The sequence below is a fragment of the Rana temporaria genome, chromosome 3 (assembly GCF_905171775.1).
Source record: "Rana temporaria chromosome 3, aRanTem1.1, whole genome shotgun sequence".
NCBI classification, from domain to species: domain Eukaryota; kingdom Metazoa; phylum Chordata; class Amphibia; order Anura; family Ranidae; genus Rana; species Rana temporaria.
Window position 1 is genome coordinate 164,875,463 of NC_053491.1, and position 283,945 is coordinate 165,159,407.

Here is a 283,945-nt window from a genome sequence, read left to right on the forward strand (position 1 = left end):
TACCACCAGTATGAAGAGTTACTGCGTCCATACATAGATCTAGATTCCATTGTTGGCATCAAGGCTGGTTTTGATACCTCGAGGCACCATGAAAACGGTGAGAAATCCAAACATTTAACATGTTCTCATATACTTCCATCTTGTATCTTCAAGATAACCAACTGGTGCACAATTGTGTGTGTTTAAATGTTTTTAAAATGGTTTAAATCTTTCTCTAAGTAATTTTTTTTAATAAAAAATGTTGATCGCCAGTAGCTATCCGGTTAACCATTTTGTTTTAAATTTATTTGGAAGAGGGTGCTGACAAAAGGCAGTTAGTGTCAGAAGCAGAAATTGAAAGTGACCACTCTTTGAATGCACAGCCGTCTGTCTACTTCCAGGTGGAGGATGATCCACCAAGCAACCCTGAGGAATCAATCACCCTTTTCCTAGAAGAATCTAGTCATGAAAATGCTAGTAATGTAAATGCTTCTGAAGTAATGCCAAACCCAACTGTGTCCAACCATATAACTTTAGATACACCCATCCCGGGTACTCCTGATGTGGTTGCTACTGAACCCCCAGAGTTAAGCAGACCTAGAGACAGGAGAACAATTTGTAGGACACGAAACATGGATAGGGAACAGTACCATTTTGATAGAGAACAGAGTGATAGATTTCATAGTGAACAACAAAATTTTAGAGAACAGCTCATGCAGAGATTGGATAACCTAAATAGTAACATATGCAAATCTAATATTCTCCTAGAGCAACATAATGCAGCTCAACACACCTATCGCCAGCAGAAGCTCTCCTTTATGGCCAAACTAACTGAACTCTTAGAAGCACATCTGCCATCTCCTGGTGAGCAATCTCATAATGCTCGGAATCTAACCAGCAGCAACCACAGCAGTTTTGTTTGTGAAAGTATTATCGAAAATGATGCTATTGATAATTTTACTATTCAGGATATTTAAATGTTATAAGAAGTACAATTTTTTTTTTTAATACATTTCACATAATTCACAACTGAGTTTGAATTTAAAGAGCTTGCAAACATTTGTTCTTTAAATTTTTACTCAGCACGCAACATTGTTAAGTCATATATTGCCCAAAGTTGACTGCTATATAGATGCTTTTTCCAGTTAAATATGTCATTTGACCATGTCGTTGCAGATCTGTACCAAATATGTGTAATCAACATGACGTTTGTATTTGAGTTTTAGATGTTTCAATGGCCATCATTGATCAAGCTGGTTGGATGTCCAATGAAACGTCTTTAGACAGTTATGTAGCTTTGATTTTATTTTCAATAGATATACAATTAATGTTATATGGGATTTTTTCTATGACATTATAGCCTCTGAAAACATTTCAAAAAAGGTTGAGAATTATGTGAAATCTATTTTTATCTATCAAGCATGTTCTAGTATTCATTACTGTTATCATTACGGTTTTCATAATTGTTTGTATATACACGTTGAAATGCAAGTGCAACAATATTGTCAAATATTTGTTTTAACATGTATATTTTTTTTTTCAAAAGCAGAACCATTTTTTTGTTGTAAGGCAAAAAAGTGGTAGGATTGTTGAAAAGTAGAAGTGAACTATCAATAATACTAGAGTTGAAGTTACAGAGTAGAGATATAATTCATCAGCACTACATAAAATCATCAATCATATTCGTTTAATAGGAGAATACATCACATAACATCACGTCTACGCATTTGAAACAGACACCCTTTGTCACAGCAGAAAATGTGACAGGTTTGTCATGCTTTTCTTCCGCCAGGAAGGCACACTATTGGATCTAAATTTTTTTTTTTATATTTTATCCACGTGGATGTAAATTATTGATATTTTCACTCAAGTGCTTGGTTTTTTATCTGTACTCTGTGACTAAAATGCGCCATCCATTGTTGTTGTCACAGCAAGGACCATGTTTCTCTGTGTGGTTTTCAAAAGTAATGTGTATTTTCTCCTATGAAGAATAAAGCAAAGTAGCTGATAATTGCAATCTCGATATCACCTGTGTTTCTGTAAAGTTTAAAACAAAATATACATATTTTAGTTGCTGACGTCGTCTTCTTCGCCGGTAGTTTGATTCATATTAAAAAAACAAACATCCAAATGGTTGCATACTCCATCTTGCCCAACCATATATTTTTGATGTTGTGTTGGCTGTAATTTGACTTCTGTTACTTTTGAAACCACATGTTATTGGTATGGAATGTAGGTATCATTTCCTGACTAATGAGGTTAAAAATGTTTCTGCAATTTGTAGACAACCGCTATTCCATCTTTCAAATGCCCTGCGTGGAATAGTTAACATTTTAACTAACGTGCATTGTTTCTCAGTAATGAAATGAGTAATGGTAACTGCGGTGTGGGGTGGAGAGGAGAAATTAAAATATATGTAACATTTGGGGTAATGGTAGATGACTATAGGCAACCAAAGGTAGAGTTAAGTGACCAGTGATGAAGGTGATGATATACAAAACAATAAATAACACCAAAAATATAATATTATGATTCAATTATTGTGTTATTTAATGGTTTGCATATCAACGGCTTCTTTACAGGTCACTTACTCTCTTTACCTTAGGTTGGCTATAGCCATCTGCCATTACGTCAATTGGTGGTATTTATTTTAGTTTTATTTCATTTCTCCCCTCTCCCACACAATGCAGTTAACAGCACTCATTTCATTCACCATCTTTCTGGCAAGGACATGGTTTCAGGCAACTGCAGCATTTCAACTGTCTTTGGCACACAGTTCGGTCTTCTATTTTATTGCTTCTCACTAATGTCAAAAAAATGTTGGTACTTATTAGCAGATGAACAGTATTTTTGCGTGTATAACCCACACTTACACTTGTTGCAATAAAGAATTCAAACACAATTTAGATTTTGTAGAAGACTTTTAAGTGAAACTTTTATTTTATATGTTTGAAACTATTATTGTTCAATGTTTTACAAGATAAAAAATAAATGCAAAAGAAGTACAACAAAGTGAAAATACAAAAACAAAATAAAGACTCATTTTTTTGCAATTTTTGTACTCTTGTCTTAATTTTATTATAGTTCTCCAAAGTTTTTAGAGTTGAGTTAACCTGAAATCATAAAAAAAACATCATTGGTTAAGATTTGACATTGATAAACAAGATCAGCCCAAATAATTCATTTTACAGCATGTCTGTCTCTTCAACTTAATAATGCAAGTTTGTGATCATTTCTGATGATGTTTGGAAAATTAAAACCATGTTACGGTGGTTTATTACCTGAAAAATAGTTTGTAATCAGTTTACTTCTTGCTGTGTTTCCCCTGTGATCATTTTCCACTGGAATTGTGGGCATGTCATCCTCCACTGTGGTGTCTAGTTCCTCTTGTAGTCCACCATGCCTTGCAATGTTATGGAGAATGCTGCATGCTAGGAACATATCAGCTACCTTACTGGGGGAATACTGAAGGAATCCACCAGACAAGGACATGCAACGGAAACGGCTCTTTAGGACACCAAAGCATCTTTCGATAACCACTCTTGTTTTTGTATGAGCAACATTGTAAGCTGCTTCTGCAGGAGAGGATGGCCTGTTGATTGGTGTTAAGAGCCATGGTAGACAGGGGTAACCAGCATCTCCTATAAATTTTAAAACAATATAAATTTATTTGTAAGTATAGAAGAAATCATGCTAAATCACATGATGTAGTGGCCAATTGTGTGGTCATTTTAGAAAATTTTCCATTGTTAGTCACATATGGATAACATTCGTCTAATAAAGCACATTTTAAAATTATTTGTGGGGGCAAGGTTCTGGATTTGTACTTTTGATTGAGCATTAATGGTACTTAACTCACAACACAACAGCATACCACAGTTGTGGGCCATGATTACTGTAGTGCATGTGAATGTTATTCAAAAAAAAAAATGCTGGAGGAAAAGTCTGCCTGTCATAAATATTTCAATACTATAGTGCAGACCTCATATGGGACTATAACGGAGAACCAGAGGGACATGTCTGTTTCATGTACAATACATATGCACAATGGGGGGGGGGGGGGGTGATTGTTGTGCTTGGTAGTGCTGCTTGATGTTATGCATATTGGGGGGTTAACCGAAGGGATAGTGTTGAACTCCCAGATTTAAATATTAACTATACATTCAAGTAAATCAACTACTGACACAATTGTTGCATCTTATGCTGCAATCATTTACATATAGGTACTGTACTTAATTCTGGTGGGTGGCTTCTTTGGCACACCTTGGTCATGTGTGTTTTGATAAGTAGTTCCTAGCTCTCTCATGTGATGTCTTAATATGATAGTGTAATACATCACTTAAGCAAGCTTGAAGTAGTGACTACTTTTCAGTGCACACGGAACATGTGGAACAACAATACACCTCACATGAGAAAGGAAAGATTTGTGGACCTTGAACCAGGTGATAGCTAACTAAAAAGTACTTGAAAGTATTTTGGACATTTAAATTCTGAGTTTATTATTCCATGTTTTTGAAATACTGATTAATGTAAAGCTGTTGAGCTGTCATGTTACTGATATAGCACTAATGTCAGTCTAGTATGGAATAAAAAAATAAATACGCATTTATAACTGGAAAACACACCATAAAATAAACAGTGGAGCACACTTACCCAGCAGCCATCCATTATTTTCTAAGTCCTTGTCCAAAGTATCATATATTCCCGATTGGCGCAATATATGGGCATCATGACAGGATCCTGGAAAGCCGGTGACAACATCACGGATTATGAGGTTCGAATCACAGATCACCTGGATGTTGAGGGAATGGTAAGCCTTACGGTTTCGGTAGATGTGCTCCTGTTCTGATGGGGGACATAATGGCACATGGGTGCAGTCTATTGCCCCAATGACATTGGGCATTCCTGCTAGGTCAAAAAAACCACGTTTTATTTGATCCCGCTCTTCACGTGACTTGCCCATATGAATGTATTTTGGAGCAAGTAGTCGCAGTGCTTGCAGGACCTCGACCAAGCAGCGGGAAAAACTGGGTTGTGAGATGCCAACAATCTCACCACTGACATGTTGGTATGAGGCCTTTCCTAAAAAATGAAGTACTGCCAAAAAACGCACAAGACCTGGTACTGCATTACTTCTCCGCGTGCGTGTTTCTAGGGCCAAGTGTATTTCATCATACAGGGAATATATCATGGGAGAGGATAATCTGAATTTGGCTATCACCTGGGTTTCAGAAAATTGATCCAAAAAGGTACGTGAACGAAATACACGTTTCTCTATCTGAACGACATTCTGACGTGTCCTTCTTCGCCTCTGGATCAGTTTCAGTTCAAATAGAGCACATCCAAATGGTTCCATCTTGCACAAAACTCCTAACAAAATTTACCACAAGCCTAAACCGCCAAAAAATTCCTCTCAACAAATGAAATACCGCCTGGGAAATGTCATAACGCCACCCTCAGGGAGGTGCTTATTTAACGATTGCTTAGCGATCGTTAATTGTCTAAAAAACCTTTGTGAATTGCACTTCTGTACATATTTAACGATTTGAGTCGTTAAAACAACGATCAATACGTTCAATAACGACTCAAAACTAAAAATATCGGTTCTGTGTAGTGAAACGTTATTTGATGATTTTTACAAGCGTTAAATCGTTTAGTGAATTGGACTTGATTCAATAACGTGTGAAATCGTTTACATAACGACCGGTATCGGCAAAAAAAGCTTTGTGAATTGACCCCATAGTATCTTTCTTCGGAAAACAAATGGCGTTTCCAAATTCTCCACTTTTTCTTAAATCTATAATTATCTGATTATAGTTTAATATGCTTTTTTTTTTAAGGAAATGCCTTTGTATTGCATATGAAATCACATGATTTCCACAAGAAAACATTTCCTTTTGCTTTCAGCCAGATCACACAGTACTGCAGAATGTAACAACAAAGGAGTGATGTGGATCCTGAAGAGGAGTGAGTCACCATTGCTGGCTTATTAAGTTCTCAGTTCTTTTTATTGTTCAGGGCACAATGCAAAGCAAGTACTTTTTGAGCATTGCTTTTTTATTTTAATACAGATGCATATTTATCTCAAGATGTGAGAGCTGATTACACCATTTTAGAGTACACTATGCAGTCCAGTGCAGCTGATGTACAGAATTGGGGCAGATGCTGTGCAGGGTATACTGTATAGATGATGTGCCTGTTTTATGGAATGTATCCTTGGAAAAAGCATGATCTGCACATGTAAATTAAGATGAAAAGGTTGAGTACAGAAATCTCTCTAGACCTTTTTTTGATGAGGTAAGTTTTAGCATTGCATTAATGCATGGCAAATGTTTTTAGATGCAGGTGGATCATGCCAGTGTCTTTTCTTTTCTATTGAATGATACATCTGTTGGACTATACATCAAACGCAAATACAGGCTTGCCCCAACATGCCTGTGATGTTACTAGGTAGAAATCTAAATTAGGTTTAAGTGGTATTAAAGTGATACTAAAGGTTCGATTTTTTATAACCACTTGCCTACTGTGCACATACACCCCCTTCCTGCCCAGACTAAATTTTAGCTTCTGGCACTGCGTCACTTTAACTGACAATTGCGCGGTCGTGCGACGTGGCTCCCAAACAAAATTGATGTCTTTTTTTTCCACAAATAGAGCTTTCTTTTGGTGGTATTTGATCGCCTGTGTGGTTTTTAGTTTTTGCGCTATAAACAAAAAAAGAGCGACAATTTTGAAAAAAAAAACACAATATTTTTTACTTTTTGCAATAATAAATATCCCATTTAAAAAAAAAATATATATATATTTTATCTCCGTTTAGGCCAATACGTATTCTTCTACATATTTTTGGTAAAAAAAAAAAAAATCGCAATAACCGTATAGTGACTGGTTTGTTATATTGCCTACAAAATAGGGAGACATAATTATGATTGATTTTTTATTTTATTTTTACTAGGAATGGCGGCGATCTGCGATTTTTTTTTCGGGACTGCGACATTATAGTGGACACATCGGACACCTTTGACACATTTTTGGAACCATTCACATTTATACAGTGAACAGTGCTATAAATATGCATTGATTACTGTATAAATGTGACTGGCAGGGAAGGGGTTAACCACTAGGGGGCGGGGAAGGGGTTAAATGTGTAGCCTAGTCAGTGTTCTAACTGTGGGGGGAGGGGGGGTGACTGGAGGAGGTGACCGATCTGTGTCCCTATGTATAGGGACACAGATCGGTCTCCTCTCTCCATGACAGGACATGGAGCTCTGTGTTTACACACAGAGCTCCACGTCCCTGCTCAGTTACTGGGCAATCGCGGGTGGCCGGCAGCCATCGCGGCCGCCGGGCACGCGCGGTGTGTTCCTAGTTACGCGATGGGTGCGCGCGCCCCCTAGCAGCTTCTAATGACAGGACGTCATATGACGTCCTGTCAGAACAACAGGGGATTCCACCCGCCGTCATTTGACGGCGTGCGGTTGTAAGGAGGTTAAATAACAAACATGTTAGGCCTCGTACACACGACCGAGTTTCTCGGCAAAAACCAGCAAGAAACTTGCTGGGAGATGTTTTTTGCCGAGGAAACCGGTCGTGTGTACATTTTCGTCGAGGAAACTGTCGAGAAACTCGACGAGCCAAAAAGAGAGCAAGTTCTCTATTTCCTCGACGGGAATGGAGAAACTTGCCTTGTCGAGTTCCTCGACAGCCTGACAAGGAACTCGACGAGGAAAACGATGTGTTTTGCCCGTCGAGTTCCTCGGTCGTGTGTACGAAGCTTCATACTTACCTCCGCTGTGCAGCTCGTTTTGCACAGAGTGGCTCCGATCCACGTCTTCTGTGGTCCCTCGGTGGCTGTCTCGGCTCCTCCCCGCATCAGATAACCCCCTCTGGGAAGCGCTTTCCCAAGGGGGTTACCTTGCGAGTACGCACCCGAGTCCAGCATTTGCGTCCATAGACAGGAATGCCAGACTTGGCCCCGTCCCCCTGCACCCACGTCATTGGATTTGATTGACAGCAGCGCGAGCCAATGGCTGTGTTGCTTTCAATCTATCCAAAGAAGATCCAAGAAGACTGGGCTGAGATCCAGCGCATTCTCAACGCGGGACTTTCGAGGGCTCAGGTAAGTAAACTGGGGGACTTGGGGGGCCGGTAATTATCGAATGTTTTTCACCTTAATGCATAGGATGCATTAAGGTGAAAAAACAGGAAGGTTTATGTGATACATTTGCCTATATGTCTCAGTTTAATTCTCCCTGCTTGCCATTGTGATTCAGTCCTCGGCTAACAGGTTATTGAAGTGCTAATGTCCCCTCACTATTTCTAAAGGTTAATTGATCTATTGTGTTGTGTGAAGGAGATCTGTGTTTATGTGGCTTGTGTTAATTATTCTGATTGCTTCATTGTGGTAATTATCTCTCTATATGCGGGGTCGAGCTGTCTAGTTAATGTATTCAGTACAACTAGTACTCAGCGTCACTGATGTCATTGTCTAAAGGAAATGTGTTTTCAGACTCGGCTCCGTCGTGTCTGCCTAATCATCTGTATGGAAGCCCCAGTGTGAGGGGGGCGGAGATTTGTCATTGTAACAGTTTTGGAAATTACATATAAGCTCTGTGTTATAACATTAAACTCTGTCTTGTTCTAGCAGTAAGCCTGGACTAATGTGTGGCTTAATGGGCGATCTCAGGAATATTCCTCCTAGTGGAATATTGGGTGATGTTCTTATGGAAGAAGGGAATCTTTGACGGGGATATCATACCAATACCGTCACAATTGGTTGGCAGCAGAGGGATTTTCCCTTCTACTCTCCTTTACACCCGGATTCCAAGCAGACACTGGAAGAACTACTGGAAGTTCGTGGAAGGATTGCTAGCAACAAAACCAAGCGGGTCATCATAGCAGAATCAATGGAGCTAGACCAGGAGGACGGGATTGCAGCAACGCCAGCAGTACAAGAGATGGAGACACCAGTGATTCAGGAGGAGGAATCGCCAGCCAACAAGCTAATGAGAGAGAAGCTAGCATGGTTCGGCCCGAACCCAACGCCGGATGTGGTGCTGAAAGTGATGGACCTATTAGCAAACGCAGAACTACAGAAGGATAAACAAATAAGAGACGCAGAACTACAGAAGGATAAACAAATAAGAGACGCAGAGCTACAGTTAAAACTGGCAGCAGTCCAACAAGCAGCCGCACATTCTCCAAACAGTGAGTACAGCACAGCAGACGCAAGGAAGATTCCGTTTAGCGCTTTTAAAGCTTTTGATGAAAAGGACTGTGAAATTGATAACTACCTGGCAGATTTTGAGAGACAATGTAACCTGCACCGAATAGCTAGAGGAGAGTGGGTTGCAATATTGTCAGGCAAACTGTCAGGCAAAGCTTCTGATGTTTTCCGGACCGTGTCAGATCAGGATATCCATAGCTACGCCAGGGTTAAAGAAGCGCTCCTAGCTCGTTATGCAGTAACCCCAGAGTCCCACCGACAGAAGTTCAGGGACTCACGCAAAACCACGAAAGACTCTTACGCGGAATGGGCATGCCAGTTGTCCCTGTCGGTCTCTAACTGGGTTAACAGCAGCCAGGCCACCACCGCAGAGGACATTTTGCAACTAATGCTCCTGGAGCAATTTTACAATCACATCCAGACGGATGTCAAAGATTGGGTGAGAGATCGCAGGCCCATGACTCTACCAGAGGCCGCGAAGTTGGCGGATGAATATGCGGATACTCGCAAGACAAACCAGGTCACACCACGGGTACAACCTCCACGACCAACGGCGCCCTCACACCCACCAGCCGCTAGATACCAACCTCCTAACAGACCGGGGACATCTAGCCCTCGCTATCCACGCCAGGAGGACAACGAACAACGCTGCTTCCGGCGCAAACAGCTGGGTCACTTCAAGCAGAATTGCCCCATGAAGGACAACACCAGGTCAAATTGGTCTCAACCTGGGTACCGCCCACCAGCAGCAGCCCATTGTGTAGACTCGGCTTGGGATCCCCAGGAGCTGGGTCCGGAAGAACCATTGGGCACCCCTTACGAAGTCCTCACGGTACAATCTGTTATTACGGACAACAGGAAACACCATTGTCAGCTGGTCATGGGCGACAGCCATGACCCGGAGGGGCCCTGGAGGGAGCTGGGCAGAAAGAGGCACCGCCGGCTACCCCCCAAGAAGAAGAGGTCCTGAAAGCCGTATAACAAGCTGACCTGGGAGGATAAGAAACGACTGGAGGAGAGGGAGTCGCAGCGGGCGTCCCAGATGCGGGCCGAGATGTTCGCCAAGAGCCCACCGGTGGCCCCTTACACCACCACCCAGTTCCTGATGATGAAGGACCACGTGGAGAGCCTGCAGGACATGAGCAAGCAGGAGCTGATCCGTGAGTACATAGAGCTGGAGGAGTGCATAAGCCGCATGAAGGAGGAGATCAACCACCTGAGGTCACAGCAGGCTGACCCCCCCAGGCTCCATGAACTGGAGATGGAGCTGGAGAAGCTCAAAGAGGAGAACTGGCGGCTGCGGAGGGAGCAGAGGGTGGCTGACCCTATGGGGCCCTGATTCCCCCCCCCCCCCCCCGAACTCTGAGCACCGGTGCTACAGCATTTCAACAAATATAACCTTTTCTTTTTTTTTTTTTAATCACCTGTGATTGTCACTTCAGAGCCATAACCTGCCCCTCCCATAGCGGGACACCTAGATGGCGGCGCACAGACCCATTCGCCGTCTTCACACTGACTTCTGGTGACTCTGCAGATCGCACAAAGACTTGGGGACTGAACGGCGTGTGATCTGACGACCTAGTGGCATATGAAAGGGGAAAACTAAAGCGCTAGCCAGTACCCAAAGTGCAGGGTGGAAATAAAATACTTAGAAATGAAATAATAAACTTAATGCTGCTCAAATCTAAAATTGCAATAACAACAAATAAATGATATGAATAAAGTGATTGATGAGCGCAAAAACAATGGTATAGTGAAAATTGAATAACAGTGAAACGTCCAATTAGAGAAATGACTCTAATAAAAATAATAATCTCCAAAGTGATGCAAAAGTATATAACACTTCAGTGACATACAGTGACAAGTAGGCACAATGGATATGGAAAATCCAGTGTGTAGGTATGATACTGATAATAAAATAAAAGTAGAAACACCAATTGTGACAAAAGTTCATATGTGACAGTTCCTAAAAAACACAGGAGTGGTTGAAAATTCCAAACGGTGACTGAATATCCGAGTAGAGTGATGAAAACAATCCTCATAAGCAGCTGAGCTCACAATGTGCTTACCTCACACACATGCAATGACAGCATGGTATCTCCACAGATGGAATCTGTCACGGGAAACGAATCCTCCTCACCTTTCCTGTAGTAACAACGACTGGGGGTCTGTGGATAGTAGAAACAGTGTCCTTCTGGCTATGTCTGCTGCTACGGTCTTCACCAAAATGGAGGCTCCGTGTGCAAAAGCACTTGAGATGACCCAAAATAAGCGGAAAGAACTCCGATGGTGAAGTATTTCAAAACAGGTTTAATAGCGTCCACAGGGTAAAATAAACAAAACAAGGTTCAGCTTGACAGAGCCTGAACCAAACGAACAGCGAGTAACGGCTGATCACACTCGCTCATCAATCACTTTATTCAGACCTAGTGGCATACCTGAGTCTGAAGCAGTTGCCAAGGGAGGTCAGTCACGCCAAACGGAGTTAACCTCGGACTAAAAGCTCTGAACCCGTCAACCCTACTGGACCAGGAAAGGTCCAACCGGGTTTTCCGGAGCAGGGAGAAAAAGGGGGGCCATTGTGATACATTTGCCTATATGTCTCAGTTTAATTCTCCCTGCTTGCCATTGTGATTCAGTCCTCGGCTAACAGGTTATTGAAGTGCTAATGTCCCCTCACTATTTCTAAAGGTTAATTGATCTATTGTGTTGTGTGAAGGAGAGCTGTGTTTATGTGGCTTGTGTTAATTATTCTGATTGCTTCATTGTGGTAATTATCTCTCTATATGCGGGGTCGAGCTGTCTAGTTAACCCCCTTCCGACCGCCGCATGTACATATACGTCGGCAGAATGGCACGGACAGGCACATTGGCGTACCTGTACGTCCCTGCCTAGACGTGGGTCGGGGGTCCGATCGGGACCCCCCCGCGACTTGCGGCGGTCGGGTCCCCTCGGGGAGCGATCCGGGACGACGGCGCGGCTATTTGTTTATAGCCGCTCCGTCGCGATCGCTCCCCGGAGCTGAAGAACGGGGAGAGCCGTGTGTAAACACGGCTTCCCCGTGCTTCACTGTGTCGGCGCATCGATCGCGTCATCCCCTTTATAGGGAAGACACGATCAATGACATCATTCCTACAGCCACACCCCCCTACTGTTGTAAACACACACACAGTGTACACCAAATCCTACAGCGCCACCTGTGGTTAACTCCCAAATTGCAACTGTCATTTTCACAATAAAGAATGCAATTTAAATGCATTTTTTGCTGTGAAAATGACAAAAAATCCCAAAAATTTGTCAAAATTGTCCGAAGTGTCCACCATAATGTCGCAGTCACGAAAAAAATCGCTGATCGCCGCCATTAGTAGTAAAAAAATAAATAGATAATAAAAATGCAATAAAACTATCCCCTATTTTGTAAATAGGTAAACGCTTATTGCGATTTTTTTTACCAAAAATAGGTACCAGAATCCGTATCGGCCTAAACTGAGGAATTTTTTTTTTTATATATTGTTTTGGGGGATATTTATTATAGCAAAAAGTAAAAAATATTGCATTTTTTTCAAAATTGTCGCTCTATTTTTGTTTATAGCGCAAAAAATAAAAACCGCCGAGGTGATCAAATACCACCAAAAGAAAGCTCTATTTGTGGGAAAAAAAGGACGCCAATTTTGTTTGGGAGCCACGTCGCACGACCGCGCAATTGTCTGTTAAAGCGACGCAGTCCCAAACTGTAAAAACACCTTGGGTCTTTGGGCAGCAATATGGTCCGGGGCTTAAGTGGTTAATGTATTCAGTACAACTAGTACTCAGCGTCACTGATGTCATTGTCTAAAGGAAATGTGTTTTCAGACTCGGCTCCGTCGTGTCTGCCTAATCATCTGTATGGAAGCCCCAGTGTGAGGGGGGCGGAGATTTGTCATTGTAACAGTTTTGGAAATTACATATAAGCTCTGTGTTATAACATTAAACTCTGTCTTGTTCTAGCAGTAAGCCTGGACTCATGTGTGGCTTAATGGGCGATCTCAGGAATATTCCTCCTAGTGGAATATTGGGTGATGTTCTTATGGAAGAAGGGAATCTTTGACGGGGATATCATACCAATACCGTCACAGTTTACAACCCCTTTAAACCCAAAACCAGAAATGTGTTATATTTTAGCTTACCAATCATTAAACAAGGTGGCTGCGTCAGTTTTCCTTTCTTAGTTTTTTTCCCCCCTCTATTTTCCACTGGTGATCTGGTCAGTAACACACCTTCTGTATTAGTGATACACCACTCTGGATGAATGAAACAAGGAGGCACAGCAGGCAGCAACATTGTCAATTGGGGGATTAAATGTATTAGAAGATTTATTTTTAAATACATTAACAAATTAAAGCCAAACTCCAGTTCCAAACTCCAGTTCTTACTTTATAGTCAGTTACAGCAATCATTTTTCTCCCCTTCTGGGATAAAAGTTTTACATTAATAAATAAAGAAAGAAAATATTAAGTTGCGCTAAAAAGTAGAAAGTGAATAAATAATCATATTGAATGAGTATTATAACAATACGTGATATAAATGAGTGTACTAAAATGTAATGAAAACAATATATAGTTACGCTAAGTAAATTGAGAGAATGATGTTATATAGTGAATAAATTCAATAAAAAAACAAAAAAAATGAATGTGCATAATGAAATACCCTTCAAACAAAAAAACAATTGAATGAGAAGGAAATATATATGTGAAACCACCACCTGAGTGGAGAATTCCTCAGATATCATATATGGTAGCTAATAAAATGGTAACACTAGAATATGCAAGCCAGCAGTACTGAATGAACCTGATACATTGCACAATATATGGTGTAAATCACTAGCAAGTAAAAACACCACTCATAGCCAAGAAAGTCCAAAAATGATGAAATAAAAAGTGTATATAAAAAAACTGCAGTAAACTAGCAAATGTGCACTGATGGCTGAACAGAAGAAATCCTGTTTCCAGGGAACAAGTCCAGATTCCAAAAGAAGCCAAGTAGGTGAAAAGGATCGAGCAAGGCTGCCGTACACCACCACCACACTGAGACGTTCTCCGATGTGACACAAATTATTAGGGTACTCTTACCAGATGGATCGGACCTCGCTTGAAGAGGTCAGAAGTGCTTTAGCAGATACAAACCTCTGCCAAGGTTATCAGGTAGATTGGATCGTCTGACCACTCAGGATCTCCTCCTTCTGAAGACAGCAGCAGGAATAAACTCTCCTTCTCCAGCATGGGTAAATCCGTGGGTCATGGATAAAAAATGAGGGCAACAATGTGCATTACCTCAAAAGCTATATATTTATTGTAAGGCTCAAGGGGTATTACAGCATAAAAATGTACAAATAAAATATTTAAAAAGCCTGCATCAGCTGAGAAAAAACGAACGCCCGTGCAAACGGGTCACGTGGGAGCGTGGTGACGTCACTGCGTAGCACCGCCCTGACCAGTTTCGACAAAATTGTCGTTTTAAATAAAATTAAATAAATAAAAGCTGATCATTGTAAATACCCCTGCCAGTGTTAAATGGTTTGCCTCATTCATGTAAACTGATACATTTTGCTGGAGAGCTTGTGATTTTGAAACACGGCAGAGATGCTGGCTGGATCACCATATGAAAATAAAAGAAAGAAAGCCTGGAAAAAAATGAATACAACTACCACATCTAAGAATTGGTAAGCTGTATGTAAATGTATGTTTTGGGTTTAATACTGCTCTGAAAACAGCCAGACATTTGGTGTCTATAGGTGGGCCAAGATGAGAAGTGTGCAGCAGATAGTGGTGACAAAATTAAATGTGTAGAAATAGCTGTCAGACTAAATAGCTGGTCTACACCTAGATTTAAGAGGGTGGTCAGACATGCAGGATGATCTTTACTTTGAAGAATCTTTGCAAAATAATGCGTGTGTACGGTGTATGAAGTGCAAGGAGGGGCCAAACATTACTAGTGATAGTTCACATTAACACACAGTTGACAAAAAACAAATCGCATGCCCTTTGTCCCAGGTAATTTGGCCAGCAATATTTGTGGAGGTCTGCTGGTTCCTAGCAACATGGCATCTACCAGAATCTGAAAAGATTGTTTTAGGACTATGGGTAGGTATGCACAGCAGACATTTGACTGGACAATTTCACAAAGTTTACTAAATAGGCTGCAATAGGTGCTCCAGTCTTGAACGTTAAGCATAGATAAATAAAAAAGATTGAGTAAAAAAGCCTGTTAAACCTGGAAGATGATCTCATTCAAATCAATGTATGGCTCACTAAGAGTAAAACAGCCATTTTGAGCTGTCTGGTTTTTGGTAGGGGATGGCTTGAGGCAGACTATGCTGTTGGCACAGTGTTCAACAGATAGGGACAAGTAAATGTCACACAGTAGGCCTCTGGTTGTGGCAAGACTAACTTGGAGTGTGACTTTGGGGCACTGGGTTCCTCATTGTAGTACTGTGTTAGCTGCAGAGCACTCTCCAGGTCCAAAGTCATGGCACAGCCTTTGGTGTGACCCAGTCTCATAAGATTAATTAAGCTGGAAGGGTTGAAGAACCAGGAGCTAACTCAGAGTCGGCAAAGTTGGGGGCCATATACATTTCTTGCCACCCTAGTCTTCTGCCACGTACACAGGCTCAGCATTTCCGACGACAAATGTTCAATGGGAGCTTTTGGTCAGAAATTCCGACCGTGTGTAGGCCCCATCGGACAATTTCTGTCGGAATTTATACAACAAAAATTTGAGAGCTGGTTCTCAAATTTTCCGACAACAAAATACGTTCTCGTAAATTCCGATCGTGTGTGGACAATTCCAACGCACAAAATTCCATGCATGCTCTGAATCTAGTATGAGACGGAAGCACTTTTCAGCCTCATGCTGAATGTCTGGTAAAACTAGCGTTCGTAATGGAGATGGCACATTCGTCACGCTGCAACGGACTGAAAAGCATGAGGCTGAAAAGCGCGAATCGTCTCTCACCAAACTTCTACTTTTTTAAAGGGCCGGTACACATATATTTTTTTAAATATGTCTATTGTCCTTTTAAAAAGAGGACATCAGTGATCTCTGGTCACAAAAACAGTTAAGGAATTGAATACCCGAGATGATAGACTTCTGCCTGTGCATCCATCATTGTATGTGGGGATCATCTAATCATTTTGTCTACTGTGTTAATCAGGAATGCTATAGGAGATTTGTTTTTATAAGTTCACCTTTGACTGTATAAAAAGTCCTTGAAAATGTGCACAGGTTGCCATGAACATTGAGCAGAAAGCACTACACTATAAAAGCTACCAAATCTTTGGGAAATGATGACAGTTGATGATTTATAGTACGTGAACTTAAAGCGGAGGTTCACCCTATTAGGTCACTTTGTTTGATATAACAGTCCCCCCGGTGTGCCTGACAATTTGGCGGTTCCAAAAAAATATAAAAATCTACATACCCCCTTTTCAGCATCTCGAGCAGGCACATCCGGGTTGTAGGGGTTCGGGAATGGGCGTGTCGGCTAGCTCCGCAAAGGATTTTGGGAGCTAACACGTGTGTCTCTGGACGGTGACGAGACACAGCAGCTAGAGAAGCAATCTCGCGATCTTTCGAACGTCACCTGACTGCACGCGGTCAGGTGACGGTCATGTGACCGGGGGCGGATACAATTCTCCCATAGTAAACATAAATTTATATGCTAGGCACAGCGGGGAGTGTCCTTTTCAGGACGCTGCCGGCCGTTGTCCTAGCAACTCAGCAGTGTTGACGGCGCGCCTCGCCGTCACACTGCGCATGCGCGGGATAGAGCGGTGAATGCTGGGACAGCATTCACCGCATCCCGGAAGATCCTGCAGGACGGCTTCAGAGTGCCAGTAGTAAAGATGGCAATGTCCATCAGAAAATTTTATAAAATATCTTTCTGGGCGATATCGTAGTGCTAGCGGCAGCGAGGATGAGACTGGTGAGTACTATTTTCTATGTACCACCAGCGTGACAAAAAGCTCTTTAAAAAAAACTGTTTTCCCGCGGAACTCCCGCTTTAACTCAACAATTAGTTTATAGACATTTCTAGTAATACTCTACTTTGTAATATAAACCTAAAAATAACCTAATAAGATAACAAGCAATATTAGAAAAATAATTACAGAACTAAAGGTTTCTTTGTAAAAGCAATATAAAAGTTTTTACTAATTAACTTAAAAGTTGTCAAAAACACGTCATTCTTTGAGTGCATTGCCCAGATGGTCACAGAAATACTTCAGACCACAAGTGTCAGAATTAGTTGACTGTGCATTATACATAAATCTCTTTGGTAATTACAGGCTTATGGACTGTCCTGCCTTTTATCACTGAACGAGTATTCTTTTTTATCTGGAGACAGCCCAACGGGGTTATTTTCATTTTCTTGTGTGAAAAGATGAAACAGAAAAAAAAATTATAGACGGCTCACAATGCATTATGTCATAGACAGACTTCAGATGAACAAACTAAAATAGGGAACTTCTACATTGAAAGCCATAAATAAAATACTGTATTTGCTGGCGTATAAGACTACCTTTTACACCTAAAAAAAAACTGGCCAAAAAGCAGGGGTCGTCTTATACGCCGGGTCAGCTGCTTGGATGCCTGCTGGATGTGCGGTAATACTGTATGAAGCTCCGGCTACATACAGTATATACCAAATAGCCAATCCCGTTGAGCGACATATTCAAATGAATACAGAGCCTGCTTGATTGGAGTAACAACCTCTGCCAAGCTGAGCAGGCTACATACAGTAACCTGCTCGGATTGGCTTTGAGAGTCAGAGAGGCGTGGGCTAATGATGTTACAGCCTCTGCCAATCCAAGCAGGCTTTGTATTCATTAATAGAATACATCGCTCGCTGTGATTGTCTCCAGCTCCAGCAAGAAGGAAGAAGAATATGGCTCCAGCTTCAGCAAGAATGAAGAAGAATATGGCTCCAGAAGGAAGAAATATGAAGCGTTGGAAGGGGGGTCGTCTTATATAGTGAATACAGGCAAAAAATCTTAAAAAACTCTAAAATTAGGGGTCGTCTTATACGCCCGGTCGCCTTATACACCGGCAAATACAGTAATTGTTCGTTTTAATATTTAAATCGTGCTTCTAATATTCTCCATTAGTATTTTGCAAGGAAACTGGTGGTAAATGACCAAGAATGGAGATGGCCATAGTATGATAAGCTATTGCTAAAGAGATAATAACCCAGGGCTCAGGGGGTTGAAAAAAAATGGCCCAATTTACTCATCCACTTCAAATGTGTGGAAGAGGGAATTGGGTCATCCTCCCTACTGTGTCTTTGTATTCCGACTGCATGGAGACTTCCCCACTACCAGAATAAACAGATCAGCGATGCAGTCTATAGCCTGCGGCGCTGATCGAGCAGAAATTTCTCAACAGGACAGTTGAACAGAAGTCAATCAACAGATTGACTTCTGTTTATCACAGTGGCCATACATGGATCGAAATTCAGCCAATCCCAGCCTGCCAATCCATGTATGGTCAACTTAAGAGTCATACATGTATTTGATTATAATTAAAGATATTAGTAAAATACTTATACAGAACATGCATGAATTACTATTTATCAATGTCCATTAAGTAAGCCTGTCATCATACTTTATTTGTTTGCCTCTACACTCTGTATTTCCTTCAACCAGCCCTTACATCACTCCAGAACATAGAGGTCAGCAGACTGAACCACAGTGTTCCAGATGTCCAACACACCTGGAAGTGCTGGTTGCAGAAAATTCTTAGTGGCCTTTTACACGAGTGGTCCGCCCCACTGTACTCCACATTGCTCAGTGGGGGATTCATTCACTGATCCCCGCTGAGCAGGTGGATTACAGATATGTCTCCGCTCATTGTGCAGAGATGGACCTGTCAGAGCCTCGTTCTCCTCTATGGGGAGATCTGATGCAAACGGACCACCTGTCCGTTTTCATCTGATCCCATCCAACCCGCCAGAAGGATGGAAAATAGGGTCTCCATCAGTCTGGATTTCATGGACAGGATTGGATCAGAGCGCCGCGGATGTTAGTGGACATGCCACTGCTGACACCCGCCACTCCATAGGAGTAAATGGAGGGTTCAATCAGGTCCGCCTGAAAAACTGACAGATGGACCTGATCAGAAAGTCTGTGTAAAAGGGGCCTTAGGCGGCTGCAATGAAGTAAAGATCACCTGCCAGACAGGTGAAAATGTATCTTATTTTTTTGCGGGTTCCTTTTCTTTCTTTTTTAAAAAAAGAATGGGGACAGGGTCGCTTTAGGGTTCACCAATCCAACAGTAAATCACAGCAGGTTGGTCATTTTCCCCTTTTCAGTAGCCCAAATGTACACTATTAGAATGCTTCTTAAATTCATTTTTTACAACTCTTGCATTTTTTTATAATATTTTTTTGGTTCATATTTGTATTAAGAATATCATAGGTTTTGTCACCTTGTAAGACAGAACTGCATAATTGTATTGCAAACCTGTCATAAACTTGAGTAGAGGTGTTACACACCAAAAGGAATGTTAGTGCGGCTTGAAATGTCTGACATTACAACAATAGGACTAATCATGTGATTATTGCAGAAAGCAAATTTTTATTTTTAGGGGGGCGCAAACGGAAAAAAAAAATGCAGCCTCACTGTGCCTATCAAATGCAGCCGCTGTGCCATCAATTGTCACCACTGTGCCATGCCATCAAACGCAGCCACTGTGCCATCAATTGTCACCACTGTGCCATGCCATCAAATGCAGTCACTTTGCCATGCCATCAAACGCAGCCACTGTGCCACCAATTGTCTCCACTGTGCCATGCCATCAAACGCAGCCACTGTGCCATCAATTGTCACCACTGTGCCATGCCATCAAACGCAGCCACTGTGCCATCAATTGTCACCACTGTGCCATGCCATCAAACGCAGCCACTGTGCCATCAATTATCACCACTGTGCCATGCCATCAAATGCAGTCACTATTCCATGCCATCAAACGCAGCCACTGTGCCCCTCAATTGTCGCCACTGTGCCAATTGTCACCACTGTGCACTTTAATTGTTGCCACTGTGCCCATTGTTGCCACTGTGCATGTCACTGTGCTCTTTAATTGTTGCCACTGTGCCCATTGATGCCACTGTGCATGTCACTGTGCCCTTTAATTGTTGCCACTGTGCCCATTGTCACCACTGTGCCCATTGTTGCCACTGTGCATGTCACTGTGCCTTTTAACTGTTGCCACTGTGCCCATTGTCACCACTGTGCCTTTTGTCACCACTGTACCCATTGATGCCACTGTGCCCTTTGTCGCCTCTGTGCCCATTGTCGCCGCTCTGATAGGCGCTTCCACACAGTCAACCAGCTGCCGTTATTCAGGTAACCGGCACCCATCTATCTTAATAGACCAGCGGCAGCTGGCAACAATAACATACATTCATGCAATGCATGAATGTATGTTATTTGCAAGAGCCATAGGGGGTGGTGCTGCAGCGCCCTCTATAGACGGACCACCATCACTGCAGTATAAGTAAAACTACATTTTAGGGAAAATAAAAAGGGCCCGTTTTTTTGTTTTGTGACTACAGGAGGGGGGGGGGGGCGGCGCCCGGGCGCCCCCTATGGCGGGCCGCCACTGGCAGACAGACTCTCCCACTTAGAACTTACTTACAGCTAGTATACTGGCACTGTCTCCTTATCTTCATGTAGCAGAATCTCTGACCTCTTCCAGTCTAATGGGAACCTTCAAGGCCAAAGATAGCTGACATCCTTCAATAAGTGGTGGGTTGTGAGGCATAGTGGGTGCAAAGGTGGTAAAAGTCATTGGGTACCAGACACTTCTTGGATGTAAACGAGGTTTTATTTATTTGACAGTTCTTTTTATATATTGTAGGGGAAAAAGGGTTAGGGCCAGGACACCCTTAAAGTGGTTGTAAACCCACTATTTGGACTTTTACCTACAGGTAAGCCTACAACATGGCTTACCTGTAGGTAAGGATAATATCTCCTAAACCTGCACGGTTTAGGAGATATTACCCCCGCAATGCGGGCGGCGCATGCGCAGGGGGGACTCCACGGCTGAAGGACCGGCATCGCCGGACCCTGCCGATTTTAAATCTCCCGCGCGCACGCGCGGGAGTGACGTCATCGCCGCTCCAGCCAATCACAGCGCTGGAGCGGCGATACCCGGAAGACACGCCGGAGCAAGATGACATCCTGCTCGGCGTGGACAGGTAAGTGGTACACACCTCGTTCCGAGGTAAGTATTTCATAATAGGCTAGTATGCGATGCATACTAGCCTATTATGCCTTTTGCATTGCAGGTTTGGGGGGAAAAAAAAAAAGTTTATGCGGTTTACAACCGCTTTAAGTAATTGCAATTTCAAATGGCAGACTCCGAGACTTCAATAGGAGAACAGCCGTACAGGGAAAGGCCCCAGCAAGGCACCACTTCTGTCTCCTATGACAACAGTACTTAAACAGTCCCCAACTCAAATTAACAGTTCTCTCAGCTGTACTAAAACTTTTCCTTGTAGTTCTTCAGCCCCTTGAGCTCCTGGTCTCCCACTGGACCCTCTGATTCACTAACTGATTTACTAACTCTGAATCCTGTGAGCTCCTCAAGGCTTTTGCATTGGTATCTCACTCAAACATCACCCACGCATTCCTTCAAGCATCCCCTCCGCTGTTTGGGTCCCTGACTTGTTTCCCGATTATCCACAGTGCCTTGCTTCAGTTACTCACTATGGTCCCTGGTAAAGGCGATTGGTCCCTTCATGGCAACAGCTTTCCTTCTACATCCGACCACTGACAGATTCTCCGGCCGGCAGAGCCATTACGTTTGGTTGGACTGCAAGCCACAGTCCCAACCCTGTGCTGCCCTCTTAGTTCTGGATAGGCCCTCACACAGCCTGGCAGCCTGATGCAACCGGGATAGGCCCAATCTCCAGCCTAGCAGCCCGGGGCAGACAACACATGTCCACCCAGACGACGGTCTGGGTGGCACACAAGAACACCGGATCATCTGACCTCACCCGAATATATAGGCTCTCCCAGCAGGCCAAGGGATTCAACAAAATCCCTGTCTATAGGCTGAGATACCCCATATTCCCATAACTTGACTTTGAGTTGTCCTTCTCAATCTAATACCTCCAAGTACCCAGCTATCTGTTGGTAGAAGAGGAAAGTACAGTCATGGAGAAATCAATGGATCCCTAGTAATTAACTACAGTAGCTACTCCTGACAAATAATTTGTCAAGGAGCTCCCTGACTAAACCCCAGGGCTCTACATTCAGAACAAGGTTTGTATCATCAAAATTCACCTAAATTCATACAATGGGTAAAGATAAATTGGTGCGGATTTTTTGGAAAATAAAATGGAGTTTTGCTTGAAGTACATTTTTGGTGATTTTTTTGCCAATGCAATAGCTACAAGTGAGGGCTTGGTGGGAGAGTCTGCCAGTTATAATTATGTGATTATTGTAATAAAATTAAACATAGAATTCTGTGAAAGGTGGTAAACTAATGACAAATATACAGGAATGCAGCCTGGGTGGCCAGGAAAGGGAGGGCAGAAAGTATACAGTCCCCTCTTCTTGTACCAGGCCAGGCCGCATTCCTTTCCACAATGGGAGGGGTACCTAATTTTCAGAGTTGACAGTCAAGGGCCGCTTCTCCACTTTCGGTGGCCCAATCAGGAGATGGTGGTTAAATGGGTGGATTTATTGCAGAATCTGGAATCCCCCTTTATAATAAATCTGTCCATGCACTAGGCAAGTTTCTTCTGGTTCCTTATGAACTGACCGAAATTTGCTCAGTGGGTTACCCTGTCTCCACCCTCCTGCCCGACACATTTTGATTTAAAAACTGATGGAGCTGAATGGAAAATGTTCAGCCAAACCAATGCTCATCCAATCAGATGCAGCTGCTGTTCAAGTACTCTAACATGTGCTAGCACTGACTGTCAGAATACAATTGTAACAGCGATAGATTAATCTATCCTTGCTATAATGTATGGTGCTCTAGGTGACTATACAATGTGACTGTGTACAAGTTCCACCATCAACTATGTAGTGCAAGGGCCTGATTTGGTAAGAATGCAATGAATAGTTAAGGTTTGTCTTCACATTACATAGTTTTGTGCTTTGAGTCTAAAGGAGATTGTACAGATACAATCATATTGTATAGTGTATGGTCACCCGGAGGACCATATAGCTAGATTCAGAAAGAGTTAGGTACCTAACTCTGAATCTGCGCCGGCCTAGGTTTAAGTGTATTCTCAAACAGAGATACACTTAAACCTATCTAAGACACGACGGCTTGCGTCGTCCTATCTTAGGGTGCAATATTTAGGCTGGCCGCTAGGTGGCGCTTCCATTGCGGTCGGCGTAGAATATGTAAATCATTAGATACGCCTATTCACGAACGTACGCCCGGCCGACACAGTACAGATACGACGTTTATGTAAGAGATAGGCCGCCTAAAGTTATTCCATCAAATAGATGAAATAGTAATGTTAAGTATGGCCGCCGTTCCCGCATCGAAATTCGAAAATTTTACGTTGTTTGCGTAAGTCGTCCGTGAATAGGGATTTCCGTCGTTTACGTTCACTTGTCAAAATCAATAGGCCCGTGCGGCGGACTTAGCCACAATGCACACTGGGAAATGTAGGCGCCCGGCGCATGCGCAGTTAAAGAAAAAGTCAATCACGTCGGGTCAAGCCTCATTATCATAAAACACACCCCCTCAGACAAATTTGAATTAGGCGCCCTTACGCCCGCCCGCTTTAGGCTACGCCGCCGTAACTTAGCAGGCAAGTACTTTGAGAATCAAGTACTTGCCTCGCTAACTTACGGCGGCGTAGCCTAAACACGCTAAGCTACGCCACCGCAAAGTTGCGGCCATCGCTCTGAATCTAGCTAATACACTTTAAAGCTGGCTATATATTATACAATTTTCCTATGCAATTTACTTTAGATTTACCTTCAACTATATATTGCAAAGGCCTGCCTGATTTCTGTTTAGATTTGACCTCATATTATATGGTTTTGGTAAATCTAAAGGAAAATTGCATAATGTATGGCCAGCCTAACAAGGATAGATGCATTTCCTGCTGCAGCTATTGTATTCTAACAGTCCAAAAGTATCAACATGATATCACTCCTCCTCTTTATCACATACTCCGAGCAAGATCACTTATGAAAGGTACTTAACCACATATATATAAGTCACGAGCCTTGTAAAACTTCTTTCAGCTGCCAGCAGATCCAGGTCAGATGTCAACTGGAGCCTCACTTCTGCCGGTGTCAGGAAACACAGTCCATTCCTTGCAATGTACATGGCTGATGTAGAGGAAAGTGTTTTTTCCTGTTTGTTTTACACAATGCACCTAAAGGGGTGGATTTACTAAAGTCAATCTGTGCACTCTGCAAGGGCATTTGCACCAGAGCTTACTAATTCAGGTGAAACTTCACTTAGCAAAAAATACCCAATCAAATGCAAGGAAAATAAAACAGCATTTTTGCTTGCACATGAATGGATGATGGAAGTTAGCAGAGCTTCCCTGCATTTACTAAGCTCTGGAGAAAATGCTCTTGCAGAGCGCAACAGCACTTGCAGATCAGAAACTAATACTATAAGGCCCCTTTCACACCAGCGGACCAATCAGGTCCGCCTGTCCGTTTTTCAGGTGGACTTGATTGGACCACCTATTGTTCTCTATGGGGTGGCGGATGTCAGCGGATCTGATTTGGTCCGGTATGCTAAAAACAGACGGATGGGGATACTTTGGCCATCCATCTGGCGGATCGAATTGGATGACAATAGAGAACAGCGCGCTGTGTATTTTTCAACTCTGCATAACGAAGCGGACACAGACCTGTCATCCACCTGCACAGCAAAGGCAGTCCCTGCTGAGCAGGCAGATCCGCTTGGATGGATTCTGCCTCATGTGAAAGGGGCCTAAAAATACATTCTAATTTAAAGGTTCACCTTTTTTTATTCTTCTAAATTCCAGCTCCACTATGCACTAATATAGCATTCATGTACTTGTTTTGCAAAAATATCAAAGCTTTCCATAAAATCTACAGACACTTTTGGTACTGTCCTACATCCATGATTCAAAACATATCTATTGCTTCTGTCCGTCTTCCTTACAGACTATAGGTCACGACAAAGAAAGGAGTTGACCAGCTGACCGCATTAGCACACACCCTGCATCATGGGCATCCGCTGAGATTTTTTCAGAGGAGGGCGCTTCGGCAGCGGAGATACACAGTCGCATTTTACCCTTTCTTCGACCGCTAGCGGGGGTTAAAAGCGCCCCCACGTTAAAATGTAAAAACACCCCACTGTGCCCCCTGCATCTTTCAATATCTCTTCGTCACTACTGTGTACCCCCTCTCCACAACTGCACCTCTGGCCCCCTTTACATTACACAGCACCCCACAGCTCTGGCCCCCTTTACATTACACAGCACCCTGCATCACTGGACCCCTTTACATTACACAGCACCCCACAGCTCTGGCCCCCTTTACATTACACAGCACCCTGCATCACTGGACCCCTTTACATTACACAGCACCCCACAGCTCTGGCCCCCTTTACATTACACAGCACCCTGCATCACTGGACCCCTTCACATTACACAGCACCTCTTTCCCTTGACTGAAACGCTACACTATATTGACAGTATATTTATTTCAGGTCTAAAAGAGGAACCTTTCGGAATGAGGGACAAATGGATTTGATTCCAGAAGAGGAACAGGCACTCTTAATTAGAGGGGTGGGGAGCGCTGCAGTCACCGCTTAACCTCCCTGGCGGTATGATTCTGTCAGAAAAAAGGTGCTGAAAGCGGTACCATTATTTGCAAGGAAATTTGGCGTTTTATATTGTAGGTCTGTCATTTTTAGAAATAACTCACTTAAATCTGACCAAACAAGATTCTAATAGGCATCCCGGGTATGACATTTTTTTAAAAACAAAATTATAAATTATAATATAATAAATAATTATAAATAATTATAACAAATAATAATATAATTATAATAAAAATTATTCAATAATGTAATCAAATTAAAATCACTGAAATTTGCTCAGTTGCAGAATTGTTGCTGTCATTATTTTTTTTTTTTTATGACGAATTTCCCCACAAATCGCTATCGCACAATTCTGCAAGTGATTATAATTTATTATCGCTGTTTTTTAGCTGATCTAAAACTATTTTTGACATAAAGGGACACTTTTGGTTGCTATGGACAATCTACAGTTTGCAGGGAGAAAGAAACGTTTTTATTATATAAAATGACATGCATGACACTGGGCAGACCACTAGGGACAAGGGGGGTGTGTTTTTTTTACATACAGTACTGTAATCTATAAGATTACAGTATACTGTATGTAAAGTGTTTGTTTACGTTTTTGAATTTGGCGCCGTTCTCCGTCCCCGTGCGTCGTAATGTCGCAGGGAACGGAGATCGGCGTCACACGGAAGCACTATGTGAATCGAGCGAGGTCCCGCTCGCTCACACAGCGCGGTGGCATCGCTGGATCCAGGGACAAGGTAAGTAAAAAGTGCCTGTGGATCTAGCGAGGCAAGCCCGTGACTGACACGGGGTTACCGATAGTAGCAAGAAAATCTAACCCCGTGTCAGTCTCGGGAAGACCGCCAGGGAGGTTAAATCGTTCCCAGGGCCATTTTGACCCTGCTCCTTGCTCTCCCTGGCAATTTCAGGGGGGGGCAAACGACCCCCCTTGCCCTATGGAGCGGACGCCCATGCCCTGCATCATCCACCCACCCACTCCCAGCTGCACATTTTTTTAATAAAATGCAAACAATCAGTGATCACCCTTCTCACTAAATACACAATCAGATTGTATAGTGTATGGCCATCTTTATACATAGAAGGGAGTAGACAGAAACACTCAGCTGTCAAGCCCCATTCACATCCCTGCATAAGAAAATCGCATTCCTGCATGTGTTTTTTTTTTTTTTGCGAGATGGGGAGGTGTTTTGGAGCATTTTCACTCATCACACATAGGGCAGCCCATCCACCTGAATGGGCTGCCCTACCCGCAGCAATTGCCCCAAAGAAGCTTCAGACCTTTTTTAGAGCGGAGCTTGGTGCGTTTTTTACTGCGATTTTTGTACAGCGAATTTCTGAAATGCAAGGAAAAGCACATATATGAATGAAGCCTGTAGCGGTGCTTTGCAGGTGTTTTTAACCCTTTTCCGGTCGCTAGCAGGGGTTAAAAGCGCCCCGCTAGAGGCCGAAAAGCGACACAAAAACAAGAGTAAAACGCAGCTAAAAATAAGTTTTCAGTGTGAAAGCAGGCTAAGTGGTCACGTAAAGTATATCACAAGGCAAGGTTTCCTGAATAGCATTGGCAGTTCAGCGAATACGTTGTCTGAAATTGCTCTTATGATTAGCAATCTGCTATTTTGTCAGTAAACTCCTAAACTGAGTAAAATTTTAACTGTGAATAATTACCTCGTAATATGAGGAATGGATTACTCATCAATTAGATGTGATCTATGCCTAAACTGAAGCCAATTTAGAAAAAGAAAACAGCTGTAGAGTACACAGACTGTGAAAGTAGCCAAAGGTGACCATGCAGCGTAGTCTGAATACATTTTAATTAAAAAATGGTTAAAATGATACGGAATAACATCCCTGTAGATATGTAAATACCTTCCAATACAAAAAGCACAAAATTGCAGTTTCCATAGTACACAGCTGTTATCATTTCATTGGATATCAGTATTTATGTCACATCTCGTTCATCATTAGATAATCTATTGGAACCCCCCCCCCCTTTTCCCTGGATATCCACTGGGATTGTTTTTTTTTTTATTATTTATTTATTATTGTAGGTACACGTATTTGTGCTTTTTTTGTATTGGAAGGTATTTACATATCTACATGGATGTTATTCCGTATCATTTTAACAATTTTTTCATTCAAATATATTCAGACTACACTGCATGGTCACCTTTTTGCCTACTTTCACAGTCTGTACTCCAAAGCTGTTTTCTTTTTCTAAATTGAGTAAAATTTGAGCACACTGTCATAGGTGTGTGGAGGAGCCTATTGCATTTGGGTGTGCATCTCAAAACTCCAACACATATGTGTGTGTGTTACATATTTACCAGCCTTTTCCCTGCTCTCCATCCTGAAACAATTGGGGGAAGACACAGGGGGATCTAGGCAGCAGAAAGAAGAGGAACAGGGACAGGAGGGGTGGCATATTCTGGTACCGATCTGCTGTATTTTCCTCTTGTGTCAGCTGAATGTCAGCAAGAGGGAGAGGAGGAGAAGCCTACTTTCAGCTGCTGCAGGAGCAAAATACAGATCGGTTCCAATATATTTCTCCCCCTGTCCAGGTTCTGGGGGTCGGCAACGAAAGATTGCGGTTTACCTGTCACCTGCCCATGATCGACGGATAGATCGCGATTGACGGGTTGTCAAGAGCAAGATGCGGGTGTGCCCAGGCACACCTGGCACACCTCTTGTGCATGCCTATGCACACTGCTAAAATCTAAAGTGAAGTAGAACTGAGGTCAATTTTTTTCCCTTCATTTTGGATAGCGTAAGGGAAGGTTATAGCCCTTGTCAGTTTTGATTTTTGAAATTGGGGAGATTTCCCTTCACTTCCTGTCTTATAGACAAAAAAGAAAGTAAGAGAGAATCTCTGGGTGTCACCAGGGTCACTAGAACTAGTGTCCCCACTGGAAGATTTACCCCTCTATTACTGTCCTGGTCCCACCTTCATTCTTGGTGCTAATTGTAAACATGACAAATAGAGAGAGTGAATCTCCCTGACGGGGTACAGCTAGAAGAAACTGACATGGGGTTCAAATCCCTCTACACTCTACAAACCTAAAAAAGATTGCCTTCCGTTTTACTTTTAGGCTCCATTCACACTTGGCAATTTGGAATTGTGGGCAGTATTGGCGCAATTCTGTCTGTGATTCCAAATCGTGTGGCACCTCAAACACAGTACGATTTTGCTGTGATTGTCTCGGGGCTGAAAAGCAATGCAATCCTGGCAAAACTCAACTTTTAAAATCGTGTGAAGCTTGTCCCCCAAAAAGGAACAGGAGCTTCTTTTGGATGACAAATGCGCATAGTGCAACCGATTGAAGTAAATGGGCAGCCCTATGCTTGATACGCGGAATCGCGTGAAAATCGCTTACACAAAATCGCAAGTGGAATTCCTGCTACAGGAAGTGTGAATGGGGCCTTTTTTTCTCTATGGCCTCGTACACACGACCGAGAAACTCGACGGGCGAAACACATCGTTTTGCTCGTCGAGTTCCTTGTGAAGCCGTCGAGGAACTCGACAAGGCAAGTTTCTCCATTCCCGTCAAGGAAATAGAGAACATGCTCTCTTTTTGGCTCGTCGAGTTTCTCGACAGTTTCCTCGACGAAAGTGTACACACGACCGGTTTCCTCGGCAAAAAAATATCTCCCAGCAAGTTTCTTGCTGGTTTTTGCCGAGGAACTCGGTCGTGTGTACGAGGCCTATGTATTTTGTTTTCTACCATACAGGCTCAAGCTGTTTAGTAGAAAAAAAACCTCTCCCCCGCCGACCTCTTGATGCCTCCATACCATTTGCCAACAAAGATTACAAGCAAACGATTGGTCAACACTGGTTAAAGGACACGGGGCCCGCATTCTTCGTAAGATACTGTAAATACGCCTTTTCTGTTTACCTGCACACATAGTTGCTTGGTTGTAGTTGAACTATTTTGTCTGTTTACTCTTAGACTACAATAAAGTGCACAGCTGACATCTGCCACTATGGAGGATGTCCATAAGAAAAAAAAAATTAGTTACAAGGCACTGACATGAGGAAATTTTACTGGCAGAAGAAATATTTTGGTCACAAATTCAGAAATGCATGCTGGACATTTTCCCCTTTCAATGACAGCTTTCTTGATAAATACAGAATTTTCGAACACCTCTTGTTATACCCCCATTAATACGGTGAGAATTGATATAGTTAATAATGCTTGTCTACATTTATTTCACTAGCACTGACCAATAATGATATTTATGTGGCACGCAAGCTTATACAAAACCTTAAGCCCCATACACACTATGGCCCAGATTCACGTAGGAGATACGACGGCGTATGTCCAGATACGCCGTTGTATCTCTGAGTGTGAGGCGTCGTATCTTGGCGCCTGATTCAAAGAATCAGATACGCCAGAATTTCTCTAAGAAAGCGTAAGTCGCCCACGCCGTCGTATCTTAACTGCATATTTACGCTGGCCGCTAGGGGCGTGTACGCTGATTTACGCCTAGAATATGTAAATCAGCTAGATACGCCTATTCACGAACGTACGCCCGGCCGTCGCAGTACAGATACGCCGTTTACGTTAGGCTTTTTCCGGCGTAAAGTTACCCCTGCTATGTGAGGTGTATTTTTTTGCGCTGTACTCACAGTTTAATTCATTAGTTTAGTTTCAGACTCCCGCGGGGAAAGGCGTTCCTATGAAGAGGGGAACATGATTGACGGCCGGCTATGGCGCGTCACGCATTCCGAAAAAAGCCGGAGTAGGACTCGGCTCTTCACGGCGCTATACGGCGCCTGCGCACAGACTAGGAGCTGACTGCGCAGGCGCCGTGAAGAGCCGAGTCCTATTTCGGCTATTTTCGAAACGCGTGACGCGCCATAGCCGGCCGTCAATCATGTTTCCCTCTTCATAGGAACGCCTACTCTGAAACTAAACTAATGGATTAAACTGTGAGTACAGCGGAAAAAATCAAAATAAAGGCATACTGTAGCTGACGCTAGTATGCTGGATGGCATGGTAGACCAAATTTTTTTTTTTTAGGGTGAACTCCCGCTTTAAGTATGGACGTCGGGCCAGCGTTGAATTTTCCGTCGATTACGTCGTTTGCGTAAGACGTTCGCGAATAGGGCTGTGCGTCATTTACGTTCACGTCGAAAGCATTGGCTTTTTGCGGGTTAATTTGGAGCATGCGCACTGGGATACTTTCACGGGCAGCGCATGCGCCGTTCGTAAAAATCGTCATTTACGTGGGGTCACAATAAATTACCATAAAACACGCCCACATGTTTTTCATATTTGAATTAGGTGGGCTTACGCCGGCCTATTTACGCTACGCCGCCGCAACTTTGCTTTGTGAATACTGCACTTGCCTGTCAAAGATGCGGAGGCGTAACGTAAATAGGATACGTTACGCCCGCTCACAAATACGCGCTCCCTACGTGAATCTGGGCCTATCAGTTTTCCTGCAGGTTTTTCTCCTCAGGTTTACCAAAACTATCTAATATGAAGTCAAACCTTAAGAGTTTCAATTCGTATGCAATCAGGCAGGGCCTTTCACTACATGGTTTTGGTAAACCTGAAGGAAAACTGATAGTGTGTATGGGGCTTTACAGACATGAACCCGCAATAATCAAGTCACGCACATGTGAAAATATACAGATTCATATAATAAAAGGATTTAGGCTTTTTACTTTGCAAGGGGATTTTCACTTAGCTTAGTGATTGTGGTGGAGATTCACTTTGCCAAAGAAAACCCAATCACTTCCAATGATCTCTAAAAAAAAAATGTATTTTTGTATGTGAATGGATGATTGAAGTCAGCAGAACTTCACATCAACCACTAAGCTATTAAAAAACTCCCTTGCAAAGTCAACATTTATTTTGCTAAGTATTCTTCCTAAGTAAATCAACCCCGTAATCTTCAGAGGGAAGGCAGACTGTACATTATGCACACATCTCTGACCCTGGCTGGTCTTTCAAACAAAGCTTTGTACTTTAAACATTATGGGCCAGATTCAGAAAGCTTGTACGCCGGCGTATCTATTGATACGCCGCGTAAGTTAAAAGATGCGCCGTCGTATCTATGCGCGGTATTCTGGAACCTAGATACGCCTGAAATCTGGCTTCAGCCGACCGACATAAGTTGCCGTACGCCATCGTATCTTGGATGCATATTTACGCTGGCCGCAAGGGGCGCTTCCGTAGATCTACGCAAATATGCAAATGAGCTAGATACGCTGATTCACAAACGTACTTGCGCCCGCTACGCCGTTTACGCAAGGTTTACGTCCGGCGTAACGTTACCCCTGCTATATGAGGTGCAGGTAATGCAAAGTATGGACGTCGGCACAAGCGTATCTTTTTACGTCGTTTACGTAAGTCGTACGTGAATGGGGCTGTGCGTAGGTTACGTTCACGTCACAGGCATTGAGCTGGCGTAACTTAGGGAGAAAAGTCGACGTGATACTGAGCATGCGCACGCATGCGCCATTCGTTAGGCGCTTCATTTACATGGGGTCACGATTCATTTCCATACAACACGCCCCCTACCAGCCTACTTTGAATTAGGCGGGCTTACGCCGGCCCATATACGCTACGCCGCCGTAACTTTGGGAGCAAGTGCTTTGTGAATACAGTACTTGCCTCACTAAGTTACGTCGGCGTAGGGCATATGAGATGCGCTACGCCCGACTATAGATACGCCGCGGTATGTGAATCTGGCCCTATATATACAGTATATATAAAGCAGTGCTACAGCAACCTGGGATGCTTCTGGCCTCGGTAAGGGTGCGTCCCTTTTTTTTGCACATCATCATGCATTTCTGTGGTGCAGACAGACCACTCTTATGTGAAAGTGGGGGGCTGAGGACTCTGATGTGAAAGGCAGGGCTGACTCGGATATGAAAGGGGGGCTTCTGATATGATGAAGGGACCCCATTTTAGACTGGAGTGTCTTCAGATTTGCATACTTTAAAAGGGGGTCCATAAATAAAAAAGGTTAAAAAACACTGATATGCCGGTTACATGTACAGTATTTCACAAAAGTGAGTACACCCCTCACATTTTTGAAAATATTTTATTATATCTTTTCATGTGACAACAATGAAGTAATGACACTTTGCTACAATGTAAAGTAGCGAGTGTATAGCTTGTATAAGAGTGTACATGTGCTGTCTCCTCAAAATAACTCAACACACCAATAATGTCTAAACCGCTGGCAACAAAAGTGAGTACGCCCCTAAGTGAAAATGTCCAAATTGCATCTAATTAGCCATTTTCCCTCCCAGTGTCATGTGACTCGTTAGGTCTCAGGTGTGAATGGGGAGCAGGTGTGTTAAATTTGGTGTTATTGCTTTTTGTTTCTTCAGCATTATCACATGAAAATATATAATAACATATTTGCAAAAATTGAGGGGTGTACTCACTTTTGTGAGATACTGTAGATAAGGTTTATAGACTAACAAAATAAAGTAGATTAAAGAGTTTATCTGGAGACTTAATTATATTAAACACCTACAAATAAAAAACAAATAATGATATCATGGAATTAGAAAGGACTATTGAGTGAGGCAATAGCAGCACCATTATGAAGGTTAAACGCCCATATCATCTATTATTTACAATAGAATACTATAAAATGTTTCCTGCATTAAGGAGTAACTTCCAGGTTCAGCTTCAGTTCAGTAAATTCAATTGTTCATAGGGGAGACCACAAGGGCACTTACAGTGTAACGGTTTTGTCCAAGTCTATACATCTAGGACACACAATAGTAAAACATGCAAAGCCATTGGCAATATTTTGTACTGTGTATGATGCACTTTGCCATAAAAACTGATCTACCTCTAGCTCAGGACCAAGTTTTTTAAGCTGATCTATATCAGGAACCCATAGTAATATATATGAGCACTCTCAAATGCTTCCACCACACATCTATCTAATCTAAAACGTCCAGAAGCATTCTTGGTTCAGGTATCTACCTTGATTTGTATCTTCCACTTCCAGCTGTTTCTCTCATATACCACTCAGACTTGTCTCTCACACTCCGTAATACCATGCCCATTGGATTCTCCATGTCTCCTATTTCTCTCCCAATTGCTTCATTCTTATATCATATATCCATTTGCATCTCTTGTCTATATCAATCCTACTTGCTTTACTCTCTCATAAAATTTGCTTCTCTCTCTCCACTATATACAACTTCTACGTCTTTCTTTAGTATACCATTTCCGCATATTTCTATCTCTCTCTTATACTACTCCCACATGATGCTCTCTCTCTCTTGTATACTACTTCCACTTGTTGCTCTCTCTCTCTCTCTCTCTCGTATACTACTTCCACTTGTTGCTCTCTCTCTCTCTCTCTCTCTCTCGTATACTACTTCCACTTGTTGCTCTCTCTCTCTCTCTCTCTCTCTCTCTCTCTCTCTCTCTCTCTCTCTCTCGTATACTACTCCCACATGCTGCTCTTTCTCTCTTTCTTGTATACTACTCCTACTTGCTGCTCTCTCTCATGTATACTACTCCCAAATGCTGCTCTCTCTCTCTCTCTTGTATACTACTCCTACTTGCTGCTCTCTCTCTCTCTTGTATACTACTCCTACTTGCTGCGCTCTCTCTTGTATACTACTCCCACTTGCTGCTCTCTCTCTCTCTTTCTCTTTCTCTCGTATACTACTCCCACACGCTGTTTTCTCTCTCTCTCTCTCTCTCTCTCTTGTATACTACTCCCACATGTTGCTCTCTCACTTGTATACTACTCCCACTTGCTGCTCTCTCTTGTAGACTACTCCCACTTGCTGCTCTCTCTCTCTCTCTCTTGTATACTACTCCTACTTGCTGCTCTCTCTATCACTCTCTCTCTCTCGTATACTACTCCCACATGCTGCTCTCTCTCTCTATCTTGCATACTACTCCCATATGTTGCTCTCTCACTTGTATACTACTCTCACATGCTGCTCTCCCTCTCTTGTATACTACTCGCACTTGCTGCTCTCTCTCTCTTGTATACTACTCCCACATGCTGCTCTCTCTCTTGTATACTACTCCCACATGCTGCTCTCGCTCTCTTGTATACTACTCCCACTTGCTGCCCCTCTCTCTCATATACTACTCCCACTTGCTGCCCCTCTCTCTCTCTCTCTTGTATACTACTTCCACTTGCTGCTCTCTCTCTCTCTCTTGTATACTACTCCTACTTGCTGCTCTCTCTCTCTCTCTCTTGTATACTACTCCCATCTGCTGCTCTCTCTTGTATACTACTCCCACATGCTGCTCTCTCTTTCTCTCTTGTATACTACTCCCACATGCTGCTCTCTCTCTCTCATATACTACTCCCACTTGCTGCTCTCTCTCTCTCTCTCTCTTGTATACTACTCCCACTTGCTGCTCTCTCTCTCTTGTATACTACTGCCACTTGCTGCTCTCTCTCTTGTATACTACTCCCACATGCTGCTCTCTCTTGTATACTACTCCCACATGCTGCTCTCTCTCTCTTGTATACTACTCCCACTTGCTGCTCTCTCTCTCTCTTGTATACTACTCCCACTTGCTGCTCTCTCTCTTGTATACTACTGCCACATGCTGCTCTCTCTTTTGTATACTACTCCCACATGCTGCTCTCTCACTTGTATACTACTCCCACCTGCTGCTGCTCTTTCTCTCTCTCTTGTATACTACTCCCACTTGCTGCTCTCTCTCTTTCTCACTTGTATACTGCTCCCACTTGCTGCTCTCGCTCTCTCCTGTATACTACTTCCACTTGCTGCTCTCTCTCTAAAATATGTATTTGATCCCATACCATCCAACAATAATTCTGGCTCCCACAGTCTGGCTACAGTATGTGATCATGTGGTGCACAGATTAGTCCCGTCAATTTAAAGGGGTGGTTCACCCTAAAAACTACTTTTTTTTATTACACTGGCCCCCCACATTACAATACGATTAAGGCTATTCGTTTTTTTTTATGCTGTACATACCTTTGTACAGCATATTCACCCGTGGCTTCCGGCTTGCGAGTCCCGTGGGAGTGGGCGTTCCTAACATGTCTGTGATTGACCAAAAACGAGCTCCCCCCCGTCGCGTAAGCCGCGTCACGGTTGGCGAAAGGAGCCGAACGGCGAGTCGGCGCTATACTGCGCATGCGCATCGCCGTTCGGCTCCTTTCGACAATCATGACGCGGCTTACGCGACGGGGGGAGCTCGTTTTTGGTCAAAACGTCAATCACAGACATGTTAGGAACGCCCACTCCCGCGGGACTCGCAAGCCGGAAGCCACGGGTGAATATGCTGTACAAAGGTATGTACAGCATCAAAAAAATAATAATAGCCTTAATCGTATTGTAATGTGGGGGGCCAGTGTAATAAAAAAAAGTAGTTTTTAGGGTGAACCACCCCTTTAAGAAGGTGCTCCTAATGACAACTTGCTATGTGTATATGTAGCGGTACCCCCGTACGAGCTGCTGAGTGTTGTGGTCCGTCCATCACCCTGCCCAGCCAGGCACACAGTTCTTATTCACCCTTAGGCAGAAAACCTGTTCTTGAACTTTGTTTGTTTTTTATGGGATTTAACTTGGGGATAGGATATTCATGAGATGCCCAATTGATTGCAGAAAAGATATATGGGACCAAATATATAAACCTCCGTAAATATAACCTTTTTACTTCCAGTACAACTCTCCAGCACTTTACTTAACTCTTGATCTCACTCTTGTGGACCAGCTAGCACTAATAGATAGGTCTGACACTGGCTTAGCCAGGCCCAAAGCAGATGCCCTTTACAGGCAGGGACCACAGGCACCTATGGTGTAGCAAAAGATAGGTAGTTCCAGTGCTAGCTGTCCACGTGGCTAGTAAGCCCAGTACCACATCTTTAGGCCTTGTCAGCCCTTCTGGCTGCAGCTGCCTCTCTCCACTGCCGTGTCCCCACAGTCAACTCCACTGGCTCTGCATCCATACCAGACATGAAATCTCCCAGTCCTCTCAGGCATGCCTCCCAGTCCTTCTGACTGTGTGTCACTCTTGGCTGTGACCTGTTGTTCCTCGTGGGAGACTTGCCTGGCAGTGCTCTCTCCTGCTGTCCTCTTCTTGCTACCGTGCCTCCTGTCCAGGACACCTCTATAAGTTCTCAGAGGGCCCTTTCCGCACCCAAGCCCAGGCCCAAGGTCCCCCCAACCCCCCTCCCCCCAGACTGGGGAACTCCTATGAAGGCCATGACAGCCTAGCATCCTATCTCCAGCTTTCATCCGAACAACTTCATCCCAGCAGGGCTGACCCTGGGTGTGATGGTATTAGAATATCCCCGTCAAGCATTCCCTTCTTCCCATAAAAGCAAATCACCCCAATATTCCACGAGGAGGAATATTCCTGGGATCGCCCAATAAGCCACACATGAGTCAGAGCTTACTGCTGGAACAAGACAGATTTTAATGGTACAACACACAGCTTATATGTAATTTACAAAACTGTTACAATGACAATCTCCGCCCCCTCACACAGTGGGGGCTCCCATACAGATGATAGGCAGACACTTCGGAGTCGACCCTGAAGACATTTCTTTAGATAATGACATCAGTGAAGATAATTACTAGTTGTAACAGAATACATTATCTAGACAGCCTGGCCCCGCATATAGAAGAGATAATTACCACAATGAAGCAATCAGAATAATTAACATGAGCCACTTCTAATCACAGTAAACAGTAAACACAGGTCTCCTTCACACACACACAATAGATCAATTATCCTTTGAAATAGGGAGCTGGCTGAAGAAGGGTCATTAACATTTCAACAGCCTGTTAGCAGAGGAGTGAGTCCCACCTGAAATCACCTTCCCTCTAACACACACACAGCATTAAACTAGCAGGGAGAATTACACTGAAGCATATCCTTCACAATGGCCCCCCTTTTTCTCCCTGCTCTGACAACCCTGTTGGACCTTCCCTGGTCCAGTAGGGTTGACGGGTTCAGAGCTTTTAGTCCGAGGTTAACTCAGTTTGGCGTGACTGACCTCCCTTGGCAACTGCTTCCGACTCAGGTATGCCACCGGGTCATCAGATTACACGCCGGTCAGTCCCCAAGTCTTTGTGCGATCTGCAGAGTCACCAGAAGTCAGTGTGAAGACGGCGAATGGGTCTGTGCACCGCCGTCTAGGTGTCCCGCTACGGGAGGGGCAGGTTATGGCTCTGAAGTGACAATCACAGGAGATTCATAAAAAGAAAAAGTTATATTTGTTGAAATGCTGTAGCACTGGTGCTCAGAGTCCGGGGGGGGGGGAATCAGTGCCCCATAGGGTCAGCCACCCCCTGCTCCCTCCGCAGCCGCCGGTTCTCCTCTTTGAGCTTCTCCAGCTCCATCTCTAGTTCATGGAGCCTGGGGGGGTCGGCCTGCTGTGACCTCAGGCGGTTGTTCTCCTCCTCCATGCGGCTGATGCACTCCTCCAGCTCCATGTACTCACGGATCAGCTCCTGCTTGCTCATGTCCTGCAGGCTCTCCACGTGGTCCTTCATCATCAGGAACTGGGTGGTGGTGTAAGGGGCCACCGGTGTGACCCAGCTGTTTGCACCGGAAGCAGCATTGTTCGTTGTCCTCCTGGCGTGGATAGCGAGGGCTAGATGTCATCGGTCTATTAGGAGGTTGGTATCTAGCGGCTGGTGGGTGTGAGGGCACCGTTGGTCGTGGAGGTTGTACCTGTGGTGTGACCTGGTTCGTCTTGCGAGTATCCGCAAATTCATCCGCCAACTTAGCGGCCTCTGGTAGAGTCATGGGCCTGCGATCTCTCACCCAGTCTTTGACATCCGTCTGGATGTGATTGTAAAATTGCTCCAGGAGCATTAGTTGCAAAATGTCCTCTGCGGTGGTGGCCTGGCTGCTGTTAACCCAGTTAGAGGCCGACAGGGATAACTGGCATGCCCATTCCGCGTAAGAGTCTTTTGTGGTTTTGCGTGAGTCCCTGAACTTCTGTCGATGGAACTCTGGGGTTACTGCATAACGAGCCAGGAGCACTTCTTTAACCCGGGCGTAGCTATGGATATCCTGATCTGGCACGGTCCGGAAAGCATCAGAAGCTTTGCCTGACAGTTTGCCTGACAATATTGCAACCCACTCTCCTCTAGCTATTCGGTGCAGGTTACATTGTCGCTCAAAATCTGCCAGGTAGTTATCAATTTCACAGTCCTTTTCATCAAAAGCTTTAAAAGCGCTAAACGGAATCTTCCTTGCGTCTGCTGTGCTGTACTCACTGTATTTCTTTGAAATAGGGAGCTGGCTGAAGAAGGGTCATTAACATTTCAACAGCCTGTTAGCAGAGGAGTGAGTCCCACCTGAAATCACCTTCCCTCTAACACACACACAGCATTAAACTAGCAGGGAGAATTACACTGAAGCATATCCTTCACACTGGGTATTTAAGGAGGCTTTCTCCCTGCCAATCCAAGTTGGGGGTTGGTCAGGGCTCTTCAGAATACCCCAGACAGCTCCACCTCTCAACTCCTCCTTTCTTTTCAGAAGATTCTAGAACATTCAGGAACGAACTGGGAGGTCTTGGTGATGCTGCCTGTGAGTTACCTAGCTCTACCTGAGTCACTCCCAATCAAGATCATAGCAAGCAGGCCTGGCTTCCAGCCAGGCTTGGAATTTACCTACACTAACAAAAAACCTATTCACTACCATTTCTAGCACACTAGAGGGTGCTACATATAAAAGACACCTGTTCAAAGAATCTCTTTCTTCCATTCAAACCTCACCACCATGGTAAAGACCAAAGAGCGCTCAAAAGACATCAGGGACAATATTGTAGACCTGCACAAGGCTGGAATGTGCTACAAGACCAGTAGCAAGAAGCTTGGTGAGAAGGAGACAACTGTTGGAGCGATTATTTTAAAGTAGAAGAATTACAAAATAACCATCAATCGCCCTCAGTCTGTAGCTCTGTGCAAGATTTTGCCTCATGGTGTAAGGATGATCATGAGAAAAGTAAGGGATCAGCCCAGAACTACAGGAGGAGCTTGTGAATAATCTCAAGGCAGTTGGGAACAAACAAACAATTGGATTTAAATCCTACAGCGCCCACAAGGTCCCCCTCCTCAAGAAGGCACACGTAAAGGCCTGTCTGAAGCTTGCCAATGAACATATACCGTATTTATTGGGGTATAGCGCGCTCCCGCGTATAGCGCGCACCCCTAAAGTTGTAGCGGATTCCTGTGGAAAAAAGTTTTTTTGTACTTACAGTTTTGGTGTCTTGTGCGGCGTCCATTGGCGGCCTCGTCGGGTCCGGCGCTGCGGCTTCGGGTGTCCTCTTCGTTGGGTCCGGCGTCCTTGCATCCTCCCAGCTCGTTTCCCGCGCCGAGTTTGAATACTGCGCCGACATATACAGAGCGTAGTACACTTGTGTATTGTCGGGCAGGCTCGGCAACTCTCGCGCTGACGTCCTGTACGTCCAGGACGACAGCGCGGAAGGAGCCGAGACTGCCCGACTATACCCGAGTGTACTGCGCTCGGTATATGTCGGCGCAGTATCCAAACTCGGCGCGGGAAAGCGGGTATCGGCGTATACCGCGCACCCACGATTTTGCCCTGATTTTCAGGGCAAAAAAGTGCACAGTATACGCCGATAAATACGGTAATTGATTCAAAGAAGAATTGGGAGAAAGCTCTGTGGTCAGATGACACCAAAATTGAGCTCTTTGGCATTAACTCGACTCGCTGTGTTTGGAGGAAGAAAAATGCTGACTATGACCCGAAGAACATCATCACTAGCATGAAGGTGGAAACATTATGCTTTAGGGCTGTTTCTCTGCTAAAGGTACCAGCCGACTTTGCTACATTGGGGGGCCAATAAACAGGGGCCATGTATTTTAAAATGGGTCTTCTGGAATTACAATAATTTAAAAACATACCGCCAAGGCAACAAAGGAGCAGGGGCGGACTGACCATTGAGTCACTCGGGCACTGCCCGAGGGCCCCATGCCACTAGGGGGCCCCATCAGGGTTGCCAGGCTCAGTAAAACCAGGGACAGTATGTAAAAATCTGTTTTTTTTTACATCTATCCCTGATATGTCCGAAACCGACATGCTTTTGATGTGAAAATCTCGAGATTTTAGCTGCCCCGCCTCTGCACTGCCTCCTGGCGTGGTGGCCATCTGTAAGCCCAGGGGCCCCATAATCTTCTATTGCCCGGGGGCCCCATGAGTTGTCAGTCCGCCCCTGCAAAGGAGTGTCTCAAGAAGAAGCACATTAAGGTCATGAAGTGGCCTAGCCAGTCTCCAGACCTTAATCCTATAGAAAATTTATGGAGGGAGCTGAAACTTCGAGTTGCCAAGCGACAGCCAAGAAACCTTATGGATTTAGAGAAGATCTGTAAAGAAGAGTGGAACAAAATCCCTTCCGAGATGTGTGCAAACCTGGTAACCAACAACAAGAAATGTCTTACCTCTGTGCTTGCCAACAAGGGTTTCTCCACCAAGTCCGAACTCATGTTTTGCTTGGGAATTAAATACTTGTTTTACTCACTGAACTGCAGCTCAATTTATAACATTTGTATTATGTGTTTTTTTTTTCTGGATTTGTGGTTAATATTCGGTCTCTATCATTTAAAATACACCTATGATAAAAATGATAGACCCTTCATTTCTTTGTAAGTGGGCAAACTCACAAAATCTGCAGGGGATCAAATAATTATTTTCCCCACTGTATACTACTCCCACGTGCTGCTCTCACTCTCTTGTATACTACTAGCACTTTCTGCTTGTGTTCTAGCATTTCAAAATAAAGCTAGCCATGCTTGACTTGAATAAATGTTGGTGAGCAGTGAGAGGCATCACAAGGTTATCTTTTCTCCTTATTCATCCAGAGTTTAATGTATGCCGTGCTGTCAGCATAAACAAGCAGGAGAAGCTGGCAATGAAATATTCATTTATTATTTATTTATTTATTGCTATGTTGAGTATTGAGTAAATTGCAAAACACATTTTACAATTAACCAGTGAGCTATTTATACAATCCAACAAACACTGTAACTATACTGATATCAGTACTTTTACATTTATGTAAGTCCTCTGAAAAATACATCATACTGAATTCAAATTGCACCTTGCATGATCACTGAGAGAGCATAGTTTCATAAACCTATTTATTATCATTTCCACTTTGCTTCTTGTTCTTCCAGTTATATTTATACTTCCAAGACAGGTTTGGTGGCTGGGAGGGACTTCACAATACTGGCATGTTTTTACACATACAAGCTTTCTGTAAGTGAAAGGTACAGTAGCGCAACGTCTGCAAGTGTTTGAGAATCTCTCCCCTGCATCTACTGCTGGAGATCTTAGATCACCAGTTCACCAATAAAAGAAAATAGGTTGGACTGAGGAATTAGCACAATACCAGAAAGAAAAATGAAAGTACTGAGCGGGTATTCTGTATTGTCAGTAATAAATTAATTTAATGTAGCGCCTGTGTACTTTTGTACAGGTGCTATATTAAATCTAGTGGGGGAATGAGAGAGTTATGTTGCTCTCATTCATTGATTTGTTAAAATTTGTCTGTCGCCAATTCTGAATTTTCCTGTGGGTAAGACTGTTCACCAGAGATGCAGTCTCATCTCTGGGCGGCAGGTGGCACCAGAGGGGTCCAGGCGGAGACACTTCTTCCCAGCAGCCAATTGGAGGAGTTTTCCCTTGCGGGGCATGCTGGGGAGGGGTATTTCTGTGGCGGAGGCCATTGTTCGGAGGTTCTTCCGCGGGTTCCTGGTTCCAGGTGCGGCACCCACCTTTAGGGTGTGCGAACATCACGGGCCCCACCACTATGGCCTACCAGGCCGGGGTCACGTGCTACGCGGAGTTCCTGACTCTGGGCTCATAGCCCGGAGCAACTGATGCTGTCAGGGGACCCCAGTGACTTACTGGGTTCCCGCTTCTATTGAGGAGATCCCAAGCTGGGTGCTGTTCGGTGGGGGATCGGTCTGATGAGAACCTGGAGGCAGGTGATCCAATAGGACTTGAACGAACCATCGGGGATCTGGGCACCGGACACTGACAGGTTGCATTCAGACTGTCAGTCGGTGACCCCAAAAGACATACTGGGAGGATTCGCTCTACCTTTTCAAACTTTCAAGCACTAGGCCTGTGGCAGAGGTCTCAACTCAACATCCTTATTCAATTAGAGCCAAGTCTGTGGAAGAGACTTGTTCCTTCCCAGAAGCTTTAAGTGGCGCTCTGGCTGCCAGACCTGTGAGAGAGGCCTGTTCAGGGGCACTTTACCCACCCTGGCTGGAGTGGCGACGAGACGAATACAATTATAGAAGGCATGACTGCTTTCTCTATCTATAGCCTGATTCTGCAAAGTTGTTCTTCCTTCACCAAACTATCCTGTCTACTTTAAGTTGACATGTTGGTCGTGTTTGACCAGGGAATAAAGCATTTGAAAACGTCAACCAATGGTCTGGACATTCTATCACTGCTCTCATCACTACCATCACCCCTAGACACAACGTAGAGGTAACTTAAATACGTCGATTCCAAATCTAACCAGCGGCTCCTCCGGGGGTAGCGCTACATTAATTAAGGCCCGTTTTCATCTGTGAATTGTCTGTGCATTTTAGGTAAATTATGTGTAAAAAATAAAAAAACAATGGTCCCAAAATAGCGTCAAAAGTGTCCGATGTGTCTACCATAATGTCGCAGTCACGATAAAAATTGCAGATCGCCGCCATTACTAATAAAGAAAAATTTATAACAAAAATGCCATAAAACAATCCCCTATTTTGTAGACGCTATAACTTTTGTGCAAACCAATCAATATGCGCTTATTGCGATTTTTTTTTTTACCAAAAATATGTAGAAGAATACATATCGGCCTAAACTGAGAAAAAAAATGTTATACCTTTTTTGGGGATTATAGCAAAAAGTAAAAAATATTGCTTTTTTTTTCTAAATTTACGGTCTTCTTTTTTTTGTTTATACCGCAAAAAATTAAAACCACAGAGGTGATAAAATAGCACCAAAAGAAAGCTCAATTTGTGTGAAAAAAAATATGTCAATTTTATTTGGGAGCCACGTAGCATGACCGCGTAATTGCCATTTAAAACAACGCAGTGCCGAATAACAAAAAGTGCTCTGGTCAGGAAGGGGGTAAATTCTTCCGGGGCTGAAGTGGTTAAGAAAGCAACTCAGTTTCCATGGAAACATTGTGTAGCACCTGTGTACTTTCAGTCCAGGTGCAATCTTAAATTTAGAGGGGGATGAGAGAGTTTGTTAACTCTCATTCAGCTAATTCATGTAAATTAGGCCTCTACTCTAGCTGGGCTGTACTGCCAGTTCATTCTGTGTTCCAGAGGTACCTTTCCACCTCGGGGCATGCTGGGGGAGGGTACTTCTTGAGCGGACGCCATTTTTGTGGGGTTCGTCTTCTGGTTCTCTTTCTGGGTGCGGCACCCACCTTCAGGGTGTGCGCACATCACGGGCCCCGGCGATATGGCCTACCAGGCTGGGGCGCACGTGCTACGAGGTGTCCTTGGTTCCGGGACCATGTTGGCCCGGAGCAACTGAAGCTATGGCGGGACCCCAGTGATCTACTGGGTTCCCCAAACTTTGAAGAAGATTCCAAGCGAGTTGTGCTGTTTGGTGGGGAGTCGGTCTGAGGAGAGCCCGGTGGCAGGTGATCCAACAGGGCTTTAACAATCCATCGGGGATCGAGGTGACCGGACATTGACAGTTTGTTTGATGGCAACCTGTCAGTCGGTGTCCATTTGAAAGACTACTTGAGGGAGATTCAGGCACTAAATTTACTGGGGAAGATTCACTTCATAATTCTACGTTCGGGGGAAGGGCCTGTGGCAGAGGTTCTTTCCCGATATTCCTTTGCACCAGGTCTGTGGCAGAGACTTGTTCTTCTTCCAGTGCTCCGAGTGATATCCTGGCTGCCAGGTCGGTGTAAGAGGCCTGTCCAGGTACACTATACCCCCTCAGCTGAGGGGCGACGAAAGTAAAGTGTTATTTGAAGCAGGACTGCTTCGTTCTTGTTTGAGCCTGAATCTGCAATTTTCCTTCTCACCCATCTCTTCCTATCTACCTAAAGGTACTGTTTTGCCGTGTTGGGTGAAATAAAGCTACAAAGAAAAGACACGTGCTGCTTGGACATCCCGTCATTGCTCTCATCATCATCATTACCCCTAGACACTCACAAAGGTAACACGCCATCCCTATTCTATCCAGCGGCTCCTGCGGGGGTAGTGCTACAATACATAGCAGAGATACTGGTGCCAAAACATCAGAACAATAGACACAATCCCAAAGAAACAATTGGACCAAATCTGTCCAACAAGGTTACAGGGATATATTAATAGGAAAACAAAAAAGTTAATCCGTCACCAAAGGGCATAGAGGGCGAGACCCCAGGGGGCAAAAATAAAGAAAACCGGAAACATCAATGGATTCTCAAGTGCAGCAACCACAGGGGGAAACCCTCAGGCCTCGTACACACCACCGAATCTATCCGCTGGGATTTATCCGCAGATCAGTTCCAGCGGATAGATCCGGTGGTGTGTACGTCCGAGCGGATATTTTTCCACGGATATTTTTCCGGCCGATGGATTTCCAGCGGATAAAAATTTCTTAGCATGCTAAGAAATCTATCCGCTGGAATCCTGTCAAGCGGATTGATCCGGTGGTCTGCACAGACTCACCGGATCAATCCGTCCGCTCCTCTCCCTCGCATGCGTCGTAATGATTCGACGCATGCGTGGAAATCTTTATCTTACAGCGTCGCGCACGTCGCTGCGTCATCATCGCGGCGACGGCGCGACACGTCACTGCGGATGGATTCCGCGCGGATTTCGATCTGATGGTTAGTACAACCATCAGATCAAAATCCGCCAGAGGACAAAAAATACAATTACAAAGGCTATTACAAAGAAGTTAGGGGACATGATACGTAAATTCAATTACTGTATTTATTGGCGTATAACACTCACTTTTTTACCCTGAAAATAGAGGGTAAACTGTGCCCGTGTGTTATATGCAGGGGTCTGTGGAAAGTTTTTTTTCCTGAAACTTCCCTTTTAAAGTTGGGGTGCGTGTTATACGACTGTGCGTTTTATACGCCGATAAACACGGTAACTAGTGGGACCCACATTAATGAGAGCCCTTCCTTTCTCTGAATAGATAAACATGTTCCATAGGGACCAGGTTTTCGTGTAAGTCTCTTGTTTCTGCTGGGCTGTCAGAACCAGGTCCTCCATCCGGTTCAGCTCCTCCCCCCTCCTGAGCCCCAGCCCTACTGAAGAAAGTTGTGTCTATTTCCAGGTAAGGACGATAAAGGATTTGTTCGCATTCAGAAGATGGCGAAGAATAGATTTTGGAGATGTGCGACAAGAAGACGGAATCTTCAGGGACCTTATAGTCAGTTAATGTTTGGGTAATCTTCTGGACCTCTTTCCAAAAACCCTCTAATTTAGAGCAAGACCAGAAAATGTGTAGCAATGTCTCACATTCTTCCTGACAGCACCAGCATCAGTCAGAAGTGTTCAGGAAGCATCTATGGAGAAGGAACGTGGTCGGGTACCACTGGGAAAAAAATCTTGAAGTTTGTTTCTTGCATGTGCAAGTGCAAGTTTTTAAGGCAACGTATGTTATACCGGAATATACGATTTCCATTTTCGCAGGAAGGGCAACTGAAAGTCCTCCGGGGGTGAAACCAGTAAGGAATACAGTGGGGATCGAAAGTTTGGGCACCCCAGGTAAAAATTTGTACTAATGTGCATAACGAAGCCAAGGAAAGATGGAAAAATCTCCAAAAGGCATCAAATTACAGATTAGACATTCTTATAATATGTAAAAAAAAGTTAGATTTTATTTCCATCATTTACACTTTAAAAATTACAGAAAACAAAAAAATGGCGTCTGCAAAATTTTGGGCACCCTGCAGAATTTATAGCATGCACTGCCCCCTTTGCAAATCTGAGACCTGCCAGTGTCATGGATTGTTTCAATCATCGTCTGGGAAGACCAGGTGATGTCAATCTCAAAGGTTTTAAATGCCCAGACTCATCTAACCTTGCCCCAACAATCAGCACCATGGGTTCTTCTAAGCAGTTGTCTAGAAAACTGAAACTGTTCTAGACAGTTCGGAATGTAATTAAGAAACGGCAGTCATCAGGAACAGTGGAAGTTAAAGCAAGATCTGGAAGACCAAGAAAAATATCAGACAGAACAGCTCGCAGGATTGTGAGAAAAGCAATTCAAAACCCACGTTTGACTGCACGATCCCTCCAGAAAGATCTGGCAGACACTGGAGTTGTGGTACACTATTCCACTATAAAGAGATACTTGTACAAATATGGTCTTCATGGAAGAGTCATCAGAAGAAAACCTCTTCTACGTCCTCACCACAAAAATCAGCGTTTGAACTTTAAAAATGAACATATAGACAAGCCTGATGCATTTTGGAAACAAGTTCTGTGGACCGATGAGGTTAAAATAGAACTTTTTGAGCAAAGGTACGTTTGGAGAAGAAAGGGCACAGAATTTAATAAAAAGAACCTCTGTCCAACTGTTAAGCATGGGGGTGGATCAATCATGCTTTGGGGTTGTATTGCAGCCAGTGGCAAAGGGAACATTTCACGAGTAGAAGGAAAAATCAATTCAATGAAATTTCAGTAAATTTTGAATGGTAACTTGATGCCCTCTGTGAAAAAGCTCAAGTTAAAGAGAGGATGGCTTCTACAAATGGATTATGATCTTAAACACACCTCAAAATCCACGGGGGATTACATCAAGAGGCGTAAACTGAAGGTTTTGCCATGGCCTTCAAAATCTCCTGACCTCAACATAATTGAAAATCTATGGATAGACCTTAAAAGAGCAGTGCGTGACAGACAGCCCGGAAATCTCAAAGAACTGGAAGACTTTTGTAAGGAAGAATGGGCAAAGATACCTCAAACAAGAATTGAAAGACTCTTGGCTGGCTACAAAAAGCTTTTACAAGCTGTGATACTTGCCAAAGGGGGCAGTACAAGATTTTAACTCTTCAGGGTGCCCAAACTTTTGCAGATGCCATTTTTTTTGTTTTCTGTAATTTTGAAAGTGTAAATGATGGAAATAAAATCTAACTTTTTTTGACATATTATAAGAAAGTCTAATCTGTAATTTGATGCCTTTTGGAGATTTTTCCATCTTTCCTTGACTTTGTTATGCACATTAATACAAATTTTTACCTGGGGTGCCCAAACTTTCGATCCCCACTGTACATTGTCGAGAGGGTATGGGAAAGTGGACCTCATTCAATACAGTGTTCAAATGGGGACAAGCTATGTCCAAAGGTACCAGGGGCGGGTAGGGTGGAAGTCTGATTTTTAGTGCAGTTAGAATTTTTGTTTTATAGCCTTGGAATGTAATTTACTGCCTTCTCTTGTTGCCTAGGACTACTCTTTATATAAAGCCACTTATTAGGCCATTTTTTTTTAAACCAACTCCTTTTCCAAATGAGAAAACTAGTTGTGCTAGTTGACTTACTTTGGCATTTTAATTAGGTCAGTCATCCTGAAAGTAGCTGGAGCTTGAGGATAATCATTAAAGGCTACTGTAGTTGAAATCAATGGAATTAAATTACAAAATGTGAGAGTGAACAACCTGCAAAAGGATATTAAGCTATGCAAAAAAAAAAAAAAAGGACTGTCTTGAATAACTGTAATCTCTTTGTCAACAGTCCTTCAGAGTTCATTATCTAATACCATTTATTTAGAAGCTTAGGCAGCCCTGTAAAAAAAAGACTGACTATAGACAGACAGATCTCGTATCAACATAGGTGTGCGCAGCCTATTGCATTAGGGTGTGCACCCCAAAGCCCAAACACACTCTACCGATGACTCACTATGTTCATTCAGAAAGGGAAGGGGCTGGTAAATTACATATTTACTGGCCCCCTTCCCACTCCTAAAACATACCAGCAGCAACAGCCAATAGGAGAGGAGGGAAGCTCTCAGCGCTGCAAGGGAAAAGATGAGAGCCAGGGCAGTAGGGGGAAATGGTGCTGCTCATGGTGATTAGGGTGTGCCTGGGCACACCTATGCTTATCAATGACATTGTGACATGTGGCATCACTATTGAAGCTGTCCCCACTTTTATCTGACTCAGAGAACAATTAATTTCAGCACTACATAATATCTGGGAGTGTTATAATTAAAACTACTAAAAATATCTAACTAATCTGAGCACTGTATCTTGAGGTTGGTTGGCTGGGGTGACCATAGATATGGAGATGTCAGTAAATTGACCAAATCGGGAAAGAATAATTTCCAACAATCTAGCAAGAGTTATGAAAAACTAGTGGAGCATCTGCTGCTTAATTACCTGCTGAGACATGTTGCAGTGCCTCTTGGGATGCTGCTGACAGCAATACATATGTGGTCAATACCTTTTCTTCTATTTAATTCAAAGCAATTAGGAATATGAATACCTAGGACACCAAGTATGGTGATCTCTGTGAAATAACAATCGCATGTGGAGAAGGTCTCATTATCCCTCCCTAGGGGAACCCCTATATGACCCAGTCCTTTAAGTGATGCTCATTTAAGGAGTATCTTTTACAGATATTGGTTACATTATCTGTCATGAAGTATGTCATGAAGTACGAGGTCAGCTTGGTAGAGATTTAAAGAAAAATCAATTTAATAAAAAAAAAACATATTTGCATAGTTAGTCAGGTTGAAAAAAGTCACATGTCCATCTAGTTCAAACATTAAAAAACAAATCATGCAATCCCATATACACAATACTATCCCCACAGTTGATCCAGAGGAAGGCAAAAAAAAAACAGCAAAGCATGCTCCTATTTGCTGCAGCAGGGGAAAAATTCCTTCCTGATCCCCCAAGAGGCAATTGGATTTTCCCTGGATCAACTTTACCTATTAGATGCCTATTAGAATGTTTTAAAATGAATTGCCCTGAGGATACCTCTACTAATATATGTTGAGAAGCCAATACATCCATTATGGGAGGCTAATTGGTAAAGCTAGCCAAAGATGCAAAACACACACAAATAGTTTCTTGAATGAAAGACAGAAAATGTATACAGTATAAATTAAGTTACTATGAGTACATCTGTCTCAGAAACAATACCTCAAAACAAGTGTAGCGCCCTCCTCTAGTTAGTTTTTGGCTCTATTGTATGTGTTGCTCTGGTCAGGGTTTCCTACGCTAATGCCGCGTACACACCATCACTTTATGTGATGAAAAAAAATGACGTTTTTAAAAACGTCACTTTAATTGACTGTGTGTGGGGGAAAACGTCATTTTATGTCTTGTAAAAAACGACCAAAAAAAATTGAAGCATGCTTCAATTTTATGTGTCGTTTTTCAAAAGTGCACTTTTTACTTCACAGAAATTGACCGTGTGTAGCAAAAAACGTCGTTTTGTAAGACGTTTTTTCATCCACGCATGCCCAGAAGCTAGCTTCAATGGTAAAACGTGGTGGAACGTAACCTCACTTTGCAAGATCATTGTGAGAAAACGATGGTGTGTAGGCAACTTCGTCTTTGAAAATTGAAGTTTCAAAAACGTCATTTTTTACTTCACAGAAAGTGTCGTTTTTTTTCATCACATAAAGTGATGGTGTGTATGCGGCATAAGAGTTTGTTTACTATCATCTGCTCTGAAAGATGTTTCCAGAGCATAGGGCAGGGCAATTAAAATGATCGCTTTAATATCTTATTATAATTTGGGGTGGCGGGCATTCGTTTGTAGGTGTGACATCGAGAAAAAAAATGTGCTGTGGCGAAAGATGGGCGTAGTTTAAGTGTAATATTGGGCATGGCTTAAAGGGCGAGACTCAAGGGCAGTGTGGTTAGAGTCTGAGATGAATGAGGGATGGAGGGAGAAACATAGGAAGAGAGAGAGAGAGAGAGAGAGAGAGAGAAGGAAAGATAGAAAGAGGAATGTAGGGACAGCAGGCCCAGATCCTTCACCACAATAGAAATGTGTATTCCAGAAAGTTTAGCAATAAGCAGACACCTGGTGTTAGCGCTTCAATCATCCCGGAACCATGGTTGTTATGGTTTCAGAGTGATTGAAGCACATTATTTCTATTATTACATTGTAATATAAAAGGAAATAGTTCAACTCACCATAATGTAGAATCAGTGGGAGCCCTGAGCGTATCACATTGCCTGCCACCAGATGCCATCAGGTGCCCCCAGCAGAGTCCCTCCTTACATCAGGTGACCCCAGCAGAGTCCCTCCTTGCATCAGGTGTCCCCAGCAGAGTCCTTCCTTGCATCAGGTGTCCCCAGAAGAGTCCTTCCTTGCATCAGGTGTCCCCAGCAGAGTCCCTCCTTACATCAGGTGTCCCCAGCAGAGTCCTTCCTTGCATCAGGTGTCCCCAGCAGAGTCCTTCCTTGCATCAGGTGTCCCCAGCAGAGTCCCTCCTTACATCAGGTGTCCCCAGAAGAGTCCTTTCTTACATCAGGTGTCCCCACTGGAGTCCCTCCTTACATCAGGTGTCCCCAGAAGAGTCCTTTCTTACATCAGGTGTCCCCACTGGAGTCCCTCCTTACATCTCAGGTGTCCCTAGCGGAGTGCCTCCGTACATCAGGACATTTCCCAGGAAACACTAGAATTGGAAAAAGGGTCTAAATCCCGGGAATGTCCTGGGAAATTCGGGACAGTTGGCAAGTATGAGGCCCCGTACACACGACCAGTTTCCTCGGCAGAATTCAGCTTCCGACCGAGTTTCTCGCTGAATTCTGCCGAGGAAACTGGTCGTGTGTACACTTTCGGCCGAGGAAGCCGACGAGGAGCTCGGCGAGGAAATAGAGAACATGTTCTCTATTTCCTCGTTGTTCTATGGGAGCTCTCGTCCCGCCGAGCTCCTCGGCGGCTTCAGTGCTGAACTGGCCGAGGAACTCGATGTGTTTGGCACGTCGAGTTCCTCGGCCGTGTGTACGAGGCCTGAGAATGTTCTTTTCCTTCTAGAGAGGGATATGGTTCTCTTGGGGCTGCTGCTCTGGAGGCAGCTCCACTAAGTAAAAAACTGCAGTCTAGGCCTCAGCAGCTGCTGGGCTGAGGGGCTGGGAAGATTGCCAAATTATAAAAAAAAACTAAAGGGCACTGCACTGTAGTCCTGATCTGAGGGAGAGATCTGGTTATCTCCCTCACTAAGGATGCTGGGTTGCAGACAGTTCCCAGGATTCTGTAAGTAACCACCTTGCTGGGGACAATTAGTTGTGGGAATGCCAGAGGTTGCTATATAGACTGCTGCTGTAGGGTTCTAGATATACTGGCCATTCCCTGCTACCTCCAGAAAAGCTGAAGGTTGTCCTATTGTTGCTTTTCATTGTGTAGCGCCTGTGTACTTTCAGTCCAGGTGCTATTTCAAATTTAGAGGGGGGTAAGAGAGTTACCTAACTCTCATCCAGTTAATTTGTGTAAATAGGGCCTCTGTTCTAGCTGGGCTGCGCTGTGGTTTCATTCTGTGTTCCAGAGGTGTCTTTCCACCTCGGGGTGACAGATGGCGCCAGAGGGGTCCAGACAGGGGTGCCTCTCTCCAGCAGCCAATCAGAGGATTTCTTCCCTTGCGGGGCATGCTGGGGGAGGGTACTTCTTGAGCAGACGCGATAGGCGGGGTTCTTGTTCCGGGTGTGGCACCCACCTTCAGGGTGTGCGCACATCACGGCCCCCGGCGATATGGCCTTCCAGACTGGGGTGCGCGTGCAACGCAGTGTTCTTGGTTCCGGGACCCTGCTGGCCCGGAGCGACTGAAGCTATGGCGGGACCCCAGTGATCTACTGGGTTCCCCAAACTTTGAGAGAAGATCCCAAGCGAGTTGTGCTGTTTGGTGGGGAGTCAGTCTGAGGAGAGCCTGGAGGCAGGCAATCCAACAGGGTCTAGACAATCCATTGGGGATCAAGTTGACCGTACATTAAGAGTTTGCCTGTTGGCAACCTGTCAGTCGGTGACCATTTGAGAGACTACCTGAGGGAGATTCAGGCACTAAATTTACTAAGGAGGATTTACCTCACAATCTACATTCTGGAGAAGGGGCCTGTGGCAGAGGTCCCGTTCTGACCTTTATTTCTACTAAGTCTGTGGCAGAGACTTATTTCTCCTCCTCAAGTTTTCCGAGTGATACTCTGGCTGCCAGGTCGGTGTGAGAGGCCTGTCCAGGTACACTATACCCACTCCGGCTAGAGTGGCGACAAAGTAAAAGTGCCGCTGGAAGCAGGATTGCTTCTATATGGTTCAAGCATGAATCTGCAATTCTCCTTTTCACCCATCTTTCCCTATCTACCTCAAGTTACTGTTGGGTGAAATAAAGCTACAAAGAAAAGACACCTGCGGCTTGGACATGCCGTCATTGCTCTCATCATCTCTTCATCATCATTACCCTTAGGCCCCGTACACACGACCGGATCTATCCGCTGGGATTGATCCGCGGATCAGTTCCAGCGGACAAATCCGGTCGTCTGTACGGCCTAGCGGATATTTATCCGCGGATATTCCTCGGGCCGATCGATTTCAAGCGGATTTAAATTTCTTAGCATGCTAAGAAATCTATCCGCTTGAATCGGCTCCAGCGGATTGATCCGGTGGTCTGTACAGACTCACCGGATCAATCCGTCCGCTCCCCTCCCTCGCATGCGTCGTAATGATTCGACGCATGCGTGGAAGTACTTACCTTCCAGCGTCGCGCACGTCGCCGCGTCATCGTCGCGCCGACGGCGCGACACGTCACCGCGGATGAATTCCGCACGGATTTGGATCCGATGGTGTGTACACGCCATCGGATCCAAATCCGGAGGAGGAATCTCCGCTGGAAACGATCCGGCGGATCGTTTCCAGCGGAGATCCGGTGGTGTGTACGTGGCCCTAGAGTAGACGCTCACAGAGGTAACACGCCATCCCTATTCTAACCAGCGGCTCCTGCGGGGGTGAGCGCTACAATTGTTTTAGAGTATCATGTGATCCTAAACCCCTCTCCTTTTTAAAGTTCTTCAGTAATACATCCTAAAAAGACATCTCCTAGACTGAGCTTTAATTGTCGGTGTGCATGAGACTGAGATGGTGTGTGACTGGCAGCCTCTGTACTACTTGGGAGAACCTGTCCATTCTCATTGGCTTCTCTAGGGATAAGGACTACACATGTATTCTCTAGGGATAAGGACTACGCATGTATTATCTTGGGATAAGGACTACACATGTATTCTCTAGGGATAATGACTACACATGTATTCTCTAGGGATAATGACTACACATGTATTCTCTAGGGATAATGACTACACATGTATTCTCTAGGGATAAGTACTACACATGTATTCTCTAGGGATAATGACTACACATGTATTCTCTAGAGATAAGGACTACACATGTATTCTCTAGGGATAATGACTACACATGTATTCTCTAGGGATAATGACTACACATGTATTCTCTAGGGATAAGGACTACACATGTATTCTCTAGGGATAATGACTACACATGTATTCTCTAGGGATAAGGACTACACATGTATTCTCTAGGGATAAGGACTACACATGTATTCTCTAGGGATAATGACTACACATGTATTCTCTAGAGATAAGGACTACACATGTATTCTCTAGGGATAATGACTACACATGTATTCTCTAGGGATAAGGACTACACATGTACGAGAAGGGAATGACACATACTGAAGAGATGGTAAAGCTGCTCGCCCTATAAGGTAATTGAGAATTGGGAGGTTCCCCGTTGGGCTTTTAGGCAGCAATTGTCAAAATTATAAGAGTACTGATTATTGTATTAAAATAATGTTTATTAACAAAAAGCTTAAAAGTCACATTGTATAGGAATTACAGTACATAAAATCAAATACAGGAAGTCATATTCCATGGTGCAGTAGACATGACAGTTACACATTGTTATGTTACATAATGTTACAGTGTTGATCCCCGACGCGTTTCGACCAGCAGAGGTCTCTTCAGGGGGATAGTTAGTTTCTAAAGGGGTATATCACAAAGATATGGAATTAGTGAAAAAGGCTAGCATGTCAGTATTCATCACATAGATTCAACCATGGGAATAGTATTTACCGCTAAAACATGGAATGGAAGATGTGTGAAGCCGCTACATAGTCCGATGGAACCTACAGGAAGTCCCCACATTTCCGAGGGGAGGAAGTCCACCCAAATGGGGTCTTCAAGGAGCCTCATTATTGACACCCACCCGGTGGGGATAAGGACTACACATGTATTCTGTAGGGATAAGGACTACACATGTATTCTCTAGGGATAATGACTACACATGTATACTCTAGGGATAATGACTACACATGTATTCTCTAGGGATAATGACTACACATGTATTCTCTAGGGCAGGGCTCAAAATTTCAAGTCCTGAGCTACTAGCCAGGCCTCAAGAGTTACTCGCCACCACTTGCCCCACCTAATTCATACACTGCCCTGCGCCTAATTGCACCCGTAAACACGCCCTCGTAGATTATCTCATGGAATGACAATGTTTTATGCAGAATCAAGTTACAAAATTAAATATTACCAACAACAACTTTAACAAAATGGGACAGGGCACTGGGGGCAGACCAGAGGGACAGGGCACTGGGGGCAGACCAGAGGGACAGGGCACTAGAACTGGGTCTCTTCCCCATTCTCTTCCTGTCTCCTCTGCAACTCCCATCCATCCTCTCTCTCTCTCCCATTCATCCCATCATCAGGAGCCTGTGTGTGCGGCTCCACGCTTGCATGTCCCCACTTCCCCCTTTTATTCAGGCTGGCAGAGAGGAGAGGAGGTGCAGCACAGCGGGAGGGAGTACAATCCAGCGCTGAGATCCACACAACTTCACAGCCATTGACACCATAGCACAGCGCACACTGACAGCGCACAGCACACATTGAGACCAGTCTGTTCACAGTGCTCAGGCTAAACTGTTGGACACTTGGAGCACAAGGAGAAGAAAACTGCACAAACTAGAAGGCTGCCGCTCTCATGTCAGGGCAACTTTCAGTGAGCGCTGCACCGGAGTGGTAATTTTTGCAATCCTCCACCTCACTCATTACTTTATGCTCTCCAGCTACATTGGTTGGGGCCCGGGGGAGGGGGGAAGGCTCAGAGAGGTCATACTGTTGGGTCCCATGGCTTAATCAGAATTGTAATTAGAGCACCTGTGTACTGCTCTGCCCGTGCGCGGCTCACCAGACTACTTTTCCCGAGCATGCACCTTTCCTCTTCGGCCGCCAATCTCATCGGGACTCTTAATGTAGGCACAGATTGGAGGGAGATTAGTCATGCAGCCCTGTCATCACTCGCCCCCAGCTTAAATCCACCCGCCAAATGCTAGTAGGCGAGTGGAAATTTTGAGGGCTGCTCTAGGGATAATGACTACACATGTATTCTCTAGGGATAATGACTAAACATGTATTCTCTAGGGATAAGGACTACACATGTATTCTCTAGGGATAATGACTACACATGTATTCTCTAGGGATAAGGACTACACATTAGATATGTGCATTCCCGTTCGTACGAATGTTATTTTCGTACGAAAATGTTCATTTTCGTACCCGCAGAATAATGTGTACATACGAAAAAATTTAAGCACCAAAATACGAAAACAAAGGGATTACGAATGAGTCGCATAACGAACAACCGCAAATACGAACAAACGATCCGACGAAAATACGACAAAACGAAAACGGCAAAAGAACGAATATGACATCTATAACAAAAGATGTATTTTGTTTGAATCCTTGTTCTGTTCGTATTTTTATTTTCAGTCGTATGTTCATATGACATCTAACAAAAGATTTTCATTCTGTATTTTGTTTGAATCCCTTTTCTGTTTGTATGTTCATATGACATCTTATAACAAAAGATTTGTATTCTGTATTCTGAATTCCTTTTTTCTGTTCGTAATTTGGTTTCAAAATACAGAATGCCAATCTTTTGTTATAGATGTCATTTTCGTTTTTTTGAATGGACAGTGAGTGTAGTTAGTTAGTGAAGCAGCTTCTCTTTTGTGCTGAGTACAGTAGTACAGTAAAGCCAAATAAACTTTTCTGTGGATTTTCGTCTGAAGGGAGAGATCAGTTGGCCAGACTTTTGAACCTGGAACCCAAAAATGGTTTTCTGATGGAGTTTAAAAACAAACGAACATTCGGTAAAACGATCGTTTTTATGTTTGTTAAAAAAGTCTGACCAAGAGTATGGGGCTTAACAATAGTTAATATGGATGAGCCGCGTGTTGAAACGAACCATCCCGCATGTATGAAAATAAAACGGTAACCAAAATACGAAACGATCGGAATACGAAAAAATCGAGTCGTACGAAAAACGAACGGGAACGAACAGGAAAACGGGCGTCTTACGAAAAACGAACGGGAACGAACCTACGGAACGATACGAAACAGAACAAAAAAAAACGAAAAAAAATTCTGTGCACATGTCTACTACACATGTATTCTCTAGGGATAAGGACTACACATGTATTCTCTAGGGATAAGGGCTACACATGTATTCTCTAGGGATAATGACTACACATGTATTCTCTAGGGATAAGGACTACACATGTATTCTCTAGGGATAAGGACTACACATGGAATAATTTGAGGACATACTAATGAATCACACTTTCAGTGGCTAGATATGAAATGTCTTCATGATACTAATAAATCACATACAATGTTGACACGCAGATTTTCAGTACAAATTTACAGATCCACATTATACAACACCATATGCTATCTGCTACTTAAAATTTGTATCTCTTCTGATGAAATGAATGAGTTTTTATCATCTCGGCACAGGCTGATGTCATTAATTTACCATTCAACCTTGAGGACATCTTTGCTTCAATGAAATGTGGCTAAAAAATCAAATCCCGATTCCCCAGCATTCAATGGTTTCTTTGGAACCTACTTCTATTAAGCATTTCCCACATCCTAGTCTGTTTGGTTTAGAGTGCAATTTAGCTGAAGTCATTTCCAAGTCAAATAGGATCCAAATGACCACACTGATTAATAGAGATCTAAAGGTGATGAACATTATTTTTTGACCCTACAAGGCACCACTACCACTCATTAATGTGCTATATTCTCTATCACCCCTTGTCCCAATATAAAACATTTCAGAGAAAATAATCACCAAAAAAATACCACAAAATACCACAAAAGCGCTCTTAAACGGAAAGATGGAGACTCACTCAACATATGCTGAAAAAAAAAACACAGTCCGTACTTATTACTATATTATCAGGGATAATGTATTTGAATAGATTTCTCCTTGTGCCAGCTACGAACGGGGATATAATGAAACAAAAACAAAATAAATTATTATATCTATATATATATACAGTATATATATATAGTATATTCCAATTTACATGGATTAATTAAAGGATAAAGACACAAAATACCAAATCTACTGTTGTTTCTTTAAGGTGTAATGTGATATACTGATATCCGGTACTACAATTTACCTTGTTTATTTCTACTCATCAAAATGTCAGCTGACTTTTTTTTTTGCCTTGCCTCTTTCTTTGGTTTTCTGTATGTGAGAGATTGAATTTATAAAAAGAAAAAATCTCACATAGACCAGAGGGTGTATTTTAAGTTGCACAGCATGTTGCCCAGTGAAAGCACATGTACCTTTTGATCTGTGCAGATGGGAAAAAAAATGAATATTGCTGGGCTATTTCTTGTTTAAATTTAAACTGGGAAAATAACAGATTTTGCCACTAGATGGTGCTAATTATCAAAGGAAATTCTTATTATATTTAGCGCTATCTAGTGGCCAAAAGGGCTATTTTCTGTTTTAAATCAATAGAAACATTTGACCAGCACAGGAAATAACTTAACCACTTCAGGACCGAGTCTCTTTCTGAGATTTGGTGTTTACAAGTTAAAAAATTTTTTTATGCTAGAAAATTACTTAGAACCCCAAACATTATTTATATTTTTTCCTAGCAACCTAGAGAATAAAATGGTGGTCGTTGCAATACTTTCTGTCACACCGTATTTGTGCAGCGTTCTTACGAATGTACTTTTTAGAAAAAAATACACTTTTTTGAATGAAAAAATAAGTAAAGTTAGCCAAAGTTTTTTTTATATTGTGAAGGATAATGTTACCTCGAGTAAATTGATACCCAACATGTCATGCTTCAAAATTGCGCCTACTCGTGGAATTAGCGTCAAACTTTTACTCTTAAAAAATTCTACAGGTTGCATGTTTTGAGTTACAGAGGAGGTCTAGGGCTAGAATTATTGCTCTCACTCTACTGATCGTGGCGATACCTCACATGTGTGGTTTGAACACCGTTTTCATATGCGGGCGCTGCTCACGTATGCATTCGCTTCTGCATGCGAACTCGGCAGGACGTGGGCACGTTTAAAAAATGTTTATTTAATTTGCATTTTCATTTTTATTTTTACACTGTTCATTAACCTCTTGACCACCGCCCCATGTCAAAAAGACGTCCTCTTTTTAAAGTTGAATATCTCGATAACGGCAGCAGCTGCTGCCACAACCGAGATATTCATCTTTTCAGGGGGCGGTGGTGTACACGATAACGGCGGTCTCCGCGGCGGATTCGCCGCGAGATCGCCGTTATCGGTGGCGGGAGAGGGCCCCCCCCCCTCCCGCCGCTCTCCCGCGCCCTCCGCCGCTTACCGGAGCCGTCGGTAGCGGCGGAGGGGATCGAATGTGTCCGGCAGCTGAGCGGGGACGGGACTGAAGGAGAAATCTCCTTCACCCGTCCTCATAGCTCTGCTGGGCGGAAGTGACGTCAAAACGTCAGTCCCGCCCAGCCTCTTAAAGAAACATTTTTTTTTTTGTCATTTGAAAAAATGACTTTTTTTTTTTATTATTTATTTTTTTGCATTTAAGTCTAATTATGAGATGTGAGGTCTTTTTGACCCCAGATCTCATATTTAAGAGGACCTGTCATGCTTTTTTCTATTACAAGGGATGTTTACATTCCTTGTAATAGGAATAAAAGTGATCAATTTTTTTTTTTTTTTCAGTGTAAAAAATTATAAAACTAAATAAAAATAAATAAGAAAACCCAAAAAAATTTTTTTAAAGCGCCCCGTCCCGACGAGCTCGCGCGCAGAAGCAAACGCATACGCGAGTAGCGCCCGCATATGAAAACGGTATTCAAACCACACAAGTGAGGTATCGCCGCGATCGTTAGAGTGAGAGCAATAATTCTAGCCCTAGACCTACTCTGCAACTCAAAAAATGCAACCTGTAGAATTTTTTAAACGTCGCCTATCGAGATTTTTAAGGGTAAAAGTTTCACGCCATGCCACGAGCGGGCGCAATTTTTAAGCGTGACATGTTGGGTATCATTTTACTCGGCGTAACATTATCTTTCACAATATATAAAAAAATTGGGCAAAATGTATTGTTGTCTTATTTTTTAATTCAAAAAAGTGATTTTTATCCAAAAAAAGTGCGCTTGTAAGACCGCTGCGCAAATACGGTGTGACAAAAAGTATTGCAATGACTGCCATTTTATTCCCTAGGATGTCTGCTAAAAAAAAATATATAATGTTTGGGGGTTCTGATTAATTTCCTAGCAAAAAAATTGTGATTTTCACATGAAGGAGAGAAGTGCCAGAATTAACCCGGTGGGCAAGTGGTTAAAAAAAACATTGTGCCACTTTGATTCCTATTACAACAAGGAATGTAAACATTCCTTGTAATAAAAACAAAGAATGTCAGGACCTCTTAAATATGAGATCTGGGATCGAAAAAAGACCTCAGATCTCATATTTACACAAAAATGCAATAAAAAAAAAAAAAAAGTTGAATGTCATTAAAAAATAATATTATTTAATTGCTATGGGCGACAATGGTATGGAGACAAATGGGGGCCATCTGCCCTTCACTTGTCTCCATACCAAGCCAGGGAGAGGACCCGATCACCTCTGCCGCTACGATAGCTCCCGTAAGCGGCAGAGGGCACCGAAGAACGGTGAGGGCCCCTCTAAAAGTGATCTTGCAGCGAATCCGCTGCAGAGACCACTTTTTTCTGAAACCAGACTGCTCACTGAAGAAGAGGATTCTGGGGTTATGGTAGCTAACTACTGCCATAACAACGATATCCCTCTTTAAAGTGGCGATGTATATTGGCGTGAGCCGGTCCAGAAGTGGTTAAAGTGGATGTAAACCCTCACATATACCCAGTGAAGTGAACAGTCTCAGATGATACACAGAGATGAAACAAATCCTCCTACATACGTTTTGCATGTATATCTGCTGTCTCCTGCTTTATATATCCTTTAGAATGTGCGCATTGTGTTATAGATTTTCTCTTCTTGTTCAGCACTGAGTGTGAAGTCTGGGCATACAGCCAAGACAGCTGATTGGAGGAAAGGCACACACCCCCACTCCACATTGGCAAAGGAAGGAAGTAATGTGCAGAGCTCTGCTGTGAGAAGGCAAGCTGTCTGCTAATCTATAGCAACCTCTCACGACACAAATTTTAGGCTGCTTTTATGGCCTGTGTCGGAGAACTTGTCAAAAATTATTAGACTGATAACAGAGCTACGGAGCAGGAGAAAGCCACAGGACTCTGGAGAAAGATAAGAAAACACTATAGATATATGTTCCTATCTAAAATTTCATGAATCAGGTTTACAGACACTTGAGGTGGTGGTGTAGGTGGAAGCGGCGGTGGAGGAGGACGAGGTAGCCAACACAGGTTTTTGTTTTTAATTTATTTATTTTTTAAATTAGGGTACACCCCAAAAGAGTGAGAAAGATCAGAAATACAAGAATGGCTGGGTAAGGCCGGTATACGTGTCTATTCTGCACAAGGTACGGACAAGTCCTGTGGGATCCATGCCTGGTTCATTTTAATGAACGTGAGCTTGTCCACTATGGCTCTGGACAGGCGGCTGCACTTGTCTGTGATAACGCCCCCTTCCGTGCTAAATACACGTTCAGATAATACACTGGCTGCAGGGCAGGCCAGCACCTCCAAGGCGTAAAGGGCAAGCTCAGGCCATGTGCCCAATTTGGAGACACAGTTATGGAGGAAACACTGCAAACACTGGAGGAAACACTGCCAACACTGGAGGAAACACTGCAAAATATATTTTTTGCCCTAAATGGGTGTTTTTTGAATAGCACAATAGAAGAACAGTAGCTAAAGTGTTTATCTCAAACCTACAGATATGGAGGAAACACTGCAAACACTGGAGGAAAAACTGAATTTTTTTTTCCCTAAATGGATGTTTTTTGAATAGCACAATAGAACAAAAGTATCTAAAGGGTGTATCTCACAGTAACATATGCGGTGCTGGTGTAATTTGATTTCTGAAGCAGGACTGACTCCTATCTATTTCTCTCCCTAAAAGCAAAATCAGGCAGGAACCTTTCCCTAAAGTATCTAAAGCAGAGTGACTTGCTGTGCTATGTAGATCGCTGAGTAATTTGATTTCTGAAGCAGGACAGTCTGACTCCTATCTAATTCTCTCCCTCAGAGCAGCGCCAGCCTTTCCCTACCCTATCTAAAGCAGAGTGACGTGATGTGCTATATGCCTCTAGCTTATATAGAGGCTGGTCACATGCTGCACTGGCCAATCACAGCCATGCCATTAGTAGGCATGGCTGTGATGGCTTCTAGGTCACACGAGTTAAACGAATGTTGATTGGCTGCCCTGCAGCGCGCCATTACATTGCCGAACACCGAACCCGGGTACCAAAAATCCAAAAGTCCGGTACGAACCCGACCTTTACAGATCGGGTTTGCTCAACCCTATTGGGGAGCTATTAATATGTTTTAGGGACTATTTAATGTGATTAATTTTAGCTTGCAAAAAAAATAAAAATAAAATATTATGCCTGGAATTCCGCTTTAACTTACACTTTAATCATACTTTAACGTGGAGTTCTTTTACTTTAATGAAAAAGATTTGAACCTAAACTTTTAACATATAAGAATAAAGTTGAGCACAATTATCCACCGCAGACAATGCAGACATTTATTACTAAATGCTTTTTTTATTCTCAGTTTGAACATTCAAATCATTAGATAACTCAAACAATTGTTAATATGTAAGTGCAGAGGGCCAATTAAGATTTTCTAGGCCCAGTTCACACCCTTGTGTTTCAATGCGTGTATTATAAAGTAAAGCAATGTTATTCAGTGAGGCTGATCAGATCTATACAGTGCAGTGCGGTGCAGTTTCACAAATGAGACATGTCGGTTTTCAGTTTTTATGCACCATGCTGCCCAATAAAATAATAAAAAAATGATGTAAATGCACTACTATAACAGATGTGAAAAAATGCACTAAAAACAAACAAAAGCGGACATGGGTAGATGTGAACCTGGATTTAGTGTCATGTGGTCACACCCCTTCAGCACCTCATGTGTTATATATATGTAAACTTTTTGGATTTGTGCAGGCATGTATCTCCATCCTTCTATCTTACATTGCATAGTACAGGTCAATAACCAGACCTGAGTTTGTAGCCCTCCCCCACCTGTGTCTACCTGCCCCATATTGACACAAGTAGGGGAGATTTTCTAAAACTGGTACACAGAGAATCTGGCGCTGATGTGCATACTAACCAATCAGATTGTTTAATTAGGCTGGGTTCACACTATACTACACGACTTTCATCCTACTTTGCTCTGCTACATTGGTCCTACACTGATCCTACATTGGTCCTACATTTATCCTACATTGGTCCTACATCCATCCTACTTTCATGAACAGGATACTATTTTGATCCTACTTTGTCCTCGACTTGAAGTCCGACTTTCAATGAGCAGGGATCCGACTTGGATCCCTGCTAATATCAGGCACTGTGTTTGATATGAATCTTGAGGGGGAACTCCACACCAAATTTTAACAAAAAAAACGGCATGGGTTCCCCTACAGGAGCATACCAGGCCCATGAGTCTGGTGCGGATTTAAAGGGGAACCCACTTACGCCGAAAAAACGGCGGGGGGCCCCACCAAAATCCATACCAGACCCGTATCCGAGCAGCAGCCCGGCCGGTCAGGAAAGGGGGTGGGGACGAGCGAGCGCCCCCCCCCCTCCTTAACCGTGCCAGGCCGCATGCCCTCAACATGGGGAGGTAGGTGCTATGGGGCAGGGGGCGCACTGCGGCCCCCCCACCCCACAGCACCCTGCCCTCATGTTGATGAGGACAGGGCCTCTTCCCGACAACCCTGGCCGTTGGTTGTCGGGGTCTGCGGGCGGGGGGCTTATCAGAATCTGGGAGCCCCCTATAACAAGGGGGCCCCTAGATACCGCCCCCCCTCCCTAGGTGAATGAGTATGGGGTACATTTTTTGCCCGGGCTTCTGTCGCCTTCTGCCTTCTCCTTCTGCCTTCTTCTTCTGTCTTCTTCGCTGTTGACACGTCGCTTCCTCCCGCTGTAATGCCGTGTGCACCCGGAGCATGATGGGACTGTGACGTCATGAGAGACCTATAAAAGTTGGTGCGAGCCTCCACACATGGCATTACAGCGGGAGGAAGCGACGTGTCAACAGCAAAGAAGAAGAAGAAGACAGAAGAAGGCAGAAGGAGAAGGCAGAAGGAGAAGGCAGAAGGCAACAGAAGTCCGGGCAACACCAGCCCCCGCCCGCCGAAGACATCGGAGGAAGATCGGGAGGGGGCCGCTGTGAAAGACCTAAAGAAGAAAGCGGCCCCCACCCGGCGGAAGAGAACCAGACGGCGGTGAAGACTGGGACCCCCCAAGAAGACGTCGGAAGAAGCAAGCCCCCCCTCGTGAAAGAGCTAAAGAGGAGAGGGGGGCCCCCGGAGCTGACTAATAAAATATTTTAAAAACCTGTGTAGCGTGTTTATTTATTTTTAACACTTTACTTCCAGGTGAATGGGTAGGAGTACGATGTACCCCATACTCATTCACCTAGGGTGGGGGGCCGGTATCTAGGGGCCCCCTTGTTATAGGGGGCTCCCAGATTCCGATAAGCGCCCCGCCCAGACCCCAACAACCAACGGCCAGGGTTGTCGGGAAGAGGCCCTGTCCTCATCAATATGGGGGCAGGGTGCTGTGGGGTGGGGGGGCCGCAGTGCTCATGTTGAGGGCATGCGGCCTGGCATGGTTAAGGAGGAGGGGGGGCGCTCGCTCGTCCCCACCCCCTTTCCTGACCAGCCGGGCTGCTGCTCGGATATGGGTCTGGTATGGATTTTGGGGGGACCCCCCCGCCGTTTTTTCGGCGTAGGGGGTTCCCCTTTAAATCCGCACCAGACTCATGGGCCTGGTATGCTCCTGTAGGGGGAACCCATGCCGTTTTTTTTGTTAAAATTTGGTGTGGAGTTCCCCCTCAAGATCAGTAGAATACATGTCGCATGCCAAAGTCGGAGCGTGCAAAACTGCGTTCCGACTTTGATCCTACTTCAATGATGTTCAATGGAGTGAAGTAGGATCAAAGTCGGACCAAAGTAGTACAGGGAGCGTCTTCAAAGTCGGACCGACATGTGTCGGACCAGTTAAGACGGCTCCCATAGGGAAACATTGCTTTTCACACGTCATGCGACATGAGCTCCCAATGTCGGAGAGTATGTCGGACTAGTGTGAACCCGGCCTAAAGCTTTGACAAAAAGCCTAGAAACTGATTACATGACTATGCACAGCTGCACCAAATTCTGTGCACACCACTTTAGTAAATCTCCCCTTTGAGGCCCGGTTCACACTGGTGCGGTGCCAGACATTGCATGTGATTCGCAGTGCACTGCTGTTCACATCACATGCGATGTCTGTGCGATGCGATTTCAGCCATACAGATAGTATGGCTGATATCGCACCGCATTCGGTCCAAACACGCACAGGACCCTTTTTTTGTTCAGACCAGAATCGGATTGCATGAGTGTTCACACCTATGCGATCCGATTCATGTCCGAACTGTCAGTTTCACAGTGCGATATGCGAGCTGAACTGGGGGTGTTGTTAACATTGTATACTCTGACCAGGTCTCTTGGGCTGGAGCACCCCTCCCCCTCTTCATTACCTCACATTAGTGGCCACCAGTGTATAGGAAGAATCCCTTCAGTTCTCCCATATAGAGGAGTTTATCTCCCAAGGTTGAGACACTAGGTTCTTTCATTCTATTAACAGGTTAGGACCCACTAATTTGGGGTACTTTGCCGCAGTAAGTGGGCTTAGCACTATATGACCATATAGTGTGACCAAACCCCTGTAATTTTGAATATGTTGAGGTGTTTTTAAATAGCCTTGCAGGATAAATGTCATGTTTGCATGTGTGCGCTATAATCTGTTTGTATTGTTAACATTGTGAGACACTCCCCAGCAGTACGCATATGGCAGTATGAACTGCTGTGCGAGTCGGGTGCGATGCAGGAACCCGCAGTGGATTTGCAGGATTCTCACATCGCACCAGTGTGAACCGGCCCTCATGTCCAATAAAATATGCTATTAGCAAGTATGTATTTGTAGTTTTGCACACTGGGAGTAGAGTCTGACCAATGATGATCATTTTGAGAGTTGTCGAAGTTGGAAAATTAATTTTTTTGCAAAAGTTTACTAGAAATATATAAGGGAGTATAGTGGTTTGCAGAGGGTTAATTCAGAATTGTTACTGTCAGCATGTGGTGACACCCCTTTAGCAGCCAATGTGTAATTACATTATGTAACACAGACACAATGAACATGCAGCGGGGTGTTAACTATTCTCAGGAAATTAGTACTTATTGTAAATGGCTGCAGTTTAACTCTTTGTTACATTAACAAAAATGTCCTAGCTAGTTAGCAAAAGAAACCACAAATTCTACACTGTTTCAACAGTTAAAGTGGATGTAAACCCACTGTTTTCCCTTGTACCTACAGGTAAGCCTATAATAATACTATAAATATCTCCTAAACTTTCACAGTTTAGGAAATATTCACACTTCATGCAGTCTGTGATGTGAGGTTCTGAAGGGACGGTGCATGTGCAGGAGTGACGTCATTGTGGCACAGCCAATCAGAGGTGAACAAAGAAAGGAAGAACGGGGTAAAGATGGAAGCGTCTGTCAGAGCTCACAGCGGGGCGGTGCAGGGCTTCATTCTAAGTTAAGTATTTCATAATGCGCTAGAATGCGATGCATACTAGCACATTATGCCTTTACTTTGCAGGGTTTTAAAAACAAAAATAAACCTTGGTGTACTTCTACTGTATACACATATGGTTAAGGTTATATGCTGGTTGCAGTAGTTCCTCTGCTCCCAATCCTGTTTGGGATGGGCCACTTCCCATACCCCCCCCCCCCAAATAGCGCTAAATTTTGTTTGCTGGATTTGGCGCAGGGAAACATTAATAGTCTTCAGCTGCATTTGAGCTGTGCTTGATTTCTGGTGTCTCTGCAGCTTTTAGGAGGAATGGGTCACCTCCAGACATACTTGACTCAAATGCATAATTGATTTATACAGCATGCCCCAGGATAGACAATCTGTTAAATTAGAGTGAAGGTCCACACTTCACAGAGGCAGTGTGGCTTCCACACTTAAGGATTATTTTTTTCTTGTTGATGGGTAATCTAATGGTAAGCTTACCATTAAAGTTGAAGTAAACCCCCCTATCGTTTTCAGCCAAGGAAGCTGACATCTTGACCTCTGTTTAATCTACAACTGCCATTGTGCTACACGTGTGACCGGTTATGACACCAGCCATTGGATAGTTTGACAGTTTGGTTGAGAGCACAAGCAATGGGAGTGTTACATTCCCGGAACGTGCCGGAAATGTAACTGTTATTTGAAATGGTAAATGGATGGGTTTACTTCCGCTTTAGACCCCTTTCACACTGGGGCATTTTTCAGGCACTTTTGGGCTAAAAATAGCACCTGCAAAGCACCTGAAAAACCCCTCCCCTGCAGTCCCAGTGTGAGAGCCTGAGTGCTTTCACATTGGGGCGGTGCGCTTTCAGGACTTTAGAAAAAGTCTTGCAAGCAGCATCTTTGGGGCTGTGTAGGAGCAGCGTATACACCGCTCCTCCACTGCCCCTGCCCATTGAAGTAAATGGGCAGCGCTGCTGAAGCGGTTTGCAGCTGCTTTAGCAGCAGCGCTTTTCGGGGCGCTATTAACCCTTTCTTCGGCTGCTAGCGGGGGTCAAAAGCTCCCCGCTAGTGGCCAAAAAGCGCAGCTAAAAGGACGGAAAGGACCACTAAAACTAGCGGTGCTTTACCGCTAACATAGCACATTGTCAGTGTGAAAGGGGTCTTAATGTACACATTGCTATGTATGTAGCGCCCCCCTTACTTTCAGTATGGGCACTACGCTAAAGTTAGTGGGGAATGGGAGAGTTATTTTGCTCCCATTCACAATTTGCTAAATTTAGGGTGCTGTCATTCCTGAACTGTCCTGTCGGTCAGTCTACGCTACAGGGAGCCTTTCAATGATTTTTAGCGTTTTTGCAATAGCTTTTATTCGCGTTTTTTAGTGTAGCTTTTTTTTCCAATGGATAAAAAAACACAAAAAAAACCTGGTGAGCTGCTTTTTTTTGAGCGTTTTTGAGCATATATTAGCGTTTTTCAGATTTATTTTGCGTTTTTTCCCGCCAAAAAACTGCACTTTGAACGCAAATTTCTGGCGTTCAGAAAACATAAACACCACTGCTCATTAACACTAAAAAATGTCCATGTGTGCATAACATAGAGTGCAGTTTATGTTACAGGCCCAGATTCAGGTAGATTTGCCCATTAGTTGCACATGTGAAGAGCAGCTGATTTGCTCTGCCCTGGGGCAAATTGGAAAGATTGCCACCTGATTCAGGATTCCTTTTGTCTGCTAACTTGCTCCTTTGTAAGGCAAAAATCAGGGCCAAAGGCAGCGCAAGTGAAAGTGGGTGTGCCCTATGCAAATGATCTTTTTTCCACTCAGCAGTGGTTTGCGCCTATTTTCAGGGCAAATTCTGCCCAGCTGCTTGCACTGAGCAAATAAATAGGGGCAGACCTGCGCAGGTCCTGTGCAAAATTACATCCTGCTTTTCCCACCCCCCCCTGAGCAAGGTAATTTTGCCCTTTTTGCTGATATGGCACCTCCTCATGAAAAAAAAAAAGAAAAGCTAATTTTATAGCTTCAGAGATGGACATACTTCTTGCGGCACTCACGCGCCATAGTGATGTGCTGTATGGTGCCCAGCGGCAGCACTCCACTGTAGCCCAAAGGAGGGCTATCTATGATGGCATTACCCTGGACATAAATGCCCTGGGTAATGAAGAAAGGACGTGGGAGGACATTCAAAAGAAGTTGAATGACATGTAGGGTCCGGGATAAGCTTGTTATTATCCGTAAGCATACGAGTGGCACGGGAGGAGGACCACCCTGCAAGATCCGTCTAAATCCTGATGAGGAGGTGATCACGCAAAGTCTAGCGCTGGAGCAGGTGGAGGGAGTCCCAGGCTATGACTCCACTGTTGGGGACTTGGGGACTGGTAAGTTTTTTTTTCCATATTTGCTGTGTATCATGGGAGGGGGTAGAAGTGAACATATGAGGGGGTAGAAGGGAACATGTAACAAGTTTTTTGTTTTCATATTTGCTGTGTATCATGGGAGGGGGTAGAAGTGAACATATGAGGGGGTAGAAGGGAACATGTAACAAGTTTTTTGTTTTCATATTTGCTGTGTATCATGGGAGGGGGTAGAAGTGAACATATGAGAAGTCTGTTGCTCCAGCAACATGTGTTTTTTTGTGTCATCCACAGGTGGTGATGATGAAGCTGGGCCGTCGTCGGCTGCGGGGCGACCCACGCCATCCCCACATGAGCATGGGGTCCAGTCAGGCCCCATGGACATACTGGCCATGTTTGTTGAGGAGGAGATTTTACCAAGGCCAAGTATGGAGGAGGAAGTGGTGGAGGAGTCATTTATCCTCAATCTGGAGGACTCTGGCTACCTCCAGGAGGATCGCAAAATTGCACAGAGCCTGGAGGAAGTCAGTGTGAACTGTTCAGCCATGGTGACCTGTATGGTTGACCAGCAGGGCGCCACCGCTTTACTGACAGCGGAGGTGAGCAGGTTGGCAGGTGCGGTGGAGGCCAACACTGCTGCTGTGTGTGAGGAGGGGAGACTTACCCGGCGTCACCACCGGAACACCACCACCCGGCAAATGTGCATGTTGGCCCAGACCAACACCGTCCTCACCCGCCTGGCCAACGCCATGGAGGGCATGCAGGCACCACCTTCCAGGAATGTTGAAGTAGGGGTTGATGCTCCTCCCCCCCCTCCATCCCCACCCCATGCTTCATCTCCACCACAGGCTCAACCACGGAGACTGAGGAGCCAGAGCCGGGGGAACCCTTGGCCCAAAGATGTCCAAAAAAAAATATTTTTTTTTTCTTGGGCTGAGATTATGAGTTTTTGATTCTTTTGTATATGCTCAGAATATGATTTTTTGTTGGTTTTGTATATGCTCAAAGTTTGAGTTTTTATTTTATTTTGTAGTCCCTACACACGGTGAGGAGTGTATACTACAGTGTGGTGTGTGAATGGGGGGGGTGTCACTCCTGCTGGAAAAGGGGTGTCACCCTCTGCCATGTGAAAGGTGTATGAATGGACAGCAACATAATTGGAGCCTTGACGCGGCGTTGCTGCTCCCTAATACCATGTGGCATCGTTGGGTCTAATCCAATTTTGGGTGCATGTGGGGTGTGTGTGCTAGGGACCACAGTGGTGTGCACGCGTGCATTCTACTTGTGACATGATTAATGTGTGTGTTTAACGTGAAAAGAGACGTTCCACGAGACCACTCCTGATTGCTCTTCCCTCAGTAGACCGGGTAGAGTTTCTTGGGGGGGGGGGGGATTGCGTGGTTCAGGGGTCAGGTCATCACGTATGTCAATCTGCATGCCCCTTCTCTCGGCAAAGTTATGCAGAATACAACATGCCCCGATGATCTGGCATACAAAGTTGGGTGAATACAACAGGGTCCCCCCGGATTTATCCAGACATCTGAAACGGGATTTAAGGATGCCAAATGTGCGTTCCACCACTGCACGGGTACATGCGTGAGCTTCATTAAATCTTTCCTCTTCTGGGGTTTGGGGGTTCCGGAATGGGGTCATCATGTGAGGTCCCAGGGAATATGCAGAGTCACCTGGAAGGGAAAAGACAGAAGGATGTTAGTCATGCATGTGCCCCTCGTGATGTCTGCATCATGGGGGGGGACAGTCATACCTGACACCCATGTCACTCACCAATCAGCCAGCTGTCTCCATACATGTTCTGGTCAAACTCGGTTGGGATGGGGCTCTGACGGTAGATAAAACTGTCATGGCTGGACCCGGGGTGTTTGGCACGGACATGCCATATGAGGCCATGGGCATCCACGATCACCTGGACATTTATGGAATGCCAGTGCTTCCTGTTACAGTAGATATGCTCTAGGTGACGGGGGGGGGGGGGCGTAGTGCCACATGGGTACAATCAATTCCACCCACAGTGCGTGGGAATCTGTCTATTGAATAGAAATCGGTGATTGCCTTCTGCCGCAGGTCATCCGTGGTTGGTTTGATAAATTGGTTGGCCATGCGCCTGAGTATTGCAGGGATCACTTGGTGGACACACCTGCTCATGCTGGATTGGGACATCCCAGCCACCATTCCACCTGTGCGCTGAAATGATCCACTTGCCAAAAAATGCAGGGTTGCCACAACCTTCACCAGTGGCTGCACTGCCTGGCCACGATGTGTCTGGCTGCTGATGTCATCCTGCAGGATTCTTGCCAATTCAAGGATTACTTCAGGGCTGAATCGAAACATGCGATACACCTCAATATCACTCATGTCAAAGATGCTGTGGCGCAATCTGTATACCCTCTCCCGTCCCCTCCTACGAGTCGGTTCACTCAATAAGATAGCAAGAACCATAGCTGCCCCTGGCATGTTGGCACACAGATGTGAGATCCAGAAAGTGTGGGTGCTCTGCTTGTTCAGCTTGTCCGTCTTGGTGCTGCTGTAGTTGCTCTCCAGCTGACCTGTGGCCATCTGTTGCTAACTTGCCCCTGCTTTTATAAAGTGCAAATTTGCCCCGGCCAAACAGCTTGCGCGCTTTGGGAGCAAAATGCTCCTCACACGCGCAAGTTTATGAATCAGTGCCAGTCCCTCATTTGCATATTTGCTGAGGGAAAACCATGAGAGCGCAAGTTGCTCCCTGAGCAAAATTGCCCCTTAATTGCGCCGGGGCAGAGAAACTGCCTCCGTGCAAAAATGGCACATTTCAGGCTTAGCTTGCTTTCTGGGTCACCCGCAAATTTGCCTGGGAGAAAATCCGTACTTGCGCGGCGCAAATCACACTTGCTCCCGCGCAAGTCGTACCTGAATCTGGGCCACTGTGTATTTCTTAACTGGCAGTAAAAAAAAAAATGGTGCATTAATGTGAGATGTCTCAGATTTGTCATGTTTTATTTGCATCAACTACAACTTTTAAACGCCTTGCCTACTGACAATCTGGCTTTTTAGTTTAGCACACAATTAATACAATATGTGTCCTTACATATGTTGTGTAGAATTTCTAAACACGGCTTTTTATAAGCTGGTTTGGTTGCATGTGTTCAACAGTGATATCAAAACATCCTTGTTTTATAGCATGAAATTTAAGCTTCTTTTCCTTTATATATAATTGTTATGTATTTACAAATATTGCAGTCAAGAAATGGCATTAATTAATGTCACATCATCATTATAACTTAGTGTTCCTTAGCAACCAGTACATCATATCACTGACGTTTCTCAAAAAGCCGAAATTGAAGTGGCGTATCTCCACAGAGACGCAGATCTGTTCTACCCTCCGGTGTTTGGATCAATTCTCAATATCACATATGTACGCCATCTGATATCTTCTCATTGTATTAGAGAGCACTGCAGAAAATTGTTGTTGTCATTGCTCTCCTGCTTATTATTATTATATTTATAATATGATATTTTTTATTAAAAATAAATGAACAGTTAAAATAGGATATCTTTTGGCTTTTTTTTTACTGTATATTATAATATTTTTGGCATGAAAAAACAGTTTCATCATTAATATTAGTAATTCTTGGCATTACTGGCTGAACATTTGAATTGGACAGCTTTTTGAAAATAAAAATTCTCACACGTTCCAATGTGGAGACATTAGGACCCAACGTACTGATTTAGATTTGGTTCAATATGAGGAAATATTAAACTTGAACCATTTTAAATATTCCACTTCCAGATTAAAACCTTCAGAACAAACAAGTAATATTTTGCTGAGGTTAAATATTTCCACTTATGTGGATACAAACCTTTCTCTTTTGTAAGAAGCATTTATTAAGTGTCTCAGCCAACTAAAATAGCTTTTACTGCTTGCCGACCAAAGCACGACTATATACGTCGACAGCATGGCATGGACAGGCAGAAGGACGTATATATACGTCCCCTTTAAGAAGCCGGGAATGTGGGCGCGTGCACGCCGCCAGGAGCTCCGTGACTCCGACCGCATACCCGCGATCGTGTCACGGTGAGGAAGAAGGGGGAAATGCTGATGTAAACAAGCATTTCCCCAGTCTTCCTAGTAACAGGACAGTTACAGGACAGTGTACACAGCTTCCTGTAATCTGAAGCTTTGATCACTGTCGTGTCACAGTAAGCCCATCCCCCCTACAGTTAAAACACATCCCTAAGCACACTTAACCCCTTCAGCGCCACCTAGTAGTTAACCCCTTCACTGCCAGTGTCATTTTCACAGTAATCAGAACATTTTTATAGCACTGATCGCTGTAAAAATTACAATAGTCCCAAAAATGTGTCAAAAGTGTCGATGTGTTCGGCCTAAACTGAGGAAAAAAATGTTTTTTATATATATTTTTGGGGATATTTATTATAGCAAAAAGTAAAAAATATTGTTTTTTTTCCCAAAATTGACGCTCTATTTTTGTTTATAGCGCAAAAATTTAAAACCGCAGAGGTGATCAAATACCACCAAAATAAATCTCTATTTGTGGGGAAAAAAAGGACGTCAATTTTGTATGGGAGCCACGTCACACGACCACGCAATTGTCAGTTAAAGCGACGCAGTGCCGAATCGCAAAAAGTGGCCCGATCATTGACCAGCAAAATGGTCGAGGGCTTAAGTGGTTAAACTATCATTTGCTGCAGTAGTGACGTATGGGACCTTCAAATTGTTCTATGCGGCCTGCTGTAGGTATGTATTATGAAAGGGATTAAAATATTATATTGAAAAAGCTACAATATTATATTTACATTTTTAAATCAAGTGTTTCGGGTATTGTTGTTCTTTCAAACCCCCATACTGTGCCATTCTACATTTCTGCAGCCAACTTTTTCTTTTCAAGTCTGTCTCCAATCATTCTGCCAACACTGTATCAGAAAAAATCCACAATGCACCCATATAAGAGCTAGGCATTTGCTAGAGCCAGGGTCTTTGGCACCATATTTTAAAACAAATGATCCTGAAAATGGCAGCATGGGGATGAATAATAGTAACATGCCAGACACCACAGGCCCCCCACATAAAATGTCTGGGCTGAGGAGCCCCTTTTAATAAAATGAAATATTTGAAGGAGAATTCTAGTGGAAGCTGAAGTGTTGTGGGTAATAAAAGTGGGTTTTTAAAGTCATCTCTACCAAAACTGATGTTTTAGTTTATGCATGCTTGCTAAGGTAAATAAAATAGCAGATTTTGATATCATCTCTAAAGGACTCCATTTTGAACTCCACTCTGTTTTCTATGCCTGCCAACCTCTAAGCCATATATAGATATACACTTTACAATAATGTAAAACAACCAAAGACACAGACTATCCAGTTGCAAAAAAAATCCTTTATTTTGGCGTTATTAAAAAAAATACACGAAGGGGGTGATTTATGAAAGGCAAATAGACTGAAAGTTGCAATTTTCAAGGGAATTTTCCCCAGAGCTTAGTAAATGTGGTGACATTTTACCTTGTAAAGAATACCCAATCACATACGAGGAAAATAAAATAAACAGCATTTTTTTCTGCGCATGATTGGATGATAGACGTCAGCAGAGCTCTGGGGAAAATTCCCTTGCAAAGTGAATAGCCTATTTTCCTTTAGGGGAATCAGCCCCAAAGATACCAACTATTGTAGAGAAATATAATCAATCAATTCTCTGAAAGCGAAAAAAGAAATGGAGCTGGCTTATAATAATGACATACAAAATAATCACAAGCCCTACAGGTCTCCTTAAGCAATTCCTTTAACAAAACATTTACTGTAGACCGAGTGACGTCATTACATGTTAGAATGCTACCTGTCAGTGTTTGCTGAGAGCCCAGATTGAGCTGTGCATGGAGCGTTGTTACGCAGTGTGATTCATTTTGTGTTTGCTTTATTTAATAAAATGGTAAAAAAATATATTTGTACTATTGTGAGCATTTCTATTTTGAGCTACAGTTCATTGAGGGAACCATGAATGCCAACATGTACTGTGACATACTGAAGCAGAGCATGATCCCCTCTCTTCGGAGACTGGGTCACAGGGAAGTATTCCAACATGATAATGACCCCAAACACACCTTCAAGACCACCACTGCCTGGCTAAAGAAGCTGAGGGTAAAGGTGATAGACTGGCCAAGCTTGTCTCCAGTCCTAAACCCTATTGAGCATCCGTGGGGCATCCTTTATTGGAAGGTGGAGGAGCAAAAGGTTTCTAATATCCACCAGCTCTGTGATGTCATCATGGAGGAGTGGAAGAGGACTCCAGTGGCAACCTGTGAAGCTCTGGTGAACTCCACGCCCAAGAGGGTTAAAGTGGTTGTAAACCCTTGGAAAAAAAAACCTGCAAGACAAAGGCATAATGAGCTAGTATGCATAGCATACTAGCTCATTATGAATTACTTACCTTACATCAAAGACCCTGCAGCAGCCCTCGTCCCTCCTTCCAGCGGCAAAATCTCTCCCGGTGGTTACTTCCGGGTATCGCGGCTCCAGCGCTGTGATTGGCCGGAGCCACGATGACGTCACTCCCGCAAATGTGCACGTGCCCTTGCTTCAGTTTGCCCCAGTGCGCATGTGCTGATGACATCGGCACATGCAGGGGACAGGGGATATCTCCTAAACCGTGCAAGTTTAGGAGATATCCTGGGTAGCTACAGGTAAGCCTTATTATAGGCTTACCTGTAGCATAAAGTGGTCTGTAATGCCGCGTACACACGATCGGTCAAACCGATGAGAACGGTCTGATGGACCGTTTTCATCGGACCAAACCGATCGTGTGTGGGCCCCATCGGTTATTTATCCATAGGTTAAAAAAAAAGCAATCTTGTTTTAAATTTAACCGATGGATACCTAACCGATAGAAAAAAAATAGGGCTGTGGAAATTAACTATTAATTCATCAATTAATCTTTAATTTTTTTGATCGATCAAAATTTTTTAGATTGATCAAAATTCTTTTGATTGGTACTTACCTCTCCGCCGGCTTCCGGGCCTTCAGGGAGTTCCGTCGGAGATCCGGTGACGTCACGGACACCGGCGGGGCTTGAAGGGCTCCTTTGCTGTGCCTTCATATCTGCATGCTGGCGGGACCTTACTATCTGCCACACGCAAGGGCTGTTACACTTCCCTCTATCACTTCCCTCTATCAACCTGGGATTCTACAACCAGCCACTGGGAGTTGTGATAGTTCCCTTCACGGGACATCTACATGCCGACGGACTGATGTTAACCTCTCCTCATCTGGATTCAGCAGTGGTATCGTTGTACACATTTTTATGCCAGTATCATACTTAGCTACATGTTTTTATGACTGCTTTTGGTACCCTATTGGTATTACTCGCACCATTTTTACAGTTTATGTAGCTACATCGATTTTATCTCCAGTGCAATATTTATTTTGTTACCTACTTGAAGACTATAAAAGTTTTAATGCAATTCCCATCGAGCGCTTCCTTTGTGTGTTTTTTGTATCCTGCTATCCATTTTTCAGTGGTTGGTAGCTGCACTGGGAATCAGCCTGCAAGGAGATCAGCTAAAAGTAGTTGGATCTGTATGTGCGTTATAATTAATCAAAATTAGTCAATTAATCAATTAAAAAAAAATCGATTAATCGAACATGAAAATTTTGATCAGTAACAGCCCTAAAAAAAAACGATCGTTACTAGGCATGTCCATCGGTTAAAAATCCACGCATGCTCAGAATCAAGTCGACGCATGCTTGGAAGCATTGAACTTCGTTTTTTTTTTTCAGCACGTCGTTGTGTTTTACGTCACTGCGTTCTGACACGATCGTTTTTTTAACTGATGGTGTGTGGGCACGACTGACCATCAGTCAGCTTTATTGGATAACTGATGAAAATGGTCCATCAGACCGTTCTCATTGGATGGACCGATCGTGTGTACGCGGCATAAGGGTTTACAACCACTCTAAGGCAGAGCTGGAAAATAATGGTGGTCACAAACAATATTGACAGTTTGGGCCCAATTTGGACATTTTCAGTTAGGGTGTACTCACATTTGTTGCCAGTGGTTTAGATATTAATGGCTGTGTGTTGAGTTATTTTGAGGGGACAGTAAATGTACACAGTTATGCAAGCTGTACACTCACTACTTTACATTGTAGCAAAGTGTAATTTCTTCAGTGTTGTCACATGAAAAGATATAATAAAATAATTACAAAAATGTGAGGGGTGTACTCACTTTTGGGAGATACTGTGTGTATATATAATGTATGTTTTCAAAAAACAGCAGTTTGTTTGAAAATGCGGTAAGTAATACTAAATGCAAAACATATACATACTGTATAAAAAATATATGCATATATATATATATATATATATATATATATATATATATATATATATATATATATATTATAATATTTTTTTTTTTTTTATACAGTATGTATATGTTTTGTACTCAGTATTTAATTGCCGCATTTTCAAACAAACTGCTGTTTTTTTCACAGATTGTTAGAAGAGTTTGAAGAAGGCACAGTGTTACTATCCTATTCGTTTTAACTTTTATTTTCAATATAAAAATTGTTGCCAAAAAAGATTTCTTTGCGTATTGCCTTTTCCTGTAGTCCTAAGTAAAAACTGTTACCTAAAACCTATTATATTTTTTATCCCAATAGTATCTTTGGAATATCACCACAATGACTTTTCAATTTTTGGTATTTTTAGTGTTACTAAACCCAGGACCCTGCATTCACTATATCTGTCCCACAGTACACAGAACATGGAAATGCAATAATTTTAGTAAATACATACTGCTAAATGCTCATCAGTAGTCTTGTGACTTCAATGAGTGTCTGGTTAAAGCTTGTAGGAGGAGTTTTGATTCAGCACTGACTGTTCTATCAGAATGCAGGGCCCCTGACCCTCTTTCTGGAAAGTGCTGATTGGCTCTGTGCCAATTACATTCACCCTCTCAAGAAAAAACAACTATCTAGCAATACACACCAAACTGAACATGTGCAGTCCAGGGCCGGTGCAAGGATTTCTGCCTACACAAGCGAAGCTCCATTTTGGCACCCCCCCCCCCCAACGGCCACCCACCTCCCTTGCAAAAATGTTTCTTTCAATAATTTTTTTATATAAAAAAACACACTAATTTGTGCTTTTGTAACCACGCCACACCAGAAATTCTTAGTATAATATACACCATACTACTAAATGTAAAACATACTGGACCCCTTTACATTACACAGCACCATACACCACTGGACCCCTTTACATTACATAGCACCCTGCACCTCTGGACCCCATTACACAGACACCCCCAACAGTTCAGACCCCCCAACAGTGCAGACCCCCACAGTACAGACACCCCTATAGTGCAGACCCCCACAGTACAGACACCCTTACAGTGCAGACCCCCACCCGACATACAGACACCCCTACAGTGCAGACCCCCACCCCTATAGTGCAGACCCCCACAGTACAGACACCCCTACAGTGCAGACCCCCATACCCCACAGTACAGACACCCCTATAGTGCAGCCCCCCACAGTACAGAAACCCTTACAGTGCAGACCCCAACCCGACACAGTACAGACACCTCTACAGTGCAGACCCCCACCCCTATAGTGCAGACCCCCACAGTACAGACACCCCTACAGTACAGACCCCCCTATAGTGCAGACTCCCACAGTACAGACACCCCTACAGTGCAGACCCCCACCCCTATAGTGCAGACCCCCACAGTACAGACACCCCTACAGTACAGACCCCCCTATAGTGCAGACTCCCACAGTACAGACACCCCTACAGTGCAGACCCCCACAGTACAGACACCCCTACAATGCAGACACCCCTACAGTGCAGACTAGAGGTAGACCGATATGGGTTTTTCTCTGGCCGATACCGATGCCGATATTTCAAAATTGGGGCGGCCGATGGCCGATATTTTTTTTTTTTTTTCATTATCTCAGAAAATCTAGGTTGGGGAGGAGGTTATTGTTTAGGGTGGAGAGGTAAAGTGCAGCCTATCAGTGTCCAACAGTGCCACCTCATTAGTGTCCACCAGTTCAGCCTGTCAGTGCAACCTCATCACTGCCTACCAGTTCAGCCCATTAGTGTCCATCAGTGCCACCTCATTACTGCCCACCAGTGCCACCTCATAATTATTAAAAAAGAAAAAAAAATACAATCTTAGTCATTTTAAGGAGGGGGGTACAGAGAGGTGGTTGTGGAGGAGGGGGGTACAGAGAGGTGGTTGTGGAGGAGGGGGGGTACAGGGAGGGCTATAAAGCTACTTCTCTGTGCCCCCTCCTCTACCGCCACCTCTCTGTACCCCCTCCTCTACAGCCACCTCTCTGTACCCCCCTCCTCTACAGCCACCTCTCTGTACCCCCCTCCTCTACAGCCACCTCTCTGTACCCCCCTCCTCTACAGCCACCTCTCTGTACCCCCCTCCTCTACAGCCACCTCTCTGTACCCCCCCTCCTCCACAGCCACCTCTCTGTACCCCCTCCTCCACAGCCACCTCTCTCTGTACCCGCCTCCTCCACAGCCATGTGTTGTGGAGAGGGTGGATGGTGCTAGGCGTGGGTGGGGATGCGTTGTGGAGAGGGGTGGGTGGGGATGCGTTGTGGAGAGGGGTGGGTGGGGATGCATTGTGGAGTGGGATGGATGGTGCTTGGCGTGGGTGGTGATGCGTTGTGGAGAGGGGTGGGTGGTACCCGACTCCTCCACAGCCACCTCTCTCTGTACCCGCCTCCTCCACAGCCATGTGTTGTGGAGAGGGTGGATGGTGCTAGGCGTGGGTGGGGATGCGTTGTGGAGAGGGGTGGGTGGGGATGCATTGTGGAGTGGGATGGATGGTGCTTGGCGTGGGTGGTGATGCGTTGTGATGCGTTGTGGAGAGGGGTGGGTGGTGCTGGGTGTGGGTGGGGATGTGTTGTGGAAAGGGATAGATGGTGCAGGGGATGCGTTAGAGAGGGATGGATGGTGCTGGGTGGGGATGAAGAGGATTGTGTTGCATTGTGAAGATGGATGAGGATGACTCTGTGGGGATGAGAGTTACATTGTGAAGAGGATCTCCACAATGTAACTCTCCTATCCACCCAGAGTCATCCTCATCCATCTTCACAATGCCAGCCTGTCAACCTCAGCCAGGTTTCCCTTTAAACAGTAGTTTAATTAAAGTCTGCAGGGGGGGGGGCACAGTAACACACACAATTTCTGTGACTTACCCTCCATCCATGCTGCTTCCTAACATCAATAACATCATTAGCATGTGACAAACCCGATCGTGGCCAGCACTAGCTAAACTTCTCTTCTCTCCTGCTGAAGGGAGCATGCTGGCTGCTTGTAATTTTTTTTGTGATGGACGCTGATGAGCTGACCAGCCAATCTGCAGGCACCTAGCCCTATCAAGTGCATGCAGATTGGCTGGTCAGCTCATCAGCGTCCATCACAAAAAAAATGACAAGCAGCCAGCATGCTCCCTTCACCAGGAGAGAAGAGAAGAGAAGTTTAGCTAGTGCTGGCCACGATCTCCTGCTGGGGGGAGTTACTAGTCAGGCAGCAGAGACTCGGTTTGTCACATGCTAATGATGTTATTGTTCTTCTGCAACAGCTCGCCGGGGGAGGGGGCGGGGCAGTGCGGTGCCAGTGAAACTTTTTCTCCCTCCCTTCTCCTCTACAGACGCCGTTCCCGCAACTCGAGCCCTGGAGCGGGACACCGGGCGCCGGAGGGCGGCGGCAACTCCGGACAGTAAATAAAAAAAAAAAAAAAAAAGGTCATCTTTCCGCCCCATCCCAGGCTGCGGACCTGCCCGCCCCAAGCGGCCGCTTGGTCCGCCTGGTGGTTGCGCCGGCCCTGGTGCAGTCTGTCCCCTGGATCTGTATTATCAGGATATACATTTTCTATTGGACAATATACTACAAAATAAGGGCCATTAACTGAAACCAAGATTTGTTAATTTGCGCACACAAAATTTGTATTTTTCCTAACAAATTCATTCAAGACCATGTTGCAAAAATGAGTACACCCCAATGAGAGTCCTAGGAGCAAATCTAATGTAGCGTTAATCCCATAGGGCAGGGGTCTCCAAACTTTTCAAACAAAGGGCCAGTTTATTGTTCTTCAGCCTTTAGGAGGGCCGGATTGTGGCCAGCGGGGGCAGAATAAGCCCTGGGCCCAGCATAGATGAGAATAAATATGGCCTCATAGTTTGCGATCAGTAGGATAAGGAGTAGTACCCTTATTAGTAGGAGTAATTGTATCTCATCATTGGTATCAGTGGAAGAAAAAGTGCCCCCATGTTGAAGTCAGTGGGAGGTATAGTGCCTCATATCAGTGGGAGGAATAAAGCCCTGAGGGCCGGATAAAGGCTAGCAAAGGGCCGCATCTGGCCCTTGGGCCACAGTTTGGAGACCCCTGCCGTAGGGGCTGCTGGATATTGTAGTCCACCTGTCACACTGTTCAGCCCAGCATTCACTTCCCAGTCACTCTTGAGTCAATGAACAGTCCGTATATTTGTTTTGAATTTTATTGAGGGATTTTGAACTTGGATAGGGTAAGGGAAATTATGGGATGCCCAGAATCAATAGTATTATTAATTGGACGATTAGTTGGAACCTCTATTTACTCTTCTAGAGCTCCAGCCTCCTCCAGCACAACTCTTATTTGTGGACTGTTGCGCCCCCACCCTAAAGCACCTTGTCCCCATGTTGATGGGGACAAGGGCCTCTTCCTGACAAACCTGGCCGTTGGTTGTCAGGGTTTGTGGGTGTAGAGCTTATCGGAATCCAGGAGGGGGCCCCCAGATTCCGGCCCCCCACCCTAGGTGAATGAGTATGGGGTATATCGTACCCCTACCCATTCATCTGGAGGGAAAAATAAACACACTACACTACACGGGTTTTAAAAGTCATTTATTAGGCAGCACCGGGGGTCTTCTTCGGACTTCGGGGGTCTTTTCTTCTGCTCTACGGTGCCTTCTTCCTTCTGTCGGGCTTCTCCGCTATCTTCTTGCAACTTTTTTACTAGCGGGGGCCCGGTCTTCCGCGTCGTCTTCTTCCCTCTTTTTTGGTGTCCTTTTCCTGGGCTTCTCCGCTATCTTCTTGCAGCTCTTTTACTAGCGGGGGCCCAGTCTTCTGTGGCGTCTTCTTCCCTCTTCTCTTCTTCGATGTTGACACAACGCTTCCTCCTGCTTTAATGCCAGGTGCACGGGGCGCAACAATTTATATAGGCCTCTTATGACGTCACAGTCCCATCATGCTCTGGGTGATGACGACATAAGGGGGAGGGGTCACCCTTATGTCGTCGCCACCCGTCGAACAATTAATGGGGACATCACACATCACAGAATATTGAGAAAGAACTTGGGCAAAAATCTTATTTTGATGAATAAGTCTTTCTGACCAGCATATAAAAAACGGGATTTGTGTATTTACCGTGAAAGATTATCACTGGCATATGTAGCGCTGCCTTCACATTATCTAGGTGTGTTTTAACCACTTGCCGCCCGCCAATGACATATTGACGGCGGCAAAGTGGTTGTAGAATCCTGACCGGACGTCATATGACGTCCTCAGGATTCTGAGCCGCTGCGCGCCCCCGGGGGCGCGCATCGCGGCGATCGTTGTTGCGGGGTGTCAGTCAGACACCCCGCAACACCGATCTCGGTAAAGAGTCTCTCACGGAGACTCTTTACCACGTGATCAGCCGTGTCGAATCACGGCTGATCACGATGTAAACAGGAAGAGCCGTCGATGGCTCTTCCTCACTCGCGTCTGACAGACGCGAGTAGAGGAGAGCCGATCGGCGGCTCTCCTGACAGGGGGGGGTCGCGCTGATTGTTTGTTTATCAGCGCAGCCCCCCCTCGGATCGCCACATGGACCACCAGGGAAGCCCACCCTGGACCACCAGGAAAGGGCAGGAAGAAAAAAAACGGGAAAAAAAAAAAAGTCTAAAAATAAAAAAAAAAGTTTGAAAAAAAATAAGTCTGGAAAAAAAAATAAAGATGCCAATCAGTGCCCACAAATGGGCACTGACTGGCAACAAAAGGAAAACAGTGCCGCCCCACAGTGTCCATCAGTGTCGCCCCACAGTGTCCATCAGTGCCGCCCCACAGTGTCCATCAGTGCCACCCCACAGTGTCCATCAGTGCCACCCCACAGTGGCCATCTGTGCCACCCCACAGTGGCCATCTGTGCCACCCCACAGTGCCCATCAGTGCCGCCCATGAGTGCCCATCAGTGCCACCCATGAGTGCCCATCAGTGCCGCCCATGTGCCCATCAGTGCCGCCTATGTGTGCCCATCAGTGCCGCCCATGTGCCCATCAGTGCCGCCTATGAGTGCCCATCAGTGCCGCATATCAGCGCCCATCAGTGCCGCATACCAGCGCCGCCAATCAGTACCACCTCATCTGTGCCCGTCAGTACTACCTCATCGATGTCCATCAGTGCCATCTCATCTGTGCCCATCAGTGCCGCCATATCAGTGCCCATAATTGAAAGAGAAAACTTACTTATTTACAAAAAAAATTACAGAAAAAAATTAAAACGTAATTTTTTTTCCAAATTTCCAGTCTTTTTTTAGTTGTTGCGCAAAAAAAAAAATCGCAGAGGTGATCAAATACCACCAAAAGAAAGCTCTATTTGTGGGGAAAAAAAGAACGCCAATTTTGTTTGGGTACAGTGTAGCACGACCGCGCAATTGCCATTCAAAGTGCGACAGTGCTGAAAGCTGAAAATTGGCTTGGGCGGGAAGGTGTATACGTGCCCTGTATGGAAGTGGTTAATATTCATTGTTGCTTGCTTTTAGCTTATTGCAGCAGCTCAATTGGCTACATACTATAATATGCACTGTATTCGTTATTATTTTTGACCTATTTCAGAAGCGCTCAATATTTGTAGTCTGTGGTTTTAGGGTATCTACAATTGTTTTATAAGTTATATTATTAACCTTGCTTTCATCTAACCGATGACCAATGCATTAACATGCAGTATGCAAGAGTTTTCCCAACATGGTGAAATACAACCTATTGTGTTAACTGTGTATTTTTGTTTGTCTATGCATTTTGCTGCAGTGAATAATGCAATAACACGTCAAATGGGAATGAATATCTATGGTAACACAATCAATATTTATTCCCTACGTTTTATGCAGTTAGATGGTTAGAGGTTTACCATAAATGAGCTTTAGTTTTTCTGAGGTTTAAAGACAAGGAAATACCAATTGTTAGAGGAATGCCATGTGAAATGAACATGATACTTAAAGGGCTCTTTGTCTCTGTTCATCACAGAAGCATGAAACAGCAGGCAAAAATGAAACTGAAACTGTAGGTACATTATACGATTGATTTTTATCTATTTATTTTTAATCATTTTTAAAAGGAATCAGTTAACTATTATGTCTCTATACCCTGTAAACAGTCATTTCAGCAAAACAAAACAAAAAAATTCTTTACCACTCTTTTAATATCATGTTAATTACCAGCCTTGCATTAATCCTAATGTAAAAAAATGACTTGTTTCAGCCTTGTCTGTAGGCACAAGGTGGACTTTCATTACATCTGTGTTACTAGGTAAATATCTCTCAGCTTACTAGTGATGTAATGTTTGAGGAACGGTATTACTCTCTCATAGTGTAAAGTCCATCTATTAACAATAGTCTATGTATTAACAGAGTTTACTGTTATGTTCTCTGTTTGACACTATCAAGTTGAAGAACTGTGCCTGCTGAAATATAATAATCAGCTGAATTACATGTGTATATAATAATAAAAAAGACTGCAGTTATTCATATATTTAGTTTCTGCAATAAATACAATGTTGACTCCCCTATGAAAAACGTTTATCTTGGTCTTGTCTCTTTGCTCATCTCTTTGGTCTCCAAACTGTGGCCCCCTATGAAAAACATTTATCTTGGTCTCATCTCTTTTCTTGTCTTTAATAGACCTTTGGGGCAATATGCCTCCCACTGATACAAAACACTAGTCTTCCTACCAGGGCCGCCATCAGGGGGGTACAGGCAGTACACCTGTAAGGGGGCCAGAGGCCCACAGGGCCCCAGATGGCAACCCCCTTTTTTTATTTATTTTTTATATATTTATTTATATTTTGTTATTTTTTTTATTTATATATATATATATATATATATATATACATATATATATATATATATATATATATATATATATATATATATATATATATATATATATAATTAATGGGCCCAGAGGTCCCCAGGGCCCCGGATGGCAACCCCCCTTTTTTTTTATAAAAACATTTAATATATTTTTTTTTTAATTTCTTTTTATATATATTTTTTTTTTCATTAAATGGCTCAGATGTCCCCAGGGCCCCATGTGGCAATCCCCCTTTTTTTTATTTTATTTTATTTTTTTTATTTATATATATATATATATATATATATATATATATATATATATATATATATATTTTTTTTTTTTTTTATTAAAGGGCTCAGAGGTCTGCCGGGGCCCCATGTGGCCAACCCCCTTTTTTTTAATTTTTTAGAAATGTTTTTTTTTTTTTTTTTTTGTTTATATATATTTTTTTTTATTATTATTAAAGGGCCCAGAGGTCCCCAGGGCCCTGGATGGCAACCGATCCATTTTTTTTTTTTTATATATATAAATGTTTATTTATTTATTTTTATATAGATTTTTTAATTTATTTTTTATTAAAGGGCCCAGAGGTTTCTTTTTTTTTTTTTTTTTAAAGCGGAGTTCCAACCACAATTAGCATTTTTTAAATGCATGTCCTTTCATCCTGCGTTTTTATAATATAAATCTGGTCACTTACTATTTAACAATCCGCCGCCGATCCGCATAGATATTCAAAAAAGATAGTTTAGAAAACTATGTCTACACCATTGTCATTTTGCTTGTGGGCAATGTGAAGCCTACAGGCACTTACTTCCTGGAAGTCTTGGATGGGGAGTGATAATTGGACAGCGCACTGCATCCTGGGAAATGATGACACACATTTCCCAGGAGCATTAGAGGGAGATGATGTCAGAATCCTAGGTGGATTCAAAGGCAGATTTCGTGGGACCGCATAGCAACAGGCATTTCCAGAATTTTTTTTTCTTTTTTAGTCGTAAGCTAGAGTTTAAAGCAAAATAGTTTTTTTGATGGAACCTCCACTTTAAAGGGCCCAGAGGTCCCGGATGGCAACCCCCCTTTTTTTGTAATTTATTTTTATAAAAAAAAATATATATTTTTGTGTGTGTGTATATATATATATATATATATATATATATATATATATATATATATATATATATAATTTGTTTTTTTATTAAAGGGCCCAGAGGTCCCCAGGGCCCCAGATGGAAACCCCCCTTTTTATTAAAGGGCCCAGAGGGCTACCCCCTTTTTTTATATATATTTTTATTTATTTCTTCTTTTTTTTGTAAAGGCCCCCCGCTTCTCAATTACAGGCGGCAGCACCCCCCCCCCCCCCAGTTCTCTGCTCCTGGAGGGGAGGGCCCATGCCTGAAGCTGTGTAAGGGGCCCCATAATTCCTGATGGCGGCCCTGCTTCCTACTGACATCGATGATGAGGCATCATTCCTTCCACTGACACCAACAATGGGTGGGGTACTATTCTTTCAACTGACACTAATGATGGGGCATAATTCCTCCCACTGATATAAATGATGGAACACAAATTACTCTCACTGAAACCAAAGACAGGGCACTCTTTATCCTGCCAATGGCTCCCAGTGCCCCAATGAAGCCAGAGGGACACAGAAGTGAGGAGAGAAAAAAGATGCAGACGTGCGCAGCGTGGATTGAATGAGGGTTCAGGAAAATATAAGGTAGGAAGAGGGGCAACATTCGATGCCTAAACATTTTTACTTAAAGTGGATGTAAACCCACTCTTATCCTTTCTAAACTACTGCCATAGTGCTGATCTATAAGGATATAGATGCCTCCTGCATGTATCCTTACCTGTCAAATGCCTCCCCTCTGTCTGTTATAAGACCTGAAAAACTGCAGATTCTGTGGGTGGGTCTGTTGTCTGGAGCACGGTGGGTGGAGTCATGATGTCAGTAGACCCCCCCCCACCTCTACACTTCCCTTGTCAACATGCATTTTCTCCTGTGTATTCCTTCCACTAAATTCTGCTATGGTCACTGACATCCAGTAAAAATCCAGACATGACTTCAGAAAAGGAGTGGGGGTGGGAATGAAAAAATAATGTCTCAGGCTAGTGCAGGTGTCTGCAACCCGCGGCTCCGGAGCCGCATGCGGCTCTTTTGAACCTTTGCCGCGGCTCCGGTGCACCTTCAGAGGGTAACGAGTAATCTACCTGATTACTCTTACCCTCGCGGTAACGCCGTTCCCATTACTTGGGCGGCGTTACCGCAATTACATCTACCGCGCGGCGTGCGAGGGGGCATGGGGGGGTCATGTGGCCACAGGCCTGAGCTGGCCTGTGATTCGGTCACAGAGCTGGCCTGTCTGTGCTCGCAGCCTGGGTGGCGCTGGCGCATGCACGCTAGTGCATGAGATATGTAAATACCCTGACATTCACAGCAAGTGGGAAGAACGGACAAATGTTTTCTCCTGTTTGTCTGTTTATCTCACTGAAAAAAGAAAAGAGGATTTCTCAGAGCTGGATTAAAGCGGTGGTTCCCCCTAAAACACATTTCTAACAATAGATTCGTAAGACCCGTTACACTGCGGGTAGGCTGGCTTTTTTTTTTTTTTTTCGTACATACCGAGATCTCGGCGTCTCGTCCCTTGGCGGTGGGCGTTCCTATTTGATTGACGTTCCTCGGACGGGCGCATACGTGACGTCGCGACTTTCCGACAGAAGCCGAACGTCATTGCGCATGCGCCGTATAGAGTCGGCTCTATACGGCACCTGCACAGCGACGTTCGGCTTCTTTCGGAAAGTCGTGACGTCACGTATGCGCCCGTCCGAGGAACGTCAATCAACTAGGAACGCCCACTGACAAGGGACGAAACGCCGAGATGTCGGTATGTACTAAAAAAAAAAAAAAAAAAGCCAGCCTACCCGCAGTGTAACGGGTCTTACGAATCTATTGTTAGAAATGTGTTTTAGGGGGAACCACCCCTTTAACTCTTTGTGGTAAGACTGGGCACAGATTATAGGAAATCTTATACTCGGGGTTTACATCCACTTTAATGCAAGGAATGCATTAAGGTAAAAAAAAGTTTAGGGCTTAGAACCACTGTAAGTGATGTGACCTAAGCAGTAGGGGTTTTTTTTAGCTAATATTTTTAGCAGAAAATATACATATGCAAAGTACACACCTTTACCATGCCCCCACACAAACAAAGTATGGATAAACCTACAAGTGTTTTTTTTCCCCAATCATTTTCCTTTATACGAGATTTCTAAATAACACAGTTCAATCATTTTATAGGTTGTCTGAAACGTTTAGTGATGTAAAACACTTTTGGTAATTAGGGATGACGAATATGAGACATTTGCCCATGCAGCATAAAAACCAGGCATATTTCAGAATTAGGGAGTCACAGGTGGTGATACATCCCGCTGCCAGCAGCCTGTCAAATGTAATGTCATCCCCTTTACAGAAAATCTATATTTGGCTATATTTAATGTTTAGTTTCTTTATTTGTTTTCATAGTCATAGAGACACAACAGCAGGGGTGCGTTATACCCACACACCAAACCCACTATGACCTAAAACTTTGCAGGCATACCCCACTTTTAAGTACACAATTGGGTTAATTTACTAAAGCTGGAAAGCGCAAAAATAGGCTCACTTCTGTATAAAAACCAATGAGCTTCTTACCCCAGCTTGTTCAATTAAGCTTTGGTTATAAAAGCTGAAAGCTCATTGGTTTCTGTGCAGAAGTGAGCCTGATTTTGCACTTTCCAGCTTTAGTAAATAAACCCCATTGTGTACGTAAAAGTGAGGTATGCCTGTACTTTTATTCATAACTGTCTAAAGCTTATAATGTAGAAAATGAAACAAAATCATAAGGATGCCACTTCTCTCTTCTGTCGCTAGATGGCCGGGTATCTAGTGACATTAGATAAGCCAAGGGCATTGCAAGGACAGACTAGGAATGAATGGGGTGTTGTGTTTTGTTGTATTGTCCTGGTCTGCTAGGCCAGAGACCTAAGGCCTATCCTGGGAAAATCTGGCTGCTAGGCTGTCTGTGGGCCTATCCAGAAGCAGAAAAGCAGCATAGGCAGGCGATGGCTGGGCCAGAGGGCAGGGTGGCAATTGCCTCCCAGGCCGCCCTGACTTATGTTCAAAATGGCCGGCAGCCGCTGCCAGCTACCATTTTTTTTATTCTGGTCTAGGAAGTTGGGCCTGGGGCATGCTGTTGTATTCCGGGAGTTGTAGTCCACGCTCAAGCTCCCGGTGGGTGGAAAACAGAGCAGCGCAGAGTAAACTACAACTCCCGGAGACTGGATTTTTGGAAGCAGGCAGAGGCAGTGTGTCCTAGGGAGTCGGGACGCAGGGCTGGGTGCTGGCTGCAACTTGACCCCAGGCCCATGAGCAGTACCCCCCCAGGAGGCTGTGGCATGCAAGGACCTGCTGAGATCACGGGGGTGAGACCCTGAAACCCATAGCTGACCCCCCATACACCCCATGTAACCTGCCCCAGTGATCGATCAGGGTGCATTGATGGGCACTGGAGTTGGCTGCACTGGTGAGGCTGCATTGAAAAAACAGATGGGCCATAGATGGTGAGCTGATTTGGCGGTTCAATAGCCACTTGACTGAACTTGCCCCCCAGGCCTAAGGCTGCCAGCCCTCCCCTGAGCATAGGGTTGGGACTGCAGGCTTGTAGTTCAACCAGAAGTATCGGTTCCGCTGGCGGGGGGAATCAGATGTGGTCAGAGGTAGAGGGGAAGCTGTCAAAGCTAAGAGACCATCCATCTTGCTACTGGAGATCACTATGAGGAAGCTGAGGCCAGTACCAGAGCAGACATCTCGCCAACCGGGGACAGTAAAGAAGTGGGAACACTTCAGCAAGTGCCAAGTCAGGGACCCAGTGGGACAGCAGAGGTGACGCTTGTGGAGTGCTAAACCAAGGACCTAACGTGTCAGCAGGGGTGAAGTTTGAAGAGTATCTGTCAGTGCCAAGCCGGGGTACCAGCAGTGAAGCGGGGGTGATGCTTGAGGAATATACTGAGTGCTACAGTGAAAGAGCTCAGAGGATCTGGTGTCTAATGGATCTGAAGTCTAGTGAGAGAGACTGGGAGCTCGCTGAGTGAAGACCCACAGTGAGTGAGTGTGGGGTAAGAGAACTGTTCGTGTTGCAGATAGCTGAATACTTTTACCGTTAGTAACAGCTACAAGATTATTGCCATAGGAAACAGCGATCCTACCTATACAGAAGTGGTGTCTGGCTGGAAGCCTTCACCGGTATAGCTGTCTTCCTATAGAAATCTCAGAGTCTGCTAATTATCTATGCCTCTACCTAAGGGTGTCCTGGCCGTAACCCTGTCTCCCACATTCCTGTTCATAAGACAACCAATCTCTTTGCATTCAAAAAGTGTCTGGTGCCCAACTGCCCATCTGTTCATCTTGCATTACACCCACCAACGCGTTGTAACCCACTCTACAATGGAGGGTCTCCCTAACTAGGTAATCATTAGGCCTAAAGAGGCTCAGGTTGTAAAGGCAGAAGTTTTTTTTATCATAATGCATTCTATGCATTAAGATAAAAACCTTCTGTGTGTAGGAGCTCCCCTAATTACCTATCTGAGCCCTTCTCTCTCCAGCAATGTCCATGATCCCCTCAGCCATCCAGCACACTCCTCCTGGTTGGCTAAGAAACAGCAGTGGCGCCATTGGCTCCCACGGCTGTCAATCAAAGTCAGTCAGCCAATCGGGGGGGGGGGGGCAGGTCGGGGCTCTGAATGGATACACGGAGCTCTGACTCGGCTTGGGTGCCCCCTGTAGCAAGCTGATGGCTTGAGGGGGCACTCACCAGAGGGAGGGGCTATGAACAGTGAAGAGGAACCCGAGAAGAGAAGGATCCGGACTGCTCTGTGCAAAACCCACTGCACAGAGGAGGTGAGTATAACATGTTTGTTATTTTTTTTTAAAAAGAGGCTTTACAATCACTGTAAACTAAACTGTGCTGTGCTAGACAAAATTTAGGTGCATAAATATGCAGTGAAGCCTCGGATTGCCAGTAACGCAGTTAACAAGCATTTTGCAATACGAGCACTGTTTAAATCCTGACTCGGTTTGCGATTGTTGTCTCGCAAAATAAGCAGGATTCAAGCCACAGTAGTGTGCAATACCGCATTTGGCCTGTGGTGGGGGGGGGGCGCCGAAGCCGAGCGGAGCCGATCTGAGCCATTTGGAAATACTTGGAAAAACTCGAAAATACTCTGTTCCCGAGCCTTTCTGAGGTTTTCCTAATTCAGCTGAGCTGTTCCTGAGCCTTTCCAAGTATTTTCAAGGCTCTTCGGCGCCCCCCACCTCTGGCCACATGCGGTATTGCATGCCATAGAAGTCAATGCGTAACTAATTATTTTCGTTTTCCATTGACTTCTATGGGGAAACTCACATTGATATGCTAGTGCTTTGGATTACGAGCATTCTCCTGGAACGGATTATGCCCGTAATCCAAGGTTCCACTGTAATACATTTGTGAGAAAAAAACAGAAATGTCACTCTTTATTAAAAAGTCCTTATGATAAACTTCATTCTCAACTGTGAAACATCATGAATAAGTATCCACCACCGTTAAGTAAACCATCACAAAAAATAGATCTATGGAGGCTTACCAGAGATCCATGACCTCCTAACATAATAGAAAGGTCATATCAAGCATGTTAGAGGACTGCTTTGCACGTGGTTCGGCACATCACTTGATTGTAGGTTTGATTGTTGTTTCAAATGGTACAAATCTCCCCATGATTTTTGTGTGCAGTTTAACATGCATTTAATAGCAATCATACAGGGGCGGATTGACAACTCATGGGGCCCCCAGGCAATAGAAGATTATGGGGCCCCTGGGCTTACAGATGGCCACCACGCCAGGAGGCAGTGCAGAGGCGGGGCAGCTAAAATCTCGGGATTTTCACATCAAAAGTATGTCGGACATATCAGGGATTTTTACATACTGTCCCTGGTTTTACTGAGCCTGGCAACCCTGATGGGGCCCTCTAGTGGCATGGGGCCCTCGGGCAGTGCCCGAGTGACTCAATGGTCAGTCCGCCCCTGGGGCCATAGCAGCTCTCTCATAGTGTTCAGTGTTCTGGAGATCAGAACCATCTTTATGAAAGGGTGAGAGTTGACCTCTATCTCTGTACTAACTGCTTCCCTTTATTTAATTCTTCTAAGAACTTCAGACGCCATTGTATTATTGTCTTTTACTAACAAGCTGCTAACTGGAGCACCCTCTGGGCTTTGCAGAATCGGTATATTCTACAATCTTGGTTTCCATGACAGTCCAAGTGTAATGTCATTTTTTACCTTCAAGCCTGGAACACGGGATTCTACAAAGAGAATGACAACTTACACCGTATTGAATGCACTCTATAGTAATTATCTGTGCCTTGGCGTACATACAGTGGCATCAATTAGTAGCACACTGGTCCTTGTCTTTGGCCTGTTGAGAGAGATGACATCCTCCTGATGGGATGAGCAGTTACTGGCTTCCTAAAAGCCATCCAAGCCATAGGATTTTCGGTTTCCATGACAATCCTACTGCGATGACGCCAGTTATCTCCCGGTCTCTGGCCACATGTAATCCTGTGTAAAACTAAAGATAATGACCCAAAAAAAGGTGAAAACTTTAGACAGTACAAGACGGGTAATTACCCAACACAGATATGTTTGTTAACCACTTAAGGACCGGAAGATTTTCCCCCTTAATGACCAGGTCATTTTTTTATGATACTGTACTGCGTCGCTTTAACCACTTAAGGACCGGACCAATATGCTGCTAAATGACCCAAGGGGTTTTTACAATTCGGCACTGCGTCGCTTTAACAGACAATTGCGCGGTCGTGCGACGTGGCTCCCAAATAAAATTGGCGTCCTTTTTTCCCCACAAATATAGCTTTCTTTTGGTGGTATTTGATCACCTCTGCGGTTTTTATTTTTTGCACTATAAACAAAAATAGAGCGACAATTTTGAAAAAAATTCAATATTTTTTACTTTTTGCTATCATTAATATCCCCCAAAAACATATATAAACATTTTTTTTTTCCTCAGTTTAGGCCGATACATATTCTTCTACCTATTTTTGGTAAAAAAAATTGCAATAAGCGTTTATCGATTGGTTTGCGCAAAATTTATAACGTTTACAAAATAGGGGATAGTTTTATTTTTTTTATTTTTTTTTACTACTAATGGCGGCGATCAGTGATTTTTTTCGTGACTGCGACATTATGGCGGACACTTCGGACAATTTTGACACATTTTTGGGACCATTGTCATTTTCACAGCAAAAAATGCATTTAAATTGCATTGTTTATTGTGAAAATGACAGTTGCAGTTTGGGAGTTAACCACAGGGGGCGCTGTAGGAGTTGGGGTTCACCTAGTGTGTGTTTACAACTGTAGGGGGGTGTGGCTGTAGGACTGACGTCATTGATCGAGTCTCCCTATAAAAGGGATCACTCGGTCGATGCAGCCGCCACAGTGAAGCACGGGGAAGCCGTGTTTACATACGGCTCTCCCCATTCTTCAGTTCCGGGGAGCGATCGCGACGGAGCGTCTATAAATGAATAGCCGCGCCGTCGTCCCGGATCGCTCCCCGCGGGAATCCGACCGCCGCATGTAGCATTTTCTTTTGGTGGTATTTGATCACCTCTGTGGTTTTTTATTTTGGGTGCTATAAACAAAAAAAGACTGACCATTTTGAAAAAAAATATTATATTTTTTTACTTTTTGCTATAATAAATATCCAAAAAATATATTTATTCATCAGTTTAGGCCAATACGTATTCTGCTACATATTTTGGGTAAAAAATCGCAATAAGCGTACATTGATTGGTTTGCGCAAAATCGTCTACAAAATAGGGAATAGAATAGAATAGAGATCAGCGATTTTTAGCAGGACTGCGACATTGCGGCGGACAGATCGGACACTTTTGACACTTTTTGGGACCATTGACATTTATACAACGATCAGTGCTATAAAAATGCACTGATTACTGTATTAATGTCGCTGCCACTGGCAGGGAAAGGGGTTAACACCAGGGGGTTAAATGTGTTTCCTGAGAGGTGTTTCTAACTGTGGGGGGGAGGGGATTGACTAAAGGAGGAGAGAGATCGCTGTTTTTAATCACTAGTAACAGACGATGACTCTCTACTCCCCTGACAGAATATTCTGCTTCTCTGTGGAGCGATTGCAGGTGGCCGGCAGACATCGCGGCCGCATGCCACGTGCATCAGCTCCCCCGCCGTGCAGCAGACACTCGTGCGCGCCTGCTATAGCTGTTTAAAGGACCGACGTACAGTACTACGGTGAGTCGTGGGAACGACCCGGCCTGCCACAGTATACTGATGGCGGCTGGTCGGCAAGTGATTAATGTGTACTCCAGCTACTATCAGTGCCAAATCTAACACAACACTGGCCCAGATTCAAAGAGATTTGCTCTTTTTTTGAGGAGGCACAGGGCAACGATTTTGCCCTGCGCCCCCGCAAATTTGCGCCGCTGCCCTCGATTCACGGAGCAGTAGCTCCGTAAATTGAGAGGGCGCGCCGGCAAAATTGCCCGGCGTAAGCGCGCGCGCGCAATGTAAATGATCCGTGCCGTGCCGATCGTAAAGCGCATGCTCCGTCTGGAAACTTTCCCGACGTGCATTGCGGCAAATGACGTCGCAAGGACGTCATTTGCTTCAAAGTGAACGTGAATGGCGTCCAGCGCCATTCACGATTCACTTACGCAAACGACGTAAAATTCGAACGTCGCGACGCGGGAACGACGGGTATCCTTAGCATTGGCTGCGCCTGCTATTAGCAGGAGCAGCCTTACGCTAAGCACGCCGTACGGAAACGACGTAACTTGCGTACGCAGGGCCCGCGCAACAATTGTGAATCGGTGTTCGTATGCAATTTGCATACTATACGCTGATCACAATGGGAGCGCCCCCTAGCGGTCAACGCAAGAATGCAGCCTAAAATCTGCGTGGCATAAGAGCCTTATGCCACGCAGATTTTAGGCTGCAGTCGGCGTTACGATGTTCCTGAATCAGGAGCATTCATAACGCCGGAGCAAGTAAGCAATTGCGCTGCGTAACCTATGGTTACACAGGCGCAATTGCTTCTTGAATCTGGGCCACTGCCTAAAGCATATTGTTAAAGAGGATCTTTACTGCATCTGAGCATCACAAACAAAAACACGATTTAATTAATTTGTAATACTCAAAGCAAACTCCCCCATCCATGCCTCCATGCTTTATTTTGTTGAGAAATTACTTTGAAAAACAACCCCCTAGCATTTCTGGCTGTGGCCATCTTGAGTGAGGGCAAATGATTCATGTAGCATTCACTCCCTAGAATCCATCTGCCCTTAGCTCAAGCATGCATGCAGGAGAGTGTGCTAAGCTGAGAGAACCCCTCCTCTCCTCTCCTCCTGAAGACTCCTGGGATGTATGACATTTGCCTAGGCAAGAAACCAGGAAGTAACTGGAGAAATAATTAAAAAAAAATGTAAAACAAGAAACTATGATATGCTTTCCTATCTATTTACTAATGCTGGCAGCATGAGGATTAAACATGATCAATGACATGGGACAGTGAAGACAAATTCATGATAATTAATCACTGGCCTATTTGTTGTGTTGTCTGCAGCCTAGAATCCACTCTTTGCTTTAATGACCTAGTTACCATTGTATATTATTGTATAAAGTGTGCAGTGGGAATTATTTCTTGTTCACTTTATCAGTCAGCGTCATTTCTAAGGTGGAGGTCAGAACGTTAATGAATATTAGAGACATATATTCACAAATACATGGGAAGCATATTATACATTTTAAGTTATTGTTTTGTAAACTCTAACAATTAACTTCTCTTATTTGCTCTCCTTGAAAGTGTTATATCTGTAGCAAAAAAAAAAAAAGTGCAAAAAAAGTAAAAAGTAAGGGCCAGATCCACAGTGAGAGTACACCGGCGTATCTACTGATACGCCGGCGTACTTTCAAATTTCCCGCGTCGTATCTTTAGTTTGAATCCTCAAACCAAGATACGACGGCATCTGGGTTTGATCCGACAGGCGTACGGCTTCGTACGCCTTCGGATCGTAGATGCAATACTTCGGCGTCCGCTGGGTGGAGTTTGCGTTGTTTTCCGCGTCGGGTATGCAAATTAGCTATTTCCGAGGATCCACGAACGTACGCGCGGCCGTCGCATTCTCTTACGTCGTCTCTAGTCGGCTTTTCCCGGCGTATAGTTAAAGCTGGTATTTTGCGGCGTATAGTTAGACTTGCCATGTTAAGTATGGCCGTCGTTCCCGCGTCGAAATTTTAATTTTTTTTTTTTTTTTGCGTAAGTCGTCCGTGAATCGGAATGTACGTAAGTCCCGTCTAAGTTAAAAAAATGACGTCCTAGCGACGTCATTTAGCGCAATGCACGCCGGGAAATTTCGGGACGGTGCATGCGCAGTTCATTCGGCGCAGGGACGTGCTTCATTTAAATGAAACCCGCCCCCTAATCGCCGATTTGAATTCCGCCGCCAGAAATACACTACGCCGCCGTAACTTACGGCGCGAAATCTTTGAGGATTTGAAAGAACGCCAGGTAAGGTACGGCGGCGTAGCGTATCTCTGATACGCTGCGCGGGTGCAGATCTATGTGGATCCGCCCCTAAGACTGTAACTTCCTGCACACTCCATGTGTTGATTGTTATCAGCCCTGCCTAGTCCACACCTTGAAATGCAACATCACCCCCCCCCCTCATGTTATAGAGATTAGGAGAGCGGAAGGTGTTTTCTAGTGCTAATATACTTTCTGTCCTAGGGTGACAATTTTGCTTCTCCACAGACTTGCGTATGCGTTCGATCTGAGCTTGAGCTCAGAGGGACGGGACGATTGAAAAAAAAAATTTTTTTTTTCTTTTTATCTTTTAGGCTTACACTGTCTTTAAAAAATAAATACAAATAATTGATCACTTTTATTCCTTTTGTAAACATCCCCTGTAATAGAAATAAGCAGGACAGGGCCTCTTTAATGTGAGATCTGGGGTCAAAGAGACCTCAGATCAAACATTTAGACTTAAAAGCAATTGAAAAAAAATGTATTTAAAAAAAAAAAAACGTTTTCCCTTTAAGACCGTTGGGTGGAAGTGACGGTTGACATTGCTTCCGTCATCCAATGGTATGAGTCAAATGAGGGCCGTCATTCCCTCGCAAGACTTCCAACCTCTCAGGGGAGAGGATCAGATCGTGTCCGCCGCTACCAACAGATCTGGTAAGCGGCGGAGACGACTGCAGCGCGGCGGGAGGGGGGGCACCATTTACACTGCTGATAAAAATGATCTTGCGGAGAATCTGCCGCAGAGACCACATTTATCTTACAGCGGACTGCCGGTTGTTATTAAAAATACCAAGGTTATGGCAGCTTTCAAAGCATAGCATCAAAGTACTGAAGTAAAATGATGGCGGGTGGTCCGAAAGTGATATCAATCAAAGAGGGTTATTTACGAAAGGCAAATCCACTTTGCGCACCTGGAAGTACACTTGGAAGTGCAGTCGCTGTAAATCTGAGGGGTAGATCTGAAATGAGGGGAAGCTCTGCTGATTTTATCATCCAATCATGTACAAGCTAAAATTATGTTTTTTTTTTGTTTTTTTTGGCATTACCCCCTCAGATCTACAGCGACTGCACTTGCATGGCCCGTTGGGGTGGGCAGGAGGGATGACTCCCCCAAGCGCTATGGATTATTGCAGGGATTTGGGTGCCCTTACCCTAACCCTAAGGGAAGGAGGGGGGCGCACTTTGGCATCTTTGCCCTGGGCGCTGGATGGTCTTGTCCCGGTGATCTGACGATATGGTTCCGGCTATTGAGATGGTTCCTGTAAAGACTGCGCAGACGCAATCCTTGCCGACGGAAATCACCGAACCTCCAGGGCGACGTGGATTTTGAGGTAAGTGGCCAGTCGGCTACACTCGCTCGGCCTCCTGGCTCTTTTTTTAACATCCTCCAATCCACGGGGATGTTAAGGAATGAGCCTGGATGCCGGCCGAGGTTCGGAGATTTCCGTCGGCAAGGATTGCGCCTGCGCAGTCCTTACAGGAACCATCTCGATAGAGGAAACATACCGACAAGTCACCGGCACTGCGTTGGGGGTACTTGAGGACTGAGGTTGAGAACCACTGTTATAAGGTATCTAAAAGTATACAGCATATATAAATATAAAAAATGTAAAATGCAACATTAAACATAACATGAGTTTGTTCATTTTTCCTGTTTTTTTAGACTTTTTTTGGTTGCAGAATAAGTAAATCGGCGATGACAGTTTCCATGTTTGTTCCATTGTGAGCCCAGATTTCCTCCAGCAGGCAGAATACAAATCATACCATTCCCTGTCTCATGGTCCCTAGCAGGATGAATGGAGAAATGAGTGTCCAGACCTGGAATGGGACCATCAATAAGCTTGTGATCACTTATCACTCTGCACTGTCCTCTATTGCAGTGTGATGGCAGCAGCTGGTTGTGTGCTGGATCTATGGAGAGGGGGGAGGAGTGCAGAGCCCCCAGGCAATGAAAGGTTAAATAAGCCTGGTGCATTCCCCTGGACAGTACATCTGGGTGGGGCTGATAGGGTTAAATCTGTTGCAGGTAGGGGGAGGAGCAGCCAGGCAGTGTGTAATGCAATGCTAGTTGTGGGGGCTGTCCTCTTCTTCTCCTCTCCCTCTCCTCTCCTCTCCCTCTCCCTCTCCTCTTCTCCGGCTGCATTCACTCCCAGTCTGCTCCAGAGCGAAGATGGCGACGGAGGGAGAGAGCGGAGATCAGAGCTTGTCCTCTGCCCATGGAGAGCCAGAGCATGTAAGATTGGTGTGATGACATCTGATGTGTCCCTGGCATGGGGGATGGATGGATGGGGGGATCTGATCATACTGGGTGACATTGTGCTGGGAGGAGAGGGAATGACAGATGACAGCAGGAGGGGGAAGACAATCTTCCTTCACTGTACACTGATCTGTACTGGATCAGGACAGGCAGATCTATCATCCTAGAGATCCTCTCCTACAGGAGATCCTTCCCTGGGGCTCCCTCCCTGTTCTCTCCATTTTCTTCTCTCATCATGTCTGCGTATGGAGAAGAGGGATCTATAGTTACAGCAGGATTCCTCCCTGCCATGTACTGTGTAGATGGAGTATAAATAGTGGACATCTGCCAGAGAGGGTTTGGTGGTCTGCTCTGGGAGCTCCATGCTGACATTAGGCTTGTTATGACAGATCTAATATCAAAGACAATGTAGCTGTCAGCACCCAACTGTTGACATTAAACACTGTGACATTAGCTGATTTGTATCCATTGCTGTGTGAGAGAAAGCAGAGCACAATATTACTGCCTACAACTGTATTACACTGATAGGGGGGGACATGGATGTGTGTTTTTGTATAATACAATTGTTTATATTGATGTGTTTATATATATATATATATATATATATATATATATATATATATATATATATATATATATATATATATATATATATATATATATATATATATATTAGATGTGTTCTATAAATACATAATAGATGTGTTACTATATATAATAGATGTGTTACTATATATAATAGATGTGTTACTATATATAATAGATGTGTTACTATATATAATAGATGTGTTTATATATATATAATAGATGTGTTACTATATATAATAGATGTGTTTATATATATATAATAGATGTGTTTTATATATGTAATAGATGTGGTTTATATATAGAATATATGTGTTTTATATATAGAATAGATGTGTTTATATATAATAGATGTGTTACTATATATAATAGATGTGTTAATATATAACAGATTTATATATATATATATATATATATATATATATATATATATATATATATATATATATATATATATATATATATATATATATATATATATATAATAGATGAGTTTTATATAGAATAGATGTGTTTATATATAATAGATGTGTTACTATATATAAAAGATGTGATATATATATATATATATATATATATATATATATATATATATATATATATATATATATATAGAATAGATGTGTTTTATATAGAATAGATGTGTTTTATATAGAATAGAATGTTATATAAATATATAATCAATGTGTTTATACATCATAGAATTGTTTATTTATAACCATTTTCTATTGTAGATTGTTTTCGTTTTTTTCATAAAAAAAGAAAATAGACAGATTTAGGCTGCTTTTTACATGAATTGCATTTGTGCTGCATTTTTATTTAGGCTGCTGTTACACTGATGCATTTTTACCCGTGCGAAAACCACTGCAAAAAAAATGCATCAGTGCGAAAGCAGCCTAAATCTGTCTCTTTCTATTAAAAAAATAAATAAAATAAAACGATCTACAATAGAAAACATTTTCTATATAACACAACCACAATCCCTTCAAACCCCTATGGGACCTCTTCACACCACGGAGCTGCAGGGGCTCGGCGTGTTTTGAAAAGCCCTGCATGCTGCATTTTTTCTGTTGCCCATTGAATTGAATAGAAAATGTGTCAAAAATGCATCAAAAATGCATTGAGTCGCATGTTGAAGGTTCACAGGCAGGGCTGCTGTTAGAAATCATGGGGCCCCGTGCAGCCTACCCGTCAGGGCCCCCCCAATATATCAAGACCATATTTTCACAAAAAATACACTAAAATCATTATTAGTGGATACAAACATAACAGAGAACCTGTGTGAATTAGCCCTTTTTTATTTGTTTTTTACATTAAAAAATATTATATTCACAGTGACAAGGGGACACACGGGAATGGGAGGGGGGGGGCTTCAGAAGCAGGCAGAACAGGGAGGGTAATCAGTGACGGGGAACCAATTACAGGAAAGATGCCCAGGAGGGGGAGAAGTTGGCTTTCAGCTGCTGCAGAGAGCTGCACAGGGCATCCTTCTGTAACTGCCCCTCTGCTAAACCACACTAATTCCCCCTGCTGTTTGGGCCCCCCTGTGGGCCCGGGCTCCCTACAGGAGGACTGGTGGTCCCTCCCATCATCGGCCCTGTTCACAGGTGCATGTTGGGTAATAGGCACCCAGAAAACACAGTGACCCATAATCCCTTTAAACCCTATGGGACTTCTCACACAACGCAGCTGCGGGCTCGTGAGTTTTGAAAAGCCCTGCATGCTGCATTTTTGGTGCGGTTTAAGTTCCCCATTGAAATAAATAGATAATGAGCCAAAAATGCATAAAAAAATGCACCTGCATTGAGTTTTTGGTGCGTTTTTGAGTCGCAAGTCCAAGTTTCGCAGGTGCATGTTGGGTAATAGGCACCCAGAAAACACAGTGAACCATAATCCCTTTAAACCCTATGGGACTTCTCACACCACGGCGCTGCAGGTGCTGTGCGTTTTAAAAAGCAGCCCTGCATGCTGCATTTCAAAAACACAGTTTCCCATTAAAATTAATAGAAAGCATATCAAAAATGTACCTGCATTGCATCTTTGGTGCCTTTTTTGAGTCACATGTCCAAGCTTCACAGGTGCATGCTGGGTAATAGACACCCAGAAAACACAGTGAACCATAATCCCTTTAAAGCCTATGGGACTCTTCACACCACGGCACTGCAGGTGGAAAAAAAACACAGTTCCCTATTGAAATGAATAGAAAGCATATAAAAAATGCACCTGTATTGCGTCTTTGGCGCGTTTTTTGAGTCACAAGTTTCAAAGGTGCATGCTGGGTAATAGGCACCCAGAAAACACACGGACAACACATCCAAAACGCAGCAGAAACGCAAATGCATTTTTACCTCAGTGTTTTAACAAAGTAGTGGGAAAGCAGCCTAATGGAGCGCAATAAATCATGGCACATTATCGGGAATATGCTTTTATTTATCTGCACACTGTAGGCGCGATTCAGAAACGTATAGCAAGCACAGTTTTTATTACCACATTATTATTTTTCATGATAAAAACTGATTTTTTACTACATTAAGGCGCTATCACACACATTAGGTGGATGTACGTATCACAAATACATTATCTTTTTTTGCCATTTTTAAAAAATTCAATGACTTTAACAAAGATTATCATATGAGCTGTCACACAATTTATTGCGAGCTTGAAGTTGGCGGTAACAGAGTTTCAGTAGGCATCTATGGAGGAGAATAGGAATGGTGGTGGTAAATTATGTGCAAATAAGGCTTTCGTCAGTTAAATGCATATTTATTGTGAATAGATGACTGTACAGGATCGATATTACGTTTGTGAACTGAGCTTTTCAATATATATAAATGTAATATATATATATATAATTCTATAGGCACAGATAGCAGGAAGGATAAACATTGTGGGTGGGATGTCTACAACACCCTTTACAATTCCTTTGGGCCACTGCACCCAAATTGTCAGTTCTTCCGCCAGATTCATATAAATTCCATAGTATGTGATTCTGTTGGAGTTGGGCACTGAGGTCCGTGTTGTCCATATTGGGCGCTATTTGCCCAGTGCGCTCCCTTTCCGACTACTGTGCCCATCACACTGATAGTAGGTGAATTTTGTAATGAGAGACAAGTTCCCCATTAGGTCTGTCGTGCTGTTGATCGAAAAAGGCGCACATCAGTGGGCAGATCCATAGCCAATATTCAATCCATTAAAGGATTTTAAATCGGCCTACTGCAATCTACTGTCAATCCCAGAAAGGTAGACCTGATTGGGATCTAGTCTCAGTTCCCCATCCGGCTCTGCCCATCCTGTGACTCAAGTCATTTCCCAAAAGTGAGCTTTGCTAGCTCAGATCTGGTCTTAACTACTGCCAGTTTCCTGATCTGACAGTAATTCTTGAAGAATCTGTTACTGCCATAGTAATACGTTTTTAACGTGTCAGTATTTAGAACTACTTAAATTTGGTGTACATTGGGTGGTGTTACCAAAACTGGCACACATGCTTGCCTGAAATAATAGCAGCAAGTTCTGGATGAAACTACCACCAGAAAAGTGTTGCTAAGGCTTAATTGAGTTTCCCAATTAAAGTGAAGTTCCACCCAAAAATGGAACTTCCGCTTTTTGGAACCCTCCCCCCCTCCGGTGACACATTTGGCACCTTACAGGAGGGAGGGGGGGGTGCAGATACCGGTCTAAGACAGGTATTTGCACCCACTTCCGGGCATAGACTCCCGTGGGAGTCTACGCCACTTCTCCCCCCCTCTCCCCCCCCCCCCCGCTGTCTCCTGGGAAACACACTGTTCCCAGGAGAGAGCGGGAACCAGTGACGGCGCGCCGCGTTACTCACGCATGCGCAGTAAGGGAACCGGGCAGTGAAGGCCTGATTCCCTCACCAAGCATGGTGGCGGCAGCATCCAAGGACTGAGCGATTGCTCAGCCTCGTCTGCCGACATCGCGGGTGCGCTGGAAAGGTAAGTGTCCATTTTTTAAAAGTCAGCAGCTGCAGTATTTGTAGCTGCTGTTTTTTTTAAAAAAACAAATTGGGCTGGACCTCCACTTTAAGCCTCGTACACACGGTAAGATTGTTGGCCAACCGAGCGTCTGATTTTTGTCAAACGGGCGTGTGCCAGGATCTTGTCTTGCATACTAACAGCACACAATTGTTGTGCCACAAACACGAATGTAGTGACGTACTACGAGGAATTTAAGCTCTTGAGCGCCACCCTTCTGCTAATTTCATGTTTGGTGAGCATTGATTCCGAGCGTGCTTGTTTGTATTTTTGACTTTTGTGTGATGGATTTGTGCACTGACCATCCAAAAATCAGATGTGGAGCCTTTGTCCACTGAAAATTTACTAGATTTACTAGATTTTAGGACAACAGTCTGTCAACAGACAATACCCTGCCAACAATCGTACCGTGTACGAGGCCTAATTCTCTTCTTTCGCAAGTATGCAGTTTAAAATGTATTTTTATGGCAGTTTCACTTTAAAGTCCAACTCTAGATTGCCCCCTGCTGCCCACTTTTTGAAAAATGCCTGCATACATAAGGGAAGATTTACAAAAACAGATGCAGACAGAACAAGCTGAAGTCAAAAGCTGATTGGTTACTATGCACACAGCTGCACCAGATTCTGTGTGCACCAGTTTTAGTAAATCTCCACAATAGCTGTTTTGCATGGGTCTGCGGTCAATTTTTATTTAGATGAAGACACATTACTATGGGAGTATTACCTGACTATATTACCTAGCTTTTTTTTTTTTTGCATACTAAATAGCTTGGTTATGGTGAATAAGTAGTCATGTATTCCATAGATAAGAATCCAAGCTTAGCTTTTGAAAATAAAAGAATCTAGAAAATCCCTTGAGGCTAATCAAAAAAAAAAAGAATATTGAAATATAAACATTGTGGCTTCATGTAAATTAACCCTCCCCCTCATTTTCAACAGGAGATACAATATACAGTAGTTCCTTTTTAGACACCTTGAAAAACAAGGTTTATGTTTTACCTGTAATAATAATGGCATTATTGGTAGCTTGTAGTCAGTGGCGGCTGGTGATATATGTTTATTTTTTGGGGGGGGGTGCGGCACTCCGTCTGCCAATACCCCCACGCCATCCGTTGGTCGGTCCCCGCACCTACCTCATCTAGGTCGCGGGCTTCCTACGCCTCTGCATCTCCTCCTTCCTCGGCTTCACGGCGGCACAGCTTCCCCTTTATCTCCTCCCTTCTCCCTGGCCAATAGATTTGATTCTCCTCTCAGCTAATCGGGTCTCAGGATTCGCTTTCTAATATGGGATATTAATATTAATTCGCTATTGTCACACAACTGGTTGGGCTTGGGGCGCAGGGCTCTGCGCCCCGACACCACCCTTTTTTCAGCCAATTGGGGCCCCTGGCTCTAATCATGTGCTTCTAAAAAAAACACCCATTGGAATCCATGCGTCCGGCAACCTGCATGTAAATTCGGGGCCAGGCACCCTGTATGAATCGGCCACTGCTGCTTGTAGTGCAGAGTAGGGCTGCGCTCCAAAATCCAGAATTACCTTCAGTCTTGGACAGCTGTACAGGCTCCCTTTGTTTTTCTCAAAGTTTGCCTTAGAAGCTGCAGCAAGTCAGATAAATCCCACCTCATTTCCTGTCTGGAGAGCATCTTTCCCATTTGCAGCTGGGGGGGCAGTAAAAAGGCATGCGAGCGGCGGTTTTACCGCCCACCTAAAGTAAAATACAGGCAAAGGAAGCTGCTCACATGCCGCCACCATGGAGTCTTGCGGCGCAGCTGTGGCAAAGTTAACGTGACATGCTGAGTTGACGGGCAGTAGCACCTGTCAATAGGGCCATGCCACAACTGTGAGCCAAATGCATTAGCCCTATTGGTAAAAACAAGAAACACAGGCATTTAGGAGGTAGCAGGCTCACCTCATGAGCGTCTGCCAGTGGCTGCTTAGCTGCACTCTGATAAGCCATCCACCATAGGTGGCTTTTCAGGGCATTGGCTAGTGTGATTCTACCCTTATTGTCCTTGGCCCTCTACTTTCTTCACTGGATTTCATTATTTATTTTTTTTAATCGTGGTGGCTCCTAATCACAGTGTGATACCCAGAGCAGTCTGCAGGAAAATGCAGCTTGCCTAGGACCTCCACTTATTTCCCAAGAGTCATTTTTTGCATCAGGTCTGAGAGCTACTCAGAGAAGTACAGAGGCAGTGCACTGTGATGTTTTTATGAAGCTATGTACAGTAACCTGCTAGCCTCTCCCACCAGCCATGATCTGCCTGCATTGCATAGAAAAACACAGAGTGAAACGCGATGACATCACTGGGTCTAAAATAAGGTATGCAATAAAGAAAAAAAATTTCTAAGAATAAAATATTTAAAATGTTGATGAAGGGGGAAGGAGGAGCCACTAAAGACAAAATGTAAGTAAACTAAACGTAATGAGTAAAATCAGTCTGTATAAGCAGGAAAGCATGCTTGTTATATTCACTGTGAAATCTAAGTGTTTAAAGTGGAGGTTCACCCAAAAACTTAATTTTTAACATTAGATTGAGGCTCATTTTGTCAAGGGGAATCGGGTGTTTTTTTATTTAATCGAAGCAGTACTTACCGTTTTAGAGAGCGATCTTCTCCGCCGCTTCCGGGTATGGGCTGCGGGACTGGGCGTTCCTATTTGATTGACAGGCTTCCGACGGTCGCATACATCGCGTCACGATTTTCCTGAAAGTAGCCGAACGTCGGTGCGCAGGCGCCGTATAGAGACGTTCGGCTTCTTTCGGCTACTCGTGACGCGATGTATGCGACCGTCGGAAGTCTGTCAATCAAATAGGAACGCCCAGTCCTGAAGACCATACCCGGAAGCGGCGGAGAAGATCTATCTCTAAAACGGTAAGTACTGCTTCGATTTAAAAAAAAACACCCGATTCCCCTTGACAAAATGAGCCTCAATCTAATGTTAAAAATAGTTTTTCGGGTGAACTCCCGCTTTAATCCTCTGCATTGTGTATAAAGGCTGTTTTGATCCTGTCTTTTCTGATCCTCCTTTTCTTTAATTGACTCCAACCCATCTCTCGATAGAACACACCATTAGGAGTCAGGCTGCACATGCTCAGTTTGGTGTGTATTGCTAGAGAGTTTTTTTTGTTTCTTGGGAGGGTGCATGTGATCAGCACAGGGCCAATCAGCACTGTCCAGACACAGGGTCAGGGGAGAATGAAAACTCCTCCTACAAGCTTAAGCAGACACTGTTACAAGTCACAAGACTGCTATACACTGCTGATAAGAAAAGGTATTTAGCAGTTTAGATTTACTAAAATAATTGTATTTCCATGTTCTGTGTACTGTGGGAGACCAGATATAATGAATGCAGGGTCCTGGGTTTAGTAACACCATGTTTTTAATTACCTGATAACTAAATAGAAAAGAGAATCTGTGTCAGCAACAGAGAAATTCTTGACTGTGTAGCAGTTCATAAATTAGAGCTAGTAATGGCTTTAGTCCAGTCTGTCAGTGTCTGGATTAGTGTGCAGTCAGGGCGAAGCCATTGTGAATAATTCTTTGCATAGAATAAGGCCTAGCACTGTGACTCCAATTAGAAGGTGACTTCTGCAGTGTCTTCTTCTCATCTACAACACTGTAATCTTTTTGCAAATGTGACAGATACATGTTAATGGAATGACACAAGCTGCTATTGCCGTACCAGTCGCCTGGTAGTCATGCTGATTTATTGGCTTAATTGCTTTGTCAGTCACCAACCTGAAACATAAAGGCTCCGTTTAGACGTTCGGTTGGGGGTGGCAACAATGCATGGTTGAGCAATGTTTTTGCCTCCTGCCAACCGTTCCACCTTAAACTGCAATAGGCAGCAGATGAGGGATGTTTACATGCTGGCGCCATAGGTGTGCGCAACCAATTGCATTAGGGTGTGCACCCTAAAGCTCAAACACACATGCATGTATGTGTGTCTACATATATATGACCCCGACACATTATTTCCCTGCCGATACAGTGAAAGAGAAGAGCATAAACACTTCTCTTATGGCAAAGCCGGCAAAAGGGAGATCTTTCCCATGTTCCTCCTGCTACACAGAGCAATAATACTAATGTGCATGGGGTGATTAGGTTGTGCCTGGGCACACCTGGCACACCCTGTGCGCACGCCTATGGCTGGCACGATGCTTCACTTTGTGGCCACAGCAAAGTTTACCTGACATGTAGCGATTGGTGGGTGGCAAGCCTGCCGAACGCTGCCCCTTCAAGTAAATGTGGAAGAGCTGTAAACGCCCTGCAACCATGGGGTCGCAGCGCGACTGTCAACAAAAATGGGGCAAAACAGGCGGTGAGGAGGCATTGATTTGCTACTTGTCAGCAGCCTCTGAAGCAGGATATGAATTACGATTGGGCTTTAGAGGAAAGGGAGATTTAGACGCATTTCTAAATCTACCTAAATGCAGCAAGTGGAATTGTTTCCTTTTTGATCTGCAAACTTGTGTTGAAGGAAAGAAAATGGCTTGATTTCCACATCAACACTGATGGGGGAATCCCTTCCACAGTGCTATTGTGTTCTGTCGGCGAGTGAGCTTTCCCCTCCGGTAGAATACAATGATTACTGCTGGCAGCTGTAGTGGTCGGCAGAGATCAGCTGAAAAAAAAACAGGCTGGTTGTACTGAAGTTGATTGATGGAGCAACTTCAGTACAACCAGCCTGCCCAGCTTAGACGAATCGAAATTCAGTCAGTTCCTAAACCAGCCATATTTTGATCTGTCTATGGGTGAAGCAATTGTATCAAGCAGAGGGTAGAGGAGTCAGGTGAGTCCCGGGAAACGCTCTGATATAGGTACAGATCGGCAGCTCAGGCACAGGGGCACATAACGTTATGTTACAGAGGAGATGGCAGGTTTTTATTGTTGGCTTAACCACTTTAACTACTTTTCTGAAATAAAAAATCTGTTAACAGTTTATTAGCTCATTCTCAAGTTATTTCTATGCATACTAGACATAAAGGTATTAAACCTTCAGTATGCAGCTTCCCGCCCCCTCTAATGCTTACCTGAGCCGGATCCGGATCCAGCGTTGTGCACAAGAGCTGCTGCTGCCCTGGCTCTCTGTTTCCTCATTGGCTGAGACACAGCAGCTGTCAATCACAGCCAGTGAGAAGGGACCAGTGGGCAGATCTGAGCCCCAATCTGTGTGGCTTATGGACACATAGAGTGGGGCTCGGGAGCGAGTGTGCACAAGTGCACCCATAGCAAGCAGCTTGCTATGGGGGGCACTTGGTGGGGGGGGGGGGAGCCAGGAGTACCGAAAAAACTGTCTTGCAAAGTTAGTACAGCATACTGCCCTGCTGTGTTTTTGTGCTCTGAGAGGGAGACGGCCCCCCCCGCCAGAACATTCCGATCAGCGCATTCTGATGGGCACTCATGGGTGGCACTGATGGGTACTTATGGGTGGCACAGATGGGCACTGATAGGTGGGCACTGTGCATGGGTGGGCACTGATGGGCACTGAGAGGTGGCACTGATGGACACTGAGAGGTGGCACTGATGGACACTGAGGGGTGGCACCGAGGGCATTGCTGGGAATCACTTGTTTATCCCAGTGCCCATGTTGCCAGTCGGTGCCCATTTTTGGGCACTGATTGGCATCTTTCTCATTTTTTTTTTTACTGCCCCCTTCCCTGGTGGTCCAGTGTGGGCTTCCCTGGTGGTCCAGTGTGGGCATCCGAGGGGGGGCTGCGCTGATAAACAATCAGCGCAAACCCCCCCTGTCAGGAGAGCCACCGATCCGCTCTCGTCTACTCGCGTCTGTCAGGCGCGAGTGAGGAAGAGCCATCAACGGCTCTTCCTGTTTACATCGTTTACATCGTGATCAGCCGTGATTGGACACGGCTCTTTACCACATGATCCGCTGGAGGCTCTTTACCGAGATCGGAGATGCAGGGTGTCAGACTGACACCCCGCATCACCGATCGCCGTGCCGCGTGCCCCCACGGGCGAGCGCCGGCATGAATCCTGCAGGACGTTAATAGACGTCCAGTCAGGACTTCACAACCACTTCCCGGACGTCAATTGTCTATTGACCGGGCGGGAAGTGGTTAATGTGAATTAGAAAAAAAAATTCAATTGGCTGGAAACCATTAGATATTCACATGGGATCCAATATAGTTTGTAGTTCTGCAGGTGTAAACTGTACGATCTTATCTGCTTTTGCATATCAGTCTACCTTCAGGTTAATGTGACCTACAATGTAGCAGCCCTCTGGGTATAAATAAGCAGTGTAATGCACCTTGTGGCTATATAATCCTATACAGCATGTGGTATGCTATTCAGGACTCGGAGTACAGTGATTGATGATCTTTGCATTACTGTAAAATGTGCTGTTTTCAAATTCGTAGTGATAGGTTTGCTCATTGGATAGGATGTCATTACATTACATAAACACTCCCTCCTGTGTGAAGTCACTACTAATGATACAAAATATCCATCACAAAGAGCTAATGCTACTTCATGGCACTAGATACCCAATTGGCCTCCTGGATAAAGACAACTCAGAACAATAGAGGCGTATTGCTGGTGTCTGCAGAATCAGGAGAAGATCGTTTTTTATTAAAGGGTCACTAAAGGAAATTTTTTTTTAGCTAAATAACTTCCTTTACCTTACTGCAGTCCTGGTTTCATGTCCTCATTGTTCATTTTTGCTCTGATGTTGCTGTAATTCCTCTCTGTTCTGGACACTTCCTGGTTGTCTGTTTCCTGATCACCACAGTACTGGGAGATTTCTCACTGTAGTAACTAATCAAGGAGGTGTGTCTAAAACCCCTCAGCACCAATCCAGTTTCGTTTTGCAAAACCTTCACTGCCATCTATTGGCTCTTTGTCTCTGTACACCAGAGAACCAGGAAACAACAGCAAAAACGAAACTAAACTGTAGGTACATTATATGATTGGTTTTTATCTATTTTTAATCATTTTTAAAAGGAATCACTTAACTATTATGTCTCTATACCCTGTAAACAGTCATTTCAGCTAAACAAAATGTTTCCTTTAGTGACCCTTTAAGGCTACCCTTACATTTCAGTGGACATCTCTGGCTACGACAGTAAGGCCATTTTTGGTGCCACCATTCATGTTTAGATACAGAGCAGCTGGTATAGATGCCAGAGGGACGTCGGATACAACTAGGAACTAGGAACTGGGCCGTTGAGGGTTCAGCATTTCTGTGCTAAATCGTAGAGTTTCAGTATTCTGGCATCTGTAGGATAATCCTGTAGTGACAAAGGAAAAGCTGGACAGCCGCACTCCAATAAAACGCCTTTATTGTAAAAATCATCAAAGTTTATGTAACGGGAGAAGCAAGGGCAAGATAGTTGACGCGTTTCACACCATCATCATTGCTCAGTCATAGTAGTCCTCTGTAGCAGTGGTCATCAACCCTGTCCTCAGGGCCCACTAACCGGCCAGGTTTGCAGGATAACTGAAATACATCACAGGTGATATCATTTGCTGCTCAGTGATTGCAGTACAGTAAAACCTTGGTTTGAGAGCGTTTTGCAAGACAAGCAAAAATGTTTTACTAAATTTTGCCTTGAGTATAAAAGAGAGGAGACTAAGTGTAGCAATATGGTTACATTTAATGAAGGTACAACATTTAGCAATTTATTGCTACACTTAGAGGTGCCTCTCTTCTCTTTTATACCCTGTAAAAAAAAATGCTTTGATATACAAGTGCTTTGGATTACAAGCATGTTTCTGGAACGAATTATGCTTGCAAACCATGGGCCGGATTCAGAAAGGACTTACGACGACGTATCTCCAGATACGGCGTCGTAAGTCCAAATGTGAACCGTCGTATCTATACGCATATTCTGGAAATCAGATACGCCTGAATTTTGCCAAGATACGACCGACGTAAGTCTCCTACGCCGTCGTATCTTGGGTGCATATTTACGTTGGGCGCAAGGGGCGCTTCCGTAGATTTACGTGTCGAATATGCAAATGACCTAGATACGCCGATTCACGAACGTACTTGCGCCCATCGCATTAAGCTACGCCGTTTATGTAAGCGTACGTCCGGCGTAAGGTTACCCCTGCTATATGAGGCGCAGGTAATGCAAAGGTATGGACGTCAGAAACGTCGAAACAGCCGTCGTATTTTACGTTGTTTGCGTAAGTCGTGCGTGAATGGGGCTGGGCGTAGGTTACGTTCACGTCGTATGAATGGTGCCGGCGTATCTTAGGGAGTAAATTCGATGTGATTCTGAGCATGCGCGCGCATGCGCCGTTCGTTCATGCATTTACATGGGGTCACGCTTCATTATAATACAACACGCCCACTGCCTTGCTACTTTGAATTACGCTGGCTTACACCGGCCCATTTACGTAACGCCGGCTTACATATGGGAGCAAGTGCTTTGTGAATACTGTACTTGCCTCTCAATGTTACGACGGCATAGCGCATATGAGATGCGCTACGCCTATCTAAAGATGCGCCGATCTCTCTGAATCTGGCCCCATGGTTTTACTGTATTCAAGTCTGCATCTCCCCAAGGTAATACATAAAATCTGGCCTGTTAGTGGGCCCTGAGGACAGATTTGATGACCACTGATCTGTAGGATATTCCTGTAAGGGGTGGTTTAAATTTACCTTTGAGTAATGCTAAATATCGATGCTATTGTAACTGCCGCAATATCTGGCTACTCATTAAACTATTATGCATTATGGGCTATGATGAGAAAAAATATTTGAGATCGTTGTTATTTTTTTTTAAATAAATGTATGTTTTCATAAGGAATAGTGTAATACAGGCTTATGGTAGATTCAGTTGGCAGTTGCATAGCATAAGCAAAGTGGGCACTGCTGTCAGTGTTTTTAACCTCTCATATGAACATCTTCTTCCACAAGTAGACCTCAGGGTGCTATCAGTATTATAGCATCAGGTAGTTATTTTAATTAGATGTTTGCTATAGTATTCATTGCTTTTGCTGAGTGTCAAGGTCTCTATGCACATAACCGCTAATGAATAGACCAAGCTGAATGTGACAGGGACAGTGGAGGGACAAGGTCATCCAGCGCCCAGGGCAAAGTTGCCAAACTGTGCCCCCTTTCCCTTAGGGTTAGGGTCAGGGTGCCCCCCCATCCCTGCAATAAACCATTGCGCCAGGGGCAGCCGTCCCTTGTACCGGCCCTGGACAGGGACACTTTCCTCTGTAGGACAGTAACTGGAGGTAAGTGCTAAATGTGTTCATAAACCAGCATTTCTTAGTCTTTTTAATACAGAGGAAACCCTTGAAAAAAAAAATATAGGTCTCAAGGAATTCTTGAAATAATTTCTAAGATCTAAAGCTCACAGTACAGTAGTGCAATCAGTAAGTGCCCTTTCACACTGAGACCCGGGCGCGTCAGCGCTAAAGCCCCGCTCGTTTTAGCAGCCCTTTAGCGCTGTTGAAGCAGAGCTTTTCGGCCGCTAGCAGGGCAGTTTTAACTCCAAAGAAGAGGTTAAAAGCGCCTGTGTTGCAGCTCTTCGGAAATGCTTTTCAGGCGATTCGGAAGCGCTGCCCATTGATTTCAATGGGCAGGGCGTTTTGGGAGCGGTGTATACAGCGCTCCCAAACCGTGCCAAAGATGCTCTTTGCAGGACTTTTCCTAATGTCCCACAAGCGCGCCGCCCCAGTGTGAAAAGACACACTGAATAGGAGAGGGTTTTCAGGCGTTATTCAGACGCTATTTCTAGTGCTAAAATGCCCTAAAACCGCCACAGTGTGAAAAGGGTCTAAATTGCAGATCTAATAATAAACAAAACAATAAAATAAAAAATTATAATGAAACAAATTTTTAATGAGCAAACGGGACTTGTGTTTTGCTGCACAAACATTTAATTCAGTAGCACAAACACTTCTGTAATTATGTTTAGTGGTAAAAAAATACATTAGGATTGGTTTTCAGTGGCTACAAATATTGTGTATGCTGCACTGCCCTGCAGAGTTTGTCGTCACTATAGAAAGACTGGAAGTAAATAGAGGTCCTGCACTGTGTATTTTTTCTTTTGTGATGATAATATTATTAGTAACAACACTATTATCATAATTATACCACAAACAATAAAGGGAATCATTCTGTCCACTTTATAGGAGAAATCCGACCAATTATTATTGTCATCCTCGTCCCCTATCTACCAATGCATTCCCAGCATTCAGATCTGGACAGAACTTGCTCTGTGCAGGGGGGAGGAAATCTATGTAAGGGGGGGCTCCAATGTAGGGGAGGACTCCTTTGTAAGGGGGGTCCCTGCTCTAAAATCGGATCTAATCTAAGCTTATTTTGAATAGAGTAAGGCAGGATTATACCCCTGTAAGGCCGGCCAAACACGGTGCAAATGTCTTTTTTTTTCCCCAGGAAAGAAATTCATATGATTACCCCATCAACACAGACACTGCTGACACGGGGATACCTCCTGCCGAGCAATTGTCTTCTATTGGGGGGAAGACAGTGATTATTGCTAGCGGCTATAGAAGTGAATCCGCAGGCTGGTTGTACCCAAGTTGATCAATCAACTCATTCAGCCTGTCCAGCCATTCAGCCTGTCGGTTCCTGCTGAATTGGCCGAGATTCGAACCGTCTATGGCCGGCCTAAGATTTATTTTTTCCCTCTGTGTCCATTTGGAAAGATTTATTTTCACTTCCTGTCCCATAGCCAAAATAGGAAGTGAGAGGAAGTCCCTCTAAGTGGGGGAGTCTCTGGTTATCACCAGGGTCACCAGGAAATATCCTCTCTAATACTGTTCTGGGCACAATGACAAATGGAGAAGGTGAATCTCCCTAACATAGATCCATCTCCACTTTATCCAAAATTAAAGCGGTTGTAAAAGCTATTTTTTTTTTTTTACCTTAAAAGACAAGGATGGGGTTTTGGGTTATTGCATATTTATACTTACCTAGGTAGATGCAGCATCGGTCTAATACTGAGGACCGAGCAATCGAACGCGCCAATCGCTCTGTTCTCACAGCTCCGTACACAGCTCTCTGTGCCGAACCAGGCATGTGGGCAGATCCCAGCTCTATGGTCGTGATGATGCCCAAGCCTGGACCGACTCTGTGTCATCAGCAGGCAGCGCACTTCAGCCCCCTCTTTCCTGAAAACAGGTCACAGGAGTACAAAACAAATTGCACTCCTGTGATCTATAGGAGAGGTACAGCCAAATGAGCTTTGGCTGTACTTCTCCTTTAATGCATTCTCAAAACCTTTTAGGTGCCACTTCCCCTCCACTCCCCTAACTTTCCTGAGCCCGATCTTGGTTGCAGTGCTGTGCCCTAATCTTTCCCTCCTTGCTGAACACAGTGGGGTAGATTCACGTAGAATGGCGTAACTTTGTGCGGGCGTAACGTATCCTATTTACGTTACGCTTCCGCAACTTTTACAGGCCGTATTCTCAAAAAAAAGTTGCGGCGGCGTAGCGTAAATAGGCCGGCGTAAGCACGCCTAATTCAAATTGTGAAGAGGTGGGCGTGTGTTATGTAAATCAGGCTTGACCCGACGTGATTGACATTTTTCCCGAACGGCGCATGTGCCTTCCATGGAATTTCCCAGTGTGCATTGCTCCAAAGTACGCCGCAAGGACGACTTACGCAAACGACGTAACTTTTTCAAATTTCGACGTGGGAACGACGGCCATACTTAACATTGGTACGCCGCACTTATGCCACCATATAGCAGGGGTAACTATATGCCGGGAAAAGCCTAACATAAACGGCGTAACTGTACTGCGTCGGCCGTTCGTGAATTCGCGTATCTAGCTGATTTACATATTTTGACGCGTAAATAAGCGTACACGCCCCTAGCGGCCAGCGTAAATATGCAGTTACGATCCGACGGCGTAAGATACTTACGCCTGTCGGATCTAATAGATATCTATGCGTAACTGATTCTAAGAATCAGGCGCATAGATACGACCGGCCGGACTCAGAGATACGACGGCGTATCTGGAGATACACCGTCGTATCTCCTCTGAGAATCTGGCCCAGTGAAAGCACTCAAATCCAGTGACAAGGGAGCAGGGGGCAGGCCTGAGCTGCACTGTGTGTGTCAATCAACGCACATAGTGCGGCTCTGGATCGAGCCTGTCTGAGTACCCCTGGGGGGGGGGGGGTACTTGAAAGCAGAAGAAGCGGTGGCAGGGGACCCCAGAAGAGGAAGATCAGGGCTGCTCTGTTCAAAACCATTGCACAGAACAGGTAAGTATAACATGTTTGATATTTTAGAGAACATAATACATACTTACAATGTGATCACTTAGGGAAATATATATCATTTTTTTTTTTTCGCGCCTAAAGGATTCCTCTGGGATAAAAAGGCTGAGAAAAGCTTTTCTTACTAATAATCTTAATAATGTATCCAGCAAGCCAGCAGCCCACCATCCAGCCCTCGCCAGTTTCCATGCGTAGGGAGTGCAGGCTGCTGCAGTGTGTACATTGTTTCAATGCTGATAGAATCAGACATCCCCCAAGTGTCGGATTCTCCTGAATATCTCCATGCAGATGTCTGCTCTGCAGCGATCACACGTATCAGCAATCCAGGCGATCAGAAGTCAGCAATGATAGGATTGTGAGTAAACAGAAGAAATCTGCATGTCTGTGTTCAGGAAGATAAACACAAACATTGCTTTCCTAATCGATGATCTCACGTTTTTACCCCTTTTATCAGAATTTTTTTAAATGATGCCAGTTACTCCACATCAGGCTGGGCATTAGAATGATTGCACTGTGGCTGGGGATTTTAGCACAGGGCACTCATAGGAAGCTTGGATTGTAAATCCTTCACACTGATCTAGTGCCCAGAGGCAGCCTGTTGTGTGCAGACACTCTGCACTGTCCTCTATTGCAGTGTGATGGCAGCAGCTGGTTGTGTGCTGGATCTGGGGAGGAGGAAGGGGAGTCCAGAGCCCCCAGGCAGTGAAGGGTTAATAAGACTAGTGCAGTCCCTCTGAATGGGACTCATAGGGTTAAATCTGTTGCAGGTAGGGGGAGGAGCAGCCAGGCAGTGTGTAATGCAATGCTAGTTGTGGGGGCTGTCCTCCTCTTCTCCTCTCCCTCTCCTCTCCTCTCCTCTCCTCTCACCCGGCTGCATTCACTCCCAGTCTGCTCCAGAGCGAAGATGGCGACGGAGGGAGAGAGCGGAGATCAGAGCTTGTCCTCTGCCCATGGAGAGCCAGAGCATGTAAGATTGGTGTGATGACATCTGATGTGTCCCTGGCATGGGGGATGGATGGATGGGGGGATCTGATCATACTGGGTGACATTGTGCTGGGAGGAGAGGGAATGACAGATGACAGCAGGAGGGGGAAGACAATCTTCCTTCACTGTACACTGATCTGTACTGGATCAGGACAGGCAGATCTATCATCTGATCATCCTAGAGATCCTCTCCTACAGGAGATCCTTCCCTGGGGCTCCCTCCCTGTTCTCTCCATTTTCTTCTCTCATCATGTCTGCGTATGGAGAAGAGGGATCTATAGTTACAGCAGGATTCCTCCCTGCCATGTACTGTGTAGATGGAGTATAAATAGTGGACATCTGCCAGAGAGGGTTTGGTGGTCTGCTCTGGGAGCTCCATGCTGACATTAGGCTTGTTATGACAGAAAAATGATTATCTGGCACGTATGTATGACCTGCATGCATGATACGGATGAAACCAGAGGATGAGCAGAACTGCTAGGCAACCAACATTGATGGAACATAATGTTTTTCTCTTGACAGGTTCTTTTTTGAAACTGAACTCCGGGGAAAAGTAAAACCCTCTCTTGCAGTGGGATTGCCCCCGTACTGCGAGGGTTACTTACCCAATCCTGTGCTCCCACAGGCTCCTCTGTGCTGCTAGATCGGTGTTGGCAGCCTCTTCTCCCCTCTGTGCTGGTGGTCAGATACCCTCTGACATCATCACGTAGAATACAAGGTCCATATCCCTGCAATGGATGTGAACAGTCCACTGTCAGAGCATAGAGGAGAAGAGGAGAGCGCCAGCTGCTAAAGGGTACGGAGGACCAGTTTGGTACGACTGCTTTTCTTGGTCTTATAGACTGGGAGCACTTAACCCTTGCAGTTCCTTGAACTGCAAGGGAGGATTTTTACTTTCCCATGGAAATAATGTATTTTTTTCAGGGTTTTAGAGCAGTCTTTATCAACCTTTTTTCCCCCAGAAATAACCTTGAAATAATTTTCAGGTATTGAGGATCCGCAGGTAACATGAATTATTTAGGGTCAGTGTGAAGTATGTCATTTGCATTGGTGGTCAGTGGCAAGAATGCAACCCTTTACAGACAGCTAAAATTATCATTGGTGTCATGGTACTGGCTCTATTGGACCTGGAATTTTGAGGTCAGTCAACCATAGCTGAAGGAACCCCCAACAACCTCTGAAGCAACCCTTGGGTTTCATAGAATGCTGGGTGAGAATGTCTAAGCTAGAGTGTAAGGCCCTATGCACACTGGGACTTTTGTAAACCAGTGGTGGCCGGTCCAGGTGTGCCTCCCCCCTGCAGGGCCCTGGACTAATGCCTTTGTATGAGATCTGTCTGTTTTTTTTAAGCACATGATTAGAGCCTGAGGCTCTAATTGGCTTGAAAAAGGTTGTGCTCGGAAGCTGGTAAGATAGCGCAGGGGGCTAATGCTCCGTTGCAGCAGTCTGTGATTGCCTGTGTCCCAAGGGTTGCAGGTTCGATCCCGGCGGGATCCACTCAGCCTTTCATCCTTCCGAGGTCGGTAAAATGAGTACCATTGAGTTAGGTAATAATGACAACCATTATCAGCGCTTAGACACAGCAGCATCGCTGTAATTGGCGCTATTGAAGTGTAAGCATTATTATTATTATTACGCCTGAACCCTCTCACTTGTGATACTAGCGAATCAATATTCGCCATCAGTTTCCGGCTTCTCCTCCCAGCCAATCAGGACAGGAGGCGAATCTAAAGAAGACCGGTGTTCCGTCAGATTAAGCAACCCATCAGAATGTGTAACGGAAGTGAGGTTTCATCGCCGCCATCTTGCTACTCCCCGCACTCCTCCACAATAAGGATACACTGAGGAGGGGGCAAGTGGACATCTTGTTACACCCCCCGGAGTTTTGCATTTCATACTTATTTTTAACAGTAAACTGAGTTTATATAGCGAAATACACCCGCATCCACACGGCTGCGAAATTGGTAGCAGCAAGTGCTATGAATGGGACTGCCATCATGCGGATGCGTGGAAAACCTGCGCATCCTATGCAGGCAAAGCATGGCGCTCACACGGGTGTACGATTAAAGTAGAACTACAGGGAAAACTTTTGCTTTCATTTTGGATAGAGCAAGGGAGTGTTATAACCCCTGTCAGATTTTTTTTGCACTATATGGGCCAGATTCTCAGTCAGCGGCGTATTTCTGAGGCGACGTAACGTATCCGATTTACGTTACGCCTCCGCAACTTAGACGGGCAAGTGTTGTATTCTCAAAGCACTTGCTCCGTAAGTTGCGGCGGCGTAGCGTAAATCGGCCGGCGTAAGCCCGCCTAATTCAAATTTGGATCAGGGGGGCGTGTTTTATGTAAAAATACTGTGACCCAACGTGATTGACGTTTTTGCGGAACGGCGCATGCGCCGTCTGTGCAATTTCCCAGTGTGCATTGCTCCAAAGTACGCCGCAATGACGTATTGGTTTCGACGTGAACTTTACTGCATCGGCCGCGCGTACGTTCGGGAATTCGCGTATCTAGCTCATTTGCATACTCAACGCGGAATTTAACGGAAGCGCCACCTAGCGGTCAAAAAAAAAATGCAGTTAAGATCCGACGGCGTAAGAGACTTACGCCTGTCGGATCTAATGGATATCTATGCGTAACTGATAAGAATCAGGCGCATAGATACGACGGGTCGGATTAGGACTTATGACGGCGTACATGGCGCTGCGCCGTCGTAAGTCCTTTCAGAATCTGGCCCTATGTGTTTGTTTGTGGAGATTTCCCTTCACTTCCTCTCCCATAGCCAAACAGGAAGTAAGAAGAAATCCCTGAAAATTCAAATAATTTGTTGGGGACCCCCAGGTCATCAGAACTAGTGTCCCCATTGGAGGATTTCGTCTCTATTACTTTTCTGGCACAACATTTGGGACTTTCTTTAACTTTCACTCTGAATGATGATGGTAGACAGGACAAATAGAGGGGGGATCTCCTTAACGGGAGCACAGACAGTAAAAAAATACTGACAGGGGTTGTAATCCCTCTGATTCGATCCAAAACTAAAAAAAAGTTTTACCTTTAGTTATACTTTAACTGCACCCTTGTGAACGAGGCCTAAGATGTATAAGCGCTAAGCAGTTGACATTCAAAATGTAGCTATAGCATTGGCTAACAAGTATGTGTTTGCATCTGCAGTACTATTAATGGGAAAGTAGAGATTATTTTCAGCAAGCATATGTTTTCAAAAGTATTTTGAGATCTGCAGTGTCAGTTTCCGTATTTCTCATATTTTGGATTCATTTTTAAAGAGGACTTTTCACTCCATATTGGAAAAAATATTTTTTGTCATCTGAACCCCCCGCCCCCCTTCTGAAATGCTGTGCCCAATTTGGGATAAAAAGTCGACTCAAAGCTACTATTTTATATGTTTTACAAGCTTGTTCTTTCATATTTTTGTTATTTGATTACTTACACAAATTTGAAGATTGGTCATTTACTGTCTCTTGACAACCGATATCAGCCACACAAAGGATAGCGTTGTTTTCAATAAGTGGGCCCACATTTGTTATATTCTTCCTGTCTCTACACTGGCCTGCACATTCCATCCTGAACTTTCCACAGTCCACTCTCACAATTTGTTTGCTGCATATCCCACTCCACTTCATTTCACACTGTGCTTACATTCTGTGCTGCCTCCCCCTCTCCACACTGTGCTTACATTCTGTGCTGCCTCCCCCTCTCTACACTGTGCGTACATTCTGTGCTGCCTCCCCCTCTCCACACTGCGCTTACATTCTGTGCTGCCTCCCCCTCTCCACACTGTGCTTACATTCTGTGCTGCCTCCCCCTCTCCACACTGTGCTGTACATTCTATGCTGCCTCCCCCTCTCCACACTGTGCTGTACATTCTATGCTGCCTCCCCTTCTCCACACTGTGCTTACATTCTGTGCTGCCTCCCCCTCTCCACACTGTGCTTACATTCTGTGCTGCCTCCCCCTCTCCACACTGTGCTTACATTCTGTGCTGCCTCCCCCTCTCTACACTGTGCGTACATTCTGTGCTGCCTCCCCCTCTCCACACTGTGCTTACATTCTGTGCTGCCTCCCCCTCTCCACACTGTGCTTACATTCTGTGCTGCCTCCCCCTCTCCACACTGTGCTTACATTCTGTGCTGCCTCCCCCTCTCCAAACTGTGCTTACATTCTGTGCTGCCTCCCCCTCTCCACACTGTGCTTACATTCTGTGCTGCCTCCCCCTCTCCACACTGTGCTTACATTCTGTGCTGCCTCCCCCTCTCCAAACTGTGCTTACATTCTGTGCTGCCTCCCCCTCTCCACACTGTGCTTACATTCTGTGCTGCCTCCCCCTCTCCACACTGTGCTTACATTCTGTGCTGCCTCCCCCTCTCCACACTGTGCTGTACAGTCTGTGCTGCCTCCCCCTCTCCACACTGTGCTGTACATTCTGTGCTGCCTCCCCCTCTCCACACTGTGCTGTACATTCTGTGCTGCCTCCCCCTCTCCACACTGTGCTTACATTCTGTGCTGCCTCCCCCTCTCTACACTGTGCTTACATTCTGTGCTGCCTCCCCCTCTCCACACTGTGCTGTACATTCTGTGCTGCCTCCCCCTCTCTACACTGTGCTGTACATTCTGTGCTGCCTCCCCCTCTCCACACTGTGCTTACATTCTGTGCTGCCTCCCCCTCTCCACACTGTGCTTACATTCTGTGCTGCCTCCCCCTCTCCACACTGTGCTTACATTCTGTGCCGCCTCCCCCTCTCCGCACTGTGCTTACATTCTGTTCCGCCTCCCCCTCTCCACACTGTGCTTACATTCTGTGCTGCCTCCCCCTCTCCACACTGTGCTGTACATTCTGTGCTGCCTCCCCCTCTCTACACTGTGCTGTACATTCTGTGCTGCCTCCCCCTCTCCACACTGTGCTTACATTCTCTGCTGCCTCCCCCTCTCCACACTGTGCTTACATTCTGTGCTGCCTCCCCCTCTCCACACTGTGCTTACATTCTGTGCTGCCTCCCCCTCTCCACACTGTGCTAACATTCTGTGCTGCCTCCCCCTCTCCACACTGTGCTGTACATTCTGTGCTGCCTCCCACTCTCCACACTGTGCTGTACATTCTGTGTTGCCTCCCCCTCTCCACAAGGATTGGTGATAAAACTTCAGAGGAGACACCTTTTTCCCATGATAACTCCTACAGGAGTGAACTTCCCTTCCTAGGGGTAGATATCCTCTCACTTCCTGTTGTCGTATGAAAGTCGGATGTTTGTAACTCAAATGCCTCGTACACACGATCGGTTTTCCCGGCAGTCAAAAGTCCGCCGGGAAAACCGAGAACCTGCTCGGTTGCTTTTCCCCGTGTACACACGGCCGTTTTTCCCGACAGGAAAATTTGCCATGACAGCTTTGGTTGGGAAAACCGACCGTGTGTATGCTCCACTGCAGTGTTTCCCATAGGAAAGCTGCCGAGCAAATAAACGCCGAGAATCGCGGTGGGAAAAAAAAGAACAAGTTCTAATTTTTTTGCTCGCAGTATTCCTGTCGGGAAAACTGCTATGGAGCATACACACGGCCGGTTTTCCTGACCAAAAGCAAACATGGCAGTTTTCCCATCGGGAAAACCGATCGTGTGTACGAGGCAAGGGACTTCCTGTATTTGTCCAAACTGATCATGTTCAATTTTCATCTAGTGGCACAATTACCGGTTAATGTTTATATGTCAAAAGTGTCCGATGTGTCCGCCATAATGTCGCAGTCACGATAAAAATCGCTGATCGCCGACCATTCCTAGTAAAAAGAAAAATTATAAAAAAAAATGCTATAAAACTATCCATCAATTTTGTAGACGCTATAACTTTTGCGCAAATTAATCAATAAACGCTTATTGGGATTTCTTTTTTACTAAAAATATGTAGAAGAATACATCGGCCTAAACTGAGGAAAAATATATATTTTTTATATCTTTTATTATAGCAAAAAGTAAAAAATATTGAATTTTTTTTCAAAATTGTCACTCTATTATTGTTTATAGCGCAAAAAAAAACAAAAAAACACAGAGGTTATCAAATACCACCAAAAGAAAGCTTTATTTGTGGGAAAAAAATGAACATAAATTTTGTTTGAGAGCCACGTCGCACGACAGTGCAGATGTCAGTTAAAGTGACGCAGTACCGAATAGCAAAAAGTGGCCCCGGTCATTTAGCAACAAAATGGTCCGGGGCTTAAGTGGTGAAAAACAAGCCATGTATTGCACACAAAATGTAGAAGCTGAAAGGATGGACAGCCGCACCTCCAAAAAAAACCTTAGGTTGCCTTTATTTTAAAAAACAGTGGATGGAAAAAGCACTACAAATAACAGCAAAAGGTGGGATACAGCCTACGTGTTTCGCACTGCGATCAGTGCTTAGTCATGCTTAGTTTAGGCGCGTGATGTGTTTGAGCAGTAATGGATTTCACTGGCCAGGATATCATTTTAAACTGACCTCTGGAATGCATTACCGCTCAAATGCGCTTAAACACATCTAGGTGCGTTTAAACGCATTTACATGCTTTTAGGCGCATTCAGCGGTTTTTCTGCTCTTCAGCTTCTCTCTTGAACACGCTTTTGATGTATTTTTTTTCTCAGTGTGTAAACGATTACGTGTGCCTAAAAAAAAAAAGCCAAATGTCTGCAAAAGCTGAATTTTTTGAGATCTGTGTGCATGAGGCCTTCAGAAGAATTTGACCACTTTGCTGAGGTAACATTCACTAAACTTTGTAAGTAAAGTGAAGCTCTGTTCATTTTGATTTCCTAATTATGTAAATGGCTTATATAAAACCATGTACACATGACTGGCTCAGTGAAAATTAATTTTACGATGTGTATAGTCTTTTACTCCTTTAGGAATTCAGCTCCACTGAGATCGAACAGAAGTTCCCTCTATGGGTCTGAAGGGATATACTATTAGTGATTGGCGTCCCTGGGCAATTACACGCAGTATAAAAATAAGAAATAGGTTGTTTAGCTTCAGTAAACTGCATGTCTGGCTGGGTTCACACTAGTTGTGACCGTGTCTCACAGCAGGAGGTCCAATGCGTGTCTGTTTCAGTTGAGAATCGGGTCCGAATTTTTGGCTGTATTTGCACCTGAAACGGACCAGAAGATGCACAGGACCCTCCTGCAAATTGGACCGCGGCCGCCCTGGTGGTGTGTGAACCGGCTCCATTCAGAGCCGGTCACAGTCTCCTGTCTTGCAAATTGGATATGGAAAAAGCCACATCCAATTCGCATCAGTGTGAACCCAGCCACCAATAGATCCAGAGATGAATGTAGTAAAAGTTATATTTTCCTGCAAAATCCAAGCTTGGCCCCACCGTTACTGCCTCTTTATTGGCCAGTGATTCCCTCCACCACAGTAATGAACAAGTAGGAATGAAGGGGGAAAGGGTCAAACAAATTCAAGGATTGGTCAGTATTTGTTTATAACTTCAACAGGCCATAGGGTTGATTTACTAAAGTCAGATAGGCTGTTTGCTTTGCCAGAAAGGTTGCACTTTGCAAGGGAATTTGTCCCAGAGCTTAGTGAATGCGGGGAAACTATACTTTGCAAAAAAAACACCCAATCGTGTGCAAGGAAAATTAAAAAAAAAAAATACATTATTATTGCCTGCACAAGTTTGGATAATGGAAGTCCACAGAGCTGTTCACTAATCTCCAGGGAAAATTCCCTTGTAAAGTTCAACTTACCTTGCATAGTGAACAGCCTATTAAGCCGCGTACACGATAATTTTTCAGGTTGTAAAAAATTAAGTTTTTTTTTATGTCATTAAAAACGATCGTGTGTGGGCTTCAAAACATTTTTCGGGTTCTGAAAAACAGGCAAAAATTTTTTTGAATATGCTCTATTTTTTAACAACGTTTTTAACGTTGAAGTTTTTTGGGTTGTAAAAAATGGTCGTGTGTGGGCTTTAACGACGGGAAAAATCCGCGCATGCTCAGAAGCAAGTTATGAGACGGAAGCGCTCGTTCTGGTAAAACTACCGTTCGTAATGGAGTAAGCACATTCATCACGCTGTAACAGACAGAAAAGCGTGAATCCTCTTTTACTAACATGAAATCAGCTAAAGGGTGGCGTCATCCGAATGGAACTTCCTTTTTATAGTGCCGTTGTACGCGTTGTACGTCACCACGCTTTGCTAGAGCATTTTTTTTTCACGATCGTGTGTAGGCAAGGCTGTTTTAATGATCAAGTTGAAAAAAACGTCGTTTTTTCTAGAGCCTGAAAAACATAGTTTTTTACAACCCGAAAAATTATCGTGTGTACGCTGCATTAGCCTTTGGTTAATTAACCCCTATATGTCTGGATCTACCGATTTTTTTACAAAGGGCTTTCACTGCTTGGCAGTCATACATTTTCTAAATAGAAAAACATATATGTCCTCCTTATGTTGGCGTAATTAAGAAAACCTACTGTATGTGATCAACACATTGCAATAAAGACTGAATTGAATCGTTCTTTATAGATCATTGTTGGATTCAGAGCTGAATTTCAAAATATAACTTGGGTGGAAATTGCTTAGAAATATTGATCAGTCTTATTCTATGTAGGGTCAAAAAATTATTTATACTGTACTGTGCAAAGAGGGATATACAGTAATTTTATATACTGCGCACTGCATATTGCATTTGTTTATACCTTATAGTCAGGCCTGGATTTCCCACAAGGCCACCGAGGCCAGGCCTCGGGGCGGCAGGGCGCCGAGGGGCAGCAGTGGCATGGAGTCCCCCAACGCCCAGAACAATGACATACAGTTAAGGGCGGTAAATTGCTTTCTAGCAGGACTAAATGTAATCTGGGGGAATCCGATCGCTCGTTAACAAGTGATTGCGGCAATGTCGCCAAAATCACTTGTAAAATGTGTGCTGCCGTCCGTCCTTGGTTGGCGGGGAGGGGGTGCATTGTGGAACCTGGCCTTGGGGTGGCAGGGAGAGCAAATCCGGCCCTGCTTATAGTTATGAGATTTATCACTTTCATTGTGTACAACTATTCATTATTCATGCTTTTCTGTAACAAAGAACGTCTGAAAAATGGGGATCCATATTGCGTTTTCATGGGATGCTCTAATTACAGTAAATGTACATTGATTCTTTTTCTGTCCTTTCCTAACTTAGCTGACCAGATCAATTTATTTGTTGTCCAACTATTAAAGCCATGTGCAAAAGAATCAAATGAAAGGCTATGCAATATTAATTCAGTGCAACTTTTGTGCTCCTGATTCATCAATTGATTTGGCTTGTTTTGTGAGGCTTTATCTCTGACCCATGCATTGATTATTAACAAAAAAGCCACTGTGCAGACAACATTGCAATTGGGCAATGCAACATGATTCCAAATCAGCCCCAGCCGTGACTGGGCAGGAAAAGAGCAGCAGCCAATTAGTGAGGTTACCCATGTATACTCGCCTGTCCAGTAAAAATGCCTATGCTAAAGAGTAGAACTGTTATTGGCTCAAATTATTGCTCCTCCCACTCCCAGTCTGAGTTCTAGAAGCTGCTTTACAACATATTTATTCCATTTTTATGCTATATATATATATATATATATATATATATATATATATATATATATATATATATATAGCTATATAGCATAGAAATGGAATATATATATATATATATATATATATATATATATATATATATATATATATATATATATATATATATATATATATATATATATATATATATAGCTATATATATATATATATATATATATATATATATATATATATAGCTATATAGCATAGAAATGGAATATATATATAATATATATAATTTATTTTTATTTTTTTAATGAACACATACAGTCGTATGCAAAAGTTTAGGATCCCCTGACAATTTCCAAGATTATCATTTATAAATATTTGGGTGTTTGGATCAGAAATTTCATTTTGATCTATCACCTAACTGAAGGTCACAGTAATATTTCAGTAGTGAAATTAGGTTTATTGGATTAAAAGAAAATGTGCAATATGCATCAAAACAAAATTAGACAGGTGCATAAATTTGGACACCCTTGTCATTTTGTTGATTTGAATACCTGTAACTACTTAGCACTGACTTATTGTAACACACAATTGGTTTGGTGAGCTCATTAAGTCTTGAACTTCATAGAAAGGTGCATCTAATCATGAGAAAGTGTATTAAGGTGGCCAATTGCAAGTTGTTGTTCTCTTTGACTCTCCTCTAAAGAGTGGTAACATGGAGGCCTCAAAACAACTCTCAAATGACCTGAAAACAAAGATTGTTCTACATTATGGTTTAGGGGAAGGCTGCAAAAAGTTATCGCAGAGATATAAGGGGTCAGTGTCCACTGTGAGGAACATAGTGAGGAAATGGAACACCACAGGCACAGTCCTTGTTAAGGCCACAAGTAGCAGGCACATAAAATATTGTAGAGGAAAAGGCAAAGGATTGTGAGAACGGTCAAAAACAGCCCATGGACCACCTCCAAAGACCTACAACATCAACTTTCTGCAGATGGCGTCACTGTGCATCCTTCAACAATTCCGCGCACTTTGCACAGGGAGAAGCTGTATGGGAGAGTGATGCGAAAGAAGTATTTTCTGCACACACACCACAAACATAGTGGCTTGAGGTATGCAAATGCACATTTGGACAAGCCAGATTCATTTTGGAATAAGGTTCTGTGCACTGATGAAACAAAGATTGAGATATTTGGTCATAACAAGGGGCGTTATGCATGGTGGCAAAAGAACACAGCATTCCAAGAAAAACACTTGCTACCCACAGTGAAATTTGGTGGAGGTTCCATCATGCTGTGGGGCTGTGTGGCCAGTGCCGGTACTGGGAATCTGAGTAAAGTTGAGGATCGCATGGATTCCACTCAATATCAGCCGATTCTTGAGAATAATGTGGAGGAATCGGTCACAAAGTTGAAGTTACGCCGGGGCTGGATATTTCAACAAGTCAACGACCCAAAACACGGCTCAACATCTACTCGCCATTTATGCAGAGGAACAAGTACAATGTTCTGGAATGGCCATCCCAGCCCCCAGACCTGAATATCATTGAACATCTGTGGGGGGATTTAAAGCGGGCTGTCCATGCTCGGCAACCATCAAATGGAACTGGAGATGTTTTGAAAGGCGGAATGGTCCAAAATACATTCATCCAGAATCCAGACACTCATTACAGGTTATAGGAAGCGTCTAGAGGCTGTTATTTCTGCTCTACTAAATATTAATGTGATTTTTCTGTTGGGGTGCCCAAATTTATGCACCTGTCTAATTTCGCTTTGATGTATATTGCGCATTTTTTGTTAATCCAATAAACATTATTTCACTACTGAAATATTACTGTGTCCTTTCAAAATGAAATTGCTGATCCAAACACCCAAATATTTATAAATGATAATCATGGAAATTGTCAGGGGTTCCTAAACTTTTGCATACGACTGTATCTACTACAGAGCGATAAAAACAAGGAGCAATGTTAAAGTGATTGTAAAGTCTCATTAAAAAAAACAAAACAAACATGTTATACATACCTTTTGCACAGAGCAGCCCTGATACTCCTCTTCTCGGGTCCCTCTTTGCTGCTCCCAGCCCCTCCCTCCTATCGAGTGCCCCCACAGTCAGCAGCTTCCTATGTGGGCACTTGACCCAGTCACAGCTCCCTGTGTCCATTCAGACATGGACCCCCGGCCCCCTCTCTCCCCTGATTGGCTGACTGACTTTGATTGACAGCCGGGGAAGCCAATGGCGCCGCTGCTGTGTCTCAGCCAATCAGAAGGAGATTCTCAGATGGCTTAGAGATTCGCTGGAGAGAGATGGGCTTCAGGGGCGGCTGCTACACGCAAAAGTTTTTTTTATCTTATCTTATCTAAGATAAAAAACCTTCTGGGATTACAACCCATTTAATGTACACACCGTTCACATGTGGTTCGCAGGTAGTATTGAACCCAAAAGCAAACATTTATCATATTGCAGCTTACCAATTCTTACTGGCTGCATTTGTTTTCTTTTTAAGGCTTTCTGTCTTTTATCCTGCCAGTAAGTCTGTTGTTTTTCCAACAGGACAAGCTGTTCTGCAGATGTAGCAGTAGAAGGTTGAGGCAAACCATGTACCACTGACAGGGGTGCTTACAATGATTAGCTTTTATTTATTATTCACACTGGGGCCATGCTCTTGCGGGGCCGCCCCATTCCTGCAAGCAGCATCTTTGAGGCCGTTTGGGAGCGCATTTATACAGCGCTCCCAAAACACCCTGCCCATTAAAATGAATGTCCATCGCTTCCAAAGCGCCTGAAAAGGACTTCGGAAGCGCCACAACACTTTTAACCCCTTCTTTGGCCACAAGTGGGGGTTAAAAGCACCCGTCTAGTGGCTGAAAAGCTCAGCTTAAACAGCGGTAAAGCGCCGCTAAATAGAGCAGAGCTTTACCACTAATGCTCTGGTGCTTCCCCAGTGTGAAAGGGGTCTAAAAGTAGTGCATGCAGATTACACACTCAGAGCATTTTGTGCTGAAAGTGCACAAGGAACGCAGGTTTCCTGCACCACGTTCTGGTATGAACTGGCCCTGGCGGGCTGCCAAGATTTTGCTTTCCATAGTAAATACGTGAGATTAAAGTGTTATTTTAAAGGCTAAATTTAAATTTTACATAAACTGGCTTATGCAGACAAGGGGCCCCAGTAGTTTAAAATACAGCGCGTTGTTTGTAAAGTATTGTTTGATACAAATGCCATACTTGTAGGCCTTTTCTGTGACACACGAAGCCTGGTCAAAATACTCCCAATATTTACATTCCTATGTCCTGGTTTACCTTGTATTTTCAGGACATGGGCTACAACAAAATGAACATTGAGGCTCATTCTTCATTCTCTGAAGACAATGAAAGGGATTATCACTTTAGTTTTCTTCAAAGAAGGAGGCAGTGACATTATAGACTAACAAGGACCCTCAGGCCAGTGCCAATGCTAAATGCCTTAGCTTGCAGACCCAGGGGCTGAGGTGGGCAACGGGTGCGGAGCTGTCTGCAATAATGGGGGGCATAAAACCAAAATAAGCACGGGATAAACAAAAAATAAATAAAAAATAACATACAGAGTGATGGGAAAGAGGCCCAGAAATAGAATGGGTAAGAGGAGAGGCAAAGAGGAAGTGGAAAAATAAAAATAAAGGTCCCCTAGGCTGGGGATGGGGTCAAGTTAATTTGAGAGGCCTAGACTGGTCGGGTGCAAAGTAGGGAATGCATAGGACCAGCAAGGTGTCCATACTTTAAGAAATTTGGCATAGAAGTTGTGGAAATGACTGGACATTTTTTCATGGATCATGAGGGTCGTCAGGGTGTTCTGCACCTCCGAAAATGATACAGCAGTCCTTTTCCAGACCCTAGCTATTGTGCGCTTAGCTGCTATAAACCAATATGTGCCTAGTTTTTGTTGGTGAGAGAAGAGGCCCGGGATCGAACGGACATGGAGCTTTTTTCAACCTAAATTTGTAACTACAGTATGATGCTTTGGCCTTCTTCCTTGAATTTTAGCACATTTTTTCCAATCAACCATTTCCCCCAAAAGCTGGTGATTCGGGGGCATTGACATCCAAACTGGGCAGCAGTTATCTAGGGGTCTATTGGTCTACTTACATTGGCCACACCCCAGTTGAATTCTCCTTAGTCATAATCTGTTAGATCTACATAGCATGCCACTAATTGTTAGAATGTTCTGTCCCATTCAGGCCCATACTTTATAGCAGTGGTCTCCAAACTACGGCCTAAGTGCCAAATGTAGCCCCAATGATGTGGTCTACTATTCCTCCCACTGACACCAACTGTAGGGCATAAATCCTGCCAGTGACATTAGTGATGGGGCACTAATGTCAGTGAAAGGGAACTATTCTTTCCACTGACACCAACAATGGGGCACTGTTTTTTCCACTGACACCATTGATGGGGTACTATTCTTCCCACTAATACCAATGATAGGGCATTGTTCCTCCTCCTCCTGACCACCAAGCCTGAGGCCATGCTGTTCATGGCCCCAGGACATTTTCTAACCCCACCACCCCCCCTGAAGTCGGAAGGACAGTAAAATGTCCCTTTGTTGAAACGTTTGGAGACCCCTGGTCTATATAGTTACTGGTACATTTTTCTAATCTTAACAGAGGAAATGAAGGAAAGTCTTATTGGTGCGTGTCTATCAAAGTTCATGTACACATTGCCTTTTTGAAGTATAAAGTAATACCTTGGATTACGAGCATAATTTGTTCTAGAAGAATGCTTGTAATTCAAAGCACTCCTATATCAAATCGAATTTCCCCATAGGAGGTAATGGAAACTCAGATAATTCGTTCCACAGCCACTGCTTGTCTATGCAGTACCGCATGTGGCCAGAGGTGTGTGTGCGCCGGAGACATTTGGAGACCACCTGGAGATGCTCGGAGACACTCAGGAATGGAGTGTTGCAGAGTGTCTCCGAGCGTCACCGGCGCCCCCGCACCTCTGGCCAAATGGGGTACTGCACACCCCAGCAGCTTGATTCCTGCTCATCTTGCGAGACAACGCTTGCAAAGCGAGTCAGTATTTAAAAAATAAAAATGGCTCCTATTGCCTAAACCGCGTTACTTGCAATCCGAGGTTCCACCGTATAATGGTGCTTTAGAATCAAACACAAAATAAATGCTCTGTGTATATAAAGAATTTGGAATGGTTACATTATTTGCTATTTGATCATGTTCTAAATGCATCTTAATGTGGTGTGTGGACGTACACTTAATTAACGACTAGCCCGTTGTGTTTCTTAAATGGATTTTAGAATAATATTTGCCTTTGGCACGCTAATAACCAGTTGTTCTTGTTTTAATATTGAACTGGCATGGTAAATCAGTCAAGCAGGCTTATCCATTGCAGTGTAGATGTGTTTGTTGGCTGCTGTATAGAGAATCCACCCACTCACTTGCCTGCATAATGAATTTCCCCTATGAGGCTACCTGACCAATGTAGGAGTATCACAGATATCAAATCTATGATGACCTTTACAGGACGGCCTTTCCCCACTGCAAGACAGAAAATGTAATGGATATATAAGGTGTGCAATTTCAAGCTGGGAAAGTAGACGTTAGCTTACGATTTTATTGTGCATTATTTCTACTCTCTCCATACTGAATAGGTGTAAGACTTGCTGATTTGGTATAGCAATGGACTGCTTGTCTTGCTTCTGGAATACTAAGGTGTTGCTATGCAACATGCTGTACAAATTGATAAGGTGACATCTGTGATTAAATGGCACTGCAGTGTCTATTTTCCATTAGTTCAATGTTTACGTGTAATTCAATATTCCTGTTCAGCCATCGATTTTTTTGTTTAAGATTGAACATAAAGAAAGGAATGATTATGGAAGAAAATACAGTGGACAACTAATAAATATTATAGTACAAATCTAATATTTGTTCAGGGACACATTTCATTAGAAAAATGCTTGTTGATTTCTGTTCAACTCCGTGTTTGCCTGTTAGGCCCCGTACACACGGTCGGACCGAACCGATGAGAATGGACCGAAGTTCAGTTTCATCGGACCAAACCGACCGTGTGTATAGGCCATCGGTCTGTTTTCCTTCAGTCCAAAATTTTAAAACATGCTTCAAAACCGAACCGATGGACCGCTGCCCGATCGGACCAAACCGATGGTTAGTACAGAAAAGCATCGGTTCAAAACCCGCGCATGCTCAGAATCAAGTCGACGCATGCTTGGAAGCATTGAACTTCGTTTTTTTTCAGCAGGTCGTTTGTTTTACGTCACCGCGTTCTGACCCGATCGGATTTTGAACGATGGTGTGTACACACATCAGACCATCAGGCCACTTCAGCGGTGAACCGATGAAAACGGTCCGTCGGACCATTCTCATCGTTTTTGTCCGACCGTGTGTATGGGGCCTTAAAGTGTTTGTGATCTCTTTATTTTAATTTTTTTAAGCAGACTTTTCGATTTTTGGAAGGAAAAGGCTTAGGCAATTGCATAGCCCAATATCAGCTGTATGGTATGATTTTAAAAAGAAAGGTCGTCTTATGTTTTTATATTGCATACAGTATCAGTTGACTACTTTCCTGCGATGTAATCAAACAATCTCTGCCAGTGTGCATGGAACCAGCCCATTGAAAATATCATATATCTTATTCACCAGCAGATTCCCCCGAGGCACAGTACCTTAGGAGCTCTAAGTGCTCACCAGAACTCCATATGGTAGGAATATCATTGAATGCATGGGTTCTTCCAAATTACAACTAGCAGGATCAAAGGAACAAACAGAAACACTGACAAATTCAAAAGAACTACAGATGGAAGTTCATACAGTACCGTATATTGGGCATCGGGTTGCAGAGGGTCAAGTGTCAGATGTACGTTGGCGATGGTTAGGCAGAGTAGCCAAGTGCCAGATCACAAGATAAAAGCAAAGTTCAAACTAGAGTTCAGCAACAAAGTTAGCAATCTTATAACAAGCCAGAGGGTGAATAGAAGCTAAGGTCAAATAGCAAGCTGGGTTAATGACAGATAGCAGATTGTAGGAGCTCTGGGATACTAGCACAAGGCAGGAATAGCTGAAGTTCTGTCAAGAACAGCTCAAAGAGCACACTAGCCTTGTATAAAATGTAACTGTGTGTCTCCTACATGCATGTATGTACATGTGAATGAACAAGCTTATACATGTTATTTACACATGCAAGGGGAAGACAGCTACCTAGGCTATGCAACATTCATAGGAGCAAGCACAAGACTCTTGCAACTCATTGCACTAGGTCTATAAAATCATGTTTTTCAGTAGAGTTTGGCATAGTTTTCAGTCAGAGAAAGTGGATCTGACAACCAGTTAGATTTCCAGGCCGTATGTTTTCATAGTCTAATTAGCATTGTCTTCGTCACTAACGTACAAAAGAAATGAGCTAAAGGGATTTGTCTGCAGGTCCCTTTGTTGGAGTGGAATTTATTCAGCAATCACTTGATTTAGATTTTCCATTTTTCTTGAGACATCTTTAGTCATTACCCTGGTTTATAAGCAGCTACATTCAGAGGATTGGACAATGGGGGAAAAAAAGCTACCACCTTCTCCATGAATCCTGTTTTTGCTAGTGTCCTTGGATGTTCTACTAAGAGAAGCTTACCTCTTCTTTATGGGAGTTCTTAATCTCTGATGATTCTTCTGTCAAGTTCCCTGGCTCTGCTATAGCCACTGCGGCTCTTTCTATAGCTTTTGGACTGGTTAACTCCCTGACCGTGCCTTGGGGGGACCATACTTAGACCCTGCCTGATTGAAAAAGTGGGGCTGTCCTGTAAATTTGCTAGAATGTACTGGATCCTGCTCTTGGTGCTCTCCTTGATGGAATGAGCCACAGGGTGCATTATGGATTCTGGACCATGGTCTAACAGTGGAAGAGCCCTGTCCCTAAAGATCCCTGCAAGGGTATGTACATCATGGAGGGTGAGGATAGGATATGACCCCTTCTAATCCTGCTGGTATACGATCTTTAGTGGTAAGTAAAGGAAAAGATGCCTTTAAACATCTTGCCCAGGGTACCAAGCACCCTGGGATGTATTATTGCCTTGCCGGTAACAACCTCTCTAGTGGTGTTGGCTTGGAACCGGGAGTGCCACTTTTCTGCAAATGTCTCTCTGTGAAAATATCAGCCCTCACCATTTTGTTTCAGAGACCATTTCCACAATGTGTTTCATTTTGCCCTCTGTATGCTCTTTTTTGTCTCCATGGTATCTTTTTTGGTTGTGTCAGCCCTTCAGAGGCCACCATTTGAACCTGTTAGGCATATTTCTTTGTCCAACTCCATTCTCAGGGTGTCCTCATTGTTACCTTCTCTCTGCAGAGGGTCTTTAAGTTATTAGCCTTATCTTGTACAGAGCCCTTAAAAGTATTGCACAAGGACAAGGTTGTCTTAAGTCCTAGACCTCCTTCCTCTCTAAGGCGTTCTCTTCCTTTCACCTCAACCAGAACATCATTTTTCCTTCATGTCTTACTCCAAAACATCCCAAGTGAACTCCTCCACTGTCTTGGCATGGTCTGTGCAGTGAGAGTCTGTCTACCTCTTAGGTATTGAGTACAATACAGGACACTTCTTCTTACAATTTCCCTACTGCTTGCTACAAAATGGAGGCTAGCTGGGAGTGGAAAGAGTTATAAAGAGGATGTCCCAGGCCCAGCAGCTGTCTTTTTGCTTGTGTCCAACCACCTGAAAGTAGCTTCATATAACCCATGGTAATGTCTAAAGATTCTGTGTCCCGTACTGTACTTAAACATATTTTACTGGTAAGATAGAAGTCCTATTACATTGCAGCTTACTAATCCCAAGATGTGGTGGATGCATTTGTTTTCTTTTTTCTAGCTTATTTTCTCTTATTTTTACCTGGTGATTCTACCAGTAACAAACTACAAGGTGCTAGAATGACCGCACTTACTTCTGTATTGAGACAACATTAGCAAGATAGGACTACCGAATCCTTTCCCTTTCCTATTGTATATAACACAAAGAGGCATTGTTTTGTAGTCCTTAGAGAAAAAAAATATTAATACCAGTCAGCACAGGCAGAGGACACAGAAAGTTAGCAGCTCACACGATTTTCAGAAAGATCGACAGGTATTGCTTTTAACTTATCAAACAAAACACTTTCAATAAGAGAAGTTCATTTTTAGGATTAGGGAAATGTACGTCCACATTTCCTTTTTTTAACTCAAAATTTAAAGCCACAATAATCTGTTAAAATTAGTATGCCCTGTACACACGGGCCAGAATCTCGTTAGGAAAAAACATAGTTTTTCCTGACGAGATTCTTGGCAAGAATCTCTTGCTGCCCGAGTGTACAGACTCTCCCTTCAAAAGAACCGCGGTTCTCTAGAAAGGCAAGAACGCGGTGACGTCATTGCGTACGACGAGCATGCGCTTGTCACATTCGATGCCTTCGCCGCCATCTTGCGGCACCCTACCTATGCTTAGGAAGCTACCGCGCATGCGTCAAGGTCATTTCGAGCATGCGTGGGTTTCCACGGCGACCAGGTAAGTATACACACTCTCGGGTTTCTCGGCAGGAAAACTGCCGAGAATCTCACGACGAGAAAATAGAGAGCAGGTTCTCTATTTTTCTCGTCTAGATTCTGGGCATTTCTCCTGTAAACACGTACGGTTTACTCTGCCAGCAGTTTTCTTGCTGGTTCTTGCCGAGAAAACCGAGCGTGTGTACGAGGCTTTTGTGTTTTCTGCAATATGCAAATCAAGCTTTAATCACACAGCGTTTAAAATACAGGCCATCCCCATGTTAAAAACAAGAGGTTTTCTCTTAAGTTGTTGAATTTGTATGTAAGTTGGAACAGGTACATTTTTTTGTAGGTGTAAAATAATTTCTACGTTTTTTTGGATAGCATAGGAAAGGGTTAACACCCCTGTAATATTTATTTTGCTGTCTGTGCCCCTGTTTAGAAGATTTCACCTCACTTTTCTGTCCCTGTGACAATTGGATTTAGACATTTTTAGTTATTTTGTGAAAACAGGGATTGTTGATAAAGCACCTTTTGCAATGATAACTCCTACAGGAGTGAATTTCCCTTCCCGTCTGAAAGTATGAGTCGTTTGTAAGTCGGATGTTTGTAACTCAGGGACTGCCTGTAGTGCCAACTTCTAGTCAATTTAAACATCGCAATTTTTAAATATTTTTATATACAAGTGAGTTATGAGCTAATTTTCTGGTAAGAATCCCACATGTGTACACTCATTGTTTATCATGCCATGTGAAATGTATAACCTGAGACAAGAAAGGCAAATGCATAACAGAAGAATCAATCCCTAACTGAACCCTGGCATGTCTGAAAGTAATACATATGGAAGGAATTAAGGAATAGCACACATTCCTGCTGGAGCCCATTTATAGATCACATTCAATGTGTTTGTCAAGAGAGTGATTCAAGTCACTCCAAATTGGAAAATTGAGCTTGTCAAGATAATAAAATATTTCGGAAGAATAAGGATTGAAGGACCATTCACACCAGATTGTGCATTTCCTGTGCGGTCGTGTAGCCCATGCATTTGAATGGGCTGCGAAACACGCTGGGATGCAGAAGCAGTAGTGCAAGGACTACTTTTTCAGAACACACTGTACCAAACCACATGGTACAATGGGATTTGGTGCCTGCAAATGCATTGCGTTTGTGAGATGTATTTTGGGTGCCATTAACTATTCATTGGCACCTGCAGAAAACGTGCATGGAACACACCTTTCCTGCACTGTTTTGGTGTTTTCTAGATCAGTGTAAACATTGGCTGGGTGAGAACATGGAAGGCATCTGTATCATATAGCTCTTTGATTCAGTTGGGGTACATTTTTAAAAAGTGTCTGAGATAAAATGTCTCAACTGGAGCTTTTACATTTTCCTTTTCTAATTTCTGTGTAAAAAAAAAAAGAGCGATAAAACCACCAGTTGAGAAAGTACATGTATCAGACTATTAATTATCCCAATGTCTTAACTTTTTTGCTGCAGCGTACTCATGCAGTTACTTGAAATCACAAACTGCTCGAAACAGGAAAACCTTGCATGAGTTTAAAGAGGAAGTAAACTCCCCTTGATTGTATGTACCTATAAGTAAACCTATAGGTTCTGTAAATATCTCCTAAACTTTCACCGTTTAGGAGATATTTACTGTATACGCTGCAGATGACATCATCGGTGCATGCGCTCTGAAAAAATGGCTATATATGGCTCCTACAAACCCGGAAGGAAGACCACGGACCCGGAAGGAAGACAAGCAAAACTGGATGCGACCTCCAGTGGGGACAAAGAGGGCTTAGTTTGCAGGTCAACAAAAAAAATAAAAGAGGCAGTGTTTACTTCCTCTTTAACTACAATGTAGAGAGCATGTCTCATGTCCAGGACTGAGAAAGAAGGCATCAGAGATCCCTCTAACTGCATTCTGTCTTTCACAGTTGGCTTTCTAGACTCGCATGTAATTGATATGGGCAGGGTTTAGCTAAACTAATTTCGGGACCGTTTGATTGTTTCTCTACTGACTAACATTAGGGCATTTCTGCACAGAACTTATCATTTATGGCTCCAATATTAAAACTTCTGAAAAAAGGCAATGATTACAGTGGCACAGGGTAAGAATTGTCGTAATATTTGGCCAGTTTTGGCTTTAGAGATAATTTTAACAGATACTGATAAACACAAAGTTCTGGTGCTTGTGCCAAATCATCAACGTGGAAGGTGCTGAAGAAAAGGAAAGGGTTCTGATTTCCTTTTAAATTATAGTCATGCCATTTTGAGGACTTATGCCAGCAGTGCATGCTTTATTACAGTTGCACCCAGCACTTTGTATTTATTACATTCTTGGATTTGATGTCATTTATATTGTTATTTTTTTAGCAGAGATATTTATTCTCATTAATTGATGCTTTTATGTTTGCATGTGAAAGTGAGGCATGGACATGCCTAACTTTCACATGTCTCCCTGCAAAAGCCGGTGATTGTGGTCCCCGATCCCAGTATGCGTTGGAGAGATCGGGAACTCGCCGGCCCCTGTTGCCTGCTGTGTGAAAGTGATTGGTGGCTAGAGAGCCACTGCATCACTTTCACTTTCAAGATTACAGCCTGCTGAACATATGGATCACAGCTTGTAATTAACAATTCTCTCTTTGGATGTACGCTGAACTGGTTAGTATTCCTGAACTGATTAGTATTCCTGTATATATTAGCTGATAAGGAACCTGTCATATGAGAAATATTTAGGTTGACCTTTTTCTGAAAAGGCTAGTTTCCTGACTTTCATACTAATCCTTTAATTTCAGTTCTTTCTGAGTTGCCCATCCAGAGCAAGTTAGATGACTTTTAAGTGAAATCTCTTGATGCCTTGCTAGTTCTTGGGTCATTGAAAGTAGCAAATCAATTATTTCTTCATGAATGGCAGGCAACTAGAAATTTCAACTTCTGTATTTGCTTCTCTAAAGGCTTACCTAAAGCAGACCTAACGAGGATCAGAAACTGATTATAATTCCCTCCATGCTACCCAATTGTGGAAAACCTATAAAAAGCATCCAAATACCTGGGAAAAATTTAAATTTTAAGTCTAAAATTGAGAACCTGCTCTCAAACTTTTGCTGGCGGAAATTCCGCCAGCAAAAGTCTGATGGAGCATACAGACGGTCGGAATTTCCGATGAAAAGCTAACATCAGACTTTTGCTGGCGGAAATTCCGCCCGTGTGTATGGGGCATTAGTGCTATATAAATCCTGTATAATAATAATAAAAGGTTGCTACTAACAGGTTTACTACAAGCAGTTGGTTGTTATTTTCAGATGCCTCAACTCCTTGTGTTTTCTTGTATTTTAACTATTCTGTTTGATTATCCTTTGTTTCTCCCTAATCAGTAATGAAAAACCTACTCAATCAAGAGTTTTACATGCAACCTCCGCTCAACTATACTGTTTAAATTTTGCAGAAATAAGTATACTAAAATCTATTTTGACAGCAGTGATGCTGATCTTTGAACTTCTAAGGCCGCGTACACACGATCGATTAAACCGATGAGAATGGTCTGATGGACCGTTTTCATCGGTCCAAACCGATCGTGTGTAGGCCCCATCGGTTATTTATCCATAGGTTAAAAAAAAAGCAATCTTGTTTTAAATTTAACCGATGGATACCTAACCTATAGAAAAAAAATGATCGTTTGTAGGCACGTCCATCGGTTAAAAATCCACGCATGCTCAGAATCAAGTGGACGCATGCTTGGAAGCATTGAACTTTGTTTTTTCAGCACGTCGTTGTGTTTTACGTCACCGCGTTCTGACACGATTGTTTCTTTAACCGATGGTGTGTAGGCACGACTGACCATCAGTCAGCTTCATCGGTTAACCGATGAAAACGGTCCATCATTGGATGGACCGATCGTGTGTACAGGGCTTAAGGCTCCATTCACACCTAGGCGTTTTGTCGCCTGTAGAGCGACGCTATTGCAGCCTGCAATACGCTGGAGGGGTGATTTAACATTGTCAGCTATGGAGATGGTTCACATCTCCACGCCGAAACGCTGTACGCCTGAAGCTCAAAACAAGTCCCGGACCTTTTTTTTTTCGGCGTTCGGCATAGCCGACAATGTTGATCACCCCTCCGGCGTATGTTAGGCTTAAAAAACGCAGCGTTTTGTCGCTGCAAATCGCGGGACAAAATTCCGCAATTTGTTTCGGTAAAATACGCCGCGTTCAGGTGTGAATGCAGCCTTAAGCTTTTTAATAAGCCATCAGCAGCCTTGATTCCCCATAGAGAAGGTGCTTGCATTCGATAAATGATACAGATAATGTAAAGCCCAACATTCACTTCACTTAATTCTTTCTCTTTACTGCATGTCTGTAAAAATGAATGGGTGAAGGAAGGAAAGAAAGTTGCTGCTGATAGATCAATTTGAACTAACAATGAATGGACAGAAGCCACGGCTAGAACCCCCCAGTCAGCCAGTTGGACAGCACTGCTCAGAAGCACAGTCCTATTGATATTTAGTAATGGGGTATTTCAGCATGTCACGTCAATATAGCTTTCAGAAATTCACAAAGTTGTTTATATAAAAGAGAATTGGTTAGAAGAAAATAACTTTTTTTTTAATTATAATATGTAATTGTATTCTTTCAGAATATCTTTGACAAATAATTCTAGATGCATACAGTCTGTTTTTAACATAGTTTAAACACTGTAACTCATTTGGACTTCAGACAATTTTTATGGGGGATATTGTGCCTCTGTCAATTTTTTATGGCTGTCTCACTATACGACTGTTGTCCCTGAGACTGAAGGTAAAAGAAGGTCCAAAACTTCAGGTTGCCACTAGAGCAGGAGATCTGTAAGGGGACACCTGTTCTGGTGGTGACTCTCAGGGTAGGATCTTTCCCCAAACTGGAGGACTTTTTCACTCATTTAGGGTAACATATCTAGGGCAAGATTTGAAGAGCGAACAGAGGTCCCAGACTGAAATGGAGTTTCATATAAATTTTCTTTTTAAAGTAAAACTCATGTTCCTGTACAATTTAAACTCATTACTTGCAGTTACCTAACAGAAACTCTGTATCCAAATTATCTATAAATCCAGAGATATAGACAGATAACTTACATGGAACTTACATGGAAATCTTTTTCATAAAAGAAAAGTTTGTCCACTCCTGAATCTAGCCTCCCATTCCAATGAAGAAACAATAGGGAAGCTTCGGGGTGGTGTAAAGCTAACCAAGCTTGGCCTTAAAGGAAAAATAGAGATTTAAACCTCGATTTATCTTCCAATATCTGATTCTTTCAACCAAGTTTTACCAGAACGAGCGCTCCCATCTCCTAACTTGCTTCTGAGCAGTTTTTTTCACGTCGTTAAAGCCCACACACGATGTAAAAAACGTTAAAAAGGACGTGAAAAATTAGAGCATGTTCGTTTTATACATCGTGAAAAATGCTCTGGAGCTCACACACGATCGTTTCTAATGACATAAAAAAAAAACGTAATTTTTTACAACCTGAAAAACGGTCGTGTGTACGCGGCATTATACTTTCATGGCACTGGTCATTGACATAACGCTACCCAACATATAACCATGTTACTAGTCATATTCAATCCCGAAACTCCATCAGTCACAGTGATCTGAATGTTTTTTCCTTTCAGGAGTAGTAGGAGTTTCCTATTTTAGGAATAAAATAAAAAAAAGTTATGCCATTTATGTATGCACTGTTTGCAGATCTGCTTCTTCAAGTCCCTTGTGAATGAGATGTATGGGTCCTGCCAAAGGTGGTTCTCCAACCAATATGTACATTTTCACTCTAGTGGAGACTGGGATTTGGTTTGCAAAAAGTAAAACTTGCTACACTGTGAATTTTTGATGATTTTCAAACGGTTAGTCATCATTATTTCTATAATGTGCCACTGCAATTTTAGAACACTAAAGCTGTGCCTTGGTGGAATTAGCTTTTATATGTAGGCTTTTAGTAATAGCTAATGGATTTTCTGAAATAATACATCGCTATGGGTAACATCATTTGGAAAATGATCGCTATGGATAACATAATTTGGAACATTTTGCCATTTTATTAAATTATAGTTTGGTAGTTTGAGAGAAACAATGCTCCATCTGCCCTTTGTGCTATTATCCTTTGCAGGATATGACTTATTAAACTTTTACAGGCCTATTGATAAATGTTTTCACACACCTTTCACCCAGGATTCAGACAGTTTTCTAATTGGATTCTGTTGAGAAAAAGGGTGAAAGTTGTGTGAATCTTGTGTAAAAGAAATATAAATGAACCCAATAGTTTCTCAGGCAAAGCAGAGTTAATGCTCTGCATTAATGGAGAATATATGTACAATGGGTAAAGTAGCATAAGGGCCATTCCAGCGATTTGGCAGCTCTGGCATTTGTCAAAACACCTAGTGGGTCTAAGTGCAAACTGATTAAGTCCTTGTAAGCTGCCCAGCTTCAGTCAGCCTTGCATTAATAGATCAGCCAAGTTAGCAGTGGTCTACACATTCTGCCTATGAGCTAGGAATGGTGGCATCAAATCTTTACTGATTATTTAATTACGTCTGAGAAATGCCTTTACAGAATCTGAGTATTCTGACAGTTCTGGAGTTTTGCAGTTTGTTAGCTTCTTGGGTGTGAGAAACTCTTTTTAGATTGGAATCTGCCAAATATTGGGCATCATATGGGTAAGCCAGTAACAGTGCCAGGCACATCCAACTAGAGTAAGTTCACGGTAGGTTTGGTGCAGTTTGTTTTTAACTGCCATTTGCTGTAAAACATGCACATTATATTCTAGTGAAACAAAAGGAAAGCTGATTTATAGAACAGAGATAATATAAACATCGAAGGGGAAATTTCCTGCTGCTTTTTTAGATTGCTGTTTTGATGTTTGCTGGTCCAGATTTTCCAGCATGCAAGATATAGTAGTTGTAATTCGTTTTTATGTGTATTTTCTAGTTATTCCACACAAGTCATATATATCCAAAAGGCATTATGGAGCTTTTGTCCTCCAATCCATTAATAGTGACATGTTTTAAGGGAATTCAAATGTCATTGTGTGGTTGGTCTGGGACCCTAACAGTTACTGTACTTTTTGACAATGCCAGAATTCCATTTGGGTTCCATAGGGGCATAAAGGGTGTTGGTTTTGGACCCAATATAATAGATCCCAGTGAAATGCCCTAAAAGATTACTGATACAGTGCTTGTTTTTTTGTCGACCATACTGCTATATTGCTATATTGCTGCTGAAGTGAATCTCATGTAAGACTCCAAATAGACCAAAAATCATTATAGTTTAAAGCTCACCCCTCAAGCTATTATTTATTTTTTGCTTTCAATAGTGAGAGGGAGGGTTGGAACATCTTTTAAGGTTTTTATTGCTGTTCCTATTTGAGAGATTTCTCCTGCTTCCTCTCTAAGAAGTGTCTTATGCCTTGTACACACGATCGGATATTCTGACCATGTGTGGGCCCCATCTAACTTTTTTCCATCAGAGTTTAGAAATAGAACATGTTTTATTTTTTTCCAATCGGAAATTCCGATCATCTGTGTGGAACTCCGACAAAAAAAATAATATGCATGCTCAGAATCAAGTCGACGCATGCTCCGAAGCATTGAAAGTAATTTTTCTCGGCTCGTCGTAATTTTTTACGTCACATTGTTTTGGATGGTTGGAATTTGGTCTGACAGTGTGTATGCAAGACAGCTTGAACGTAATTCAGACGGAAAATTCCATCAGATTTTATCTAATCGGAAGATCCGATCGTGTATACAGGGCATTAGAGAAAAAGAGGTAAAATTAACTCCCCCCAAAGGAACACTGCTATATACTGAAATATGCTAAATTGGCAACACAGAAAGCATTTAAACCCTTCCCTTTTCTATTCAGAATGAAAAGAGGGATTTGAATTGCGCTTTAGTTGAATTCTGGTTGGTTGAATCACTGACCAGCTTTCATATCTCAGGCAAGATTTCTTCTCAGATTTCCCAATGTAATACTGTATACACTGCTGCTGCCCTGCTATGGTTCTTGGTGGGTGGCATCACACTTCCTCTCTTGGGTCCTCCCTAATGGTGCCATCTGTAGCCAAAACTTTTGAAACTATCCCCTCAATTTCTGTCACTGTGACAGCATAGTCACTGGGACAATACATCTCATGGAAACAAAAAATATTCACAGAGATAATGTGCCCACCTAATAGACTTGGCAGGAGAGCCCAGTTTGGAGCCATGACGGCTGCATTCGATACCCTCGACCATACTAGACTGTTGGAGAGGCTGGTGTCTGTGGCTGGGCTAGATGATTTGGCATTGACATGGATGGCCTCATTCCTGCAGGACAGGGTTTAGAGGGTGAAACTGGGGACGTTTCACTCATCAGATAGTTCCCTGTCTTGCGGGGTCCCCCAGGGTTCGGCCTTATCGCCGATCCTGTTCAATATCTATATGCGGCCACTGCTGTATATCATCCGGCGCCACAACCGCCCCTTCCACGTCTATGCAAACAACACACAGATTTACTTCAAGCTGCCCAATAATGAGGAAGTCAAGGTGGATCTGGCTTCCTGCTTAGAGGAAATACAGTCCTGCATGGGAGCCAATTATTTATAACTAAATGGCTCGAAAACTGAATATATCATCCTCAGTAATCAGAGCAAAGTCAGTTTGACTGACTTTCCCTCTTGCCCGACTTAGTTTATTCCATCTCCGTCTCCGGCCACCCAGGTTCGGGACTTGGGAATCATCCTCAACTCTAAATTGACACTAAAGGCGCAGGTAAACCAGGTGGTAAGTTCATGTCACTACCAACTGAAACTTCTGCGTTCCACAATCCATTTCATCGACGAAGCGGATAAAGTCCCCATGGTCAATGCTTTTATCGGCAGTCGGCTGGACTATTGCAGTGCTCTGTATATGGTTCTTCCAAAAACCATCTTCCACAAACTCCAGCTGATTCAAAACGCTGCAGCGAGGCTACTAACAGGTGTGGGTCGTAGGGACCACATCACTCCATCTTTGAAAGCACTGCACTGGCTACCCGTTACTGAACGGGTTTTGTTTAAAGTGGGTTGTGTGGTGCATACAGCCACACATGGGAAAGGCTCCTAGCAGATCATTGAGATCTGCTAATCAGGCAAAATGTATCATTCCTAAATTCAAAAAAAGTAAAATGCGGAGGGAGGATGTTGAATGTACAAGAAGCCACATTTTGGAATTCCTTACCTCTATATATGAGACTTGAGAACGATCTATTAAAGTTTAGGAAGTTTTTAAAAACTTTTTTATTTTTACAAGCTTATGACCCAACTTAGGATCAGACATAGTATCGTGCCTAATTTTCTTTTAAATTCTGTTTTTATTTGGTTTTATGATTGTTTTACTATGTACTAGGCTGAGAGATCTTGACCTGTATATGGGATATGTTGGTTTTATGAGCACATCGAGGCCCTCGGGTAAAAACTGCGCTCTCAATAAGCATTTTTATAAATAAATAAATGGTGGAACACTTGCAGCTAAATTTCCCATAAGATCAAGTTAATTGTACCCAATGAGAACTAAAAGGCCCATTTAAAGTGGATTCTGCCTTTTAATGCATCACTTTTAATTCCTTTCATTTGTAAATGCTGCAACATCACATCCTGTTGTGCAGCACATAATCAATGTATATGTATATACTCTTTTAAAACAACTAATCAATTGTTTATGTATCTTTCCTTCTTATATTGCAGACAAAAGACTTTAATGTGGAAAACTTGAGCAAGCCAGAATTGCGTTTTCTTTTAAGTATATTAGAAGGCGAGCTAGAAGCAAGGGATCTTGTGATAGAAGCCTTGAGGGTAAGTTTTTATTTCCATCTGTATACTTGTTTTTTAATAATGCCACTTCTTTAAATGAGCTCATTGAAGGCATTTTGTAACCTAGTACTTTTATAATTTTTGTATTTGCTGCAGGCTGGTGCAGAGTTCTGCACATTTTTATATTTGAAAATGGTATATACATGTCTTATCTCTGTTTTAAGTTGCTGGGTATGCCATTTGCATAAATGCATAAATGTTCTTTAATTTTCACCAGGATTTCCACTATCTTTTTTCATTATTTGGGGATCTTTGTCGCATTGCGACATTGTCTCAATGCATTAATGTTCTTTAATTTTCACCAGGATTCCCACTATCTTTTTTCATTATTTGGGGATCTTTGTCGCATTGCGACATTGTCTCAATGCATTAATGTTCTTTAATTTTCACCAGGATTTCTACTAGCCTTTCCATTATTTGGGGATCTTTGTCACATTGCTGGGTCTGTATTTTACATTATGGCCAATATAGTGGAGATGAGCTCCACCAATTTTCAGGCTTCATTCACGCATTTACAGGAGATTCTTTTCAGTCATATTTAGACTTATACGGTTGCTAAGAGTTGCTAAGGTTTGTGGCAGTTTTATATCTTAACTCTTCTATGTCAAGTGATTTTATTTTACCACCAAGAGCCAAGGTTTAAAAAGACTTGATATGCATTCATGTTTAAATTATAATTATTTTTCTTTATTGTGTAACAGCACATGGTCTTCTTCTTTACTTTAGATATCCTCTATGGCTAGTACTTTGTTAGAGGCAATTATGAACATTGGAAAAATTGAAAAATGTTGGTATGTTAGATTTGTGCCCAGCATTAAACGGGTCCCGGGTATCATTAAGGCTCTCTTTAGAGACTACTTCATCCTCAGGGTCTTAGTAGCGTGGCGGTTAGATGCTATTTGATCTCTTATAAGTTTGTCCTTGAGCAGGGAACCATGTTCTTGTTCTTATTGCCTTCACTAATACACAACTGAGAATAAATCTGAGATTTTAATCTTGTATTGGAAACCTTATCATCCTCACTATCTGAACCATTTCAATCACGTCTGTAGAAGTTAAGACACTCTTTCTGATGAGAGCAGCCTCTAGAGAACAGAAGAATTGCATGCTGTGCCTACCGAAGCATATCTAGCTTTACAACTTAGTTGTCACTATTTTAGGATCATCTAAAGCCACAGACATGTTCTAAAGGATAATGACAAGATCAAATGGGCAGTTTCAAAGCTTTACACATGAAAATGCCCCTGACGGGAACCGGAGCCAATGCTCGTCATGCCAGACAGAGAAAACGGAACTTCTGTTTTGGATACTGTGTGACTAACAGTATTATGACTTATTTAGAAGCTGTTTTCCTTAGCATTTTGTGGCATACTTTTTTTATATAAAGATACAAAAACGTCTTTGTCATTGAAATCATTTAATTTAGAAATGGTATAAAACTTGGGAGAAAAAAATGGAAAGACTTGAATATATACTGTATGTATTTATCAGCCAAAACTTTTAGAGCACACACCTAATAATGAGTAGGTCCCCCTTTTCCCACCAAACAGCTTTTTGCCAAAACAGCCCTAACCTATCAAGGCATTAATGCCAACAGGCCTCTGAAGGTATGCTGTGATATTAGGCTCAAAGTCGTCAGTAACAGTTCCTTTAAATTCTGTAAGTTGTGCGGTGGCGCTTCCATGGATCTGACTTATTTTTCTAGACTATCCCCCAAATTGGATTAAGATCTGGTAAATTTGGAGGCCTCATTAGCAATATCCAGCATGGAGTTTTAGAAACAACATTTCTCCTCCCTTCTTCAAACCTAGCTTTGTTGTATTGGCTCAGCCAGAAAGTTGGACTTTACTACAATAAACATATTTCTAGATGGGAATAAGATGATTACCTCTATATATAAGCATATAAATATTTTTTAAGATGTGTATACATTTTGCTAAGTAGCTAAGTAATGACATTTACCTGAAAAAAGATAACTCGATTATTTAACTACCTCATTACCAGTATCTTACACCCCTTCCTTTCCAGTCTGAATTTGAGTTTTCAATGTGGTAGTTTCATGCGATAGTCATGCAACACTGCCCAAATAAATTCTGATATTTTTTGAGACAAACAGAGCTTTTTTGGTGGTATTTAATAACTACTGGGTATTTTTACTGTATACAAGAAAAAAACACCAAACATTTTGAAGAAAAAATAAAATAAAACATATGATATAAAAATGCCAGGAACTTTTATTTTTTTGCTACAATATTTTTTAAATAAAGAAACATGCTGGTATTGAGATTTACTTAGCCTTTAAAAGTAGCCCACTAAAAGGGAAGCCTTTCATTAAGAGTGGAAGAAAGTTTAGCAGAGGACGTAACTGTGAAGGATGAAATGCTGCTGTGTGGGTGGAGCTATTCACCTACTGTCAGAGGGAACTCGGTTTGGGGCTCTGGGGCGACTTGGCACCATATTTCATGTTACATTGTTTATATGCACACTTAAACTTTAATCCCACCCCCCATGTTGGACTTCAGCAGCACTTTAACCCCCCCCCCCCCTTCTCACCCCCACCCTCATCATTGACACTTAAAATCCTCCAATAACATCCCCACAACATTGGTGGGCAGCAGCCTCTCTCTCCTCTCCTTTTGATAGACTGCACTATTGTTCCTTCCTCTCATTCCTCCATTTAGAGAGTAAAGGAAGGGCTTTTAAATATAAACAGTAGTAGTAGGAATTATAAGCATTGTGATCGCTCTGGGTGTGCACACCAATAACAATTAACATGGTGTGCTCTTAGAATATCCCTACTGGCTTTTTTTGGTACGGCATCATAGTTAAAAAAGGGGCATTTCTCTATTTGTCATTACCATATTTTTAAACATAATTGGTTTATCTATATTTGTACCTTCTTCTGTCCTTTTATATCAAGCAAAATTGTGCATTATTTATTGAATGGTGTTTTTATATTATAGCACCACTGAAACTACAATACATTTGACTTATAGGGGTTCTATGGCTTATTTTTTTTAAATAACAAACAAGTTCTACTACCTCCACCGTGCAGTTTGTTTTGCACAGAGTGGCCCCGATCCTCGTCTTCTGGGGTCCCTCGGCAGCTGTCTTGACTCCTCCCCGCAAGAGCTAACCCCCGTTCTGGGAAGCTCTCTCCCAAGGGGGTTAGTTTGCGGGCAGGTTCCCTGTCATACACGCTGCATCCATAGACACAGCGTGTATGACTCGGTCCCGCCCCCGAGCACGAGCCAATGGCTGCGCTGCTCTCAATATAACCAATCTAGCCAATCAACGGCCAGACTTAGTGGAGAAGAGGACGCCGGGGGACGCGTTTAGCAGGTGAACGGCTCAGGTAAGTAAAACCGGGGGGACTGGGGGGGCCCTCATTGCCAGGTGTTTTTTCACCTTAATGCATAGTATGCATTAAGATGAAAAAACACAAACCTTTACAACCCCTTTAAGGGGAAAAGCTTTGGTTGTATTTACTGATCAAGATGAAATTGGCACAGTGAAGACTATATGCAAGTAGGCAAAATACTTGGACATGCTTGTATACACAGCTTAAAGTGGAATTCCAGCTTCATCCTAACTAGCCTTAAAACTGTCCACTCCCCTCCTAACACCTATTTTAACTAACTGTAAGAAAGTAGGGGAGAGGAGAGAGTGATCTGACATTGGCTGGTTGTGCCTGGAGCAGGGACATCAATCATAGACTTCACTGGCCCATCCATTTCCGGTGCTCCCTCCTCTCCTCAGTGACATTGGCTGACACATGTATTCCCCTGAACCTAATTGGATATTTGATATAAATAAAGGGAAGCACACATTTGTTTCTATAGAATAATTAGCCCCCGGTAAGCTGATTTTAAATGAACTGTGTTGTCAAATTATTTCTTCATAGAAATTAAGTATTTCTTTCATAAATACTGAGCTGAGAAAGGATGTGTTTATTATTGTATTATATAAATGAAATGGTAACAGTTGTTTCTATTGTTAATCCTAATAAATACCTTGAGAAATAATTGATAGTAATCCATAATGCATGGTGTGTTTACAGGTTATTAGCGGGCCTGGGGGTTGAGTGCTAGCCGTGTCCATTGTGCTCTCTAATTGGATGTATATAGGGCACAGCTATGAAATATTTGCAGATTGTTTGATGGTATCTAAGATGTGCATTAGGTATCTACCCTTGTGAGCCCTGAGCAGAAGTCAGGTTTGGCCTAAAGTGCTGAAACCTAACATATTAATACTTCATGTCTGAGACTATAATAACCTTGCATACTTTGCTAAATTACTTAATCCTCTAACAAGCTTACCATTTGTGCCTCCATGCCTAGGAGGTCTGCTACTGTAAATCCATATAGGCAGAAGCAGAAAACTCTGAATTGTGTCATTCTATATAATGTACAGTACATCTCCTCTTGTAAGGCCAAATAGAATCTAACAAAAGAGATCCAATTTGTGTCTTTTTAGCATTGTAGTCATATGACATTTAGGCTCGGTACTAAGAGGAAATTTAAAAAATGTAACATCTAATGGATCGCTGTGGTTGTTGTTACTATTGTTCTTTGAACTTGTTTTTTTTTTTTTTTAAAGGGGGCCCTTTCTTTTCAACATGGCCCAAAGGTGCAGGGAAATTCAGCTCAAAAATTACTTAAAGTGTTTTTCAACCTTTACATATACCCAGTATAGTGACTGGCCTCAGAGATTAATCAAATCCTCTTCCTCTTGCATAAGTTGTATCTATTAATCTGCCATCTTCTCTTCTCTACAGTATATCTGTTCAGAATCCAGAATTGATAAAACTTGTCTCAGCTATCAGAAAAAGGGGGTGGAGAGCTAAAATGACACACTGCAGAACTCTTATGCCGCATACACACGATCGTTTTTTGGCATGAAAAAAAAACAATGTTTTTAAAAACGTCATTTAAAATGATCGTGTTTGGGCTTCACATAGTTTTTCGGTTTCTGAAAAATGACAAAAAAAAAATTCGAACATGCTGCATTTTTTAACGTTGTTTTAAAAAATGTTGTTTTTTGGGTTGTAAAAAATTATCGTGTGTGGGCAAAAACAACGTTTTAAACCTGCGCATGCCCAGAAGCAAGTTATGAGACGGGAGCGCTCGTTCAGGTAAAACTACCATTCATAATGGAGTAAGCACATTCATCACGCTGTAACAGACAAAAAAGCGCGAATCGTCTTTAACTAACATGGAATCAGCTAAAGCAGCCCCAAGGCGAATAGAACTTCCCCTTTAGAGTGCTGTTGTACGTGTTGTACGTCACCGCGATTTGTTCATCATTTTTTAAAAACGATGGTGTGTGGGCAACGTCGTTTTTAATGATGAAGTTGGTGAATGCATTAAGGTGAAAAAACAGGAAGGTTTACAACCCCTTTAAGTTTTTACAGACCTATTTAACGGCTTCTTCCCAAGAGACCTTTGGTTTACAACTTCTCTATCTTTAAACCTCCTGCTCTTACTAAGACCAAATTCCGATTAGCCACTTACTACTGACTGCCCAACAAATTGTTGAAAAAAAAGGTTTCATGCATTTCATTAGCCCACCCTTCTATACCAATGGCAAGCTATGCCTCTCTATAGGTGGAGGAGTTCACATGAAGAGCCCTGATGTCCTCTCCCCTTTCCTATGTGCCTCAATTTCCCCCTTTCTTTTCGCACTCCCTTTCTGCTAATTTCCTCTCTCTATCCTGTTGAGCCTTTACTCCATTCTGTCCTTTCTCTCTCTTTGGTGTCCGTTTAATAAACTGAGAAGTTTTTTCTCAGTTCAGTTCTCGGCAGTTCTCAGAGAAAAATTATCTCCTCTGCAGCCGGTTTAATAAACTGAGAACTTCAGTTCTCAGAGGGAGAACAGAGGAGAAGTGTTTCCTCTGAAAACGGCCGAGATCTGTGTAAAAGTGGGTGGGCTGCCTGTAATCTCGTGAGATATTGTGATATTACAGTGCAGCCAAATTCAAAAAGTGAAACTAAAGTTTAAAAGAACATGTAATTACATGTTTTCAGATATGTGATAACTATATATATATATATATATATATATATATATATATATATATATATATACTGTATATATATGTGTGTGTGTACATACACATATATACAGTATATATGTATATATACACAAACACATGAATATATATATATATATATATATATATATATATTCATGTGTTTGTGTATATATGTGTGTGTGTATACATATATATAAATTCTGTAATTATGTGTGTATACATATATATAAATACTGTATATATGTGTGTGTGTATATGTATATAAATACTGTATATATGTGTGTGTGTATATGTGTATATATATATATATATATATATACACACACATATACAGTATCCATATATATATATATATTATGTTGTTAATATTCATTTTTAACCCACTGGTGCTGATATTAGGAAGAAATAAGCCTTCTTCCTCTTATCACACCAGCTTATCTCCCAGATTCTCCACCTCTGAGCTGGTGAATCTGGAAGGGAGATATTTCAGTGGAAGAACTGTGAGATCTTCAGATCTCAGTTTATTAAACTGGCCGTTTGTAACAAAACGGTCATGTGCTGTGATGAGGAGTGGAGAACATGTTCTCTGCTCCTTATCTCAGTTTATTAAACCGGCAATGCTCTGAGATAAGCCGTGATCATCATGATCTCGGCTTATCACGGTTTATTAAATGTACACCTTTGTTGCACAGGATTTTTTGATGGACCATGTTCATCTCCCTCTCCTCCCCCCATCCGCCTTTTATTTTTGTCCCAAATTCACATTACTTCTGGCATTAAGGCAGTGTTTCTCAATTCCAGTCCTCAGGCCCCCCCAACAGGTCGGGTTTTCAGGATTTCCCTCAGATGAAAAGGCTGTGGTGATTACTAAGGCAGTGAAACTGATCAAATCACCTGTGCAAAATAATGGAAATCCTGAAAACCTGACCTGTTGGGGGGGCCTGAGGACTGGAATTGAGAAACACTGCATTAAGCAAAAAAGCTAAATACCACCCAAAATGCAAAAATGTCCAAACCTTGACAATTAGAGAAAACATTACCTTCCTTTTTTAAACTGGATGAGACAATCTATATTAACATCTCTCAACCCAGATCCTTAGCATATCCAAACACTACATCCTAGACATATTGGGCCAGATTCATAAAAGAGATACGACGGCGTATCTCCTGATACGCCGTCGTATCTCTGAGATACGATTGTCGTATCTATGCGCCTGATTCATAGAATCAGGTTACGCATAGATATCCCTAAGATCCGACAGGTGTAAGTGACTTACACCGTCGGATCTTAGGCTGCAATTCTAGGCTGGCCGATAGGTGGCGATTCCATTGCGGTCGGCGTAGAATATGCAAATGACTAGTTACGCCGATTCACGAACATACACTTTGCCCGTCGCTGTAAATTGACATCGTTTCCGTAGAGATACGCGGCGTAAAACTAAACCTGCCCTCTAGGTGGTCTAGCCAATGTTAAGTATGTAACAAGTGAAATATTTGCGCTGTAAAGTGTTATACAAATTAATGTGTGTGTGCATATAACCACATACATATACAAGTACAAAAAATGGGTGGGGAAAGTCCAAAAAAGGGGGAGTGACACTAATATACCAGTAAACAATATTGTTGAATAGTCATTAATCGAGGGCACAGTGCTGAAGAGGTCCAGGTACAACAAAATCCAACCATGTAGGGGTGCAGTTCATCAATACTTTATCCAATCAATAACGTTGTGAAGTGAAAAATGTTGAAAAACACAACAATAAAAATAAAATATAAAAATAGAAATAAAAATAAATATAAAAATAAGAATAAGGGTCAAAGTATTTCAGAAGAAGGAGGCCTTGTATCCAAAAAGGGTGAAAGATAGACAGTGAGCCGTAACCAAGATCTCATATATGCACCTCTAGTGATCCCAGCAGCTCACCTCTAATCTGGCAAGCTGGATTAAATCAGCCTGATCCTGATGGATGTGGTCCGTTGTTGAATATCACATACGGGTCTCCATAAAGTGTATTACATGAAAAAGTAAAAGGAGTAGAAACCAAATGGTGTAATAACGTCACAGAGAGGGATAGCAATGTCTTCTGATTTAAACCAGTGGAGATGCACTCACATGTGGGTGAAAAAACTGGGGCTCTTATCCACGAACGCCGAGCTCGTCAGTCCCTCCTTCCTCTCCCTTACTGATTCTCCAGGGTTAGGAGTCCCGTGTCCCCAATGGTTCACGAGTCGGCTCTTGTTATGTATGAGGATCTCGGTGGTGTATGTGGGGTAAGAGAGAAGGACAAGCCTGATCGTGTGATATCATCAACAATAAACAAAAAAAACCCCAGGAATGCCCAGGTAGTAATGCACTCACATGAACAATATAACATAAAAGACCTTCCTCCACGAGTGCGGACTCGCAATAAATCTGTGCCTCCAACACTTCCCCTCTATCTGTGGCTCAGTCCGGACACTCAGATGTGGCAGTCATACATGGGGGGAAGTGGAATAAACAACCACAGCGTAGCCCAGTCAGACGTGAAAAGTTTATTTTAAAAGCACTTAAAAACTCACATTTAAAATCGAAATTGCTGCATCAATCCGACGAGTGGCGAACTCGTATATCCAGTGGTCGGATGCTGGAGTGTGTCAAGCCCTCCAATCCCGACGCGTATCGTCAACATGTGACTTCATCAGGGGATGATGTAGGGGACACACTAACAGATATTTATAGTCTGTGAAATTGGGCGCCCGGCGGCCATTTTGTAGAAGCCCATGTATCTCAATGGGGACAGAGATTATTTCAACCCACCTGCGCCATGTTGTTGGTTATATTCAATACTGTCCACATACAGGGAACCAGACGAATGCATCCACAGTATTGTCAGTCCCTACAGTGCAGGCAGGCGGATGGTGTGCCAAGGGCACATAGAACCTATTACCAATGAAATATACAGAACGGGAAAGAGAATTAGGAACTCGAAAAGATAAGGAGAGGGGGGGTGGGGGGGAACGGAGGACGAGGGAATCCCCCTGGTGGCAGAGAATGGTATTGGAAACTGAAAACACAGACTGGGACGTAAGAGGCACTCGTGACAGAGCAAGCTCTCTTCAGTGCATGTTTGCCAATAATTAGAAGACCTGGAAAGAGCATCTGGGGGACATATAGATATATATAATCCTGGAAGTGAGACGGTATACCATAGACAAAAGGATCCAAGCGGAAATATCCACAGGGCACAGGTGTCTATCTGTAAGGTATAAAGAGGCAGACATCTCTCTTCTCATCTGTTGCCACAGATAGATCAGTAATAGGGGTATACATACTTGGGATGTAGAATACCCAGCAGTCTGGATAATGTTAGTCCACTGGTGAAAAAAATATATATATAAAAATAAAAATAAAAATAAAAATAAAAATAAAGAACAATTTCACAGACTATAAATATCTGTTAGTGTGTCCCCTACATCATCCCCTGATGAAGTCACATGTTGACGATACGCATCGGGATTGGAGGGCTTGACACACTCCAGCATCCGACCACTGGATATAAGAGTTCGCCACTCGTCGGATTGATGCAGCAATTTCGATTTTAAATGTGAGTTTTTAAGTGCTTTTAAAATAAACTTTTCACGTCTGACTGGGCTACGCTGTGGTTGTTTATTCCACTTCCCCCCATGTATGACTGCCACATCTGAGTGTCCGGACTGAGCCACAGATAGAGGGGAAGTGTTGGAGGCACAGATTTATTGCGAGTCCGCACTCGTGGAGGAAGGTCTTTTATGTTATATTGTTCATGTGAGTGCATTACTACCTGGGCATTCCTGGGGTTTTTTTTGTTTATTGTTGATGATATCACACGATCAGGCTTGTCCTTCTCTCTTACCCCACATACACCACCGAGATCCTCATACATAACAAGAGCCGACTCGTGAACCATTGGGGACACGGGACTCCTAACCCTGGAGAATCAGTAAGGGAGAGGAAGGAGGGACTGACGAGCTCGGCGTTCGTGGATAAGAGCCCCAGTTTTTTCACCCACATGTGAGTGCATCTCCACTGGTTTAAATCAGAAGACATTGCTATCCCTCTCTGTGACGTTATCACACCATTTGGTTTCTACTCCTTTTACTTTTTCATGTAATACACTTTATGGAGACCCGTATGTGATATTCAACAACGGACCACACCCATCAGGATCAGGCTGATATTAATCCAGCTTGCCAGATTAGAGGTGAGCTGCTGGGATCACTAGAGGTGCATATATGAGATCTTGGTTACGGCTCACTGTCTATCTTTCACCCTTTTTGGATACAAGGCCTCCTTCTTCTGAAATACTTTGACCCTTATTCTTATTTTTATTTTTATTTTTATATTTATTTTTATTTCTATTTTTATATTTTATTTTTATTGTTGTGTTTTTCAACATTTTTCACTTCACAACGTTATTGATTGGATAAAGTATTGATGAACTGCACCCCTACATGGTTGGATTTTGTTGTACCTGGACCTCTTCAGCACTGTGCCCTCGATTAAGGACTATTCAACAATATTGTTTACTGGTATATTAGTGTCACTCCCCCTTTTTTGGACTTTCCCCACCCATTTTTTGTACTTGTATATGTATGTGGTTATATGCACACACACATTAATTTGTATAACACTTTACAGCGCAAATATTTCACTTGTTACAATTATCACTTTTTGTCTATCGAGGTAGACCTCTTTTTTATTTGCAGCAGTATCCCCACTTTTCACTTGTCCCCTCACTCTAGACAGCGCAGGAGTTCACTTCACTTATATTCCAATGTTAAGTATGGCCGTCGTTCCCGTGTCGAAATTTGAAATTTCACGTCGTTTGCGTAAGTCGTCCATGAATGGCGCTGGACGCCATTTACGTTAACGTCGAAACCAATGACGTCCTTGCGACGTCATTTAGCGCAATGCACGTCGGGAAATTATAGGGACGGAGCATGCGCAGTACGTTTGGCGCGGGAACGCGCCTCATTTAAATGGTCCCCGCCCCATTTGAATTAGGCGGGCTTGCGCCGGGTGGATTTACGATACGCTGCCGCAAGTTTACAGGCAAGTGCTTTGTGAATAAAGCACTTACGCTGAAAACTTGGGGCGGTGTAACGTAAATGGGATACGTTACGCCGCCGCAGCGTAGGGCAATTCTATGTGAATCTGGCCCATTATTTCTTGTGAGTCTGTTATTTCCATCTACATGGATGTGATCTTGTATTCATCATTGTCATTCAATTAACTGTTTGTTAATTGTGTGATTACATAATCATCTGTGAGTTTTATTTAAAAAAAAAAAACTTTTAATAAAAACCCTTTGAATGTGAAAAAGAATTTCTTCTGTTGGAGACAAAAACATACCTTATTAGAGAAATATATGCTATAATAATTTTAGTGGTAACACACACTTTAAACATTTCCCATATATGTACTTAGGATGCATATTTAGCTGCTTGCCAGAGGTCTATCTTGAATTAATATTCTACTTCTTATTGAAGAAATCATATGTGTTATGTTAAGTCACACAAAGAGGTCATAAAGAGAAGTATGTCTTTGACTTTTTCTGTACTCACAGTTTTGCTTTCTGCAAGCTTGGCTTGGATGTTTACAGTGGAGAATGCAGAAACTGTACAGATCCAAATATGGCTGTTAGTTGAAACCTGCAGAGGGGGCAATGTATATTGTCAGACCTCTCTCTCTCTCTCTCTCTCTCTCTCTCTCTTTATATATATATATATATATATATATATAATTATATCTATCTATCTATCTATCTATCTATCTATATATATATATATATATATATATATATATATATATATATATACACTTGTATTTTTCTTTGCGTTTTAATGAATGTTCCAGTACAGATTTAAAGACACAGACTAACCTTTTATAAATGAAATGTGAAGGCTACCATTGCTGACCTCTGCTTCTGAAAATGCATTCTTTCCGGCATCTTTAGACCCACAGGGACTCTTGTTTTTCAAGCCGAAGTAGATTTGGCTTAAGAATTGTCCATTTTCTTTTCTTTTTACATCATTAATCAATGCTAATGTAAAACAGAATTGATAATGTTAAAAGTTTGTTTTGTAGCACCACATGGTAACTATGCAACTCCACATTTGTAAAACATATGGTTGATGAAAATCCTGTAAGGAACACAGTTTATATGTTTGCCAGCACATGCACAGCAATTAGCATTTTTAAGAATTTATATATGTAAGTGATCCTGAATGCTCAGATTCACAATTCATGGGCTGTCTTTTCATCAAGTATGATAAAAACAAAAAAATAACATTAAATGTCTACACCTGTTAATGTGGTCCTTTTTTATATGGAAAAGTATATTATAACCAGATGTCTATAAACATTTATTAAACTATAAGAATGTATTTCTTTTAAAACTGCAGGTATATTTACAGAGTTATTATTTCTTTAGTAATTAACACATCATTTGGGTAATTCAGTCACTAGAAGCTGAGAATGTTGACAGATGGTGTGCTCACATTCTGTGTCATAAATACATATGTACAATAGTTTGACAAATTATTCATGAAGCCCAGAGATTTTAATAAATGCACCACCTCCTATAAAGTATAACAGAAAAGTGTATAGGCCCCAAGGGGGCAGTAAGCGGAGTTCTAATGTGCAAAAAATCAAAGAATCAATTATACAAAAAATACAAAATGTATTGATACATAAACAGCATAAAACTACTTATGCAATTAGTGCTATAGATAGCCCAATGGTCATATAACAAAAGAATGGTTGCTTCTACATGTTTCACCAAACGTGGCTTCTTCTGGAGCTTTTGTAGGACCTTTATTTTAAAACATTACCACCAAAACAGAAAAAATTATAAAATTAATTTTATTTTAAAACAAAACATCCATTTAGGGAACCCCAAAGGTTCATTATAACTCAAACATAATTTACATAATCAATATCACATATAGATCGCCTGATGAATGTACTTTCTCACCCTGTTAAATGGTCACAATTCTGGATACTCCCCAAGACCCACCAAGAGGTCCAGTGGGGGACGTCTGTGCCACAAGAGTGGCTACACCTGCAAAATTGTATAAACAAGATTGGTCTTTACTAATGCCACTTGAATCACCAAGGACTCAATTTAATTAAGGCATAAACCTAACCTTTTATTTCAATAAGTTTTGGCAAATCGATCGATCTATATTTATTCTTTCCCTATAAACTGACTTCATCCATTACCAGCATACTTCAAGGTGCTTGTACCCTCTAAAAGAATATGCAATTAATTATATATTGAACTTTCTCATTTTAATCTGCTAGATATTCAGTAATTGTTCAAATAGCCCGTCTAGCCTTACCCAAGCATTTCCTTATAATAAATAATAAAGGAAATGCTTGAAGCTTTTCAAACTTCTTGAAATAAAAGGTTAGGTCTATGCCTTAATTAAGAAGAAGAAGCCACGTTTGTGGTGAATCATGTAGAGGCAACCATTCTTTTGTAATATGACCATTACCACAACATGTTTCTCAGTGCTGTGCAGCTAAATTAACTTGAGGATCATGCTACAAAGGACATACTGTTTATCTTGGCTACATATATATCTTTTAAATTGGAGAATTTTAAATGGCCAGATTTGCTTACAGTTTAGAAGTGTTCTGGTAGATTAAGCTCTCTGCTCATTTTCAGTAATAACAAATATCTATTGAGTCAGGATGACAGATATAGATGTACTACTAGTACTTTACATGTGGTCCCACACTTTTTAGTTTGAATGATAAATATCTGTCGATCAAATTGGCCAATTTTTGTGTATGACTAAATCTTTTAGTGTGTGCTGGGAAAAAAAATCACTTGGATCACGGTATATTATGTAACCTTTCAATAAATGAACTAAGAAGGTCATTAGGTTATTGCATTGAGCTTCCTCTACCAGATTGTAGTAGACTGGCATCACCAAGGTTTATTTTTGAATGCTAAGAACGTTTTTTGGCAATAAGCGGATTTATTCAGGGTAGATTCATGCATTTTAATTATAAGATGCAGATTCAGGCCATTGATGAACTACACAGAGTACACAGTGACTTTACATTTCAAAATTGAGTTTCTCAGGTAGCTAGCAGGCCCGTACTGGGACAAAAAAATGGGCCCAGGCACTTTAGACTGAGCAGCCCATTTTTTATTTTAACCAAATTGCTGGTTTCTAGATGGCTTTTTGTTATATATATTGTAAGATTGGGGTGATCAGACTCCAGCGGTAGGTGCGTTTTTAGTGTTTACGCCAGTCCAGAACTGAATTTTTAAAGGCCTGGTAGCCCACTTTTATTTAAAAGCACAAAACGTTCACAAATACATCAGTAGCCCTCACAAGGATGTTCCACTATTACTGTATCTTGCATACTCAATACTTTAGCCTCCTGGCTTTCATTCTTGCCATCCGGCTGTTTCAGGCCTTTAGCCTAGGCCTTAGGTCTGCTCCTCAGAACAAACAGAGTTTCCTAGAGTTAAGCTCACACCTAGCTTTCTCCTGATCAACGCCTTGCTGCTCAATCACCAATGACATCTGCCTCCTGCAGACATGCATACTCTGGCTGCACCCATCTGACTCCTTTCAGAAGGATGGGAGTCCACCTGACTGTTGGGAGGGGCCCTGAGCCATAGTCAGGTCAGAACCAAATAGCACAACACACAGCTGTGCAATCAGTGTGTCTTTCTCTACAAAATCTGGTGAAAACCAACCATCTTTAAGGTCGCACAGGGTCCCACCGCCACTATATATATATATATATATATATATATATATATATATATATATATATATACATATACAGCGCTGTGGAAAAGTATTTGCCCCCTTACTGATTTTGTTTGCATATTTCTCACACTTTAATGATTTAAATCTTCAAACAAATTTTAATACTACACAAAGATAATCGGAGTAAATCCAAGATGCAGTTTTGAAATAATTTTTTCATTTATTAAGGAAAAAAAGCTGTTTAAACCAGCCTGGCCCTATGTGAAAAAGTATTGCCCCTCCCATGCTGAATCATGAATGAACTGTGATTACCCACCATTTTTTGGAAAGCTCAGTTAAATTTCACTTGCCAGACCTGTTGAATCAAGAAATCACATAAATAGAATCTGTCTGTCAAAGTGAAGCACGCTAACGGAAAAAGACACTTCATGCCACAATCTAAAAAAATTCCAGAACAGATTATAAACAAACAAGTATCGATCTAGGAAGGGTTTCAAAGTCATTTCTAAGACTTTGGAACTCCAGTGAACCATGGGGAGAGTCATTATCCACAAATAGAGATAACTTGGAACAGTGGTGAACCTTTTCAGGAGTGGCCGGCCTACAAAAATTACTCAAAGAGCATGACGACGACTAAACCAGGAGGATGTAGTGGCGCTTGCAAATACTAAAAACCGACAATAATTTAAAACAATAAATTATTCTAAACAATGATTCCTAAAGTATGAGAGTGAGTCCGTCCTCTACTGGGGTAAAGTTGTGTTCCACTCGAGGTCTATGCCCAAAGAATACCATCCAGCATCAATAATTAGATGTGGAAGGAACTGCGAGTGAATAAATAATGAAATCCAATGGATAAAAGTGCCTAACTGGCCGCACAGTGTACATGGGATAATAATCCTTTTTAAAAAATATGTGTCATAAATCCTTAAAGTGCTTGATAAAAAACAAGTGCAAAGTGCTAATAAATAAAACAATAATAGCAGTGAATGAAAGCTCCAGCTCTCCTGGAAAGTGGTTAATTACTAATTAGCAAACACATGCAGGAAAAAGCAACAACTAAAAAGAAGTCCAAAAATGCAAGTGTCCTAAAAACCTAAACGGTTCAATCATAAAACTGTTGTTTTTTCTGTGCGATGAAAAAAATATAATAATATAATAATAAATAAAAAATAAAAAAATCATAAATAATAGTCCAAAAACAGATAGTACAATATCACTGCAGGATTAGTGATAGTGAATAAAACTATATCCAGTGCACAATCAAGTGATAATGATAATATTGAAAATAAAGTCCAAAGTGCAAAGTGCATCTGTGCTCCATTCAACAATTCAGATGATCAGTGGTTAATTCAGTGAAGACTTGTTACATTGTGCTCATTCAGTGAAGACTTGTTACATTGTGCTCATATGTCTGTGAATCAAAACAGCCCGATTTTCCTCAGTGTGGGGATTATTTTTACTAGCCTCTTACCTTCCTGAGGCTTTTACCAAGCCTGTAACAGGAGCTGCTCTGCAGTCACATAGATAAAATCCAGGATCCAAAAACGACTCACACTCCTCCCCATTCAGGCTCTCAAAAAGAAACACAGGAATGCCTCCATAGCATAAAACCACAGGATATCAGTTTAATAAAGAAAAACGAATACACTCACAAACATTGCTGTGTTAAACAGCATGTGTAGAATCGAGTGTCACCGCTCTGTGGCCGCAAAGCAGGTGACTTCACCAGCAAGCCCTCTGTGTCCTCCTCACGCGTATCGCGACAGCCCTACGTCGCTTAATCATATGATTAAGCGACGTAGGGCTGTCGCGATACGCGTGAGGAGGACACAGAGGGCTTGCTGGTGAAGTCACCTGCTTTGCGGCCGCAGAGCGGTGACACTCGATTCTACACATGCTGTTTAACACAGCAATGTTTGTGAGTGTATTCGTTTTTCTTTATTAAACTGATATCCTGTGGTTTTATGCTATGGAGGCATTCCTGTGTTTCTTTTTGAGAGCCTGAATGGGGAGGAGTGTGAGTCGTTTTTGGATCCTGGATTTTATCTATGTGACTGCAGAGCAGCTCCTGTTACAGGCTTGGTAAAAGCCTCAGGAAGGTAAGAGGCTAGTAAAAATAATCCCCACACTGAGGAAAATCTGGCTGTTTTGATTCACAGACATATGAGCACAATGTAACAAGTCTTCACTGAATAAGCACAATGTAACAAGTCTTCACTGAATTAACCACTGATCATCTGAATTGTTGAATGGAGCACAGATGCACTTTGCACTTTGGACTTTATTTTTAATATTATCATTATCACTTGATTGTGCACTGGATATAGTTTTATTCACTATCACTAATCCTGCAGTGATATTGTACTATCTGTTTTTGGACTATTATTTATGATTTTTTTATTTTTTATTTATTATTATATTATTATATTTTTTTCATCGCACAGAAAAAACAACAGTTTTATGATTGAACCGTTTAGGTTTTTAGGACACTTGCATTTTTGGACTTCTTTTTAGTTGTTGCTTTTTCCTGCATGTGTTTGCTAATTAGTAATTAACCACTTTCCAGGAGAGCTGGAGCTTTCATTCACTGCTATTATTGTTTTATTTATTAGCACTTTGCACTTGTTTTTTATCAAGCACTTTAAGGATTTATGACACATATTTTTTAAAAAGGATTATTATCCCATGTACACTGTGCGGCCAGTTAGGCACTTTTATCCATTGGATTTCATTATTTATTCACTCGCAGTTCCTTCCACATCTAATTATTGATGCTGGATGGTATTCTTTGGGCATAGACCTCGAGTGGAACACAACTTTACCCCAGTAGAGGACGGACTCACTCTCATACTTTAGGAATCATTGTTTAGAATAATTTATTGTTTTAAATTATTGTCGGTTTTTAGTATTTGCAAGCGCCACTACATCCCCCTGTCTATCATATGCTGTCAGTGCGTGAGCACTATTAGTTGTGGCTGCTGCTTGATTGTAACTTTTAATTTATTTGTACCATTATATTTTTTCCCGGGTTAGGCTGGTTTGCGCATTAGTTCCCCCCTTATTTTAGACTAAACCAGGAGGTCATAAAAGAACCCAGAACAACAGCTAAAGAACTGCAGGCCTCACTTGCCTCAGGTAAGAACAGTGTTCATGATTCAACAATAAAAAAGAGACTGGGCAAAAATGGCATCCATGCTAGAGTTCCAAGACCAAAGCCACTGCTCACCAAAAATAACACAAAGGCTTATCTCACATCTACCCAAAAACATCTTGATTATCCCCAAGACATTTAGGAAAATATTCTGTGGACTGATGAGACTAAAATAAAACATTTTGGAAGGTGTGCGTCCCGTTACATCTAGCATAAAACAAATGCAGCATTTTAATAACAAGAACATCATACCAACAGTCTGACATGGTGGTGTTAGCGTGATGGTCTGGGGCTGCTTTGCATCTTCAGGACCTGGATGACTTACCATAATTGATGGAACCATGAATTCTGAGGAGAATGTTCGGCCATCAGTTTGTGACGTCAAGCTCAAGTGCACTTGGGTTATGCAGCAGGACAATGATCCAAAACACAACAGCAAGTCCACCTCCAAATGGTTCAAACAAAGCAAAATTTAGGTTTTGGAGTGGCCTAGTCAAAGCCTTAAATCCAATTGAGATACTATATCATGACCTTACACAGGCCGTTCATGCTGGAAAAACCCTCCAATGTGGCTGAATTAAAACAATTCTGCAAAGAAGAGTGGGGCAAAATTGCTCCACAGCAATGTTAAAGACTTATTGCGAGTTATCGCAAATGCTTGATTGCAGTTGTTGGCGGCAAGGGTGCCACAACCAGTTATAAGGTTTAGGGGGCAATACCTTTTCACATAGAGCCAGGCAGGTGTGGACAACTTTTTTGCCTTAACCACTTCCCGACCTCCTCATGTACATTTACGTCGGCAGAATGGCACGGACAGGCACAATCACGTACCTGTACGTCCTCTGCTAGACGTGGGTGGGGGGTCCGAACGGGACCCCCCCCCCCCGGTACATGCGGCCCCCCGGTACATGCGGAGGTCGGGTCCGCTCGGGGAGCGATCCGGGACGACGGCGCGGCTATTTGTTTATAGCCGCTCCGTCGCGATCGCTCCCCGGAGCTGAAGAACGGGGAGAGCCGTGTGTAAACACGGCTTCCCCGTGCTTCACTGTGTCGGCGCATCGATCGCGTCATCCCCTTTATAGGGGAGACACGATCAATGACGTCATTCCTACAGCCACACACCCCTACACTAGTAAACACATACACAGTGATCCCTAACTCCTACAGCGCCCCCTGTGTTTAACTCCCAAACTGCAACTGTCATTTTCACAATAAACAATGCAATTTAAATGCATTTTTTGCTGTGAAAATGACAATTGTCCCAAAAATGTGTCAAAATTGTCCGAAGTGTCCGCCATAATGTCGCAGTCACGAAAAAAATCGCTGATCGCCGCCATTAGTAGTAAAAAAAAAATAATAAATAAAAATGCAAAAAAACTATCCCCTATTTTGTAAACGCTATAAATTTTGCGCAAACCAACCGATAAACGATTATTGCGATTTTTTTTACCAAAAATAGGTAGAAGAATACATATCGGCCTAAACTGAGGAAAAAAAAAATTTTTATATATGTTTTTGGGGGATATTTATTACAGCAAAAAGTAAAAAATATTGCATTTTTTTCAAAATTGTCGCTCTATTTTTGTTTATAGCGCAAAAAATAAAAACCGCAGAGGTGATCAAATACCACCAAAAGAAAGCTCTATTTGTGGGGAAAAAAAGACGCCAATTTTGTTTGGGAGCCACGTCGCACGACCGCGCAATTGTCTGTTAAAGCGACGCAGTCCCGAACTGTAAAAACCCCTTGGGTCTTTAGGCAGCATTTTGGTCCGGGGCTTAAGTGGTTAATAGATGAAACCATCTTAAAATCATTATAAACTGTATTTTGTATTTACTCAGGTTATCTTTGTGTAATAATAACATTTGTTTGATGATCTGAGTCATTTAAGTGGTGGAGAAGGTATTATGGTGTGGGGTTCACTCTCAGGGGTTGGGCCTATCCCCTTAGTTCCAGTGAAGGGATCTCTTAAGGCGTTTTCTTAAGGCAATTCCTTCCATTGACACCAACAATGGGGCATACTTCCCTTCATTTATACCAGCAATGGGCCACTATTCCTCCCACTGACACCAACAATGGGGCACTATTCCTCCCACTTCCACCAACGATTAAGCACTAGTCCTTCCATTGACACCAACGATGATGCACAATTCCTTCCATTGACACCAACAATGGGGCATACTTCCCTTCATTTATACCAGCAATGGGCCACTATTCCTCCCACTGACACCAACAATGGGGCACTATTCCTCCCACTTCCACCAACGATTAAGCACTACTACTTCCATTGACACCAACGATGATGCACAATTCCTTCCATTGACACCAACGATGGGGCATGATTCCTTTCATTGATACCAACAATTCTTCCCACTGACACCAACAATGGGGCACTATTACTCCCACTGACACAAATGAAAGGGCACAATTCCTCCCACTTATACAAACGATGGGGCACTATTCCTTCCACTGACATCAACAATGAGGCACTACTCCTCCCACTGATACCAACACCAAAGATAGGGCATTGTTTACTCCCACTGGAAGCCAGGGTATTTTCTACTCCCACTGGCCCTAGTCAGGCCCACCTAAAGTCTGAAGGACAGTAAATTGTCCCTTTGTTTAGAAAGTTTGGAGACCCCTGGACTAGCATAGCAGGCAGTAATGGATGATGTGTGTGCCCTATGGCCAGTCCAGGCCTGGTAGCTATTATTTAAGGTACACCTGTTCTGAGTAGAACATGCTGCCATGCTAACCTTTTTGGAAATGCTGTCTGTCTGGCTGCTGACATTCCTAAGTCAATATTTTAAGTTACTGGCCTGGAACACATATGCTGATCTTGACTTTCCTGATCAGCGCTTTCCTGATCAAAGTATTGAAAGTATTCAAAGTATTGAAGCCAGAGGGACAGCTTAGCAGCCGAGCATCTAGATATCAGAAAGGGATGCAATTAAAGAAGTCCAATTTTGTCTTGATACAAATTTACTTTACTATGGTTACAGGAAGTTAGGTCTGTACTACACATATAGAATGCTTTTGGTTGCATTACTCAAAATTTAAAGAACCTATTCAATTTACAGCAATATAAAGCAATACATGCTGACCAGAAAGGTTGCAGAGACAATTACTTTTATGGCATGTTAGCCCGGCATATTAGTGTTACCTTAGAATTAAAAATGTTGTCCAGCCAAAAGGTTTTCCCTTCCTAAAAGTACAACATTGTCTTGATATACATTTTAAGATGGCCATACATGCTAGATATCAGTTGGATGGGCATGCTTGATATTGATGCTACCTAACCATTCCTCATAAAAAATATAGATGTGTTTATGGGTATTACTGTACTTGTTTATATTCCCCGTATTATACATCCTTGGCTCCTCTTTTAAGGATATCCCAATCAGGAACCACATTTAATTAGCAAAGGGTTTATTTAGTTTAAAAGGTTTCTGCTGAGGTCTAATGCTATTCCCAAACCAGAATGGATTCTCCATACTTACAGTTGCATGTATGCATTAGGAATTGAAGAGTGATAGAGCATAAATGGAGAAGACGCTGTATGAATCATATTTTTGTCTTTTATTTTAAAGGCACGGAGAAAGGAAGTTTTTGTTCAAGAACGATATGGAAGATTTAATCTTGGAGATCCATTCCTTGCTCTGCAGCGAGATTTTGAAGCAGGTGCTGTTGGTAAAGAAAAGAGGCCTATATGTAGCAATCCCCTCACTATCTTGGAAGCTGTCATGGCACACTGCAGGAAGATGCAGGAAAGGATGTCTGCTCAACTTGCTGCTGCTGAGAGAAGACAAAGAAAGGCAAGTGATTTAACATTAATGAATTATTGTTTAATGCAAATGTGAATTGTAATACTTTGCTTGAACCTACGGTCTCGGCTTATTGCAGGCACCTTTGGGTGCCCAGACATCAGTGTTTTTTTAGTGTAAGCATGCTAAATGCCTGGATTTGCCTAAGATCCTTTCATTATTCAAAGTTTTCTGTATGTATTGGTGAGGAATCTGAACCCACCCCTCCCATCTGCTGAGCCCTATAATTGGTTAGTGAGGCTCCCATCATAGTACACATCACATGTCCAAATGTGAGGCTGACGGGGGAGCACAACTCCTAATCAGTCAACCCAGGATCTATGTGCATTCCCTAGGCTCCCAGGCTTCCTAGGTGCTTGCAGCAAAAATAGACTTAAAGGGGTTGTAAAGGTTTGTCCTTTTTTTTCTAATTGGTTCCTTTAAGCTAGTGCATTGTTGGTTCACTTACCTTTAACTTCGATTTCCCTTCTAAATTTTATTTTTCTTTGTTTGAATTTCTCACTTCCTGTTTCTTCTCAGTAAGCTTTCCACCATCATCCGAGCGATGGAAAGTCATTTAGAACAGCTTACTGAACACCTTACTGAGGAGGAACAGGAAGTGAGAAATTCAGACAAAGAAAACAAAGAAAAAAAGATTTAGAAGGGAAATCGAAGGAAAAGGTAAGTGAACTAATGCACTAGCTTAAAGGAACCTATTTAGAAAATAAAAAACGAACCTTTACAACCTCTTTAATGTGCACTTTCTACAGGATTTCTTATTTGCTCAATTTTCTAACTAAAATGGTAATGGGGCAGATCTGTCCTTAAGAAGGGCTAAAACTAGAGGGTCATTTTGCTCACCTGCTACTGATTTTACTATATGTTGGCAGTCACTTAATTTGCAATACATTTAACCCTCCAAGTTAATTGTAGATAAAAAATTACTTACAATTAGGGCTTGTTCATTAAATAGGGAAAATTGTTGTAATAAACAGTAACCAATTGGAATTCAGTTTACTTAAGAGGCTAACGCAAGATGCATATTGATAATTTGCCAACTGGTATTCTAGCATCGTATATTTTGCATCTTTTTGAACATGCTTCAATATATACATTTGAATAAAAAGTAAGATCAATTGCAAAGTCATTTTGATAAAAATACAACTTGTTTTGCCCACAAAGCATTCAGTTTAATGTTGTCTGTCGTTTTGCTAAACTACAGCCACAGTGGAAGGGACAAATAGTTATGTTAAATAGACTGTTACACAACTCTGTACAAAAAGCTGGCATCATTCTTATCTTCCTAATACTTTTGGCATTACCACCATATTTGGTTGCAAGGACACATCAGGGACCACTGCAAATATCCTTTCCTTAGCTTACTTATGTTTTAAAGTATAAGGCCATTTTTTTAGATGTATGTATCCCATTGGGGAGATTTCTCTTCACTTCACCTGTTCTAAAACCCAACAGGAAGGAGATCTCTCCAAAGTAAAGGGATATTTACCCTATTAGTGAACATCAGAACAGGTTTCTCCATTGGGAGATTTTCTGTCTCCTCCTGTTTCAGTGACAATTCAAACATGTTGGATTTTCCATCACATTCTATAAGGAAAACAGCAAAAAAAAAAAAAAAAAAATGGAGTTCTAAACTTTCCTTACTGCCATCCTAAACAAATAATAGGTTTTGCCTTTTCATACACTTTAAAGTAGATCTACATTCTGTGTAAGAGTATTGTTGTCTTTATATCTGAGAAATTCATTTAATAAAAAAATAAAACTATATACATAACTGTTTTGTGCATTTCAGTTTTCTATTTGGCGAGTCACTGAACTAGAACAAGTTGTCGGGAAATGTTATATGCATGTGCTTTTTTATGCCAGAGACCTAGATAGATAGTGAAAGGAAGAATATGGATGACACCATGCAACTTCAAACCATTAACATTGATATTTGCTCCCGTGCTTCAGTTTTAAAGGGTTAATTTTAAGCCATACACCTGCAACAATGTGTTACCTGTAACTGTTGGGCTTTAAGATAATTGAGTAGTTTTTTAGTGCTCCCAATCACCATTGCTTCATGGTGACTGACACATGCAGCACAGGAAGGAAAGATCCTACATTTGATCAGACATATGGGTTCCTGGTTTACACCTGCTATGTTATGATATGGCACACTCTGGTTCTGCTTTTTTTTTTTTTTTTTTATCAACATATATAAGTTTGTTTGACATACAAGAACACCACAAAAATATTTTTCTTTATATTTTTTTCTGATATTGCATTGCTTTTATGCTACTTGGTAAGATTAGTTCCAATAATGCTTATGCCGCGTACACACGACCATTTTTAATGGTCTAGAAAAAACGACGTTTTCCAAGCCTGCCTTGCCTACACACGATCGTGAAAAAAAGGGGAAGTACACACTATAAAGGGGAAGTACCATTCGGATGGTGCCATCCTTGGGGCTGCTTTTGCTGATTTTGTGTTAGTAAAAGTATGGTGAGAGACGTTTCGCGCTTTTCAGTCTTCGTGCTATTCAGTCTGTTACAGCGTGACGAATGTGCTATCTCCATTACGAACGCTAGTTTTACCAGAACGAGAACTAGTTTTACCAGAAAAATGCTCTGGACAACAAACATTTATTTTTCTGCACTTGCTGTCTTTTTAAAGAGACAAATAGGCATATACAGCATTTTTGCCTAAACATATGCTTTAATAGTCCACTATTACATTTAATTTTATTAATTATTTTAAAACATTTATTAATGTAACATTGTTTTACTCTCCAAGAAATACTTGGCAATCCCCAAAGCAAGTAAATTGTTTCATGACTGAGATCTGTTTCTGTGTGCTGTGTTAAGTGGGAAAGACTAATGGGGGGAAGACTAATGGCATATGAGATTTTGACAAGCTTATTCTTTTTTGCTGCAAGAGCAAGACTAACAATAGCTCTGTCAGATTTAGCTTTTGCTACTTCAGTAGGTCAACGTAATTGGATCCATAGCTGGTCATTCAAAACTTGGTGTTCTCTCATTATTGTTTACTTTGAGTTTGCCAAGAAAAACCTACAGTAGACATGTTAATCTCATCAAGGACACATTTCTTGTAACTCCTTTTTTTCAGAGTGATAAAGAGTGATAAAGAAATTTTATTTAAAGATTATGTAATGCTAACTCATCTGGGTATGTGTGAGAATATATGTAAAGGTAGGGTGCATTCTATTTGAAACTTGGTAGAGCAGCAAATGCAAGAAGCAATCCAAGTGACAGTTTTTTAATGTGTATACAGTATCTCACAAAAGTGAGTACACCCCTCACATTTTTGTAAATATATTATTATATCTTTTCATGTGACAACACTGAAGATATTACACTTTTGGTAAATGTAAATTTGCTGTCCCCTCAAAACTCAACACAACCATATGTCTAAACTGCTGGCAACAAAAGTGAGTACACCCCTACGTGAAAATGTCCAAATAGGGCCCAAAGTGACAATAATTTGTGTGACCACCATTATTTTCCAGGACTGCCGTTAACCCTCTTGGGCACTGAGTTCATCAGAGCTTCACAGGTTGCCACTGGAGTCCTCTTCCATACCTCCATGATGACATCAAGGAGCTGGTGGATTTTAGAGACCTTGAGCTCCTCCACCTTTAGTTTGAGGATGCCCCACAGATGCTGAATAGGGTTTAGGTCTGGAGACATGCTTGGCCAGTCCATTACCTTTACCCTCAGCTGATTTAGCAAGGCCGTGGTCATCTTGGAGGTGTGTATAGGGATGTTATCATGTTGGTATACTGCCCTGCGGCCCAGTCTCCGAAGGGAGGGGATCATGCTCTGATTCAATATGTCACAGTACATGTTGGCATTCATGGTTCCTTCAATGAACTGTAGCTCCTCAGTGCCGGCAGCACTCATGCAGCCCCAGACCATGACACTCCCACCACTATGCTTGACTGTAGGCAAGACTCGCTTGTCTTTGTACTCCTCACCTGGTTGCCGCCACATACGCTTGACACCATCTGAACATAATAAGTTTATCTTGGTCTCATCAGGCCACAAGACATGGTTACAGTAATCCATGTCCTTAGTCTACTTGTCTTCAGCAAATGGTTTGTGGGGTTTTTTGTGCATTATCTTTAAACGAGGCATCCTTCTGAGACAACAGCCATGCAGACCAATTTAATGCAGTGTGTGGCATTTGGTCTGAGCACTGACAGGCTGACCCCCCAACCCTTCAACCTCTGCAGCAATGCTGTCCGCATTCATACATCTATTTCCCAAAGACAACCTCTGGATATGACGCTAAGCATGTGCACCCAACTTCTTTGGTTGGCCATGGCGAGGCCTTTTCTGAGTGGAACCTGTCCCGTTAAACTGCTGTATGGTCTTGGCCACCATGCTGCAGCTCGGTTTCAGGGTCTTGGCAATCTTCTTATAGCCTAGGCCATCTTTATCAAAGTGTAATTTCTTCAGTGTTGTCACATGAAAAGATAAAATAAAATATTTACAAAAATGTGAGGGGTGTATTCACTTTTGTGAGATACTGTATGATGTTCCGTTTTTTGGAAAATAACCCTTCATCTATTATAGTGATCAGGTTGATGTATTTTGGGTCAAATGGCTAAAGATTTTTAGAATGCTAATTGGAAAACAAAGTACATTCCACACACTATGCCTTTTTTTAGCAGATGGGGTCTCAGCTGTGTCAAGCCACTTCTTTTCGGCATAACCACAGTGTAAAGTTAGTTAAGAAGAATCTCCCATTCTCGGTTGACATTTATGAATGTAGGATATTATATTTTAACTTTCTTTTTTTTCTGCTTCCAGCTTGAGGCAGAGAAAAATCAACTGCAGAACCTGGAACAAGAGCACAAGAAACTGTTGGCTCGTCTCGAAGATGAACGTACCAAAAATAAACACGTGGTCCTGATTCTAGTGAAAGAATGTAAACTTTTGTCTAGTAAAATAGTAGAAGAAGCTCAGAGGCTTGAAGATGCAATTTCAAAGTTAGAGTTGGAAAAAAAGAAGGGTGCTGAACTAGAAGAAGCACTGGCTGCTGAAAAACAAATCCGATCACAAATAGAAGCACAGATGGAGGCTCAAATTGAAAAACAACTTTCAGAATTCGACACTGAAAGGGAGCATCTCCGTGCCAAGCTCTCTCGGGAAGAAGCACACACCAAAGAACTACAGGATGAGATAGACAGAATGAAGAAAATTATTGAACAACTGAAGTTGTCAAGAGAAGAGGAAAGTAAAGCAAATATACCACTTCTGCGGAAGAGCAAAGATAAGCACCCTTTACCTGGAAGTTCTGGATCACGATCAGTTTCTTGCCAGGCAAATACATTAGGAGTAGATAGTGACTCTGAAAATAACAGGAAGCCTCCATTGACTATACCAGCCAAACCATCCATAGTCAACCATGTCATAGGAGGTGGCACAAAGATAAATGTTTGCACAAATTCTGCATTTGCGAAGTCAGTGGTAGATAGACAGACCACTCATAATGATGGTCTTCCTACGAATTATAGCAGGACAGAAGAGAATGGCTGCTCTTCAGAAATAACAAGCAGTTCCTCTTTATACCCAAACATTCCATTTTGTACCTCCCCAGCTTCACCAAGTTACTTGTCTAAGTCTATGCAGAGCTTACATTCACCTTGTTTAAATACTACTTTAAATTCAGGTGTTAGTCCTCGCATCCAGGCTGCAAAGTTTAAGTTTCAGGCAAATGCCAATGAGCATGACCAAAATGGAAACACAACTCAGAATCCTCAAACAAGAGATATGTCTCCCAGCAGTCGTGAGAATATGGTTGCAAAACAAATGGCTAGAAATACTGTGACTCAAGTTCTTTCTAGGTTTACAAGTCCTCAGACTGGTGCACAAATAAGACCTGGGTTTTCCCACCCAATTGAAACAGGCACATATCCACCTGTAGCTGGACGTGGTGGTCATTCATCTTTAGCACTAAAATCGGTTTCAAGAGTTGATAGAGGAAACCCCCCACCTATACCTCCAAAAAAGCCTGGACTTTCACAGACTCCACCTGCACCACATCCTCCTTTAAAAACTCCACCAAACATTGGGGGGAAAATTGAACATAAGCCCATAACATCTGCTCCTTCCACTTCAGCACATGGGTTCAGGGTATTAAATGAGGAAACTGTGTCTAAGTCTTCTTCGCCTCAGCTGCCACCAAAACCATCTATAGATATACCTGTGGCATCTGCAGGCTGTGTCATACCAGCCATAGGCACATCACAGGTGGGTGCTTGGCCTTCCCAGTCCCCTGGATGGAAAGAACCTGCATGTTCAGAAAGTTCCCCTGTCATTCCCACAACCATTGCCTGTACCTCCTCCATACACCCTGTTAGTGCCTCATCCTGTAGACCATGTGATTCAGACAGCCTCCTGGTAACAGCATCAGGTAATGGGATATATATCGGCGCTTATGTTTTCTCTGCCAAATGTTACCCTTTTTATTACTTCTGCCTTATCTGTCATTCCTCAAAACAGTCTTTCCATAGCTCATTATATTCTCCTTTCATACATGGGGTATGAGAATCTGTCCTAATATGGCATTTGGTGCAACATGCAAGGAAATCTGACATTAAGAGGCTGCATTTATCTTTCAAATGTTTTGTGCATTTGAAAAAGGATCCTATAAATATAATTTCTTTAAAATTAAAAAATATATATATATATTATAAAGCAGACTGGCATTGTCGCTGAATATGCAAACATTTTTTCTCTATCACTCAGATGAATTTAATTTACTCTTAGGCCGCGTACACATGGTCGGTCCAAACTGATGAAAACGGCCTGAAGTCCAGTTTCATCGGTCCAAACTGACCGTGTGTACGGCCCATCGGTCTGTTGTCCTTTGGACAAAAATGATAGAACTTGCTTTAAAATCGAACCAATGGACCGCTGACCGATAGGTCCAAACCGATGGTTAGTACACAAAAGCATTGGTTCAAAACCCGCTCATGCTCAGAATCAAGTCGACGCATGCTTGGAAGCATTGAACTTTGTTTTTTTCAGCACGTCGTGTGTTTTACGTCACCGCTTTCTGACCCGATCGGATTTTGAACTGATGGTGTGTACGCACATCAGACCATCAGGCCACTTCAGCGGTGAACCGATGAAAACGATCCGTCGGACCATTCTCATCGGTTTGGACCGACCGTGTGTACGCGGCCATAGAGTTAGAAAAGATACGTTAAACTTAGTTTATCAATATCTTTAGTGTTAATGTGGTTTAATATGACAAATGTTGAGTCCCACATTATTTAAGAGCAAAGGGGAATTACATTTAGTGAAAAAAAAAAGTGTACTTGTTCTTACTGTTCTAAAGTGGTAATGGGAATAGCTTGAGCTAGCTTGAGTTAAGGAGCCAGTGTACCCCCTCAATTTTTTTTACCTGATTATACGAATTGACTACTGAATTCTTCATAAACTTGTCCATTCTTTTTCTGTAAGTTAATGCACATAACTGCTCTTTGCCATAATTTTGGAGTAAAGCAATTCTAAAGTTATTGGGTAATATGTCACAAGGTTAGTGCTTGACATATAACTTTGTAGAAATTAGGCTAGGAAGATATGAAATTTTTGACCCAATATTTTGCACAGAAATGCAAGAAGCCAAAAATGCATAATTACATTCACAAGAATGTTTGTAACTGCAATGGGACCATATGATCCATGGTGAGGGAGAAGGGTCAGTAAGGTTTTCTTTGTGTGGTTCCCTATTAATATATTCAGGTAGAATCATTAAGGTAAAGTTGCTGTATGTATAGATAAAGATATTGTGCCAGAGTGCTCTAAACGAATACGTTGTCCAAACTGTTATTTTCCTGGGATTGGTATTGGTATTGGCAATGAATTTTAAAAATAAATCTCCTGACCCCCCTCTGTTTTGTTTTAGCCAGTTGTGGTGCTGACACTCTTGCTTCAATGCTTTGAGTTGCTGAACTGGAACATGTTTGCAGATCAGCATAGTTAGTATAAAAGGCTAGTGGGTCGGCATGTAAGGCAGCCACCATTTCCCCAAAAAATTCTCCATGTTTCTTTTAAAATAGATTTAATTTATGGCTGTGGTATTCTGGGTCCTTTAAAGGAAGCCTGCCATGAAAAACATGGAAGCTGCCATTGCTGAGAACGGTCTCTCTCTGCTCGCTCTCTCTCTCTCTCTTTGAAAATGCTAGTTGCATTGCTATTTTATACTTGTCCTTTTATCTTAAATATTTTTGAATATTATTCACTGGCCCCGAACTATGTAGATCAGGGCTTCTGACTTTACACTCATTTTAAGATTTGCATACTTTTTCTAGGTCAGTGACTTAGTAATTATTGAAGCCCATACAAGGTTCTCAACAATTATGGATAGCTATCTCTGCACTCTCTACTATGTTTTTTTAATAAATAGGGCAAGTCCAAGAAAGTGAAGCCTCGTACACACGACCGAGAAACTCGATGGGTGAAACACATCGAGTTCCTCGTCGAGTTCCTTGTGAAGCCGTTGAGAAACTCGACAAGCCAAGTTTGTCCATTCCCGTCAAGAAAATAGAGAACATGCTCTCTTTTTGGCTCGTCGAGTTTCTCGACAGTTTGCTCGACGAAAATGTACACACGACCAGTTTCCTCGGCATAAAAATATCTCCCAGCAAGTTTCTTGCTGGTTTTTGCCGAGAAACTCGGTCGTGTGTATGAGGCCTAAGGCATGTGATAGGCAACCTGTACTTATCCACTGGCTCACACATTTAATTTCTGCATAAGCAAACAGCAAAATAAGTGGTCCTTTCAGATCTACGTAATGCCATAATACTGTTTACTTTTGGCACTGGGAGCTGAGGTCACAAATATTAAGCTTGTAGGCAAGAAAGCTAGAGGGGTCCATAATATTAAGCTGGACGTAGTTATCAGACATGATGAAAAATATGGTTTAAAGCCTACCATCTGTCTGGTTTCATCCAGTTATTTTACAACTGAATAAACACCAAGCATAGTAGAAGTGTGGATTTTAGGGGATGTTGCAGGATCCCATCTAAGTTAGCTTAATAAAGATGGCTACATTTAGTAGCCCCTGAGCTGGGGCAGCTCAGATGACAAGGTTTGGTGTGGCCTCAAGTGTCCAACTTAAGATTGTTTCATTCAGTCGTATGCTTTATCCCACTGATATGTAATGGCAGACTCGGTTAAAGTGTGAATGAGCTGCTGAATAATTTCTAAGCTACATTTAAGGTTTGTGTTTGGACTAAAGTTGCCTTTTCTTCTTATTCCTAGATTTGCCATTTTCCATCAAACAGTCTTGGCTTACTGTGCTCTGCACTTGTTCATGCAGTTTTGAAAAAAGCAGAACATTCTGCCAATTAGGAGGCCAAGCTTCACATAAAAATTCACAAGCGTTTGCCTTGATAGAAGTTAGGTCAGTAACTGCAACCACTTTCATTATGTAATGATGCCAAAACCGGCTTGATCTGCGACTCTATGGAGCCTTTTGTCATAGTTCCTAGTATTTATTCTTTGTTTGCTTAGGAGTATGTTTTATCGCACTGCTTAAATTTCTGACTACTCAGGATTTTTACATGATCTAAGCTTAAGTGCTTTACAGAACCACTAAACCCAAAATACAAATGGCCTTTTTGGATTTTAACATGTTTGTGTATGTATGTATGTATGTATGTATGTTTGTGTGTATATTGTGTGTGTTTCTGTTCATAGTTTCTCTTTCAATATTTAGGATATGCTTCCGCCTTAGTATTGCAACACAGTGCTTTATCTGCTTCTAAATCTTTTAGAATTCTTTTAAGTCCAATACTAATTGAAAATGATACAATATCTCTGACTGGGAACAATATGATATCCCGCTCCAATAGGACAATGGAAATGGCAAGAATCCAAAATACTAAGTCAAGTTATAGAAACATTTTATTTCAGATAATTTTTACAGTAATTTTGAATAGGTACTTACTAAAAAGACTAAGTAAACATCTAAATTGACTTGGGAGTGTAATGTTATGATTATTTATATACTAGTATTATTTTATATATACAATTCTTTACAGTATGTAAATGACTCGGAAACTAACCACAAGGGTTTTCTCCCCTAATTTGTAGATGACTTGTGGTAAATAGTCACCTTTTTTGGACACTAGAAAACAATTGTTTCTGTCTTTTTAACCTAAGGGCATGATTAGAAACTAGAAAATTATTAGTTTCTAAATCGTCTGCTTCAAATTCGCTCTTTTTACTCTTATTGCTATAAATTGGGCCCTATTCATTGCACGTGTGGATTTCCCTTTTGTTTAAAATTCAAGTTAACATCTCTGTAATGTTTGCCCATTTTATGAAGTTTTGAATGTTACCACCACTGTGCCCAATACCCATTTAAAGAGGGAAAATTATTAGTCTTATCATGGCTTACTATAGAAGAATCTGTCATACTTGCCCTGTGTGTCCATGTAATCTCCAATCTCCATGCCCTGTGTGTCTATGTAATCTCTGTGTACATTCTTTATACTTTGGATATTTTACACATGGAGATGTTAAATATTAAGCATAAAAATTTGATTTAAATATGTCCCCTGTTGCCATCACCAGGACAGTTTTGCAATTTCTCCGAATGTGGAGGGTAAAAGACTTCCAAATCCCAACAATCGTGTGTAAATGTATCTTAATTTCCCTACATTTATCACACTCCAAAGTATACATTTTCTCCACATGCTTTTGTAAAAAGTCCTGGCATTTCATAGCATTGCATTCCCAGTGGATTCATTCAGAGGGGCAAGGGTGAAAACTGATGCAGCTCCTTTACATTTTTAATATACCTGTTGCTGGAAGTGCTCATTCCAGTTAGTTACTAGGGTTAAACAATCCATTTTGATGCTTCAATAAACAATCTCTTAAAATTTAACTATATCATGGACTCAGCCACACTGAAGATATGTGATGTGTGAATGTTGTTTGGTATACATTTAACATACTGAAGCACATTTCACTTGGCCTCCGATAACATACATGGTCTCATGGCTGGCATTAGGAAAAGACAAAACCTTTCTGGAGCTAGGCAGATATTTTTAGAAGCTAGCAGGCAAATATATTCATTGCTGTTTATGCAAAGGAATGAACAAAGCTTACCATGAAAAAGAAAAGCTCTTGTTGATTTTTAAAGAATGTTTTAAATGATCATGGAGAATCTAAAGCTATCCAGACCTTTCCTTGTGACATCTGCATGTTGTCCCTTGTCAAGCTTGAGATAAAATAATCTTAGTTACACAAGGAAGAAGGCTACCTAATTTGTTTGTGAGGTTGAGACTGATGCCAATGATTTACTTTGCATCAAGGTGTTTATGGCCAAATAAAGCCCTACTCTTTGCTTTGCTCTGATGTTTAAACCGTGTTTACGCCTCAGCATGATTTTATGTTGCATATAACTGGAATATCATATACTATCTAAGCCCAAACTCAGTATGAGAAATTGTGGTAACAGAGAACTTGACTTTGTGTACATCTGTGTAGAGAATAGAAATACAGACCTTTACTTAACCACTTAATGACCGAGCCTGTTTTTCAGAGTTTACAAGTTAAAAACAAGTTTTCTGACACCCTAGATAATAAAATGGCAGTCATTGCAATACTTTTTGTCACATTGTATTTGCGCACCGGTCTTACAAGCACACATTTTTTTGGAAAAAAAAGAACTTTTTTTAATTGAAAAATAAGACAACAGTAAGGTTAGCCCAATTTTTTTTATATTGTGAAAGATAATGTTACACCGAGTAAATTGATACCCAACATGTCACGCTTAAAAATTGTGCCTGCTCATGGAATGGCGTCAAACTTTTACCCTTTGAGTTACAGAGGAGGTCTAGGGGTAGAATTATTGCTCTCGCTCTGATGATCGTGGCAATACCTCACATGTGGTTTGAACACCATCCGCCGCATAGACCACTTTTATCTTGTAGCGGACCGCCTGCTGAAGAAGAGGATACCGGGTTATGGTAGCTAGCTGCTACCATAACAACGGTATTCCTCTTTAAACAGAGGATGTAAAACTGCGACAGGCGGTCCATAAGTGGTTAAAGTGGAAGTAAACCCTCCTATTATTTTCAGCCAAGGGAGCGCCATCTTGGCCTCTGTTTAATCTTCAACTGCCATGATACTGCACATGTGATCAGTTATGACACCAGCCTTTGGAGGGTTTGACAGTTTGGTTGAGAGCACAACCAATGTGACAGCTACATTTTTGTCACATGCCAGGAATGTAACTGTTTTTTGAAACTGTTAAATTGATGGGTTTACTTCTGCTTTAAAGCAATCCAATACCGAAAGAAGTATGCAGGTTGTTGTTGCTGACCTTTGCTTATGATAATGCTAGCTGATCATCTGTCAGACAGATCCAATAGCTTCAGTACTTTCTGATAATATGATAATGCTAGTTGATTATGCTGCCAGACTGATCTAAAAGCTTCAGTACTTTCTGAGTCATTGCTCTGAAACGAGCATGCAGATCAGAAGTTCTGACTTGCCACTTCATTGGCTTGTGCCTCTTACTTCATATTCTAGGTCTGTGACTCAATAGTATCAAAGGAGGTTACAGCCAGGTAACTAAATTATTCAAAAGTAGGGTCAGAAATTAGAGCTACCAAACCTCTTTGCAATGTTCAAGGGAGAATGTTATGAAGTATTCCATTGCAACCCTAGAGAATTTAGTGAGCAATTACTTGCAGTATGAGCCAATCAAATTTTAGTTTGAGTAGTTTATTGCACTGATTTAAAGAGTATCTAGCCCAAAAACAAAAGTGTAATTATTATATTGCACCTTACCAGTCTATGGTGAGCTGGCTGCATTTTATATATATATATATATATATATATATATATATATATATATATATATATATATATATATATATACAGTACAGACCAAAAGTTTGGACACACCTTCTCATTCAAAGAGTTTTCTTTATTTTCATGACTATGAAAATTGTAGATTCACACTGAAGGCATCAAAACTATGAATTAACACATGTGGAATTATACATAACAAAAAACAACTGAAAATATATTTCATATTCTAGGTTCTTCAAAGTAGCCACCTTTTGCTTTAATTACTGCTTGGCACACTCTTGGCTTTCTCTTGATGAGCTTCAAGAGGTAGTCACCTGGCGCAGCAACCCATCACTCTCCTTCTTGGTCAAATAGCCCTTACACAGCCTGGAGGTGTGTTTGGGGTCATTGTCCTGGTGAAAAATAAATGATGGTCCAACTAAACGCAAACCGGATGGAATAGCATGCCGCTGCAAGATGCTGTGGTAGCCATGCTGGTTCAGTATGCCTTCAATTTTGAATAAATCCCTGACAGTGTCACCAGCAAAGCACCCCCACACCATCACACCTCCCCCATGCTTCACGGTGGGAACCAGGCATGTAGAGTCCATCCGTTCACCTTTTCTGTGTCACACAAAGACACGGGGGTTGGAACCAAAGATCTCAAGTTTGGACTCATCAGACCAAAGCACAGATTTCCACTGGTCTAATGTCCATTCCTTGTGTTCTTTAGCCCAAACAAGTCTCTTCTGCTTGTTGCCTTTCTTTAGCAGTGGTTTCCTAGCAGATATTCTACCATGAAGGCCTGATTCACACAGTCTCCTCTTCACAGTTCTAGAGATGTGTCTGCTGCAAAAGGTGGCTACTTTGAAGAACCTAGAATATGAAAAATATTTTCAGTTGTTTCACACTTTTTTGTTATGTATAATTCCACATGTGTTAATTCATCGTTTTGATGCCTTCAGTGTGAATCTACAATTGTCATAGTCATGAAAATAAAGAAAACTCTTTGACAGTACAAACTTTTGGTCTGTACTGTATATGTAAAGCGTTTTTCCCCTTTTATTTTCACATGATAGTCCTGTAAAAAAAAAAAAAAAAACAATTCTGGTTCTGTCCCCTCATGTTTGTGTCTTAATTCTCCATTGTATCTATGGGGACAGCCATGGTGGTCACACAGGCTGGACATCAAACATGTCTGTCTTTGTTCATCTCCATTACATGATGGATTGATGAGACTGATTGTTCACATAATAAAGATAAGGTTCTTTGTGCTTTCCTGTAAGCTCACAGGAAGTGGCAAAGATACCATGTTTCTGGTAAGATACACTTTAGATAAACCTGTTGTACAAATATGGCCTGTGTGTTTGTGTGTACACGTGTCAGAGCTTAAACGTTGCCACATTAATATAAAAAGAAAATTGTATTTTAGGTTTAGTGGTTGTTTGGATTAATACAATTTGCAAGCAGTTCACAGATTTTTTTTTTCTACTCATTAATTTTTATTTCAGTTGAATTGCAGCAGCTCCAAAAACAGACATTCAGTCATCTGACTATATTTTGCTTTACAGATGATCCATTTTTCGTTTTTTTATTTCAAGCATGATGCATTTCAGTTATTGGTTAATTTAAGCTCATAGATTTTCATACCCCATGACATTTTTTCATATTAAACTGCAATTATTTTCTTCAAATTGTAAAACCACTGTCTTTGCCTCCTTTAAAATGCAATAATTTATCTTCTGACTGTGATTTGGCTTGGAAGTAGGGTCAAAAGATTGAGGTATTGATTTTGGCTCTCAAATTAACCATCTCCACATTCTGAAGCTGATGCCAGAAGCTGTTCTTCTGCCCCGTTCCATTTTCCATTGCTGCATGCTTTTCCGGCTTATGCAAATGCTTCACCGATAATTTTTTTTTGTATTTAAAAATCTTTCTTTTGCTTCTAATAATTCACAACTGTCTTGTATGATAAATTATACCAGTGTAACGTGGACACACTTTCTTTGCTGGTAAGCTTTTTAGATGTGCTTTTTGGCTAATTGATTTTTTTAATATGTTATATTTGATTAGTTTATGCATTGTTTTATTTTATTTGTGAGAAAATCAGATGTAGAAGCTGCTTTATGGTTTTGAATAATGCATATTGTAATGAATTCTAATGTTAGGTGTTTACCTTTTGTTTTACAAAGATATGGTCATTTTAAAAATCATCTTATTTAAAGGCTAAACTTTTTCTTTCTTTTTTTATATAGATTTGGATAGAGAAAGGACGGGGTAGAACCTCTGCAATGTTTGTATTGTGATTTGTGTCTCTGCTAGAGAGAGCCAATCCCTCTATTTGTCCTGATCCTGAAGGTCCTTGAAACTGGGACTGGATGTGATGGAAAATCTAAGAGCAATAGAGGGTACATCTTACAGGAGAGACGCTTGTGCTGATGGCAGCTGATGGGTTTCCCTCATTATGGAGAGTTTTACTCTCAATTGCTTTTGTGTCTACAGGAAATTAAATCTCCACAATGGGACACAAATGACAAAAAGTAATGGGCGTTTTAACTATCCCTTCTCTATCCAAAGTGCTAAAAAAAATTGTGGCCTTAGATATATGTTAAAGGGAAACTGCCATAAAGGATGTTATCAATCAAAACATAATCTGCCCTATAGCTCTGAAGGCTATCATTGAACAGGAAATTGCGCCAACTCTGTGGCAGAGCACACTTTTAAAGCATCATGCAGGATGTCATGCCCTGCTCTGAAATTAGTGCTTAAAGCTGATCCCCATGTTTTAATCAAGGTAAAATTGTTGGTTTGGACCAACTTGGTTGGACAGTGAGGCGGGACAGATTACATCACTATATCCAACTCAGCCATTCAGAGGAAGCTTTGTATTTATCCACAGAATACAAAGCTCTCTATTAAAAGTGTTTAGCCCAGCTCGATTCTGTTTTTGGGAGAAGGACAGGAAGTTCCTGGTACATAGAGCTATACACTGTATTTAGCTGAGACTACATACAGTTTATACAGCAGGCACATTTGGACCAGCTCGGTACAACCAAACTATTTAACCCTCACTCAGACATGGGAGATCAGCTCTAAACCATCCTGACAGGTTCACTTTAAGTGCAATTTAGCAGATTTGTATAATCTGCATGTAAAACCTTAGTGACTAATTCACCAAGCTCACATTATTTCCTCTCATGGTTACTGATTCATACATTTTTTTTCTCTTGCAGTCTTTTGGCTCTTTTAGAGTTCACAAATTATTTGGCAGCTTGTTCACTAAAATTTCCAGAATCCACAATTATTCTCCTAAGGCGGTTGCTAAAAATAACTGAATGGGCAAAATTTACTAACTGATTAAAACAAATTGCATTTAGTAGTACAATCAATCAACCACCTTCTGGTTTTATAGTTTATTTGCTCAGTATCTGCCATGCAGTGTGTAAAGTGTTGCTGACATTGTGCAGTTGAAAATCAGTATCTCCAGCTCTGAACAATCTAAAACGTGTGTGTTTGTATGTAGTTTACTGCATGACACTATTTACAGTTTATCTCCTATGCCCTTGATATTAGTTGTCTTCACTGCATGGCGGTCATACTCAGCCACCTCAAATGTTAGTATTTCTATGAAACCTTTAAGGGGCAATCCAGCCAATGCACACAATAACATTCGATGGCCTTGAGTTAGAGCTGAACGTCAAACAAATACTGTTATAAAAGGCACATATTCATGCAGCTCTGTATATAGATGGATAGGTAAATATAGGTTAAACATTAAAGTGTTGTAAATATAATAATTTTACGTGGTATCGGTCCCTGTACAGCAGAGCACAGAATAGGAGAGGAAAAAACAGCACATGGAGCTAGTTCTGCTGTGCTCATGTGTTAACACAGAGAGTGCTGATAGGCTCAACTCTATGATGCCCTACTTTATCCTCCTCTCTGTTTGCTGCTTCTTCTTGACTGCCTATTCATAGGCAGGGTGCAGGAACACCTAGTTGTACTACTTAACTGCAGCAAGGAGAGTCCTCAGCCCTGTCAAACAGGGTTGGATGGGTAAAAATACAAATTTCTAGGCAGGTAAAACCTATTATTAAGGCTCCATGCACACAGGACGCTCAAAAAAGTTGTTCTGGATGTTGGATTGCTGGCAGGAATACGTTGCTTTAAAAACGTGATTTTATCAGTGTTTTCCATTGGCGTCAATGCACGTTTAGCCACGCTAGCTTTTAGCTGCGTTTCTCCGCCTCTATTCAAAATCAAGGTTCCCTGTGAGAGCCCATTGATTTGAATATAAGTCACACCAGAAGTCGGATCATGATGATCCAACTTGCGGTGCAACTTGCGTGCTGAGGATGAAGGGGAACCCCTACCAAAATGAAAAAAACTTGGCGTGGGGTTCCCCCCTCGGGCGATGCCAGACCCTTTGGTGTCGAGTCCAGACCAAACCCTTAGCTGAGCACGCAGCCCGGCACGTCAGGGTAGGGGGGACGAGCAAGTGCCCCCCTCCTGGACCATACCAAGCCACATTCCCTCAACATGGGGGGTGGGTGCTTTTGCACCCCCCACCCCAAAGCATCTTGTCCCCATGTTGATGAGGACAAGGGCCTCTTCTCGACAACCCCTACCCCTATTGTACCCCTACGCTTACTTAAAAAAAGTGATAAAAATAAACACAGTACACAGGTTTTTAAAGTATTTTATTAAGGCAGCTCCAGTGTCTCTTCTGATTCCTTATCCCCTAAGGAGGTGGGGGTTCCCCTTTATCCTCCGCACACAAATTACACCGCAAGTCAGATCATCATGATCCGACTTCTGGTGCGACTTCTATTCAAATCAATGGGCTCCCAAAGGGAACCATTGATTTTGAATATAGACAGAGAAATTCCTGACAAGGCTTAACGCTCTGTTTATAACGTTTACCCACGTTTAACAGCTTTTATTGGCATCTGACATTTTCAGGACTGTTCTTGAACGCGATTTTAGGGAGTTCAGACAACAGCCCATAAATGTCCAAAAAGGTACATGTGTGCATGGACACATAGGATAACATAGAGGGGAGTTTATGGGCTGTTAAAAAAAACGCTCACACTCCCTATGAGCTTCAGTGTGCACGGAGCCTAACAGATATGTAAAGATTTTATCTGTCTTCCTCGAGTTCAGCTTTAGATCCAAACTAGTAATGTTCACTTTGTGTTTGTGTTGCTTGGGCATTACCCTTAGTGCATATGTTATAAATTCCTTAAGTAAATTTTAGCCCAAAGTATAATCAAGTTTAAGTTTATTCAGGTTAGCATTTAGTCACCTAACCAATATGCATAATACAAATAATTAGTGCTATGCACGCAGTATATTATTTATTTATTTAAAACAGTATAAAAACATCAAATGCATGTTTAATCTTTATGCATCCCTTAATCTTTAATAGGTTTTCCCTGAAAATTACACTGTTAAAATGTCAGTATTAAATGACAATACTATGAATAAGTTTTATGAATAATTCCAGACCCTGTTAACTATTAGGAATTTATGATTTTTATTTTTTCAGTGTTACTTGTGGATCTTTATCTCCCTTATCATATATTACTTTGACTCACAGGCTGGTCTCCCTCCCTAACTTCTATACTAACAAGCGGTGGACCTGTTCCCCTGGGAGACAGGTCCACCCTTCTTCACCAAGCTGCTGCCCAGGGAAATGTCACTTTATTGTCAATGCTGCTTAATGAAGAAGGACTGGATATAAATAACTTATGTAAAGATGGCTATACTGCCTTGTATTCTGCTGCTGCTAATGGACATTCAGGTAAGATGTTAACTATTATTAATGTGCAATTTTTTCTTCTTTCTAAATGTATCTTGTATGTTGTGCTTGAGATTTGTGCTGACTGGAAGCACCCTTCTGGGTCAACTATGCAGCTGTTGACACTGGGATGGATAACAAGAAGCCCCTTCTTGCTACGAAGATACCAATGTGAATATCTTGTGTGCCAGGTTGAAAAGGGGCAACTATTTTCTCAGTGAAATAGGTGCTTTCTTCCCACCTGTATATACTATTGGAAGATATAGACAAAGGTTTAGCAGGCTGACTGCAATTAGAAGAACGCTGTTAAATCTCACTGGCGATCTCTTCCCCTCATTGCTTCCATTTATCTTTAATTTAGTATTAGCCTTAGTGACATCACTGATGAGTCCATTGCGTCCATATGTTGAGGAGAAGCACTGTAGATTTCTTGGGCAGCTACATAAGGCTTCAGTTGTCAATTATGCCAAACACAGCGAAAAAGATTTCTGTAGTACATAGTTCTATTAAGATGCTTTGCACAAGGCACAACAATAAACAGCCAGGCATACAATATATGCACACAATGAGACCACTGCTTATAGTCAATGAACCGTATAAGCTGCTAGCTGGAGGCAGTTCTGGCTTGTCTAAAAAAGGTTTTAATGGAGATGGTGCTCAGACAGCCACTTAAATTCCTTAGAAGGTTGCAGCTAGCTGGTAAGTGGGGGGCTAGTGACTCTATATTGTGAATGTTCAGGCCTTGGCTGATGCAAACTTTGGCTGCAAGGGGTTAAAAAATAGGGGTTAAAAAATTCAAACAAAAAATACTGAAGTGACACCTTGAAGAGGTTTCACTTCAGTATTTTTTGTTTGAATTTTTTAACCCCTATTTTGTTTTTTGGCCTGCTGGCAGTTCTGTTTGCTATGTTGTTGCCCACCTCTCAGTTTATTGCTTGGGTACGTTCCATGGTCTAAGATTACAAGTCTTATGACCTTTTCTGTAGGATTAAGATAATAGTGATTTTGGCTTACCTGTAAATACCTTATCCTGGAGTATGGTACAGGACATAGACCCCTCCCTTCTTTGTCTTGAGCACTGCTTATTGCTGCCTAAAACACTGGAGTTTCATGGAGTGGGTGGGGATATATGATGCATCGGTGGGACAGAAAATGCCATGTAAATGCATATAAAATCAGTAATGCTTAATTTTTATAAATTTTGTGCAACACAGTGCACAGATGTGAATGACCTGATTGAACTCAATAGGGTTTGTTTGCTAAAACTGGAGAGTGCAAAATCTGGTGCATAGAAACCAATTAGCTTCCATTTTTTTTTTTGTGTCACAGCCTAATTGAACCAGCTGAACTTAGAAGCTGATTTCTACCAAGCACAGCTGCCCCAGATTTTGCACGCTCCAGTTTTAGTAAATTAACCCAAATGTATTTTTGTGACGCGTGTTTTTATGTGTTACAAAATGCACATAAAAATGCAATGGTGTGAAGCAGGCCTACATTTTTAAAGCCTAAAGCCTCGTACACACGATCGGATTTTCCGCAGGCAAAGCGTCAGACTTTTGTCCGAAGGGTGTGTGCCTGGATTTTGTCTTGCATACAAACGGCACATAATTGTCGGGAAACAAACACAAACGTAGTGACGTACTTACGTGGTTTTTCAGTTCTTTAGCGCCACCCTTTGGGCACCTTCTGCTAATGTTGTGTTTGGTGAGCATTGCTTCCGAGCATGCATGTTTGTACTTTGGACTTTTGTCCGATGTACTTGTGTACACATGATCGGAAAATCTGACAACAGACCGTTGTTCACGAAAATGTTTAAAGCCTGACAACAATTGTCAGATGGAGCGTACAAATGGTCGGATTTTCGGCCAACAGTCTGTCAACACACAATTCCCGTCGGAAAATCCGATCGTGTGTACAACGCTTAAGTCTTGCCATAAACAAAAATAATAAAAATCACCACAATGGACATTACTTAACCTTATTAAGATGTGTGCCTTGTGCTCCTGTGTCCTCCTTTCACCTAAAGCTTCCTCCTCCAATGCCCACCTCCACCGAACTAATCCTTTAGTGCAACAGTGGTTAATAAAACTAAGAGGCTGTGACATGCACTAATCAAGAGTACCCGACTGTGCCCAACTTTCTTGCCCAGCTCATCCATTCCTAGAAACTGGTCCTACCTCTTCCATGAATGAAACCTGATCTATAAAGATGGGCGAATGAGTGAAAAGCCTGCCTTCCCATTCATAGATCATGTTTCATTCATAGAAGTTGTAGTAATGACTTGGGGGGGGGGGGGGTGGCATCAGAAGAGGAATATTTAGGCAAAAGGAGGACACAGCAGCACAAGGAACACATCTCACTGAAGGTGTGCAATGTCCCCTGTGCTGATATTTTTTTAGTTGTAGGTGAAGTTAGGCTTTAACTTAAAGTTAGGACATGTACGGCAGATTCAATACAGTTTCCTGGTTGTAGTTTCTTTAAGAACTACCTGCGCCTAAGCAAGCATTTGCTCCAGTGTCGGTAGCATTGCAAATTCAGGAAGTTCTTACTAACACTACTTTAAGAAACTGTCATTATGGTAGTGACAAATTCCTAAAGAATTACTGTCAGTTCTCAGATTAGAAAACTGGCGGTAAGTCAGACCAGCTCTCAGCTGGTGTACAAAGGTGTGTCAGTGCTCAGAGTGGGACGTTCTTGTGGTGGGAAGCTGTCATGTATGTGACAGCTTCCCGCACATAGTTGTTTCCCCCAACTCATTTAGATGTCGGCTGAGAGATTACTTGGCTGAAAGCTAAATGTAAGCAAAAGCGCTAGGGATACAGCTGATGTCAATACCCATATTTGAGAAATGGCTCATAACTGCGCGTCTGATAGGGAACTTTACTTTTAATTGACAGTGAAGGGCAGTGAGGCTCAGCTCATCCCCTGTATAAAACTCGTTGTCCATGCACTTGTCAGTGTGATCAGCACATTGCCCGGGAACAGCAGGACTGAATGCACTGAGGAAAGAGTGATACTCCTTCCCCAGTGCAGATGTGGACACATTCATGTACCTGCCTGTGACACCCTGTGACAAACTTTCTACGACACCTTTTTTGAATTCTTCTGGTAGTGTTCAAATCTAGTTTACAACTTATGAGATATCTGCCAACACAGTACAGATAGGATTAATTATTATATATAAACACAGCTCCCCAACTGGTCAAAAACAAAGAGAACCTGCAGGATTTTACATTTCTTATCTAGAAAGCTATGCTTTTTTTAATGCTATGCCAGTGGGGACATGTATAAAGTATGTGTTATCCCAATTTGGGTGCAAATACACTTTAATGAATCTAACCTAAAATGGTTTCTAAATGTTTGTCTTTCTACTGTATCTTTCTGTTCTAAACTTATCTTAAAGCGGAACTAAACCCTCCTATACTTTACAACCAAGGAAGCTGCTATCTTATCCTCTGATCTACAGTTGTCATTGTGCTGCCCATGTGATCAGCTATGACCCCAGCCATTTAATGGTTTGTGTTAGAAATTCGGTATAAAGCCCTATAGGACAGATAGTGCACAGTCCACATGGGCTTTGCTGTTAAACTGCAGGAAACGGGAACTTTAGGGAAAAGTCATAGAGTATACCATAGATGCAGCTACAAACTTATTAACACTGCCATCTACCGTTTGAAGAATATATATCTACTGAATACTGGTGAACAGTAGTTGTTGCACAAAATACAATTCTGTATTCCAACACCCCCACTCAACAACTACTCGTTATATTATTCCCATTTCAGATATCAGTTCTATAAATCTGTTTCTTGTAAGTGGTTTTGTCAAAGAATCTGATCCATTTTTGTTTAGCTCTAGTTTTAAATTCACCTGAGCAACATAGGACAGACATTTGACTGGGATGCCTCCATTGCTCCTGGTGGATTTCCTAATTGAAGCCTCTTGTGGCCTGGTTTCTTCTTTTACAGCATTTCGATTATCTGCCTTAATTTCTATTTCTGTATCACTTTGTTGCTTATCTTCATGTGACATTGATGTGGAATTTCCCTTAGTTTGAAGCATTTGTGTTAGTTCATGAAATGTTGAACACACTGAATTTTCATCAACAATTACACTTCTACTGATGGCTACCTTCTTTGTGTCTTGGTGTAGAATTATGTATCCCTCATGATATTCATTTTACCCCTAAACCTTCCTTTGCACAAGCATCCCATTTTGTATGCTTTTCTTTTGGGATGTGCACACAGGCTTTGCTTCCAATTTCTTTTAGATGGTTCAAATTCGGGGCTTTTCCCTTCCACAGTTCATATGGCGTTAAAATTTACCTTTAGATATCCTTTAATGCTTTCTGCTTTACTCTTATATTCATCCACAAGCTTGCTCGTAACATGTTCCAATGTCAGTTCATTATCTGGACATGCATTAGGGCTGTGAGAAGTGTTTCATAACCTTCTGGTAAACCACTTAGTAATACTGCTGCGATATGAAAATCTTTTATTTCTTCTCCTATACCTCTTAGGCCATGTAACTGAAACCATTATATTGTTGGATTTAGTTCCACTTTAATTAAGGTAAAAGTTGTAAAGTATTTAATGGTTTTGACTATAAGCTTTTATATAACTACATATCTAATTTATTTGAAAGTTTTATTCTACCATTTTCTCACCCTCTATTCTTGTTCCCATGCAGACTGTGTACAATTGCTGCTGATGTCAGGAGCTCACGTAGATGCTACTGTTTCAAATGGCTTTACAGCCTTATGTGCAGCAGCTGCTCAGGGACATGCAAAGTAAGAGACCTAATATTCAGACTTATTTTACAACCTTATTGCAGATTTTTTTTCAGTGGCCCACAAGAGTTTAAGACAGGGCTAGATATTGGGTTATGCTGAAATTTGGGACAGCCTCTTAACACTGCATTTGTCTAGACAGGTACAGTAGAAGTCAGATTCCACTAACTGTGATGTTGGTGACAGCTCCTACATAAACATCATTATAAATGTGTATAGAAAACCATAGGGGTAATATAACGGATCTGAAAAAAAAAGATTACAGAGACACAAGCTATTTATGGATGGACTAACTAATTTATTTTCTACTATAACTAAGCTAAATTAAGTTAACTATACTTTACTATAACCATATAGAAAATAAATATAAATAAGTACCACATCATTGTTCATGTGGTCCCTGACAAGGGACTTAGCCAACTGTGTTTCAGACACACCCAACCAATCAGCAACTCAAAATTAAACTCAGTCTTTAGCTGAAATCATGTGCTTTAAAGGTAACTCCACTTCTGTTGATTGAAAAAACGATTTCCTCTCAATAATCAGTGTACACTGCACAGATTTTATCTTTGTAGCAGATTCCTACACGTTTTTGCTCTGAAGAAATCGCTGTTTGTTTGACCACGTTCTTTGGATACTGATTCTGAATGGGAAAGATTGGTTTAGTATAATTAGCTGGTGTTCTGGTGAGAAAATATGCACTGTCTCCATCATTTTATAACAAATGAACCCTTAGGGGGCATCTTACCAACATTTTATTTCTATTGCATAAATGGAAAAATCAGTGAGCCAATGACACAAGTAAGAAAACATATTTTGGGAGGAGTTCTGTACACCATGCCTTTAAAGACCTTGCTTTGTGCATTGATCCAAATCACTTGGTGGAGGGGAGATTATGATGTGGGGTTGTTTTTCAGGGGTTGGGACTGGCCCCTTAGTTCCAGTGAAGGGAGCTCTTAAGGCATCAGCAAACCAAGACATTTTGGACTTTTTTCTTGCTCTCAACTATGTGGGAACAGTTTGGGGATGGCCCCTTCCTGTTCCATCATGACTGTGCACCAGTGCACAAAGCAAAGTCCATAAAGACATGGATGAGCGAGTTTGGGGTGAAGGAACTTGACTGACCTGAAGAGAGTCCTGACCTCAACCTCATAGAACACTTTTGGGATTAATTATAGCTGAGACTGCAAGCCAGTCTCGTCCACATCAGTGACTTACCTCACAAATGCGCTTCTGGAAGAATGGTCAAACATTCTCATAGACCCACTCCTAAACCTTGTGGGCAGCCTTCACAAAATTGAAGCTGGTATAGCTGCAAAGGGTGGGCCAACTCAATATTGAACCCTGCAGACTAATGCCGCGTACACACCATCACTTTATGTGATGAAAAAAAATGGCGTTTTTAAAAACGTCACTTTAATTGACTGTGTGTGGGGGAAAACGTCGTTTTATGTCTTGTAAAAAACGACCAAAAAAAATTGAAGCATGCTTCAATTTATGTGTCGTTTTTCAAAAGTGCACTTTTTACTTCACAGAAATTGACCGTGTGTAGCAAAAAACGTAGTTTTCTAAGACGTTTTTTCATCCACGCATGCCCAGAAGCTACTTATGAAGCAAGCTTCAATGGTAAAACGTGGTGGAACGTAACCTCACTTTGCAAGATCATTGTGAGAAAACGATGGTGTGTAGGCAACTTCGTCTTTGAAAAGTGAAGTTTCAAAAACGTCATTTTTTACTTCACAGAAAGTGTCGTTTTTTTTCATCACATAAAGTGATGGTGTGTACGGGGCATAAGACTGGGATTCCATTAAAGTTCATGTGCGTGTAAATACTTTTAATAACATAGTGTATAATCTCCCATGGGTTACTGTACCTCTAAAATACTTTGAACTGTTGTGTTGAGCAAGCCTGGTAATATTGTTTGTGGAACCATACCAGACCCCCTTAATTTGTAACACATTACTGAAAGTAAAATCATAGGAAAAATAATAAAACAAAAATGTTCAGTACATCTTCGCAATACATGCACATTTACTTGTCTTGCTATGAATATTTTATGCCCATACATGCCAATCCAGCTCAGAAAACTGGAACATGAAAATTACACAATGCATAGAATTCCATATGCCCATAATCCTTGTTAGGTGGAGTATTTTTCTCAAATATAACATTAGGGTTTTCTACATTTGAGGTAATGTGAAAATCAGTCAGATGGGCTTACCTTTCAACCCCTTTTAATGATTTTCACTGAATTTATACTACTACAAATAACAAGCTGTATTGGCATCCTGATAACCATGTACTTGATGTGGACCGTACAAATGGTTAATGTTAACTTTTTTGCCCCCAGATGTGCAGAAATGTTGCTTGCTTACAATGCTGACATTAATTATGCTGATGGAGGAAAATCCCCTTTATACCTGGCTTGTACAAATAGACATTTTGATTTAGTTAAACTCTTGCTGGACTCTGGAGCTGATCGAAGTACTGTAACCAATGTGAGTATACCTTAAGCTAATTACAAATGAAAAGGGCTCCCTACTGCAGATGCTTTTGTTGTGCTTATAGGTCTGCATAATAAATGTACAAAGAGGTTATATTGTTTGACTGTCCAGGGCTAAAGCTGACCATAAACTAGTAGATTTTACAACAAATATTTGTAAAAACATTTGTACAAATATAAATAGAAAAATTCTCAGTGCATTTGATGAATGTTGTGACACTAAATGATATCCTTATTTTTCGAAAATAATCCATATACATCCACTACTCAATGGCCCTGTAATCTGTTTTTCATGAAACTGTTTCTCATGCCTCGTACACACTATCGTTTTTCCCCGTCGGGAAAACTGCCATGAAAGCTTTTGGCTGGGAAAACCTGCCGTGTGTGTGCTTCATCGCAGTTTTCCCCACGAGAAAACTGGCGCCGTTTGAATGGAACTTCCCCTTTATAGTCCAGTCGTATGTGTTGTACGTCACCGCGCTTTGGACGGGCGGTATTTAGCCTGAACGTGTGTAAACAAGGCCGGCTTGAGAGGAATCCTGTCGGGAAAAACTTTGCTTTTTTTCCTGCTGAGAAAAACAGTTGTGTGTACGAGGCATTACTGTGTTTCTCTGCCTCCTTTGTAATGTCTTCATGTCCTCCACAAGCTCCTGAGCCTCTCCTTTTATACCCTTAAGTTTGTTCGAAATGAACAGTACATGTTAGTTGCAGTTCTGTGCACACTATACATCCCGCAGTCCCTAGCCCATCTCGAGAGTGAAAAGGTGAGGGTGACTATGCTCCTACTTATAGTGGGACCATGTAGAGCAAGTGTAGCTACCCTCCAACAGGAAGTTGGACCAAAGCAGAGAAAAAAAAAAAAACAATTTGGAGACTTAGAGGAGGCTCAGAGCAAGATACTTTTCTGATGTAAGAGTGAATATATTATACTGTATATATTTTTAACCAGAGTTTAGTGTCACTTTAACATATACATTTGAAATTAATGGACTTGCCTAAACACAATCACATAAACTTTAAAAAATGTGTCCATTTAAGAAAAAAATTCCATTCTACTTTCTAAAATTTGCACGGCACTACAGTCAAAAATGAAGGTTGGAATTGTGCCCACTAATGATAGGAAAATCCAATGAACATTCCTGAAACAAAACATTTCAAAGAAATGTTACCAGTGTGTCGCCAGCTTTAGTCTTGTTTTACAGTAGTGAAAGCATTTACGGTAGATATTTAGGATTTGATATTTGCGTTATTCTAATCATTATGTTGATAAATGTAAACGATTGGAAATTAGATAAAGGACCAATGTATCTTTTTTAAGCTGCAGAGTTGTGCATGCTTTTCTCCTGTACTTCAATTGCTTACTTTGATTTCATTGCACATGGTGGGCTTCCCACAGTGTGCATTAGAATCTGCAGAAAATTGAATAGAGCCTGCCTCTTTTTCGGGCTGGAGGACATCCAGCATCATCAAGCTGTTTCCTCCCTTTCCAGACTGCCACTGGCTGCCACTTTCATTCCTAGGATTTCAATCATGGAGGTTCAGCATCACATTTGGATGCTACTAATGCCTCATACACACGATCGGGATTTCCGAAAAGAAAATTGAGATCCTGCTCTCAATCTTTTCTTGGCCGGAATTCTGACAGAAAACGCGCGATGGAGCATACGCACGGTCAGAATTCACGACAAAAAGCTCACATCGCACTTTTCTCTTCGGAAATTGTGATCGTGTGTACAAGGCATAAGGGTCTGCATGCAAATGCTGCCTTTCTAGGAACACCCCATTTTCCAGATAAACATCCACACAGCAAAGCATTTTGATATTTACATATTTTCTCCAACAGGCAGTCCATTGCTTGCAATATGACTGATGGGTTTTGAGAGAGGTACTGAGGCAGAGCTTCATGATGTTTTTAGAAAGCTATGTACAGCAAACTGTCAGCCCCTCACACCAGCCATGATCTGCCTGCATTGCAAAGAAAATCACAAAGATTTACCTAAAGTAATTCTAAAGCCTAAACTTTTTGCCATTGGTGTCCCATTGCTTCACTTCCTGTCCTGTATACTGGAATCAGATGATATCTTTCCAATGTTAGGGGTTTCCCTCCTTAGATAGTTGTCATGGGTACAGGTTTCCCCTTTACAATATTTCCTCCATATTTCTATTCTGGTAGCAACTTAAAATATTGGATTTACCCTGACTGTCATTCCTGGTGTCAGGACAAGGAGATCTCCTTAACAGGGACTTAACAGCAGGGGGAGCAATAAAATCCAAACAGTGATTCTAATTTCTCCCCACTTTATCCCAATCGAAGAAAACACGTTTTGCCTTTAGTTACACTTTAAGCATTTCATTACCATGTTGATGGGGGGCAGGGGGCGGGTGCAAAAAATCAAGCACTGGAAACTTCAGCTTTAAACTAAATATTCATAAAATTAAGTGGACTTTCTCTAAGAGGGAAGAGGGTATATTTAACACATAACATTGGTTTCTGTTAAAAGCCAGAGAAGCCACCCTCTTCCACACTGGAGTCTGGTGCAATCCACCATCCAGCATGCTCTGAGAGGACATCCCTGGGAGACCTAGTGTCCATGAGCCTGTCTTTTTTTTGGGGGGGGGGGGGGGGTAGCAACTTTGTCTAACTTAGTAGAGTGTTGCCTGGGAGAGGGAACTCTCACCAAACCTAATTGAGATAAATATACTCATAAGCACTTCTAGGGATTGTTACACATGTGGGCTATAATAAAATACAAGTCTACGTGACTCCAACTGGAATTATGAGAGTAAATAAATGAATATGCTTTACATACCTTTTTTTTTAAAGGGACAGGCTAAGCTAGTATTGGCAGTGGTAAGCCATGCACAAGACAGGGATACCCAGGAACAGTGCAAGCAGGTTTGTCCTGCTTTTTTATTCAACAAGGAAGCAAACAAACACACTTTCAATTTAGTAGGACTTTGTACAGCAGGTCCATAGCTTAAACAAACAATACATCTGCTCATCCGATGCACACGCTAACATCAGGTTGGTTCTGACTTACAGGAGGCCCCCAATCATGGGTTCCTCAAAACAAACAGGCAGTATTCATAACCTTTCTTAGGGTTCTGTCAGCAGTTGGCCTTTTCACTGTACAGCAGGCTCTCACAGCAGGGAGAGGAAGCGAGAAAAAGCCCTGAGGAGGCAAGCTTGCATATATAAAAGCCTGTGGACTGCTGAAACTATTAAAGAGGTCTGTTGCTTCAGTGTTGCTACTGCAGTGCAAGCATGTGTGTGCTTAATGACAGGTACAATAGGCAAGGAAGAGGAGCACCAATTCTTGCTCCTCTTGTACCTGTCATTTGGCACAAACATGCTTGTACTGCAGTAGCAAAATTGAAACAACACAGCTCAGAAGCAACTTGCAGCTGGCAATAAAGAGTTTTATGTAATTTTGGAGGATTTATGCTGTCTCCTAGCTGGCTTCCCCACAGATTTTTTTTAACCACTTGTTGCTCTCCTATTTGCAGTTGAGTTATTTGTTGTTATTAAAGAGATCTTGCTACCAGGTAAAATGATGATCTATGAATGGATTCCCACCCAAAGTTCTATAAAACCTCTGTGTTTCAGGACCCAGAGAAGGATTTATTAAGATTCATAGAAAACCAAAACGTTTTCTATATATCAGTTATAAACCTTGGAGCCCTCACCATGTGTATGCGAGAAACTTTGTTGACACATACACACTGTCCTAGTCGAATAAATGCAGTTTAGAGGTTTTACCTAAGAGTACCAAATATATCTCATCTGATGGTGGGCTGGTCCTAAATGCTGCAGAAAATATCACCCTGTAATCCTGTATTGCCATTCTCTACAGCATTTTCTTGTGAGCCTAGGGCTGCTTGAAGATGTGCCCCATGGTATGGGTCCTGGTGCACTAAGCTCACAGAAATGTATGTGTTTCATATACATTCTTTGCTCCTTAGAGGAAGGTACTTTTGATACCAATAAAGTTCTAATTAATTTTATAAATATTGATTTGGAACTAAAAGAATGGATGTGGGTATGTTGGGAATATGAGATACAGTAGCTAGTGGGATAGACATAAAGTTTGCAAATGGATGAACTCTAGTTCGCACATCAAGTCATTCACTTTGTTCTGTAATGTGTGAACCAATAATATTCAGACTGAGAGAACTGAAATACATTCAAATTGCATGTGAAAGTTTGTTTGATGAAATAGAGACATATTGAATTTTGCGTGCACAACTTAGTACCAGTTCCTCATTGTTGCTATTAATGTCTGTAAATTTGAAGTTGTCCTATGTGATATATTAAGTGCTTTATGTTTTAAAAGAATGGCTGGACACCAGTTCATGCTGCTGCAGATTCTGGAAACAGCGACTGTCTGAAACTCCTTATGTATTATGCAAGTCACTTTGATACCAGTGAGGAGATTGATCTAAAGAACAATGACAGCTGTAACCTCAGACCTGTTATTTCTGCAACTCTTCTCAATAGTACAGACAGTGAGGGATGGACGGCCGCTCATATAGCTGCATCAAGAGGATTCAAGGTAGTTTTTAAAGATCTTCTGCATTAACTCCTGGATAACAGGAACTATTTGGAAGATGTTACATTTACAGATTCTGATAAGGATTGATCACTTTTTTTTCTTTTGTTTAAATAACAAGCATTAAGTCAGTTTGCTTTACGTGTTTATGTATAGATATGTGTCTGATGCCACGTACACATGACCGTTTTTCATGACGAGAAAACTGCCATTTTTTAGATTGGTCATGTGTATGCTCCATAGCAGTTTTCTCGATGAAAAAAATTAGAACCTGCTCTATTTTTTCTCATAGTTTTTCTCATCGTTCTTTTTCTCATCGCGAAAACCGCTCGTGTGTATGCTTTTCCGAGGGGAAAAAAAACGTGCATGCTCCGAATCAAGAATGAGACGGGACCCCTCGTTCTGGTAAAACTAGCGTTCGTAATGGAGATAGCACATTCATCACGCTGTAACGGACTGAAAAGCACGAAGACTGAAAAGCGTGAAGCGTCTCTCACCAAACTTTTACTAACACGAGGATCAGCATAAGCAGCCCAAAGGGTGGCGCCATTTGAATGAAACTTCCCCTTTATAGTGCCGTCGTACGTGTTGTCGTCACCGCTCTTTGCTCAAGCGTTTATTTTCATGAACGTGTGTATACAAGGCAGGCTTGAGAGGAATCATGACAAATCACGTTGAGAAAAACGTTGTTTCTTTGCATGACAGGAAAAACGGTTGTGTGTACGCGGCATCAGGGATGATTACAGATGAGGTGATTTGACTACCTTGTTTTAATACATAAATGGTACATAGTGTAGACTCTTAACTTTAGGGTAACCACAAACAGCACTCTGTGTCTGTGGCTCCACCCTTGGCGTTAGCCCTTATTTATGGGTGTTCCAATGGGGGGCTACAGCACATCACTGAAACTACCTCTCCCTCATCCCTCATTCTGCAACTTTGCCATCTAATTTTCCTTTTTTTTGTCTCTTCTGCTCTACCCCTTTGCCTTGTGCCCCATGGGAAAGACTGAGGCCAGATCTACCTGCTAGCTGCCAGTTATTCTAATGAGAGAGTATGGCATAGTAGCTGGTGCCATCATTTCCTGTGCGCCTGTCCCTCGGGCCTCATTATAGACTAGTCTCCTTATTGGCAGTGTGGTCAGACAGTGATGGGTTAAGAGGGCTCACTTTCAACCATGCAAGTTTAACAACCACTGCATAGGCCTGAATGGGATCAAGTGCTATATGCCCCCCCCCCTTCCGGGAGATTGAACAAGTGAACACTGTAATGTCATTGTGGTTACACGATACATGATATTCTTTACCAGCAAGCATTACAAACATTAGTTTAAAAAGACACAATAGAGCTGTAAGGCCTCGTACACACGAGGGGACATGTCCGTTTTCTTTGGACATGTCCGCTCGGAGTTTTCGGTCTGATGGTTGTACACACCATCAAACCGAAATCCCTGCGGACAGGATACACGGTGACGTGGCCGTGCCGTCGCCGCGGCGACGTGCACGACCCTGGAAGGTCAATGCTTCCATGCATGCGTCAAATTACTTGTCCGATCAGAATCACTGTCCGATCCGCCGGAAAATTGTCCGGTCGGCCGTACACACGACCGAACATGTTTGCTGAAACTGGTCCGCGGACCAGTTTCAGCAGACATGTTCGGTCGTGTGTAGGGCCGACCGGACCGGATTCCCAGCCGAGCGGACAGGTTTCCAGCGAACGAATGTTTCTTAGCATGCTAAGAAACATGTCCGCTGGAAGCCTGTCCGTCGGACATGTTCGGTCGTCTGTACGACTCACTGGACATGTCCGCTCGGCCGAAAGCCCTCGCATGCGTCGAAGTGATTCGACGCATGCGTGGAAGCATTGACCTTCCATCGTCGCGGCGATGGCGCGGCCACGTCACCGCGTATCCTGTCCGCGGGGATTTCAGTTTGATGGTGTGTACAACCATCAGACCGAAATCTCCGAGCGGACATGTCCGATGAAAACGGTCCGCGGACAGTTTTCATCGGACATGTCCCGTCGTGTGTACAAGGCCTTAAAGTAAAGTATTTATTTTTTTCACATTTTTGTCAATTTGTCAATGGACAATAAAACAAAAAAACTGAGGCTTTATTAAACAGTGTTGAAAATAATTTCCTTAAAAACTGTGCAATATAAAATAAGGTAAGGAAACTACAATATATCCAGTCAGTAAATAATTCCTGGTTATCTAGGCATCTCAGACCCCCAGTAATTTAATGTTTAAAGGACTCAATATACATGAATAATTAGTGAAGCCATCACTTTTCTGCAATCTCAGAGGACCATGGCTAGCTGTGCTTGACAGGTGTTGATGCTGCTGCACCCGGTCCTCTTATTGATCGCAGTTCTGTGAGGGTATATCTTCCCAATGTTTGAATCATAAGTGGCGGTTGCACATATGTACAATACGTGCCCTAAAGGTCTGCTAAATGTCAGGAACAATTATTTGTACATTTTTCAAGATGGTAGATGGGTGGATTTGTATTGTTGTCTTATGCCTGATCAGAAAGCAGCAAAGTTATTGTATGAGCAAGTTAACAAAAACATGTACTTGGTTCACACGTAATTACTATAATAATGACTTCCTGTGTGCTGGTATCCAGGGTAAAGTTTCCTTTGTTCTCACTGATGACATCTCTATAGTTTTCTCTCAGTAGGGAAGTTAAACTAAGTCTCCTCTGTGGTAATGGCTAATACCTCCAAAGTGCAGTGATCTATTCTTAAAGTCTTTTCATGCTTTTGTTAAATGCAGATGGGTTGTCCTCAGTAATAATGGGCCATATGAAGTGTTTGTGTATCTCTCATTTGTATTTGCATGTAAAAGATGGCAAGCAGAGTACCACTAATCTTAAAACCGTACCGAAAGTATCGGCATGGAAGCTTTTCATTGTTGCTGCTGTTTACTCTGCTTTCTATACTGTCACTGATCTATTGTTGTTTATGGTAGATTAGACATATACTGTATGTTTTCCCATAAGATGTATATTTAGATATAGGTGTTTTGCTCTAGCAACAGGTAAAGTTGGTAATTTCTTGAGAAAATTGTGGGTTGTGAAACATCTGAGGCTCCATACTCTGCAAAACTGCTTTAGGAGGACCCACTACATTGTTCTCTCTAATGTAACGTGTAGCAGCAGCAGTCCTCTTATATTATTATCTCCATTTGCGGTCATAACCTGACTTCATATGGTCTGATGGTTGGAAGTGCTCTTTATCTCCATAGAGAAGCCCTACATTTTAAATGATTTCTGATTGAATGCCATGCTTGCATGGCCATGTGCAGGCATCATGAAACTAATAATAAAATGGGCGGTTAGGGATCTCACTGGATCTCTGGGGCTCATTGTCGTCTTTGCCATGATGAATCTAATGACCAAGATATAATATACTTCTAGTCTAAAATATCTAAACCCGAGAACAAGAATACAATATATTACTACATATTTGTTATTACAGGTGGTTGCTACATTAGTTATTTTTTTGTATGCCAAGTACATTTTTTTGCAAGTACAGAAAATTACCTGCTGATCATGAAAGAAATGTATTGTCCTGTAACTGCTGTGCACAAAACAGAAATCTCAAACAATGCTATTAGCCTTCCCATTTTTCTTCTCTGGACTGCAGAATACCTCTATCGTTTATTATGGAAACAAGTGTATGATGAGGCATTTTAAGTCCAAACCAGGAGAGCAGAATGAATGACAATGTTCAACATTGCTCTTTCACAGATACACAAATGGCATTTAGGTGCCATCCCATTGAGTTCTATTGGACCATGTATTTTCTTAAAGAGCATCAAAGTCGCAGCAAGCAAGATGTTGTGATGCAATATCATGAAAACTCACGGTCTAATTGAAGTCAATGGGATTGCGCCTAAAACTGTGTGTAAAACGCACATAGAATTGCGCTGTGCCCCAACCGCAGTTCACTGGTGTGAACCTGGCCTTACAAGTAGGATCGGGTGAAAACAAAGGAAAAAAAATGAAAATGGAAACAATACAATCTGCACATCTAAGGATTGAAAAGATGCAATTTAGTACATTTTTGTTTTTGATTTTTGACTCCCTAGCATGACCTGAATGTTGCAGTTGTTGCTCTAATCTGCCTTGTTTATTCTGTCTATGTATGGTCACACTGTATTTTAAGGAAACAAAACTTTGATCATATAATGTTTATTGACTTCTAAATGCAGGCTGTACCCTTTACATCATTTGTTAACATGTGCTCTGGCATTGCTGGTAATAAATGCCTTTAGTTATGTAGAAAAAAGTCATAAGAATTAACATAATGTCAGTCTGGGTCACTGGTGGGAGAGATTTTTCATAAATTAAGAAAATGGTAATTGGAAGCTGTAGTAATTGCTTTGGGTGCTCCATTGATTTCAATGGAAAGGGCATCAGAGAGAAATGCATAGGTGTGAATCCAGTCTTAAGATATGTTATTTATTAATTGGGCTTGCAAGTTTATGAATAACAGAGGGGTTTTGCTTTCTGACCAACATCAGTATCCTAGAGCAGCTAGTTAGTGCTGCTACATTTGCACAGTCCTAAAACATACAGTAATTCCCCATCTGTTTTGCTGAATTTCATTCAGTTTTTTTATGCTTCAAAGCATCGTTATTCTTTTTCTTCCAAAGCAAAGAGCAGCAGAATGTTAAATCACAAGGTCATTTTCACTTTGTCTAATATCTAGCATCCCTCTAACACTACCAAAACAAATAAAAAATAAATAAAAAATCTGTGACTGTAGATTTACAAATAAAATTACTCTGGCAGTTTACCGATCTGACTTTACCAAGCTTGAATCCTGTAAACTGCTTATTGTATTTTTTTATTACATTTTCTATTAAATTGAAAAACATCATAGCCAGGTGTATAGGTTGGCATCCCCATTGCAAGAGGGTTGTAAGTACGCAGCCATATGCAAGGTAAGGCCCAGAAAATAGACTCATCACTAAAACACCTTCTGATATGTGGGGCTAATTGAGAGGCTCAAGAGGCAGAACGGGCTGAGGCAAGGCTCAGCTTTTACTAGAATAGTGTAGATTTGTACTAATTAAACTGCCTGTATTTCTGGATCTTTTGATTTGTATGCTCCATTTTAACTGTCTAGTTGATCAAAACATTTACTTTGACTATTAAAAGCCTGTAGTTTCCTGTTTCAATATTTTATCTCAGTAAGTTTTATTTTATCCCCAACAAAATGCTTTTTCTCATAGAATCTCCATCATAAAATGTCACAATTCCCACAAGGGGTATAGAGATATTGATGGCCTGAGCAATATTTATTTCAAATGTAACAGTTGGAGTTGCAGGCTTTGGCATATCTTTGTTATGTGTGGACATGCTGATTAGGTCTTAATCTTCTGTTCTAACTAATCTGATCTCTCCAGGATTGCTTAGAAATCCTGTGTAGTCACTCTGGGTTGGAGCCAGAAATACAAGACAAGTGTAACAGGACAGTTCATGATGTAGCTACAGATGACTGCAAACAGCTCCTGGAGAATTTGAGTGAGTGAACTTTACTCTTTATTTGTCCTCTCAATCTGGTGGCTTGACATTTAAGCTGTATAGATCTCACATAGTCGGAAAGTCTTACCACATAATCCTATTACTGTCTGAAGGAAAGATTATCATCACTTTATCTTCAGATGGAGACGCACTAAATTTCAGAAGGCATTCAAGATCGAAAGCTGGCCATACATGGCTCCAATTTTCATTGGGAATCTGCCGAAATTTGAGCTGTGAGTGACCCTGTTGGTGCCACCTGACTTGACAAATGTATATTTTCCAAATCGACTTTTGTCAAAAGAAAATTGTCAACTGAACAATGACTGCATTCAATCAGATGCAGTCACTGTTTAGGTATTCAGCAGCCACATGTCCTGTGGATATTGAATGAAATACCCAGCAGGGGTTGGTTCCTTCCATGCTCATCGCGGGCCAAACTAAAGAAACCTTTGCATGCACGGCCAGTGTACGTTTTTGTTATGCTTTCTAAAAGCAAAAGTAAATTAATTGGCTCAAGATTTTGCTTGTATTGCATTGATATACTTTATGTTTTTTTTATTGGTCACACCGAATGGCAAAATGTAGGTCAATGCAACCAAAATATTCCAAGCAGGACTTTAGCACATCACACTATAACACAATGCATTGGTGTGAATAGAATTAAATAATTGATTAATAATATGTTCTCATGCCTATGCATTTTGCCCACACTAGTAAATGTAACCCTCACAATGTATAGAAACTAGCGTCAATGCAATACATAGAATATTAAACATACTGTAACCATTTAAAATATTTAACCATTTTATAATTTTTTCTATAAAAAATATGCATCGAATCTCCTTCAATATACCTATTGCTGTCTTATTTTTTTTTGGAATTGTCATGAATTTCAGACCATTGAATGAGCTGTCATTAGCTAGGATGAGAATGTTTTCTCTAAATATGGGTGTAGTTTGGGTTACATAGATTATGGGTGGTGGTTAATGTTTTTCCACTTTTTGGCTTAACATATTGAAAAGTATACTTCATTGTGCATATTTTCTTCCTTCCTTCTAGTAAATAACCAAATTGTAGTCTTTCTACTATGTTCTACAGAGCATGGTCACAACAAATGTTCAACACACTGTGCATGGAAATCACTGTTAAGGTTCAACAATGACTTGTGCTCTAGAGAGTAAGGAAGCACCTCCTGCTTCACTCCCCTGAGGCCAGGAGACTTTTGATTATACCTTTGATCGAGGGGAACGTATATGATATAGAAACTAGATGCAGCCTTTAATAGAAACACACCAATCCTGCACCTCCAAGATGTAAATGTTAAGCTTACTAAAAAGCTGTTCTGGGTCTCACTAATAAGATTGAACCTACCTACTGCGATTGATTTTTATGTAGAATAATTTAATTTTTATTTTTTCTGACAGTTGAAGACAGTAGTATTTTTTTTCCTTGACTGGTCATATACTGTATATTAAACAAATGACAGAAGAGTTCACAATAGCATCAGAATAGGCAACAGGTTCATAGGTCTGTTATAACATGTGAAAGTATGAAAAGTGCATCATTAGTCACCAGATTTCAATAATAATTCTGAGGCCTCGTACACACGGCCGAGGAACTCGACGTGCCAAACACGTCGAGTTCCTCGGCCAGTTCAGCCCTGAAGCCGCCGAGGACCTCGGCGGGCCGAGAGCTCCCATAGAACAACGAGGAAATAGAGAACATGTTCTCTATTTCCTCGCCGAGGTCCTCGTCGGCTTCCTCGGCCGAAAGTGTACACACGACCAGTTTCCTCGGCAGAATTCAGCCAGAAACTCGGTCGGAAGCTGAATTCTGCCGAGGAAACTGGTCGTGTGTACGGGGCCTGAGGACAGATCAGGAAAAAAGCTGGAATCTGATATTTTTTTTTCATCCTCATTAATAGCATTAGGACGGAATGTGTGAATCTCAATTACAAGAAATGTAATTTTCTTCCAGATTCCCTCAGGATTCCCATAAGGATTTCTCTCGATGATAATGTTCGGCTATGCCTCAGCGCAAGTAATTTTGAAAGCGAAGACATCTGCTACCTTCGCATCCATAAACATACAACCTGGGATGATTTCTCTGCAGCTGTGAGTCAGGCTGTACTGAACCACTTCAGCACTATTATGTCTGATGGATGGGAGAGCCAAGAAGACTTGACATTTAATAACACTCCTGAATCCAACCTTGGCCTTGGTGCAATCACTGACTTGTCATTCAGGCTAGGTATATTCAATCCCCCTATATAAGATATATGATATGTTAAGGTTTATTGTCATCGTCATATGGATAGATATTGTTTAGCACAAAAGCCTTGTTATTGTATGCACAAACAAGGTGAAACAGCATTTCCTGACTAAGGCTAGCTCTTTCCGCAACTGATGTAATTTTAAATGCTGAACTTGCAAGTAGTGAGAATTCGCACAAGAGCCAAGCAGTTTGTAAAAATGCCATCTTGCCAAGCTGTGTACCAAGTGTATAACGTTGAAGGTCCCATATGGGAAGCAAAATCTATGCAGCAAGTACTGTATCCTACCATAAATGTAATTATGCGGCTATGCCCTAGGAGATCCCGGGGTTATGGTTCATTATCGTATTTTCATTAGCAAAGGTACTTGAATAAGGCAGAGGGGGTGTTTGCCTTTTTCCTGTGAGCAGGGGTAGATAATTAAATGCAATTCAGCAACCACTCAGTATTATGTAATCCTATATATTACTTTTCAGTTTGTTGGATATTAACTCCAGCTGGTTAAAGCGGTTCTTCACCCTAAAAATAGAAAAATTAAAATCAGCAGCTACAAATATTGTAGCTGCTGATTTTTTAAAATAGGATACTCACCTGTCCAAGGATTCAGCTCTGTCCTCACCCAAGCCAGCTTTTCTGCTGTCTTCGGGGTCCAGGTGAAGGCATGTTTTACTTTGGGAAGCCGACTGTGACTGCTTGCAGCTTCACAGCCGGCTCCCCACTGCGCATGTGCAAGCTGGGCTGTGCTTTGTGCATGGTCTTGCACTTTCTGGGACCTGTGACATGTCCCAGATAGCAGGGGGGGGAGTAAAGGGGGGGGCAAACTTCTGATTGGATCAAAACTAGGTACCTGCTCTCACCCCCCCAAAAAAAGAAGTGCCAAATATGATAGAGGAAGGGGAGAAGGAAGACAAGTGGAACTTCCCCTTTTGTTTTTTGTTTTTTTTAACACTTTATTTTTTTTAATATTTTTTAAGGATATTTCCATATAATATACAGATACAAATAAAGAATAAATGATTCTAACAAAACATCCTGTTTACCATTAACCCCCCCCCCCCCCCAAGGAAGATCCTAGGTTTTCATCATTTTAGTTTATTTTGTTTGTTTCTGTTTCTATCATAGCTACTGCATATTTTTCTGTTAGCTTAAAGTCTCGCCATTTTTTCCACATTTGTCGATGTCTTTCCTCCGTTCCCTGCTCTCTGCTGCAAAGGTACTCCATCTCAGATATATAATCTACCCTCTGTATCCATTCTTTTGTGGATGGTTTCCCCACTTGCAGCCACTTTTTTGGGATCAGAGCCTTTGCTGCATTGAGCAGGGGAGGGACCAAAGTTTCATTATATTGTTTTTTGGTTTTGTTGTTCCCGTGGAATAACACATTTCAAGCATTTTGAGGGATCTTTTCCCCGGTTATCTCCTCGATGTACTCTAAAGCCCTGTACACACAATCGGTCCATCTGATGAGAACGGACCGATGGACCGTTTTCATTAACCGATGAAGCTGCCTGATGGTCTGTCACGCCTACACACCATCCGTTTAAAATCCAATCGTGTCAGAACGCGGTGATGTAAAACACAACGACGTGTTGAAAAAGTTCAATGCTTCCAAGCATACGTCGACTTGATTCTGAGCATGCATGGATTTTTAACCAATGGTTGTGCCTACTAACGATCGGTTTATTCCCATCGGTTAGGAATCCATCGGTTAAATTTAAAACAAGTTGGCTTTTTTTTAACCGATGGTTAAATAACCGATGGCGCCCACACAGATCAGTTTTGACTGATAAAAAGGGTCCATCAGACCATTCTCATCGGTTTAACCGATCGTGTGTACGCAGCCTAATATACTATACCAATAATCTTTTATTTTTGAGCCCTCCCACCAGATATGCATTGTTGTACCACATTGTTTACAGTACCTCCAACACTGGGGGGACCTACTTGGTTGAAATTTATTTCAGTAAGAATAAATAAATTTCAACCAAAAAAAAAAAAAAATCCTCTATAGATCCTCAGGTGCTCTGGCACTGCAAGTCTCGGCATGATCACTTATTACCACATGCCCAGATTTGCTGTTTTTAAAAGATTAAGCTTGGTCCAGTTCAGCTTATTAGCATATGGTTTTGTGAATACTTGTATAAGAGGAGGATTTAATTCATGGCTCATTTTTTAGATGAATATTTTCCTCTTACTGATCTTATATTTGTATTTTTATATCCGTCACCCTGTAGCAACATACTTGTATGTAATGTCTAGATGCTTCACTCCTGTAAGACAGAACATATCTGTAGAGTGCTGATCAAATAACTTATGTCACGCAAGTAAAAATAGAACTTGCGTCTGCAGATCAACAGCGGTACTACTGTAAATGTAATTTGTAACTGGAGAATATTGATGTCACTCTGCTAAAATATTCCAAGACAGTAGTTGTAAGACATAACTTGTACCTGAAAAGTAGTGATGTTTCTTCTGTAAAACAGGACCTGTATCTGCAAAATGATGTGACCATACATCGAGAAGAAGCAATAACTGTAAAGAACCAATATTGTCTCTGTGATTGTAGGGTGCTATGGAAAGAAAGTGGCATATAAATGTATAATTTCTATCACAGAACTAGCTTGGTGAAAGTAGACTGCAACAGACTGGTGCCACACTGTTACACATGATTATGTTAGAAGATTTGGCAGCCATGTTTCACCATGAAGCATGTGCGTGAGCTTTTATTATGCAGCTCCGATTAATGGCACATGTGCCCACCAACTGTCCCTGATTCTCAGATCCAAGACTTGTTCCTGTTCATTTATATTCTTGTGTCTTGGTTTATACTCTATGATAAAGCTTTTTCTTCCTACAAACAAGGCTTTATTTTCTATGTGTATATATACAGTACAAGTCCTATGGATTTCTTTTATTAGATATGTTGGGGATGGTGAGATGCATTTTAGTTTTCTATACCCTGGTTACCAAGAATGTCATAACTGTGTTTATTATAATAAGACCTGTGGTATGACCCACATATTGCCCTTTTTAATCTAAGAGCCAGATGATCCGCATTCTTCAATACTATAGAAGTTGAATTTTTTTGTAAAGATGGGATTTAAGTTGTGTACATTCTGCAGTTTCCCAAAACTCAGCAATATGTCAAGGTCTATCAGGCTGATAAGTCTATTGGATTATTTGTTAATAATATTCCAATGTTCATAGTTACATTGTATTTACAACTGATTTACCATGGTCTAATACACACCCATTTTAAAAATATTGGCACATTGTTATGATTTGTGTTGCTAACCCTGAGATTTTTAGCACTGTTGTGGTAGTAGATATTTGTAAAATATCTTTGGGGATTATATATTTAGTGATATATTTGTACACTTACTTTTTTGATAGTAGAAAGAAATTGTAGAAGGGTACACACATGTAACAATGCTGAGTTTGCCCCTTTTTAATTTTATTTCTAGGGAACACATCCTGGTCAGTAGGGCAGATTTTCCTGCAGACACCATGGGAATTCCTGAAAATGAGCAAAGTAGATCAGCTATCTGTTTTCATGCCTGGTAAGTAACAACTATCCTCGTTCTTAAAACAATGCAACTTTCTAAAAGGGTGGTTGATTATTTGTTTCAGGTAGAATTAATATATTATAGTAATGTAATAGAGTAGCTGGAAGCAGGGCTGTCTTAAGGCATGGGCACCTCTGGGCAGTGCCCAGGGGCCCCAAGTGCATGAGGGCCCCATGACAGATCCACTGTTAGGGGGCACAGTCGGATCTCCTGTACAGGGCCTTAGTTCAGCAGAATGCCACTGGCAGCAAGGGGAATCAGTTCATGGACAGGAGCTGGTGATTGGTGCGGCAGGGGGCAGCCCTCCTCCACAAAGCTTTGTAAAAAAATAAATGTAAAAATTCTAAAGCAATAATTTAAGCATTGTAAAAAATAATTAGAAAATTGTAAGAAACAATAAAATAAGTTGTAAAACATAACTTTTAAAAATGAAGGGCTCATTCACACGGGTTCTCTGGCCCATACAGTGTGAATGAGCATTTTTTTCATGTGACTGGAGCCGCCTGGTACTGGTTTTGCATACAGTCCCTTGCAGGCAGTCCCATTCTATCAATTGGGATGCAGTGGCCGCAGAGAGCCACAGTTCCCAATTTTGCATGCATGTGGGTGCGGGTCCCAAAACACAGACATTGTTGAATCGGGGACCCGTACCCAAACTGATGTCATATTGGGAGCAGCGGCTGTGTATGTGCAGCCGCTGCTTCCTGACATGAATGGGAATGCCTGCATAAGCCTGCATCGAACACTGTACATCATTATGCCCTACCCAAACTGCACTCTTTCATAAGCTACATCTTGACCCTCTCACCACAGGTTCTCTTATAAAAAAAATGCCAGCACTGTAAGGGACACCATCTTCACATTCATATCTGGTCTGTCAATCAAATGCTTCCTGGGTGTTGCAGGTGTTCCACACTTCCGATGTGTGAATACCTATTCTTTCTAGTTCCCCCCCCCCCCACAAGCAGTGGTTCCTCATAAGTCATACAAGATGTACAAGCAAACAAACAATGTAAAAGCTAAACGGAACAGGTATTATACAGTGAGGGAAAAAGGTACGTTTTAGACGGCCTTTACATGTGCTTTCTTGAGCAGGGGGACCTTGTGGGCACTGCAGGATTTTAGTCCTTCACGGCGTAGTGTGTTACCAATTGTTTTGTTGGTTCCCAGCTGCCGTGAGAGCATTGACAATATTCTCCCATGTAGTTCTGGGCTGATTCCTTGTCGTTTTCATGATAAATGAAAGTCCATGAGGTGAGATCTTGCATGGAGCCCCAGGCAGAGGGAGATTGACAGTTATTTTGTGTTTCTTCCATTTGCGAATAATAGCACCAACTGTTGTTACCCTCTCACCAAGCTGCTTGGCAATGGTCTTGTTGCCCATTCTAGCCATGTGTAGGTCTACAAACGTGGCCATTGTGGAGAGATTGGAATCTAATTGATTGCTTTTGTGGACAGGTGTCTTTTTATAAAAGTAGCAAGCTGAGGTTATGAGCACTTCCTTTAAGAGAGTGCTCCTAATATCAGCTTGTTACCTGTATAGAAGACACCTAGGAGTCAGGAATCTTACTGATTGATAGGGATCAAATACTTATTTCACGCTTTAAAATGCAAATTCATTTACAACTTTTTTTAAATAGTTTTTCTGGATTTTTTTGTTGTTATTCTGTCTCTCACTGAAATGAACTCACTAAAATAAACCTACCATTAACATTATAGTCTGATAATTAATTTGTCAGTGGGCAAACATACAAAATCAGCAGGGGCTCAAATACTCACTGTAGAAAGGTGAGTATAAATGAGCTTCTTTTACAGGGCTGGCATTTTTATAAGCGACGCGGTCACATTATTCTGTTTATTTTTTATTTTTATTTGTCTCTGTAGACTAAAACGCAACAGTAAAACAGTATGTAAGACTAACTAGCAGAGCTGCTATACCAGGTATCACCTGCAGGTAGGGATTTACAGAAAATTTGACGTTGAAATGCCATATTGTATGGAGAAGGCAAATACACGGTTAATTCAAAAGATTATGGTATACCATGACAGTAACATTTTTGAGAATAAATGATAAAACTTTCTGTTCAGAGAAAAAGATTTCATGGAAAAATGTATTTAAAAGAAGAAAATATCTGTACAATGCCTTTCAGTTCTAAGCAGCTGGTTCACTTGTAGCAGTGCTGAGGGGAACTGTGCCTAGAAGGGATGCAGGTGTCAGCATTCTTGCCTGATCTTATATGCACCGCTATATACTTCTTTCAAGGAACAGACTTTCCCATGGGAAATGGAAACTTGTACATAATTGAAAAGTTTACAAACAGCACTGGAGCAAACAGCAGATTTATTTTCTACATGAATTGAGTCTGGTGGCTGATTGGATATGCATGTAAACCTGATTAGGTTAATCCATAGAGCAGAGGCTATGGAGACCTCCTGTTCAGTAACATAATCATTTGGCTATAGAGTGGGCAGTCGCAGCTAAAAGTAGCAGAAATAAGATTAAAAAGAGCTTAATGTAAGGGGTGTTTTTATTTTCGTTCTTTTATTAGAAGATTCGATCCCCCAATATTATGGTTGTATTGGAGCATTCAAGGTTTGTAAGGTGGCTACTTAATCTTTTCTTGGTAAAATAGACTCTGACTGTCTTTATTTAAGTAATTATTTAAAAAAGGGCATTATATGACAGAGTACATAAACTTGGGATTATAACGTATTGATAGGATGTTCAGTGGAGTCACATTATCACACATTTCAGGTGTGAGTTTGACCTGCCCTGCACATAAAAAAAATCCAATACTTTGGCTACTTATATTTCACAGCGTAATTCAATGTATATCCTATGTGATCTGGTGCTGACATAAGCTAAAACAGTTTTGTGTACTGTAATAGGTTTCCATCCCTAAATAAGTTATCTTCTCAGCTGGCTGCCTGCTAGTGAGAACACAATGAGTTCATTTTTTATAAACCTCAAGCGCTTTGCCTAAACAGATTGTGTGCAGCAAATATTTTAGGTTACATTTATTATGGAGGAAATGGAGAAATGATATCAGTAAACTTACTGTAATTTTCTTTATGAAATGAAATATATTGTTTATTAAATAATATAACAAAATAATACAAGGGCTGTCCTGGAACAGTTCTTTAAAAAGATGAAAGCATCATTTAAACAAGATATCGATTCCCATAAAGCTGATACCACACAACTTGGTCACAGAATGCAAACCCTTGAAAACAAGCAGTTGAACATTTAATAGGATTACTAAAAGAGCATTCATAAAGACAGGATCTTAAAATAGAAACCCTACTGTTAGAATTGGATGACTATGAAAACAGAAGTAGACACGATAATATCATAAATAGAGGTCTCCCAGAAGCCAACAAACCTCTTGACCTGATCTCCACATTACAAGCGATCTTCAACCAAATTCTGAGGACTGACTAGACCAGTCATATTAAAATAGACAGACCACACAAATCGCTATGCCCACTGACATAAGATTAGCATAAATTGAAAGATGTGATTTGCTACAGTTCCTTGAAAAAGTATTCATACCCCTTGACATTTTGCCATGTTACAACCAAAAACGTAAATATATTTTATTAGGATTTTATGTGATAGACCAACACAAAGTGGCACATAATTCTGAAGTGGAAGGAAAATGATAAATGGTTTTCAATATTTGTTTACAAATAAATATCTGAAAAGTGTGGTGTGCATTTGTATTTAGCCCCCCTGAGTCAATACTTTGTAGAACCACCTTTCTCTGCAATTAGAGCTACAAGTCTTTTGGGTATGTCTCTACCAGCTTGGCATAGCTAGAGAGTGACATATTTGCCCAATTTTTCTTTGGAAAATAGCTCAAGCTCTGTCAGATTGGATGGAGAACTTCTGTGAACAGCAATTTTCAAGTCTTGCCACAGATTCTCAATTGGATTTAGGTCTGTACTTTGACTGAGCCATTCTAACGCATGAATATTATTTGATCTAAACCATTTAATTGTAGCTCTGGCTGTATGTTTAGGGTTGCTGTCTTGCTGGAAGGTGATGAACCTCTGTCCCAGTCTCAAGTCTTTTGCAGACTCTACTCTGATTCTGTTGAGGATGATGCAAATTAATCTGTCACAAAAGATAATCACACATTTTTGGCTTGGGAAACAACCCAGATTATCAAACAAAATCATGACAAGACCTAAAGAGGACCAGTCCTCCTTGATATAACAGAATATATAAAGTGGTTGCCCTGACCAGGATATTTAACTGGAGTCTCTGCCTTAAACATAAGCGATGGGTCCCCATGAAAAAAAAACAATGGCAGGACACAACCTGTCATATGCACTAAAACATGTTAGATGCCTCCTAAACATTTCCACTGACACTTCACACGTGAAAAATCTGTCCCTTAATATCCCCACAGGTTCCATGAGGAGGATTACTCTAGTTTTCTCCCAAAAGAAAACACCAGTTTTTCTTCCAATATTTGGCCTGAGATAGGAATACATATTATGGTAAACTTGTCCACAACGGTCAGTTAATTTCCTTACCATCTACAGGTCCAGTATGGGAGGGTCCCATTAGATACATGAAGAGAAATTTAGCAATTTTATCTACACAGTGCTGAAGACCCAACCACTCCCTTACTGTAATTTTCTTTTTTAATTGAACTCCTCATTGCAGGGGAAACCCATTCATAAATGTCTTATGTTACTTTTCATATAAATTGTTCCACATGTGCAGCTGAATGAAGGGCTGTACTTTTTCAGGGATTAGTCAGAATTTTTACATACCCCCTCCCTAGGCACAGACTTTGAGGTACAGTGTCTCCCGGGTCCCCCTTTCTTCCCTGACTTCCTTCCCCATGTTGGTTCTCTTGTATACAGAAAGACACAATTTAAGAAACAAATAACTGTTTGATATACATTGGCTCTTTATTCATCAGTATAGTGACTGAGTCATTTGATTGTGTTACTGAAGTACTGTGTTACTGATTAATATAATTTGTATTTAATAGGCAAGAAGGGTTAATGCACACGCATTAACCCTTCTTGCCTATTAAATACAAATGATATTAATAAAGTAAAATATGATACTCCAGGGATTGACAATCATTAGATTCCAGTAATCCATCAGTCAAAAACAACTCCAACTACTCGATTACTTGAAATAGATATTTCAATAATCCAGAAGTCAACACATTTTTTCCGATAGCATGATAATCTGAAATCATTTGGTAATTCAAAAATAAATGTCACTAGGTGCTGGAAAGACAGTGAAAGTTAGGCAGAATTTACCTGTTGTGGGCAATTGCCCTTCTTTCTACTTCTGTCGATCCCATACATACACACACATAATTTGTCATCTTTAGGATCCTGTAGGTGCTGTTTTATATTTTTTTTACTGCTCTGGCCAATGTACAAGTAAATGAACATGTTATTTACTGTATGTTCTGTAACTTGTCATTGTGCTTTTTGTAAATTATAATGGACAAATAAAGCACGTTAAAAATCTTTTATACATTGCTATCTGTGAGCAGTGTGCATACGGTACATTGCTGTGTTGGGTCTGTTATCACATAATTTTAAGTTCTATTATTAGGAGTAAAAGAAACGATAATATACACTTATTTTGATGGGGGTTTTTATGGATGTTTGCATTTTATTTTGTGCAGAATTTCTACAGAATTTCACAATTTCATGTTTACTCTACAGGTCCAAAGGATGGAAGTCTTAAAAGTGTGGCTTATGCCTCAATGATTCCACTACAGACATTGCAAAACTTCCTTCGCCTGGTAGGTTATTGACTTTTTTTTTTTTTTATGTAACTAGTATGTCTTTTCAATCTTTCCTTCAAATGAATATTAATATATTATACATTTTTTCATGCCTTCCTAAAATCAGTTTTGTCTATTCACTAATGTATTGCTTTAGGTATTACATATTCCTAGAGAATCAGTATAACTTTTCTTAACTATAGTTCACAATTTTGCAATATTGTGTTAGTTCGTCGTTTAATTTTATAAAAATGTACTTGCGCACATAGCTTACTAATTAGCTTGCATGGTAAGTATAAGATGCAATAAATGCAAAAGACATAACCCTGATGTGAAATCTGCTAATCACGAAATTTGTGAAGAAAAAAAAACTTGTGCTGAGTGACCAACATTTGCAAAGTGCTAGGAGCTTCATCATTCTGCATTATTACTGAATTTTTTTTAAACACTTGAGTCACACATCCTAGGTTATAACGGTGCAGGATTGCCAGCTATTTGCCTCAGGGCCATTTTAAAGTGGTAAACAGTCTCAGCACCCCTGGCAAGTCCCAGCGGGGTTGACTTTTGAAACTGCCAGCTGTCATGGACTGAAAATAAATCTCAGCTAATGAGTTTGCTGTCCAATTGCAGATCGCTCAGTTATGTTTTGGGGTAGATATCGGAGTCACAAATACCTTTAAAAGTATTATTTTTAAATTATTCTTATTTCCCTATTTTTCCCTTCATCTTTTCTGTGAAATACATATGCATACAAAGCTGCTATTAAATTTTGGTCTATATGTCACAAAAAAGGTTTATTATACAGTAGGGGAGATTACAAATCAGGACCCTTCACACCTCTGCAGTATGTTACTACACATGATAATGTGCCATATTTTTTGTGTTAACATGCATTAAATTATTTATGTGCTGCCAATGTAACACAATGCACAAAAACAGCCATGTGCCCTTTTCTTTATTTAATTGTAACTTTTAACTGCATTACAGTTGAAAGTTGCAGGCCCAAGAATAATGTATAGGCTAAGAAACTAAAGTGATTACTCAATAGTGCAATATAGATAGAAAACATAAAACTACAATTCCCAAATCCCAATTATTAAAATCGGCTATAAACAGCTAGCACAGTTCTTATAATATTAGAAAGCTAAGTGAACAATTGTGAGACAAATTCATTTAAAGCTAACTTTAGCCTAATCTGCTGTCTAATATAACATATCTTTTCCTCATCCTCCCAGCCCCCCAACACTCTTGTCATCCTGTACATTCGTCTGCTAGATAATTATAACTGGGCTACCCTTTTGATGATAGCTATATATTTATCAGCACTCGGTAGCAATATGTTGCCTAATGAGTACTTTTTTTCCAGAACAGCTGTGTGGGTACAATATAGATATAAATAAATCCTATAGCAGTATAACAGTGTGTCCTCTGTAGAAAATAGATTTTTTTTTACCTGAGCCATGTCTTTACAAAGTGCTTGTGCTAATAGACATTTGGAGGCTTTTTCTGATGATATACCTTTTTTTCTGGCTAGTATGCTTAGTCAAGTGCTTAAATTCCTTCCAACCTACTGCCCCAGAACAAGTATGCACATTCCAACTGCAACAGCTGTATGCTTGTTTCAGATAGGAAAATGATTGCAGCCGGTCAAGTGATATTTTTCTCCGAAGAATTTCATAGCATTTGTGTCTTAAATTATGCATACCAGTAAACCCAGATGGAGGGTACTTCTGGTCTTGGCTTCTCATGAGCTTGCCGCATGTAAGAGAAGCTGTCTCCTGCTATCTGATTTCCCTGTAGTATATAGCATCTCCCTCCAGCTATATTGATCTTACAGATTCCGGGCCCTCATGCGTACAACAACATAGACAGGTACATCACAAACTCACTGCTGGTGAATTGCAACACTGCTCGATGCTAAGTAGGCAAACAAAGATAGTGGATGGTAAGATGGCAGATAAAGAAGACTTACTGCTAGAGAAGGTGAAAACACTGATTGTGAGCTCACTTCTTCAAAGCTACATATCTACTATAAAATCGCAAGAAGTTACCTTTAACCTCCTACATCATAATGGAGGCAGTGTAGCAACATACACTCCCACTGAAAACCATGCTACAGGAACAGAGAGCGCAGAAATGTGGGAGAATTGATAGAAGCTATATTAACTTAGGCACAGCAAGGTGGCCACCACCTGACAGAGAACAGATCACAATGCAATAACTTGAGGGTTATGGGGCTGCCTAATTCTTATGTGGCAAACCTTCATAACTTCTGTGCTATCGTTCTCCCGCAAGCAATAGGCCTCAAGGCTCCAGGTATGGACAGGGTAAGTAGACTGGGGCCTGTACCTTCTAATAATAAGACTCAGCAACTTGTGATCATCTGCTACCTAGACTTTACAGGCCACATCTAGATATTAAGTTTTTACTTAGTGCAACATAATCTGGTCGCAGAGGACACAAATTGCAACATTTGCAGAGTGGTTTTTTTTTTTTTTTTAAGTCACTAAACGCCTCAAGGCATTCAGTCAGGTTTGTGAAACTTGGAGATTAAGAATTAAAGCAGTTGTAGAAACACAGAAAGGTGACAGAAGAAAAAGACAGAATAGCCCATCGAATCTACCCATTTTTTTTTTTTTTTATGTTTGGCCCTAGCATTTACTTATTAAGTTCCTGAAGTCGCTCTCAATATGTTTTATCCCCCCAAACCTTTCACCATTTTTGTTACCCGTCTCTGGACATTATTTTATCAATATCTTTCTGTAAGTGGGGTCTCCAGAACTGGACACAGTATTCTAAATGAGGTCTCACTAAAGATCTATATAGGGGAATCAAAACCTCCTTCCTCCTGCTGGTGATCCCTCTTGTGATGCATCCTAGAATTCTCTTCGCTTTTCCCACTGCCTGGACTTACACTATTTGCTAATTTTGCAATCATCTGAAATAAGTACCCACAAATATTTCACTTCTGTATTGTTGGCTAACACTGTACGCCTAATGTTGTACTTTCTCAAGGGATTCTTTTTCCCTAGGTGCATTAATTTTCATTTAGAAACATTGAACTGCAGTCTCCACTGCTTTGACCAATCTTCCAGCAATGCCAAATCATGTTTCATGTTATAGACAACCCTATTACACACCTTTGTCTGGAATCCTGTCCGCTCGGACATGTTCTGTCGTCTGTACAGACCTACCGTACATGTCCGAGCGCCCGCCATCCCTCGCATGCATCGAATGACTTCGACGCATGCGTGGAAGCATTGAACTGGCAGGGCCGCCCACGTCGCCGCATCATCGTCGCGGCGACGGCGCGGCCACGCCCCGCATATTGTTTACGCGCGGATTTCTGTATGATGGTGAGTACAGCCACCATACAGAAATCCCCGGGCAGACATGTACGGTGAAAGCGGTCCGGCGGACCGGTTTCATCGTACATGTTTGGTCGTCTGTACACGGCCTAAAAGGGGAAAAAAAACGTATATTTCTTTAAGGCATGATCTATAGCAGTGATGGCAAACCTTGGCACCCCAGATGTTTTGGAACTACATTTCCCATAATGCTCATGCACTCTGTAGTGAAGATGAGCATCATGGGGAATGCAGTTTAAAAAAATCTGGGGTGCCAAGGTTCGCTGTCACTGATCTATAGCATAGTGCTTCTGCAGTGTAAATTGTCCCTTTCTATGTTGTAAAATACCTGGTTGATTCTGCCTGTTTATGTCCCCCCCGCATGTGTGCTGACCACGGTGATCATGGCTGCTGATACATGATATTGTGGTCAGTTTACGTGCCTCCGTCATTTCCCTCCCTGCTCTGAGTCTCTCCCTCTCCCCACCCCTCCCTGTCTGTCAGTTCAAAAGCCTGTATGAGAGCCAATCTCCTCTCCGCCCCTCCCCTTTTGTTGCTATTCCCTGTGGCTTGACACAGTAATATTTACAAATAACTTGCATCCCCTCTGTTTTATGAAGATACAAAGTACAGTGTGTCCATTTGTTTAAAAATTTGAATCCTAAATACCTTCTTCCACAGCACTGCTGTGCGGTCATGTGACCCCCCCTCTGCTGGCCGACTGACATCACAGGAGAATCTCAGCCCCCCCCCCCCGCTGCTCTCCTTAAATCTAGGAAGGAGAGCTGAGGAGGACACGTGACAGCACAGAGGTGCTGTGAGAGAAGATATTTAGGATTAGAATTTTTGAAAAACGGACACATGGTATTTTGTATCTTGATAAGATCGAGGAGATGCAAATTATTGATAATTCTGACTTTACAACCACTTTCAATTTTGAACATATATCTGGACACCTTCAGGGTATTTACAGAAGATCTAAAGCAGTTGATAAGATGCTCTCTTTCCAAACATACATGGGGGGTATTTAGTGGTATCATATTGGCATCTTCTGGTGCCTTTTTCACATTTTACCAATGGGCCTTTTCATTTGGCCGTAACTTCAGTTTATATAGACTTTTTGGGGAAAAGCCAGGTTTCCTTTTGCTGGTATTGTCTTTCAAGGGATATTTAATGTACTGTGTTTATGTAAGAGGCAGGAAAAAAAATAGAATTTATGTGTATGTATACTGTATATAGCAAACACTGCCCTCTGGTGTTCATATATTATATCTGCTTTTGCAAGTAGAAAAATAGGAACAATTGTACTTCAAATAGCAAATAAATAAAATAAAATATGGATAAGTGAGGCTATATCCAAACTCTGTTTCTATTTCAACTATAGCACTTATACATATAATATTTTATAAATATATATATTAATATAGAATATTAAATTTTTTTCTTATTTGATCCTGACCCCCCATGGTTTCACTGCATGCTATGTGTGCGGCAGCTGCAGTATCCTGTAAATCAAAGCATGTCTGACACACCAAAACACTGCAACATTCAGTCAGCAGCTCGCTGGAATCAGCGTGATACCCAAGTCTAGAGGAAGAAGAAATAATGCCGGTGTATATTTTAAAAGATCTATAGATAGACAGCATTCAGCAAAGGTCATAAGGGCTTTGCTGCTTCTAAAACGAACACCTAAAATAACGATATTGGTTCTTAGTAGATGCATAGCTGTAGTTCATATGACTGCTGTATAGCAGCAACATATTCCTTGACTATGTGCAATCCACACGCATTTAGTAAGTTGAGTTGCTAAAACTTTTACCACCCATGGGGCAATTTAATTGTGATTGAGCTCTATTGTTTACTGGACTTGTGCAATAAAAAATATAAAAAAAGAATTGTCAGCTCACGTTTCCGACTGTCCCCATATAGCGTATAAATGAAAACCTTGTATTCTGCATTCCTATTCAGTAATTGCAATAGGTTGCCTCACTTTCCTTAATGTGATAGTAATGGTGCACTTAGGCAGACTTGATCACTACAATTAAAATGACTTATTTTTCAGCTTGGAAGAGCTAAGAACAGTAGTCAGATGTGCTTTGGATTGTTCGTGTGCAAATTTATATGACTCTAAATGTTCTTTTACAATTTTACTATCATTTTAAACCTATAGTATCTTTGATATATTGTAAATGAGTTACTAATTTACTAAGTGCAAATCCTGTATTAGCACCCTATAGCATATATTAGGATACGTGTGCATTTGTTTTTCTCCTACTGCACCCTGTTATTGATGTAATTGTTTTCTTTTGCTACACAGCTTTCGTTATGTACTAATCTTTAGAAGAGTGTTTTGTATTTCTTCTTTTTGTATTACCCTTGCTTGTACACCTTTTACAATGACACCACAGGTGATGGTACTACAATTTAATTCAACCATAATGTTTTCATTTTAGTATGAGTATTAGTATGAGTTCTTCCACAGAAAAATATGCTTTTTACATTTTTATCATCATGAGAAATAAGGCCTAATTTGATTTTTCTTTTTTAATCAGCACAGGAAACAGTACTTACATTCAATGAGAGGTGTCCCTTGTTCTGATGACTGAAATCTTCACTCCTCTAACCCCCATACCTTTGTAGCAGTAATCTTCTGGTGCTACAGGGTTTAATACCTCCCCTGGTTCTGTCATAGGCAGTCATAAAGAGTGCCAATTATGTCCACTGTTTTCATCTCCTCCTCCATTCATATAATTATTCATCAATGAAGAGTGCACTATGAATGAAAGGCAGGCGATTGAATGAAGAGGGTGGAAAAGTTAGTTATGGTCAGCACTATTGATGAGGGGCCTATGACAGGTCCAGCAGCTGTATTAACCCCTGGAGCACCGGGAGATTACAGCTGCAGGAGTATAGGAGGAGGGCAGCTCCTGTGCTGATCTAAAAAAGTGCATGCTTTTTACTGATCTCTGTGGTTCCAGTGCTTAGTGCTGTTAGCAAGTCATCCAGGACAGGACTGCCCCTGCTGCATTCATCATTGTTAATGTCTGTTGAAGACCAGTTTTGGTACCTAATAATCAGTTAATTTGTATAGGCATTTCAAAGGGTGAACCATTTTTAGTTTTCAACCTTTTTGGTATTCCAAATTAACAATTGCAATTTTTCTTATACTCTGAATAATTTTATCGTCCAATTTCTTTGTACATTGTAATGAATCTTTAGTATGGGAGCTGATGGACATTGTTTTTTTTTTTTTTTCAAACAGGTCGAGCAATATCACAATGTGATCTTCCAAGGTCCAGAAGGGAGCCTGCAAGAATATATTGTGGATCAGCTTTCATGCTACATCAAGGTATACTACGGAGATATTTTTTGTATAGTAGTGCATGGTCACATTTCCAACACTAACAAGGACTTTATCCCACCAGAACAAGGAAGAGGGTACTGGATTTTGCTGTGATGTGGTGAAGGTTGAAGTAGATTCTGGATTATCTAAGGAGCAACTAGTGGACATTTTTATTAATTCAGGTAACATGATTTACAGTGTAATACTTGTAAACCAGTTGAGAAATTATACTTTGTGCATTAACCACTTGCTTACTGGGCACATAAACCCCCTTCGTTCCCAGGCGAAATTTCAGCTTCCGGCACTGCGTCGCTTTAACTGACATTTGCGCGGTCGTGCGACGTGGCTCCCAAACAAAATTGACGTCCTTTTTTCCCCACAAATAGAGCTTTATTTTGGTGGTATTTGATCACCTCTGCGGTTTTTATTTTTTGCGCTATAAACAAAAAAAGAGCGACAATTTAAAAAAATATATATATATTTTTTACTTGTTGCTATAATAAATATCCCAATTTTTTTTTTTTAAAACGATTTTTTTTCCCAGTTAAGGCCGATACGTATTTTTCGACGTATTTTTGTAAAAAAAAAAAAATCGCAATAAGCGACTGGTTTGCGCAAAAGTTATAGCGCCTACAAAATGGGGGATAGATTTATGATTTTTTTTTTTTACTTGTAATGGCGGCGATTTGCGATTTTTTTTTGTCAGGGCTGCGATATTGCGGCGGTCATATCGGACACTTTTGACACAATTTTGGGACCATTCACATTTATACAGCGATCAGTGCTATAAAAATGCACTAATTACTGTATAAATGTGACTGGCAGTGAAGGGGTTAACACTAGGGGGTGAGGAAGGGGTTAAATGTATTCCCTCATTGTGTTCTTACTGTGTGGGGGGTGACTGGGGGAGGTGACCGATGCTGTGTCCCTATGTAAAGGGACACAGATCGGTCTCCTCTCTCCCTGACAGCACGTGGAGCTCTGTGTTTACACACAGAGCTCCACGTCTCTGCTGTGTAACCGACGATCGCGTGCGTCTGGCGGACATCGCGGCCGCCAGGCACTCGCATCGGCTCCCGAACGATGCGCCGGGCACGTTTTTTCCCCGCTGCGCGCCCCCAGTGGCGCGCACAGGGAACAACAACAACAGGACGTCCAGGGACGCCCACCCGGCACTTGAGAGCCGTGCTGTGGATGTCTTTCGACCATAGCGCGGATCTCAAGTGGTTAAACCAACAGTTAACCTTGGCTTCTCTGTGCAGGTCTAGAAAAAATGTAATTGGCCAATTGAAATTAAGAGTTTGATCTTTTTAACCTAAATGTGTTACTGCAGACAGTTAAAAGAATGCAGTTGTTGTTTGTTCCAACCTGTTCATGTACAACCTGCTTGTCATTTTAGGTTGTTTAATTCCTGTTACTGATTCACCTCCTTGCAAAAAGAAAACCATCATCATTCTGGAAAAATTAGAGAGTGTCTCTTTATTGGAATTGCTTGGGGATTTGATGTCTCCATTAGAAAACCGTGGATCTGAAAATCCGTACTGCATTCACAGAGGTAGATATATTCATAGAAGGGACCAGAAAGAATATTCTAAAGCTCTAATGTCAAGTGATATATTGTGAATGTGGCTTTATATTTTTTCTCTAATAAAGCCAGTGGACTGTCTGATGCCTACTACTTCCATGAAGATTGCTTTTTGATGGGAACTATTGCAAGGCCTCGCCTTCAAGGACCAGAATTATTGGTACAGCAGCATTTCCGATGGGTCCAACTTAGATGGGATGGAGAGCCCATGCATAGTTTACTTCACAAAGTTTTGAAAAGAAGAGTTGTACATAAGGTATGTCCCTCCAATATAAAGGTGACTGTAAAGATAAACTATATCAATACATCTTTTAGTTTATTGCTTTTTATTCTAATATAATAATTTTTCAGTGGCCATGCATGGAAACATTCAAATTTCTGTGACCAAGATGATTACATTTTTGCTTAACTTGGGCACTGTTTTGAGCACATACAAACACCATACATGCAGTGTACCTAGTGGAAATTAAACAACAGATCTCTACAGCAATAGTTCTAATCACTGACTTTATATATTACTTGTCTTCCGATGTAATAATTGCAAATTATTACTGTAGAGAGCATCAACATGAACATGTATTTTCTATGTAGAGCACTAGTATCTTGTTGTGTTGTCCTCTACCATCCTTTTACAGTAAACAAGTATCATAAAACATGGATATGTCCAGATAAAATTATTGCCTGCATTCAAGTACTTGTACTGGAGACCAAAGAAATCATACAAAATCTTTCCTTTCAGTTTAAAGGTAAATTGCCTCCATCCAGCGACCCAGTGTGTCAAGGTGTAGATTGGATATGCGCAGTATGGCATCAGCTAAACTCCTGCTTGTCTCGTTTGGGCACACCAGAGGCACTTTTTGGACCACAGCCATTTATGACTTGTCCAATAGTGTCTGGAAATGCACAAATAATGGTGAAGTAAGTATTCCTAACTTAAAGAGGACATACAATCCAATCAATATAACATATCTTTTGTGGACTATGAACCAAGCAGCCTGCGTTTTAGGAATATATGCAGTTCAGGGTCCTTCCTGTAGCTTTCTTCCCTCAGTTTACATTCTGCTTTGTTCCTGGGGAATTTCTCATTAAGTATATGGGTTTAAGCAAAAGCACAAGTACAGTAGGTGAACCCGATTTTGTGTCAATCTCGCTCTCTTTCTCGGCGAGATTGAGCACCTACGAGCCCCATCGCGGGAGCCAGCGCCGAGCTGGCTTGCCGCGATGGAGACAGAGCCGTCATAGAAGCGACGGGAGATCCGACTTGGATTCCCGCCAATTCTACACGTGTGCGGCGTTTGTTATGAATCCTGAGGGGGAAGTCCCCGCCGGATTTTAAATAAAAATCCGGCATGGGTTCCCCCCCTCAGGAGCATACCTGGCCCTTAGGTCTGTTATGGGTTGTAAGGAGAGCCCCCCTACGCCGAAAAAAACGGCGTAGGGGGTCCCCCTACAATCCATACCAGACCCGTATCCAAAGCACGCTACCCGGCCAGCCAGGAAGGGAGTGGGGACGAGCGAGCGCCCCCCCCCTCCTGAGCCGTACCAGGCTGCATGCCCTCAACATGGGGGGGTTGGTGCTCTGGGGCAGGGGGGCGCACTGCGGCCCCCCCACCTCAGAGCACCCTGTCCCCATGTTGATGAGGACAGGGCCCCTTCCCGACAACCCTGGCCGTTGGTTTTTGGGGTATGCGGGCGGGAGGCTTATCGGAATCTGGGAGCCCCCTTTAATAAGGGGGCCCCCAGATACCGGCCCCCCACCCTAAGTGAATGAGTATGGGGTACATCGTACCCCTACCCATTCACCTGCAAGAAAAGTGGTAAAAACACAAATAAACCACACAGGGTATTAAAATATTTTATTAGTCTGCTCCGGAGGCCTCCCCTGTCTTCTTTATTAGCTCTTTTACCAGGGGAAGCTTCTTCTTTGACGTCTTCGGGTGGGTGGGGGCCGCCGTCTGGTTCTCTTCCACCGCCGGGGGGGGGGGGTCGCTTTTAAAAAAGCCCCCACCCCCCGGCGGGTTTCCTCCGGCGTCTTCGGCGGGGGGGCTTCTTCTTCCGCTATCCCGACGGGTCTTCTCCGCTATCCGGGGGGTCTTCTCAACTCTCCGGGGGTCTCCTTCTATATTCGCCGCTCTCCGCTGTTGACTCGGCGCACCCCGGTTCTTCGTCTCGCTGTCCGGTGTCTTCTTCCGTGCTGTACGTCTTCTTCTCCTTCCGTGCTGTGAGTTCTTCTTCCGTGCTGTGACGTCATGTTCTTCACTTCTCTCCTTCTCCCGATGTTGACACGCCGGTCCTTCTCGCTGAAATGACGGATGCGCGCCTTGCACCGGACCTATATAGGCCTCACAATCCCATCATGCTCTGTACCTACCCATGTGATACCTACCCACGTAGCATAATAAGTTGTGAAAATGGTATATGGTCTTATAAAGCAGAGACAGTATGATATTGACTGAATTGTAGATTGTTCAGTGTTTGGTGCATGTGTGCATACATTTATCTTTTTTTTTCTTAAGGTGGATGTCAAAATTGTGGAATGCAGTAATTGTGCCAAAAGTAGAAGAAGCAATTCTTTTCCTGGCTACAGTCAAGAGATCCTCCATTCTAGGCCATGTTGCGCCTATTAATACCCCAAGCCAAGGGCAACAAGCAGTTGTAAGAGCAGCCCTCAGTATATTGCTCAATAAAGCTATACTCCATGGCTGCCATCTTCCAAAAAATGGTAAGTGCTGTTTCTGAAACAAGTCTGTTGCATTTTTTTCATAGGAAAGTTTGCTGGATGTACAAGGTGTCCTGCTTCAATTCATTGAACGAATGTTGTATACATTTTTTATTTCAGATGTAGAACAATGTTTAGCAGATTTTAAAGGAGGGCATTTTTCTTTATCCATGAGTTCTACTTACATGCCTGGAGGAAAGAAGAAGGGGGAGAATGGAGCTTGGAGAAAAGTCAGTACAAGTCCTCGCAAAAAATCCAATCTAAACTCTTCATGGAGCCAAGATGAAGTGAGACAGGAAGGTAATCTAGTTTCCAGAATGGGATATACCCTTCATTATCAGGGTTCCTTTTGTAGGTGTAAATTCCACAATAAACTATGGGAATAGTAACACAGAAATGTAACTAAATCATTAAACGCAAAGCCTCCAGAAGAACCTTCAAAAGCGACCCATAAGAGAGTCAGACTTGTTTGTAGACAAGTAGAATCCCCTCATGGCTACATACCAAACTAGGCAGAGAAGAAAACCACTTGGTTGCTCTTCGACCTATTACTAGAAGAAATGGTGCACATGAGTGATAAAAAAGCAAAGGAAGAGGCGCCTCTGAGTGTAGATGTTTAAGCGTAATTTAATGTAAAAAAGAGTACATATAACTCACATTTTAGAGGTTAAAATAGACATTGTACAGGTTTCTTTGCGGGTGATCGTCAGTTTCGTCACTTGTAGTTCTCCTACTGCTGGGCACTTGTGCTGAGCAAAGCTGTCTCTCACTGCCGTGCGGTGTTGAGGCCGGCGGCGGTGGGGAGGAAAACTTGTGAGCCAGTCAAACAAAGTGGAGGTGTTATTGGCAGTATGATGGTACTGATGGTTCTGAGCTTGATAAAGGAGCGCGACTGCCGCACCATCGCAGTTCGAACGCTTAGGAAACGCGTCGCATAAAATCCAGTGACGTCATCAGTACCATCATACTGCCAATAACACCTCCACTTTGTTTGACTGGCTCACAAGTTTTCCTCCCCACCGCCGCCGGCCTCAACACTGCACGGCAGTGAGAGACAGCTTTGCTCAGCACAAGTGCCCAGCAGTAGGAGAACTACAAGTGACGGAACTGACGATCACCCGCAAAGAAACCTGTACAATGTCTATTTTAACCTCTAAAATGTGAGTTATATGTACTCTTTTTTACATTAAATTACGCTTAAACATCTACACTCAGAGGCGCCTCTTCCTTTGCTTTTTTGTTACAGTCTTGGAACACGGTTTCTGTTCTACAATGATGGCAGCCCTGAGGTTATAGTTGTGACCCCTGCAAAAACTCTCATCCGTCCGTCCCTGGACTTTATCCCCATTACCACCCCCCCCTCCCCCTCCACCTGGAGCAATAGACTCTTTTTTACTGTGCAAATCTCATGCACACTATTTTACTCATTTATATATAATTTTCATATATATTTATTTATTTCCATTGTTGCATAATATTAAGGAATTGTTGTACTCAGAATTGCGCATTTTTCTCCTTGTATACTGCACATGAGTGATGCAATTTATTAACAAATGAACAAAGCCCTGGCATTCAGTTATGCAAAATCAATCTAACGTAATACCAGTTTGAAAACAACCTAGTTTTTGGTTAGGTACATGTTTAAGTGTGTGTGGGAAGCAACTCTGCAAATAGTCCTACCTGCTCTGTACATACGGTATGCTGTATATTGTATTATAGCACAGAGTATATTTATATGCTTAGATTGTTAGAAGTGTTGCACACACTAGACCAATAATTGTAATCCAGGACTATATAATTATAACAAAGTGAGCACATAAACTGACTTTATAATTGCACTGTTTAAACAAATTCCCTTATAATACTTTATTTGTATTATATGGCTTTCCAATAGTCTTATGCCTCATACACACCATCACTTTATGTGATGAAAAAAAAACGACGTTTTGAAAAACGTCAATTAAAATGACTGTGTGTGGGGGAAAACATTGTTTTATGTCTTGTGAAAAACGACCAAATAAAATTGAAGCATGCTTCATTTTTTGTGTCGTTTTTCAAAACGTCAATTTTTGTGTCAATTAAAATGATAGTGTGTGGGCAAAAAGACATTTAAAACAACGTTTTTAAACCCGCGCATGCTCAGAAGCAAGTTATGAAGCTAGCTTCAATGGAAAAGAGTGCTGAACGTAACCGCGCTTTGCTAGAGCATTTTGAAAAAACGATGGTGTGTAGGCAACGTCGTTTTTGAAAATGACGTTTCAAAAACGTTGTTTTGTTTCATGATTTAAAACGTCGTTTTTTTTCATCACATAAAGTGATGGTGTGTACGCGGCATGAGAAAAGTAAAATGTCTGAGATATACACATAACATCTTCTTGTAGATGAAAGGACCAATGCCGACCAGTGATGTACCCGTACTCAGCTTGATCTTCTGGCTGATCAATGAGATTATCAAAGACCAAAATGGCTTTGATTGCCTCTATAAAATAAGAGCCCGGAAGTGATCAGCTTTTTTATTTCCACAAAATTAAAATGTTATTAAAAGCCATTGATATCAAAACTGGGAGCCTATGATGGGACATCACTTCCAGGTTACAGTATAAAAACTGAGGGGAGATGGCAAACAGCAGTCCATGTGTAACAAACCGTGCAGGTGGCCAGGCTCGGCACGCTGGTACGCTGTGGTGACATCATGGCCAACCATCCGATGAAAGCAGGAAGGAGCCACGAGGAACCATCATGGAGCGCAAGTGTGGGGGTTGCCATGACAGCGCGTTTTTACACACATGCGCTTTGTCAAGTCCGTGTCCTTGTCATGACTTGACAAAGTGCATGTGCGCAAAATGCATCATCATCACGGCAACCACCACGCTTGCATTCCATGCTGCTTCCATCCGGTGGCTGGTCGTGACGTCAGCGCGGCGTTGCACGAGCCTGGCTGCCTGCATAGTTTGTTACATACGGGCAGCTATTTGCCATCTCCCCTCAGCACTCATACTGTAACCTGGAAGTGATGTCCCATCATAGCCCAAAACTCCTGGCTTTGGTATCGTTGGCTTTTAACAGCATTTTAATTATGTGGAAATAGCATTTGTACATGCATAGACGTCATTGTGACCAGCACCACATCTATTTAATCCGGTGAGGATCTTCTCAATACAAATGATTGCATCCAGAGCCCAGAGTGCTGTCTTTCCTGTTTGTTTTCTTTTATCAATAAGGGTGCATTTATTGATTTTACTTGTGGGTAAATGATTCAGAATATACGTAATAAGATCAGTGGGGTCAGCATTAAAACCAGACAGCTAGCCTTTACAGATGAAGGTCAGAAATGTCAGTCCCCATATTTTCCTCATAAATAGGTACATTTTAAACAAATTTGCAAAAAAACACTAATATTTGTCATTTGATGACTGTTCACATTTAAAATAATTCTGTCAATTGAACTTATGGTGAAATTAAACCAGTTTTCTGAAAAAAAACGTTTTTTTTGCATATAGATCTCATTACAGGTTATTTTATTTAACTTCCCTCACAGGTGACATTTCAAAGAATGACCTGAAGCCTGGAGGCAGTTCTTCACTAACTACGAAAAAGTATGTTTATTGTCTTTCCTGCTTGCTGAAAATAATTTAGGTTTCTTTAGTGAGTTTTGTGTGGTTTATCACAAACAGTGTCAAGCTGCTCTGTTGTTGTCAAGAGAAACCCTTGCCCTTTTATTTGACTTAGGCCTCGTACACACGACCAAGAAACTCGTCGGAAAAGACACTTCGTTTTCCTCGACGAGTTCCTTGTTAGGCTTGTCGAGGAACTCGACAAGCTTGCTTTGCGTACAAGACAAAATCTCCTCGTTCTCAAACGCGGTGACGTACAACACATACAATGGCAGGGTATGTTCGATTCCACTGACACAGCCCTTGGGGCTGCATTTCCATTACAAATGCTACTTTTACTCCTGTCTCATACTTTATTCTGAGCATGCGCCGGTTTCTTAGCATACACACGCTCGAGTTTCTCGTAGAAAACCAGCGAGGAACACGACGAGGAAATTGAGACTCCCATCGAGGAAAAAGAGAACTTCTTCTCTTTTTTCCTCGTCGAGTTCCTCGACAGTTTCCTCGATGAAAAACGTACACACGACCGTTTTCCTTGGCAAAAAAGCTCTCCCGCCAAGTTTCTTGATGGATTCTGTTGAGTTTCTCGGTCGTGTGTACGAGGCCTTACTCTTATGCCGCGTACACACGATCGGAATTTCCAACAATAAATGTTCAATGGGAGCTTGTTGTCGGAAATTCCGACCATGTATAGGCTCCATTGGACATTTGCTGTCGGAATTTCCGACAACAAAAATTTGAGAGCTGGTTCTCAAATTTTCCGACAGCAAGTTTTGTTTGTGACCCCCTTACATTGGGGTCACCAGAGAGCCCCCCTTACATTTGGGTCACCAGAGAGCCCCCCTTACATCAGGGTCACCAGAGAGCTTGTCACGTTGCCTGCCACAAGATGCAGCTTGTCACTTGCCAATCACCTGCCACCAGATGCGAATTGTTACATACAGAGACGCTAGGGTATATAGAAGACAAGCTAGAGTATATGGAAGAGAGGCTATGGTATACAGAGAGGCTGGGGTGTACAGAGAGGGTGGGGTATACAGAAAGGCCGGGTATACAGAGTGGCTGAGAGAGGCTGGGTATACAGAGAGGCTGGGTATACATAGAGGCTGGTGTATACAGAGAGGCTAGTGTATACAGACAGGCTGGGTATACATAGAGGCTAGTGTATACAGTTAAGCTGGGTATACATAGAGGCTAGTGTATACAGACAGGCTGGGTACAAAGAAAGGCTAGTGTTTTACAGAGATGCTGAGTATACAGAGAGGCTGAGAGAGGCTAGGTATACAGAGAGGCTGGGAGAGGCTAGTTTTACAGAGAGGCTGGGTATACAGACAGGCTGGGTATACAGACAGAAAAATGTGTATATCCAGGGCACTTCAAGCATTTGAATCCTGACAGATAAAGTCTGTGTTGGAGAGGGTAGCAAATCTTCACACACTTTAGGCAGCACTCAGGGAGACAATCAATCTCTAATGGAAACAGAAAAACAAACAAGGTGCCTATAAGTGCAGAAGTATAAAACTCATTGGTTCCTTCTTCAGCTGGCTGAAGAAAGAACCAATGAGCTGTTCCGAAACGCATTATCTCGTGAACTTCCCTGGAAGCTTTACCATCACAGACTGGGACTACCCAGAGAGGCTGGGTATACCGACAGACTAGGGGAAGTACAGAGTTTCCCCCCTTCTCCATGGTATACACACACCTGTCGCCTCCCCAGCTCAGGAGATCGTGTGAGAAAGCTCCTCACGATTCTATGATTTGGGCGGAGCAAGGGAGAAGACTCTCTCACACTGATCTCCCTTCTCTGGCTGTCAGTGAAGCATGATGTGAAGACTCAGTGAGAGTGCCGCGGCTGTGTGGGACAGCGCTGTGTCAGGCAGCCTGTGACACTTTCACGGTAGGGCTGGCCCTGGACTCAGGGCTATGGGCCCCAGATTTGGGGCTTTAGCCTCAATAGCCACCCCCTAGTGACGCCACTGATGGTAGACAATCGGCTTCTAACTTCAGCTTGTTCAATTAAACTTTGACAAAAACAACTGGAAGCTGATTGGTTTCTATGCAGAAATGCACCAGATTTTGCACACTCCCGTTTTAGTACATCAACCTCATTGTATTGGGTGCAGGAGATGACTGCACTTAAGAGCTCAATTGCGTAGATGGCACCATCAGATATCTCTAGGACAAAACAAACTGGTGAGTTTAAAGGCCCATACACACGGTCGGACTTTTTGCCAACAAACTTCAAAATGAGCAAGTTTTCAAAATAGTCCGACTGTGTGTACGCTCCATCGGACAAACTTTTTCGGGTTTTATCGGACAAAAAGTTTGGTCTGCAAACGGACAAACTTTACGTCAACAAGAGTCCGATGGTGCCTAGTCCGACCGTGTGTACAGCAAGCAATCGGACTTTTGGACAAAGTACAAACACGCATGCTCAGAAGCAAAGACCAGCCGGAAGCGTTCTGTCTGGTAGAACTAGCGTTCGTATTTGAAAGAGCACATTTGTGACGCAGCAAATTCTGAAATCAAGAAAAGCAGCGCACATTCTCTTCTTCTTTATAATGTTATAATATTAAAAGCTGCTTTGCTGGTGATACTGACGGAGTAAAAACAAATGTCTTTACTTTGGATTAGTATATTTTGGTTATATGAATCAAACATATTTCTATATTTTTTGGTGGGTCAAGTTAGCACAACCCCATTGCGCAACATGTCTGCTTGACGAACGAACGTTCAGAAACGAACAAAATTGCACGAAAATGAAAATTGCCAATGCACACAGACGAAACCTCTACTAACTCTCAATTAGCAGAAGGAGCCCAAAGGGTGACGCTGGAGAATTGAACTTCCTCTTTTAAACTCTCGTCAGTACGTTGAAACGTCACTACGTTGCCGAAAAAGTCAGAGCGTGTGTATGATATGGGTGTGCCCGGCCAACTCCCTTCGGACAAAAATCCAAGGGAAAGTGTGTTTGATGTCCGATTGTGTGTACGAGGCTTAAGAATAGAAATACTAAATTTTGGTTGGTTGCCTTTAGTTATTATGTCACTTAATTCCAGTTCTTGAACATATAATATAAAAAACACATGGAGACTGTTTGAATGATTTGAGAATTCTTGGGAATTAACACTCTGTGTACAATGTAGTCACCAGGTATGAGGACAAGTAGCCATTTACAAATGATCAAAAATGTGTTATTTAAATCAGTATTTTGTACCACGAATGGTACAAAACAAGCTATTTTGCTTTTTACTTTCTGGGATGAATTAGGGAATTTTATACTAGTGTTTTCATTTACGAACTAATGGACTTTTGGTTTTGAGCAGAGACAGGTTCACTTTCAAGGCATGAGGGTCGGTTCAGATCAGCCTGGTGCATTGTGATGCACCACAAAGGACCAAAAACCGTGCATGCAGCATTTTATCCAGCACACTGCAAGCAATGTTAATGCATTGCCATGTGCTGCAACACTAGTGCGGTGGAAGGTTCATTTGGGAGCTATTCACTGAGCATGTATCCTGGAAGGCTATGTAACAAAACACCAGGTTTGCACTTACTCCCTCCAGTGGTGAGAACCAGCAAGACATCCTACTCCAAAGAAGATAATACATAAATAAAATTATCCTCTTCTTACCTGATCCACGCTGCAGGAAAGCTACTAAAAGTAGTTCCAGCTTTCACCCATCACGGCGGACAAGTTGTGCCAACCTTCAGGTTTACCAAGGGTTTTATTAGAAAAAAAACTCAAACCTGGACCTGTAGAAGACTCTGCCAGAAACTTTTCGTGCCACAGATAGTATTAGTACACCAAAGTCTGGATCCCAGAGCCCAGACCTCCGCAGAGACATTACAGGCAAACCTTGTTTCCTCTTACACGAGTCCCGGGTACCACCCATCTTAGGCCTTTGATATCAGCCCGAGGAATGGATCCGGTTATAGCTCCTAGGTCTCCGCACCAGACCATCAAAAGAGCATTTTTCTTCCTAGCAAATGTTGAACGTGACCAACCACCTTAACACTGCCGAAAAAACTGAGGTACTCTCCATTTGGGAGGGGTTATATAGGGGAGGAACTCAATTTTAATTGGGTTTGCCAGTGTCCAATCACCTGTGGTGACTACATAACCCATTAAGTAATTAAGGCTCTGTGTCCCGTGATGTATGATCAAGAAATAACACCAATGTGAAGAATACTACATGCAGTGGGGTAAACAGGCCGTTGGTCCAACTGCGGCAGTAGAAAAGGGACCTTCCCTGTTTTGTAAAAAAGTAAAAATAACATTTCAGATTATTTACAATGACAAACCAAACACTGTCTGATTTCCACAGATCTCTGGAAGGAGTCCATCCAAAGTCTCTCCACATGGAACAGAGACTGTCGGCTGGTTCAGATGATGAGATGGACCTTGTGAAAGAATTACGAGCAATGTGTTCCAGCAAATCAGAACCAGACATTACCAAGGTAAAGGATCTGACATTGCTGAGAATTTGTACTGCTTCATTTTTTAATCAGTTGTAGCGCTCTGTAATCTGAAAAATATAATTTGCCATTTGTATTTTTGAATTTAATCTTGGTACAAAGAAAATATATTTTTTTTTTCCTTCCATGGAAAGCAGCTTTCTACATGTTTTAGATCTTTATTATTAAAAGCATTAGAAAGTCCACTGAAGGTTTTTTAGAAGATATATACTTTATATGATTAGTTTGTACAAATACATACAGTAGGCAAGAAAGGTAGTGCTGCACCGTGATAGAGCTTCCGTGTTCTCCTCTCTAGCCAAAAGTCTATGGGGTTGATTTACTAAAGGCAAATAGATGGTGCACTTTGCAAAGGGCAGTTGCATACTTGAGAGATTAGTAAATGAGCACAAGCTCTGCTGACTTCCATCATCCAATCATGTGAATGCATTTTTTTTTCAATTTTCCTTGCACGTGATTGGTTATTCTTTGCTAAGCAAAACTTTACCTAATTTACTAAGTTCTGGAGCAACTGCACTTGCCAAGTGCAACTGCACCTTGCAAAGTGCACAGTCTATTTGCATTTAGTAAATCAACCCCTTAGCCTTCTATTTCAGCAGTTGCCTCATTTGCACCCTGATTTAAAATTATTAGCTATAGAGAGAGAAATCTAACAAAATATTTTTTTATACCCAATAAAAACATAGCACAGTGCATGTAAAAATGTGTCATTGAAAAATATTTTCTGGTAACAATAATAATTTAAAGCCAAAATTGACTGAAAATAGTAAATACCCAACTTTCCTGTAAATGAGATAATCCTGATCCTATCTTAAAATAAGCTTCTCTTGTCAAACTCTGAGCATTTACATACTTTTTGACATCTCTGCAGGTTGTGATGCGGTAGCTTTCAAGTTTCATGTAAGGAGAGTGATTAATAGACTCAGCCTAATTCAAGCACTCCCTGCTAGTTTTGAAACCCTGTACAAATGTATCAGTTCAATATTTATGAAATTGTGGTTTGCTTCTCCTTAGATTGCAGACTTGGATAATTGCCTGGTGATCTTTAAAAACCCTTCGAATGACCAGAAGTCAGCAAAGAGTAAAAAACAGAACTCTCAAAAGCCACGTAAAGTAAGTATAACATAACCGAGGCAAACATGTTTTTTTTTTCTTGAAACCAAAAATTGGGCTGTAAAAAAAAAACTACTTCATTGAAACAATGCAGAAGCCCAGATTTAAAAAGGAAACTCGGCCTGAATGCCAAAGAGCACCCAATACAGGATGCAGATGACTGCTGGTTTTGCCAATGAGTATTTCAGGCCTCGTACACACGACCAAGTTTCTCGGCAAAAACCAGCAAGTAACTTGCTGGGAGATATTTTTTGCCGAGGAAACCGGTCGTGTGTACATTTTTCGACAAGGAAACTGTCGAGGATCCCGTCGAACCAAAAAGAGAGCCTGTCTTCTTTTTCCTCGACGGAAATGGAGAAACTTGCCTTGTCGTGTTCCTCGACAGCCTAACAAGGAACTTGACGAGGAAAACAATGTGTTTCGCCCGTCGAGTTCCTCGGTCGTGTGTACGAGGCTTCAATAGATGTCTCTGCTGACATTTTTTTTAGTTTTGGATAGAGTGGAGAGGGATTAGAACACCTGCAAGGTATTTATTGCTACCTCTGCTCTGTTAGGGAGATTCACCCTCTCTATTTGTCCAGGTTAACGCTATCATCAAAAGTGAAAATAAATCCCACATTTTGAGTTGTCACCAGAACGGCAATATAGGGGTAAGCTTCCTATGTGACATGAGGGGCCCCAATGGATTCCCTTAATTTGCAGGGATTTCCTCTTACTTCCTGTTTTAGATATGGGACAGGAAGTGAAGGTAAATCTCCCCAAGGGGACACAGATGTCAAAAAGTTTGACAGCGATTATAACCCTCCCATACTCTATCCAAAATGAAAAAAATATATTTTCCTTATAGTTCTGCTTTAATGCAGAGTATGAATGCCATTCTTTGAAGTTTATTCTCCATTTTTTTTATTACATCAGTTGGCAAATATTCATTAGTGTTAAAAATTGTAAGTAAAATTAAAGAAATAGTTCTCTATTCTCCCTCTCACTCCACAACACCTCAGACCTCACATCAGAAATTATTTCCTGCAGCTTGCTAACCTGCAGCACTCCGGTGTTGTTTACATGTCATTTACCAAGCTGCTGGGTAGTATTGTGCAATGGCTAGTCAATGATGTATTCTTCAGTAGGGTTTGTGTTGATGGCAGACTTCTGTATTCATTTAAATTCATTTATTTTTTATCTGCCATAAAGTTGTCTTTGCATATGTCTCCTGGGCCTAGAGCTACATTTACATCTCTCTTTTTAGTGTGTCCTGTGTTGCAAATCTAAAGCCCCGTACACACGATTGGAATTTCCGATGTAAAAAGTCAGACGGACCTTTTCCATCGGAAATTCCGACCGTGTGTATGCCCCATTGGAGTAATTCCATTGGAGTTTTGATAGAGAACGTGTTCTATTTTACTTCAATGGAATTCCGTCGGAATTCCGATGTGAGTTTGGCCAGGCAAGAGCCTTTTCTTGTGTACGGGGCAATATACAATTTACAGCAAGTCTCATAGGGTCATGCCAATACAACAGAGGTGTCCAAAATACATATAAAGCATACTGTTCTACAATTAATGCACATAAAAAGCGGAGTTGAGAATGTAGCTTTAGTAGGGAAGTAGGGAAGACCTGGTATGCAATGGCAGAAAAAAAGTCACTAAGTGGGCCCTGTGCAAGATCAATTATTGGGCGCCAAAATCAATTACTGGCCAAGTTGAAACCCATGTTCACTGTGCATTGATTGACAGCTATATAAAAGTGAGTGAGATCCAGGTGACAGTGTCCCAGTATCCACCTGACTCATAGCTATAATGTAAATACCCCCCCCCCCCCCAAGTTCCAGAGGGCCCCTGTGCAGCTGCAAAGTCTTGAAAAAAGTACACCAGCTCTGCTTGTATGCGAATAAAGGGACCATGTTTTATTTTTAGCATTTTATTTTTAAATTATAATTTAAATGGTAGAATTCTCTTCAGGGCAATGATGTTGGGATGTGGAAATCAATCCTTAAAGTGATTGTAAAGCTTACATTGTTTATTAAAATAATAAACATGTTATACTTTTATACTTACCTGCTCTTTGCAATAGTTTTGCACCAAGCAGCCCGAACTTCCTATTCTGGTATAAAATTATAACTGGAGAAGGGGATGGTGAACAAAGAGCTAATTGATCATTGTTCTAACTCTAATTATTGTAATAGTGACTTATCTCTCTCTAAAACCTCTATGCCTGCCCTGAATATAGCAGAGACAATCACGGCAGATAATCTTTGTCAGATAGCTAAACTCACCAAACACTTGGCATCCATGAATATCGTTATTGCATGAAAAACATTCAAAACAATACAGTGTGGTAGATGAGATACTTAAGGCGGTCAAAATGAACTTGCTTTTCCAAGCCTCAGTGTTTGCCTTGTAGGAAGAATAGAAAATTCCCAAAGAGGAAGGAGGAAATTACATCACAGAAAAGGGGGAGGAATTACAGAAATGACATGTAACGAAAACAATGACTACAAGATGGCAGCATAAACAAAACAAAAACATCAACTAATGAACGGCATAAGCTATATACACAAATGCAGCTGCATTGCCCATGTACCACTGGGGGCAGCACAATCATTGACACGCTTAGGGCTAGTATCAGTGGGCAAATGCAAGTTGCTTTCAGGTGCATTGAGCTTGCATTTGAGATAAGTTTGTAATGATTCTGAAATAATTCACAGTTCATTGGCAGATGCATTTGACCTATGGTTTACCTCCTTCTAAGGTGTACCAACCTGCTCAAGCTGCTTTTGCATTCCCATTGACTTGTATGGGGAGAAAAGCAGTTCTGATGTGAAAACAGGCCCTTCCTGTCTGAATGCAGACAAACCAAAGTACGTCTATCAATCACCAGTTTTTCCTGATTTCCTCCAGAAGTCTGCCATTTAACTCAAGGATATCACCTGACTATGTCACAAATGCCCTTCATGGTCTTTCATGAGCAGGATTTGGGGTAAAAACACAAAGTAATGTCACCCAATGTATAAAGAGATCTAAATGCAGAATCTAGACAACATGTATAGTGCATCCGGAAAGTGTTCTACAAACAATACCCCATAATGACAACGTGAAATCTTTGCAAATGTATTAAAAATAAAAGACAAAACATTTCAGATCTCCCCCTCAGATCTACAGCAACTGCACTTCCAAGTGCACTTGTAGTGCACAGTGGATTTGCTTTTGATAAATCAACCCCAGTGTTTCTGTTTCAGTGCATTCCCTGCATTAAGGTAAAAAATATCCCATGGGTTATATTGCCCTGTCACCTTCCTAAATACTTACCTGAGACCTATCTAGATTCAGAGTTATGCCCAAGTCACTGCTCTCTCTTACACTCCTCACAAGATTAAGTGAGAGCAGCAGGAGCCATTTGAACCTGCTGCTGTCAGTCAAATCCTGTTAGGAGGGAGCAGGGGATGGGGCGGAACCATGCTCTGTGTGTCTACAGATGCACACAGCCCTCCTCGGGAGCAAGTCCTCCATAGGAAGCTGCTTCCGCCAGTGGTGCACTGAGAAGAGGAGGAGCCAAGTATGGGTTAGGAGGTTCAGGGCTGCTCTGTGCAATACTATTGCAAAGAGCAGGTAAGTATAAAAGTATAACATGTTTATTATTTTAATAAAAATTGTAAGCTTTAAAATCACTTTAAGGATTGATTTCCACATCCTAACATTATGGTTTTGAATTTTTTAGATTGCCTTGAAGAGAATTCTACCATTTCAATTATCGAAGCAATAAAAAAATGTTTACGCATGCACACACACATATATATATATATATATATATATATATATATATATATATATACACACAGTACATATGTATATATTAGGGCTGTGCAAATTAACTTTTAATTAATCAATTAATCTTTAATTTTTTTGATCGATTAAAATTCTTTTGATTGGTACTCACCTCTCCGCCGGCTTCTGGGCCTTCAGGGAGGTCCGTCGGAGATCCAGTAACGTCAAGGACACCGGCGGGGCTTGCCGTGTCCATCTGAAGGGCTCCTTTGCTGTGCCTTCATATCTGCATGCCGGCGGAACCTTACTATCTGCCACACGCAAGGGCTGTTACACTTCCCTCTATCACTTCCCTCTATCAACCTGGGATTCTACAACCATCCACTGGGAGTTGTGATAGTTCCCTTCATGGGACATCTACATGTAGACAGACTGATGTTAACCTCTCCTCATCTGGATTCAGCAGTGGTATCGTTGTACACATTTTTATACCAGTATCATACTTAGCTACATGTTTTTATGACTGCTTTTGCTACCGTTTGGTATTACTCGCACCATTTTTACAGTTTATGTAGCTACATCTCCAGTGCAATATTTATTTGGTTACCTGCCTTTGTGTGTTTTTGTATCCTGCTATCCATTTTTCCAGTGGTTGGTAACTGCACTGGGAATCGGCCTGCAAGGAGATCAGCTAAAAGTAGTTGGATCTGTATGTGCGTTATAATTAATCAAAATTAGTCGATTAATCGATTAAAAAAAATGATTAATCGAACAGAAACATTTTGATCAGTAACAGCCCTAGTGTGTATATATATATATATTTTTATATTTATATATATATATATATATATATATATATATATATATATATATATATATATATATATACATACATATCTGTACATATATTTTTTTCTGCGATTTCCATCAACTACCTAATCAGCACTCTTGTATCCACAGAATGGGGCTTGTCCTCTCCACAGCAGCCAGATGTCACAGTATAGCAACCAGAAGCCAAAACCAGAACCGAGTTCCTCGAAAGTCAAATCTTTACTTCCTATACCGAAAAGTCATCGCAAAAAGCAGCAGTAATACAAGGCAAATAGCTACTTCTATACTTCTAAAGACTCTAAAGAGGAATTATGGAGCTTGCACAATAATAAAGCTAACAAATAGAAATTTCTATATCTGTCATATTTAACCTCTAATGCGCACATGTGGCCTGAAATACATTACCTTTATGTAATGTATCAGGGACTTGTCTAGCTGTAAAAAATAAATAAAAAAAGGGATAAATATTTCCTGTACAGAAAATAGTGTTATGTAAATATAAAATGACAGTTATACCTGTATTATAGCATATAAATGGGGCCACAGAAACTTTATATGTAAATAAGTTGTTTTTAATGTGTTGATGTAAGTTGTTTAAATGCCCTATTTAAATCTTTGAAAGCTTGGGGGTTTTAAAAGTTATTCATTGTTATTAATATTATTTTATAAAAGAAGATCAAAAAAGATTGTTTTTCCAAAAGTGTAAAGTGTTACTGACAGAGGTATTATTATCACAGACCACTTACAGGATGATCAGACTTGTATAATGTATAATGCACAGTGTTGGCTCATAGAAAATCCTCATATAAGTGTTTCTAATATTCATCCCCTGCACCCACAAATCGAATGCGGCATTGCAATAATTAGTCTCACTTATCAATGCACTTTTTTCTTTTATACAAGCCATAGACAAAGTGTTGACTGTTCTTTTTAAGCGCTTCATATTTGTTTTACTTCTTGTGTAATGCAGACCTTTCTGTTTTTGTTGCTTGCTGTATTTACATTGTTGCTTTGGTTCTTTCTTAGGATGAGGGTTCTTAATGCAATAAATAGGTTATCTCCTGTCTGACAACACTTAAGTGGTCTTTCTACTCTCGAAAAATCGACTTGTTCTTGTATTTAAAATGATATATGTAAATAAAATATGAAGCTATTCTGCTGTCCAGAAATGTTTCAGCACAGAGGCCATGAGGTGTAACCAACGATTCAGGGCTTGTACATTCAATGTACAGTATTTTGTCGCATCATTAATTAACAGTCCTTTTGTTTACTACAGTAAATAGTAGACTTTGCAAATGTTTAATCACTTTTCACTTTATAATAAACTCTCTATGGCTAAATTATTAGTGCCTAGTGCTTTCTTCTGCTGAAGCTCAACTCCTGACTGATATAAAATTCCAGGTAATCCATGCATTGGTGGAAGTGGCAATTGTAACTGATTAACCACTTCAGCCCAGAGTATTTGGCTGCCAAATGACCAGGCCACTTTTTGCGATTTGGCACTGCATTGCTTTAACTGACAATTGCGCAGTCGTGCGACGTTTCTTTCAAAAACGTATTTTTTCCCCACCTAGAAATAGAGCTTTCTTTTGGTGGTATTTGATCACCTCTGCGGTTTTTTTTTTACGCAACAAAAATAGAGTGACAATTCTAAAAAATATATATTTACTGTATTTATTGGCGTATAACACTCACTTGTTTACCCTGAAAATAGAGGGTAAACTGTGCCTGCGTGTTATACGCAGGAGGCTGTGGAAAGTTTTTTACCTGAAACTTCCCTCTTCAAGTTAGGGTGCGTGTTATATGCCTGTGCGTGTTATACGCCGATAAATACGGTAACTTTTCGCTATAATAAATATCCCCCAAAAATATATTAAAAAAAAATTTCAGCGGTTTAGGCTGATACGTATTCTTCTACATAATTTTGGTAAAAAAAAATTGCAATAAGCGTTTATTGATTGGTTTGAGCAAAAGTTATATTGTCTACAAAATAGGGGATAATTTTATGGCATTTTTATTAATATATTTTTTTTGTTACTAGTAATGGCGGCGATCAGTGATTTTTATCATGACTGCAACATTATGGCGGACACATCGGGCACTTTTGATGCTCTTTTGGGACCATTCACATTTATACAGCGATCAGTGCTATAAAAATGCACCTGTTACTGTATAAATGTGACCACTAGGCTAGGAAGGCGATAAGTGTGTCCTAGGGAGTGATTCTATCTGTGTGGGGGCGGGGCTTACTGTGACACGACACTGATCGCTGCTCCAGATTACAGGGAGCAGACGATCAGTGTCCTATCACTTGGCAGAACAGGGAGATGCCTTGTTTACACAGGCATCTCCCCGTTCTGCAGCTCCGTGACACAATTGCGGGACACCGGCAGACATCGATTTCTCGGGCATGGTCACAGAGCTCATGGCAAGGGCGCGCACGCCGCGAAATTTAAAGTGACGTAAATATACGTTACTTTGCGCAGCCGTGCCATTCTGCCGACGTAAAAGTACAGGTGGCGGTCGGCAAGTGGTTAAGGCCCCTTTTACATGGACGATCCGATAAGCTCCGCCTGTCAGTTTTCCAGGCTGACCTGATCGAACCCTCCAGTCTCTTCTATGAAACAGCGGATCTGCAGACACCCGCCGCAATCTGATCTGACCTTGTCTGCCAAAAACAGATTATTGTCCTATTCCCCATCCGTCTGGCAGATCGGATCAGATGGAACCAGAGGCGGTCCATTTCCATCCGATTGCCCCATAGAAGGAGAGCAGGACTGTGTCCGCTCTGCACAGCGGAGCGGACATGGACCTGTCATCCACCTTCTCAGTGGGGATCGGCGGCAAGATCCCACGCTGAGAAAGCTGATTCCATTTAACATATGCGCCCGTGTGAAAGAGGCCTTAAAGAAGGAACCCAAGTATGGTATTATTTTATAAAAACAACTAGGGAAGCGCTGTTCCTGAGGATGGTATATAATCACTGGCCCAGATTCAAGAAGCACTTGCGCCCGCGCAACCATAGTTGCGCGGCGCAAGTGCTTACTTGCTCCGGTGTAACAAGTGCTCCTGATTCAGGAACCTCGTTACACCGAATGCAGCCTAGGATGTGACAAACATAAGCCTCCTTATGCCTTCACATCCCAGGCTGCATTCTTGCGTTGGCCGCTAGGGGGCGCGGCCTTTGTGATCGGCGTGTAGTATGCAAATTGCATACTACCACCGATTCACAAAAGTTGCGCGGGCCCTGCGTACGCAAGGTACGGAGTTTCCGTACGGCGCCTTTAGCATAAGGCTGCTCCTGCTAATAGCAGGCGCAGCCAATGCTAAAGTATAGCTGCGCCTCCCGCCCGTGAAATTTAAATTTCACGTCGTTTACGTAAGTGAACCGTGAATGGCGCTGGACGCCATTCACGTTCACTTAGAAGCAAATGACGTCCTTGCGACGTCATTTGCCGCAATGCACGTCGGGAAAGTTTCCCGACGGACCATGCGCTGTTAGCTCAGCGCGGGAGCGCGCCTAATTTAAATGATTCCCGCCCCCGGCGGGATCATTTACATTAGGCGCCCTTACGCAGGGCTAATTAGCATAGCGCCCGCGCAATTTACAGAGCTACTGCTCCGTGAATCGCTGGGCAAATGGAAATATTTGCGTGGGCGCAGAGAAAAATCTTTGCTCTTTGCCCACGCAAATATTGCTCCATTCTACCTGAATCTGGGCCACTGATGGTAAATCCATGTGAATTATAAATACTTTAATTAGTAAAGGAACAAATGATGTATGTAGCTGCTGATCATTTGTTCCTTTGCCAATTAAACCATATATGATTCGCATGGATTTACCATCACATCATTGATTATATACCCTTCTCAGGAACAGCGCTTCCCTAGTTGTTTTTATGGTCTTCTGAGTTTGGGAGCAGTGGCCTAAGTTTGGTACTGTTCTTACACTAAGGCCTTGTACACACGACCCTTTTCCTCGACAAAATCCATCAAGAAAAATGCTGGCAGAGCTTTTTTGCCGAGGAAAACGGTCGTGTGTATGTTTTTCGTCGAGAAAACTGTTGTGGATCTTGACGAGAAAAAAAGAGAACGAGTTCTCTTTTTCCACGTCGGGAGTCTGAATTTCCTCGTCGTGTTTCTCGTCGGGCTGTTTTACGACGAGAAACACGTTCGTGTGTATGCTTAGAAACGCGCGCATGGTCAGAAAAAAGTATAAGACGGGAGCGCACCTTCGGTAAAAGTAGCAATCGTAATGGAAATAGCACATTTGTCACGCTGTAACAGACTGAAAAGCGCAAATCTCACCAAACTTTTACTTAACACTCAGTAACATGAGATTAGCAAAAGCAAGGGTGGTGCCAGTGGAATCGAACTTCCCCTTTATAGTGCCGTCGTACGTCACCGCGTTTGAGGACGACGAGATTTTGTCTTGACGGTGTGTACGCAAAGAAAGCTTGACAAGATTCTCGACAAGCCTGAGAAGGAACTCGTCGAGCAAAACGATGTTGACGACAAGTTTCTCGGTCGTGTGTACGAGGCCTGATGCTTCCTTGGTCATCCAATTTTGTGCCTGACCTTTGTTGTTTTTTTATGGTATATTTTTATATAGTTACATTGGTCCAGCTTGGCTCAATGTAACTATATATGACATGACAAGTATACATCACTACCACAGTGATCTCCACTTCCACGCTTTCAGGTCCTGTGCTGAGCGACTGGCCTGCTGCATTGTGAACACAAGATATCGGCTACTCAGCACAGGCCTCATTCAGAAAATGCTTTACATGAAGTCACCCCCTCCACCTCGTCCAATCAGAGAACACGTTGTATTCATTCAGAAAATGTTACAATAATGTATCCTCTTAAGTGCCACTTAACCAGAGAGAATGATTTTAATGTTTCAAGTCATTCCTTATAACTGAGAGTAGTTGGTGTTTACCAGCTTAAGGTGGATGAAGCTTTTTAAAATGGGGTTGATTTACTAAAACTGGAGAGTGCAAAATCTGGTGCAGCTGTGCATGGTAGTCAATCAGACTTCAGCTTGTTCAATTAAAGTAATATTAAACCTTTGTGTTTTTTTTTTACATAATTTGTTTTATATTTTATGTTAAAACAGGAAAAAAGGGGGGTTGGTGCTGTTCCCCAAAAAATTTAATAAACTCTGACTGCATATTAACCCTCCTGGCGGTAACCCCGAGCGTGACTCGGGGTTGATTTTTTCGACCAAAATCGGTAACCCTGAGTCACGCTCGGGGTAGCTGTGCAGAGCCTGCAGCGTGCGCTGGCTTACCTTCTCCTGGATCCAGCGATGTCACCGCGCTGTGTGAGCGAGCGAGACCTCGCTCGATTCACACAGCGTCCTCCTGTGCCTCCGTTCCCTGCGACGTTACGACGCACGGGAGCGGAGATCGGCGCCAAATTCAAAAAAGTAAACAAACACTATACATACAGTATACTGTAATCTTATAGATTACAGTACTGTATGTAAAAAAAACACACCCCCCTTGTCCCTAGTGGTCTGCTCAGTGCCCTACATGTACTTTTATATAATAAAAACCTTTTTTTCTGCCTGCAAACTGTAGATTGTCCATAGCAACCAAAAGTGTCCCTTTATGTCAAAAATGGTTTTAGATCAGCTAGAAAACAGCGATAATAAATTATAATCACTTGCAGAATTGTGCGATAGCGATTTGTGGGGAAATTCGTCATAAAAAAAAAAAATAATGACAGCAACAATTCTGCAACTCAGCAAATTTCAGTGATTTTGAGTTGATTACATTATTGAATAATTTTTATTATAATTATATTATTATTTGTTATAATTATTTATAATTATTTATTATATTATAATTTATAATTTTGTTTTTAAAAAAATGTCATACCCGGGATGCCTATTAGATTCTTGTTTGGTCAGATTTAAGTGAGTTATTCCTAAGAATTACAGGCCTACAGTATAAAACGCCAAATTTCCTTGCAAATAATGGTACCGCTTTCAGCATGTTTTTTCTGAAAGAATCATACCGCCAGGGAAGTTAAGTGCTGAAAAAAATTATGTGCATAGAAAAACTTCAACTGGAAACATGAAATTAATATAGAGTGATATGTACTGGCAAAAAAACACATCAACTATACCTTGTGCTAGTAAAAAGCATCAACTGAAACCAATAATATCAACTGTATGTATATAAATCAATAAATGTCAATGTTCAAAAAATCTCCAAAAGTGACATGTGCTTCATCCAAATAGTGACAGTCTATGAGAATAATTTGTGCTAGCAGTTACTTTTCTGAGCTCCCCTCTTGTGCTTGCACTCACCAGAGCGCTTCATCCCTGCAGGGGTAAAGGCATATAGTAGAAGTACACTCCGGATCCTGGTGTGCCTCTGCTGGAATATTCCCCTTGTTCACAACGTGCTTCTCGCAAAAAAGGCCCATCCACTAGTGTAGAGATGTAGTTAAACTCCTACTGGCTTCCCCTCTGCAGCTGTGATTTTACACATGAAAAAGAGTGGGGGTTCCGCGCATCCTAACACGCAGACATGGTGAAAAATATAAATATAAATAAATATATAAATATAAATACTAATCAGTGATATCACAGAAGAGAGCAAATAAAGGCTCAATAAAATCCAGTGAAAAAGTGAGAATATCCAAACATCAAGAAATAAAAAATAAAAATATATAAAAATATATATGATTAATGTAGTGGAGTCTATAACCGTGAAAAAGTGTCCATAAATAGGATGAAAAATAAATAAATAAAAAATGTGGTGATTTTCACTGGATTTTATTGAGCCTTTATTTGCTCTCTTCTGTGATATCACTGATTAGTATTTATATTTATATATTTATTTATATTTATATTTTTCACCATGTCTGCGTGTTAGGATGCGCGGAACCCCCACTCTTTTTCATTTATATATTTGTGTGTATTGTAAACACTCTAGGTTTTGCAGCAACTTATTGCTACATTTTGTTTATGGTTTTATCTATCGAGGGTCCATATTAGCGCAAAAGCACTGTCACTTTATTCACTGTGATTTTACACAGTAAGTGTAAAATCTTCTGGTGTCTTCTGGTGTCCTCTGCCGGGTCTCCTGGCTCCTTCTCTTCTGCGAGTGCCCCCATAGGAGTCATGCAGACTCGTTTCCAAGCCGCCCTGTCTGCGTCCATTGACACAGATCAGGTGGCTTGGCCCTGCCTCCCACTCCCTCATTACATACTTTGAATGACAGCAACCAGAGCCAATGGCTACCACTGCTATCAGTGTGCCCAGTGAGGAGGGACACATGCACAGCACTGGATTGAGATTGGCTCAAATAAGTATAAGGGGGGTTTGGGTTCTGTGACACAGAATGTTTTTTTACCTTAATGTAAAGGATGTATTAAGGTAAAAATCTTTAGGCCTCGTACACACGACCGAGGAACTTGTCGTAAATGAAACATCATTTTCCTCAACGAGTTCCTTGTTAGGCTTGTCGAGAAACTTGACAGGCTTTCTTTGCGTACACACTGTCAAGACTAAATCTCGTCGCTCTCAAACGCGGTGACATACAACACATACGACGGCAGGGGAAGTTCGATTCCACTGGCACAACCCTTGGGGCTGCTTTTGCTAATCTCATGTTACTGCGTGTTAAGTAAAAGTTTGGTAGGAGACGATTTGCACTTTTCAGTTACAGCGTGACAAATGTGCTATCTCCATTACAAACGCTACTTTTACCGAAGGTGCGCTCCCGTCGCATACTTTATTCTGAGCATGCGCGGGTTTCTAAGCATACACACGAACGTGTTTCTCGTCGAAAAAAAACAGCCGACGAGGAACACGACGAGGAAATTGAGACTCCCGACGAGGAAAAAGAGAACTTGTTTTCTTTTTTCCTCGTCGAGATCCACAACAGTTTTCTCGACGAAAAACATACACACGACCGTTTTCCTCTGCAAAAAAGCTCTGCCACCAAGTTTCTTGATGGATTCTGTCGAGGAAAACGGTCGTGTGTACGAGGCCTGAGGCTTTAGAACCACTTTAAGATTTGACAATAAAACCTGGAAAATTATTGGTTTCTATGTAGAGCTGCACCAGATTTTGCACTCTCCAGTTTTAGTAAATCAATACCTGTTTACAACTTTGTTCTTAAATTATACTTTATTGCTTTCCAACTAACTGTACTACTGTATTTCAGGAGAATAATGAAACAATTTATAACTTCTGAAAATGTTTTATTAAAAGTTCAAATTAGTATCACCTAAGTAAACCCTAGTCTGCACTCACACTTTTTTTTTTAGGGTAGAGTCAGTGGCCGGAGAGAGCAGGAGGAGTCAGTGACTGGGAGGGCGGGCGAAGGTACTGAAATTCTCCAGGAAAGCCCTTTAATGCTGGGCTAATCAAAATGACCACAGCTGATAACAGTTGAAAATCAAATGGCTTTGTGTGGCATTAAGAAGATAATTAGCTACACCTGATTGAGTTTACAAATAATTTTTAGGAGGGGGGGTGATCCTTTTTCCAAGTGATTTTTTATTTTTTTGTTTTTTTTCTGACACGTTGGTGTTATATCTTTCATTTGGATGTTATGAGTTGCACTTAGTAAATACAGCTGAATAAAACAACGTCTGTCTTCATTTCAGGCTGCAAAGCTACAAAATGTGATTATTTTTAAGGGGGGTAATTATTTTCTATACCCACTGTATATATTGCTTAAAGCGAAGTTCCTCCTAAAAGTGAAACTTCCGCTCATTTGTCTCCTCCCCCCCTCCAGTGCCACATTTGGCACCTTTCGGGGGTGGTGAAGCGGATACCTGTCTTTGACAGGTATCCCGTCCCCACTTCCAGGAGTCCAGGCCACGTTGCAATACGTCACAACTCGGCACCCTCATCCTCACTCCTCCGTCCCCTGTCGACGGGTCAGTAGGAGATCGCAGCGGTGCCTCACGCATTCGCAGTAGGGACCCGGCGTAAAGCTGTAATGCTAAACTGCCAGGTTCCCTTACCCGCAATGGCGGCGGCAGCACCCGAAAGCTGATGGAAACATCAGCTGCAGTGCCGACATCGCTGGACTCCAGGACAGGTAAGTGTCCTATTATTAAAAGTCAGCAGCTGCAGTATGTGTAGCTGCTGGCTTTCATTTTTGCAGGGGTGAGCAGACCTCAGCTTTAATGATAATGTCCAAAACCAAGAATAAAGTTTTTAATGTCAATGCCACTCTAACCACTTTGGTATTTAGATTATTAGACATACATCTTCAAATTTTCAACTCTAATGTCCAGCTCCTTTGTCCTGCCACCGCTCCCTCCACCCCTCCGCTGCTATTACTGGCAATTACAGCTGTCAACATGATAGTAGGTAATTGTTTTGTACTACACAGCAAGAGCGGCTGTCAAAATGCATCCGCTCCAGTGTAAAATGATATACGCAGTCTGCATGTGTCATTAGGTACATGCAATGAATCAAAGTATTGTTTCATTGTATTTACTATTCAGTTCATACCTATATCAAATTTGTGACCTTGGTTAACCCTAATTAACTCCTTCCTCCCTATTCATGACAATTTTTTTATTTATTTTTTCACAATACAATTTTATATGTGATCTTATTCCTGCACCATTTCACAGCTCGCCCTTAGATCTGCAAACCATTCTGGTGGTGTCATTAACATTCTACTGACACCCGCAACGGTTCGCAGACGGGCAGTGTGAACTGCCTGCAAGTGACACGTGATGTGGGAACCCACAGTGGATTTGTGCTGGTTCCCACATCCCATGTGTGAACCGGGACTTAACTCTAACAGATAACCTACGAAGGATTTTAAAGCATTGCCTATGGACAGTTTTAGGTACCATAACCTGTTGCCATTTCATGGGCGTGTGTAATCTTAAATCTTGACAAGTTTGGTATCTATTTACTCAACGCCACATCATCTTTTATATGTTATCAAAAATTGGGTATTACATTATAAAAATTGCAACAGGCACAGTTTTATTCTGCAGTGCCTCTGCTTTCAGAAAATATATAATGTTTGGGGGTTCTAAGCAATTTTTTAGCAATCAAATGCTGATTTTAAGTAGTAGTTAGTAGCTACTAGTTAGCTAGTAGTTAAGCGATCACAAAGTGAACACCAAATAAACAAGCCCATAATGGAAATATAAAAATTGCTCTGGTCCATAAAGGGTACACAGGTATGAGTGATGAAATTAGATCTTCAGCTATAATTATAGCATTTACCATGATTGGACTTAATAATTTGACCACCGATTCTAGAATTATTTTTCCCCCTCAAGGCCTCGTACACACGACCGTGTTTCTCGGCAAAAAGCAGCCAGAAACTTGCTGGGAGATATTTTTTTGCCGAGGAAACCGGTCGTGTGTACATTTTCGTCAAGGAAACTGTTGAGAAACTCGACGAGCCAAAAAGAGAGCATGTTCTCTATTTCCTTGACGGGAATGGAGAAAATTGGCTTGTCGCGTTCCTCAACAGCCTAACAAGGAACTCGACGAGGAAAACGATGTGTTTCGCCCGTTGAGTTTCTCGGTCGTGTGTACGAGGCTTCACAGTTTCCACATTGGGGTTTTTGGAGCAATTTAAGAGCTGAGCTGAACAAACCATTTTTTATCAGCTTTACTCAATTTATTTTCTTGAATATTAGTAAAAAAAAAAAAAACACAAAAGAGTTGTACATAAATTCATTTTTATTAATTGAAATGGCTACAAATACTGAGTATAATATAGAATGCAAACAAAGGAAGGCAGTATTAAAAAAAAAAAACACTTTAAACATCATCAAAGATTCTGCTACATTCAACAGTGCAGATTTGGCAGTAGTTGCAGTATAGTGCTCAGAATATCATTAAAATGCCCCTGATTTATAGTTATACAGAAATAAAAGAAGGGGTCATAAAAGGCAAGGTCACACAATGGCTCTTTCAATCCAATGTGTGTTTTTTTTTTTTTTTTTGTTATTACTGATATTTTCAATGTGAAAATTCCTGAGCGATTGTTTGCAACATCATCTTAGTATGGACATGAATGGAAAATGCTCCCATCCTGTCAGAAAGGTAGTGTTTTTTTTTTTGGTAGACCCTCTCATTAGAGGGGCCATGAGTATGAAATGCTTTCATGTAATCTTAGCTTAAAGGTTGCTTACATAATAAAACCTAGATTTTTGGGGTTGATAACATGCACACTGTCCCATATTAATGAAGTAATATTCATGGTGCAAAGAAGTGTGCAGCAGCAGTTCTGTTGGCATGGAGGACGGCATTGTAAGAGCATGTCTCTTGGGTGGGGGAAGAGTATAAATATGCCCAAATGCTGATTCAAAAAGCAAAACTCCAGCTGAATGCTAAATACGCTGTCAAGACATTATTATCCATCTATATCACAGGTGTCAAACACAAGGCCCACAGGCCAAATCCAGCCCTCCAGGCCATTAAATGTGGCCTTCGCACCTCTCCTGCAGCTGCAGGAGAGCTCCAGCCCGCCTCTGGTCCTACTCCAGACCCTTACTTTCTGCTTTCAAGCAATACATCCAGCTTCTTCCCAGCAGCAGCATAAGGAAGGGGGGAGTGCACTGTCATGTAAGGGAGAGTGGGGGACTCAACTTCTGATGGTGGGGTGGCTCTTGAGTCTTGACATCTAATGTAAGGGGAGGGGATGAACTGGACATCTAATCTTACAGATACAACCAACCCTTTTGAGGGCAATCATAATGCTGATGTGGCCCTGATGAAATTGAGCTTGACACCCCTGATCTATAAAAAAATAATTCTGCTTAGTCAACCTTGAGATTCATACACTTCTGTCACACTACATATTTATGATGGTAACATTATTCACAGTTGCAGAACTTCAGCTTCCAATATCACCTTCCTTCCTCCAACCTACCTATTAAGCAAAAAAATAAAGGAATCACCCTACCAATGTGGCTGTCTCTTCCACTGCTGTAAGCTCTCTAAACTCCTTGTTAGACTGATAGCATTGTACAATGCAACAAAGTCAAACTGGCTAATGATTTTAAACATCCAACATTCTGCTGTGAAGGGCATTATGGGAAGTTAAACCATCTGTATTTAAAGTGTTTGTTAACCCAAAAAATAATAATTCAGATTCTGGTCTCTTAAAGCAGATTACACAGCACAGTGCTTGTGCTGTGTAATCTGCCCCCCCCCCCCTCTAAACTGTAAAAAAAAACACCCTGTTCCTGCCACTTGCTGTATGCCCTCTCTATACTGACCACGATAACCAGGGCAGCACAGCCTTGACTACTGTGGTCAGAGTACATCCCTCCATCATACGAAGCTGTCCTCTCTGCTCTCCCCCCCCCCTCATTCCTGCCTGTCAGCGCCCTCTCTGTGTCTCTGTCTCTGCCCCCCCCCCGCCACTACTATTAAAAATAAAAACTCTACTATTGTCACTGCCAGTCCCTCTATTAGAAGTCCTTTGTCAAACAAGCATTCTAAATACCTCTTTAGAGCTGTCTTCAGGACGGTCACATGACTCGCAGATGCTTTTTCAGCTCCAAAAAAATGCTTCCGCTGGAGTCACGTGACCTCCTCGGCAGAGGTATTTAGAACGCTTGTTTTTACAAAGGACTTGCATAGTGTGCTATGCCAGCCTCTAATAGAGGGGCTGGCAGTGAAAACAATATTAGACTTAACAAACACTTTGAGTTTGTTTTTTTTGCATTTGTTTTTATTCTTAGCTGTAGTAAATGAGTAGGGTTTTATATTTTTTATATTTGCTTGGAGTTTTGTGTTAAAAAATCAGGTTGAGCAACATCGTAAAGCCCAAAAGAACCTTCAATATTAATCTGCTTCAGGTGCATCAAAACAAAGGATGTTCAAGTCTTACACGGTAGTTTGTTTTCATTCTAAAGCAGCCACAGACTGAGTAAAAAAGCCTGTCCCCTGCCAGGGGAGCTCTCTATGTGGGGAAACAGTGGTCTCTCTCCAGAGGTCTTACAAACTCCCTACTAAGTCAGACCTATAGCTCTGCAATCAGCAAAGCTTACACTCCCCAATGGTTGGAGGGCTCTGGAAGGGGGCATGTCAAACATGTTTAGAGGGACCACTACATCCACACAGAGAGCAAGGGTTCCACTCTGCAGCACAATGGCATCAAACAGGCTTTTTTGTTCAGGATGTGGCTGCTTTCTGAGGCCCTGTTCACACCTGAGCGATTCTCTTCTTGAAGCTTATACTGTAGCTTTAAAACGCTCAACAAGTCAAATCCCATTCATTTCAATGGCCCCTGTTCACATCTGAACATGCTGTCACCAGAAGCGAAACGCCTGTCACTCAAAAGTACATGAGCTTCTTTTTGGCAGATTACAAGCATTTGTGGCCCCCGTAGACTTCAATAGATATACCTGACCTGAGCATTTTATGAACGTTTTACGAGCATTTTTCTGCACAAACAGCAGCTCTCCACCCCTAATTTCCTCTCCTCCCCCTAGTGCTTTCTATTGGGTTAACAAAAATGCTTGAAGCTGTAAAACACTTGTAATACACATCTAAAACGCTTAAAAATGCTTGTAAAAAGCTGCAAAAACTCTTTTAAAATGCCCGAAAAATGCTAATAAATCGCTATGCTCAGGTGTGAATGGAGCCCAAAGGAACCAAAGACTTGAAACATATTTTTCATGGCCCTGAATGTATTTACCCGATTTAAACTGAATAAAACTTTTAACCTCCTAAGTCTAACATACAGCTTACCTATAGTACAAACAACTTTACAGGGGAAGTAATGACTCTAAGGCCTCATACACACGACCGAGTTTCTCGGCAAAAACCATCAAGAAACTTGCTGGGAGATATTTTTTTGCCGAGGAAACCGGTCGTGTGTACATTTTCGTCGAGGAAACTGTTGAGAAACTCGACGAGCCAAAAAGAGAGCATTCTTGAAGGGAATGGAGAAACTTGCCTTGTCGAGTTCCTCAACAGCCTAACAAGGAACTCGACGAGGAAAACGATGTGTTTCGCCCGTCGAGTTCCTCGGTCGTGTGTACGAGGCCTGAGATGGTTATCCCTTGCGAACTAGATTCTGCTTAAGATCCTCCAATCAAAACAAGACTTTGTTTTGAAGATTTTTCAGATTTCTGATTTCATTGTGAAATAGTATACTGCAAATCTATTATATACACTTTATCTGCTTCATAAAAATATTTTCACGTCTGCTTAGTGCACAATTTAATCATTTTTAAATACATCAATATATTAAAAAATATTATTAAAATATTGAAATAAATACTAAATCGATGAAATATTGAGAAAACAATGTCCATATATTCAACACAATCGTACTGTAAAAAAAAAAAAAGATTTATCAAACGTTTGCATATACAAAGTGCAAGTGAAATTAAAAATGTGTCTAATTTGAATTATTATTCTAGCATTGACATTCCAGCATATGTTTACACAATGGATCACACTGTTTAATGTAGAAACCAAAGACATTGTGTAACACCATGACTGTAATGGACATTACCTGAGGATTAGACGTTAGTCTATCAACAATATCTGTATTGCTACTACAAATTTGTTAGAAAAAAACAAAGAAAATAAACAAATGTCATATAATACCAAAGCAGGCGCTATATCTTCTAAACATACTGTACACAAAACAGTCGTTTTCAATAATATATTAAAATAGGTAACCTAATATATTTAGAATCAACATAAGACATAGGCTGCCCACCAAAGTCTTAATGATATCTCTTGAGTGATTCTGTAAGCTGCGTTCTAGACGTTTTAGTGCCGGTTCACACAGGGGCGACCTGTCAGGCGACTTGCATTGCAATGGAACCGTTCTAATAGGAGTGACAAAAGGTTCCTGTACTACTTTTGGGTGACTTTGAAGCGGCTTGCATTGACTTCTATACAGAAGTCGTTTTGCAAGCCACGATGAAGTCGCGCTGTACGGTGCGGCTTCAGAGTCGGACACCCCTGTGTGAACCAGCACTTACCCACAAAATGACCACTATCACTGTGTCAATTGTTTGCTCTTTTTAACTGGTATAGACTGGCAGTAACAGGCTACAATACAGCCATCATTAATAAAAAGTGCTTATTCCTAAGTGCTACTAACCAAAATATAAGTACATGATGAAGTTTGTTGGTAGCTATAAGTTATAGCATTTAAAGTCAATGTCAATATTTTTTTCCTATTTTTCAATACCGTGGGAACGGATTTGAACTCTTGCTGTGTTTTTACTACTATTTGGGGCTCTAACAGAGAGATTTTACTTCACCAGTTATATTTTACTGTTCTGCTGGCAACAGTTTCACCAGACTTAAAGCATAGGCCTTGGGCACAGGGTGTGCCGGCATAATCGCTATGTGTGACATGGATTTCCCTTGCTGCCCGGACAACCCCCTCCTCCCCTTTTTCAGGATGGAGAGCAGGAAAGAGGTCAGAAAAAATGTCATTTACGGCTCCCTTTTATTTCTGAAATGCGTGATCGGTACTTATGACTCACTGCATTCATATATAACTGAAGCATAATAAACTGTGTTTACTATATTTCAGGTTGTGAATGAACAGGAAGCTGCTGAGTACAGAGCACTTCCCATTCATTTACTGTCCAGTGCAGCTGAGGCTACAGAGAAAGGGAGTGGGGAATCTCTGTCCTCAGTCCCTTTCTCTGTCTCAAAACTGACAGAGCTTGAGCTTTGGGGTGTACGCTCTAATACAAAAGTCTGTGCACACCTTTGACTAAAATTTCTGGGGTTTCTAGGGTTTCTGTTTTCTGAAAACATGTGATGTTAGGGGGGGTTTAACACATTTTCTGGCCTAAAATGTGTATAATAACATGTGTGCAAAAAATGCTGTGGCAGAAAAAAAGGAGGTAACATTATCAGCAGGACAAGAAGTGAAGGTAACTCTCTAATCCAAAGGCCTGGATAACAGCAAAACAATGTGACAGGGGTTCTAACCCTTCCCTGCTCTACATAAGAAAAAAGTTTTGGCTGGACATACACTTTGAGTATTCTCACTTAAAGGATACCTACACTCAGTAACCCCTTTGCCTCACGCTGCTTCCACTGGAAGTGCTGGGGTGTTAGTAATAATGCATAAGGAATCAAGTCATTGTTTTCTTGCGCACTGGCCTGGGAGACAAAGGGAGTCATTTACTAAAGCTGGAGAGTGCAAAAATGCAGCTCCACATAGAAACCAATCAGCTTCCTGGATTTATTGCCAAAGCTTAAAGGAGTTGTAAAGGAATTTTTTTTTTTTTTTGCTGAAATGACTGTTTACAGGGTATAGAGACATAATAGTTAACTGATTCCTTTTAAAATAATAAAAAATAGATAAAAAATCAATTATATAATGTGCCTGCAGTTTCTAGTTTCGTTTTTGCATGTTGTTTCCTGCTTCTGTGATGTACAGAGCCACAGAGCCAATACAGGGCAGTGTTGGTTTGGAAAACGAAACTGATTGGTGCTGAGGGGTTTTAGACACACAGTAATCAAACCTCCTTGATTAGTGACCACAGAGAGAAAGCTCACAGCACTGTGGTTATCAGGAAACAGACAACCAGGAAGTGTGGAGATCAGAGAAGAATTACAGCAACTTGAGAGCAAAAATGAACAATGAGGACATGAAAACAGCACTGCATTAAGGTAAAGGAAGCTATTAAGATAGAAAAAAAATTCCTTTACAAACCCTTTAATTGAACAAGCTAAAGTTAGAAGCTGATAGGCTACCATGTACAGTTTTCGCACCATATTCTGTGTGTTCCAGTTTTAGTAAATCTCCCCCAAAGTGTAAGTAAGCTCCCATTAGACTGCTCTAGAATACATTGCCAGCTCAACTTTTTTTTTTTGGTGATCCAGTACAGCTTTAGAATTAGCACACTCTTATTAATTAGGCCAGTATATGTGCTTCTGCTTGGAAAGACCTGTTAGTTATGATTGTTTATAAAATGGGAACTGGTAAATAGTAACCAAGTCCAATGGTAATGAAGTCTACTGCAGTGATTCCTTATGGTCATGTTATATAAATCAATGAGGAAGATTCAGTCATTTCATTTTTATTCCTGACCATAACATTCTATTTTTCACTTATTTAAAAAAACATCATATCAGCATAAAAATAAACTAATCTAACTTCCAGTTGACTCTACTACCCAGTTAATACAATGAATACTGTCACGCTATGTATATGGAGTAAGAAAAAATATTTTTTCCTGATCTAAATATACAATGATATTTGTACCATGATGGCACTAATTATTGCCATGTTTACTGTTGACTATTGTTAATGTGCGCAAAGTACCATAAGGGTTTTATATACAATGCAATATGCCATTTTCAATAAATTGATTAGTTAAAATGGCAGTTAAATAGTATAAAATATAATAGGCTAAATTCACAAAGCTTTAACACAAGGATGTTTTTAGCCATTTGACTTGTAATTTTCACATCGCATTAAACTTAGCTGAAAATAACTGTCACATTTTTTAATATTAAGATCCTTATCCTGTTGTGTTACCTTTCTGAATTCAGCTTATTGTACTTTTAGAGGTTCATTTAACTCTAGAGCAATGATGGGGAACCTTGGCACCCCAGATGTTTTGGAACTACATTTCCCATGATGTGCAACTACACTGCAGGGTGCATGAGCTTCATTGGAAATGTAGTTCCAAAACATCTGGGGTGCCAAGTTTCGCCATCACTGCTCTAGAGTGTAAATAGGAAGTTGTGTGTCCTGCAGTGCTTTGGACTACTTTGCTAATCTACTCTGTTTTCTTATCTTGTCCTTCTGCCTATACTGATTTTCATACCTGGACGCAACTTCACCCATTGAAAAAGCATTTTTCTCAGTGTTCCTGAATGAAATTATAAATTATACATTGTAAATTAACGAGGTCCTGAAGAGACTCTAGAAACAAATGCAGTCATGCATACCATACAATTTGAGGCAGTCAAAGAAAGCCCAGTACCCTACAATATGACTGAAAATTGCCATTCCTAAGATAGAGACATGACTTTGTCTCTGTAGTAAGACATTGGGAGGCATTAGAGGTTTGGTTATTAATAGTATTAGCGTGAGCTACTACTACTATTGCATTACTTTTCAGCCAGTCATGTTGGTTTCTGGTTGGCACGTGGATTCATATGGGGAAAACAAAAAAGAAACACAATTTTAAATGGGTCCACAAGTAAGCTGCTGATGATTATAGTTTTGTTTCCTGGACTTCCTCCTCTGTCTCCTCCTGTAAGGCAGTGATTTTGGGACGGGACTTCCTTTTGCTGGAGTTTCTACGGTGCAGTGGAAATAGTTTCAAGCGGTCAGATTGACTAATGGCCTGCTTGAAGAAGCTCTTTTCATTCATCAGTTTCTGAATAGAGTCATACTGTCGAACGGTGTTCTCTTCTATTACCTAAACAGAGAATCAAAAATGTCAAATACAAAATGATAACTAAAGCTACACGGTCACAAATATTGACAATGGATGTTTTGCATTAAAGTATAACTAAAGGTAAAACTTTAGTATTCAAGAGGGATGAAAGCACTTGTCGGTGTTTATTGCTGTCTGTGACCCCCTTAAGGAGATTCACCCTCTCTATTTGTCCTGTTTTTAATTATTATAAAAGAGAGAGCACACCGGCTCCTAGTGCAACACTGTTTATTGGATAAAAATGAAAATTGACAAAGTAACATTAAACACTCATATAGGGGGTTATTTACTAAAGGGAAATCCACTTTGCACTACAAGTGCAAAGTGCAGTCACTGTAGATCCGAGGGGGACATGCAAGGAAAATAAAAAAACAGCATTTTAGCTTGTACATGATTGGATAATAAAATCAGCAGAGCTTCCCCTCATTTCAGATCTACCCCTCAGATTTACAGCCACTACACTTCTAAGTGCACTTTCAGTGCAATTTCAAGTGCACTTTGCACTTGTAGTTTGCACTTGTAGTGCAAAGTGGATTTGCCTTTCGTAAATAACCCCTGTTGTCTTGGTATAAACGGTGTTGCACTAGGAGCCAGTGCACTCTCTCTTTTACCTTTATCTTTAGAGAGGGGTTAAGACAGCTGTACATTTTTTTCCCTTTTTTTTCTATTTAGGGACACAGTATTACAATGAAGTAATAAACTTCCCCTTCCCCTGATCGCTCTGTCATGATCGATGGCACAACTATCAACCCGTACATGCATGCCAAGGTTCTAGGTGTAATCCTGGACTCTCCTGATCTATTGTTTAGGCCCCACATCCAATCACTGTCCAAATCGTGTCAGCTCAACCATGGCAACATCTCCAAAATAAATCCCTTTCCAATGACATCACAAAGCTCCTAGTTCACTCCCTGGTCATCTCACGCCTCGACTACTGCAACTCCCTCCTTATTGGCTTACCTTTACATAGGATATCCCTCCTTCAGTCCATCATTAATGCTGCTGCCAGGCTCATCCACCTTACCAACCACTCCCTGTCTACTACCCCTCTCTGTCATGCCCTCCATTGGCTCCCACGCACCCAAAAAAAATGTATTTAAAATACTAACAAGAACTTGCAAAGCCATCTACAATTCAGCCCCCAGCTACATCACTAACCTAGTCTCAAAATACCGACCTAATCGTTCTCTTCGTTCCTCCCAAGACCTCCTGCTCTCTAGCTCCCTCGTCACCACCTCCCATGCTTGCCTCCAGGACTTTTCCAGAGCCTCCCCCATCCTTTGGAACTCCCTACCCCAATCTGTCCGATTATCTCCTACTCTGTTTGCTTTTAGACGATCCCTAAAAAAACATCCTTTTCAGAGAAGCCTATCCTGCCTCCACCTAACAACTGTACTTTGATTTTTTCCATCATCTCATCCATCATCTCATCCCCCACAGTTTTTACCTTTTATATCACTTGACCCTCCCTCCTAGATTGTAAGCTCTAACGAGCAGAGCCCTCTGATTCCTCCTGTATGGAATTGTATTGTAACTGTACTGTCTGTCCTCATGTTGTAAAGCACAGACAAGAGTAAAGGACCAGAGGTCAGGGGGGCCCTTCAAGGTTTCTTGCACCGGGGCCAGAAGGTTGGAGTTACACCTATGGCACATGTATTTCTTGTGTCAGGACACCTAAAATGCATGAGTACCTACAAAAGCAAGTCAGCAATGGTAGCTTCCATTATTCTAACAGAGCCCATTAGGCTGTCTAGAAAAGTCTTTGTGGATGTACTGTAAAGCTTCCAGACTGAACAGAATTGTCAGAAAAAGATGTTGTATCCAATATTTGCCACAGCATATTTGGACACCAGGATCCTAGAGCATGCTGGGAAATAAATCATTGTTAAAACCATCCTTTCTGAAAAAAATGTCTTTCTGACACAACCTACCAGGAAGAACTGACATTCCAGCATGGCTTCCAGCCTATGCTCAGATAGGATGACAGTACAGTTTGCAAATGAATGCTTCAGAGTTTTCCTAATGATCTGAAACGTTCTGAAATGACAAATTAAACAAATCATGAATTAACAAGCTTTTACATAATCCAAAAAGTGAGCAAAGACATTGTATTGTATTTGTAAACATACATGGGGTCCAGATGAGCACTGGGTTCATCCAGCAGGAGAATTTTCGCTTTGCTAAGAACTGATCTGGCCAGACACATGAGCTGCTTGTGGCCATTACTAAGAACGCATCCACCATCGAGAAGGACAAAATCCAACTGGCCTGGAAACTGCTCAATGATTGACTTCAAACCAACCTGTGGAAAAATTCCAAACACATTCATAAACACTTTACATTGTTCTACCTGGTCTAGACTGGTATACAGAACACAAGATTTAGGGCCATGTCTGTGCTAGTGATATCCTTTTTTCATTCAATTAATCCTTCTAAATTTAACGGGGGAAACGTTGCACTTTGCAAGAAATCTTCCCCAGACCTTAGTGAATAAAGGGCAGTTTCACTTTGCAAAGAATACCTAAGCATGTGCAAGGATAATAAAATAAACGATTTGCAACGAAAACCTAATCAATGCAAGGAAAATAAAATAAACTTTTTCGCAAAAAAAATCCTAATCACATGCAAGGGAAAAAAAGCACTGGCAGAGGTCTATAGCCATGTCCTTCTGAAGCCCCATACACACTATGGGCCAGATTCACATAGATCCGCGGCGGCGTAACGTATCGCATTTACGTTACACTGCCGCAAGTTTTACGGGCAAGTGCTTGATTCACAAAGCACTTGCCTGTAAAGTTGCGGCGGCGTAGCGTAAATTCCCCCGGCCCAAGCCCCCCTAATTCAAATGATCCGGGTAGGGGGCTTGGATCATTTAAATTAGGCGCATTCCCACGCCGAACGTACTGCGCATGCGTCGTTTCTAAAATTTACCGCCGTGCATTGCGTTAAATCACATCGCAACAACGTAATTTTTTTAACTTCAACGTGACTTACGTACATCCCTATTCACGGAGGACTTACGCAAAGAAAAAAAAATTTAATTTGACGCGGGAACGACGGCCATACTTTAACCACTTCCCGCCCGGCCTATGGCCGATTTACGTCCGGGAAGTGGTTATGAAATCCTGACAGGACGTTCTAGAACGTCCTGCAGGATTTCATGCCGCGCGCGCCCGTGGGGGCGCGCATCGCGGCGATCGGTGATGCGGGGTGTCAGTCTGACACCCTGCATCTCCGATCTCGGTAAAGAGCCTCCGGCGGAGACTCTTTACCACGTGATCAGCCGTGTCCAACCACGGCTGATCACGATGTAAACAGGAAGAGCCGCAGTGTCCATCAGCGCCACCCCAGTGTCCATCAGCGCCACCCCAGTGTCCATCAGCGCCACCCCAGTGTCCATCAGTGCCACCCCACAGTGCCCATCCATGCCCAGTGCCCACCTAGCAGTGCCCATCTGTGCCACCCATGAGTGCCCATCTGTGCCGCCCATGAGTGCCCATCTGTGCCGCCTATGAGTGCCCAGTGCCGCCCATGAGTGCCCATCAGTGCCGCCTATGTGTGCCCATCAGTGCCGCCTATGTGTGCCCATCAGTGCCGCCTATGTGTGCCCATCAGTGCCGCCTATGTGTGCCCATCAGTGCCGCCTATGTGTGCCCATCAGTGTCGCATACCAGCGCCGCCAATCAGTGCCACCTCATCTGTGCCCGTCAGTACTACCTCATCGATGTCCATCAGTGCCATCTCATCGGTGCCCATTAGTGCCGCCATATCAGTGCCCGTAATTGAAAGAGAAAACTTATTTACAAAAAAATTAACAGAAAAAAATAAAAACGTAATTTTTTTTCCAAATTTTCAGCCTTTTTTTAGTTGTTGCGCAAAAAAAAAAAAAATCGCAGAGGTGATCAAATACCACCAAAAGAAAGCTCTATTTGTGGGGAAAAAAGGACGCCAATTTTGTTTGGGTACAGTGTAGCATGACCGCGCAATTGCCATTCAAAGTGCGACAGTGCTGAAAGCTGAAAATTGGCTTGGGCGGGAAGCTGCGTAAGTACCTGGTATGGAAGTGGTTAACATGGCAAATCTATCTATACGCCACAAAATAGCAGCTTTAACTTTACACCGGGAAAAGCCGACTAGCGACGACGTAAGAGAATGTGATGGCCACGCGTACCTTCGTGGATCGCTGAAAAAAGCTAATTAGCATACCCAACGCTGAAAACTACGCAAACTCCACCCAGCGGGCGCCAAAGTATTACACCTACGATCCGAAGGCGTACGAAGCCGTACGCCTGACGGATCGAAGCCAAAAGCCGTCGTATCTTGGTTTGAGGATTCAAACTAAAGATATGACGCGGCAAATTTGAAAGTACGCCGGAGTATCAGCAGATACGCCGGCGTACTTGTACTGTGAATCTGGCCCTATCAGTTTTCCTTCAGGTTTTTCTCTTGAGGTTTACAAAAACCATGTAGTGCAAGGGCCCTGCCTGATTGCATACAAATTGAAACTCTCAGGCCGGGTACTCACGAACAAACATGTACGGTGAAAGCGGTCCGTCAGACCGTTTTCACCGTACATGTCTGCCAGAGGGCTTCTGTACGATGGTTGTACACACCATCGTACAGAAGTCCGCGCGTAAACAATACGCGGGGCGTGTCCGCGTCGTCGCCGCGGCGATGACGCGGAGACGTGGGCGGGCCTGCCATTTAAAGGCTTCCACGCATGCGTCGAAGTCATTCGACGCATGCGAGGGACGGCGGGCGCTCGGACATGTACGGTAGGTCTGTACTGACGACCGTACATGTCCGAGCGGGCAGGATTCCAGCGGACGGTTTTAAAACACGTCCAGGAATATTTGCCCGCTGGGAAAAGGCCCGGCGGGCAAATGTTTGCTGGAATTCGGCCCGCTCGCGCCCACACACGACCGAACATGTATGCTGAAACTGGCCCGCGGACCAGTTTCAGCATACATGTTTGGTCGTGTGTACGGGGCCTTAAAGGTTGGACCTCATATTAGATGGTTTTGGTAAACCTGAAGAGAAAAACCTGCAGGAAAACTGATAGTGTGTATGGGGCTTTAGCCACTGGTCCTCCAAGCACCCACGTAGATCACCTAGCTTTCCAGCCTTGCTCTCATGTCACTGAATAACTGTAATGCTTATAGGATTTTCCTTTCTACCAAAATGTTTATCCGACCTGAATACTCCTGTCTAGGCACAAGGTGGCAGCACTGTATGGAAAATAATATCACTGTGCATAGTTATACTCCTTTGCACATAGAAGATTGACAGCAGAAAAAGTGGTTCATCGAGTCTGACCTTTTCCAGCTTTTTTTTGTTCTTTTATTTCTTTTTTTTAAACATTGCACTTAAATATAGATCTATGTTTGTCCCAGGAATTATTCCTTGTACACACTGTCTGACTTTTGACCATGCAAATGTCCGCTGTGAGTCCGACGGAAAGAAAGAGAACAGGTTCTCTATCTATGTGGTCCGTCAGACTTCTGAAAAAAAAGTCAGATGGAGGCTACACACAGCTAGACTTTCCTAGAAAAATAGCCTGTCTGACTTTTTTTCTCTGAAAATCCGGCCGTGTGTACGAGGCATTACTGTTGATTGACTCACTACCTCTGCTAGAAGTCTGTTCCAAGCATCAACTACTCCAATTCCTCACGTATATTTGTTCAATGCAAATAACCAAAACAAATGCTCTTCTAAATAACAAGAAAGTTATACTTACCTATTCTATGCAATGGTTTTGCACAGAGCAGCCATGCTCTATGCATGGGATCCCCCCGCCCTGCCAAATGCCCCCATAGCAAGCTTCCCGCTATGAGGGCATTTCTGCATTTTCACTCCCAAGCCCTGTCTGTGCTTCTTGCCTCATCACTGGCTGTGATTGATAGCAACCATAGCCAATTTAATCCGCTGCTGTATCAGAGCCAATGCGGGGGGGGGGGGGGTGTTATACAGCTTTGGATTTTATGCTTTGTTCATTTTGTTTCAATAAATCAGAGTGCGGCAGTCCAGGAACATTTCTGTAAGAATTACAGGAAGGGTTGGTGCCAGGGTTGGAGAACCACTTAGTGTGAGGGGTAGTGTTAAGGTTATATGAAAGGTGAGTGTAGAGGTAACAGGGCAGGTTAGTGTAAGAGGTGGGTTAGTAAGGGTTGGGGTTACAGGGACAGTAAGTATGAGAGTTAATGTTAGGGTTACAGGGGACAGTGTGAGGGTTGATGTTAAAGTGGTTGTAAAGCCACTTTGTTATCTTCATACAAACCCCTGTGTTCGATAAAGTTATGTGCCAAAGTATATGTGCTTTATAAAAAATATGCCGCTTTATACCTTATTTCAGACCGCCGCTCACGTGATTGCTCGCCGCTCTCCTCTCCCGATCTGACAACTACAGCGGCAGGGGTTGAGAATCCCTCGCTGACGTTAGCAAGGAGGAGAGGAGGAGAGCTGTGGACGGTCACGGGAACGCTCAGCAGCGTTCTGAAATAAGGTAGAAAAGTGGCATATTTTTTATGAAGAACACACACTGGGCAGATGACTTTATCTAACACAGGGGATTGTATGAAAAATAATAAAGTTATTTTAGCAGACAAGGAGGAGGGGGAGAGGGGAGAGAGGAGAGACAGCGGGATGACCTCGGTCTCAGGAGCCATGATAAACGTGGTCAGTTTACAGAGGGGGGGGGCAGGATCAACAAGGTATTTCAGATGATAGAAAGGGACAAATTACACAGCACAATCACGTTGCTGTTATTCACGCTTTAAAGAAACAGGATCCATTATTTTTTTAGGGTAACAACTGCTTAGTGCAAAAGCTATTATAGAATGATTTTTAAGTGCAGACTTGTGACCTGGCCCTAAATCATCAGTTGCAGAGGACTAATTTAGCAAACGTGCTTTGTTATTTGTCTGTTACTTTATTTGAATGCTTACAATGCAGCTCCTTGTTCCTATTGGTAATTTTGCAATCCACAAATGGAGATTTGTCACACACAGCTCTTCTGAAAGTTTCAGGCTTACCTCATCAGTGACTTTCCATATTTCTTCATCGCTGTAGTTTCCATAAGGGTCCAGATTTTTTTTGATTGTTCCTGAGAATATGAACACTTTCTGTGTGGGGACAAACAAACACAATGAATGAATTTTCAGCAATGCTTTTTTTTACAAAACGCTATAAAACATATGAACAGGTATACAGGAGAGCGGATAAAACAAAACACTCTACTTCCTTATACAGCTTGAGTAAGTTTGAGCCAACATTTCATACAACAAACCGGACCTGTTTCCTCCTCGGCTTGAAAGAAAGTAATTGTTAAGTGCCCAGGTATAAATGGCATCCTTTTATAAAGTAATGGTGTGTCTTGCATAACTCTTTTCTTAAATAAGAGTCTTTCAGATTAATATTTATCATGATAGACATATCCAGCTTTCAGCCACTTACAGAAGAGCAACTTCACATGATCTCAGCTTTATCTAAATTAGTGCCTGAAACAAAGTTACATTTTACTAGAATAAACATATTTATGTATAGAGAATAACCCCTGGTGTACATTCATTTACGCTCCAGTTCTTTCATTGGATTTATCCTTATCTATAACTTATTTTAGAATTGTATTCTAATTTCAGCTAAAGCCTAACTAGTCTTAAAAATGCAATTTGCCCCCTCCTAACACCTATACTAAGCTTTGTAAAAAAAAAAAAAATGTATATACTTACCTATTTTCAGCCTGCTCCCCTTGTGCCAGTCAGCAGTGGTTGCAGTGGAGAGGAGGGAGCACCGACAATGGCTGTACCATGAAAACCTTTGGACGATGCCATCGCTCTGCTTTCACAGCTTTTTCAGGCGCTCTCTCCATTTCCCTGCAGCTGTCATCCGTACATATAACCCCAGTCGCCACCACCAAACCTCCCCCTTCCCTCCCAACTCCCCTCTAGCTTTATTTTCTTTACAATTTTATTCTATTCTATCTATTATTACTCTCTATTTGAATATTTAAGTTAAAGTATATGGAATGAAGCAGGATTGCCCATTGTTGTCAGGGGCGGACTGACCATTGGGGCTCTCGGGCACTGCAAGAGGGCCCCATGCCACTAGGCGGCCCCATCAGGGTTGCCAGGCTCAATAAAACCAGGGACAGTATGTAAAAACCTGTGTTTTTTTTACATCTGTCCCTGATATGTCTGAAACCGACATGCTTTTGATGTTAAAATCCAGAGTTTTTAACTGTCCTGCCTCTGCACTGCCTCCTGGCATGGTGGCCATCTGTAAGCCTGGGGGCCTCATAATCTTCTATTGTGGTTATGTACCCACCATGTTCCATAGCCTGTTCTTGAAAGTAAAAAACTTTATATTATCAGCTCCCCCCCCAGATACTTACCTGGATCCTAGCTTGATCCAGTGCTACTCTCTCTCAAGCCTCGTACACACGGCCGAGAAACTCGACGGGCAAAACACATCGTTTTGCTCGTCGAGTTCTTTGTGAAGCCGCCGAGGATCTCGGCGAGCCAAATTTTCCCATTCCCATCGGGGAAAAAGAAGACATGCTTTCTTTTTGGCCCGACGAGATCCTCGTCGGTTTCCTCGTCGAAAAGTGTACACACGACCGGTTTCCTCGGCAAAAAAAAAACCCAGCAAGCTTCTTGCTGGTTTTTGCCGAGAAACTCGGACGTGTGTACGAGGCCTCACTCTCTCTCACAGGCAGTACAGGAAGCCATTGGCTCCTGCTGTTGTCAATCAAATCCTGTGGGGATTTCTTAATGTAACCCAGCAGCATTTCAATCTCACTCCCCAAAATTAGGTTGATCATAGGAAAATTTAAAAGTACATCTTGAAATCATATGGAAGAAATGATCTCACCATTTTCCAAATAGATTACATTTTTCAAAGGTGAGACATCATTACTGTTCTTCCAACATGAGAAATAACATACAGTATATACATTTACATGCAACCAAAAATAAAATTGTACATCACGTTCATGTTAATGATTCATAATTGCAAACACTCTGATCAAGGGGAAGGTGAAAACAGAGATGTCATACTTTGTTGGAACAAATGAAACTGGTTCTAAAACAAATAAGGCAAGAATCACTGCTGAGAATGGATTTAATCTGACCTGAGAATTATTTCACAGTATGATACATGCACAGAGACATGCAGTCAACTAAGGACATTTTATAAAGCTAATATTAGTAATATATGGTATGAAACAACAAAACAGTTCATATCATATAATATATACATATATATATATAACTTATCTGCATGATAAGAGCATACAGATGATCTACTTTCCAAGCTTAAAGCAGAGTTCCAGGGGGAGCAGATACCTGGATTTCCGGGAGACCAGGCCGCGGCGAATTACATCAGCAGCTCGGCCCCCTCCTATGCCCTCCTCCCTCCCCTTTCGCTGGGCCAGTGAGGGAGCGCAGCGCACGTTGTGCATGCGCAGTAGGGACCCGGCCGTGAAGCCGAAAGGCTACATTGCTGGGTTCTCTTACCCGCAATGGCGGCGGCAGCACCCGACCAGTTGATGGTGCCGACATCGTGGACTCCAGGACAGGTAAGTATGCCAATATTAAAAGTCAGCAGCTACAGTTTGTGTAGCTGCTGACTTTTAATTTTTAAAGGGGTGGGCGGAACTACGCTTTAACATGTTACTAAACCCAGGACCCTGCATTCATTACACCTGGTCTCCCACAGTACAAGAACATGAAAATAGTTTTAGTAAATCTACTAAATACCTTTTCTCATCAGCAGTTTTTGAAAAGTCTTGTGACTTGTATCAGTTTCTGGTTAAAGCTTGTAGGAGGAGTTTTCATTCTACCATGATTGTCCTATGAGGATACAGGACCCCTGACCCTCTGTCTGGACAGTGCTGATTTGCCCTGTGCTGATCACATGCACTTTTCAAAAAAAAAGATACACACCAAAGTGAGCATGTACAGCCCATTCCCTAATGTTCTGTTCTATCAGGAGATGAATTGGAGACAGTGGAAGAAGAGGAGGATCAGAGAGACAGGATCAAACAGCCTTTACACACAATGCAGAGGATTAACCCCTTAGGTTCCACAGTGAGTATATGCAAACATGCTTTACTGCATATACAGACTGATTTTACGGTTGTGGGTTTAGTAACACTTTACGGCTAGCCATTGAAATCCACATGCTAAACAGCATGGACAGAGGATCTGCATTTCCAGCTATTTTATTCATGCAACTGCTTTAATACCTAATCAGTGACAGCATCTGGTTGGATGCAGTACCTCGGAAAAGTTTTTTTTTTTTTTTTTTTTTAGCAAAGGAAAGAGGAATATGTGTAGCTGGCAGGGCATCAGGTGATGTATGAGCAAAGTACAGGTTCATCTACTTCAGAATGAGAGACAATATGACTAAGGAAATCATTTATATATTGCTAAGTTTCTTATTTAAGTATCCAAACAACATCTTGCATTATCTTCAACTGCTGAATATGTTCCAGAATAGTGGTTGCAGATTAAGAGAGGAGAACAGGAGCGTTTTTATAATAGTCTTTGCTCTTAATGATGTTTAAAGTAATCTAATGAAAGGGCTATTCTGTTTTGTTCAACACAACATAAAATAATATAAACCAAACCTCGAAGAGTTCCTTGTCAGGCTTGTCGAGAATATTGACAAGCTTTCTTTGCGTACACACTGTCAAGACAAAATCTTGCCGTTCTCAAACACGGTGACGTTCAACACGTACAACAGCACTATAAAGGGGAAGTTCGATTCCACTGGCGCCACCCTTGGGGCTGCTTTTACTAATCTCATGTTACTGCGTGTTAAGTAAAAGTTTGGTGAGAGATGATTCGCGCTTTTCAGTCTGTTACAGCGTGACGAATGTGCTATCTCTATTACGAACGCTACTTTTACCGAAGGTGCGCTCCCGTCTCATAGTTTATTCTGTGCATACGCAGGTTTCTAAGCATACACACAATCGCGTTCCTCGTCGTAAACCAGGCCGACAAGAAACACGACGAACAAATTGAGACTCCCAGATGAGGAAAAAGAGAACTTGTTCTCTTTTTTGCTCGTCGAGATCCACGACAGTTTTCTCGACGAAAAACATACACATGACCGTTTTCCTCGGCAAAAAAGCTCTGCCACCAAGTTTCTTAATGGATTCTGTCAAGGAAATCAGTCGTGTGTACAAGGCCTGAGAGTAGATACCCACAGCCTGGTCCATCTAGGATCAACAAAGGTTGTGTTTTAGGAAAACTGCTAAATAGACAGGTGGACAAAAATATTAATATAAAGGAGCTGTTTTAGCTGCCAAGGTATTCTGTATTTCTGTCCAACCTATCAGGTGTGGTTCTCACACAGAATGTAGGGGTCAGGTGTAGGGGTTTGACACACAGTGCAGGGGCCAGTAGTATGTAATACAAAGAGTGCAGGGGTCAGAAGTACATAACCCAAGGGCTATGTACACAGTGTACAGAGTACAACCAAACATTACCCCCTTCTTTCAGTACAAATCCCCTCCCCAAACACATGTCTGGTACAGTACAGATCTCCCACGACATCCCACATTCTCCACCCAAGCATAAACCCCCCTCAGCATAGTGCCCAACTTCAAGTCCACCACTTCAGTATAGATCCCTCCAAAACAGCCCCTCCTACTCCTCCCAGCCCAACCCCTCAGTACAGACCTCCCTCCCAGCCGCTTATCAGTATAGACCCCAGAACAAACCCCCCCTCCTTAGTACAAACACCCAGCCCAGCTTGGCTTTGTTTTCAAATTAGTCAAAGATGGGATTTGCATATGAAAGAGTCACAATTCCAGCTTTCAGATCATTCAAAGGCAGTGGCGGTGTGTGTGTCCATAATGGCGCCCCCCTCTCTCCAGCCTATCACCAATAGATAGATCCATGCATAGCCGCTGCCATCCCCTATTCAGACGCCTGAATTACAGCGGCAGGGTGTGTGTTAGAAAAGCGAATGAATATTCACTTTCCTAACACTGAACAGCCTCTCCGCCAATCAGGTGCTCGGGTCTGTTACCCATCTCCTGATTGGCTGAATCGACAGGCGCTGTATTTGGACGCCAATCAGGAGAGAACGGGAAGAGCAGATGGGAGAAGACATGGAGGACACTGCCTGCCACCGTCACCCGCTGCCCCACCGAGACAGGGTAAGTGCCAGGCAGATGGCGGGCAGGGGCACAGTGGCAGCATTCAAAGAGCACAGTGGAAGCATTTGATTCCACAATGGGAGCATTTGATGGGGCACAGTGGCAACATTTCATGGGGCACAGTGGCAGCATTTGATAGGCACAGTGGGAGTGTTTGATGGGCATAGTGGGAGCGTTTGATGGGCACAGTGGCAGCGTTTGATGGGCACAGTGACGGCATTTGATGGCACAGTGGCTGTGTTTGATAGCACAGTGGCTGCGTTTAATGGTACAGTGGTTGCGTTTGATGGTACATTCGCTGTGTTTTATGAGCACAGTGGCTGTGTTTGATGGGCACAGTGGCAGCGTTTGATGGTACAGTGGTTGTGTTTGATGGCACAGTGGCTGTGTTTGATGGCACAGTCAGGCTGCAATTGATGGGTTTTTACTTCCTACTTTATTCTCTAGTCTGCAGAAGAAAAATTAAACAAGTATTCAATGGTTGATATATACAAGATGCCCCAGTTGAAGTCCGTATTGGACGAAATGCATCGGGCCAGGTTTTACCTTATCCCCATATTGCTTTTATATTAGAGTGATCACTTTTATCTTTTTTTGTATGTCGGTTTTTATGAATAAAACCCAACTTTTTGACCTGCACTATTGGAAGTCCTTCCATTTTTTTGTTTCTTCCATGTGCTGTCTTGAGTTTTTGTTAGGTTTCCATTTTGCCATCGCTACCCCAGGGGGGTCACTAATGCTCAGTATTCACTGAGTATTTTTTTGGAGTATCCTTGAGATGTTTGGTTCCTGGAGCCCCTCAGAATATCTGCGGTAGACTGAACACCGGTCATGCGCAATCAGGTCCAGTTGTCTTCACCTCTGGCTTCTTCATTGGGACTCACACATGAACGTTTGAAGTTCCATCGGACCCTCGTGATATCCTGTCGACCCACCCATTGGCAACCTAGAAGACTGATTGACACTCTGTCACTGACAGGTGGGTCCAACATCTCTGGTAAGAGTGTTTAAGACTTTTATTCAAAAGATATACTCTGTGATGCCTGTCAACCCTGGCAACATCTTTTGTCATTGGATTCCTATATCATTTATGATGGACATTGCTATATAGTTTTTTTAGTCTTTGTTCATGGACTCTATATTCTTTATTCACTGTTGTCACGATTTATTACACCCTTTTGGGTTTCTAACATTAGTGATTTGCATTTATTTCACTGTTTATTATTCAGCGCTGCATATTTAACTTCACTGATATATACAAGAGCATCACTTTCCTTCATCTTTATTAATGAGTCCTATTGCCGCACTGATATATTAATCAGAGAGTTAGTTTGTTAGTATTTAAAGAACTGCGCATTTAAATCGTGAAAACAAATTATTTGCAGCTAAATCTTGCACCGGTCCTTCTTTTTGATGCTAACAAACAACATGCTGTTTATTGAGGAAAATCTATTCCATAATATACGTTTTCCTCTTGTGTAGGCAGATGAATCGACCTTGATTTATTTACACTAAAATCTTTACGCAAAGACAAAAACACTGTAGGATTCCGTTTAGTGATTTTAAAGCATGTTGGGAAAATGTTCTCATAAGTGTAACCTAGGAGCAAGTACATTGGATATCTGGACAAAGCCCGGGACTGTGCTCATGAATAAATGTTATAATTTTAGATAAATGCGTGCTTAAAAATAAGTTTCTTGGTATAAAAATATTGTGAATAATAGAAAACCACCATATCAATCTAGCTTGTAATAATAAAAAAGTATTCTTTTAGATTGTAAGCTCTAATGAGCAGGTCCTCTGATTCCTCTTGTACTGAATTGTATTGTAACTGTATTGTCTGTCCTCACGTTGTAAAGCACTGCGCAAAGTCTTGGTGCTATAAAAATTCTGTATTATGATAATAATTACGTCACCAATTAGATGGTGTAGATGACTTTTTATGGCCCCATTAAACCTTTGTGAGTGTTATGTAATATGTTTTAATATGTTGAATTGTATTGCATTAGGGCAGCCCATTCAATCTGAAGGAACTCTCAACACACCTTGAGAAAACATACCTGCAACAACTGAATTATTGCGTACTATAGTGCAGGTGTATTTGCTTTTTCTTTATTTTTGCAGGGGGATGCCAACAAATCCCTAAGCAAATAATATATAACAAACACTTTCAATGATATATGTGCTCCTGCTCCCCTGACGATGCTGACTGATGGCGAAATGCATAGGGCGGAGCTTGAATAATGACGTCATCATGTCCGCTAAATGGTGGAGGCGTTCTCTATGCTGTGCTGTTTTAACATACTTTTGTAAGTACCTGTCTTTTTATAATAAATGGTCATTAGGGCTCCATTCACATGTGGGCGTTTGCAATTGCAGGCAGAATTGATGCGATTATGCTCGCTGTAACAGGATGACCCGTGACACCCAGAGACTTTTGAGGGATGGGGGATACTCCTGTGCCATCGGCCCTAAGAACTCTTGGGTCTAAGTTCACCCTGTGCCCCTTTTGGGCATAGGGTGGCTAAGAAATCATAATTCATGTATTACATGAGATGGGACATTAATAATAATTCATGTTTGCAGGATGTCTTGAGATATCACAAGTTGTTGGCTATTCAATGTGGGGACACATTCTTTTGAAAGGTGTTAATTGCATCTACTCCTAGACATTTCATTGTCCATTGTGTAAAGGTGTTAATCCAGGTCTGCTCCCAGACCTCTAATTATGTATGCTAAATACTGTTTTGTGTGTGGAATGGAACTCAACCTGTCTGTCGGAGATAGAACGTCTGCCTAACGATGTGGATAGAAGAGATCATTGTGTGATGGTGTTTTGTTTGAGTTTCTGTTAATGAAGGAATGTGCAGTGATTAGATCATGATAATGATAATTATAGGCCGGCGCCGACATGTCTAGAATGTTTAGTAATTAGCTCAAAGAATGTGATTGAAGCCCCCCACGGTGTGATGTGTGGGTGGGGAGTTGATTGTTCCTTTCATGCCTTGTACTGTATATAAGACTGAAAGTTACCATTAAAAGTAGTCTTCATTTTTGGAACAAGTACAGAGCTGCGTGTCTCGTCTTGATACTGGGGAAATGGGATGGATCGGATCCTGTTGGTTGGAGTGTCGATAAGCTGTCTTGGATGTGATGGGAGGTCGTAAACGGTGGTGACCGGTCCGCGGTCCGCGGACCAGTTTCAGCATACATGTTCGGTCGTGTGTAGGCCCGAGCGGGCAGGATTCCAGCAAACATTTGCCCGCTGGGCCTTTTCCCAGCGGGCAAATATTTCCGGGCTTGTTTTAAAACAGCCCGCTGGAATCCTGTCCCCTCGGACATGTTCGGTCGTCTGTACAGACCTACCGTACATGTCCGAGCGCCCGCCATCCCTCGCATGCGTCGAATGACTTTGACGCATGCGTGGAAGCATATAACTGGCAGGCCCGCCCACGTCGCCGCGTCATCGTCGCAGCGACAGTGCGGACACGCCCCGCGTATTGTTTACGCACGGATTTCTGTATGATGGTGAGTACAGCCACCATACAGAAATCCCCGGGCAGACATGTACGGTGAAAGCGGTCGGACGGACCGGTTTCATCGTACATGTTTGCTCGTCAGTACCCGGCATTAGAGTTTACATACAGTATACTGATTTGATCTTCACTAGCTATAGCACAAGCCCAGAGGATGAGCAATGGTTTCTTTATGTCATTCAATGTCATTACTGTATGAATGATATGGCCTGTGTCTATGGCCTGTGTCTATACAGCACTGGCCATGCCAATAAAACCTTGGACAGCAGTGGTGACAGCAACATTCACATTATTACAGTTATGACCATGCCCCTATTTTACCCATGACAAATATAAAACAATATTTTTACATCTCTGCAGTAGTTACTAAAGCATGTAACTCGGGAATGAATTAATTTGCAGGTGCTATACATTATGCAATTACAGCATGTAACTGAAAGGAGCCTAAAAACAACCAAACAGAAATAAGTAATCTGATTTGAAGAGTTTCACTGAACATCTGTAGCTCTAGATCCGTTGTCTACGTGTACACCTATATGGCTGTTTATCCTTTGTTTATTGGTCTCATATATAACAGATGTTGATGTACATAAAGCAGCTCATACGTCTTTCATAGAGATGAGTGAGTAATTAAAAATCCACTTCACTCACAACAGAGATGACCAAATCACTTAAAATTAATTCCATGTGATTCATCAGTCTGTTCTCTGCAGCAGGTCTGCCAGCTTTAAAGTCACTAGTAGTTAATACAGTCCAGTACATGGAGTCTGATACTGCCATGATTAAATGGCTATGAATATGCAGGCATTTTTTTCATGCCAATACCACCCCCATATGCCCTTCAGGAGTGGAAAGGGGCTTCATGAGAAAAAAAATGAGAGCCCCTCAAAACACTAATATGTCTGATGGGCTTTGGTCTCTCACTGGTGCACCAAGAGGTAGAAAAGGAACATGGGCTGAGAGGTTATATGACCTTCCTGAGGTACATAGAAGTTCCAATCCACTCCCTAATGAGCCTGTTGAAAACAGCAGAAATTAAGGTATACACTAAACACAAAATCTTCATGAAAACAATCAGTGAACACCCCATTCACCAATTTTGTTAAAATAAAAATAAAAAAATGTATGCATACTGCGAAGGACTGCCTGGCACCCAACATGGGTGCCTCCACCAAGATACAGCCTCCTCCACTCTGGAACTAGGAACCACATATTATAGCTAAGAATTGCACCCAAGAACAAGACGACACTAGCTTAGGTGCAAACTGGAACTGACTGACGCAAAATCAGAGCTTAATCCCATTATTCTAAACAATGAAAAATGTAAACAATAATATCATCAGTACCTCTAAAGATGCTTTCACACTTTTCTGAAAAATTGTGACATAGTATATAAGAATCGGGAATCGGTCAATTTTCAGATATACCAATAATGAGGATTGTCCTATAGTTCTAGAGTCCACTAACACACACACACACATACATATATATATATATATATATATATATATATATATATATATATATATATATATATATATGTGTGTTTTTGTTCAATTATTTTTACATTTGTTTAAAAAAAAATTTTACATACTGTGACCAGAACAGTACAGTGACACTGTACAGCTCTGTGGAGGTGATCAGGATTTTTTTTTTACTATGATTGCTTTTTACTGTAATGATCTGATCAATGTTACAAGCAATATTTTTTATGATTGGCATCCATTAATGTGCCATTAAGTACTGTGCTGTGCTTGGCCACTGTACCATATGATCACTGTGGCCTATCACAGATATTATAATAGCACACAATGTATGGCTATGAATGAAAGAGAGGCTAGCCTGGTAAAATGACCTGTCTACCGCTGGGTCTGGGGGACAAAGCAGGTGACAGATCACAGCACTGCGTGCCCCCTTGGGTGTGCACTAGGCACGCACCTGGAGGATGTCATATGACATATACCCAGGGTAACAGTGTCCCCACCTGGCCATCATTTTACAATAGGCTGGATGGGAAAAGGTTAAAGGGGTTGTAAAGGTACGATTTGTTTCCCCTAAATAGCTTCCTTTACCTTAGTGCAGTCCTCCTTCACTTATCTCATCCTTTGATTTTGCTTTTAAATGTCCTTATTTATTCTGAGAAATCCTCACTTCCTGTTCTTCTGTCTGTAACTCCACACAATAATGCAAGGCTTTCTCCCTGGTGTGGAGTGTCGTGCTCGCCCCCTCCCTTGGACTACGGGAGAGTCAGGACGCTCGCTACGTTGAAGATAGAGAAAGGAGCTGTGTGTTAGTGGGCGTCCTGACTCTCCTGTAGTCCAAGGGAGGGGGCGAGCACGACACTCCACACCAGGGAGAAAGCCTTGCATTACTGTGTGGAGTTACAGACAGAAGAACAGGAAGTGAGGAAAAAAGGAAGAAAAAAGGACATTTAAAAAACAAAATCGAAGGATGAGGTAAGTGAAGGGGACTGCACTAAGGTAAAGGAAGCTATTTAGGGAAAAAAAATTGTACCTTTACAACCCCTTTAAGGAACATTTCTAATCTATGTAAAATGATTACACAGTATGCCTGCAGGGAGCTTAAAGTGTATCTCGACACAAAACTTTTAGTTTTGGATTGAATGGGCAAGGGTTAGAACTTCTGTCAGGACTTACTGCTATAAGGGCTCCATAATGCCCTTTTAATACATACTGCACTGACCTGTGTTTTACCACACTGGAAGAATCGGGTCACTGCAAGGACACATAAAAAACAATTCTTTTCTATGTGTCGTGTTCACAGGACAACGCTGGTGTCATGTGCAGTGCAGTGAGTTGCATTAAAATGCTACATGTAAGAAACACAACGCACTCAACCTAACGCATGACGCAAGACTTTTGAGAACAAAAAGCTTCATTATTTTTTTAGTATTATTTTGGGCCTTACAAAGACTCATACAACTCCTTCTCTCAACCCAGAAACAGGAAAAGGATGTGATGATAGAAGAAATAACCTGTAAATTGTATAGAAAAGTAATATGCATAAAAGGGGTGTCAACTCAGGTCATTGCTTTTTAAAATGTGCATCAATATGCATAAGAATACATGTCAATGAAAGGCAATGCACAAAAGTATGTGACAGTCAATGATCTACAGTAAAACAATTATGTTGGTCCAGTGAATTCACTGATCTATAACAAGTATGGTAATCCAGTGGCAGCCAATGATCTAAAATAGGTATACAATTTGGAAGTTCTCACTTTACTTTTTGCTGTCAAGCTTGAACCAGAGGATCAGCATAGCAGTCATGTGATCAGCCTATTCTGAGTTCAATGACAAATGCATTTGATCCTGCCCAACCTGTTAGAAACTGCTTTTGCATTTGTATTGACTTCTTTGGGGAATAAGTAGCTGAAAAGCATACATCATTCGGCCGCTTTTATGCTAATCTTATGAAAACTGTGGGCCAGTTACCAACCTGATTTTTCAGCACTCAAGTGCTGTAGGGCATACAGGGCCACCAGACTTAATGGGGTCTGCAATAAAATGACTATAACAGTTATTGACATTGGAGTATAAGAAAAGGTTTTGCTGAATAAGAACCAAAGCCTGAAGGTATAACACACTAGCAACAAATAAATTATAGAGTGACCTACCTGTGGAATAACTCCAAATGCTTTCCTCCACTTCTGCAGTGGTATTTTACTCCAAGATACCCCATCAATCTGAATTTCTCCTTCGGTTGATAGCAGCCTCAAGAGTGCAGACAACAATGTGCTCTTTCCTGAACCAGTTCTTCCTAACAAACCAACCTAGAATGTCAGATATTTAAGATATGAATGTAAAGTATGTATTTTAAGTGTCATTTTACTTCAGAGAAAGATAAATATGATCAGACAAAATGCACAAATGTAGCTTGAAATACTTTTGACCTTACGCAGTATGCAGTGCAAGAAAAAGAAAACTATAATGCCCTGTACACACGATCGGTTCGTCTGATGAAAACGGACCGATGGATTTTTTCATCAGATATCTGATGAAGCTGACTTTCATCAGTCTTGCCTACACACCATCGGTTAAAAATCCGATCGTGTCCAACGCGGTGACGTAAAACACTACGACGTGCTGAGAAAAATGAAGTTCAATGCTTCCGAGCATGCGTCGACTTGATTCTGAGCATGCATGGATTTTTGACCGATGGATTTCCCCACCGACGATCGTTTTTTTCTATCGTTTTTTTAACCATAAGAAAAATTTAAAACAGGTTCTATTTTTTTTCACCGATGGGAAAAAAAACTATGGGGCCCACACACAATCAGTTTGTCCGATGAAAACTGTCCATCGGTAGATGGAGTGGATTTTAGTGTTTCAGTGCAGCCATTCGGACTTTCTTCTGAGCACTGCACAGGTGTGTGAACTGGGCTGACACAGGTGTGTGGGGTGTTGGATTGGGTAGACCTACCTAGAACAGCTGCCTCTCTTACATGCGAGTATGACTTATTCCTTTAAAAAACAGAACCTCTGCATTTGAGGAATGTAATACATGCATTCACATGTAAATACTGATAAAAGAAAGAATTGGCATTTACCCAAGTAAGACCGAGACATTTGCTTATATGGCCAGCTGTACCTGCCACCTGGGCCCACATGGGGCTCCCTGGACTTGGAAAAATTCCAGGAATTTTTACGCTAGGGCATATTTGTGTCTCAGACCATGCATGTGCATGAACCCCTTTAACTTATTACAGACACATATACAGTGCCTTGCAAAAGTATTCACCCCCCCTCCCCCCTTTCGTCTTTTGTTGCCTCACAACATGGAATTAACATGGATTGTTTGAGGATTTGCATCATTTAATTTACAGAACATGCCCACAACTTTCAAGATGTTTTATTATTTTTTTTGTGAAGCAAACAACAAATAGGACAAAATAACAGAAAAAGTCAATAACTATTCACCCCCCTAAAGTCAATACTTTGTAGAGCCACCTTTTGCGGTTATCACAGCTCCAATTTGCTTTGGATACATTTCTATGAGATTTCCACATCTAACCACTGGGATTTTTGCCCATTCATCCTTGCAAAACTGCTCCAGCTCCTTCAAGTTGGATGGTTTGCGCTTGTGAACAGCAATCTTTAAGTCTGACCACAGATTTTCTAATGGATTGAGGCCTGGGCTTTGACTAGGCCATTCAAACACATTTACATGTTTCCTCTTAAACCACTCAAGTGTTGCTTTAGCAGTGTGTTTGGAGTCATTGTCCTGCTGGAAGGTGTACCTCCACCCTAGCCTCAGATCACACACAGAGTGGTACAGGTTTTGCTCAAGAATATCCCTGTATTTAGCACCATCTATCTTTCCCTCAAGTCTGACCAGTTTCCCAGTCCTGACTGCTGATGGTGTTCTTTGGGTAATGTGATGTGTTGGGTTTGCGCCAGACATAGCGTTTTCTTTGATGACCAAAAAGTTTAATTTTAGTCTCATCAGACCAGAGCACCTTCTTCCATACATTTTCGGAATCTCCCACATGCCTTTTCGCAAACTCAAAATATGCCATTTTGTTTTCTGTTGACAGTAATGGCTTTCTTCTGGCCGCTCTGACATAAAGCCCAACTCTATGGAGTGCAGGGCTTATTGTCATCCTATGTACAGATACTCCAGTCTCTGATGTGGAACTCTGCAGCTCCTCCAGGGTTACCTTAGGTCTCTGTGCTGCCTCTCTGATTAATGCCCTCCTTGCCTGGTCCTTGGGTTTTGGTGTCTCTTGTCAGGTTTGCTGTTGTGCCATGTTCTTTCCATTTGGTTATGATAGATTTGATGGTGCTCCTAGGGATCATCAAAGATTTGGATTTTTTTTATAACCTAATCCTGACTTGTACTTCTCAACAACATTGCCCCTACTTGTTTGGAGAGTTCCTTGGTCTTCATGGCAGTGTTTTTTTTAGCCTCTTGCTTAGGTGTTGCAGCCTCTGGGGCCTTTCAAAAAGGTGTGTATATGTAATGACAGATCACGTGACATTTAGATTGCACACAGGTGGACATCATTTAACTATGTGTCTTTTGAAGGTAATTGGTTGCACCAAAGCTTTTTATGGTCTTTATAACAAAGGGGTTGAATACATACGCACATGCCAATTATCAGTTTTTTAATTCTGAATAATAGTTTTATGAATATATTTTCCTAATTTTACTTCACAAACTTAGACTATTGTGTTCTGATCCATCACATAAAATTCAGATAAAAAAAACATTGAACTAAAGGCTGTAATGTAACAAAATAGGTAAAATGCCAAAGGGGGGGGAATACTTTTGCAAGGCACTGTAATTAATGTAGCTCTGTGTTCATTAATACTTCATAAAACTATTTTAGGGTAGGCAGAGTAAGTAGCTGAGGTTGACTTGGTATTGGCCTATTGCAATCCCTGTATATCAGAACCAAAAACTGGGAGAGGGAAAAGCAGTCCAAGTGGGTAAAAAGTAATGCTGAATTTTTCATGTGCTAAAAAAGACCCGAGTTTTTATTTCACTTGATAGTCACAGGAGAACTTTTAGGTTTCCCGCCCTGTTAGACAGTATTATGCTATAGGGAAAGCTTTGTAAATCTCATAAGTGGGTGAATAGAAGTACAAATGCTTTGCCAGGTAATACACATTTGTATGCACCTGTTAGCCTGGAGTTCAGGGTTAATCTGCAATAACAGTAAAACAAAAGCAGAAGGGATAAACCAGGGATCTCCGAACTTTCTAAACAAATGGCCAGTTTGCTGTCCTTTAGACTTTCAGGGGTCGGATTTTGGCCAGTGGGTGTAGAAATTTTCTTGACTTCAGTGGGAGTAAACAGTGCCCCATTTTTGATATTACGGGAGAAATAGTCAGCGGTAGAAATTATGCTCCATTGTTGGTGTCAGTGGGATGAATAGTGTCTCATATCAGTGGGAGCAATATGGCCCCAAGGGCCGGACAAAGTCAAGCAAAGGGCCACATCTGGCCCCTAGGTAGCAGTTTGGAGACCACTAGTATAAACCAACAAAAAATGAAAGTCGGGCAGATTTAATGCTAGTAAGAACAAAACCACATTGGATTGACAAGCTGAACAACAAAACTTTAGAAGCATGGATCTTACCCTTTGACCAGGACTGGCTGAGAATGATACATTCTCTAAAACAGCATGGCCTCCATCCACATACTTTGCAGAGAGATCTTTAACAGACATCTGACCACCAGATGGCCAGTTTTGATCCTTGTTTGCATATTCATTCTCAATAATGAGGACCTCTGAAAGTTTATCATCCTTATCTTTACCATTCTTGTCCGTATCTTCATTTGGAATATCAATAAATTTAAAGATTCTGCTGACAGAACGCATCTACAACAAAGAACATTATTTTAATTGTAGCACATAAACTGTATTCCATATGTATTCCCTGAGAATTAAACCTAGGCTTTGAATGAGTGAAATATATACAGGGCTTTTTTTCAGCAGGAACGCGGGGGAACGCAGTTCCGGCACCTCCCAACTGAATGTATGTAATGGAAAGAGGTTTTGGGGTGTGCTGGAGAGTCTATTGATGCTGGCTGCTGGGGGATCTGTTGTTGCTGGAGGGGATCTATTTTGTGAGGGAAGGGAGTCTTTTGTTGCTGGGGAGTTCTTCTGTTGCTCGTGGGGGATCTACCATTGCTGGGGGGTCAGTCATTGCTAGGAGGGATTTACTGTTGAGGGAGGGGTCTTTGTTGCTGGCTGCTGGAGGGTCTATTGATGTTGGCTACTGGGGAATCTATTATTGCTGGAGGGGATCTATTTTTGAAGGGGGGGTCTATTGTTGATGGTGGGGGATCTATTGTTGCTGGGGGTGGGTCTTATGTTGCAGGAGGCCAATCGTTGCTGGGAGGGATCTGCTGGATGCTGGAAGGTCTATTGATGCTGGCTGTTGGGAGTCCATAGTTGCTGGGATGGATCTATTGTCACTGGGGTGCCCATTGTTGCTAGATCTATTTTACTGCCTTTCTTGTTATCATTAACAAATTCCATACAAAATACAGTAAAACCTTGAGAGTAACTTGGTGTGAGAGCATTTTGAGAGCGTTTTGCAAGACAAGCAAAATGTTTTAATACATATTGCCTTGATATACAATCGAAGTCTTGATATAAGAGTAGCGTCATGTCACAACTGAATATAAAAGAGGAGAGAGAAGCCTCTAAGTGTAGCAATATGGTTACATTTAATGAAGGTACAACATTTAGCAACTTATTTCTACACTTAGAGGTGCCTCTCTTCTATTTTATACTCTGAAAAAAAATGCTTTGATATACAAGTGCTTTGGATTATACTTGCAAACCAAGGTTTTACTGTACTTAGCACCACAAAACGATACTTGGCATTGGGAGGTGGGTAAGTGGTGGAACCAAGGAAAGGTGCTCGGAGGTGGGTAGGGGGTGGAGTCAAGGGTGACTTGGAAGAGAGGAGTTCCTGCACCTATTCTCAGAGAGAAAAAAGCCCTGTATGTATATATATATATATATATATATATATACATACACTGTATTTATAAATACAAATACATTGCCATTCTGCATGAGATTGTCATGATGGCATTGAAGAGTGTTATTTGTGATAAAATCACAGATAAAAACAGATAGATGTTCTATGTAAAATTGTACAGTGACATATACAACAAACAAGACAGGCAAAAAAAAGCAAAAGTTATGGGATTCAGAAGCTTTTTTGGATGAGAGAGTATACGAGACAAGATGTTTTGGGTCAAAGAAATTTGCAGAACACCTGACTTACCAAACTGTCCACATCAATACTTGAGTTTACTGCCCACTGCAGAGTACTCATAATATTCATCGCCAGAGTCAGTACAATTCCAACTTTCTCTCGACCAGCACCTGACAAAAAAAATTATGGAAGTTGAGATTCAGTAGTACTGAATTTAAAGTCAGCCAAACGTTTAGTCTAGTAAGTCAGTAATGGCAGTATATATATATTTTTTTTTTTTTTTTTTTTTTTTAGTAACAATAACTCCTTGGTTTCTATGTGACTTTGTTGCACTTGAGTCAGTAAGGTGTGTTTTCAGTGTTCTGTACCTATTAGCCATGCATTGTTTAACAGCTTTACCTGGATAAAATAGATTTTCATTCCAAAATGTGGTTTCTGTTTGGAAACCACTATAAATAGATTTTTTAAGACACATCACTGCACAGTACTGCAGTTGCTCTCTGCCCCTTAGGATCATCAATAAAACAAGAAATTGGTTGCACACTGGAACTCCAACTTATCTTGATGTCATCTTTGTTGTCAAAAGGGTCAGACAGATACAAGCAATGGTAGACGCATTTCACAAGCGATAGCTTAATTGTTCACAAAGGTTGTGAATAAGCAAGCTATCGCTTGTGAAACGCGTCTTCCATTGCCTGTATCTGTCTGACCCTTTTGACAATAAAGATGACATCAAGATAAGTTGGAGTTCCAGTGTGCAACCAATTTCTTTTTTTTTTTCGTCTTCCACGGTGGTGAGCCGAGGTCTGCACCTGTGATCTACTTTGCACCTGATTCTGCCTGGAGCGGTGTGCTTCTCCTTGTCCTTAGGATCATCAACCTGAATGAGTCAACATCATTGCACCTCCACTCA

General features: G+C 42.0%; 4 protein-coding genes across 5 annotated transcripts in view; 2 read left to right on the top strand and 2 right to left on the bottom strand.

Annotated features, from left to right (window-relative positions):
* Window positions 1-1,996, top strand: part of LOC120931862 — a 4,810-nt gene extending 2,814 nt beyond the window's left edge. Inside the window, exons 7-8 of the mRNA XM_040343756.1 lie at window positions 1-97; window positions 748-1,996. The exon at window positions 1-97 is cut by the window's left edge and continues 37 nt beyond it. Coding sequence (XP_040199690.1) covers window positions 1-97; window positions 748-956 — 306 coding nt within the window. The 3' untranslated portion in view covers window positions 957-1,996. The remainder of the gene's footprint in view (window positions 98-747) is intronic.
* Window positions 1,997-2,966: 970 nt separating this feature from the next.
* LOC120931863 (putative nuclease HARBI1) lies at window positions 2,967-5,721 on the bottom strand. The gene is made up of 2 exons (XM_040343757.1): window positions 4,633-5,721; window positions 2,967-3,620 (listed from the first exon to the last, which is right to left on the bottom strand). The coding sequence occupies exons 1-2, from the start codon at window positions 5,333-5,335 to the stop codon at window positions 3,244-3,246; spliced, it is 1,080 nt and encodes a 359-aa protein (XP_040199691.1). The 5' UTR covers window positions 5,336-5,721; the 3' UTR covers window positions 2,967-3,243.
* A 111,327-nt stretch (window positions 5,722-117,048) lies between these two features.
* Window positions 117,049-241,570, top strand: CTTNBP2 (cortactin binding protein 2). 2 transcript variants are annotated; one of them, XM_040343758.1, is made up of 23 exons: window positions 117,049-117,159; window positions 145,940-146,047; window positions 167,599-167,823; window positions 172,644-174,249; window positions 186,253-186,456; window positions 191,143-191,242; window positions 193,593-193,740; window positions 198,080-198,298; window positions 203,712-203,829; window positions 205,807-206,079; window positions 209,566-209,661; window positions 215,374-215,453; window positions 222,045-222,131; window positions 222,208-222,307; window positions 223,525-223,680; window positions 223,779-223,966; window positions 224,450-224,628; window positions 226,227-226,432; window positions 226,550-226,729; window positions 229,968-230,025; window positions 234,372-234,504; window positions 235,537-235,635; window positions 240,357-241,570. In XM_040343758.1, the coding sequence occupies exons 1-23, from the start codon at window positions 117,097-117,099 to the stop codon at window positions 240,486-240,488; spliced, it is 4,758 nt and encodes a 1,585-aa protein (XP_040199692.1). In that variant the 5' UTR covers window positions 117,049-117,096; the 3' UTR covers window positions 240,489-241,570. The 2 variants fall into 2 exon arrangements, with proteins under 2 accessions (XP_040199692.1, XP_040199693.1); XM_040343759.1 differs by lacking the exon at window positions 198,080-198,298.
* A 16,275-nt stretch (window positions 241,571-257,845) lies between these two features.
* CFTR (CF transmembrane conductance regulator) overlaps window positions 257,846-283,945 on the bottom strand; it is a 208,500-nt gene continuing 182,400 nt past the window's right edge. Inside the window, 7 exon segments of the mRNA XM_040343760.1 lie at window positions 257,846-258,611; window positions 260,561-260,666; window positions 260,759-260,931; window positions 265,661-265,750; window positions 277,969-278,124; window positions 281,436-281,678; window positions 283,102-283,202. Coding sequence (XP_040199694.1) covers window positions 258,405-258,611; window positions 260,561-260,666; window positions 260,759-260,931; window positions 265,661-265,750; window positions 277,969-278,124; window positions 281,436-281,678; window positions 283,102-283,202 — 1,076 coding nt within the window. The 3' untranslated portion in view covers window positions 257,846-258,404.

Coding starts and splice junctions, on each gene's coding strand:
- LOC120931863 (XM_040343757.1), bottom strand. CDS start 5,335: ATGGAACCATTTGGATGTGCTCTATTTGAACTGAAACTGATCCAGAGG. Junction 3,621..4,632: donor AAATAATGGATGGCTGCTGG/GTAAGTGTGCTC, acceptor TAAAATTTATAG/GAGATGCTGGTTACCCCTGT.
- CTTNBP2 (XM_040343758.1), top strand. CDS start 117,097: ATGGCGACGGAGGGAGAGAGCGGAGATCAGAGCTTGTCCTCTGCCCAT. Junction 174,250..186,252: donor CCTCCTGGTAACAGCATCAG/GTAATGGGATAT, acceptor TTTGACTCACAG/GCTGGTCTCCCTCCCTAACT. Junction 215,454..222,044: donor TGCAAAACTTCCTTCGCCTG/GTAGGTTATTGA, acceptor TTTTTCAAACAG/GTCGAGCAATATCACAATGT.